Source organism: Trachurus japonicus, chromosome 19, assembly GCF_045865225.1.
Source record: "Trachurus japonicus isolate A0001 chromosome 19, Traja_1.0".
Lineage (NCBI taxonomy): Eukaryota > Metazoa > Chordata > Actinopteri > Carangiformes > Carangidae > Trachurus > Trachurus japonicus.
This window is the reverse complement of record NC_140925.1, coordinates 10,701,879-10,919,435: the sequence shown is the minus strand read 5'-3', so window position 1 is coordinate 10,919,435 and position 217,557 is coordinate 10,701,879. Positions and strand designations below refer to the sequence as shown.

At 41.8% G+C, this 217,557-nt stretch overlaps 5 protein-coding genes across 9 annotated transcripts; all 5 read left to right on the top strand.

Annotated features, from left to right (window-relative positions):
• The first annotated feature begins 96,895 nt into the window (after nucleotides 1–96,895).
• On the top strand, nucleotides 96,896–100,800 carry rpl38 (ribosomal protein L38). Its single transcript, XM_085761772.1, has 4 exons — nucleotides 96,896–96,921; nucleotides 97,759–97,819; nucleotides 98,368–98,490; nucleotides 100,732–100,800. The coding sequence occupies exons 1-4, from the start codon at nucleotides 96,919–96,921 to the stop codon at nucleotides 100,755–100,757; spliced, it is 213 nt and encodes a 70-aa protein (XP_085617898.1). The 5' UTR covers nucleotides 96,896–96,918; the 3' UTR covers nucleotides 100,758–100,800.
• Nucleotides 100,801–101,633: 833 nt separating this feature from the next.
• ttyh2 (tweety family member 2) lies at nucleotides 101,634–165,042 on the top strand. 2 transcript variants are annotated; one of them, XM_085761769.1, is made up of 15 exons: nucleotides 101,634–102,082; nucleotides 117,863–118,035; nucleotides 127,351–127,462; nucleotides 138,616–138,836; nucleotides 143,238–143,333; nucleotides 150,034–150,106; nucleotides 154,915–154,984; nucleotides 155,123–155,178; nucleotides 158,118–158,210; nucleotides 158,321–158,413; nucleotides 158,838–158,980; nucleotides 160,585–160,770; nucleotides 160,883–160,961; nucleotides 162,045–162,071; nucleotides 163,746–165,042. In XM_085761769.1, the coding sequence occupies exons 1-15, from the start codon at nucleotides 101,954–101,956 to the stop codon at nucleotides 163,824–163,826; spliced, it is 1,632 nt and encodes a 543-aa protein (XP_085617895.1). In that variant the 5' UTR covers nucleotides 101,634–101,953; the 3' UTR covers nucleotides 163,827–165,042. The 2 variants fall into 2 exon arrangements, with proteins under 2 accessions (XP_085617895.1, XP_085617896.1); XM_085761770.1 differs by lacking the exon at nucleotides 162,045–162,071.
• A 1,567-nt stretch (nucleotides 165,043–166,609) lies between these two features.
• On the top strand, nucleotides 166,610–204,504 carry kif19 (kinesin family member 19). 3 transcript variants are annotated; one of them, XM_085761279.1, is made up of 20 exons: nucleotides 166,610–166,793; nucleotides 168,920–169,000; nucleotides 187,079–187,189; nucleotides 187,306–187,393; nucleotides 189,614–189,750; nucleotides 193,544–193,669; nucleotides 193,788–193,982; nucleotides 196,308–196,454; nucleotides 196,564–196,686; nucleotides 197,008–197,164; nucleotides 197,291–197,465; nucleotides 197,661–197,859; nucleotides 197,957–198,227; nucleotides 198,951–199,075; nucleotides 199,191–199,354; nucleotides 199,455–199,560; nucleotides 200,079–200,202; nucleotides 201,936–202,324; nucleotides 203,420–203,588; nucleotides 203,686–204,504. In XM_085761279.1, the coding sequence occupies exons 1-20, from the start codon at nucleotides 166,755–166,757 to the stop codon at nucleotides 203,811–203,813; spliced, it is 3,054 nt and encodes a 1,017-aa protein (XP_085617405.1). In that variant the 5' UTR covers nucleotides 166,610–166,754; the 3' UTR covers nucleotides 203,814–204,504. The 3 variants fall into 3 exon arrangements, with proteins under 3 accessions (XP_085617405.1, XP_085617404.1, XP_085617403.1); XM_085761278.1 differs by lacking the exons at nucleotides 166,610–166,793; nucleotides 168,920–169,000 and adding an exon at nucleotides 174,575–174,594; XM_085761277.1 differs by lacking the exons at nucleotides 166,610–166,793; nucleotides 168,920–169,000 and adding an exon at nucleotides 174,590–174,609.
• Nucleotides 204,505–205,648: 1,144 nt separating this feature from the next.
• On the top strand, nucleotides 205,649–210,387 carry LOC146967455 (uncharacterized). 2 transcript variants are annotated; one of them, XM_085761268.1, is made up of 5 exons: nucleotides 205,649–205,863; nucleotides 207,252–207,842; nucleotides 208,171–208,371; nucleotides 208,894–209,023; nucleotides 209,117–210,387. In XM_085761268.1, the coding sequence occupies exons 2-5, from the start codon at nucleotides 207,449–207,451 to the stop codon at nucleotides 209,586–209,588; spliced, it is 1,197 nt and encodes a 398-aa protein (XP_085617394.1). In that variant the 5' UTR covers nucleotides 205,649–205,863; nucleotides 207,252–207,448; the 3' UTR covers nucleotides 209,589–210,387. The 2 variants fall into 2 exon arrangements, with proteins under 2 accessions (XP_085617394.1, XP_085617395.1); XM_085761269.1 differs by having other exon boundaries at nucleotides 205,783–205,900.
• An 800-nt stretch (nucleotides 210,388–211,187) lies between these two features.
• Nucleotides 211,188–216,190, top strand: LOC146967454 (rap1 GTPase-GDP dissociation stimulator 1). Its single transcript, XM_085761270.1, has 5 exons — nucleotides 211,188–211,557; nucleotides 213,799–213,906; nucleotides 214,649–214,771; nucleotides 214,903–215,028; nucleotides 215,361–216,190. The coding sequence occupies exons 1-5, from the start codon at nucleotides 211,464–211,466 to the stop codon at nucleotides 215,831–215,833; spliced, it is 924 nt and encodes a 307-aa protein (XP_085617396.1). The 5' UTR covers nucleotides 211,188–211,463; the 3' UTR covers nucleotides 215,834–216,190.
• Nucleotides 216,191–217,557: the final 1,367 nt, after the last annotated feature.

The window sequence follows — 217,557 nt, the reverse complement described above, 5'->3', positions numbered from 1 at the left end:
AGTTGTACATACTGCTCAGATTACACTTCTGTTCTACAAGTACAAACATTGAGTATAACGAAATGAATTAAAGACATGAAGAGCAGAATCAACTGCGCCAATCACAGCAACTACCGTGGGTTTAGCTCATGATACACATGAAATAATAACCCATAGATAAAAGAATCTGTAACATCAGTGGCTAAAAATCTCTCAGTCCCTCTCACTGGACAGCCAGAGCTGGTGTAATGAAGTTGTTTGAAGTTGTTTGATCTTTTCAGAACTGTCGACAATACTGAGGATGAAATTATCAGAATGGGTGGAAACACAAAAGCAAATACATAAATAAAAATGTTTGCAGGTAATGATGACACGGTATGGAGTTTTCCTTGGAGGGACTATCTCTCAGACTTTTCCTCTGGGGAAGATGTGGCTTGGGTGCTACAGTCCTCGGGTGCCTCAATAGAGTCATTTCAGGCTGCAAATGTTCCAGATGATCAAATCTGAGGTCCACATGTCATGTATCTTTGAACGTTTAATAATACCTTGATCCATGCACCTGCGCTGAAAACTCATTGTTATATTAGAAATTTGCCTAATCAGCGGAAGCAACGACACGCAGTCAGTTCTTTGAGAGGGTCGACCTGTTCACCCCTGAGCTGCCTCGCAGGTTTGATTGGCCCATCGCACTAAATGTGGTCAGCAATGCACACGGGCGATGTTGACACGGAACAGCTGTCCATCCAGCTGTCAGTGTTCCCAGCGGTTTTGCAGGTGTTCACAACAATTCGGTGGAAAAAGACCCATCAGTCAGGTGTCATGGTGATGAAGGACGCCATGGTTGTGGACGTGCTGGCAGCGCAGTGTCGAAGCATACTAGCCTTCTTTAGTGAAGTCGAACTTCATGGATGCAGGGCTGGCTCTCCCATCTCGCTTCTTTTACTCAACAAAGACCTGGATCACGTTCTCCTGACACCTAGATGTTCAAAAAGCTTCTGCTTTGAAGAACCTTTGAAGGAGAAGAAGGTTTACTTCAACAGAATAAAGGGGGGAAAATGAATTGACTTAACCAATGTTAACTAGATGAAATAAAGACAAGCTTTTGGGAAGATAACCTATGAAACAATATTTTACTAAGAATTTGTTCTTTAACATCTTCTCTGAGAAACACATTGATGTGCTCCAGCAACTTTTTTTTTTTTTTACTCCACTGATCACATGAAATGGTAGTCGCCACTCATCTACTGCCACACACCCTCACACACGTGCTTTGTGGGCCCCCTACTTCAATCCGCCACCCTTGATTTAGATTGCAGCAACATGGTAGTTACACCGTGATCTTCCTCCAAGATCACTTGTCCTTTTGATATAGAGGCCCCGCTGCTCTGGTTGAAATTGCCAAGTAAAATCAGTGATTCCCATCAAAAGCATGTGTATGTGAGTGTGTGAGTTGAGTGTGTGTCCAACAGTCTTTGAATTAAAGAGGAATTACACTTGAGCTAAAAATCTGATTAAATTCAGCTTCAGAGACTCACGGCAATAACAACATACTACGATGCTTGTTTTTTTTTGCTTTTTAAATTTGTTTGTTTGTGATTTTTGATACTTTTATGCAACTGGTTATTTAAAAAAAGAATAGCATTTAGTCACTCCTGACTGTTTTGGCTGTTTATTGATCTTCACACAAAAATGTAGTGGCAGGTTGTTTTGTATAATTTTTGGTGTCAGACAGTTTCACTTTGATATTTGGGATCTAAGTAAATGATCTGGAAAAAGATTAAGTGGTTTGTGAAAGTCTCACCCATTCCCCTTGCATTCCAAGCCCATTGAAGGAGAGTTATCATTCAAAAAACGAGGTTATTGCTTCTGCAGAAGCATCATTCGTTACTAAGTATTGTGAGCCTCATGGTGTGGCAATAAAAGTGGCACACAAGGCTAGAAATAAGTATCCCCTAAACAAGTACTCCCATTATGGACCACTAAAGTCAAGGTCTTCACACACTAAAAGCATTCCAGCAAGAAGAGTTACACAAAACACCTTTTGATTATTGTCTATAATTTTAGAAACCATTTTGATTGCACTTGGTGCACTATTGGAAAAACTAAACATAAAAGTATCAGCCATCTGATTAGCTTTGCTATTTTGATGTCATGAATACACAGTAAAATAAGTCAGAATCAAGCTACATCAAAGTGATACACAGCTGTATGGAGCGAGATGTGAAAATGTGTTTACAGTACCTGCCTACGACCACTCAGTCGTTGAACTATTAAGTGCATGTAACATTCAGACTATATGACCTCAAATGCATTGAAAGGCTGTACAGCTCACACCACATAACTTACTAACGTGAAACATTGTACAGCCTTGAAGTCATAAGGATAATAGAACATGCCTGAGCCACACTCATACTTTAATCCATCATCATCCGTGTCCTGTGCTCTCTTTGGTAGCTATCGGCAACTTAGCCAGGTATTTAGCATGCTAGATATCTGGATGGCCTCAAGTATTTGAAGAGTTCACAGATCGCGAGCGGAGGTTTCCTCTGATCCACAGCTTGTGTCAGGTGACTGCCAGAATTCATCAGCGACGTCAAACTCTGTCTTGACATGAAGCGAAAACTGTATAATGCCACAGATCGGCTTCTTAGGTTCAGGGAGCTGTGGCGCTTGTTCGTAAGAATGCATCAGCTCAGCTCCTGCGCCGGTGCTTCCAGCTGCTTCTCTAAATTGACAGAGCACTGATCACAATCTGCTGCTGACTATGGATGAGTAGTATCACACACATACACACACACAAACACACACACACACACACGCGCACACACACGTCACATGATCACTTTGTGGTCCATTTTGTAGCTGTTCTGGAGTTTTCTCTGGAAATGGAGTTTGTCACTTTCCATTTTCCTGAACACTTTAAAGCGCAAATGAACCTTTCAGCCACTACGTAGTTGAGTTGAGTACATTACATACGTGCCCTCATTCATACAACCTGTAGTGTCGTTCCACCTCTGCTGTATCTTTCTGAGCCCTCACTTAGGTAAACTCAAGATGAGACTCAAGACGTATACAAAACAAAAGTAACAGATACAATTGTCTCTACCATGTAGCAATTTGTCTGACAAGATGAATCTCAAACATATTACTATTTCCTGTTAAATGTTCTGAACTCAATAAACTCAACTCTATATTGTTTTGAGAGAAAGTTCATCTCCACAATTGTAAGAAAACCTTTAAATGAGTTTGAAATGAGTAACAATACAGCTCTGACATGCATTTCCTTTAGTGTGACCCTGAGCAGAGTAAGAAGTGTAGAAGATGGATGGTTAGACTAGATGGACATATTCTGTTGTTAAGAGAAACACAATGGAACATATTCAATATGCAGAAATCTTCCTTTTCCTTGTCTCCTTTTCTGTAACAATGTTGTTTTCCAATAGTAAAATTTCTGCCAAGGACTTTATGATTTCATAAGGTACAGTAACTAGGGGTTTATATACAGTATGATATATGTAAAATCCACCTACACACAGCCCATAAGTAGGACGGTAGCTGAGACAAATGTTTTGCATTCAGCACGTTCAACATTAATAATGGAAGATTAGAGATCCCATTAGCAGTAACATTTCAAGCTTCTCACAAATTTGTTCACAACTGAGGTCAGAAGCGTGGAGGTAATAACAAGCAAATTAATCCAATAGGGATGTTGTATTGAATATGAGCGATCAGGAGGCATTCGTATTCTGCCAAAAGACAAAGTCAAAAGCGATAAAATCACTGATGGAGACAGACAAAAAGCCAGCCCCTGGAAATTTCACAGGATATGAGGAAAATTATCTTCAAGCAATTAATTCTCTGGTTCTGAGCCTGATTTCTGTGATCATATAATCCCTTTACTTTAAAAAATACTAATAAAACCACATGGGGCTATACTCCACTAACCTATTGTAACCTCACTAATATAGAACTCCACAACTTTCTGCATTAGTCTCATACAGTAGCCTGTGTAGACAAACATGGAGGGTTCTTTTAAAGCTGTTTTCAAGGTTTGGTGTGTAATAATTGGCAAAATCTGAATATACTACCCATGAATATATTAGTATACAGTAAGTGTATAATCCCTATAAAATAAAATTAGTTTGGTTTTCATTGCCTAATAATTCTTCTTTTATATGTTCATATAGTAAGGGTTTTGCTTTAGAGAGTGTCACCACCAAACTGCACATTCATACATATTCTGTAAACACAACTAAGTCTCTTTCTATAAGTTCCACTACAGTTGTAGACCTATATCATTTTATTAGTTATGGAGGACGAAAAATGCTTGGGCAACAACATTAAGGTATTATATTTCTGAATGGCAGCAGTTCAGAAAAAAACAGGTTTTGTTCATTCGGCCTTTTGTTTTGTTTCACGATGTGTTTTGAAGGGTCTATTCAGGAGGTGTTATGTGTCAGGAACAGTCAGATGTGCCATATTATTAGCTGGTAGCCCAGCTAATGCCCAGAGCCACCACGCACTGTGATTACGCTTGCCCCTGCAGTTCAAAACAGAGTGTATAATCCCTATAAAATAAAATTTGTTTGGTTTTCGTTGCCTAATTCTTCTTTTATATGTTCATATAGTAAGGGTTTTGCTTTAGAGAGTGTCACCATCTTGAGCCGCCATGTTTGTATGGCAGGCCGAACAGAAAATCCAGCCAGTCAGAGAAAAATTTTACCCCCATATTACACACTGCACCTTTCATTCAATGATTTTTATCTTCAAAGTTATAATCCAGAATAACAAAAAATAGGCTATTGGCATGAAAATGAAAGTTGAAATCCAATGTTTCTGGAGGCTCTGTTCTTCTCTGCCACCACACTGTTGTCACAAGCCTTGGCAGTGCCAGCCAGCACGGAGGAAATATGATAGGAGTAAAAAAAAAAAAAAAAAAGTTATACTTTAGCAGGATCTCATAATATTTTTGCAAGGGTATTTCATAGTTGTGCCCCTCAGGCAAACATTTTATCATTTGGAGCAGAAAGTAGACAACTGAGAGATCATTAAAATAACTTTGAAGATGCAACCTGCTGCTTGATAAGACATAAAAAAAAACCTGTCTTGATCCCCACCCCCACCCCCACCCCCACCCCCCCACACCCGATGATAACTGAGGAAATGCTATCTGACCAAATCACAGTGTAACATGCAGAGTGCTGAATGGGCATCTGTGTCACAAACCTTTTCAGCACCAGTGAATCCAGATACTTCAGCTTATTTCTGTGAATCAGATTTCCTGCAGAATTTGTAGTCTGTCATTGGCAGAACTGCTTCTCTCCTGACCTGGCAGACATTAGCTAGAGCAAGCAAGCTACTGTAACGAGACATGTTCTGACTTTGTTTGTGTGGTGCCTGTGTTTATGTGATATAGCAAACTCTGATCTCAGCATGCTCCAGTTCTGTTTTCCTCTAGCTTCTCCTCTTTTTCCTCTGGATTCATAAACTCTTAGGGGAGTGCTACTTTTTTTTTTGTTGAAACTTGATATTACCCGTTTTAAAACATATATTTGTTGGTGATATCGAAAGCCATCTCAGTGTGAAAGCAAACCCTGCACAGTTGGATGGTGGGTCCAGGTGGGTGGAGCTTGATGACCACTTTGTTGTGACATCACAAAGTAGCCTGTATCACTCGTCCTGATTGCTCATTTTAAAAGACAGTCTCTGAATACAGGCTGTGTGCATTTCTCCCGACTGAGTGCTTTCAAAAAACTAATACAGAACTTAGACCTGCTTCATAATCAAAAAAAGACATGGACGTCATGTTATACAATATGGGATCTTTAATGATTCCATTAGGGCCAACCAATTTGTCAGCATGCAACACTTGTACCTTTGAAACGACACATCTAAATGGAATAAATCCTTCACTTAATGTTATAAATTACTGCTGTGCTCCTCCTACTAAAATATAGCCTGTTGACCTTTTCAGATTTGTGTGCAGTCAAACCCCCTAAAACACTCCTCACCTCACTCTGACTAGTTTTAAATCCACTCAGGACTGCACGCTGTATGTCACCTGCCAGTGTGTTTTTATGTCTTCATAAACATCTTTTATGTCACATGTGGCATCGAAGTCTCTCCCTGCCTGGTGCGGATTATTCCCCCCTGAGACTTCCTACTTTATTTGTGTTTGTAGGCTCATCGCTGGAAGCCAGCTCTCGCCGCAGTCTGGACCGTGGCCTGGTTCAGTGGAGTCGCGGAAAGTGACCTTCTCCACAGTATATTTTACACCAGGCCCCAGTGGCATCGAGTCCTCTGTTCCAGCTGGAACACACTGTTGTACGACAGATGCCACATTAAGCAGCACTCCCCCCACCAACAACCTGCTTCCAAAAATCCCTACACTGTCTCTTGAACAGCCTCTCAGCTAGACGGCTAGAGGACTGCATCCGTGTATGTGTGTGTGTGTTTGTGTGTGCATTAACCAATGGGGTGAGGGTCTCAAAGGCCCAGGCCATCAAAGTCGATGTGTGTGCACATGTTTACACTTAAACACTTAATAAAGGATCTCCAAACAACCCCCCCCCCCTCTCTATCTCTCGATCCCTCTCTCTCCAAAGTGCTGATGTTTTCCCTCGTCCCATCCCGACTGAAATGATCCGTGTGCGCTTCAGACATAATGGTGGTGTAATCTTGTTTTGGCGCTGTTCCGTTTCATCTGAGAGCTACCCCACATTATACAATTAGGTTTTATTACAAAACACTAAAAATGTACTTTTGTAACTTAATACTACCTTCAAGAGACAGATTTTAAACCTTTTTCCCCCCTCTAAGCTGACCCAAACACATTTTCCCTCCACAAATTATCATTTTTTCCAGTAAAATGTCATGTAATGCTTGTATCAGGTTGTCTAAGTGCAGAAGGGAAGAGCCTATGGCTTGACAGCAGCCGTGACACTTGACCAAGCACCCTAAGCCTGTAGCAGGCTTTTAGGCTATGAAGATATCAGTAAGAATACCCTTGCACAACTGAATAGTTCTGTTTTAGAGGTGAAGGAAACACGAGCGCTGTTGAAAAGCGAATGAATGAGACATATTTCTCTGTGGACGCTAATTGTTGTATTTGAATCGTGCTTCACACTCAAGATCAACACCGCACACAAACTCAGGAATGATATTGATTTCCTCCAGTTCACACATCAACCCAAACAGTTGCTGCAGATGGTTTTTATTTACTCCCTGCTCTATGTCTCAGATGCTCCTCTCAACCTTTGTAGAGTTTCTTTTTGCTTGATGGAAGAAACTTTAGAAAGGTTGAGGCACAACAAAACTGCACATTCATACATATTCTGTAAACACGACTAAGTCTCTTTCTATAAATCCCACTACAGTTGTAGACCTATATCATTTCATTAGTTATGGAGGACGAAAAATTCTTGGGCAACAACATTAAGGTATTATATTTCTGAATGGCAGCAGTTCAGAAAAAAACAGGTTTTGCTCATTCTGCCTTTTGTTTTGTTTCACGATGTGTTTTGAAGGGTCTATTCAGGAGGTGTTATGTGTCAGGAACAGTCAGATGTGCCATATTATTAGCTGGGAGCCCAGCTAATGCCCAGAGCCACCACGCACTGTGATTACGCTTGCCCCTGCAGTTCAAAACAGATGCTCTTCACCGGCACTGGCAGCATGGAAGAGCCTGAGGCAGGCAGCTATTTTGGGTAAATTAGTAAAGACAACAGTTGCTCCCCAGGTTGATGCTGCCATGCTGAGGTGCGGTGCAAGGCGACAGAGTGGAAAACACAGACTCAACTCAGGCAGCATAGCCCCGCGGGCGTTTGTCATTTGGAGGCGCTCCAGCCGACAGGTGGCTTCCGTGGTCGACTACTCCCTGTGCACCTTATCCAGGTAATTAGCCATTCAGCTCGGGCACGCTAGAAGAGAGGGCAGTCATTGACAGAGACTGGTATAATGAAGACCGGCTGACTGTGGAGACATTATTTTCGTATGCATCAAATTCTTGACTATGTCCCTACCTGCTCTATGAGACAGCCTCTGCTTTTGCTTCCAACATCCATGGTGGCAGTGGTGTGTTAAAGGACCACTAGATGCTAACTTTACAACATCAAAATCAATGAGATAATGAGACATCAGTAATATATATGTATATACTGTATATATATATATATTTTTTTTTTCTTCAAATTTGGCATCTTTTACCCAGTGTGCACAAGGGCAACAGTCAGCTCCAGTCCATTATAGGCTTAATTACCTATATTATCCTATTGTGCTCATATCCAGGAAGAATATATGAGTTGTATCTAATTGGCCATTCAAACCTGACTAACCACTCCAGTGCTGCATGAAAGCAGTGACCTCGACCAGTCAGTGTGTAGACCTGGTAGTGGTAATGAGCAACTATTTTCCAGAGCATTATTCTGATGTTGACTTTCTGCCCTTTCAGCTGTCTGAAGTTTCGTGAATGGGTCTCTTTCAAGAAGCGCAGCATGGCTGATGAAAACGGCTAGTTCTCTGCTCAAATGTTCGTCACAAAGTAAAGAGTTGAAAGTTACGAGAGCGGCCCAGTGGGTAGTTGTGGTCGAGTCAGTCAGCGTTGATGTGCAGTAAATGGGGAAAGAGAACTATGTAAATGGAAACCTGGCTGCTGCTGTTCTGTTGGGAAATCAGGTGGCCATTTGAATATTCAACCCCAGGGCCAGCACTCTAATTCCTTTCCCCTCAACATGCCACACAAGGAGAAAGGAAGTGACAAAATGGCAAGGAGTGCACAGGCAAGAATTTGCATTTTAATGTGCCTGTCGGAATCACTTTGGATAAGCGCTAGGAGTATGAGAGACCACACAACCCCACGGGTCGGCAGCAAACAACCTATAATAGCCGCCACCCAGAAAACAACATCCTGCGTTAGTGGAAGTTGTTGCAAAATAGGAAAGAGAGGGAATCAATGTTGTTGAGAAACAGAATAAGTTTGCATCCTTGAGGTGGATAAAGGCCCAGGTGGTACAGTAGACAGGCTGAAAATATTTTTCAGATAGATCTTAATTTAAAAAACTTTCCTATCACCAACGACAGAAACTTAACGCGCATAACCTTGGAAGAACATTCTCTATAGGCTGTGATGGTAAACATTGTAATTAATTGCAATGACAGTCTAATTACAAAGATTGTTTCCCTGAAGGACAACTGTATATGTCAAAAACAACCAACTCCCAAAGCAGTAACTGTGAGGCTGAGATGCTTTAAGCAACCAAACCATACAAGCACAGATCATTATTCTTTTCCCTTTGTACTTGCACTGTGGAAATATTTTCATTCTCAAGATCAACAACAAAGCTAAAGCATTGTTGTTGTTTTTTTCATCTCTACAACTCCTGAGAGATGAAGATGGCAATTTGAAAACAGCAGCCTGGGAGTTCATCTTCACACTGTGGCACTCTGTTATTGCTATTTAATGTCCTCAATCACATTGTCATTTGGCAGGTGAGGTGACTATCGAACGCCTTGATTAAATCAGTATCCCCCGCCGTTACAGAGTGTATCTTTCCATGTATCGATGAGCGTGTGTCGCGCCCCGGCAGATGCAAGGACACTGAGTGAGTGGCACTTGGATACCTGCACTGTCAGGGACGGTCAGGGGAGCAGACAGTGAGGCAGCAAGGCCAGACATCAGGATGCTACTGAGAAGCCGGAGTCATCCTAGAGGGATGTGTCGTTGAGGCGGATTCACCTCGTTGTTGGAGCCATTTTGTGCTTTCAAGGTCCTCCGTACAGAACAGCTTAATGAGACTGCAGTCTCCTTGGATTACTAAGCAGCTGCCTCTACCCGCCTCTGCCTGTCAATAGCTTGAATATTTAATAAATACATTTTACTGAAGTATGTTAACCTCCAGACGACATTTTCTTCAGATTCTTTTGTTGTAATGTATCACTTTGACTCACTCTGACAAAAATGGTAGCTATCCTTGGCCAAAAAAACTTAAAGTTTCATTCAGTTTTAATTGCGGCTGAGAGACCCCATTAAATAGGCACTTAGCCTGGTGTTAAGTTACTCTAATAGGCACTAAGTTAACAACCTTTTCAATTCAAGGTTTACTATTGCTACATACCCATCGTTAGCATTAAAGAGGAACTATGCAAGATATTTTTTACCTTAATTAAATAAGCTTCAGAGTAATTGTGATAGTTAAATGACGTGTTACAGGGAGAATGGAGGCTATCTGACTTCCACCTACCATCTATTGCCCGAAAACCAACCTTGCAAGATCAGCGCTTCCAACCCGATGGCACAGACACAAACAAGCCTTCATCTCTCTTGATCATGACAGATATGACTAGACAAATATATAGTGGGCACATCGTAAAACGTATGTGATACATAACATTATCCACCGCTCCATTGATCTCCTTCTCGCCGGCTTCGTTGAGACAAATGCACATGGCCGTGGAGAGAGGGAGGTTAGCAAAACAGCAAAAAGGCAACTGGACTTGCATAATTCCTCTTTGACAGCTACAGTAAGTCTAGAAGAAACATTTAGAGTTCAGGATCAAAATTCATATCTGTCATCAGTGGGGAAAACCAATGTTGCTGTGTCACTTATTTTCTTCTACCAAAGTTAGCTTGCTGACCAGCTAGCTCCTGTATGGTCAGACTGTACAGACTCACTGTCGCATCCAGGGTGCAAGAAGCAGTGCTGCTGCAAAGTAATGCAAACGCTGGCTATGTGGCAATAGCAAAACCATGTTGCACCTGTAACTAGTGCTACACCTGTCTCTAATGCAAGCTGTTGCTACTGAAAGATCTACTGAGATGCTAATGAAGTCTTTAAAAGCTGTGATGCCTCTTACACAACAATCCTCACACCGTTAGTAGCAAGAAGACCATGTGTTTGTCTCAAGTGTTTTCTGATAACGACTTCAATATTATAAGTATGGCTGAGTTTGGCTAACTAAAACTGTTTAGGAGAAAGTTTGGCCTTCATCAGTGATTCATAGCAGGATATGAACTGATTTGATATTTTTCAGATTAGAGCTTGACGGGAAACATATGGGCTAACAGAGAGGAACCGGACACATTGCAGTAATAGAAGTATGAACATTAAACAATTAAGCCACTAAGCTGGGAAGTTCTGCACATCCTGTGACTGTGTTGCTAAGATGCACACAACCTCTCTAACCCCCTTTGCTTCTTCCCCTATTTCCCATTCACTCCATTTTCCGTACTTCCAATATCTTTCATAATTTTTTGTTTAGCCTCTCAGTCTGTCTGTCTTGCTCTCTGTGGACCTCCCTCGTCCGCTAAACCCTTTACCATTCTGTTGTAATCTGACCCGGCCTCCCTTGCCATTATTGCACCAGCTCTCGGAGATCCGGTCCTAATGCAATTGGAAGAGCTTTTCCACTCTCACTGTTTCCCCATTTTCACTTAATAGACCCCATCTCATTGTTTTAGGCCACAAACAGAATTTCACCTCAATTGAATTTATGCCACAGCTCTGAGCTTTGCAGAAATGACACCCTTCTTGCTCTGCTGGTTTTCAATGTAGTTTGTTCCCTGTTTGAAGCTGTAACATGATGCAGAGAAGTAAGGGACATGGAAGGAAAAGGACACGAGCTCTGCAAGAAGAGATGTGGAACTGCATCTGTTTTGCATTTCATCTTTATTTCATGCAATTTCCGTGGATTCCAATGACTCCATTTGAATTTAGGAGTGACACGACTGGCTCAGCCTTTTAGTAGAATAATATCATATTGCTTCCTCTCAATCAGTGGCTGTTGTGTGTGAAGGCAGCAAACAGTGCTGTGAAAAGGAGCCCAGCTCTAGAAAGTCCCTGCATGTGATGTTTGTGCCTTTACAGTAAGTAAATGGTCTTAAGAGAAACAAACAAGATGATTTGTGCAGTTGAATCGATACACCACAACTTCCGAGCCTCTTCTTCGCCCCCTCAGGTCTTGTCTGCAGGGCCGGTGGGGACGCTTAATGCAGACTTCAGTCAGAGTAGATGAGCCCTCACTCTGTTCCTGAACATTCATTTCCTCAGGGAAAAGTTTTCCTGTGGGTTTAACATGCAGCTGATGGCTCACTTGATTACCTGCAGCTCTCTCCACTTCCGTCTTGCTGCTTCCCTCCACTATTTCCCACTCTCCTTGGTTTCCATACTCATTTGACCCTATTGATTTAACCCAACCGAAGCTCCCGCTCACTCGCCTTTTCTTATTTATTTGCACAGTTAATCTGCATCACAGCTTTGACCCATCATCCTGACAATGAAGTGGAAACAAGCCGCATTGGCTGAATGAAAAGCATGGCAATTGGGTTTCAATTGGTCTGCAGCACGGAAAGTGGCTATGTCACAAGGTTATAAGCTGAGCAAAATACCCCCAGACTCCATGGCCTTGCCAACACAGACGCAAGAGACAGATAATGTGCAAATAATTAATAGTCCATTCATAATGTAAGGTAAAAGATAATAGAAGATGAAAGAATTTGTGGAATATGTAAAATTACCTCCAGTGACCCTGAGCCATCATATCTAAATACAGGAGCCATTTCCCTTTCGCGCCTCCTTTGTTCCAGTTGGGTGCACTACCATACTCACTGGAGGACACTGGAAATGATTTCTGGGATGTTGCACCTTCAGAATGAATGAAGCTCAAATCTCTGCGCAGCAACTTTTATTAGGGCTTTGATTTGGTAATAATAATCTTTTTTCACTCCCCTCCTCCCATGTACTTTCATCGTTTTCTTTTGTTACCGTGAGAGAACAGCAGATTCTGTGCTGAACTGCATAAAATAGCCCATCATTCAAATGACCAAACTCTTGCCTTGTCTGAAACAAGACTCAGAGTGAAAATGAAGAAATGGTAACTCTGATGCACACAGTGTTCCCTGCATGACGGAACAGTATCTCCTCTCCCTCATCTTTCAGTCACATCCTGCAATTATGAGGATGTTGCACATGTAACCAGGGTTAGTTAAACCCCAGGTTATTTCTACTCTGCTCTGAAATTTTAGCTGTATATCATGTATTTGTCTTCTAAATGTTTCTGTCAAATTTAAATTTATGACTATTTTTCCATGAGAATGGAGCAATAAAAACATTTTCTCCTGAACTTAAGTTAAATCGCAACCTGTATAACACATAATTGAGGTGGCAGTTGTTAGGCGCTGTTTTCAGGATGGGCATCTAGCCTGCTAAAATGTTAGGGTTACATGTCACCTCTTCAACTCAAACAACAAGAGCATGTCCAAATTCCAAAACACACAATGCTAAAGAATAAAAAATTACAATATTAACTATGGGTCTACAAGAAATTCAGTGCAAAGTCATCGTTATTCATTAGCTCCTCTGTGCCACAATTATTATGACACTTATAGCTGCATATTATATGTTATGAATTATAAACAGTGGTACCTGCTTGATGGCTTCTGTTTAGCAATATGACCTTTCCAGAGACTGTTATAAATAGCATATTTTATTGTAACTGTTTTAGCTTCATCAAAACAGAGTCTGTTCCTCCCTGTGTTAGGGGGTTAAGAGCACATATTTCTCCCATGTTTCCCTCTCTCCTCTCTCTCTATCACTCTGCAGCTGGTGTCTAATTGGCACAGGTGATGCAGCACCTATTCTGTCAGTGCTTCTCCCACCGCTCACACTGTGAACGGTAGACAAGCACCCAGAGAGGGGTTATTGGAGAATATGAGGCAAAGCTCTTGGAAACAGCGGGTAGACATGAGTTCTCATGAGTCACAAAGGCCTCCAGAGACTAAACTCCCAAGTGGGTGTTGAACTTCAGAGGTAAAGCAAAGTATCGCTGCATCATCCCATATTGCTCCTGTCTCTTCCAGCGTGTTACAGAAAGGGCAGATTAAACTGACATGCCATGGTCAGACCCACCATTTGACTGTAGCGGGTTTATTTCCATTCTCATTATCATAAATCATTTCAACATGTTGGCCAAAGTTACCCAATAATTAGTTGTGCTTGGCAAGCAAATGTCCACTTGGCTGCAGAGGATGCTCATTTGTGACTTTGGCACATGGCTCGCAGTTAAATTGTTTGCCTAATACTCTCAAAGAATTACTCCCCATGTAAGTCCAACCTGTACGTCTGGACTGATCCCAGCTTTGAACACCAGAGAGTCACAGGGCTTTGTTCTATCTTAACTCCGATGCAGTGACAATATTTGGGAATAGAATATTGGCTCTGAAGCCCTCTGTGAGCAGCAGTGTTTGCGGAGAAAGTCCAGTGACTGTAATTACTACCGCAGCCCGACCATGAATTTCATATCCCATTAAAATGAATAAAACTTAACAAGTTATCCTCGGCTATAAAAAACAATCCAGCCTCATTTACATAACCTCTGATACAAAGCAGTCTCGAGATCCACTTGAACTCCAACACTTTGAGCCGCACCTGAATGTATCATTACAAACTTCTTTGTTAGGTTTTTCAAACACATAAATCAGGCAAACAACAAATGTCCTACAATGAATTTTTAATGCAGACAATAAAGTAAATGGCAATGTGTGAAGTCTAAACAGGGGTCCTTCTTTATTTGACTGTGTCTTCACTCTACAGAGATTTTAGCCTCTTTTACTGTACCTCATTGTTTTGATCATGTGCAGTTTTTAAACTGCACAGCCACTGAGGGTGAGCAGTGTGGAAGATTTCAGTTCTAACTGATTTGGCAACATATTTATTGATGAAAGCACTAATGCATTTTATTACAACAGATCAGCAGAAGCAAACCATTATATTTTTTACGTTTTGATAAGAAAGTCAGGCAGTAATCTGCCTCTTTCCCTTATAATAAATGTGAAGGTGCAGGAAATGTTTAATTCATGACACTGCAAATATATAAATATCGCAATATATCCACCAGCTGGGTCAATCACTGTTGTGTTACCTCATTCAGAGGTAGATAGTGACTTTTAATGTGCACACACTTGTTGCGCAGAGTCGTCACATGTTATTGTCTCTCTGTGTGGAGGAGACAGGTGAGTCAGAGCTGTGTTTTATCCTGAGGTTGAGAGGCCACCTGCAGGCATGGAGAAGCTCTGCCCAGCGTTGACATCCACAACACTACACAACCATATGTTGGGTGTCAGGGTTGTTGCAGCTTAGCATCATGCTGTGTGCTAATGATTATGATTATGTCAAGGAAACAAACAGATCCCTGTAGAGTTCCCTGAAGAACACCTGCGTCTCTTCTCAGAGATTATGTAAAAGAAAAAAGAAAGAAAGAAAGAAATGAGATGATTGCTTCAAATTGTCACATTTTAGTGCTCCACTATAAAGTCATGATTTTTTTTTTTCCAAAGTTCTCCCACATACTGTATTTATACTATTTATTTCACTATACATTACTGTAAAAGCACTTTTGAAACAAAGTTTTAGTAAAACGTTTGCTCATTGGTCAAAAAACAATATTAATCAGTGTGTGGACGTGTAGCATATCAAGACAAAAGTAAAATTTATGAAGTTAGTCTAAGGAAGCTGAAGTTCAGTAAATGGCTATTAAGGAAGCTGAAGAAGTAAAATGTCCCAAGTCCTGACATGAAGAAATAATGAATTCAGTGGAGAGGATGATGAAGTGGAATGGCCCCGCCTCAGCAGTATCCATTACTCTGGAGAGACCTCATCATTTCTCAGTTCTCACCTATCATTCATCATCATTGATGCATGTTTGATACTACCAACAATTAAAAATGTTATTCTAATAAAAACCTGTTATTACAAAGGATTTTTTTCTTCTTTTTTTCTACTTTTAATTTTGTGGCATGAGGTGTCATGCTCAGAGAAAGAATATACGGAGAGCTAATGAAACCATTTCTTACAACATTATATATTTTATTAACATCCACTTTTCCTTGAGACTGTCACACTTGATTCAGCTCATGGTAATTTAAATTTGAAGTGTTTCGCATTATTAATGAAATTGCACAGTATGGCAACCATAACGTTTCTCCTTCCATGATCTATAAGAGGGATAAGACCATCAAGACAATCGATACAACTGCATCCAAAGGGTTCCTTCATTATATATTAAACCAGTGTGTGGTTATACTGTATGCATTTGGCAATATCCACAATTTAATTATTATTATTAACCCTTGTGCTCTCTTTGTTTGTAGTAACACCGCCAACCTGATAAAACACGTCACATAAGATTATCACAAAATGATGTGTTTCAGTGAGACAACTTTATTTTAACTTATTAAAATATGTTTCACACTTATTTTTTGAATATAATGATGTCATAGACCAAATCATGTTCTAAGACATTTATTGTAATATTTGTTTGATATTACTAAACTCACATGGGGCCAGGGAGTATCCACCCAGTGCACTGATCAATTGTGTTTTTCTGTGTTACATTGGTTTATCATGTCTTTATTTCTGGTACCATGAATTTTACCAAGTAGCAGGGTTATTTCAGAAATTAAAGTAAACCTTTCCCTCGTGTTCTGAGACAAAAGCCTGAAATGTCAGGCTAATTAGCAACAATGTTTTGCAAAAAAAAGAAAAAGAAAACAAGGTTGCCAGTTGGGGTAAAACCTCGGTTCACTTCTCTTTGTTTATAATATTCTGTTTATCAATTTTCTGTTCTTTAATCAGCTGTATTTCTGACATGGTCTCTCTTGGAGCCTCAGCCCTCTAATTCCTCTGTTATTTCTCCAGCTCTGTAATAAATTCATTTTGAGTTCAAAAAAGTTTTTTTTTGCCCAGTTTTACACCAGTTCTAAATAAATGAGTGTGTTTGTCTAACAGGGTTGATGTTGTCTTGTTTGCTCAGAGTTCACTGGTTTGAGTTCCCTGAGCCACTCGTATGTTTATCTCCAGGTGGGAAAATAATCTGAGGTGGTTTTTCTTTCAGATTGTTTAAAACACTGTAAATAGAGACTGAAAAAACGAAAAGAAAAAAAAGAAAAGAAAAAGCATTGCTGTGTCAAAAAATGCAACCACTTCAAGGAATGAGTCTAAACCAATTACTTTGGAAAGCCAACCAGGCTGGTGGTTCTGTTTGTTTCCTCCTCTCACGCAAAACAAAAACAAAAACAAAAACAAAAACCAGATGATGCAGTGGCATTTGAAGTGAAACAAAAGACAACATACTGCAGGAGAGACGAGTGAAAACAAATACTGGTTAGAGGATTTGTTCACTCTCAAGAAAGATATGGGGAGGAGGATATTTTTCTTACTCTGACTTGTCTACTGGCAAAAATAAACATGAAAGACAACAAAGTGAAACCTGCCAATTACTGCTACTATTTGTCATTTGATTCTTTTTTTTTCTCTCTTTTTTTTTTTTTTACATTTTCATATTTTGCATAAGCTCCCGTTCACTGAGCCCAACAAAATATAATAACCTGAGCACTTGAGAAAAATGCTTTGAAGACTATAGTCTCCACTTCTTATCTCACCCAATCTCACCCTGTCTTTCTTATTCCCCACAAGTCCTCACTCTGCTTTCCCCCCTTTTATTTATTTTCTCTGCTCCTGCAATCTTCTTTTGATTTTTCTATTTTCTGTAATCTCAGAGAAAGTGTCAGTGTCGGACATCACGCTGTGTCACCAGCTGACATCTGACACGGGCCAGGCAGCATAGTCAATAAAGCCCTCTAATTGAGTGCCACTGGCTGCTGTTTATTGACAAAATAAGACCTGGGAATTAGGTGTGCCTCCGTCGGGGTGCTCGTGGCCCCCGCCGTCCTCCTTGCCTGTCGACAGCTGTCCACTTCCCATCCATCACCGGCTCAGCTTGGTCCGCTGTCTGTGTCAAAGGACGGCGCCTCACTTGAAAAGCAACTACTTTACCTCCGCCTCCACGCATCCAGGTAGGAGAGAGAGAGAGAGAGAGCAAATATGAAAAAAGGAGATGCAGTGTAAAAATGGAAATGAGAGTTTTGCTTATTTTCATGGTGAGTGTGTGTATGTGTGTGTGTAGCATCTGTCTCTGTATCTCTGTAATGCCCATCACAACATGCACCGGCAGAAGCCTCTTGCGCTAAAGTACACTCTTTGTAATTAATTAGTGTTTATGTTTCTGAACACTATCTCTGTCGCCCGGCAAAAGCAAAGATAAGATTCCCGTTGCTAAAGCGCTCTCTACCTGCTTAATTAGAGACCCGGCAGAGCCTTGGGCTGAGATACAAAATAAACTCCACTATCTGCCATTCAATTGTTCAACACGAGGACTCTTATCGCCCCTTCCCCCTCCTCTCCTCTCCTCTCGCCTGTCTCCAAATTAACTTCAGTCATATGATAATGGTTTGGTGGATGATCGCTTGCGCCTGCTTGTAGACACGACCCAATCGGGTTATCTGAGAGCGCGTATACCCGACATCTTAAGGATAAGTGCACCGTCTATGCCGTTGCCACCAAAACCTAAACCTCTCCGCTCGCGCTCCCTCGAGGTCTTCTCCGCTCCTCCTCCAGCATCTACTTCTTCTCCCTCCCTGGAAATCTCCGGGACCAGGTGGGAGCGATAAGGGTGAGATGGTAGCTCGACCGGCTGCTGGGCTAGAGACGCCACATGAGCGGGCCTCGCCTGACAGTGATGAACGAGCCATCCAGCCTTCTGATAATTCGTCATTCACCGGCAGAGAGAGGTCCATTAATCAAAACAAGTGTGGCGGTGGCGCATTTTCTAATACCAACCTCCCTTTTCTCCCACCTCCTTCAGTCCTTAGCTCCTCCGTCTTAACCCGACGTGACTGGCGGCACGCTGGAGAGCGACAATCTGTTGCGCAATTGGATTTAGACCCTGAATGTGAGCACAGAAGGGACAGGAGAATGTGGCCTCATTCAGCCTGTTATTTCCCTAACTGGTGGTGGAGGTGGACAGGCATGAATGGGGCAGTGCAGACTCAGAGAGTGCAGCCCCCCAAGCGAGGTCCACTGAGGAATCACCGTCCTGGCAGGCAGCAGGTGGAGAGATAGGAGAGCTGGGAGTGGGTAGATTGATTGATCCGTTGCAGTTGTAATGCATCAGGAGTTTCCCGGTGGAGTGAGGCTGTGCGCAGAATGTGAGGCGTTTCTGCTCAAATCTGGGTAGCGGGGCACAAATCAGCCGCAGCAGAACCTCCAGAGAGGTTCCCATTACTGCTGCTATATATAACAGTAATCTTGTTAAGCCTCCATTCTGTCTGGGCCCTGTCAGGGGGTTTGATTCAGTCAATAAGTGACCCCTTGGACTGTAAATGAGATTCAGCCCATTCTCTCAGGCAGGTGCAGACAAACACAAGCACATAAACACAAGGAAACACACATCTTTGTGTAGGTAAATGCTCACACATATGCACACAGCTCGCTTTGAACAGACTCTTTTTAATGAGAGTAGGGGCCTTACCTGTGGGCTCTGACATAAGCCCCTAATGCCATGTCCAATGACAACCATTTGGAGCCTTCTCTGTTTTCTGTTTCATTTGGAAACCATGCTTAATTAGAAATGGCTGTTTTTCAAGCAGAACAACTTGCACTGTCGCTCTGAAAAAGAGCCCCCGAAGAACTTCAAATATTTTGGTGGGGAACATCTGCTGCATGTGCTCCCGAAAAGGAACAAAAGAGAAAGAAACACACTCACAATTTTTTAAAAAAAATAAATAAATAAGGATGTGATGTGTGTTGTTAAGGGAGCTGGGAAAACATTGGAGAAAATACGGTTTAATTCTGTTTTGCCTTCTGTTCAGTAATAGCTGCAAATGCATTTAAATCTTTGAATCAAAGACAATACCTGAGTTTAAACAGACAGGGGGTATGTTTGTTTTTTTAACCCCCTTCTCAACGGAACTCAGTTAAATTAAGAAAAGAAAAAAAAGTTTAACTTCGCTATGATCCAAAGTCGAGCCAGAGGTAAAGTGAGGGCAACGCATAACAAAATCACATGCCAGCGTGGGCGTCTTGGCACATGTTAATATCGTGCTCAGCAGACGTCCCGGGCTCAGATGGCTGCCTCGCGCCTCGGCCCGCCGAGCCTCGATGCCTTCGCCCCTTTACCATACAGCATGATTTACCCCCCCGAAGAAAAGCAATGAAAATTTCCCCTCAGAATCCCTCAGAGTGTCTCCATCAGTCTGTGCCTGCCTATCTGCAAATGCCAGCTCATTTCTCAAGCTAGGCCCCCCAGTTGGACTCCAAACACTGCTAACTGCTCATTCTTATGCATCCCTGCTGCCAAACAGCACATCAACCAGGATGAGGGAAGAGACTGAAGTCTTCCTGGACTTTATATATTCTTTTCTTTTTTCTTTTTTTGTGTGCTTGGAGATATCAGAAGCTATAAGGTAGCTTATGGGAGGGGGTTATGGGATTGGTTTGGGGCACTGAAGACATGAATGAATTGGAAAGAAAGAAGACACAAGAGATTGAACCTCAGTGATATGTCAGAATGGGATGGGAGTAAATAGACAGCTTTCCCTCCACATCAGGGATGCTCGTCGACGGCAGCTCGTCGCCACGCAGCGGAGCTTCGTTGTTTTCCATCTTACTTCTTTCCCCCTAAACCTCCATCTTGAGGTGGTGTCATTGCCACAGTGCCGTGGCTGTAGCTACCTCTCTGGCTCCTCTGTATATCCATTAGTCACAGCTGCTTCCTCCTGCCATCTGTCCAAGTGATGCTGGTGAGTCCCAGAGAGCAGGGCCCTGCCAAGCTGCACACACACCCCAGCCCATCAGCTATACAATTTAGACATTAATGAGAGGAGGGAACTCAAAGTAGCTGTCGGACTCCTTTGTGTTTTCGGTCATGCTCCCCGCAATCTCACAAATAAATAAATAAAAGTGCTGATGGAGGCTGGCAAACCGAGTCGAAGCCACTATACGCTCAAATGCTGAGGCTAACGTTGTTTATTAGCATCTATTGATCCTTGCAGGGAAGTCTTTTCACTACTTCTCTCACGTGTTGGTTCGCAAACAAACACACCTGCGGTTCGGTTCCCCTGCAGCCACGGTGACGTCAGGATGGTTCGAGCCCTGAAAACAAGGATGCAGAACCAAAACAGCCAATAATTAGTTCCTCAGGTGTGAGTGTGTCTACAGTATGTTAGTGTGAGTAGTGTGTAGTGTGTGTGTCTTCCAGCCACTGTCTGCCCTGACACAAGACAATTACAACACCATCTTATCTCATCGTCACCACAAATCAGATTTCACAGGGATTAAAAAGCTGCTGTGGATGAAGGGAAAACTAGATTTGTGATTTTTTTCTTTGTGCCAGATGCCGTCTGCCTTGTTATGGAATGCTGAGGGGAGTGAGGGAGATAGCTGCACACCGGAATGTAAGAAGAGTAAACAAGGTAAACAACAGTCCATAGCACTTTTTTTCAGCACAGTAATCATATAGTGCGCTGGCCAAGCACTCACTGCAAATAGCTGTAAAAGTTGTTGACAGCCAGTGACGGCGTTTCATGAAAAAAAGTAGTTCCAGGGTGTCACATTTTGGCTTCCACACACACGAGCACCGAAAGAATGTGAATCAGCTGCTCTCCGCTAATCAAGTGCTTCACTCCTCTGCATGTGTTAATAAAGCTGTCATCCCTTTTAATTACAGTTCTCATTTTAAATAGCCGGTTAATACACTCCTTAGAAAACTATTGCGCTCACCTCACATTAGTTCATGGATGAAGCAACAAATCCACACTTTTAAAAAAATTGGTGTGGTTTATAACTTGCACAAAACGTTTCGGCTTATCACGCGCCGCAGCTAACAGCTCAAAAGAGGCTGTCCTCCTGTCGGTGTGTTAAATAAGCTCAGCTGATGAGGTGTTGCATATTGCTGAAAGTTTTTTTTTTTTTTCTATTTGCAACAGAGGTTCCTGTGAAACCCCCATTTTTACACACACACACACACAGGACTTTCATTAACAGCACTTCAGCCTTTTCATCCGTCATTTCAGCTTAAAGCTATAGTTTGTAACTTCTATCGCCCCCTAGAGGATTTCAGCGTTATTACAACGATACGGCCGGCACCTCAATATGGCGTATGGCCTGGTGTAACCCGCCCCTCCCTTCCCCACCGTTACCGTTTGTCACTCTCTTTCTTCACCAACAGACCTTCTGCTGAACGGGAAGGCTTTTTCTTTTTAGTAGCCTAGGATCCACTTCTGAACCTCTTGGTCGCTTCTTCGGGTTCTCCGCTATGTTGCTTCTAGCAGCGCTCTCCTCCCCCCATCCTTCTCGTTGTCAGGTAAAACCGAGTAGAGCGCGTTATTTCCTGTGCTCCAACGCGGGAATGTCGCCAAAGGCACCAAATACAAAAAGAACAAATACTGAAAAATACTGCAAGGCGTTGTATCATCTCCTCTTGTAGTGGCTTGGGTGAAACGGATAGTTACAGACACATAGAAGTTACGCACTATAGCTTTAATTTGATCTGCCAGAGGAAAAGAAGAGCAGGAGGAGTGAGGGTGCACGCCAAGAAAAAATGTACAAACAAGACAAGTTACTCCTACTAGTAACTGAGCACCAGTGTGGACTCACAAAGCCACCGTGTCCGTATCAGCTGTAGCTGCATCTGGGTCTCGGTTGATCGGCAGAGCTGGCGATGCTTAGAATAGGTAATCAAGACCGGGCTGCCTCAGTTCGCCTTAACACTCCCGCGACAGGAAGCGGCGTGGTGTCTGTCCTGTGCGCGCCAAAACCTTCACTCGTGTCTCAGCGTGTCAGTTAATAATGTAGGAGGACGGCGGCGCGCTACCTGGTGAGCCTGGCTGCCAGACTAATGATGTGGCACAGCCTTAAAGTCACTTTTCAGCGTGTCCCCATCCACCTTGCCCCTCCTTACCACTTACAGACACAGACTGACACACAAACACTGCTACACACACACACACATACACATATATATGCAGCTTTTATCTGAGTTCCTATGAAACGGGATGATGAAACAGCAGGAGCGAGTGAACGTTCATATCTCCTCCGCAGACAGATTCCATAGAAAAGCTGCAGGCTGAGAGACCCGTGGATGTTCTTATCGTCATTAGGCAAACACTTTAATTAAAATAATGCGCCTCTGTATGTTTTTTTGTTTTTTTTCGAGGCACTAATTTGTTTTTATGCTCCAAACCTTGTGAGGAATTATTAATTCATGCCCACTTAACAACAAATACATTTTGCCATGGCTGCATCACCTCCCAACGTGAATCTGCAGCGTTTCACATGTCTGATAAAGCGCAGGAGGCGAGTGTCGGTTTTGTGCTTATGCGAGGAGAACTGTTGAGCAGACCCCCCCCCCCACATCCACCCCTCAGGTAAATAGCAAGGTAGGTGAACAGTGTTTCTGTGTCTAATCTGCTTAGTAATACTCCTCAGCTGTCACCTGAAAGAAGAGGGGAACAGAATTTGTCATTGTGTGGACTCAGCTGGTAGAAACAGCCAGGCTGCTTTCCATCTCTTCCAGGCCCATGTCCAACTGACTCTCTGGAGTTTTTTTTTTTTTTTTCCCCACACATTATGCTCTACAAACAAGGCCCCTTTTCCCTGTCATTCCCTATGTGTGTGTATGTGTGTGTGTGGAGGGGGGGCCGGTGGAAACTGCCATAATTGCACAAATCAGAACTCACTGTGTTTGGCAAGCGCTCGCTGAAAACACTTGGCTTATCATATCATTCTGTCAGTCTTCATCTGCTTGTCCCGTCTCACTTCTGCACACCTCTCCTCTGTGCTGTATCATTACCGCCGGCTCTGCTGTGACACTGCAGGGCCTATGACATCCTTTAATATCCAAGAGGAGGGTTTGCTGGTGGAGGAGGAAGAGGAGGAGGAGGTTGAGGGGGTGTGGGTGGAGGCACCAAAGCAGACAGGTAGGAGAGAAGAGAATTCATTATTCAGACTCTTCTTCGGCCTCGTCTTGCACATTCATTCTATCTCTCAGCCTGTAGAATAGAGCGGCTGCATGTCCTGCACACTGTGACCCCATTACACTGCCACATATACAAGCCTCTGATGAGAGCTGCTGAGCCTCTGCCACTCTGAGAAGAGAGAAAAACTCATGTCACAGTTTGCCGCCTTATACGTATGTACACACACACACACACACACCACCTGAACATCTCATTGGTGCTCACAGAGTGATTCACATACATACGGAGCCACCTGCATATTTTCTATTGCTCATGTTAGTGTGTGTGTGTGTGTGTGTGTGTGTGTGTCTATACTCCATCTAAAAGCTAAAGAGAGCACACTGAGAGAAAAACAGGAGGGCAAGTGAAATGTGGTTTGGTTTGGTTTGCGGAAACACATTTTCTGTGTGTATGTGTATGTGTGTGTGTATGAAACATAACCCCTTACAACGAACCTTGTGTATAATACATTAGCTGTGATATGAATCCTGGGCTCCACTTGTAGCCATTAATGTGCCAACACATATACTACATCTACTGGCTCCTATAAAAATCACCTTCCCTCTGCACATGGCTGTGGAAATAGAAAGTATGGACACCTTAAAGGTCATGGAGCCTTTAACACTGGATCTAGGTGATGCATGACAGCAGCAGCAGCAGCTATGTTAGCATTAAATGACATTTCTGCTGCAGAAAGTCAAGAGCAGACATAAGGTTCTAGATATATTATCATTTGAAAATCCTGCATTGGTCACATAATCTAGGATCCCTGCAGTTTATATGGCCAACTCATGGGGAGCTCTATTATCACAGTACAGTACAGTATTCAATTACTAAACTGCAGGGATTGTGACAGACCCAATGGTTGATGTTTCTTTTTTACCCTCATACGTAAGTTATAACTAAAAGTGAATATATTTTACATGCAACTGAGAGGAATCAAAACTAAAGAGAGATCTCTCTCCACCCATCAGGCTCCTAGAGAGACGCCTGCCTGCAGAGTTACAGTTCATATAGTTTGTAGCACAAAACAAACTTTGCACTATACTATCTTTCCTTGGTTTTCAGTTTCAAGTTGTTTTTTTTCTTCTCCCTATTCACAGCTCACAATCACATTTGCTTTGAAACCTGTCCTTTGGGTTGGAGAGATGAATTTTGTTTTGTGGGCTGAAGTCAGTATTGATTCTGGCTGAGATCTTGAAAAGTTTAAAGGTCCCATATGGACAAAGTGAGATGTCCATGTCTTTTTCTGATGATGAAGGTGGAACTAGAGCTGCAGAGATGAAAACTGATAGAAAACTAGTTTGAAATGTTTTTTGGTGTGTTTGAAACTAAATATATAACACATGGGAAAAGTTTAAAATACAAAACTTGATTTGAATAAAAATGCCTAATTTCAAATATTTGTGCATGAAACAATGTCCCACTGAACACCAAAGATGATGGGAAAAAGGGAAGTTCCTGATTTGTGTCTAATCCCCAGAATCACAGCCTTTGCACGCATCAGAAAAATTTAAAAACAAGACTGAATGTTTGTCCTTTTTTCTGGCATTAATCAGAATCATCACTATTTCAGCAAAAGAAACTCCAACAAGGCAGCTTCAAGTTTTCTGTCCTCCTCTGTGATCCTGTCTTCTCTACATTGTTTATTTTGCAAATCAGAGAGACATCCTTGCTTAGATTTCCTCTCCTCCCAAAATAGAGGCCTGAAATATTTGTAATGAAATACCACATTGTCATTCCTCCAAACTTTTCAGCTCATTTAGATACAGTATATTATTCATATGTTGAGCAGTAAGTGGCAAGTTGCATGTTTTGATCAGAGAATATGATGAGAAGAATTTAAAAGAGAGAGAAAAGTAACAAAAAAAAATACATGTAGTTCTTGTTCATAGTTTGAGTGATATTTTGTTTTGCTGCCATTTATGTTTCATAGCGAGGAGAACGTAAGAGGAGTGGGAAGAAGTATTTTTGAAGGGTGAATATGTAATGTTAAAGTATCAAGTATGCCTCTAATTCAATAGAAAAAGAAAAAGAACTGGCTCTTCAAAAATTTTATTTTCCAAGTACTGTAGCTCTAATGGTTGAAAGGTTGCAGACACTGGAGCGTAATGTCAAGTTGATCAAGAAAAAAAAATAACAGCCTGGCATTCACTTTATCATTTTGATAAACCAAAAATGTCACAGTCCACACAAAGTATAGAAAGGACACAACTCAGGAGGCATATGTCTTCCCTCCGAAAAAAAAAGAAGAAAAAGGACAAGGACAAGCAGCACAATTTTAGAAAAAGGCAGATCCGAGCATAAATTCAGCACCAAAGCAGTGGATATACTTGGGAGAGAATGAAGAAATGGGGAACAGGTAAACAGGTGAGAGGGGAGGAGTAGGAGTAAGTCAGGTGGTTCTACTGACGGGAAAGGCCGGATTAACATGCCTTCACCAAATGGACTGGAGGAATGCGAGAACGACTGAACAGACTGAAAGTCAAAACGACAACAGGAACAAAACACCCAGTGACATTTTATATATTAATGGAACAGTAAAGCATCTTTACTGCTTATAGTGACTTTTACAGCGAGACAAGCAGAGCAGAACAACCAAACCAACCGAGCCACCAATGTGTGATTTAGCTGTTCACTAAACCACCAATGAGAAATATGGACATGACTAAAACAAACCCTCTCATGACACTGGTTGTAAATCTCTCTTAAATTCAGGCCCAGTCGTGTCTCATGTGTTTCCTGCTCTGAAAATCTCTTTCCTGTAGGATTGTGAATTTGAATTGACACTAAACGAATGATGAATGAATATATCAAACTTGTTATAGAGGGGGGGGAATCCCAAATTAAATAAAGCTCTGTGGTATAAATACCATTGACGATGCACAATCCTGCACAGGAGTTCTTTGATCTCAAATGTCCGTGACTGACTGAGTGACTAAAATTCCACCTTTCGTTAAAAGAAATACCATGTGACTGAACTGGAGTTTCCACATTGACTGGTTCAAAATACCAGTGGAGAATATCAATGTAAGTCTCCTCCATTTTGGGCTCCCTTATTATTGTCAAGACAGCTTGATATTGATCATTTGCCAGATTTAAAAAACTACTGTAACAGCCTCAGAATTGATTATTAAAACATATATTGTATGTGGAATATGGAGGTCCTGGTTGAGTATGTCACACTTTCTTTTTCATGCAACTTTGACAACTTTGAGATTACCTCTTCCACATGAGAGGCAAGATACATTTTTTATAATAATTTAGTCGCCTAAGGAAGTTGCAGCACACTGTTTGAACATATTTTCCTCCATTCTGGCAACAGCACCTGAGCAACTGTGTCCATTTAGTGTGGCCCAGGCAGCGCAGATAGGTCGTGTGGAATACTAAAAAGTACTTTTTGCCTCTTGAGGCTTAATCTTCAGAGCTGTCAGGGAGGGGGGGAGGTAGCAGCAACTGGTCCAAAGAGGGAACGAATTTATGTAATTCTCTCACACACACACACACACACACACACACACTGCAGCTGTATGTTACCACCCTATCAGACACACATTACTTTGCCACCTGCATGCTGGCAAGATACACAGGTGGTAGGGAGGCAGGGAGGGAAGGAGGGAGATGATAATCGCTCTTCCCGCTCCCGTGGTCACAGTTTAAGATACATTGCAGCCATATTGAGATGGATGCTGCCCAGGCACATGTGAATGTTGTGCATGAAATGGAGCTACAAACAACTCAGATAGAAGAAGAGAATAGTGTGTGTGTGTGTGTGTGTACCCATGATTGTTTCTCTTTCAATTGTGATCTATATGCATCTCCGCTGTGTCTGAATGTGACTCCACATCCAAACGTGGTTTTTGTTCGCCCGCTGTCAGCTGTTGTCCCCTGAGGGTTTGTTCTCTGATCACAGCCAGGAGTGGGTTTTGGTGCACCTTCATTATAAATGCATATTATGCACAAGGTAAGCACTGTGTGAATAAACAGTCTACGTTCAGTATCATTAGTTTAGAGGAATCAGCCAGCAGGTCTGAACATTTCCTGTCTCTACCAAGTGAAATTGACGGCCAGCGAGTCAGTCTAACAAGAAAAATGGTTGTTTACTGAGACAACTGTGTTGAAATATTCACTTCTGTTCCTGCTGAGGAATAATGAAGAATTTTACAACCTAAATTTAAAAGTTGCAATCAGATTTCCCATTTGTTTCTGTACTGAGATAGGGATCCAGAGGCAATTTTTTTTGGAATACGTTTTTTTGTGGAGTTGAAGGGTGAGGTGACAAAAGATCACTGGGCAATTTAAATGGCTGTAATTGAAAGTGGCATTTGGCAGGGGGGTGGCAATAATCCCAAACTGAGTGAGGCTCAGAGGGCACATTGTGATTCATGGAAGTAGCGTGCTCATCAGCGGGAACATTTTTAAATACAAATTAATTTAAGAATGAAACCTCAACACTATAAAATGCCATTTTAGATGTTATTGCACCAGTAGTTTGATGAGGTATTGAGGAAACAAGGTCTCGCTCCTGCCAGGGGTGTATCCAGGGAGGAGCCTTAAGTGGAAATGGCCCCCGATAACAGACTGACAACCATCTAATAGATTAGCTGTAATGCATGTGTCCTTTCTCCTCCCTAGCTTTTTGAAACTTTTGAGCACTTACAAATAACTATAGCTACCTATATTTAACACCCATAGGCCTACTACTTCCAATTGTGGAGTCCATAGCAGGTTATGGATGAATTCTCATTGTGTTAACAATTTACAACAATAAAAAATGAATGGGTAACACTTTACAATAAGGTACACAAAATTAGAGTAGTTAATGGGTAACTAATGAGTAACTAATGAGGAACTAATGAGTAGTTAGTGAGGAATTGAGCTACACAAAATTACAGTAGTTACTGAGGAACTAAGCTACACAAAATTACAGTAGTTACTGAGGAACTACTGATTAATTAACTATTAGTTAATGGTCAGTTCTTCAGGAATCCCTGATCAAATTTCAGAGGAGTAGTTAATGAGGAACTAATGAGTAGTTAGTTAGGGAAATGAGATACACAAAATTAGAGTAGTTACTGAGGAACTAATGAGTAGTTAGTTAGGGAAATGAGATACACAAAATTAGAGTAGTTACTGAGGAACTAATGATTAACTAACTATTAGTTAATGGTCAGTTCTTCAGGAACCCCTGATCAAATTTCAGAGTAGTAGTTAATGAGGAACTAATGAGGAAATATTAATGATCAGTTCTTCATTAACTCATGATCACATTTCATAGAAAGTTAATCACAACTTGATGATTAGTGAACTAGTTACTTCATCAGTACAGAATCATTACTCAATAACATGTCCAGTAGTTAACCTTTATGACCTAAAGTGACACATAATGAGTGGTTTTTCATTTCTTCATCGTCATCTTTACATTAGTAGCCTAGTTCCTTAAAAAAATCACAGACAGCAGGATTCTTGAGAAGATTTTATTCATTAATTTCAGACCACATACACATCAATATGACCATCCATGTTGCCTTCAAAATAAATATGATAGTTTGTCACATGTTTGGTAGGCTAAATGAATGTATCATGGGGCTGTGTAGTACTGTATACTGATCACACCATGGTTCACAGTAAAGTTGTTTGAGGTGCACAAAATTTAGAGTCGTTATTTACTATGAAACAAATTTGGAATGAATGAGGAACTCACTATTAGTTAATGGTGAGTTCTTCAGTAACTCCTAATCAAATTACTGAGGAACTAACTATTACTTAATCATTAGTTACCCTTTTTGTGTACCTTAAGGTAAAGTGAGACATCAAAATGAGTAGGTAATGAGTACTGAATCATTACTTAATCAATAGTTACCCTTTTTGTGTACCTTATAGTAAAGTGAGACATCAAAATGACTAGGTAATGAGTACTGAATCATTAGTTACCCTTTTTGTGTACCTTATAGTAAAGTGAGACATCAATATGAGTAGGTAATAAGTACTGAATCATTACCTAGTACCTACTATTTTTGTGTAAGGTACACAAACATTACAATAGTTACTGATGAACTAATGAAGAACCAAAATAATCATTTGCCTCTATGTGCACCAAAATAACTTTTGTCTTCACGGGCACCAAAATAAGATTTTACCTGCACAGGTACACCAAAATAACATTTTTTTTTTTATGTCCACACACAAGAAAATATGATAGAATGTAAAAAATAAAATTAAAAAAAAGAGAGAAAGAAAAGAAAAGAAAAACCTTTGTAGCTTTCTTGTTTTAATAATAGCCTAATAAAAAATAACAAGTGTGTAGCGTCCCCAGCTAAATTATGGTCACAAATGATGAAACTGATGGTTCACATTCCTTCATTCCATGGACCGTATTCAGTTGCAGACACACCGTAAGAGCTATGAGAAGAAGAAAATAAAATACAGTTACCTTTCCTTTTACATAAATGAAATTATTTTTAACTGCTTTTATCACATAAACAATCATGTAAGTTGACTCCCTTTTTATATTTTAATCAAAAGACAATATCCAAATGGAGTGCTGTATTAGCATGAAATAAATATTTTTAACCGTTTGTTTTTAATCCAATAAACTGTTTTTAACCTTACCAGACCTCACATCAAACAGACAAAATACGTCCTGTTGCATTAATAAAACAATCGATGCGTTAGCTTAGCTCCATCTCACTTCAATGTATTGAAGTGAGATGGAGCTAAACTAAGCTAACTAAGCCGAGCTGCCAATGCTAATAGCTACCGCTAACCACAACATGTTCCATACATGAGACTATCAATGGCGACCAAACTCGAGCCGGACATAAATATAGCATGAAAAGGTAACAAAAACAAACCTTGTGTCCCTTATTAGCCAGGTGCTAGGGCGTTTCATGTAAGTTAGGCACACTTTTAGCATAGGAGACACTCTGGCCTTGCAGACACACTGCCGGTAAAATCCGTAGCACCGGAAGTTTATGAGGTCTCGGCGAGACGCTTTCAAAATAAAAGCACTGAATATAACGTCTGCTTAAAGGTGTACAGAAATGGCCGTTTGTCCCGTTTGTCGCGCCGAGTTGTCACGAGCTGCAAACACGAGTTTACCCGAGTAAGGAAAATGAATTTGATTGGTCGTTATCGAGCGGGCGGGATATTCAAAGTTTGGGGCGAGCCCGAGCTCCGTGTGTGTGTGCGTGTCTCAGACGTTTGAATGACGGATTACGGATCCAATATCAGTGGCTAGTGAATCGTGTACAGGCTGACGTATAATCCGTGCGCCTGCATTATCCAATACGAAAAAAAAAACTACACTAAAATACACACTTTCATCACGGATTTACTCAAAAATAGAATTTTGCACAAAGTTTGGCCTACATCGTCTGATAGATGAGTTATTACACTAATTTTATGACCCAGAGTGGGCTCAAATTCAATTTTATTTTCTGTACACCTTTAATATATAAGAAATAAAGCCCTGACCTTGACTAATGTTCAGAAACTAAATAAATATACATAAAAACAACAAATGAAGTAATGTTCTTATCATATTAAAGGTCATTTACAAAGTGTCATTTGTCTTTTATTTTGGAAACGAGATCATCATTTCCTGTGCACCTTTACTGTGAGGAGCAGTGAATTCACTTGGCACAAGAGAAGCAATGGACCATGCAGGGAAAAGCAAAAGAAGGAAAATCCCATTTCGACGATATCTCGAGGACGAGGGTGTGACCGTACAGTGATATTTTAATGGTATCTGTCTTTTTTTTTTTTTTTTGGAAGATGTGTAAGATGACTCCTCAAATTTTACTATGCTAACTTTCTCCAAAGTGAATGTAGCCTTCTAAAACCTAGCATTGCATCGATGCTATGGTCGGTTAACAGAATGTAGCATCGATGCTACACTTGCACACGTTGTACAAAACATTAAATAACCTGTTAACTGCATCTGAATCGCGGGATTCTTTGCTTTCCGAGGGTCCTTGAATGGTGCCTCTATGAAAGTATGCTCAAGTGTTGCATTGATGCTAGCTCGGTTTAGCTCTGTTCCCTTACCATGTGGTTACATGACGCATATCGTCCCTTGTTGTCATAGAGGCACCATTCGAAAAATCCAGTGATTCAGATGCTGTTCACAACTCATCTCTGTCATATACGGTTCATAAGTTATTTAATATTTTGTCAAAAATGTGCAACCTCAGCATCAATGCTATGCTCGGTTTAGCTTCTCTTACAGTGTCACGTGTTGTCGTAGAGGCACCATTCAAGGACCCTCGGAAAGCGGATAACCCCCCCGATTCAGATGCTGTTCACAGCTCGTTTCTATCATAAACGGTTGATAATTTATTTAATGTTTTGTAAAACATGTGCAAGCGTAGCATCGATGTAACGTTCAGTTAACCAAACTACGGTCGGTTTTAGAGGGCTAAATTCACTTTGGACAAATGTTATCTTACAGTAAATTTGAGGAGCAATCTTACCGAATTTATATTAAAAAAAAGAGAGAGATACCATTAAAATGTACTTATACTGTACGGTCACATCCTCATCCTCGAGATATAGAACGTCTCTGATATAGTCGAGATGGGAGCTTCTGCTCTTCCTTGCTCTGTCCATTACTTCTCTCATCGTCGTCAAATGAATTCACTGCTCCTCACAGTAAAGCTGCACAGGTGAGCCACCGGAATTGAATATCTTGTTTCCAAAATAAAAGACAAATGACTTTTTTTTTTAAGCAAGTAAGCTACAAAGGTTTTTGTTGTTGTTGTTGTTGTTTTACATTCTATGTCATTTTGGTGCACATGGAGGCAAATGATTATTTTGGTTCCTCATTAGTTCATCAGTAACTACTGTAATGTTTGTGTACCGTACACAAAAATAGTAACTAATGATTCAGTAATGATTCAGTACTTATTACCTAGTCATTTTGATGTCTCACTTTACTATAAGGTACACAAAAAGGGTAACTAATGATTCAGTAATGATTCAGTACTCATTACCTACTCATTTTGATGTCTCACTTTACTATTCACCTTATTCTCCGGGGCAACCATGGAGTCAATGGAACGCTGTGAGATTGTGTTGGAACTTCCGGCGACGACCGGAAGTCGTATAGTACATTAGCGGTAGCTTGATTATTTGAGTCCGTTCTCAGATGTTTCTTGTTGGCAAATCCGGGTTTTTTTTCCCGTTGTCGATTGCAAAAAATGACGAGCATTATAAAGAGGAAGCTACAATCACTGGAAGAAAACGTGTGAGTTTTTATAGCAGTTGAGCATCGACCTCATCTTCTGTCCCAGTGTGTGTGGAGCTCTGTACGACCTGCACCCACCTCCATCTACTCTAGAGTCTGGTTAAAAATAATTAAATAAATCCCCGTGTCCCCGCTGATTTCAGCCAAGATGAGCAGCTTGTTTGGAGAGTAGGAGCGAATTTAAAAAAAAACAAAAAAAAACGCTATCACAGCCCGAAGCAACATTGTTAATGCACACAAGAGGCTGCTTTTAATTTCTGACAGCTGGACATTGCGCTACTTTTAATTATGAAGCTTTATCCATTTAAACAAAATAAACTAGAGGAACAACTTTCATGTTTAAATTGTGTTTTATAGCCTACTTTTATATATTTTACTGATCGCAATTCAGGCTGGGTGTACGTATGAAAATATGCTACAGTAGCCATGTTTCCATCCAAAGTGATTCGAATTACTGGGAAATGCGCATTAAAAGAAATTTGAATCATGTGTGTTTCCATCTACGGACTTTGCAACCCCCCCCCCCCCCCGGCCGGACGGACGGACGGACGGACTGATTTGAACACATTAGCGCGATTTAGCTCATATGTTTATTACCGTCATAACGCGACCCGTGTGTGTGTGTGTGTGTGTGTGTGTGTGTGTGTGTGTGTGGGAGAGAGAGAGAGTTGCGCCGCCCCAGACTTTATTAATGATAAACTCTGGATTCGCTGGTTGATAAGTTTGGTTTTTACTGAGGAGGAACTATGAAGAACTGAGCAGTAATCACATATGAAGGTGTGTGGGGGCTTTTATTTTGCCGTGGCGATGCGCCACAATTAATTAATTGTTGTGTGACAGCGGAAACCCTGATGTTGTCTTGTGAGTGAACTGTAACACGGGAGCAGATGGGGTGAAAGTGGCTACGTCACTTGATTCGCATACAGCTGTTTCCATCCCATTGAATCAACCAAAACCCGGCCATAGCAGCGTATTTCATTTTGTGCGAATCAGAGGATTTTAATGCGAATCACGGCGTTTCCATCATCATTTTCCGATGCGAAACATCTCGATGCATCTAAACAGCTGATGGAAACGCACCTAGTGTTTCTCTTTTCTTTTCTCTTTTTTGGAGGGGGCGGGGGGTAGTTTAGGTGACAAAGACATTTTTAACTGTGAAAATAGAGATGTATTCAATATTTGCATTTGGGCAATACTGCTGTAGGCGAAACAAGTTTATTCATGGCCACATTTAAGTTACAGTAGTTGAGGGAGGGTTTTATTTCTAAATCCCTCCGTTTATTTCTTTTACACATTAGCGAGCAGGTTCACAGCGTGAACAGCGTGTCCCGACCCGACCAGGCTCTGGACACGGAGCAGAGACCCAGGTCCGATAGTGCAAGGCTCTCTCTGAAGCAGAGGATGAGGCCAGCTTCCCGTCAGTCTTCACAGACAGTCCAGAGTTGAACGAGTTTCTGATCATATAGTTGTCAGTTTGCTCCAGGTGACAGTCGACCCTCACAACAACCCCCCCCCCTCCCTCTCTCAGTAAATAGTTCCGACGTCCATGCTGCAGCTTATATCCAAGTAATATAATAGCCTATAGAGGGATTACCAGCCTACGTCACAGAGGTTCTACTGCGCATGTCGCCTGCAGAAAGAGAGCAGCAAGAGCCGTGATCATGTCTTTTTGTGCTGGAAGTTGCACTAATTGTTTTGATAAAAATAACAAAACGCGCAAAATTTACATAATAGCGTCAACTCGCACCCCTTTCAAGGCAAACGAGAGAGAAAATAGTACATTGGCGATTAATTTTGAGCAATATAACGTGTTAGACACGTTGGTTTGAATGGTGATAAAGCTAATGCCCACAGGCACAGCTGGAGAACTGCAGCGAATGAGTTGTGAAATGTTTACTATGACAGTGACTGAAGACGAGGTCACATACTAATGGAAAGCAAGCTGAGATTAATTAACGTTAAGCTATATTGTTTTACATTACCGGTACATACTCAGCCATGCACGTAACGTTAACTTACAGTTACGTTATGCAGTTGTTCCAGACTTTAGACAGGTCCGTCCTCTTCCCTCGTCTCTGACCAGGCAGCACCTCAGTCCTCACAGACACTGAGTTTTGTAATCGTGAGTATTTTCCTGAACATTATTGTCTGTTAAATAACTGTAGGTAACGTTAGGGATGCACAGTGACAGTGTTGTTTTTACCGCTGACCGACCGACGCCGTGCTGTGAGTGTCCGTGGCTTGTCCCGTGGCTGAGTTGCCGTGGCCGCGGTACAAACTCGATCCTCCGTCCTGACGTTTTTTTTTTTTTTTCCTGCCGTTATAAAACTATAAAACCGTCTATGTATAAAACACACACTACATCAGTAGGTGATAAACTGTTGTGGTAGGCTGACAACATCGCTAGCAAACACCGCTTTGACTACACTAGATCCATAGAGGTAACCATGACAACCGGTTCTTTCTGCAGTCAGGTTGCGCACGCATCCTGATTTGTTGGTAAACAGATAATCCCTCTATTGATACTTATCAGTAGGTGACGTCACGACGCGTTCCACCTGGCCGCCGCCATGCTGGGTACCGAACACTGAGTTAACCTCTATTCAGCTCAGTGCAGCCACATCCTCTCTGACCAGAAATGACTGCTGCCTGTAGTTTGGATATGGATATTTCTCATTTTGATGGCCTTGCCTTGAAAGCACACACCATTTCTGCTGAGAGGAGCTTTGACAGCGCGGTGCGCCGCTCTCTCTCCCGTTAAAAGTGAATCTAGCTCACCCAGCGGACCTCCTCGTCTCTCTCTCTCTCTCTCTCGCTCGCTCTGTCTCTCCTCCAAATACACGAAAAGCCAAATCAAATCAGAAATGCGTAGCCCACTTCTTTTTAACTCACAGACATTTATTTTCATAAAGTAATAAAATATCTGGACATTTTGCATCGTTAACATTAGACAAAAGGCTGCAGGAATGGAAGAAGAATTCGGCAAATCATCTTATCACGCAAAAAGTCACAACAAACAGGTTTTGCACAATGGTTTGCACAGATAAGTCTTAAAATATGTGCAACACCTTCTCATCACAATCCACACCATCTACACAGTTACGTTATCAGCTGTTAAATAACCCAACTCATCAGGACGCGATGACCACCACTCACATTAAACAAACCGTTAACAATTAATAATCCACACTCAAACCGAGGCAACAATAGTGTTAACTGTACTCAACAAGCTGTTATTACAAGGTTTACAACAGATATGACAGACAACCTGGGCTGTGTGTGTGCGATAAGAAAGGGGGGAGGGAGGGAGGGAGAGAGGAAAAGTAGGTAAAAACCTGTTAGCTGCTAACTGTTAGCTACCGTAGCTCAGGCGTCGGTCTCCCGTCAGGTAAAAGCTGCCGTTTATTCCTCAAATGAAGCTCATGTTGAGCCTCTCCGGTACAGTTATCCATCACTGCTGTTGAATTAGCTGCTAAACTGCTGGACGCTAAAACCGAGGGGGCGTCTGTGTTTACAATTCACGAAAGCAACGTGAACGTACGTGCTGCTCACACTCAGTAGAGTGAGGCAGCCTCCCTTGGCGTACATGTCTCCCAAGCTGTTTAATGACGGTAAAAAATGAAACAGAAAGTAAATATCCTGCATAGTTTCTCTTTTCTGTGCTGCGCTGATCAGAGCGGCGTCCCTACCTAGTGTATTTTACTTAGCAACGATCTGTTAAACAGGAATAACAGACTGTTAAATGCAAAATCAAGATGTAAATAAATATCAGAAATATCAATAAATTATCGGAATACGACATTCAATAGAGCCATGTAATAAAAAAAGGTTTATCCACTATTTTTGTGAGATTTGATGTCACAGCCATGGATGTATTAGGTCACAGCCATGGATGTATTATATTAACTGGATACCGGACCGGAAAATGGCCGCCGTTCATTTCAATGGAAGTTGCTCGCCTGGCGCATACGCCGAAAAAGTTTCTGACTTCCGGGTTTACTTCCGCGTTATGCGGCCCATAGAGCATGCGCAGTTGAGTCACCCCCCATAATGCTCTGCGGCCTCCCATCATGCCCTGGGGCAATGAGAACGAGCAACCGCCGTTCTAGTTTTGGCGCTGCGCGTTCATGTATGAGTTATTGTGGATTTAAGGAATGAAGACTTTTACAGGACTCACACGGACTTTAAAACAAAGATAATGACTTAAAAAGTAAGACGGCCGATCGTAGGTTTACTACGGTCGTTTATATGATCGTTAAATCGTTTTGACAGTTAATTAATATACGATGTTACACTGAAAACGAGTTATAGTCCGAACCTGTAAGCTTAAATCACAATGGAAAATCATAATTAACTGTATTTTTGTTAAACATGACAGAGATGACCACAGAACACCTCAAATAATGTAATGAGGCTTTACTCTTACCTTTTTTATATTGAATAGTATATTTAACTTGCTGCACAGTTCACCAGTTGTATCTACAGGACGTTGGTGGAGGTATTATAAACGTAGTCACACGTGTTTTGTTTTTAATCAACCACAGCTGTGATTAAAGAAAATTAGAACTCTTTGGCAAAAACATCTTCCTTTTAATAATTGTCTGTACTGGCTGTAGTTTCATCATCATCATTAAGCCTTCAGGTGGATGAGACTCTTTGTAATTCAACAGTTTAATTTACAATTTAGCTATACAATATTTCCACAACACGCAGAATATCAGTGTCCACTAAATACAGCTGTTACAGAACCAGACATTTGAATTAAACACGATGCCTCAGACACAGTTGCAGATGTTGGATTTGGTAGAAGCAGAAAAAAGTCACAAGCATGTTTGTTTTTTTCCGAACAATTTAATAATATGATTATGAGTTTAAGTGATCATTTAGCATACTGACACTGAACAAACACACACTGACGACGGTGAGGAGGAGGAGGAGGAGGAGGAGGACGTCCATGGTTCTTCCTCCGGCCCCGGTGAAGACGGAGAGCAGCTGCACCGTCAGGACACACACACGACACACACCGACCATGGAGGAGATGTCTCGGTTTACATTTTACCACCGTGGCATTAATTAAGCCGTAAAATAAATTAACGTGAACGGAGCAACAGGTGTAGAACATCAGCCGCGATGAGACACTGTTGACACACACAAACACATACAGCATAAATGACTTATCAAGCTAAAATTACTGAAAAATATGGGTTTTACAGGGAAAGTAATGTAAGACAGTCCGGTTTCACGTCAGTAAAAGCAGTCATTACGAGGCGATCTCATCAATTAAAACGTTACGTTTAAGAATACGAGTTGACAAGAGACTAATAACAGACATTAAATATCATAAAGTTGATGTGACCAAACAAAAACTCACCTTTGAGCCGTGTTTTCCACTTTTCTGAGTGATTTTAGCACCGGACAGAGTCTCATTAGTTTCAGGCATCCTCGGTCCCGAGACACACGACCGCGCACTGCTGGTGCACGGACACAGCCGTGACGTCACGGCCAGAAAAGAGACTTTTCTGTGGCTTTTCTGGCCGTTAGAAAACATTTTGACGGATAAAAAGTCCATGACTTAAAAATATAGAATACAAAGATTAGTAATTAACGGAGGTTACAGCTGGAGGTGTCCTCTGAACAGTTTTACAGGCTTCTCTTTTACTATTGCGGTCTATGGGAAAAATCCTTTCTGGGCCGCATGGGATTTTTTGTTGCAGTACCACGGGTGGCCACTGGGAAAAATCGGCGTGCCTGCTGAGAGGATTACAGGGGGGCTGGTCACAGCCCATAGACTGCCTTTGGAAGTCGGTACCCAAGATGGCGCTGTGACCGGCTGCGAACGCTGTGTGACGTCACGTGATATCTATCAATATATAAATGAGCTCCTGACGCTCGGCTCAACAGTTGGTAAACAGCAGCGGATCAGCGCGATCTCTCCCTCCGTACTGGTTCTGCCAGCTCCACTTGGATTTCAAAGTAAAAGTCACGCTGTAAATGAGTTAAATTGTGAAACAGCGGCGCTTTTATAGCCGATTTTAGGATTAAACTCTGAATATATGAGCTAAACATCTGTTACCATAAGTTTCCATGGCGATCTAGCTGGGTTGAAAGAGAGAGTACAGGAAAGCCTGGCTTTAGACTCAATAAAAAATATATAATTATAAAATATAACCCACTAAACTCACTTCGAAGTACACCCCTCAAGTGTTGTCCATGTTGATTTGATTGTCTGTATTGTAATTGTCCCGCAATATACTGCAAATTCAGTCGATTGTTTACATCAGTTTTTACTTCCGCATTTGACCGGAAGTCGTAACACAATCGCGGCCAAACCGGAAGTGGCAAAGTGGGCGGGGCTACATAAGGTGAATAAGGTACACAAAAAGGGTAACTAATGATTCAGTACTCATTACCTACTCATTTTGATTTCTCACTTTACTATAAGGTACACAAAAAGGGTAACTAATGATTAAGTAATGATTCAGTACTCATTACCTACTCATTTTGATGTCTCACTTTACCTTAAGGTACACAAAAAGGGTAACTAATGATTAAGTAATAGTTAGTTCCTCAGTAATTTGATTAGGAGTTACTGAAGAACTCACCATTAACTAATAGTGAGTTCCTCATTCATTCCAAATTTGTTTCATAGTAAATAACGACTCTAAATTTTGTGCACCTCAAACAACTTTACTGTGAACCATGGTGTGATCAGTATACAGTACTACACAGCCCCATGATACATTCATTTAGCCTACCAAACATGTGACAAACTATCATATTTATTTTGAAGGCAACATGGATGGTCATATTGATGTGTATGTGGTCTGAAATTAATGAATAAAATCTTCTCAAGAATCCTGCTGTCTGTGATTTTTTTAAGGAACTAGGCTACTAATGTAAAGATGAAGATGAAGAAATGAAAAACCACTCATTATATGTCACTTTAGGTCATAAAGGTTTTACTGGACATGTTATTGAGTAATGATTCTGTACTGATGAAGTAACTAGTTCACTAATCATCAAGTTGTGATTAACTTTCTTTGAAATGTGATCATGAGTTAATGAAGAACTGATCATTAATATTTCCTCATTAGTTCCTCATTAACTACTACTCTGAAATTTGATCAGGGGTTCCTGAAGAACTGACCATTAACTAATAGTTAGTTAATCATTAGTTCCTCAGTAACTACTCTAATTTTGTGTATCTCATTTCCCTAACTAACTACTCATTAGTTCCTCAGTAACTACTCTAATTTTGTGTATCTCATTTCCCTAACTAACTACTCATTAGTTCCTCAGTAACTACTCCTCTGAAATTTGATCAGGGATTCCTGAAGAACTGACCATTAACTAATAGTTAATTAATCAGTAGTTCCTCAGTAACTACTGTAATTTTGTGTAACTTAGTTCCTCAGTAACTACTGTAATATTGTGTAGCTCAATTCCTCACTAACTACTCATTAGTTCCTCATTAGTTCTTCATTAGTTACTCATTAACTACTCTAATTTTGTGTACCTTATTGTAAAGTGTTACCAATGAATGACTTAACTAATTAACAATATGTGCAAATAAAGCCAAAATCCAAAGTATAGCTAGTTTTTCACCTGTTAGCTCATATTGAATTGTTGTAGCCTTAATTGCTATGGTTGTATAAGCTTGGTGCCTGTTGGTTAAGCTATCGTTAGCTGCTGCTACCGTTAGCCATCATTAACAAGCTAGTAAGCTATTATCTGAAATGAATTAACATTAGGTAATTTATTGTCGCCATGAGTGACCCGACATTGTGATGCTGATGTGCACATGCTCCTGTCTGGCTGCAGCCACAGTACGTGACGGCACACATTGATATTGTTCCCACATTGTCGGCAGATGGCTGCATGTAACCCGTTGTATCAGTTTATCAAGGAGAAGAAGGAATTAAATACAACAATCTTTATTCAAACTGAGCCACATGGATATCCAAACACACACACAGCTGAAATAACCGTGCAGCAGCTGCTACTGCAAAATTGATGTAGTCTGCATATGCTGTGTTGTTTTGGGTGCTAAAATGAAATGTTGCGTCTTTGTTGGGGCTTATTTGTATGAATTGTGCAAAGGCTGTGGTGAATAATAATTGCTGTAGGTTGTGTATGGTGGTCTCAGCGTGGAGAATTAAACGGGGTCCACAACCTGTTTAATGCGAGGAAGCAGAGGGGGGAAAAGCGTTTCTTGCCTGTGTGAACCCCACCGCTGTTTGATATGGGCACGGCATCAAGGCGTATCAGTTCTCGGATGAGTGACAGCATACAACGATCTCATGTTTGCAGAACATGGCTTGAAAAATCCAGTGAGACTCCCCATGTGAGTTGCATCTCTTCCTTTATAGTCAATATGCAGGAGAGACTGAGTCAATCAAATCTTTAACTGTCGGAGTCCCTCAGCTGATTGAAGCTTGCCTTGTTGATTGGATCAATAGAGTAAACATATATACAGCGGGAAACCAAAGCTGGAAGGCGCATTAACATCATATGGGAAGCCAATATATATGGCACATCAATGACTCCTCAGTTATACCTCATGAGACATGGTTTAATACTCCTCATAAAATCAAGTGGCTGTTTAATGAGAGCTGTATGGCAAACTGGCTGCAGTAAAACCATGGTTTTACAACACTTTTTTCCACAGCAACGCATCTCAAAGCGATACACATCCCATCCTCGATCTGTTACATTTTTTCCACCTCAAAAAGAAAAAAAAAAACCCGGCAGGTTTATCAGCTCAACAATCTTTTCACTTTGCATGACAGTAACGTCTGCCAGCGCAGCGTCACACTGTCAGCTCTCCACTGCAAGTCTAGACACTTCAGAAACAGCTACATCTTTAATGCTAATCATTAGTGTTTGTTTGTTGTCTCCCCCGTCCCCGAGCTTCAGCGCAAGTGACAGCCCATTTGAACAGCATGACTCGTCACCAGACCGTGATGACAGCGTCGTCTATGCATGACACGCTGTAGCTGTGCAGCGTCGTCCTCTGATGCAGACGCCGTGACATGTGCAGAAAGTCTCCCAGAGCTGCGACACCTGTGACCCCCGCTGAGCTGCGCTGCTCTTCATCTCCCTCCAAACAGGCCTAGCATGGCCCATTTCGTTCCCCACCTCCGACAGGTCGTCCCTGGGGAACCTCCCGCGCGAATCCTCCAGAGAACTAGTGAAGAACCAAAGTCCAGAGTGTTAATTAAAAGGATCTTGATCTTGGCTTATTTCATGAGTTGGCTAACAATATCATCCTCTGCAGCCAGGGCTACAGAAACCTTTGCTCGTGTGCAGCATCTCTCCCTCCCTACCTCCCTCCCTGCCTTCTGTCATCATGTCAAATCTGCATGCTCTCTTTACTGTCAACATCTAATTCTTTACAGGTCGCCTTTGGAGTTATCCAGGCTCCACAGGTGGCAGCACTAGACTCCATCTTAATGAGCAGCACTGTCGACTCTCTGAAAGGGTGAGGTCTGATTTAATGAGCCCTTACAAACTCTATTTTTCTCCATGGAAGTCCCTGGCTGTTGCATTTTACATGTGCTTGTGCCGTGTTCCTATGTAACCACTGTTATTTATGTAGGCTATACCTCATAAATGAATAATAGCATCACATGGTGGTGTTAACGCACTCCATGTTTATTCAAAAGTAATAAATGCATTGTTTTTAACACCATTTAATACAATAGGGAAGATGATATTAACATATGCCTCACACTTGACTCCTGTACCTAAATTAGCACTGTATATTAATGGCCTTTATTTCATCAACATGCAAGAAATCATTAATTTCTTAGCTATAACTTCTGTCAGCTGACTGGGTTTTGCCAGCATAAAGCCACTCGCCCCTCTAGCCAATTTCATGAAAGCATTTGAAATCAATTAATCAGAGTAATGGAATTGTTTTGTTCTTCTGTTTAACTCCTCTCTCCTAAAGGTCAGCGCTGCCCTGGAGACGGTAGACAGTGTGTTATATAGTCAAAACTTTGCAGTCAACTTCTTCTAGTCTGGCTAGATATTAAAAAAAGTAAAAACTCCAGTAGCTACTGTAGTAGTCATACAGTCTTTTATATGCTTTTTTTGTGTTCACCACAGGAGTGCATTCACAGACAGGTCCACAGAGTTCCCTCCAGATGAAGATTTGATAGCGCTCTAGCCTTCAGCAGGACTTGCAGAACAATAGCGTGGTGAGTGAATAGAGGTCCACAAGCACAGAGCCGGTGAGCCGCAAAGAAAAGATGTAAAGAGCAAGAGATAGGAAGGACACTGAAAGCACTCAAAGCCTGAGCAAAGAGGGATTAGCCTAACATAACACACAGCAGCCTCCGTTTTATTCCTCATCAGGCTTATAGTTTAAGGTACAGGAGGTAGTGATGCCAGAGTCTTTAAACAGGAGATTTACATTACGCAGCCACTGCAAAGATGATTCTCCCAGCCTCTTCAATCAAGTGATCTGCTTAGGCAAACTCATTTGGCGCCTATGTATGTTCTTTTTATTGCAGTGGAGCTGTGCAAACGTGAGGCTGAAAACATCCAGTGGCACTTGTGTGAAAAAACTGTGCATAAAATGGGTTAAAGTTCAATGCTGCTGCCTTACTCTGTGTGCGTGTTTTGAGATGATTTCTCTGAAAACATACAGCCTGCCAATCAAAAAAATCACACCTGAAATGAGCAGCAATGTGAAGTTTTTAGCACTGGAAATAAAACTACCACAGCAGCAAACAGAGGTGTTTTGAGCTGCGTGCAGGACCTGCAGTTGTCCCAGTGGAAGAAAAAGAGGCAGAATTAGATTGAATGTCACCATAGCATGACAAACTGTGCAACTTTGGCCTTGAATTAGGCACAGCAGATTGCCTGTTTGATCAAAGGCCTGCAGCGGCTTTGCAGTCGCTTACATTTAACACTCCTGCACTTTCACCTGACAAACAACATAGTCTGGTGCGTTTTAGATTCCTACCCAATAAAACCTCTACAGCTGTCCTCTGGGGCTCGACTGCACTGCTTTGACGCTATACAATCAGCATGCTAAAATGCGCTCAGTGACAATGCTAACATGCTGATCAGCTCTGTCCCAATTCAGGAGCTGCATCCATCCTATCCCACAATTATTTGCATTCTGATAATGAAAATAATATGGCTGCAAACAACTCACACACAGAGAGCCCGTGGATTTCACATTTATATCTAAGTCTTGAGTTTAAGCACAGTCAAACAGCTAATGGCTACAACTGTGAAATTGTCAGGAAAAAAAAGAAAAGAAAAATTGTATGTTGTCAAAGTTGCTAAGCAACAGGAGCAGCAGAAACAGGTGGGGGTGCAAAGTAGTAATCAATAGGCCACAGTCGACACAGGTGACATGTGAGGCCCCTGAGTGGAGACAAAGCCACAGTTAGGTGTGATTGTAACATGAAATAGCATGTAGCCTGTAGTCATATTCTGTATTTTAAAAGATATTTCAATGCAGTGGTAGGCTTAGCTATATCTGCACAGATTAAGAACAACAACAAAAAGCTGATCAGTGTGCAGGAAGCATTGAGTCTGGTTCTCTGTCTCACTTTCTCTGTTTCACTCTCCCCTCTCAGACCCAATCACAATGAACTCTCGTGCTGAATTGATTACCGCAGCTAACTGTCGGCCGTCCATCTGCTCCACCCTTTAAATTTGTAACCCCTCCAAGAAACAGTAGTCACTTACTCTCATATCACCGTCCCCCTTCTGCACCACTCCCATCGACAGCCTTATTCAATTCCCCTGAAGCACATGAAATCAAATTGGGACACAGTTCTGAGTTTCGCTCACGCTGATTTTTAGTGGAGGACGAATCGTGTCTGCTTTTTGAAGAATAATCTGAACCAATTACTTTTCATACTTGGCATGGCGAGACATGGTTAACGCTGAATGTTGATTCAAAATAGTTGCTTGTTTTGTTACACTCGACAGTTTGAGCTCATTTGATGTATTCTGTTTATACTGACGCTGACTGCACTGTGCTATTCTTTCCAGCTGTTATACAGTATGTGTCTGGGTAAAGGCTCACTGAGTATGAAAAAGATAACAAGGTGGGTGATTTAAGCAATAAACTCAAAGCTGGAATTTTGTATATTAAACAGCATTCTGTGTTTTTCTGTATATATTTACAGGTAGCCTAACACCCATTATTCTTTGCTCTAAAAATGTTTCATCTTTTCACATAGGCTGGCTGCTAGCAATTATCATGTTCTTTTTCTCATGCACTCAGAAATCTTCCAACAACAGAGAAAAAAGTGACTTTCGGTGCACTTCTTGCAAGGTAATAGCTTCAGTTTGTGTTTTCTCCTGTGTAATCCTTTTATTTTTCAGTAATGGGTTTGGCCTTTGGCGTACCGAAGCTATGACGAGGTAAAAAAAAAAAACATTGTACATGGTTCATAGTTAAATTGGTAAGAATCAGCAGGAAACGGCAGATGAAGCCACGTGTTGTAGTGAAAATAGTCTCATATGTCAAAACTCACGTCATATATTTTCCACTTTATTGATTTATATTTTTGTTTTATTTCCCTGAATCAACTAATGCATGTTTTTGTTCATCTTATACCAGGTGGCTCTGTGTTGGGTAACATTATAGGACAGTGTTTTCCAACCTTTTCCAACTCATTGGCCATATGGAAATAAAATAATAATAATTTAAAAAAAGTTTCCAACCCACATCCAACCATAATAACAATGATTCTTTATAGCGTTTTTCACACAATACCCATAGCGCTTTACAGAAACCATTATTGATTCATACACATTCAGTGGTGGTAAGCTAGGTCTGTAGCCACAGTTTTCCTGGGGAAGACTGACGGAAGCATGGCTGCCAATGCGTGCCAAACGGCCCCTCCAACCACCACCATGGTCATTGATAAGCATTCACGCGAGGCAAGCTGGGACACTAAGGACACTATGACAGCGACTGGGAAAGAGTAGGATTAGAACCGCCAACCCTCTAAATATTGGACGACCCGCTTCTGTCTGAGCCACTGTCTCACTGCTTAACAATACAGAGGCCTAAATGCATTCTCAGAGCACTTTTTGTTTTGATGATAACCATTAAACATTCATGACTGAACTGAAAAACCATTGGACTGGTGTAGAAAACAAGTTTATGATGTGGTCTGGGAGCGACAGCATTAGTTCCCATCATTGATTTAACACAGCAGAGAAAAAAAGACCTCTCCTGCTAGTTATGTATTCATTTTAGTGTTGATTTTTATCATTTCCTGTTTTATTTTGAAGAATTTAGTCTGGCCCTCCTGTGTGGTTCCCTTCTGTGGCCTTTTGTGAACTTTTGCCTGCATGATGCATTTCAGTTCACAATTTGTGCCTAATTTGATCAAATGAAAATAGTATTTACTGCTTGTTTGTTTTTAAGATTCTAAATTTCACTGTTTTGTGGTTGGCCCTGTTTGGAGGGCCACTGGTCATTTCCTGTGATGTCACAGAACATGTCTGTGCTCTGAGAGAATAAAAAAGAAAGAGTTTCCCTTAATCATACTCTCAAATGCTGGCAGATGATGCCACTTCACCTCCTCTCTCAATATTTATGTATCAAAATAACATTTCCTTGGTTTTGGTCTAACAAAACACTGGCTGGTTCATTCTATTCATTTCATTCAGCTTTAAAGAAAGAAACATCCATCACAGTTCATAGACCTACTCGCTGACGTGTGCTTCTCAAATTCATTGGTCGTGAAAAAAGATGAACAACCTGAAATTTATTGCATCGCCAGAGCTTTATTTCGTCGTATACGTCACACTGGTGAATTACATTTACTCCTCATCAAGACAAACGCTCATCAAAACATCAGAAATAAGAGCCAAGTTGTAATAAATCGGAGTTATCCTTGAAAACTCTACTTTTTCATTCCCAAAGAGAGAAACTATCATGCTAACAGTGCTTTAAATTAAATAGGAGAAACTGGGGTACTTATCATTCACACTAAGATGTAAATTAAAGAGCCAAAGGAAGGATATCCGGTAAGGATATCTGAGCCTAAGTCAGTGGCTAATCGTGTTAGCACAGTGTGCTACAATACAGTATGTGAGGACAGGATGTGGGCAGGGGAGTCTCAATGAGACTAGAGCCTGTGTCATCTGTAACTCCACGCAACAGTAACAGTCAGCCATAGAGTAGTCCACTCACTTGCACACTCCCTGGGGCGAGAGCTCCTTAGAGAGAGAAAATTGGGAGGATAGCTATGACTGAGCTGCATAGCGCCAGCTCCACCTCAAACAGCCCATTCCAAACTCAATTACCACACATCTGCACCCCCGCCGCCAGCCCTGGCAATCCCAGGAAACTCTGGAATGGCTGGCCAAAAAAAAAAAGGGAGCTTTATCTTTGGCTGCTCGAGTAGCAGAACACCTAAGGCTTTGAGTCTGTTGAGCACTGGGACTGAGACTGCAAATGAGGTCTGTCACATCAGCATTTGCAGCTTTTCATAGCTCTAAAATGTCATAAATCCTTGGAGGAAAAAAAAACCCCCAAAAAACAAAAAAAAAACCTTCGATTTGAAAGGGAGATGCAGCGTGTAAGGATGAGGAAACATGAGCCCAAGCATGGACGAAGCACATTTTCTCATCATGCTTGGATCAGGCATGAACAAAGGAGAATCACAAAAAAGAAGTGAAAAAAAAGAAGCTATTTACTTGTTACTATGGGCTGCAGAGGAGGGAAACAAATGTACAGGCTGTAGATGCCATATTGCTTGATTAATTTAGTTATGCCAGGGAAGAGGTGCCCTCACCGGCTACTGAATGTCTCTGTGATGGAGTGGACTATTATTTACCCACACTTCTTTGTATTCCGCCGGTTAAAAAGCTGCTCATTAGCTTCTCTTTTCAGGAAGTGTCTTTGTGTCAACATCTCCATCATTAATACAGCCAACAAGTGTTTGGGCACTGCAGGAGGTGTCATGTCTCCCATGAAAGTTGGAACATTATGATGCCAGCCAGAGCTGTGTTTAATTACCTTCTCCCTTTCTGCCCCATTGATTTACATTGTGAGCCCTTTAATTATACAATTCATCACCTTTTAAACATGAAAAACGGTGTAAAACGCATGCTAATTAAACCTTGTCAAAAGGTTTTCTGCAAGGACCTAGTAAATCAAGCAAATGGACTGTGCGGTCTCCATGTATGCATGTATGTTGTGTAGCTGACTTTTTTTTTCTCTTTCCCTCATGCATTGCCATCAATTCTGCTTAATCCACAGCATCAAGCCGATGCACTGTCAACGTCTTTAGAAGCAGGTGCAGTGAATTAATTTTAATGCCTTTGCTTTTGCTACGGCTTTTGTGTGTTTTGCTTTTGTTCTGCGTCATAATGAGGAGACGCTAATAGGGACACAACACAACACAACTCATTCTCATCCTGCGTCAACGGAGAAGGAGAATTGATGACTGGGAAAGTTCTCAGATAATAAAAGTTAATGGATTCACACCCCCTTTGTTTTACTGCCGCGGCTGCTTGTGCAGAAGGTGTGTGTTTGTGTACTCAATCACACAAATTTAGCATTGTTAATGTTTTTTCTCTCTTTGCCTTTGTCATATTATATTGTCACGCTTTTACACAAAAGTAATCTACATTGCATAGATGCCTATATCGAGAGTGATGTTGCAATATGTCACCTGCAATGTACACACACAAATGCAACATGTTATAAAAGTCAAGGATATTTATATCATTATTATATGTACATTGGTATTTCATATATAAGAGACTTATACAGTATCTTATATCTGCAGGATCAGGATGTATAATAATATCAATATACTGTATATCGGATACATAGGCTATATATATTAAGTTGACACTGACACTGTCAGCATACATACAACATACATCATGCTGTGCTTCAATATTTTTCCAATTTCATATAGATCTTTAAATATACAGTATAAGACAGGATATCAAGAATAAATCATGTCATGAAGAGTTTAATATATTATTCCAACTTTATGGGCAACTGCATGTATATTTCACATTTCATATCATGGACATATATATTATGTGGTGTACGGTAATCACTGAAAACAATAAAATTGGCAGTGAAATGATGCCACCAGAAAACACTGGCCGTGTAGCCAGAGCCTGATACAGCTTGTTCCTCTGCACTGGAGAGTTCCAGACAATTAAGAACACATGGTCCCTCATCATGATGAACATGGGCCCTATGGTTTATTTTGAGTCACTGCCACATATGTGGTGACTGCTGCCATAAAGACTCATTAGAGTAGACCAAATATGTATTCATCCACATGCAGCTGAGAATATAAGGCACAGGAAAAGTGCCAAAATTCACACTACTGAGAGTCTGGGTCTGGCAGCCGACATAGTTACTGGGAAGGCGGCAGTGGTGGTGAATAAGATCACCACTGCCAGCTGCCGATGACTCTCTATGCATCATAACAACAGCCCCAAACAAATGTAATATTTACTTGAATTTGGGTGATTGTCGCTCAAAGTTTCAGTGCCCAGGTGTTCCGATCAATTTTTGAAATATTTGAATCATATTTTACTGTATAATTGTGACTTGTTTTTTAAAAGGTTTGTTCATTTTGAGATAGAGATCAAGAGTATTGAGCCACTTTGATGCCATGACATTTGACATTATGTTATGCAGTTGGAAATGTGCAGAGGTCCGAGTAAAATGCCGACATCTGTCCTTCAGACAGCGGGAAACATTTTGTTTCTCAAATTCATTTACCAGGATGAAGATGATGACGGGTTGGGGGAAAGTGGAAAAGGATGTCTTTCTATCTCCTTCCCAATGCTTCACACTGTCAACAGCTGTCAGCAGCTTTGCACGGAGAAATAAAATGGTCACAGAAACAGCAAACATCACAAAGCTCATAACAGCAGGCTCACTCGCGCCATTTTGGTGGAAACGCTTCAGCACTGAGGCTGCAGCACAAATAAGGGTCGATGTCGTCTTTATTCAGCCGGTGAGAGCAGCTCTGAGTTTTGACATTGAGAAGCAGAGGTCAGTAGTTCAGCCGGGAGCATGTCCCAAATTGAAATCGTCATCTTTATAGTCTTTCTTTCCAGTATGAAGACACAAGATACACTTACAATGTATGAGGTCCTGCTGAATATATCGTTTAATGTCGTCGAGAGGTCTAAGCTCGGTGATGTGCCACTGTACGGAGAATGTCAATGAAGTAACATAACCATTTCACAAGGACATGTACACGCACTAACCAGGCGAGTGCAGTGTCATTTTGAAGTCTTTAGTTTCAGCTCAGGAAAAACAGAGGCCGACGGTGCTGTCGCGTAACCTTGCCTGGCGTATAATCATTTCAGAAAATAGTCCTGTATTGTTATGTTGTGCAGCTCATATCCAAAGGCAAGTCATCAGTGAATTAATTTGACTAACTGACGAAATATTTGTTGTCGGCGGAGAACTGGGGGCTTTTTAAATGTCACCTTCTCTATATTCTGGTGATGCCGAGGCTTTTTAAATGGCACTGCATTAATGATCTGCGATTAAATGCTCAATATCAAATGGAGGCTGTTGCAATTACAGTTCGGTTCAGTTTTTGCTGCTGTTGTGTGGCCTTCACTTTCCCTTCATGAAAAGTAAAAAGTGTAAAGACTCACAACGCTGCGGCTCACGTCCGTCGCTGTGAAATTTCTCCCAAGATGATATGTGCCATTTCCAATGAACTCCTCGCTGGAACAAAGACTTCCTTTGTGTCTTTCCCTTCCTGATCCAACATCAATGACCAAATTGAAATCCTCTCCTCTGTAGTGACCTGCAAATATCTGGGGACATGAGATAGGAGCTCTCAGTGCCTTCAACAATGCCACAGAGTTAGGCTCTGATTCATGCTGAAAACGGATTAATTTCTCCACAAATTAACTGCTAATTCTTCTCTTATCTTTGCCCCAGACTCTCATTGAGCGAGTCGCCTTTCTCCCACCACCACCCCCACCCCTGCTCCCGTTCTCTGTTTCTCTCTTGCTCGTGGCACTGACTTTGTGCGACTGCGGTTTTGGGCGTGAGCTGCGACTGGTACGATCCTTTGGTCCCGTTTCCCATGAGTCTGTTCTGCATAGCTCAGAGACACGTCCCATATGTCCTCATTTCCTTTTCTGCAGAGAGGTCTGTGAGCTAATTTGCCCCCTGAGCTGCTTAAGCATTTAATGACAGTGACCAATTCAATTAGATGTGTGAAGTGCATGCTCATACACCCACAAATGGGTACTGTAAAACGTAAATATACAAGTCTGTACACTATAACATGAGATAATTTACAACTTGGTGAGAAATGCGAGGGAGTGACCTTTGTTTTGCAAAGATGACCACGCTGTTCTTTCAGTGACGCAGGCCGGCCTTTCTTCGACATGTTTTATATCTCAGCCGAAGAGGAAGACGACCACAAATCAAGGCCCCAACGTGCAGAAAAGCAGCAGTGACCACCCAGCTCTACAGTTTATACTTACTCCCCAGTTCGATACTGGACCTTTAGGCTATCACCAGCCTCTGGCAGAGCAGCCTTTGTAACAGGAGGGGGAGGGTGCGGGGGCGGATACAGTGAATAGCTCGGCCTAGATAACGCAACACCATCAGATTAGCAGCACCTAGCTCGTAGACGGGGACACGGCGCCGTGTCTGCCATTTAGCGAACTTTAGAAAGGACACCAAGAAAGGACATGGATTCATTCAAACACACCTCATCACTTATTCATGAAAAGTGAGCAGGGAATTCAAAGCTTTCTTTTCTTTTCTTTAAGGCGGCCTTATAGAGAATAATATATTTCTCACCGGGCGATCAAGGTTTATCTACTTCTCACTTCAACATTCCTAACAGGCAGCGTTAGCAGGTGCTCGCAGCAACCGTATACATGCATGGGCTCCCATATACACGGACATGCAGGTGGTGATAGATAATAGCATGCAAGGCTGTGCATCAGTATCACTCACACACTTATGAACACCCATGCAATCAGTGGGCTCATTATGTCCAGGTTGTGTTAAAGTTCCAATCCACTATCTACCAAGTGTCTGAGGAAATCTCCGCCTGTCTCACGAGGGTTACGACTCCCACTGGGACACCGCTGTTTCCATAAATACCGTGACGCGATTCAACTGAAATAGCCTTTGAAGTCAAAAAGTAACTCACGCCGAGATTGACAGTGGCATTTAACTTCACTTGGCAGCTCCTTACCCTTTCATACCTTGATTAATAAGCCAAACTTATTATTCGCTCAAACCTCCCCCCCTTAATATTGAGATAATGTGTCACATCGGGTTTTTTTAGGAGTCATTTTTCATAATCGTTCAGATAACCCTTCTTGAAAGGGGTGGCTTGGTGCACGGAGAGCGGGGGTCAGCGAGGTAGCAGCCAGGGACAGCTGTAGCACTCTATAAATGAGTATGCTAATGCTGACTGACATTTCTTTAAACAGGGGAGAGAGAGAAAATGCCTGCTCCCAATTATCTTAAACGTCAGTGTGAAATAAGAGTCGATATCCATTGGGGAATAATTTAACAAATACAGCACAAAGGACTGCAGTATAACACTAATAAAAACAATGTTTTAATTTAATGGTAATGTGATTAAATTGAAATCTGTGTTAAAAAAAATGATAATAAAAAAAGTAAGCATAACATTATTAGTCCACAATGGAAACTTGCATGAGCCGAAGAAGCGAATAAGCCTCTTTATACGTAATAAGTGCCCTTGTATTGTGTGTGTGAAGGCCAATGCTGCTGTTTACATCCACGTACACACTTCAGTCAGAGCTGCCAACTGGTGAGATCAGAACTTGGGTTGTGTACTGATGGAGCTCTGCATAGTTCGGGTGGGTGAAGGAAGAGAACGATTCATTATTGAATGATGTGAACTTAAATCACATAGGCATAGATTAATTACAATACTTTTGGAGACAGGTTTTGAATTGGGATAAAAGAATATAATTATTTTTCCATTCATCACTTTTAGAAATGTTGCCTGTGCAGTTTCTCTATTCAATTGATGCAGTTGTTTTTAACTTTTGAGACAAGTTGATTTCTTCCTTGACATTCAGACAACCTTCTCTCAAAATGACATACTGCTGTTCTGCTTCAGAACTAGCACCTGTTGTTCTTACAGTGCATTTGGAAAGTTCAGACCCATCATTTCTTTTCTCTCTTTTTTCTTTTATGTTGCAGCCTTGTGCTAAAATATAAAAAGAAAAAAACTTCCCTCATCAATCTCCACATAAATTTTACAAAGTTTTGCAAATGGAAGTATCATATTCATATGAGTAATGAAACACTAGCCCAGGTACTCAGGTACCCTTTCATCTTTGAGCTGTTCCCACATCTTGATTGGAGTGAGTCCACCTGTGGTAAATACAGCTGATTGGACATGAAGTGTCTGTCTCACAGAGGCCTGAATATCAGAGCATGTCAGAGCCAAACAAAGCCACAAAGAGGAAGGAGCTGCCTGCAGAGCTCAGACAGGGTTGTGTCAGGGCACAGATCTGGACAAAAGCTCCGGTGCCTCCATAATTAATAAGTACAGAGTGACCTGGACTCTTCCTAGAGCTGACTACTAGGAAATTGGTGGCGAAAGGCCTCGATAAGAACCCAGTGTTCAGTCTCACTGTGGAAATGGGAGAAACCTCCAAAAGAACAACCACCGTTGGTTGTTATATGTGGATTCACACTTGTTGTATGCCACCTCTGGAGGTGGTTTGGTCACATCGGACCACAGTCCATCCTCAGTGTGTCGTGTTAAAGGAACTCGCAACTCGACTTTCGTGTGGTTGAGCACCATTAGATTGCAGTTCCCTCACCCAAAAAGCATTTTACTTCCAATTTTATTGCAAATGAGAAAAGACTGAACTTTTTGGCCTCAATTCTAAGCTTCATGTCTGGTTCCTTCCAGACGTGATTCTCAGTATTATTTGTCCTTCTGGATATTTAGAAGTAAAATGAATGACCTACAAATTAATGAAAATCGGAGAGCATTCAGTAAAACATCAAAGTAACAACACTATAACTTCTTTTTCTAAGTGTTTTATGGCATTTAGTCGAACTGCATTGTGTCTCTCGGACCTCTGGGCATTGTAATTGCTTTAATACAGCAAAGCTCTTTCATTGTGAATGGACCTTTACCCTTTGGATAAGTTAACTTCACCAACAACACCTGAAGGGCAGCTTTGTGTGAGGAGCGAGTGGGCGTTTGAAAAGGAACAGCACCACAAACTCCGTCAGAACTGAGCATCTGTATGAACACCAGAGGCTCGGGCCTGGTAGGAGCTGTTCACTAGTAGTGGTGCTGAAACACGGGCAGCAGCAAAACGTTCTCCTGATATGTTTAGCAGTTTCAAAGATGTCAGCTTCAACTATGCGTTTAAATTTAGCTGCTTTTATTGTACACTCAACCAGTTGAAGCTCACCTTTATATATATTAGCTATTGATCAAATGACAGTGTAATACAAAAGTGGGTCACTCACTGGAACCCTCAAAGAATTAGCACTCAACCTTGCAGTCCTCCTCAGCTCTGGAGAGCCTTGTAGTAGTTTTTTTTATGTTGTTGTGTTTGTTGTATTCAGGCCAACATTTCTGCTGCTGATGTGGAAAATCACAATTTCCCAGAATTCAAGGTCAGACCAAAAGTTAAAATCAACCAGTCAACTGACAGAGGGCTAGGAACCACAGAAAATATTCACATTTGAAAACATTAAATCTGTGGTGACTTTTGCTTTTAGAAAACGGCACACCAAATAAGTACCAATTAATGATTTTATTGATCAACTAATTGATTGTTTTGGCTAGTCATTCCACCTCTGTTGCAATCTGCCCTGCATTTAACAACAGCTAGACAAGGTTAATGACTCGCTGATGATTTATAGTGTCACATGAAACAACTAAACAGTGGAGCATTTATCTCAGTGGTTGGTGGAGACCATAAAAGAGCGAGTCAGTGAATATAAGACTCAACTTTGCTTAATGTTTGAATGGGAAACGCTTTGCTGTGTTCATGATACCAACTCACAAAAGTGATAAATATCAGTCCCTGCAGCTTTCAAATTAGAATAATTAAAGTATAATTAATAAATACAGTTATTATCTATGAAACACACATTGATATATCTCCATAATGATAAGAGGAGTGTTTACGAGGTTATTGCAAATATTGCATCAGTTCTTTAAACCTAACTACAGATTGATCTCATCTCATCTGGTGTCACATTCTTCACCCCGACCATAAATAGTAGTAGTAGTAATTCAAAGAAAACATGTCACCACTGAACATAGTAACACAGAACAGACCTACAGGACATCGTTGGTGTTCAGCTGTATAGGCGTGTTATTCCCAGGACAGGGCTAGCCTGCAAACATAAACATGAGCCAGCCCACTCTGGAGGAACTGAGGTTTTTTTTTTTTGTTTTGTCCTTGACCCGATGATTAAAAAGGCTCCTCATATGTTATTTCAATTGGGCTGCAGCTGATTCGTGTGGCTGGCAGAAAGTTGTGCATATTCCATATCAGACAAGTTATTAATCCTCATGTCATGCTTTTAGATTAGGGTCAGCAGAATTGATTTCTTTTGTGCAGGTTAGCAGAAGAAACATGAAACAGAGAAAGCAGGAGAACAGATGAAAGCAGCACACCAACAGCTGTAATTCCTCTTAGTCACATATCGAGGAAATTCATACATATACATACAGAACATTCATACACATGCATTTATTCATACAGTGTATGAATATATGTAATAAGGTCATCACTCACTACATGAAAAACAATTATTGGCTCTTTTAGTGTTCTGCTCCACATGGGAATCAATCCACAGATTTCGGTGAAAGACACAATTTTTGAAACGGAGGAGGAAATCAGCAGGGGGGTTGGTGGTTGGGGTGGCTATAATTTTTTCCTGCTGTTTCCAACATGTATTCTTCGTCCTGAAACTGAATTTGATTGCATTTTCTCTTTGCCGTTCATTCCTAATTCACGGAAAGTGCTTCACGCACAGAATTTCCTTTGAGATTGCAGTGCAGAGTGATGCCGTCTGCGTTTTTGGACGTCACATCGTTATAGTCACTCTGCAACTTCTGTGGTGATGAAAAGGGTAGAGATCTCATTTTACAGTGAAGGCAAGCTTTAGGGAAAAGATTGATCACTTACTGAAGCACTTCACAGACTACAGTTACAAGCTACTCCAACAATACTTTCAATTGGAAATTTCAGACTTTCTGTCTGATGTACTGTTAATAACTCAGCGTAATTGCCCACTTTTAGCAGACATCTATTAAAACTTTAAAGGTCCCATACTTTACACTTTTCGTGTGTTTTATTTTAAAGACCCCATGAAATGAAAAATGTATTTTCCCAGCTTTTATACTACATTCACATGTTAATTGCTAATTTAGCTGGGGTTTTTTTTGTTTTTTTTGCCAATTCATGTCAGGAAGTTATTATCTTACATTGTAATCTATTTATTTTTCTTCCTATAAAACAATTTCAGACGTTTGATTACTCATCATACTCTAATTTTGCATTTACAATTAAAATTGTTTCTTGAGTTTTCACGTCCATCACCTGAAATATAAATCCTGCCAATCGCCATCACAACCTCAGAGCTGTAACAGCCGATACTGTGCGGACATTCAACATGTTTGGCTATACTCAATACCCGTGACACGTCCCTCCCTAGCTTCTTGCTTTTACTGGAAACACAAAAGCATGCCGAGCTATCACGTTGAGAGCTGTACATTTGTTGTTTCAAGATCCAAACACCATTTTAAATCTCTTCCTGAAGCTACTCTGGAGTTAGTAACAACAGGTCAGTGCCAGCCTATCAAAGGAGAGAATGTTTTGAGCCTCTCTTCTCATTGGCTGACTGTTTTCTGAGTGATCCAATAAGAATAAAGCAGATTTCCGTTTTAAATACTCAGAAACAAAATCCCACATGGTTGGACGGTGGTTCCAGTTGGGCGGGTCTTGGGGAATGACTGAGATCAGAGACTGTTTTTTGTGACATCACTATGTTACAGAAATCCTGATGGCTTGTTTTCAGGTTCTGCCCCTGAATACAAGTTGTGTTCATTTCTCTGTGGACTGAGCCCTTTGATACTTTCACAGAAGCTGCTTTATAATCACACAACACAAGACATGGAAATCTACCTTAAAGGTCCCATATTATGCTATTTTTCAACCATTTCACATGGTTCTAAGTTGTCCTACAATATTGTATTCCTAGTGTATTGTCCCCAAATCAATCTGCAGCTCTACATCTCAGCAATCTAAAAGTGTCTCTCCAGAGCTCTCCTGAGAACGAGCCATTTCTGTGTCTGCACCTTGAAATGCAAATAAGATGTGTAAATCACGTCCACTCCACACCTGTCATGGGGAGAGGGTGTGGTTTTCACTACAGGTACATGTGCTAATGTTGACATTGGGACAGGGGTCGGGCATTGATTTCCGAAAAAAAAAAAAAAAAGTTTCTGAGACTCTCATCTTGTCTGAAAAAATGTAAACGTCCCTTTTTACTGTGGCAGAAGGAGATACATGGACTCCTACAGCCATCAGAAAGTTCTGTATGAAACTGTCAAATAAAAAAACAAGTGAAACTGAGGAGCGCAGCACAAACTGTGCACTGTTGTATGGACTGATGAGAATATTGACGTGGTTTTGCGCCGGGAGAGGAGACTTCCTCGTTCAGATGTCTCTCATTCCGTCATGAGGACCGCTGCGCTGATGAGAAGCGGTATCATTCCTATATTCTCTGATCCGCGATTTCATTTTTAATGACCGGCAGCTGTTTTTCAATCAGTGATTCAAAAGGATCATCTGGCGGCCGCGGTACCGACTGCTCCTCCCGTAGGCCTACCGCTTCATGTCAAATGACGGACGGGGAGAGAGAGAGAGGAGGATGAAGGGGCGGGGGGTCGCGACTGTCGCTGTTACGGAAATGCCTCACCGGGCGGAGCTCACGTTTTTCCAGACTGGCCCAGGGGGAGTATAAGGAAGGTACCGGGAGGTGGAGTCACCTGAGTTCAGCGCATCCTGACGTCAAGTCTGCCAGCACTTCCAATTCGCCCGTTTGGAGACACGATCTCAAAAAAGTGTAGAAATCAATTAAGGGAGTGAACAGACTTTTTCCACCTCCAGGCGTCATAGAAAGGCCACGGGAACACATAGGACCACTACAAAACCTGTAGAAAGTGGATTTTGCATAATATGGGCCCTTTAAACAACACTGGACCTTTAAAAAAAATAAACTAAGCAGTTTGTTGACAGCAGTTTCCAGCAGTTTGCAGCAGTTTGATGGGGATGTAACATGTGGTCCTCTACCTGAAGGAATGGTTATTGATCAGTGCAGACAATGCACCTGATTAAACAAGACAAGAGGAGTTGGCTCTGGTATAGGTGACAGGAAGCTGCAGCACTCCTACTTTTTTTTTTTCAGTCGTCTCCCTGTCTTTCCTCTCGTAATGGATTTACCAATTAGTTGTGGAGAAGGTCATTACAGGAGTTAGCTTCTTTTTTTCTTCTCTCTTTTTCTCAGGCAAAAACCTTTGGTTAAAAAGAGCCTACATGAATTACACCTGTGAGACTCATGAGTCACTCGGTGTGACAGGCAGTTGAGTGGCAGCGCAGACAGTTCGGGAAATTGATTGTAATTGTTTAAAAATTTTAACACTGAGAGCCGCTGTAATTGCAGGAATTTTATTTTATATTTTTATTTATTCTTTATTTTATTTTTTTGGAGAGGTTGCAAGTTCTTTCTGCCTCTCTTTTGTCATAATGACATTGCAAACCAAATGAAAAAGGACATGAAAATGAAAACTGCAAGCCATTAGGCTGCACCTCTCAGTGGGCCAGTTATATTATTTGGACTCGCGCAGTATCAGCATATGAAAAATATATTACATTTGCCTTTATTGAATTCAAGGCAGCTGAGCTCTGTTTTGTCAAAATTCTCCCTTGGTGAATGATTCAGTTAGAGTGGATACTGGCTTGCTGGCTGGCTGCCTGGCTATCAGTATTATTCAGGTATGTAAAAAAGCTCTACGAAGCTCTCAAACTGAAATTCGTTTTTGAAGAGATTTTTTTTTTTTCCTGCATGTCCTCGACGCTGTATCTTTGATGGAGCAGGAGAAGAAGGGATATATCCACAACAGAGTGGGGTGGGGGGTTGGAAGGGGGGTGGGGGTGGGGGGGGGGTAGCAGAGGGGCTTTAGGAAAAGACAAATGGGAATGAGGAATGGACCGTCGAGCCCTCTGCTCAGCTAATGGATCATGTGCCTTACCCTGGAGTGGTCGACCTCGCCTTTTACTGACCATGGTGCCGCTGCACTGTAATTACCTGCGGTGATGGGACAGCAATTGCGAGAAGGGCCAGCAAAAGAGCAGATAGAGAGGAAGTGAATAAAAGACTGACAGGATGGAGGGCCACTTGTCAAGCTGTTTTCACCTGCAGGAGGATTTTCCACTGAGTTCCTAAAAGGTCCAGATTCATTTAGTATGGCTTCACAACCTTTTAGGTTATTTATATGAAAATGGAGACAGCATTTTGTAATCTTGCAGTGGTGATATGACCTGACCTGCGTCACTGCTCCACACAGTGAGGCTCTCTACCGAGGCCCAGTCACACTAGTGGTTAGCAAAGTCTCTTTGCAGAAGCACTTGCTTACTCTGTTGAAAAAAAATCACCACCAGTGAGCTTTTGCAAAATAGCTCTGCAGTAAACACAAGTGTTTATTTGTTCCATTGCTAAACCTGCTAATTTTCACTTCATTTCTGTAACATTTTTTCAGAGAGCATTAACAATGCAGAAAGCAACACTGCACCACTGAGAGATGAAAGAGTGATCTGCAGCCCCGAAATGAGTTGTAAAAACACACGATCATGGATTTAAGGAACTTGGGGCAGGATCAAGAAACAAAACTCAATAGTGACACAACAGCCATTGCGGCCATTAGGCTATCAGCCAAGCTGGCGCGGGAGAACACATGAAGTCTTCACACTGTTTACTGCAAGACCTCCGTGCATGCCTCCGTGGAATGACGGTGATAGCCTACGACTGCAAACAGCATCATGTCAAGCAACGAAGTAAGTAAACTGACAATGTTTAGTGTAACTTTGCTGAAAATGCTAAAAGGACAGTTAAACACTAGCTTGGGTACACTGTGCTTGTCTTCTTCCCGTATCCAAGTCGAAAGCCGTCGAGGACGCGGATTCGGCGCCATCTGGCGTCACGTCAGCAGCACTGCGCGGGAAGTCTTGGCCACAGATTGCAGTTCATGCAGCACACATGTTCAGGGCAATGGAGAGATACGTGGGTGGGCTCATTTTTGGTTTTGAACGCTTCATCACCCATCAGCATTATTTTCACAAATCCTGCCCCTTTAAAGTGTTTTCCAAAGAAGCTCCAATGCTTACTGAGCGACAGGTCGGTTTTACCAGTCTACCCACCACTATAAAATATTGGGGAATCTTTCACAGGTTGCTAGTGTTTGCCCCTGATTGTGAACCATATTGTTCCAATAAGTTTCTCAACCATCAGTTAGCAAATTCATTAGCTAATTTCCTAGCTCCAGCTGTATTTTTATTATAAGATCCATGTTTAATGACTGTGGTTGCTTCCTCCATTTTGGACTCCTCAAAGGTTAGTGCTGCCAAGAAGCCGGTGAGAACTGTTTTGTTACAATTCAAATCGACTTCATACCCACAAGTTTTTTTTCCATCACAGTGAAATGAAATCTTCATGGAATTTTTTGACATTTGAATGGGGTGAATAGACTTTTAGTCTCTGTAGAAAATAGAGCAATTTAATTAGTGACCTGACTGTGTACTGTATGAAGAGAAGGAAGGAATCCTGTCTTTTGCCTATAATTTTCCGATTTTCTTTTGTGTATGTGCAGCAGTGAATCAGGCACTTCATTTTCCTCTAAGAAAGGTTATAGGGATGATATTTCGACCCAGCAAGCCTTCATGCTTTCCAGTGACCTCTGCAGATCCAATGTGGTCTATCTTCGGGGCCACACAGCAACTCATTCTCAGCCTTTTGTTCCAAAGTTCCTCCCTGCAGCAATCTGTAACTTGCGCCGAAAGTGAACAATACTCCAGAGTTTCTTTTCCAAATAAAACTGGATCACATGGTCATCGATAACCTTGCCTGACATATGGTTTTTAGGTTTTTCTGAGGAGGTTTTGAGATAGCAATGCTAACCAAAAAAGAAAAAAAAGTAACGAAAATGAGCAAAGGAAAGAAAGAGCAGGGAAGAATAAAAAAAAAATCCAACTGCTCACACTCACACTCTCTGCAACACTTTCTCTCAGCTACTCTAATGAAGGCGAAGTGAGACGGCTCTTTGGTATTCACTGAGAAAGGAGAACGCTGGGACAGGCAGGCTCGCCGCCGGCTCCGGGCTAGTGCAATTAAACGGCTGTCTCGTTGGATTATTGTGAAGGTTGCCTGGGTAAAATTAATAGCAGCCAGTCCTTTTGTGCTCTCTGGTCTCTCCCACCTCTTCCCACATGGGGGTCATGGGTGTCAGAGTGTCCAGAGGAGTGATATGGGCAGGGCAGGTGAGAAAGAGAGAGAGATAGAGAGGGAGGGAAGTAATGGGCCAATGAACCACAGGAAGGAGAATGGCGAGACAGAGGCACACGTGACCAGTGAACAGAAACCTAAGCCTATTTGCTCTCTATTATTCTCTGGTTTCCACTCTGTGACATATTAATATCAAATGAATATACAGCAGCTATACAAACTGCCGGAAAGATTCAGTTTGTTGTGAGGAGCTGAATAACTGAATCCCCTGCTTGTCTATGGAGGTTACTTTATTAGAGAGAGAAAGAAAGTAAAGAAAGCTCCCTATAGCGCTATTCCTTTTACATGCTTTCAGCTTATAGCTTCATAAGTGACATAACAGCCCTGGAATGTCACAGAGATCTGAGTTGAAGAGATTCAAAATGGAAATGGCCAGACTCAGATACCAGAGCCTCAGCAGTGGACCTTTTTCAGCCGAAGATCCCTGAGCTGAGTCTGAGTAAAAGACAAGATCTGCCTATTGTAACATCAAGAGAAAAAGACAGCCCTGACCATCCAGATTGAGGACTCCTAACTGTATTTCTGTTACATGAAGTCTTAAAGTCCAACTTTCAAATGAATGCAACCAAGAATACACTGTAACTAACATTTGAAAGCAACAGCTGTGCATTTGGAAGCACAAGATAGACACAAATTTATCTTTCACCAAGGTTAAAAGAAATTCCTCCTCACTGAAAATTGTACGATTTTTCTATTTTTTTCATGGGTAAAAATGGCCAAACCATATTTATTTATTTGAAGAGATGGTGCACATATCCTTTTTTGTACTCTTCTTAAGATATATATACTGGGAAAGTTTTACAGATCCATCAGCACGTTGCACTCAGGGGGTCTGCTATCCCTGGTTCAAGGCCATGCATGAAGACACTGGTGTTTTCTGTTTTCTGCTGATCAAGGAATTTATATGTAAATGCATATAATGTGTACGTATGCATATGCAAGCACATACAACGCAGTGTGTTTCCAGCATAAAGAATGGAAACAATAGTTACAGGCGCACAACTCACCTCTGAAGCTACATGATAATATTGTTTAACAATATGTCAGAATTATAGTAATTTTAGTGATTTTAGTCTCTGTGACAGTGTGATGAGAGCAAACAAAGAATCATCAGTGTTAAAACAAAAGTTGTTGTGGTTTTTTGTTGTTGTTTCTTTCACCAATTAAAAATTACAGCTTCCTGGAAAACTATATACAATATATGCATAAATAAATCAGCCCTGGAGTTACTAGTTAGCATGTTGTTTCCGTTCGGACTGTACAGGCGAGTGGTTTCCTGCTGCCTCCCGCCATTATCGCAAAGCTCTGCTAAACACATTAAGATTCAATTTTCTTATTTGATGCACAGTCATGGACCTATCATTGATCTCCTCGCGTCATTATCGGAGAGAAAACAAATTGGTGTGTTTTTCAAGATGTGGAACTGTTCCTTTAAAAACATATCTCAAATGATATGGTGTAGTAGTAGAGACTAATTAAGAGGAAGAAAACCCAAAGTGGCAGAGAAAAGAATGAAAGCCCAACAAAAGGTTTAACACGTGTTGTTTTGAGGAACTCGTTTGACCTTTTACACTTAATGAGCTTCATTTGCAGAATAATAACAAAGAACGTGAAGCAGCAAACATCCTCTTATCTACAGTGTCACTTCTTTTGTGTTTACTGTACAGCAGTACAAAGACACCTATCTTGATGACATCACAGGTTGTTTTTTTTTACCAACATTGTTGCTTTCCAGACGTGTATTTGACTGTATGCACCGTTATTTCACACGTCTCCTTTGCCATGAATTTTAAAGGTCATGAAAATGAATGTCAGTGCTGCACACGTTGCTGCTGCTGCTGCTGCTGCTGCTGCTGCCGCTGCTGCTTCTGCTTCTGCATCTGCTGCTGCTGTTGTTGTTGTTGTTATTGTATGTAAATTAATATTTTACAGCTGTTGACTCCAGTATAAACTAAACATTGGTTCTGCAGTGATTCTAATGCAGCGCATCCGGAGGAGGCCAGCGGATATCAGGTGGTGAGCAAAGCTAAAAGGAAAAACAATGTTGGCATTTTCAATTCTGTGGTTTTCACTTAACATACATGTTAGTGGTTTATTTTATGCACCGAAGTTAAAACAAACAGACCGCTAGAGGTGCTTAGAATCACACATCTACATGTTTTTCCACAGTCTGCAATAAAAATCATGGAGAAAACGTTTCCATGGTGCTTTATTACCTTTTTTGTGGCGGTGAGCCTTTGGAGATGATTAGTAACGGCCCACTACCCATACCAGGATTATCTCAAATACTCCACCTCCTCCAGCGTGGGTTAAGGTCATGATTGATTGATCCTTAGGTCATAAAAGTAACCTTTTAAACATTTGTGGACTGGAACAGTACGACATTAGCCAGAGCCAGGGACAGACACAGACCTCGATAATGGCATTTTATAGGCAGCTATAGCTACACGAGATGTATTGTCATTTAAAAAGGCCCAATCGATGACTGTGATAGTGTCTCAGTTTGTTTGTTTGTTCTTATTCCCTCTATATATTTTATGTCTTAATATTAAGTTTTATTACAAATTGATTCACACTGTGATGTTTAACAGAACAGAGAGTGTACTTTGAATTGTAATGTAATAATAAAGCTGAGACTGAGGCCATATAAACTTTAAACTAAAGAAAGAAGATGTATATACACCGACTTGTCGTTAATGTACATGCAGCCAACTGTAATTTCATCACAGTGTTTGTGATGATGAGTTATTCTGTCTCTTTTCATGCTGTGTCAATATTAATGTAAATGGCATTTTGTCAGTAAAACAAAAACAGGATGACGTCTGTCTGGACCTGATGACTTTGTCTCATCCTTTCTTGTCTTCGTTTTCTTGAGTGTGCTCGGCTCGTTGCATTATCTGTCATTATCTGTCTGTTGGAGGAGCCGTGTGTGTGTTTTGTTTTTTTGTTTTTTTTCTAAATCAATTTTAATCTGCTTTCCTTGTTTTCTATTTAAAAAGAGAATAGGAATCAATGCAATAATCCATATCTGTACGATTTTCCCATCAGACTTCGGAGATATTGCTTCACATTCAGAGTTTATTTGCCGGGCCTCTTTGATTGTGATGGTCTTGTCTTTCCTTTTTTCCTTTTCTTTTTTTTTGTGCGCAGACAGACATTGTCTTGAACTCTTGTCAGCGTGAATGGAATGAATGAAAGTGGGCCTTTCCTTAGAGAATAAGTAAGAGGTTCAATAAAGGCCAACCCTGTGAATTATTAAATCTCTTTATCTCAGCATGGGTAATACAGTCCATCATTTCAGAGATGAGGGTTGTGCAACCTACTCGATGATTAATTTTCCAATTTCGATGGAAAGCCTATGGGATGAAAACCTGAATCAATTGTTTTCTGTGTTTTCTCTGTGTCTTCTCTCACTTCTGATGTCTTCAGAGACTCATTATGGCCTCTGAAATTTCTCTTTGCTCGTATTCTACTTTCACAGTCCCACTGAATTTTTTACAAGGCCAGAAGATCTTCAGGTGGTACCACTATCTTTTAAATCCACCGAGTATGCATCGGTCTGTATCTCTGTTATATCTATACATAATAAATGGAGCGAGACTGCGAATGGCATGTGCTGTATTCTGCAGCACTGTGAGTAAACTCATTATAGTGCGGGAGAATGTGCAGTGTAGCTACTTTTATGATGAAAATACTGAATTGTTCTCTTGAATCAAAATGTCTTTCTCAAAGAGCTTTTCAAAATATAAAGTCTGAGTCAAAAAACACCTTTTGGGTTTTTCGTTTTCTTGTCCTCTCACTTTTTTAATGCTGGTTGTCTGTGTGGGTGCAGAAACATTTTCTCCGCTCCCTGGCGACCCATCACAGTCCCGCTCTCTCACACACACACACAAACAGAAAAATGACTTGCACACACTTGGTCTCTCCAAGTGTAATTATTTGTAAGAGTGCTTATTAGGAGAAGTTCAATCCACTCTGTCAGTGTTTACACTCTCCAAACTGATGCAAAAAGCCATCGAGCCAGAGAAGATTCGCTATGAAGGACTTGGAAGGCCCAAAGCCCGAGTGCTGCTCTGGTCCGAGCGTGCCCCCATCAGACGGGAGCACTTCCACCTCTCTGTTTACTCCCAGAGTTCAGTGTCTAACAGGCCATGAAATTACATTTCCACTCTGCGAGGAGAGGTCATCTCTTCACTGCTTCACCTGAAGACAGCAAGCCAATACAGAGTCAAACTGTCATTTTAATTAGTGTCCACTGTTACTTCTATTCTGGGTTTATTCACTTACTTGTCGATCTGTCCCGTCAGGTTTTTAGAAGGAACGGTGATGCACACACAGACAAATGCTTTTCATTGTCACATTTTTTAATATATATATATACACCGGTATTATTATTATTTCTTTGGGGTTTTAGGCTTTTATTTTGATAGGAAATAGGAAGACAGAGAGAGGAGGCCGCTGGTGGAATCGAACCGGGGTGCCTGCGCTACACAATGCTCCCATAGTCACTTTTTAAAAAAGGAATAGTTCAACATTTTGGCAAATTGGCCCATTGCCATAATCCCTATAGTTTTAGGAGTAGGTTCGTTACCTTTAATTGTCGGTGCAAGCTATTTTTAGAACGGCGGAGCAGAGCCGTGAGCTGCTCAGAGCTATGCTATGGAGGCTAATGGGATTTCTTGGTTTCCCTCATCAAACTCATCAAATACACAATCCAACAACTCCAAAACGCTCTGGTGGACAAGTTGTGACCTGCACATTCACCACGCTATGAGATAATAACGATCGTTACCAGACAGAGCTGAGACTGCTTGCTGAAAAACTGTCCCTGAAGGCAACGTGCATCAGCGGTTTTGCATGAATAGGAATTATGGCAATGGGCCAATTTGCCAAAATGTTGAACTATCCCTTTAACAGTTCTGTCTGGAAGTTTGACTCAGGGAGAGATCACTGCTGAAGCCCACAGCCAAAACATCTCCACCAATGAAGAGCTCCAGTATAACTCTGAATCCTGGCACCTGCAGAAGTTCTCTGATGGCTCTGGTGGTGGTGGGTTACACACCGCCAACACTGCGTGTGTGTGGCAGCTGTTGTCACTGACCTGCTGCTTAGTGACACTGGTGTGTGTTTACACCAGCTGTGTGTTTGCTGCATGGCTGCTACTGCCAGCTCCGTCTCTCTACACAGCACATGCAGTATGCTGGAGTGCTGGACCTTACGTACATTATACATTTATTTATTTGTTTTTGTTTTGTTTTGTTTTCACAGAAAATGTCACATAGATGACTAAGTCTCCACATGCAGCTGAAACAATTATTAGAAAAAAGCTGTCATTTAACCTAGTTGGTGATGTCAGTATGTCCAACTCCAACTCCAACATGTTTTTGTGTCTTAGGCGTGAGATATTCATGTGTAACGCATGCAGTTTGTCTTCTATAACCAGTTTGTTTTTGACTTTGGAGGAGAACAGGAGAAGAGAACAGCAAACTTTGTGGAGTTAGAAAATATTGAAAGTAGAAGACTGTGACCACTGCCAGAGCACACCGTATCTTTCCTATCTGAACGGTTGTTCTATCTGCACTCCGACTTGTTTATGGTAATGCTGCTTTTGATGTATGTTGTATATTTTCATTCAGTATCTGCCTCTGCAGATCTACAATTCTGTATCTACCCAACAGTTTCTTCAGGGCACAAGCCCTCCACACACTCTCAACAGTTTTGTCCATGAGTTGTGAGCAAGTAAACTGAAGAGTGGTTGTTTCAGTTGAATGCATTTCAGAGATTTGAAGAGGTAAACAAAACAAAAAAAAAATTCCAGGCTGAACAAAGCTGAGACAATAATAAGAGAACCCTCTGAAAACTAAGTATATGTATGTAATTGCTCCTTTTATTATCTCCTGGCATCCACCATTTATCATGTGACCACTTAGGGAGAGGGTGCAGAGGGTTAAGTGTCTGTTTTTCTATTTGTTTACCTTTCTCTAACCCTGTAAGATGGTCATACATACATACACAGCAGAAATATAGCTCCACCAAGCATTTTCTATTCAACCACCATGCGCACCCACACAAAATCCTTACCCCGCCCGCACTGATAAAGTGCACCTGAAAACCCCCTTAGCGATCGAAAATCAGAGAGTAATTGTTCAGCTAGAAAATTGTCTCACAGAATTTTGTGAAAGTGTCATGGGGGGCACCGCCAGAGTGTGATCTCTGTCAACATGGGAATCAAACCCATGACCTTAACATCAGGAGTCTTACATTGTACAGAGAGAGCTAATCAGACATGATCATCTCTCTCTCTGAACGCTGACATGAAAGAGATGTCAACCTGTCTGTGTGATTGTGTGTGTGTGTGTGTGTGTGTGTGTGTGGAGAGTCAGTGGAGTCCCTGAGCAACATATACAGCTGGATAACTCAGTGGGTAAAGCCATTGACTTTGGAGACTGGAGGTTTGAATCCAACTCATGGTTAGTATTTTTGCATGGATCAGCAAGATTTGCAGAGGTAGAGCTTGCTTTCTTATAATGAATAGATGTGAAAAGTGTTTTCTGTAATCGGTAGCAGAACGTTTCAGTGATATGACTGATAGTATTAGTGTATTATCAGGTAATGTAAGATAATAGAATGGTGGAGCTGATTGGGAGGCTGGGGTTTTAATCCTATTCATGGCGAATATGTTGCAAAGCAAGAGGAAGAAGCCTGAGACAGTGTGGCCTTGGGCTCGGCCATGCGTGAAAAAGTTATAACACATTACACAGAAAGTAATAACACATGCCTGATTATAATTATGGCTTCATTTTACCACTTACATCATTAAGGTAACTGCAAAAATGATGTGCAGGCAGCAAAGATGAAAACAGGAACAAGCTGTACAGAATCATCACTTTTTGGAAGACATCCATGTTGGTGAAGATGCGAGTTGGATATTGATCTTCATTTAAGCTTCTGTCTTCATATACACAGCCTTGTTTGAGCTACATTTCCGCATTTCTACAAACAGATCTCGTCTGATGCAAGTCTCTATCTCATTTGCATGGAGAAACCGTGTGTTGCGTGTACTCCCATGGCAGCCTTTGTTTGCATGTATGAGATTCATTACAGACACAGTATATACATGATATTCTCTCATGCATTCCACTCACTGAGCATGTGTTTGTGCCAGATACAAATGCTGCTTCTTCACTTCTGCATGAGCTTGAAGGAGGGAAAAAAAAGCTTATTTCAGCTGAAAATCCTTGGTACGGGACGCTATTCCGTCTCTGATCAAATATTCATTGATCAGTTTCGCAATCTTCCGGACGTGTTGTTGTGTCCATTTTCCCATGTTGCATTCTTTTCACAGCCAAGGTGGCCTTTACTATTCAGATCAATGCACAGAGACCTATGCTGATTTTAATATTTCCACCCACATCATTCAAACTGCCAAACACTAATGAAATACACATACTGTAATATTCAACACCTGTGCTTTCGACTCCCTTGGTGGGACTCGCAATCTCCTTTCATATTCCAGTTTCGGGGAAATGGTGATATTCACCTCTGAAGATTACCGGAGGTCATTTTAAGCAGAGGCAAAATAAGGTGCCTCTTAAAAATTCATACTGTGTTTATCCCTTACGTGATTTTTCCCTATCACAATGGAAGACAAGACAATGCATTGGCGATAAGATCTATTGGGTTTATTTTCATTGTCTCTGAACTCCCAGTCTCCTCTGAGGCATTGCCCTCTCTCAGCCATGACCTTCTCCTCACTACCATCACAAGTTTGCACCGCATTTGATTTCTTTCCATTTCTTTTAGTTTAATTACACAGGCACATAAATCATAAATGCCCTCGTTGCCGTCTTGTATGAGGAGAGCACAGGTTGGACCCAAGGTAAGAATCAAAACAGCTTGTTCCTCAGTGTAAGTGAAATAAGCATTGCTGTGCAGCAGCTGCTTAAATACCAAACTTGTAAATGCAGGTCATGGAAATTGGGGCTTTATTATGCTGTGTGCTCTTGTTGTCCTGTTGCAGTAAAACAGTAAAAGCAAGGAAATTATGCAAGCTCCCAATGTGTGCTCCTTTGGAATACACATTATGGTTAAGAAATGAGCTGTTTTGAAACTTGTCAGGGGACTCAGAAATCCCTTTAGTTTCAGAAAATTACCATCCATAACATTCTTATTAATTTCTCTATGCAAACGCCTTTGCTTAGGAGCAAACTGACATGATAAACCAAGCATTTCACCACTGATATTTTAGCAAATAATTGCTGTCAAGCCAAGTAAAACCTCACTCCACTAGTAGAACCAGGGAATAATTAACTCTCAAAAGTGTCACAGCAGCTCCCTTTGCCGTGTGTCTGTTGAATTTGCAAGCAAACAGCTTTGATTTGGTGTTTAACCCGACATACACACAGGAACTAGACAATGCCCTCACCGTCTCCCCAGTGATGAATTCTGCTCGACCTCTCTCCCTGCCTGACAGATAAATGACCTCCTGACTGTTTGGTTATATGACTAATAGGCAAAATAACAGAGTTAAGACAAGAGATGAAACTTGACTCAGACAGAGCTCCCTAATGTGCTTGACTCGAATAAACTAGGCCTGTCAATCGATTCAAATATCTGATTGCAATCAACTGCATGAGTGAGCTTAATCACAAATTAATCACACATTTTAGGCTTCCTTTATGCAAATGTAACTTTAGTAACCTATACAACTTGTTATCAGAGACAGTTTAGCTTGTGATAGTGAGCTGATGGTGACTGGTTAAAACTATAGGTCAAGTGAGCGTGGTTGGCGTTACAAGGAATTTGCATTAATGCTTTGCTACTGCGATAACTTGGCAACCAAAATTCAAACTATGAGAGCTTAAGTATAAGCTTTTGACAAATCAAAACAGAAATTAATAATATTTGTCAAATAAATAAATTTAAAAAAAAAACAATAGGATTGTTCAAATCTAGAATCATGAATGATCTCTCGCTGGGAGCAGGTGGTGGTCTAAAGCTTTGGACGTCAGTGCAGTAACAGCAGTGCTACATCTTCAGGGCAGATTGGAGGCGGCAGTTGCTATATGAAAGTGATAACAGGCTGGGAGGCTAGCTTGTTAACGTGTAAAAAAAAACAAAAAAAAAAACATGATAAAAACAAGAGTTAACACTGTTGCTTTCCACTGCTGGAGATGGAGGTTTGAAGCTACACTCACAGCTTTCTTCAAGCCTGGTGAGTAAACAGCTGTTAATGCTAACTAACGCTGTGTAGCAATAAAAAAAAACAGATTTATGTGACCTTATCTCTCTACTATGTTTATTACATGTTGTATTTGAATAATTAACATGAAACGCTGGGTCATTTTCAGCAAAATATACAGTTAGCTTCCAATTGTCTTACTCTATGGAGACTTCCTCAATAGATTTCAAAAGATTGAAAAACAGCTGATTTATCTGCAGTAATGATTTCAGCCCCACACATCTACAGAATATAAAAAAGTCTTTAAAAAAAACAGAGAGTTTCATGACCTGTGTCCTGCTGGCTGCTGCCATTGTCCCCAATCTATGACCTTAACACTCTTCTCCTTAAAACAAAAATAATAGTCATCAGTTATCACATTCTGAGTTGGAGTTTCTTGTATTGTGTTGTGTACTTACTGCACACTGTGGAAAACAGAGACAGTCTTTTAATTAGCAGCTCTAAGTCCCATGTCTCAGTTTCCACATTCCTCTGAGGGCAGACGCTCTGACCATTCACTGGAGGGAGGATATTTTTCAGGACAGCGAGAAAGTGGTTCATGGTCAGGGAAAGAGATCCACATCCATTTTAAGCACATATACTTGAGACCACTCTGTGCTCCCAGTGAAGATATTAAGTGGATCCCCCCCCCCCCCGTTATCACCAAAAAATGGTCATCTTCTTTGAGGCAGTTTTTCCCCTAATGATTCTTCTGCTGTTCTTATCTGCACATAATTAATCTTCATTAGCAGAGTGAATAGACCATGTTTAACCAAGGGAGACTTGAACCAGAAGAGCTGGATTTCACTCTCTCTTCTAATCTCTCAGTCATATTGTTGTGATGTTGAATAAAAGTTGCAGATATATTAATAATAGTTGACTTAAGGGGGATGCATAAAGGGTTATAATCCAAACAATCTGACCAAAAATAGCTAAAAATAGTTAAAGGGATAGTTCACCCTAGAATGATATTTCGCTCATTATCTACTCACCCTCATGTTGACTAAGGGCTGGAAGAAGTTTCAGATTCCTCCGTGGCTTCTATGAGTTACAGGGGGTCTCGGCATAGCAGTGCATGTCCATATAACGGTTGCAAAGGGACACCGGAGCTCTTCGTAAAAAAACACACACAAAAAAACATCCAAATACCTCCATGATGCTCGTATGTAATGTCCGTCTTGTGCTGAAGCCCCAAATTGCGTAATTGTCCCGAAAAAAATTTAATAAGTCTATATTTTAAGCTTGTTTGTAGCGGAAGCTTCTCGAAGCTCCTCTTCCTGGTCCGTCCAAATCTCGCGTGATTTGCGCCGGCGTCAGTATGCGTCAGTGCGGTTACTGCGAATCACGCGAGATTTGGACGGACCAGGAAGAGGAGCTTTGAGAAGCTTCCGCTACAAACAAGCTTAAAATATAGACTTATTTAATTTTTTTCGGGACAATTACGCAATTTGGGGCTTCAGCACAAGACGGACATTACATACGAGCATCATGGAGGTATTTGGATGTTTTTTTGTGTGTGTTTTTTTACGAAGAGCTCCGGTGTCCCTTTGCAACCGTTATATGGACATGCACTGCTATGCCGAGACCCCCTGTAACTCAGAAAAGCCACGGAGGAATCTGAAACTTCTTCCAGCCCTTAGTCAACATGAGGGTGAGTAGATAATGAGCGAAATATCATTCTAGGGTGAACTATCTCTTTAACAAAGTGATTGACCAATGGTTAAGGTATTTGTAAGTAATAGATATAGGGGATTGTGGGGGGATGGAGTGTTTTTATTATTGCATTATTTAATTGTATGAAAAGTTCTATAAATAAAGTCTGATTGGCTGATATAAAAACATTTAGACTGTTAGCTTAAAATGAACATGTGGTCTGTGACCCCCTGGTGGACCATGCAAGTACCTGCAAGTGGATGAACAAATTAATCAGAATAATTAAATATATATGGTAAAACAGCAAAAATAAATAGATAATTAATAAATACAATAGAAATCTAAATGGTGCAATTTCCACCAACGTTTTACTTCAGTCATTGTTTTCCACACCTCCAGTCTGACATTTGAGTTGACGTGCATGTGCAATGATTCACCTCAAGCGTGATGCCAGGTGTTTACTCCAGCCTGCAATCATCTGTCTAGTTTGACACTGAGTCTTCATGATTGTGTCAACAGGCGCACATATTGTACGCTACATCGAACACGCAGACACACACACATATGATGCGCACAAACTCACACACGCCACACAGAGATAGGGCCTACTGTACATGGGTTGTTAAGCTTGCAGCTTGCATCAGTGGGATAGATCTGTTTCGGCATTGAGCCTTGTCATTGCTGTCATCTTAATTTTGGGCTTGGCACATCCTCAAATCGACCCCCCACTCCACTCCACTCCCCTCCTGTGCCACCACACACCACCACCAGCACCACCAGCAATAGCTTCCCCTGCACCATCTTCATCAGAGTGGAAAATGGATGGGACACCAACCACAGTCTGTTCCACTTCGAGTCGGTTGAGCCTCTCTCTCCCAATCAACACGGGGCCAAACTTCTTACGAATCCCTAGCAAAATGTCTTGGAGGAAAAAAAAAAAAGACAGTTTTATCTCACTTTTGCAAATGTGCGCCCCCTCATTTCATCAAGCTCTCTCCCCTGTGAAATATATCCCTCCTACTCTAGCCAAAGCCGACGGGGGCCAAAAGCCGGTGAAGTCTCTTATTGAAATTGCCATCTTATCAGACAAAATATCGCCAAGACATCGCTTCACAAATGGAGTGGTAATAAGTCTCGGTCAAGTGAGGCGCCTTATATCAGCCCCCTTAGCGTAAAATGAAGCAGTTTTGCTATGACTCAGATGTTTGGAAGATAAAATGGCATCACAGTGGTGGCCGGCTCTCCAGGCTGATGCAGGGAACAGCTGTCAGAAACAGCGCTCGATTACGAGAGAGAAAGAGAAAGAACACACACAGTTACTACTCTATCATAAATTATGCTATTATAAGATATTAGGTTGTTTTTTATTTGTTCCAATCAAATAAGGTGGAGTGCAAACAATAACGGCAGGAAATTAGTCTGCATGGAAAATTAGCGTCCACACGGGTAGAAAACATGACACAGGGGTGTGTGTCATGTTCAAGAAATTCATCCAATTTCACAGAGCAGAGAGAGTGAGGCGTGAGGGTGAACTTTTTTACCATCATCTTTATTGAGTTCCAGTCGGTTCTTGAAAACATCTTTGCTTCAACCCCTCGACAACGATGCGGATCAATACCTTAACAGGTCCATACACATTTTCTGCTGTGTGCTTTGAAACAGCTGCATTAAGTTGTTTGTTTTTTTGCCTCTCCCGTATCTGTCGTTCAGTCTCTTACCAACCATTCTCACAGTTCAACCCCTCTCAATGCACCCTGATTCGGGATATGCTCTAATCTGAGACCACTATCTTCAAAAGGCCATATGCCATGCCTCTCTTTTGGGGCCTGCCTAAGATTGCCTCCCGGTAAGCACTTTCTGGGGAGCTCTATGGGGATTGCTGTGTTTGATCTATGCTACCTGGACTACAATGGAGCTGCAGAGGAGGATCCCCTCTCTCTGATCTCTTTTACACACCGGCAGCACACTCCGTCTCCCAGTGGGCCGGGCTAATGCCTTCTGAGAAATACAACCTATTTCATAGCCGCTCTATTCCAGCTATTTCAATTCCAATATTCAATGCCTCTAATCCAATTGGAGCTTTGAGATATCTGTGGCCACAGTTAAAGTCAAGCAGTGGTTCTCCAGGGTCAGTTCACTGTTGATAAGAAAACCACCCTCATGATGAAATACTGGCCTCACACTTACTTTTCTTTGGCAAATCTAGGAAGCTTTATTTTAATGAGATCAGTGGTGGAAAGCACATATAGGATTTATTGTACTTGTGGTCATTTCGTGGTTTGGTTTGGTTACTGTAACTAATCACCGCTGGAAATTAGATGATACTAGAGGCTTGAGCCTGCAAGAGGCGGAAGAAGAGAGCCACGTGCACAGTTTGGTTTGGCACCAGCTGTGACAAATCGATTTATCAGTGGCGGTCTGACAACTTTGTGGCAGAGCAGAGCGACAGTCTGGAGTGGTGTCTGTTATTAAGGTTCATCCCAATAGGAAATGTAAGTAAATGTAGAGCAAGTTGAATTTGCTTGGAAGGAGATGACACATTCGATTTCTCCACCGTTCTGCTGCCGTCTGCAATTTAAGAAGTTGTTCAGTCACATCAGAGTGAAACAGAATCTTGGACCTGAAGACTTCCGTTTGAATTTAGTTTTGCACCTCAACCGTGTTTGCCAAACCAAAGCGTTGTGGATACACACTATTAAAATGCTGATAACCAGGATGAACGCTGTTTCGTAAGTGGGGCAGACAACAATAGGAGAAGCGTGACTAATGCTGATTTTATTTCATGTGTATGCTTTTTGAAAAAACAGGCCCAACATGCAGTAGGAAGTCGACACTTCAAAGTAATAGAAGTGACAGGCACCAGAGCAGGTCCCACCCCCTCTGTAGTGTGCATGCCGCAGGACGGGTACACCCATAGCTGCACCATATCTCTTTCTAAATATATATTTCCACTTGAAACGAACTGTTAAAGAGGAACTAAGCAGGATTTCTCCCTTGGGTATGCTACATTTTTACCTTAATTAAAAAGCTCCGGACTAATTGTGATCGTTAACTACATGACTTGTGACTTGTTACGAGTGAGAATGGAGGCTCTCTGCCTTCTACCTGGCGTCTCACGGCTGAAAACCAATCAGTGTAGTGCTCCGTTACCGGCAATCTTTTGTTTATGACGGTTAAGACTACACAAATAAACACGTCGTAACATCGTATATGTTATATAAGGTTATCCACCGCTCCATGTATTGATTTTTCGCCCGGCTTCAAATGCACATGGACGAGAGTAGCGTTAGCAAAACAGCAGAAAAGTGACCAGACTTGCATAGTTCCCCTTTAAAATCAGAAAACAGGTGGAGAATCAGGTGCAGAAGGTGCTACGAGATGCAGCACAATCATTTCTGCAGAAAAAAATATGAGCGTGTGTGCCAGTCTTCTGCATGACAGGTGGAAATACTGTCTGCTTTTCTAATGAGGATTGGCCTGCTCACATAAGTTGTGTCCACGTCATATAGGACATAAAACTGTGGAAGGAGTGTCACAGCTCAAGTTATGTGCATGCATGTCAAGGTGAGACACATTGCTGAATGCCTTCATTGACTGTATTGTCTTCATCCAGCCTTCCAACTTTGCTTGTATTGCTGCCAGGTTTTGAACCAGGGATGATTTGAATGTGAGGCTAAGGTGGTGACCGCTATACTATGGAAGCTGCTCCCTCTTCTCCCTTATGCTTACTACACAGGCAAGTCCAATACATTTTAGGTGAGTTGCATTAAGCAAAAACCAAAACCTGAACCCCAGTCTTCCATGTGACAGGCAGAGATACTGTCAACTATACTAACAAGGATTGGTGTGCTCCAGGAAGTTCTGACTATCTCACATGGGACGTAAAACTGTGGAAGGCGTGACTTGTTTCCGCCAATTTTAAAACAGGTGTGACAGGCAGAGATATTGGCTGAAATGCTAACAAGAACTGTCATAACACAGCTCAAGTTATGTGCATGTCAAGGTGAGACACATTGCTTCAATCACTGTATTGTCTTCATCCAGCTTTCCAACTTTGCTCTTTGTAACCTAACACATCCAGTGGACATGTAGAGGTCCCAATTTATGGTGATGATCTGATTTCACCTTCATTTATAAAACCATGGAAGGGAACAGTTGTTTCCTTCATATTGCAACCAGGGACCTTTGGCGTGTTAGGCGAACATGATAACCACTACTCTGCTTCTAACCCAGGCAAATCCATAGCATAAACCAAGTTCAATAAGTTTTAGGTGAGTTGACAGTTGGTGGGGATGGGGCTTTTAGCCCTACCGAGCCACACCCTGACACTGCCCATGAACAAGAGTAATGCCTATTGGTGAATTCACATTGTTGAGAAGGAAAGAACCATAGGGCGTATACACAACAGGACATTGAACTATGTTAACAAGTATTGATCAGATTCAAGATTCAGGACTTTTTCACCACATGAACTTCAGAATACTGCAGAGGCTGACGTAGTGTGCGAATGACAAACATGCAGACATTGAGTTTAAGAGGGCATGAAGCAGAGCAAACTACTTGAAAACACTAAAATAATCAGATTGGATAAGCAGTGCCAGATGGACTGAAGAGAATGCAGAGCTCAGATAAACAGATAAATTAACTTGATAAAGTAATTGACTATAAAAAAATAAAAATACAAAGCCTTATGCTCCAGCAGCTAAGCCCCTTATCAACCTCAAGCCAATTTATACCCAGAAGCTGGCCAGTAAGTATGTGCCACCAACTAAATGAAGCAGTTAGGATCAATGAGTGAACAACAAAGTTCCCTCACACTATATTTCATTCCTCCTTCATTAGACTTATTCCTATATTTGAACCCAATCACCCCCTGAACTGCAAAACCCAAAACCTTTCAATTCTAATCACAACAAACTAATGGCATGTGTGTACCAGATATAATTCCTATCTCCAGGCCAATACATATCTTCAGCAGGTCTCCTTCTGTCACCACAGAATAATCTTGGTGTTTGATCTAGTTTGTGGATTTTTCCCTTACAGGACAAAATAGTAAATGAGCTCAGAGTCATTTCAAGGGCAAGGATGCTGAGTCAGGCCCGTGTTATTATAGAGATTGTATTAGTGTGCATGCAAGGGCATATGTGTGTTGGATTTTATGAGACTACTCTGTGTGGTCTGATAAATATAGTTTCAGACAGGTTATGAGATCATACAGTTGGTTAACTGCTTCGTCAGTGTAACAATACGACTGCCTGCCCACACCTGTTGTCTTTTTTTTTTTTCCACATACCCACTCAATTGCAAATGCCCTCTCTGCATAACAATTAAAATTCAATTACCTCAAGATATGGAGAAATGACTTTTCGTCTGAACATACGTTTTGCACATCTATTTCCCCTTTGTCGTTCCTAATGTAATTACAGAAAAGCATTAATGGGAGTGAAGATTGGAAATGGAGGTGTAGCGCGAGGAGTGGCTGGATGGGAAGACATGGGTCAGAAAACTGATAATTGATATTGATGTCTGCAGTGAAATGATAAAGCCGTGTGCGCCTCTTGTGTGCCTGAGGAAGAGACGAGTCGTGATGTGACACTGTTGTGGAATTTAAACTAAAATCTCTTTTCCCCCAGTTTGTTTTGGCGAAAACATGTATATTAAGTACTTAGAGTTTTATAAGAGAGTCCTTCAATAAATCACTGACAACACGGAGGAGAAATCACTGAGATTAAAATAATGGAAATGAGAAAAGGGGTTTTCTCTTCAATATATATATCATTCTGCAATGATCTCTAGAAAACAAAGGGATGACAATTTACACTGTTTCATTCCTCTATTTTGAGTTCAAACCTACCATTATTAGGGTTAGTTACAAGGAGATTGTAGTGCTTTTCCTCTCAGTGATATAAAAAGCAATAAAAGTGCAAGACAAAATGATAAAAAAAAAAAGACAGAAACAATCGACCCAACAACTCACAAATAAAACAAAATGTAGCCTACCCCTTACCTAAGAATTCATTGTGGCTTAACAAAAAAACAACATCTTTACTTCCGATACAGTATATACCTGACATCACAGCTGTGAACTACCCATGTGTTGCTGCTCTCTCTGCTTTAGAACCAAAACATTGAGCTGAAAGATGCCAAAACGTCAGCTTTAATTCAGTGCCTCTTTCTGTTTTTGTTTTTTCTGGGGGAGTTTTGCATCATATTGACAGATGCTAAGTAGATTGACTGTTCCTATCTATTTGTCCGATTGTTCTAATTAATTAACCACAGTCCCTCCTCAGCAGCACCTCTGATGAATCTTGAGAAAACACGAATCATTGAAGCTCAACTCGAGGAGTATAAATGGGGAGGGGAGTGCATGAATATCCTCAGAAAGAGATCCACTTTTAGAGCAACATCTGATATACAGCACAAGAGCAAATACACGTCTTGTACATGATGTTTAAATGTGTATATATTGACTTATTGGAGTGGTCCCGGATCCCAGGGCAGTGAAGCATGAAGCTTTATGTTCGGAGATTACACCAAGAACCGGGGCCTCCATATCTCTGCTGGAGCCTAGAGGGGCTCAGTGGTTATCTGGCCTTTTCTCATTAACTGGGAGATGAAAGTGGGAGCTTGTCTTCGGTCATGCGTCCCTTAGAGAAAACCTGGACGGGGACATTAATAAAGGCCTAAAGTCTGAAGGGAATCGCTCTGGTCCTATCTCTCATGGCTGAAGACGAGTCATTTTTCTCTGTGATATTTACATAAGCCACGGTTTCCACTTCTCTCTCTTTTTTTTTTTATTTCCACAAAACCAGGTCACACGCGAACCCTGACTCAGACAAGAGTACCATCGCTTCCAACCAGAGAGGGGTTAAACCTCCCAAAGCCTTTGAGATAAGTATTATATGATACAATCTAACAATGAGGCCATTACGGTTTGCTCACTAGTGTTTAACATTATATTATCATGTGTGTATCTGGGTCTGAATGAACTTAAGAGATTTCTAATGGGGAGAAAACTCTGACTAGGCTGAATGAAAACAATATGTGACTTAATATGTGGATAACCCAGATCCAAGGTCATGCACTTCACTCAACAGCCTCACACACATATACTACATATGGACAAAACAATGAAAATAATCAACTTCTCGAAAATTCAGGTATGCATGTATGCTGATTATGATAATGTTTTGTTATTTTTTATGTTGCTTTAATCGCAGGGACCACAAGATATTTTCGTTTTGTTCCTCACAATTTCAGAATTCATCAATTGGAAGGTTCGGTGGGCCAGATTCAGTCTCCCGGGGCCGGCCAGTTGATGATCACTGACCTACAGGAAGATTTAGGGCTCCTTCAGATGAAAACTCAAAACATTTCCCACCTCTGTGCCCAGCTTCATACATCATTCATGCCCAAATTGCGTACCTGGCTATGGTACAAGGATTAGACAAACTTAAAAAAGATGGGAGCCGAGTTAGGACTTGGCACAGGGAACCTCCAGGTCCCTGAAAATCTACGAGGACAGATGACTGGATATGCTTTAAAAAACTAAGGATATTAACAGCTCTCCCACCGTAGTTCATCTGAGTGTAGGACAAAATAGAGAAACACAATGTTCTGCCTCGGAGCTTTGACAGAGATATCAAAATAGACTTTGCCAATTTGCTCTTTAAATTCAGCCAATTAGGCCAAGACAGCCAGATGAAACATCCCGTCAGCAGTACTGATTTGAAATGCTGCTTTAAATTAGGCCTTTAGTTTAGACTTCTTGGCTGTCAGTGCGTACACTTTCATTTGTCTCAACAATTAGCCAGATCCTGGATGATAATCATAGTTATATCACCATCCCTCTCAGGTGCAGTCATGAATCTATATTTGAAGAAAAGCTTTTCTGAAACATCAAGTAAAGTGTTGATCCGTGAGGAGAGAAAACACTGTTACGATATTACAACCTCACCATCGATATTTGCTGTGCTCTACCTGCTCCTCGTGTGCCAACTTGCCGTCCCCTCTGTTGAATCTGGTGCACAGATCTGCTGGTGAACTCGTATCATCAAATGCCGAGAAGCAATCTTCAAAAATAATGGAGCTTGGAATGAAAGATGGAAGCCAATAAGCCATGAATAGAAATAGATTTACATCATGATTATAATTTGAAATAGAAGCCGAGTTTGTGGTCAATGTAGAGTACAAATATGCATTAGAAAAGCATACTCTGTGTACAACTCAATAAGCACCTCTGAATGACACCAAAATAATGGCTTCCCAGAGTTCAGTAATAGTTTTTTGTTTTTTGTTTTAACTTCTGCTTCTTCAAAAAAAGATAATGTGTAAAGTTTGAGAGCAGCAACTCTGCTGGAAATGTTCCAACATCCTTATTTGCTGTGTTTTATCTCTTCAACATTAACATCCTGGAGACGGCACATGACTTAATTAAACGTGGTAATTGTAATTCCGCCTCAATTCATATTACCTGGCAAATAACTATGGGCTTTTCTGAGGATTCTCCAATTTGATGAGAAGATGCAGCAGAAATGAAAGCCCATCTTTCCAAATGACAGCGATTTAGCTCATAGACAGGAGATTGTGGGGGAGCTTTCTCACTTGGGCAATTTGATATAATATCTTCATCTAATAACAGTCATTTCTTCAGTCGGAGGCCTTCCTGGTTCCTAACTGGGTTTTGAATGACTACCTTGTGAATTACCTGCGAGAGTCGTTCCGCTAATGGCTTTTGAATCACCTTGAAAATCACTATATCCTCTGCGAAAGAAAAAAAAAAAAAAAAAAAACGCTCTTTTTTACTTGTACAGAAACTTCTCCCTGTACTTTAATGATCCTCCCGAGCACACAGTGTTATTGTTTTTCTGTTGCCGCGTTGTTTTCTGTTTGGGGTGAGGATGGCGCCGTCTTAATGGCGTCTTCCTTCGCCAATCTTCAATTTATTCAGCGCCTCTCTTACATCATCTCTGACAAAGCAATGAGGAGCTACTGGAATAAGAAAAAGAAAAAAGACAGAGACCGAGACAGAGGGAGACACTGTGTGATCCATTTGCTGAATGTAAGGGGAGGTAATCTAAATTGAGTCAAATCCATAAAAAGATGGTATTAGACTTTCATGGGGTGTAGCATCACTGCAGAGAGTAACTAATAAGGGAATTAATCCTACTGCTACGGCTCAGAGGCTTCTCCTGCCTCGTCCTGGTTTCCTAATCTATCATTTCCTCCTCTTACAAACAAATACTATGCTCATTCACTCATGTCATTGTGGATATAATGGAGTAAGCATGAAAATGCCACCAGTTTAGGTGTCAACTCTCATTAGTGTAAAACTTGTGCATATGAAAACGCAGCTTACAGAGACTTTGCGTCGTGTCTGAGGGGGCAGCTGAAAGCCAGTCACATTTTTTGCTATGAGTCTTTGCCAATTCCTCACAACCATTAAAGTGATAGCGTAATGATTCGACAAAAGGCTAGAAGTGCTGTATGAGCACGCTGAAAACATTTAACCGGTTCAATGGTGTCCTTTATTACATTCTCACAAAATAAAAGAGACTGCTTGGGTGCCAGTTAAAGGCAGTCGCAAGGCATTGTGAAGTCCTCCACATGAACTGGAATTGATGACTGTCAATCCAATTTAAAGAAGCTCCGAGGGACTAACGCCGTCATAATGACAATACAGCAAATAGTGGAGACAGTGAGACAAAATTAAGTCAGATGAGGCTATTAAAGCCATACACTGTCTAATTTCAACCTTCAGACGACCATGTATTGATGTGTCTTACTTCTCGAACATGCACCGGGACACTAACTTTGGAACAGGAAGGACAAATCTTCATTGGTTTTCACTGTAAGTGTATTTGTAGGAAGTGAGGGATGTCACACATAGAAGGCCGCAGGGCTTAACAGCTTTTTGGCCCAGTGTGTCCCCCCCCTGGGATGATCCATAATTCATGCGGGAGTCATGCACTTGTCACCGTCGTGGTGTATAGCGGGCTCCACAAAGAGGGAGTTTTGTGTGTAATTGGCAAACACAATTATAATGCGTCTTCCAGCAGGAGAAGTGCACAGGTCAGTTCCTTCACCGCACAGCAATGTCGAAGTGATGGTGCGATGGTGACCTTCTTGTGTGCATGCATGTTTAAAATGGTAAATGGACTACACAAGTGTACAAAGGGAAGCCACATGCACACAGTCATTCATGGAGCACATAGAGAGTTTCCATCATTCACACAAACACTTCATACACAGGTGGAAAAGCCGTCAATGAGAATTCAGGGTAAGTATCTTGACCAAGGACGCACAGAGAAGAGGAGCTGGGGATCGAACCATCGCCTTTCTGATTAGTGGACAACCTGCTCTGCCACATATTTCACGCTCTATACGATTGATCAGTGAAATATCTGAAGAGTTTTGCATTATTTGTCTTAAAGCAGAAGTAAGCGGAATGTGTGTGTTAAAATAAGTCTTAAATAGTTATATCTTCCGACAGCAATCACTTATATAGAGTGTTTGGTCCGAAACACGGGTCTGTCAGTCACTCTGCTCTGCTGTAAGCCGAGGAGAAAACTTTCCTTGTATCCTACAACCTTTAACCAATGAGGAGAGAGAACGGCATAAAGGGGCGGTCCTCTCTGTGTGTGCAGCCAAGGGATGCACGTTAATGTGGTGACGTAGGGACGAGGGCGGGGACTGCTAACTCCATCGGCTGACAGGAAGTTAGCCAAAACGACCGGATCGCTTACTTCTGCTTTAATTGTGAAAGAACAAACACTCTGCTTCTCTACATGCACATCCATCCCAACATTTTATTCCACAGAGAAGAAGGAGAGGACGCAGTTGCTCAAATATTTGTGCAGTATGATGCAACTAATAGAAGCTCATAAAAAACCACAAGTTTCACACATCATCTCTCTGGTATGTGCTCAACAGAAAATGAGCATTTTGAAGCTTAAAAACGGAGCATGTATAGTTCAGACCTTCATTATCTGCACAGGTGCCAACGCCGTGGTCTCACGTATTCTCTCCCTCTTAAAAAAAAGCGGTGCCAGCTCTCAAGACGTGCGCATCACAACGACTGGATGTGAGCACGCGGCATTGAGGAGATTTTTGTTCATCTCCGTGGAGCATTGTGTGTTGAGCCAACCTGTGCTGCCAGCTCACCAGGCAGGCACCACTGAAAAAAACAGAGAAGAAATGTGTTGTGCGACACTCAGTCAGAGTATGTCGATGATTGAATAGATCTGGGAGGCGGGAGGGGGTGAGGCCCAGCCATTGTCGTTTTCTCAAAACAATCTGACATTCACATCCACTCGACGCCACGATCGGCCAGCAACACGGATGTAAGGAAGCAGCCAAGGTTCTCTCGCTCAACCTCGATTTTTTTTCCATTCTTTTCATGACTTTCCAATGCGCTTCTGTTACTTTCACATCATTTACAAGTGATAGTTTTACGATGGCCGTTTTTTTTCGGGGTTGTTGTTTAGAAAACATTTCATGTGCAACAAGGTCAGATCAGATCACACGCCATTCAAGTTAGTTCGGATTCCTTCTCCCTGAAAATGAGCTGAATTTCAAGGTCGACTTGCCTTTCTTGCAGGCAAAAGAAAACGGCTGCATGAAAAAGACATTTGGCAGAAACATAACACGTTTAATCATCCTGACATGATTAATCATCCTGATTAACCCTGTCACTATGTGCTATTATGTCTGAATTTGCTAAAAGGAGAAAAGAGTTGAAGGCAACACATTAGCGGTGTATTAGTGCAGGACACAAACATGTAAGCCCACACACTCGTGTTTTGACACACATCACCTTGTTGCACGCCACCGTCATATTATCCAGTCTCAACTCTCCAGCGAAACAGCACCTTTTTATTGCACACATAATTCACCTACTGCGCTTGTTCTGTCACAAACAGCAGCCACTGTGTGTTGCACCTCAGGCAGTTGTGTTAGCTGAGCGGCATCATCTGCTCCTTTCATGCTCATTCACCAACGGTTTGGCCACCAGCCACCAGACAACGACCGTCCAATGAGCCCATACAGAAATGTAATATATCACATATACTGTTGACAGGGAACACATACTAAACCCCTATATCAGCATATATGATTGCCATATATGTCACCTATAAGGAGGATATATTACTATCACACATATACATCCTCTGAATGCATGAAGGTAAAAGTGTAGCGCAAGAAATGCCCATATATATGTGTATAAGATCAACAGATACTGACTAGCTTTGGGATGGATATATATTTATATGACCTCAAATACAATCATATATAGGTTGAATATGTGTCAGTTTATGAAATAGTTCTAATAGGTTTATAATATTTTTACAATTATGTTTATTTGCATGCATTTCATGTACGTATATGTGATTTCAATGTGCATATACTACATTTGCATATGGGATATTTATGCAAGTGTATCTAGAGACACTTTTCATTGTCATACCAGTGCCATTTTTTATACATTACCATTAACCTGCTCCTTAATACTGTATGTGCTAAGCTTTTGGTGGCAGTGGTCAGCTTTTTGACCAAAATCTGCAGCAACAGGAACTGCTGATTGTTTTTTTATGATGATATTTACGTTTACAGCTTATTTTCAAATATTAGTGGGCATTTTTAACTGCCTCTTTCCCAGCTGAATCCCATTAAATACGTTGGTGGAATGACCTAATTTTCCCACGGAGACCCATAATATTTCTTTTTAATATTATTCTCTTTGATCTCTCCTGTTAGAGTTGCTATTCTCGTAACAATGCCACTCCTCCCAATGATAAATTTTAGCTATTGCCATCACGTGTCGCCGTGAATTTAAAAAAAATATGTTTCAACATTTTGCACAAGGTTCCAGATTTAACCATGACAGATTCATGAGTTCTCCTACTAAACTAAAAACCACAGCTGCCTAGCCACTGAACAATATATATGTATATATATTATGTATGTAGGATAAACCGTGGGATTATTACAGATTATGACTGTGGGTATGGGAATAGGCTCAGGAATATGTAACCACAGAATATACAACCTGACTATATTTCCCAGGATATTTCTTAGTTAGACTCACAACTATAATTCAATAACTTTGGTGAAACTTTTTCAGCCATTCAGTATTCAAGAAACATTAGATGAACTCCATGCACACATAAATGTGTGTTTTGTCCTCTTCTTGTTTCTTTTTTCAATTAAGTTAAATGCCCTCCATCATATCCACTTGGCACTGTTAACACATGTGGGTGTACAGGAGTGTCTGCAGGTCGATCTTCATCTGTGTTGCCATGGAGAAAATGGTTCAGTGCTTGGAGGTCAAGACCGGGTCGGTAATGGAAAAAAAAAAGGTCTACCACGTTTTAAAGACATTGCCTTGGCTTGTCAAGGTGTCTCTAAATGCTTTCCTAATATCTGGCACTAAGGCATCTGTGATGAGAAAAGCTGAAAAAGTCCTCAAACAGGCAGTAGTGGACAGTGAAGTGTCGCTCATTTGCACTTAAATACAACACTTCCACATAGATTTTTCTAAAAAATCAATGTTGAAAATATGTCAGTAATAGTAATATTATTCGAGTAATATATTGCAGGAATTGATAGATTGTCCTGGGGAGGCTTCACAACCATGTTAAAAGCAATGCAAAAATACAACCCATCACACAGAGGAACAGCACCTTGCTGACAGGAGATGGATGTTTGTCCATCTGGGCAGAACCTGCACCTTGTCAGTTATCACGGATCCTGGATGGATGTGGGAAGCAAATTCTCCTCCCTTCCCTTCTCTTCCTATTTTTTCACTGCAGATAAGTGCATCTGCAACCTCAGATGTCTCCAGAAGCGGCACACAGACCACTGTTGGGATTTTGCAAGTGTGCAGTACAACTGTTCCCATGTGGACTGTGACACAGAAAGGCCCACATGCTTTAAGAGGGCTCAAAGAGACAAAGCAGTTTTGGTCGCAATCTTTTCCACAACAGCCATTTTTGTTTCATGATCCAACCTGTAGTCAAGCTTCAGGTTTGATGGCATGCGCCATATAAAATACAACATTTCCATCATCATGTTTTATGTTTATGACAGAGCAGAGCTATCATACTCCACCAGTAGGGGGCAGCATATTGGTTTAGGAAAGAGGGAAAGGCAGCATCTTGAAGCAGCAATTGAAGTTAGTGGGTTGGCTTGCAACCTTCACAATCATACAGTAAGTTTGTGTTTTTCATATTAAATCAATATTTTCTATTGATATTCTGAGTTAATGTTTGAATTTTACACTGACATCATTGGAGATGGCACTTTTTTAGAGGTTTTTAGAAGATTGCACAGCTATTCCCTCTGCCCTGGCACTGTCACCTAAAGTCCCTTTGCTTTTTGGACTTTTCATCCATCTCCTCTGCCCCCTCCTCCTCCTCCTCCTCCCCGTCTCCCTCCCCCTCCTCCTGCTCCCCTCCTTTTCTTCCTCGGTGGAACTATACTCACTCACTGACTCTATCTCTCTTCGCCGCCCGAAAATGATTTCCTCATCTTTTCACCGGAGTCCGAGTCTGAAGAGCTCGCTCCTCTATCACTCTCATCCTCTCTCATTCCTGCCTCCATTCCTTCTGCCATAAAGTGACCAAACTCTGATGCCCTGCAAGAGAATATAAAGTTTCATTGCAATAATGTCCAATGTTTTTGTGCATGATAATAACTGTTATTGCATTTCCAGTTTGAAGCCACATTTATCAACAATTAACAATGCAATATATAACTTGATGATTTCTGATCAGGCTGACTGCATGATAAATGTTAATCTGAACCAAGTCATTTGATCTTGATACCAAAGCCAGACAAAAACTTTTGATAAATGATTGTAAGTTGAAACTACGATTACGTTCAGTACTGAATGTTGGACAGTTTGTATCTCATGTTGCTTGTTGCCTGTTTGTATTGAATTTAAAATATCAAATTGTGTCAGAATGACTGAAGATTTTCATTTTGAAGCTGTAAGAGTTGTTTCTCTGTCATTTTCTCAAAGTGTTTACATGTCTTCAATGGTCGTCACTGAATGCACGAGGTACAGAATGGAAATATAGATCCATTTTGTTTTGGAGATCGTAAATATCTCATCTAACTATAACGCTATGGTGGCGGAGAGATTGGATAAATATTCAATGACGCGAGGGGGAGTAGGTGGAAAGTGAGAGATTTCAATATACCTCCATAAAGCAGTAGACTGCAGCAGACACTATTCTCTATGCACAAAATGGCAAGTGCTGGTGAACTGTTTTTGGCATTTGAAAATAGATCCTCAGCCCTATCTTCCCAGAGTGCCTTGTGGCCATTTCACAGCTTAATCAGAGAATTCGAAGAAGGACTTATCTCACTCTGTGATACCACCCATTGCCCTTAGAATTCATCTTAATATCTTTTGGTACAGATCATCACCTAATTACCACTGACAAAGAGCAGCTGGAAGGTACATGGTATTAGAGGAAGTAATGATCCAATGGTAATGAGGGCAGTTAGTGAGATATAGACATTATGTAGATATGGAATGTACTTATTAACCTAATGGAAACAATGTTATGGTCATACTATTTTCAAGCACTGAAAAAAGGGGGCATGAAGGGGATGTAAAGGGAGGGGCGAAGTGTTTTGTTTGACTCATCACATCAACAAGCAGAACTGATCATCAGGGAGATGTGGAGGCCCCCAACTTTAGGGGAGTGTCATACAAAACCACTGGGATAGCCATTTGAGAGATGCAAGTACTAAGCAGGGTGTGAAAGAATATGTACTGTAATTTAACCTAATGGAGGTGCATGTTTCAGCAGGAAATGGTAACTGGAATGAGAGCATTGCTTCTTCATCAAGGCTGGATTTGTGCTTGAGGCAAAGAGTCTACAGGTGCCCCCCTATATGCATTGATTTTGATTTATTGATTTAACATTGGATTTAGCCTGCTGAAAGCACCGCTGCTACACAGTAGCCTATGTGATAGGATCATAAATGCTTTAATTATATTCTCTACAGTAATTGTGTTCAGATTCTATCATTTGCTTGTGCACGTGTGGTTACACTAAAAATTTGATTTGTCATGGAAATGTTTTTGTGAGTGTTGCTGAAAAAACAGTGGCTTCATCAGTTGGAGGAAACCCAAGCAGCCAGTGCAGTTTTTTTATCACCCATTTCACCAACACATAAAGGAGTTGTAGTTTCCCGTGCATGTAACTGCAAAAGCTACACCATAAAACCTGTAAGCTTGACACTACACATGTGTAACCAAGCTGAATGTTTGACAAAACCTCCAGTTCACAAACCAGTGGAATTAGTCATCTTAACGACTGCATTTGTAAGCTGGCTGCCCCGATGTTAAGAGGTGAGAATCAGCACAGCGTGTAGCCGACAGCTCTGTCCATGCTGAGCAAACAGAGGCCAGGAAATATTAGCTGGCTAACGCGAGTCTGCTGTCAGCCAAGACTGACACTGTGGGCGCAGAATGCTGCATGCAAGGGCAACCGTACCGAGGGCATGCGGGACAATAGACATCCTGGCACTGCAGGCTGGCAGGTGGGGGTGTGTGTGTGTGTGTGTGTGTGTGTGTGTGTGTGTGTGTGTGTGTGTGTGTGTGTGTGTGTGTGTGTGTGTGTGTGTGTGTCAGCTGGAAGGAAGCAACTGGAAATTGATGGTTGTACGGATACTGAATGGCAGCTGGGCAGGTCTCAGACATGGTCCAGAGGACAGTCACAGAGAACTACTGGGTCATGATATACTAGACTCTGCTGTACAGTCAGACCTGAGTCAGAACAAAACAGCCCGTACAGTGTTACCACAAGCAAGAGACACAATGAAATGTTGCATGGGAACTACAGTTCATACCTGCTGCAGCCCTCACTCTGATCTGCAAAATTAGTCTCTATGAGAAATACCACAAGATCTCAGTCAAAGGGAGGAAGATTGCCAATGCAATCTTTGCAATCTTTGCCAGTTCTGTTGCGCTTGCTCACTGCTGGCCAGACTCTAAGACAGAACAAGCTTCTCTATTTTGTGATTCTCTAAAGGCAACAGTTTTGATAGATTCTGGATGGCTGTTTAAAGTGTGAGTATGGCATAACTGTTCAGGTATTCCACAGTGTTCTTGTATCTCATGCATGTATGCTTTTAAAATGTTTTTAACAATTGAAGGTATTAAAAATTGAAATTATCAAAAAGAAAAAAAAAATTCAACAGCTTTGAGTTTGAAAAGATTGAAAAATGCTTGAAAATGTATTATGTGTGGATGTGGAAGAAGGTGGAGAGATAAAAGTCGGCCTCACTTCTCGTCATTAATTTTCTGCGTAAAACTATTATTTCATTCCATTTCTCTCCTCACTCTCCCTCTCTGTGAAATAGAAAGGACTTTCTTCTCCACTGCTGTGCCCGCAGTGAAGCGGCCACCAGCTGTGATTCATCTTGTTTACTCCTAACTCTGAAATAGCCTACTGTATGCTGTTTTTTGTCCAAACCATCTAGACCAGAGCGAGAGTCAGTTTGGGGTTTGTTTTTTAGCCATTTAGCCTCTGACTCTCGGGTCATGGAGTTCTGATGGTGACCAAATTTGCATGTCCACCTGTTCCTATATGTTATGTCCATTAAACCATTGCACTTGTGATCATATTTGAAGCCATATTATATTTTCACTTAAGAAGCAATTTGTAAATTTTGCTGTTGCTACTACTGCTAACATTAGCATTAACAGCTGTTTACTTATGAGTATTGCCAAGACCTGCAGCCATCATTGAGTTTCAAATTTAAAAAAAGTTATAATAGAGAGCCTAAGCAGAAGCAGGAAGTAACGCTCACCAAGGGACCGCAATTCGGAAAAAATCTCCATGTAAGTGAATGGGACTCAAAATTTTATTTCGTGATCCGAATTGTGCTATGACAAAATTATATGACCTCTAAACAAAGCGTTTCATGCCAAGAAATCAGAAGTTTGTTGTAAAACTATTCTAAAATAAAAGTCCGAAAATCCATTACCAGAAAGACAGGTCGCAAATAGCTATAGGTGCCATCTGAGAGATGTGTTGTTTCTTGATTGAGCTTTATTGCCTGTAACTTATCTTATGACTGTAAGGAGATTGCCAGAGGCTTAGAAGTCAGTAGGCTATAAGCATCCCTCTCTATAGAGAATTCAATCATTGTGCATGATATTTCGTTGCTCTTGTTTTTTGCCAAACAGGCAGACCAAAGAATTTCCACAACAATGCTACGAGCTAAAATTAAGGATTTTCTGCTTCGCTGCCCTTTTGACTTTGGAACCACTAAAAAAAATAAAAAATCTGTAATTATGCACTCATATCCACAGTTAATGTAACAGTTATCCACCACCACAAAGTCTCTGGGGCATGGTGGTCCAGTTTTGTAAGCCCTGAGGCCTTGCATGGTGGAGAAAGGTGGAAAAAGCCTGAGGGCTAACAAGTGGGATTGATGACTGCACAGACTGGATGGAATAGGTGACATATATATGAATTCTTACGTAACAGGGTTTCTGTCAGTTGTAACCAAGATTAATTTCCCACCTGCACAACACCCAGTGCAACCCATAAGCTCAGGGTCATCCTTATGACTGGCTATTCATACGCTCTCAATGCAGCATTTAAATCGGCAAAATATACGACTGTTGTAGAGTACACTCCTCCTCCTCCCCCCTTTCTATTATCATCTTGGGTCCTTTTTCTCACTGAGCAGGCCTGAACCACAGCATGTTGTGACACAAAAGCCACACTGATTTGTCACACAGCGATTTACTGTGTTGTGTCGCTCTTTGGACACGATAAGTAAGAACTTCACAGAACTTTATCAACAGTTTTGGCCGTTGACAAGTCTAAGCACATTCGCATTGAGATTCTGTCGGGGTAAACCCTCAGACTCTCTAATAATCTTTCCTCATCTGCAGATGTACTTAAAGTTTGCCTCTGATAAGGCTGTCGCAAAAGGGATCAATACTTGACAAATCAATTTGATCAATAATCATGGAGATTAGCTAAGCAGTGTAGTTGAGGGGATTTTGAAGCACTCCCCTCTTGCATTTCTAATGACAAGCACACTTGAACATATCTTCAATGACACAGGCCTTCATTTGAATTTCACATAAACTTTTAAGCTTTTGTATTTCATCCCACATTATCACTGGAGGTGGTTTCTCATGGTGAATGACAAACTTTTTCGGATACAGTTAATCCTTGAAATAAAAAAATAAATACACCCTACCACCTCTGATCTATTTTGCAGTGCGTTCATGCTCAACATGCCTTTTTAAAAGCTTCTACCGACTTCATGACCAAAGTAAATCCAATAACGACGGTTCAGTAAACTATCTCAGGTAATCTTTTGTTGCCTCTCACCCATAGATCAAATTGTGATTAATAACAGAACCTGCCGCCGAATTACTCATTAGCTCCCCGGTAGAAGTGCTTCTGCTGTCAACCATACAGGCCTGCAGGCAGAAATGATGTGTATCATTACCTACAATGTCTGTGGTAGAGCTCCTGAAATTCCATCATCCACGCTTTGTGTGTCTGTTACAGTTTTTAAAAAGCGTCTCTGAGTTATAATCTTCCTTTTTTTTTTTCAACTTTTTTTTTTTGTTCCTGTAACCCCACTTTCCCTTTTTAATAAGCCGGCACATCGCTACAAAGTATGATCATCCCTCAGCCTGAGGGTGCACATTTTTATTCCAATTACTACCTTTACACAAAAAAGGGGGATTATAGTTTTGGAGAACTATTTTAATACCATGTGTGTCCAGAAAACAAAAAAGGACTTTAAATGAATTCTCAGTGCAGAATGAATTCACAAACGAACACTGCTGTGTAAATAAATTAGCAGAAGCCCTAGGTGAACCCATTGAATTCATCTCCTTTTCTTTCCTTTTTTTTTTTTTTGAAGGGGGAGATCATCATGATTTTTAAAAAAAAGGCTGCGAGTAAATGCATATCCCATATAGATATACATTATGGGTGCATTATCTTAAATAGTGGAAGTATATCTTGATAGAGAAACAAGGTGTAGATGCATTGATAAATTGAGTCCTTGGATGTTTACAGCAATAAAAACAATTTCTGTTACAGAGGGTCTTGGGGCATAGGCCTAAAGATACAGGGTCAACTTATCAACTCGACTCGAGAAAATGTATGGGATCAAATGTGTTTGTTTTAGTATTTCAAGAATGAGTAAATTGAAAATAACATTCAGTCCTGTAACCTCCTCCTTTCCACACAACAGAGAACTAGTGGAGTCCATTTCTTGATGCACAGCGTCTCCCATTGTCATGAACGAGGATCAGACCCTGTTCACCTCTGTAACAACAATTACTCACTGCCCTCTACTGGTCAAAAAACGGAACTTCAATGCTAAAATATACTATATATTTATGTACTGTACTGTATATATAGAATCAGATTGGGTTATTACAAGGAGCTTGGCGCAGAGGATCATGTTTGTTGCTGTGCAAGCAAATGGAATAAAGATCATCCATGGTACAAAAAGAGCTTTAGCTAAACCAAGCATGGTCATTTGTTATAATCTATGAGGCTGAGCTGATCCTCCCTTTGCACCCTCACTGTAATGCATCCACCCCTCACAGATGTGGACATTCACAAATAGAAATAGATGATGTGGAAAACTAGGAGAGAAAACACTACCATTCTCACACTCTCATGCACACAAATTAATGAAATGAATTTAATCAAACTGATACAAGAAAATATGGTCTGCTCAAAAACACTTTGCACAATCTTATCCTTATTTTAGTTGCATACAAATTTTGAACTGATGTCATGTGTCATATATGGGGCCGCTAGTGCCCACAAACTGATGCATTGAGCTATCGGAGACCCCAACTGTGTAACATATACACATAATAATCATTGTAGTAATACTTTTTACAGCAACTCCCACTCTATCAGGACTAAATACAGGTATTCAAGGATGCTCAGATCTCAGAAAATGTAATGTCAATTTACCATCTTTTTGGCAAGAAAAGTAATATACAATCAGAACTTAATCATACATTTGAACATGGCCTCCCTTTGAGTTCAGTCCAGCATCAGGTCTGGACTGGCAAAACATTGATTCCCCAAGAACAGTTCCTTTGAGATTCAGGTCACGTCAGTTCTACAGATTTGTCAGCTGCACATTCAAGCTGCCAATCTCCTGTTCTACCTCATCCCAAAGGTGTTCTGTTGAATCTGGATCTGGTGACTGGGGAGCCCACTGAAGTAGGCCGAGCTCATTGTCCTCAACTTCATGAAACTAGTTTGAAACAACTTTTTCTTTGTGACGTGGTGCGTTGCCATGGTGGAAGATGTTAAAAGGACCTACCGGTATGTAAAGTATATAGAAGAAGCTCTTCACTGTCCCCCTCGGTACCACACGCCATAGTGTCCATTCAGACCAACAACAATGAGACTCAGCAGTTGCATGCTATTACACTCTGTGAACAGTGATCAAGCACATCTTTTACGATCTTTAAAAATGGAGTGAGGACCCATGCTGCAATTTACGGAAGCTATGAATCACCTTTACATTTCCTAACACACAGGGAAGGAAGTATTGTGCATCAGCAGCTCCAAGCTGTGCACAGGAGCAGATGACTGAATGTCAGCTGGAAAAAAATAGAGCATAATCTTCTTGGCAGCAAGGAGTACAAAGGCATGCTGAGATAAACTGTTCATTAGCCCTTGTGAGGCAAATGATTTGAGACTGTAAACAAGCACGGCAAAGTGATGATGGTATAAAAACATACCTGCATTTTGCGGTGTGGATTTCTGGCCTGTGCTTGTGCTGCAAATGGCAGCAGAGTGGACAAGGTGCACCTGATCAGTTACTGAAACAAACCACACCGTCTGTCTCTTACCTTGATTGACAGCAGCCTGCTGAAATATTTAAATCCGGGGAGAAGCGTGTCCGGTAGCACAAGCACAGATTTAATATTGGGGGAGATGGCCTGTGGACATGGGTGTATATATACCAGCAGACAGGCAGATTGCAGGTTAATTTAAAAAAGACTGGTCATGTGTTTTCCTGTCTTTATGAATTAATGCCATGTCATAGTTGATCTCTATGGAAACAGATTACCTTAAGCTAAAGAAAAAGAAAAAGGAAATTGACACAGAGCAGAAATGCGTTTCACAGCTTTGACTATCTAACTCCATTGGCTCATTAATTTGCACTCTGCTGCTGTGGAAAGATATGGAATTATTTTTGTCAGGTTGCGAGGATAACAGATGAATATTTCTTCAGTGTGAACCACTTATATACTTAAAGGCTTATTATTCTGGCAGCCGTTGGATTTATCTGTTTTGACTGTAAAAGATAATTGAACTCATAAGTCAGCAGGTATGGGTGTAATGTTTGTATTCTCTGAGGTGTTTCAAGCAAATCCCCTTTTTTAAATGAGCAACCATAAATTACAGTTAGTCTGTAACTGAAGAAATACCTGCCAGAATTTATACAACAAAAGCACAACACAGCAGTTTTGCAGAAAACAAACTGTAGCATGTGTGCAATTTGTTAAATTTTCTTCACTCTATAAAGAAAAATGTAAAGCAATTTGACTTCTCTCTCCCTCAGCTCAGTGCTCAGCGCTGAATCAGATGAGATGCCTGCTGTCTACTTGCTCTAAACTTTCACTGTATCCACCATCACTTCAGGTAAGGAAGAGAAAAGGAAAAAATAAAAGTTGAATTAAAATGAAGAGCACATTAATGTGAACCATCAAAAGCTATTTCAACAATCAGAGAACCTGTATAATTGGATTATTACAGCCTGATTTGGCCTCTGTACATACATGAGCGTTACCTCATAGAGGCAGTCATGACCTTGGGTTGGTAGATAAACCTGGAGCTCCTGATTTGTGAACTCCATTTCTAAAAAAAAAATAAAAGCATTTAATCAGAACATTAGGTTTATTTTCAACCTCGCCATTCATATCTACAATATCCCGTATTTCTCTGGCTAGATGAAGTTCTTGAAGGGGTCACTGGTGGTGAAGAGGTTTTATTGTCTGTACAAGACAAACTTTAATTGACCTTTAAAACAAATAGGCAGTGCATATTTTTATTACATGTCTATCTATCATCTTCTTAGAGGTCCTGAGGATGGATATGGGGACTTGATTCTACACTTGAACAGTGCCACAGAGCAGAGCATGTATCATCAATCAGAGAAATGTTCTAGGTCACCACCACAGGTGAAGCCCAGCAGGAAGGTGTGTCCTGCCAGCACCATGTCACCACTGGTGCTCATGCATCATAGAGTGCAACCTATTGCCACGCACACTGTTTGTCCATCATCATACAGTATCTACTGTTATATGATCAGTATTCGCTGAGGGGGAGAGGCAGAAACTGTATATGGCCGACTGATGTGAGTTTGATGAAGAGCTGTGTAATGAGAGGAGGATGGCAAAAGCACCACACAGAGGGTGAGGAATGGCCTTCATACATTATAAGCATGCTTTGCAAGCGTGATTGTAGGTCAGAACATAATGTCCCGCATAATGCATGCTGAGTTCAGGAGTAGGGCTTCAACTCCAGAGACAACAGATCACCGACAGGCTGCAGAGCAACATGAACCACACAGAGTAGCTATACCTGGGCCCATGGCTGGAGGCTGGTCCATGTACTTCCACATGTGAGGAGGATCCAGCTGTTATCTGAAAGCTGGGGTTTTTTCTCTGTGTGTGCCAGAATGAACACAGCATTTTAAAAATGATGCTCTAGCCATACACCTGGGTCAAATTCTAACATAAACTAACAGAAAACAAGCTTGTGACCCAAGAATGGAACTATTTTGCTATTTGTACACTATAACGAAAACTAAAGGTAACAGAAAACAGGAATTCCTAGGTCTACACACATTACACATTTAGGCCTGTTATCAGTCCCTTAATATAATTAATTCATATTTTTTTTACAAAACAGGTTAACTCGTTTGCCACCTCTGGGTTCTGTGAATTAGTTTACTAAAGTTAAATCAATTTCACTTTCTACCAGCTATCAGCGGAAGATTCGCTTTTCCTACTCACTTTGGCCCTCCGCGGTCGCCGTACTCTAGTATAAAAGCTTTTCGAACCGGAAGTTCCACCCCTTTTCATCCCCTCTCTGGCAGACTGAGTGAGTTACACATTTTCACCCAAATAAACCAACGATTTCAATCATCATCCATCCTCCTAAACGTTGATATTTGTATCCAATCGATTACTAACTTACAATTACGCATCTCAGCGACTACATAACACGATAAAAATGTACTTTCCAACACTTTTTCAACCCGATGTTTTAACCCGTCCAAATAACACCGTCTCTTTCTCGCTTCCCGCAGACTCAGTCCGCTGAAACGGCAACATGGTAAGGTTTTTCTCTATCTAAACACTCAACCTTGTACCCGTTTATGTTGTGTATATGTTAAATGTGGTATGTTATTGCATATAATGTGATCTAAAGGTGAAAGAGTAGCCGGCTTTCCGCTTGTAAAGTGGTTAGCTTTGGCGGGTTAGCATTAGCATGGTGTCTCTCACAGCCAGCGTGAGCCACCCGGCCTCCGTCTGTCAATGAGGACATGTCCACCGACTGATAGTTGTATCATTACCTCAAACGATGAAGCATTACAGTTAAAATCGTTCAAGTCGATAGCCAGGAGTATAACAGCCTGTATTGGTTCAGGTACCTGACGTTAGCTACTGCTGCTAGCTAACGTAATAAGCCTTTTTGTCCAGTGGCTAAACACACAGTAGAAATTGTTCCTTTAGCACCTTGACAGTCAGCATACAACATCAACTGGACATAATCTGCACAAAAACAAATAAACACATGACATACAACAATACAATATCATATAGAAGCAACAGCAGCAGTTTCATTGGCTCAGAGATTTAAGACAGATCACTTAAAGATGCTCTTGTTCAAGCAGACGGTACAAATAACTTGTTGTACCCTGCTTTCTATGGCTTCCAGTTAAGATGTTTGTGCGGTCAGTCTGCAAGAAGTCCAAACATCTCAGGCTGATGTGCCCGTGATGCATCACACTCTTGCTAGAATAAGGATGGGCCAAGTGCTGCGTTTCGATTTCTTGCAGAAACGTTAGTTCCACCGGTCCACTGACAAAACCTCCTTGTACAAGTCTCGTCAGTCTTTAGTTGCACAACTGTTATATTTATGAGTTTCTTTGTTGTTCTTTACTTACAGCCTCGCAAGATAGAAGAAATCAAAGATTTCCTTCTGACGGCCAGGAGGAAGGATGCCAAGTGTAAGTTCACCTGTTACACTCACCTTGTTGTGCAGCTGAATTGAATGAATGATGCAAGTCATGGTATACGCCTATGTGAGCATGTTGGGAGCTTATTTTCATGAATGGTGTTGAAAAACCGTGTGATTTGTTGAGACCAAAGTAACAATTTTTTTTTTTTTGGTAGAGACTGATATTTTCTTTATTCATTTAGCTTATGAAATAGTTTGTGAAAAGCACGCGCACGGTCTTATGTATGTTTTTTGTATGTCTTGTATGAGAGATGGAAAAGGTCTTTTGGTTTGCATTCAGCTGGTCAGCTGACTAAACTGAAATGTGAAATTTGGCTTTCAGGAAAGTTTTTGGGTGTAACTATAAAGTTTGTAACTTGCATGAGCTGGATGTGTCAGTCCTTGTTAGTTTTAGTTAGTTGCCATTGTGATTATTGTGTTGAATTGTCTCTGAACACAGACTTCTTCATCCATTTTGAATGTCTATTTCATGGGTCTATGGTCAGATACCGTGAGTGATTCCCAACTAAAACTTTTGTCGTCTTTGTCTTCCTGCAGCCGTAAAGATCAAGAAGAACAAGGACAATGTTAAATTCAAGGTCCGCTGCAGCAGGTACCTGTACACCCTGGTCATCACAGACAAGGAGAAGGCTGAGAAGCTCAAACAGTCCCTGCCCCCAGGTCAGTACTAAGATAATAACATCAGTGACTTGTTTTGGTCCCTTGGTGGTGTAGCGCATGTTTCTACGAGATAGTCTGGTTGTTTATCTTGTACCAGAATGTCATAATTGGTGCACATGCATGCCACAAACACAGGGCTGATGCCTCTGGTAACTGCAGAGGATGCTTAGACATATAGAAACGCACTGTGTATGTGTGTTGTAATTAAAGAGGTCAAACTAAAGCCGCAACGAGGCAGCACTTGGAGCCTTCATGAACGTCATTGCAATTAATTGGAAATAGATTCAACTTGTGCATCGAGTCTGAGTGAAGTCAGAGCAAGATCACTAGAAACAAATGCAGAAATTAGTTTTCAGTATACTTGACCAGTTGATTTTTAAAAAAATTGTAGTGCAGCGTTGTGCTGTTGTGTTCATATGAATCAGAACAGCTTCAAATTAAACAACCCTGGAGTCATTATAGGTAGGATAATTCATGGTTTTCATTCGCATCTTGCTTTACAGCTTCTGACATCTGTACAAATTAATACCAAAAAATAAAATGCTACAACATAAAATCACTCACCCATTAGTTAACAGCGGCTGGCGTATTTGGAAACAAGTCAACTCAAGCTAAAATAGCAAAAAGCTGCAGCATTTATCAACTGATTGTGCAGCCCGTACTATACTTCTACTGCTGACCTTTTCCAGTGCCGCACCGTCACCGTTCTGCCGCTCACTTGTGACGCACTGCCCCATTTCCTAAAGCAGCTATGCTACATTACCAATGTGACCTTTTATGCAAATGTCTATTGAAGAACGAGGAGACAGTCCAGAAGGATTTGATGCACACACCAGTCACTTAACAGTTCCAAGATAATGTTGGATGTCGTAGTTCTCACACATTGTGCCAGTGAAAATCATTAGTAGCCTGTTGATATTAATGATGGTGTGAAATTTTAATAGTGGCACTAATTTTCGCAGCGAGTAAAGACAGGGGAAACACTGGAGTAGATCTTCCTCATGTGGATGAAAATGAAAAATGACTCTACCTGGTCAATCTAAGGCACTGTTGCACATTTGTATTAAAGTAGTCTATAATGGTATAAACCACATCAACACAGTCCAGAGCAACAGTCAGAATAGTGAAAACATGACTTAAAATAGCCTATCACTCCAATATAAAACCTGACGTTAGCTACTACTGCTAACTGCTAACGTAAGAAGCCTTTTGGTCCAGTGGTTAAACAACACACAGTTGAAATTGTTCCTTTAGCACCTTGACAGTCAGCATACAACATCAACTGGACATAATCTGCACAAAAACAAATAAACACATGAAATACAACAATACAATATCATATAGAAGCAACAGCAGCAGTTTCATTGTCTCAGAGATTGAAGACAATCTTGTTCATGCACGGTACAACGGTACAAATAACTTGTTGTACCCTGCTTTTTTGGCTTTCTATGGCTTCCAGTTAAGATGTTTGTGTGGTCAGTCTGCAAGAAGTCCAAACATCTCAGGCTGATGTGCCAGTGATGCATCACACTCTTGCTAGAATAAGGATGGGCCAAGTGCTGCGTTTCGATTTCTTACAGAAACGTTAGTTCCACCGGTCCACTGACAAAACTATATACACTGATAACGGACGTGTTCAGATTCAAGCAAGATGCGCCTGGTTTTATTATCACAGTCTAAAAGATGAGTGAAATAGTGGAAGCCCAAATGCAAAATAAAACCTTCTTTTTCCAGTTTGAAAAAATTAATTGTGCGCCTGATTTACAAAGTTCATATCCAGGAAGAAAAATTCATCCATGTATTAAAAAATCCATTCAGTCTCCTTGGAAACCCTCCGAGCTGATGCAAATGTAATTAGTCTTCATCAACCGCAGTGATTTGGTTGTATTATGTAACAGATTATTCACGTTCAGTTCAGTAATTTATTTGTAATTCATTTGGAGAGAAAAATACTACAGTGTACCCTGTCATTTTACAACAAGCCTTAAGCTTCAAATAAAAAAGAAACCTCCACATTGATAAATATGAGTATTACTAGCACCCATTTTTTAAAAAAAATGAAATAAAATAATGATCCAGTCTGTGGTCTTTGTCAAATGCCCAATGATGGCAAATGTATTCTAGTACTTGAAGTAATTATTTCCTTTTAGTAATTGCATATAAAGCATGCATGTCATTTTTTAAATAACTCCTGCAGTACCAGTGAATAAATCTCTCTAACCAGTGTTTCTCTGTTTACAGGTCTGGCTGTGAAGGAGCTGAAGTAAATCCGTGATGTACAGATAATTGTAATAAAAATTGGAAAACTAAGTCACTTGTCTGGTTGTGTGTTTTGCCACATGGTGGATTAGGAAAACAGAAATGCATTGTTTCCTATCCTGTGTCACTTTACAATGAAACCTCAATATAGCTCATTTCTTTCCTCAAAAGCTGTGAAGACATTGACACTTATTATCCTGTAGGTGGTGCCACTCACTGCTCATTTTACAGTCTATGATTCTAATCTAGATTTACATAAATATCACAACATATATTTGTTGGATAATTGACATCTCAAACAATAAAAGTTCACTACGAAGAAACAAAACTGAAAATGACAAATCATGTAAAGGTCTTGAATGTAAAAAAACATAATTTATTTAAATGAATGTCATATCTCGTCAATACAGTATATTTTGGATATTCCACACAAATGTGTAAAAGATAATGTCAGTGTAAATAATATACACACTAAACCTAAATGAAATATTAATGGAGAACCAACACTGTAGCTTCTTGTCATTCATATGGTTAGTACTAGGTCAGGAACTATACGTAAATGATAAAACGTTTTTATTAGGACTGTGCTGGAAGTTAAAGATGCTTGTAATTGCCTCGGTTGAACACTAGGTGGCAGCACAGCAGCTGATTAAACAGATGGACAGATAACACGACACTTTAACAATGAAACAACGCGTCCAGATAAAATAGTGCTACTATTAAATAGTGTTTATTGAACAGTTTTACTGAACACGTGTGGGGAAATTACACTTCCCAACTCCTCAGCGGGGCGTCTGAGCGCGCTCCCGTGTCTCCTCATGTCCTGAACCCTTTCAATCAGTGCGCGCTCCCTCTTGTGACTGTGCCGTGCGCTCGGAGCAGCTGTCTATCGGATAGTAGCAGTGGGTCCACACGGACACGGGAGACATGGGTGCGCTGTGATTGATTCCTCTTTCCCAAGAAACCTTCTTTTTTGGGGGTCGGATTTCACTTTGCAGCCTCGCGACTGTCCCTGCACGACTTGGGCCACGTTTTTGTCTCATGTGCGGCTCAGAGCGTGTTTCCATAGACGAGCATGCTTTTATCACTGCCTTTGTTTGATATGAGTCTGGAGGAGTAGGGATCTCCGGCAGCGGACCAAACTGCCCGCTTCAGTACAGAGAGGCTAATTTAGGCTGGAGCCTAACTTTTTCTCGGGGCAGGGATGTCTTCGGCTCGGGTGGATTACATTGCGCCCTGGTGGACTTACTGGCTTCACAATTTTCCCCACATCAACCTGAGGTTTCAGCCTATTGAGAACAGCTTCCAGCCTGAGGAGGAGAACTACCAGCAGGTCAGTAGAGGAAGATGGGACATGAGGCTTTGTGAGGAGCCCAGTCAAGCACACAGACTGAATAGAGTGCACAACATAGAGGCTTGTTTAATGTTTGATGCTCTATAGTGAAAAATAATAACAATATAGGCTAACTGATGTTTTTTTCCCCTTTCTACCAATAATTACTCATATCTTTACGCACACTCCTTGAGATTCACTAAAATAAGATGTCTATTGCCATTATGCTTTGTGTTGTGTCAGATTCGGGTTACATTTTTGCATTATGAATGACAAAAGTGGATCATAATGCCTCTCTGAATGTCAAGCAGTCCACTCAAGTGGAAGCCACCTTGAGGAGTCGGCCACATTTATCAGAAGGCTGCATCCAGCCCCATAGATCAGCAAACTAAGTCAAAAAATAGGTTGTTGGTGCCATCTGGTTTTGGTGTTGCAATTTTTACTGGCCTTGTTAAAAGCAGTTATTATGCCACTTTGGAAAATGGTACATAAACCAGTGAGACATGTTTTTTTCCCCCTCTCCATGGGATGTTAGAGAAATCTTGTTGTTTTGCTGAGGTTGAACAAGCTCATCTTGTAAACTAACTCTGGCTCCAACTGGGCTGGGTAACATTTTTCATTTATTTTTAAGTGGGACAAATAAGTTGTATTTGGAGAGTCAGGTTGTTGCTCAGGAAGCACATTTGTGGCTTATTCTGTGTTTCACTCCTGAGAGTCAGAAGTGGTTCCTATCTGACTCCAGAAGGCGGTGACAGGAGTGTTTCACACGCCTTCAAAGTAGGCTGGGTTCAACTGTTGGATGACTAATGACCTGCTTGTGAAGACATGTCAAATACTATGAATTATTTATTATTTCACTGTTTAATTTTTCAAGGTTACAGCTTAGGCTCTGTCAGTATAGTTGCATCATGGTGAGAATAGATGACATTTAAGTTCATGGCTGAGGCATCTTAGCACAGTGGTCTCTAGTCTGAGGTCAGGGGACCCCCAGGGGTCCGAATGAGTCAGAGAAGGTCTTCATAATGATGAGGCAATGTTTGAATTGTGAAATGACAGACAGATATGACAACTGCAGTTGCATAAAGGTCCTTTAAGGTAAAAGTGATATGAACAAGCAAATGTCATACACACATAGGATATCAGACCAATAATGCCTGGAAAGGAAAGAAGGGATACTGCCATGAACTGTAGTATCATAAAAGATGATACCATTGTATATTATCTGATACCTTGTGATCCTACTTTCAGTTTTTCCTTCAAAGACTGTCTAAAAATATGGGCAAAAGGGTGGAGCTGAGGTTGGGCAAGCAAACAGCAACTGCTTTGATAAACTGAAATACTTCAATCAGTGAAAGATTAAAGCAAATACTGGCCACTATAACCACGAGGGACAATTACAGGACAATCGTAAATGGAAAAACATAGTGGTATAGCAATACAGTAAATTAAGTGATGTCAGTTACACAGGAAAATGTAGTCATAGTTTGCTGATATGAGCTAACATTAGCAAGATTGGAATTGATTTGGCATTATGTTCCTCATATAGCCTAAGCCCAAAAGTCAACTCTCCTTTTAGGTCATTGTTGGGTCTCAATGAGACATAAAGCTCTTGAGCTACTAAATGCTCTATTATTAGTTGCTAGTGTGAAACAATTAGGCTATTGTATTAGCTAAACATGTCTACTTTGACTTTATATTTCTACTTTTAGCTTTTAGCCACTATATGGCTCCACCAGCAGCAGTCTGGATAGCTACATATTTGCATTATCATCCGAACGCAGCTACAGTCATATCATAAAGGCTTCGATGTTAGTTGTGATGCTTAACTTTGTAGCTGCTGTATCCCTGATTAAAGAAACATCAAACAGCAGCCATTGTTTATGACACAGTTGTAGGCTACTGTAACGGATGTGAACTCATTCCACCCATAAAGAATGTGCTAACCAACCTGCCAAGTGGTTGTCAACCTCTTGGCGAAGAGGTTAGCATCGTCTCCTCCGGTGCGGGAGGTCGTGGGATCGAACCCCACCTAGGGCAGGCCGTGAGAAACACAACGCAGAGGGCCAGATATGACATCGGCTACACTACCATAAAGGCCTTAATGTTAGCCGTGACCTTAACCTTAGTGTTTAGCCAGCTGCAGCTCAGCTTTACTTTGTCCATTGCACAACGGCATCATAAAGGCTTCTATCATGAGTCGCTAACCTCAGCTTTTAGCAACTATCTCCCCAGCAGAAGCAGTTTTGATACATCTCGGCTCTACGAAACATCTGACGGCTGCACAGTTGAACTGAATTTGTGTTGCACTGGGATCAGGAAGAGTCTGTTTTCATCTCATGCTGCCAGTTTCCATTCTCAGTAGCAACGTAGAAGCCGACTCAGAGCCACGGGTCGTGTGGTGGGCGGGAAGGAGGGTGGTGAGTCTCAGCAGGAGGGCAGCACTTCCTCCTGAGGAGACTTGTCATGCTCAGACATTTGAGTCTGAGGTGGGAAACCCCCCCAGTCACTGCACCCATCAACCTCTCCTTGTTCTCTCTGACTTTTGTTTCACTTCCTCTCCTGCTCTCTTTTGTCCATCTTTTTTTCCCAGATATATACGTCTAGCCCCCTTCATGCTCTCACTGCGCAGAACAAATTTCCTCTAAGCACCAGTGCTAATGACACTATTTCAAGCTGATGCAAGGCTATTGAGGCCATTACACTTCCTGTCCTTTGTGGGCTGTCAAGCTTAATTCTGATCACCACCTCTTGTTTTGACTGCAATAGTCTCAGCGATAATGTGCTGTATATGCAATCAAGGGATGGAAAACTGAAAAAGAGGTGATGCATTTCCCCTGGATCTAGTTGTTAAGCGGTGAATTGTACTGAAATTATTAAGGGCCGGCATTAACGGCAAAGTGACTCACATCAACATAATCAGTTTAATATGGGCAGCAGCCCATTGCAGGTGTCAGTTATAGCACTGTAAGGTTTTTATAGCATTGAAACAGTCTGTGTGTAAGGGAATTTGCTGGTAATTAATCACACTGTTGTATTATTGAAAAGTTTATTTCTGCTCGGGGATGATTAACTGCTTTGAAATTGATATTCTTCCAGTGTTAAACAGGAAAAAAATCTGTTAAACTTTAAATTCAGCATTATAATTAAAGTGGATAAAGTCGATTCTTTTGTAAAAGAGATTACTCAATCGATGTTCAGTTGGCCAATGCTGTGTGGAGAGTATTGAGCAGCTGAGCCACGGCTGTAACCCAGGCCACATGCCTTGTCAGTGGATCTGTAATTGGCTAGTTGTGGTGTGGGCAATCCTGATGAATTCCTCTGCTGGCTCCGGGCCATTGAATGTGATGGAATGTAAGGGGTCAGGATCTCACACTGTGCTTTGTCTGCACATGTGTGTATGTGTGTGTGTGGTAGCAGCTTTCTCACCCTCAGTTGTTGTACACTGCTGTTGTGTATGAGGGAATGTCCGTCAGCTGAATCACCTGACTCGTGTACTTCTCTAATTTCTGTCCTCTGACAATAAACAAGCTTTTCTATTCTTCATCTTACTGTTGCATATTTTGGAAATTGTTGCAAAGATTGTTGGACAGACACAGACAGTTTGAGGAACTGACACTAGAGCGTTGTGCGTCTCCCCACCCTGCTTCTGATTGCCGAGGCGATGCGCATGCTGCTGTGATAATCTGCTGATGTCCTCAGCCGTCACATCGTCCTCCAGTCGTGTGTGATTGCGAACTGTGTTCTGTTGCTTTATATTTCCCTGTCCCGAGGCCTTAAGGACAGAAGGAGGTTAAAACTTATTTCGAAAACTCTCCTAAAAGTAGGGCAGGGACCTATTTTCTCAAATATTTGTGTGTCTTGCTTTTTATTTGTGTGTGTGTGTGTGTGTGTTGAGTCAAACACCATGTGTAGGTCAGCAGGTCCTGGTCCATATGACTTCCTTTCCTGTTTCCTGCTTTGTGACCAAAGCCAGATACTGTCTCAGTCCATCACCACATGGGCTTCTGGTCTCACACACATCCAGCTATGAGACTCTGAGACTGTCCAAGCAGCCGGGTTCAGCACTTCATTGGTTGATTTTTGGTAGCGGTGCTATGATTGTGTCTCATTAACAAAAGCTGGTATGAGATTATTTATTTAAAATTATGTATTTGTTATTTCTGTTCTGCTTGCTTTAGCTGTGATGTGTTTGTTTGTGTTTCAGGCTTTCAGTGTCAGGCCAAGGTGAGCAGCACAGGGTCTACTACTGCTAATGTTTTGGTCTACACTACAGTAATGAACTGAGGTGATAGGCTAGGCTACTTATCATGTTGCAGTGTTGGTCTCGTACTGTATTTTGTTTTCCTGATGAGAGTTAGATAAGAAGGTTGACGTCTTTCTCATGCCCTCGTGCTAAATATAACAGGCAGTTAGCTTAGCTTTGCATAAAGACTAGAAAGCCTTTCTGCACAAACTGCAGGAAGCCGACCAACCCTATAAAAAAGCAAATTGACATGTTTCCACTTTGAGTTTTGTGTTATGATCAACTAAACAATGACACAAGACACAGAAACAACACTCTAATGTGTTAATTAAGATGGTTTGGTTGAGCCAGGCTGTTTTCTATTGTTTAAAGGGATAGTTCAATATTTTGGCAAATGGGCCCATTGCCATAATCCCTATAGTTTTAGGAGTAGGTTCGTTACGTTTAATTGTTGGTGCAAGCTATTTTTAGAACGGCGGAGCAGAGCCGCGAGCTGCTCAGAGCTACGCTACGGAGGCTAATGGGATTTCTTGGTTTCCCTCATCAAACTCATCAAATACACAATCCAACAACTCCAAAACGCTCTTGTGGACAAGTTGTGACCTGCACATTCACCACGCTATGAGATAATAACGTAACTCTATGAGACTGAGTTGTTTTCAGGGAAGTTCATGCAAAACCGCTGATGCGCATTCCCGTCGGGGGCAGTTTTTCGGCAAGCAGTCTCTGCATTTGCCTCGAAAACAAATCTGTCTCGTAATGTTCTGTTATTATCTCATAGCATGGTGAATGTGCAGGTCACAACTTGTCCACAAGAGCATTTTTGAGTTGTTGGATTGTGTTTTTGATGAGCTCTGAGCAGCTTGTGGCTCGGCTCAGCCGTTCTAAAAATAGCTTGCACCGACAATTAAAGGTAACGAACCTACTCCTAAATCTATAGGGATTATGGCAATAGGCCAGTTTTCCAAAATGTTGAACTATCCCTTTGAGGCGTTAGGCTAAGCTAAGCTAACTAGCTACAGCTTCAGATCTAGGCTACTTTTTCCCATGGTTTTTAATGAACATTAAACATTTCTGCACATCTTCTTATCTCTGTTGTGATCAGTGCATCATCCACCATGTTGTGTACTGTTGAGGGTAAAAGCTTTTGAAACTTCAGCTCCCTCCACTTTACAGAACCGCTACTTTGTAATAAGCGGATGCTAATATGAAATGAATAAATTTTATTACTTTAATTAATGCAAATATCTCAATAGCTTACACACTTCCTGTGCATAATTACAGATGATAAAAGAACATTTGTCTATCCTGCAGCACAGGAGACAAACATCCTCTTCTCCCATCTCTCCGCTGATCACTTTAATGTCCAGCTCAGAAAAGTTTCTATTGAAAGCTTTTATCCTGCTATTACCGTGGCCTAGAATTGATAGGAGACAAATGAACAAGCCACAGACATACTATTCAATTACAGGGGCAAACACACACACTCTTAACACACCCAATCTTTCTGCTTCGCTGGCTTTTCTTACCGAGATTCTCTGGGAACAATGTTCCACCCGAATGCTCCCCAACAGTCTCCTCCTCCAGCTCTTTCCTTTTTTTCCCCGTTGTCTTTGTTTTCCCTGTGCTGCTGTTTCTTTTCTCTCTCTCTCTCTCTCATTCATCAGCACTTCCTTCACCTTACCGTCCTTGCTCATTGATGTTCGACCCCCCCTACAACAATTCAAACTGTGTCAGATCCATTCATGTGTGGAAGAAATGCAAGAATTTATAAGAAGTCTGAAGAACATGTATTTTCCTATAATACCCTCGAAGTGACGCTTTTACATTGATTGATTGCAGTTATTGTTTTCGAAAGTGCAGTTATTATTTCCTAATTTCACTCTTTCATTTGTTAATATTTCTAATTTTATGGTTTCATGTATTTGATTGCATTCTCCACATAATGCTGTTTACAGCGAGTCTTCCTGATTGCAGCTGATTTCACAGCTAAATGCATATACAGTGCCGCTGTGTTTGCTGTGTTTGCTTTGTGTGATGGAAAAAGCCCATAGGCTGAAAATCCATTATCTGTTGAGCTATCACAGCCACTCTGATTGCATTGGTGATTTTAACCAACTCCTATTGCCTCCTCCTCAAGGAAAATCAATCTTAAATGTGTCGCTCCTGATTTCCATGCTGTTTGCCCTACCTCAGCCTCTTCTTGTTTCTACTGAAGGGTTGTGTAATCCTTTTTGTAAAACAGTGATTCACCTCTGCTTAGCCTCTGTAACAGTCATGACATCCTTGTTTTTTTTTTTGTTTTTTTTTATTATTATTCCTCGTTTGCGTCACATAAACACAAAGATGCACTCACTGTGTCCCCTCTGGTTCTCCAGAAGGTCATTAACCTCAATCTGTCTCCACAGTGCTTGGAGCTTGGTGATTAGCATCACCTGATTGGCTGACCGTGGTCTGTGCTAATAAGACAGAATGTCCATACTTCATGTTGATCTGACAATAATGAAATAGAAAATGACAGTGGTGACTGATCATCTTTGGTGCTGGAGAGGGTGTTGATGGTGTTCTTCTGTTCTTCTTGGTTTCATCATTGTATTTGGCAATCAGCAGCACAATGAGACTCTTCAGCGGATCCCATCAAATATGTGTGCGAACTATAGCCAGAGCTGTATGAAGTGGGACAAGTGGATTCACGCAGCCACATTCCCCTCCAGCGGAAACAACAATGAAAGTCTGCTCCTCAGTGGAGGCTGGGGATGGGCTGGGGGAGGGGGAGGGTGGGTTGGCTTTGTTGACGGGGGTGTAGCATAAAAATCATGACCCCTGACTCCCCCGAGGGAAGGGTTTAGGCCTCGGGTTCAGAGAGGGTGTCAAGGAAACGAGGAGATAACACACCTCGCTGCACTCCAAAGATGTCCTGTAAGCAGTGGCCTGCGCAGAGAAGCAGATGCTTCAAAGAGATTCATGAGGGCTTTGCAGAACTATTGGAATAAACATTTCTCTTTGCCAAAAAGCCAAAGAGATAATCAAATGAGCACTACACTGCACAGAGCCCAGAGACCCTCAGTTTGTCATGGCAAAACGCTGAGGGCAACAAGGCAGCGCAGCATGACAGATTTAAAGGACCTTTTAGCGATGAAGTCGCTTCTTCCCGTCTTCGCTTTCCCTCTTCCTCTCATCCTTATCCCATGAGTCACTTTGCTTGGACTTAATGGCGTCCCAGCTGTGAACACGGCCAGGCCCAGCCGAGTGCACTCTGCTCAACAGATCCCTGGTCCCCGGGGCCTTCACCTGAGTGTCAGTGAAACGGGCAGCAGCAGCATGGAGGAAGGCAGTGAGTCGGACTGCTCCACTGATCCCTGGTGAGGGGGGTGGGGGTGTAGCCTGCATGGGCTCCTCTGGGCGCTGAGCAGCCCTCGTTCAACCCCCTTAAAGGTGCATGTCTGCTTTTGATCATCTGCAGGACTATGCTCATTAGGTCATCAGAGCATATCCTATATTACCCCCATACTCACATCCCTTCACCCTGTTATATATAGGATCCAGTTAAAGATTTTCAAAGAGCACTGCATGGTCACGCTCTTGCATATATGAACCTCATCTACCTCACTGTTGCTCATCAGCTCACACTCTTTGATCTAAAAGCTACATTTACTGTCTGTCCCTTAAAGATTGACGATTGAGCTTTTAAAGGGATACTTCACCCAAAATTGATAATTCACCAATTTTCTACTCACCGTCATGCCAAGGAAGGGTTTGGAAAACTTTCAGAGTAATCAAAATGCTTTTGGAGTTCCAGGGGGGGGTCCGGCTGCTGGCAACGGATAGTGCTCACTTTTGAATCATCCATCCATTTGATCTCTGTTTTTAGCCTTGTTGTAGCAGTAGCTCCCAGTGGCTCTGTTGATGTTTGTGCGCATGCGAGAGATTTGCTGCGAGATGTTCATTCATCATTGTAAACCATTGGGTGTATGAAGTAAACACAAAAGAACATCTCTCAGCAAATCTCGTGCATTCAAAAGTGAGCACTCTCTGCCACCATTATATGAAAATCCATTGTCAACCGGACCCCCCCTGGAACTCCAAATGCGTTTTGATGACTCCGAAAGTTCTCCAAACCCTTCCTTGGCATGACGGTGAGTAGAAAATTGGTGAATTGTCGATTTAGACACGTGTTTATGTACCCTATTTATTGTGTAGAACGTCTTTGGAGCTTGGATAAAAGATAAAACCTTCTGCTGAAGGAGTAGAAAGTCCCTGCTGCTCACCAGGCCTTGACATTTACGTTGGAATGTCCTTTTTTGTTTCTTTCACAAGCTGACCTGACAGCCGTTTAACCTCTATCATGTTAAAGGAACGTCACTGTCCACACTCTGATACATATACACATACACACACATACATTCTGTACATTGACGCACACTGCACACTGTGCCTGGAGACCCTCTCCACCTACACACAGCTGTCCGCCACCTGCTGTGGAGCAGCGGAAGACACTTCACATCGCTTAGCGTGCATTTAGCTGCGCTCCCAGCCTCTGGAATTCCACTGTTACACGACTTAGTCCTGCTTAGCAGATGTAGCGTAACAGATGGAGGCGCTTTCCATCCCTATATATTAATTATGGTCACTACTTGCATATTAAAAATTTATTTTTAATGGGCGCTCAGCATAAGGCACGAAACACTTTGCACTGCTGTGAATTTGCATCCGTCTTGACGTACAGCACATCCTCCATCCCCTCTGTGTCTTTTCATTGCGCTTCAGTAAAGCTATATATTTATATACATACACACACACCCACAGGTCAGAAAAACATGTCATTCCTTTTTCATGGATTCTCAACATTTGGATTTAATGCAAGAAATCGCTGCTTGGAGTCGTTCTCATGGTGTGCAGTTGAAGTTGTCAGACTGTGGAGCCTTAAATATGGATTTTTACATCTCACAATACCTGTCTTGCAGTAAGAAAGAAGAAGAAGAAGGACCCACAAAGTTGTTCTCGGACTTGCACGGATTCTTCTCAGTATTGATTTTTGCATCCTTGCAGTCTTGAGTGCATTCAGAGGTTTATTTTTTCTCAGCTTTTTCATATCGTCTCATTTCATGAATCGATAGATCTTTTCTGTTGTGGCCACTTATCTAAAAAATATAATCTTGAAACATGTCTGTGTGTTTGTTATATTTTCCAGAAGGATTTGTAACAAGCCATTAGAGCATCATTGTCCGATTATCCGACTGCCCCATCTGTGCCGACATCCCCCCCTTTGGCTTTCATCATACCTCTGATGGGACTTGGGGGAGTGTAAATGACTCACCCAATCCCCACTGGGTCATTCCCGCTCCAGGCTATTACTGCCTCATTATGCTTCTCCCTTTGTCCCTATAGGTGTTTGGGGTGTGAGTGTGTCTCTGTGTGCAGGCCTCTTCTTCTCTTTATGTCTTCCCCAATTTAAAAACATACAAGTGTCCTCTAGACGGCGAGGTATACAAAGGCGCACACCCAGCTCAATCTAATGCAGCAGCCCCTTCTCTGAGTAATCTTTGTATGCATTCAGTTGAGACCAGAGACTGCGGTTGAGACACGATGTCACAGAGGTGTAAATTCAGCTCTTTGGACACTTATGTGAAGGCTAGAATTGTTACTGCCAACGTTGTTGAATTGCAATGCACTCTTTTTAAAACGCTGCATTCAATATTCTGTCCAAACACACAAGGAACGACAATTGGTATCGACGTCGGTCGGGACACATCAACACTGCAGCTCTGCAAACCAAACTGCAGTCAACTGAATGAGCAATGAACACATAAGATCTGAATTTACATATACATTGAAATAAAAAGAGACTAAAAGAAAGTTACATTGGAATTAAATTACTTTATTTTTCAATATTTTTCCATCTGACTTCAATGTTAATTTATTCAGTAGGCCCACCAGTGCTGTAGCTCCCCTTCTCCCTTTGATTTCATATTAAACACTGTAGCTCCATCTTGACCAGATACAGCAGTAAGATGCAGCTAATCCAGTGATGCAACATCAAAACAGGGGTTGGAACATGTCCCTATTGTTTATATGCAAACACACACAGTGGCAACCACAGACGGATGAACATAAACTGGATGAAAACACAACATAAGCAACACAAAATTGGCATTTATTGCATGAAGTGCTTAAATAATAGGTTAATTGATCAACTGAAGTTCCAAATGTTCCACAGCACTACAGCCTCTCAGATAAAGTCTCAATGGGGGCATTCATTTGTTTTTATAAATGGTTAGCCAGTTAATAGGCAAAATGTATTAGTTAATAATTATAATAATCATTATTACAGTCGTGAGTGGATTGAACTGGATTAAACTTCATAAACTGGCAGCTTTCCATTTAAAGGGATAGTTCAACATTTTTGGCAAACTGACCCATTGGCATAATCGCTATAGTCATAGCAGTAGGTTAGTTACCTTTAATTGTTGGTGGGAGCAACTTTTAGAGCGGCAGAGCAGAGCCACGAGCTGCTCAGAGCTATGCTATGGAGGCTAATGGGATTTCTTGGTTTCCCTCACCAAACTCACGCTATGAGATAATAACAGAACGTTACGAGACAGAGTAGTTTTTGAGGTAAACACAGAGACTTATGAATGTGCAAAGTATTCGCATCGACAAATAAAGGCAACGAACCTACTCCTAAAACTATAGGTATTATGGCAATGGGCCAATTTGCCAAAATGTTGAACATTCCCTTTAAGCTCAGGCAGTACAGGGGCTTCCTGATTGTATCTGTGACAAATGGCTCAAAAGTTCCATTGAAAAATATTCCTCTCGTTTTAACTTTGCCGAGTTCACTTGTGTGTCATCCCTCAAATTAGTCTGTTTGCCGCTGTGTGTGGCGGAGCTCACGGCTGATTTCTCCTGTCACACACACTCGTGTTCATTTTTTTTTTTTTTTTTAGTACATTACAGAATGAGGTTCTTAGGTTCGCTCACTATTTTTGGGAAGAAGTCGTCGCATTATGCAACGTCCCCGCCGCGGGGCAAAGTCGTCTACAGTGGAGAAACTGGGCCGCACACTGAGTAATGAAGAGTGTGTGTTTGCGTGTGTGTGTGTGTGTGCGTAAGAGAGGTAGCTGTGTGGATGAGGTGGCTGTGCCTTTGTCTGCCCATTAAAGCCAAGTATGAGTGCACAAGCTTTTGTCTTCACCGGCACCACCTCCCCTCTTTTTTTCATCTATCTCCTTTAGTGCATCTCACCCACACCCTGCTCTCTCCATGTTTTCATTACCTACAATATTCCCTCCATCATCCTGTCAGTCTCTCTTTCTCTTCCTCTTGTTTTCTCCACCCACTCGGATCATGGGGATCGCCCCTCCGCTCAGCTACATCTTCCTTCCTTTCTTTCCTGTGCCACCGCCGGCAGCCTGGTGCTCACCCCACCTTCGCCTTTGAGAGGAAACAAAACAGAGAGAGTGAGGGAGAGAGAGACAGCGCAATTGGCCTGTTGAGTTAGGAATGAGTAAGTAAGGAGAAGGGTGTTAACATATTGAGTCTGCTTTTATGGGAAACTACTCAGAGCTCATTTAGGTAGCAGTGAAGTGGTCAGAGCTGCCAATTTGATTTCACCAAAGAGCGAATGTGTGCACACTGTGGTTGGTAAAAGATAAATGGTGTTTTTTAAACTTAATGGAAGGTTGGAGCACTTGGGAAGTGATGGTTGCACGATGGGTTTGTGGGTTGTGTGTCTTTTGTGCAATGTACAGTTCCTGAGTGTGTATGTGCTCTTCCTGTGAATGGATGCTACATAATTCAGAAGCCTTTTTTTTTCTTTTTTCCTTTGGACTCACTACAGAGAAGAAAAGGACAGTGGAGAGTTGGGAGTGAAAGACAGGAAGAAAGTGGAGAGTGTTGTTTTGGCCTTAACCGCTTTAAAAGCAGCTGTGGAGTAAATTTCAGCAGAGAAAAGTGTGTTTTTGAGTTTTTGAGCTCCAACTTAAGCTCCATACATTTTTTAAATTATATAATGGGCTTCAAGGGGTTTAGAGACCCAAGTAGTGTGAAACTCAATACTAAAAGATAACATAAAGCAAAGTTTAATCCTCTCATGGTCCATGTGAAGCTCCCTGCCAGGTTCCTCAGATGTCTAACCATTTTCCTCACTGCCCCCCCGCTGCCCCATCCCTCCACTCCTCCACTCCTCCGCCACATTCCCTCCTTTCTCTGCATCGCCTGGCTGCAGGAGAATCACAAGACGGAGGCATGGCAATTTAAGCAGCCCTGTCACATGCTGCTTAATTCAAATAGGCTGTGATAATTCGCCCTTTCACTCGTCCTCCCCTTCCCCGTCGTCGCAAGGGCACCGGCTAACCTGCGCGTTACCATGACGATAGGAACGGCTGGGTGGCCAAGTTTTTTTTTTTTTTTTGGGGAGGGGGGTTTAGTGTTTGTTCGTTCAGTGGGAGCCCCCCTGCCTTTCTCCTCCCCTCCCACCCTTCCCCCCTTCTTTGCTCATATCATCCACCTGCGCCCCACATCTCTATCTCATTTACTGCATTCACCTCAATTACACTCAGTTTATGCCAACTCTCATCACTGGAAAAAAAAAAAAAAAGAAACACCATCACACCCCCTCCTCCACCCCCCCACCCCGCCCTCAGATCTTCTCTCCTCCTCCGTCTCCCGGTGTCACCTCAGTGCACGCTCCCATTCATCTCTCTGTGAAAACTCCCATTAACACATTTACAGTCCAGTCTTTTAAAGCGCGGCGCCAGATTCCCATTAACTTCCGCACCTGTTTTATGGGACACCGGAGAATAAGAGAGAGAGAGCGGAGAGGTCAACGACTGGAGCTTCTGACTCTCAACCCCGCTCTTTGTTTCTTTTCTCTTTTTTTTTGCATTTGTTGGCAGATGTGTGGCCGGCTCCATGAGAGGCATGTACCCGTGAAATGGGACAAGACGGGGCAACTGCACCCCAACAGATGGAGCGAGCACAGTGGGAAAGATTGTTTTTTATGTTTTTTTGGGTGGGAATGGAGCAAATAGTAAAAACAAAGATGTAATGCAAAATAAATGAAGCCTCATAATGATGGCATCATGGTTTTATTATTAGCAAAGTTGACAGGACGAGGGTCGTTTCAGATCATGAAACCAGCTGTTTCGTGCAGGATTTTTCAATTTGCAGTCTACCTGGCTCTGTCCTAGCCATCGCTGACATAATCCTGCTGCTTCTTCCATTTCTGGATTTTAATCCCACCGCTTGACTTGCGGGACACATGACATCACAGCATGAGAACAGATGGCTCAGCACCAAAAAGATTTCAGACAAACTAAAAAGGAACAGCAAAGGGGGGAGAGAGAGAAAAAAAAAACAACACAGAAAGCTTGAATAAACCCATCTGCTCACAAATGGCTGCAGAATTCATTTCAGGCTGTTAGGACGCTCGTGTTGCTATTTTGGTTGCGACACTCCATCTCTCGCAGAAGGTGGGATGGGGAGGTGGTGGTGGTGGTGGCAGGGTGAGGGTGGGGGAGGCTAAAGGAGGAATGAGAGGGAGAGGAGCAGATGCAGAGATGTACTAGGAGGTGTCTGCTCTCCCGCTGGAGACTGGGGACGCTGGAAAGGAGGATAACAGGCTCCCAGAATGCATCTGGCCTTGTTTCTGGGGCTGGTGGTGCAGACACATTCATCAGTTTTCATGCGTCTCATTAAAACAGTCATCACACAGACTGGCATCGGTTTGGAAACAGTTTGTTTAGATTCACAGATCGTCGTCCTCTTGTTAATGATCCTACAAACAGGAAGACATGTTGTAGAGAAGAAAGGGATGTTCATAAAGACAGATATTTTGATATGGTCCAGTTACAATATCATCAAACATTGATCTGTTTACACATCCAGCAGACAGAGCAGCAATAATATGAGCATTATAGCCTTTATTTTGACTTCTGTCCATCTGGTTGATGTGAGCAGCATGATATTCATTCTTACTTCTGCTCTTTTTTGTTTGCCAACCGATTGATATCCGGCTCTTAAGCCATTAAATGTTTGACTTTATTCATTTGCTATCACTAACTAAGCTAGCTGCAGGTACAGTCAGTCAATTAAAACAGCTCTAAAACACACAAATACTTAAAAAGACTTTTATTATTGAATAATTAAAAAATTAAATTACACGTGAAGTGTCACTTTCTCCTCTTAATCTTTAACTCCTTTCACTGTATCACTTATTTCTTGTATTTTAATCCTCTCCACACATAGTAGTTCAATGTAACTGTACTTCAAACAAGTGCTGTTTAAACTAACTAGTTAAAATTCATTCTGCTTTTTGATTCTATTTCACTACATTTGAGAATTAGCTCCTCGTTCACCAACGCCCAGCAGTATCCATGATGTAGGTCTGTAGTCATTATTGCATGAGTTGCTCAGTAGTCTGTGGTTGGAGCGTGGCCATAATCTGACTGTATTACATCTCTATAATGATGTCACGTGTCCTCAGACAGACATATAAACAACACTTGCCAAATTACTTAGAACTGCCTCAGTAGGTGTCTTGAGGAGAAACATTTTGCCACGATGACACACACGTACACAGAAGATGGAAATAGTGCAGCTGCTGACAACATAACGCACTCAATCGAGCCATTTTACATAATGAGAACTTTTGTTTTGATGCACTGAAAAGGCCTTTTGCATGGAAGACATCACTGTAGGAAGAGCCCAGGTGTAAGCAGAGCACCCTGCATCACTGTCACCTCCATCATGAATACCTGTCATTAAAGGGATAGTTCACCCAAAATTCAAATTTCACTCATTATCTACTCACCCTCATGTTGACTAAGGGCTGGGAGAAGTTTCAGAGTCCTCCGTCCCTTCTCGGAGTTACGGGGGGCTCTGCGCAGCAGTATTTGTCCATATAATGGTTGTGAATGGATACCACTTTTCTTCGTCCAAAAAGACACACCAAAAAACATCCAAATACCTCCATACTGCTCATCTGTAATGTCCCTCTTGTATTGAAGCCCCGACATGAGAAATTGTTCCGCCGGTCAAGAACAGTGAACTGAGACACTGGGAGCTTCCGCTACAAACAAGCTTAAAATATAGACTTATTTAATTTTTTTCGGAACAATTTCTCATGTCGGGGCTTCAATACAAGAGGGACATTACAGACGAGCAGTATGGAGGTATTTGGATGTTTTTTGGTGTGTCTTTTTGAAAGAAGAAAAGTGAGCACCATTCACAACCATTATATGGACAAATACTGCTGCGCGGACCCCCACCCCCCCCCCGTAACTCCGAGAAGGCACGGACGACTCTGAAAATTCTCCCAGCCCTTAGTCGGCATGAGGGTGAGTAGATAATGAGTGAAATTTGAATTTTGGGTGAACTATCCCTTTAATGGTATTAGCAACACCTTTTCAAAGTCAAAATGAGCAAAAAATGGTATTGTTTGTTATAATCTCAGTTGATTTTACACTCCAGGTAAAATAGCTGGGTCATCCGACACCACATTGTGTTTCTGACTCAGCGGTATCATGTGTCTCCAGTCTCTCATCTTCCTGGGCTGCGTGGCGGCGGCGGGGCTCGGCCTCAACCTGCTCTGTCTGGCCATTTACCTGAGCTGTCTGTGCTGCTGCCGCAAGGACGAAGAGGAGGAGAGCAAGAAGCCCAACTCCTGCTGCGTCACCTGGTCTGCTGTCGCTGCCGGCCTCATCACATGGTGAGTGAATCAAGCTGTTATGACAAACTGCTGATTACAGTGTGCACACACATACACACATAGACACACTCTCTGTTGATGTCTGCCATTCTACAGTATGTGGTTTGCAATTTCTCTTTCATTTGGTATTCCTGATGGAGAGTGGTAAGTGGCAGGATGTTTTCAGTGCCCAGACTCTGTCTGTCTCTTCACATTTTGTTTTCCCACATGAGATCCATAACTTATTACTTCATCGTGTGTGTGTACTGTAGGCTTTTTGTGTATTTGTCCACTGTATGCCTGTAAATCTGCCTGTCTCCGTTTTCCCATTTGTATTCTCCAGGAGTTCAGGGTCCCTCTCTTTGGTCTACATGCCTGTCAGTCTGCCCCTCTTTTGAAATACCCCAAAGCTGCTTCTATATTCTGCAAATACCTCAGGTTCACACAGGCACAGTCACTGTTTTGTATGTCCTTCATTTTATGAGATCAGGTGTTGATCTGTCTCTTTCACCTGATGGTGACATCTCTCTGATAAACCTCATCCGCTCTATATTTTGAATAAAAACCAGACGTAAAATATTATATTTTATTATATTATATTTGTGCAGACAACACTCTCATTTTTAAACATTTGTCTGGACATGTTGTTTTTTCCAGCTCCCAAGGAAGCTGTAGCCTGTGTTTTCAGGCTGTATTGACACAATCAACTCATAATTATATGGCTCTGAGTTTACACTGGGAGTTAACAAAATATCCTCCTGGCGTTCTTTGCACCCAAATTCTGTGCCACGATTGTGGGAGATGCTTTTGCTGATGTGGGTGTGATGTGAACTGTCTCCTGAAAGTATGCAGTGTAATTGTGCGTTACCACAGACTGGTAAAGAAGTCTCTTCACCTTGATGCTTTGAATGTCTCCTAGACTATAGAGGATGCACCTGAATCATGTAAGCCTGTATTAGTGGAAAAAAACAACATTTATAAGAATTTATGAAATATTATAGGCATTGTAATCATTTGGAGAAAGCACAAAAGCTGTGAAAATGTCCATATACCGACCGTGTCGCTTACCTTCTCAGTCCTGATAAGAATATGACAGGAATATTATACAGGTCCTGACACAAAGTGCAGCTTAGAAATAATAATGGGTTTTTCATGCTTGTAAATAACATTTCCCCCCAGCTTAATGCTCGCCTGAGCCAGCATTCTATAAAGTTTATCAAGCGTAGCCTATTTATTTTTGGTTAAAAAAAAACTGTTTACATCGCTGAATGCATAATGCCACCTAATGCAATGATGGAAAGCAGGTTACAGGTTATTAATGGTGAGTAGAATTAATTTTTACATTAGTCCCATTAGCACAGATTTTGTGTTATGAGACGAAAAAATACTAATGTATAATGAATTTCAGGCTCAATTATCATGTCTTATGCAGGAAGAAATGGAATTTGTTTTATAAACCACTTAAATAATTTAAATGAGACTATTTTAGAGGAGAAGCCATTCCCTTGAAATTTTTTTTAGATGATATCTGACCCTGTGTTTTCTCTCGGATTTAAAAGTGGAGGAACAGTATTTTGGCTGCAGGCTGCTGGATCGCATCATCTCACTCTGTCTGTACTAAACTGAAATCTCCCCTCATGTGAAGTGAAATTATGTTTAGCTGCAATAAAGATTAATGATATCAGTATTATAGCCTGTAGCTTGTACATATACAGCCTTGATTTTCCCTTTTCTTTTCTTTTTTTCATATATCCAACTTGTCATTTTCTGTCTCAGACTTGCAAATCAGCCCTCTAAGCTGCTGCTGACAAACGGCAACATTAACTATTATAAACCTCAAATTATAGGGGGCAAAAATTCACTTACAGTCAGTAATAAAGTTCCTAAAGCACATCGACAGCTGCAACACAGTCAGCACTTACATCACTAGATAGAAGCTATTAAATCAGTCAGTGAGATATGCGCCATCCATAGAGGAGCTAATTCAATTTGCTACCAGAAGAGTGGTTACTTCTCTTTGCCATGTGACAGTCATGTTTATCAACCACTGAGTAATATTAGATTAAGCTTCAACCATTATTGTACATCATTCCAGACAAGGTTCATTTTTCAATGGAAACACATTGTAGTAACGTGGCAAAGTAAGAAAAAACATAATAAGTAAAAGCTGAGCACAGCTGAGTAAATCATGCATCTTGTCGTTATTTTTTTTCTCCTTCTTTGTCAGATTTTGCCGTCACTGTCTGTATCTGCTGAATGCAGATGGTAGAAAAAAGACCCACAGAGAAGCCTCAAGCCTCTGATTTAAAAAAGGGAACATTCAAGATGATGACGAACGTTGTGTATGTTGAATTACCTTGGAATCACTCCTTGGAAAAACAGCACTGAAGCACTAATCATAAAACACTTAGCTTGGTTCGCGCACATCCATTCAGCGGTTGCTAAATGGCAGCACTGTGTTAAAGTTATGTGTTGCTAAATCACAATTGGAATGGGGGAAAAAATCAAAAAAGGTGAAATTGTGGTGCAGTATATTCACCAGGTTTTAATGCATTTTGTGGCGACAGATTGGCTCAAGTTACTGCTGCAGCTTGAAGCTCCTGGAATTGATTGTCCGTGGCCAATGAGACCTTAAACCTATTTGAAAAATGATTCATAAACCACAGATCTGTATAAACGACTCCATCGCTAACGCGCAGCTCGCTTTTGCTTTCCCTCTGCAGATTTATACATACAGCAAACATGTTTCCTGTTCTCGTTGGTCTGAGGTTTCATTGGCACTCTTTTAATTACATCATTTCATTGTGTCCTGTTCCTCTGCAGTGGTTTCATGGCGCCCAGCTGTTACTTTTCAATGCACACGATCCCTATGGTAACAGTAGTGGATGGAAACACATTCATTTGCATTTTATTTCACCATGCAGATTTCTGGAAATTAGGTTAAAAAAAACTTTCATAAACATGCATGAAAACATATTTTGTAAATGCAGCAGGGTTCCCCCACCTCTCTCTCTTATTAAAAACATACGTAGCTCTGTGATTCTATAAGTGCAAAAAATGGGGCATTGTTCCTATGACAAGTATCAACACCGCTGTGCTGAGTCTCGCCTCAGCTTGTCGGTCTCCAGGCAACCTCCAAACAGAATCAGAGCCATCTGTCTGGTCTTGGCTGTCATGTCAGATACTGTAAAAAGAAAATACAGTGCGTCATGTTCGTTCATCTCAAAACTTTTCTTACCTCTCGTTCACAATCCCATTGAGGCGACATGTAACCTGGAGATACTGAAGCGTTTACGTGGCCGTACTTGATCGATTGTTAAGACTTGTGACATGAATGAGACGGAGTTTCCTGCGGGAAATCAACTCTCCTTCATCTGATTCCCAGCTGTGATTATGTCACTCTACTGGACATACCAGAGAATGGATGTGATTACCCAGCAGACTTTGCATTGGACATGGACTAAACATCTCATCAGTCCAGATCTTTTTAACCCTTTCTTTTCTCCTCGCTTCTATTCCTTTCCCTTCTTTTTATTTTTGCAACAACCCCTTCCCCTTCCCCACCCCCCTTCACTTCCTTAATGTTTCTGCCTATAGTCTTGCCATCCTGCCGTCTAATTATGTTTGACAGTGGCCGGAGCTGATCCGCCCTGATGTCCATCCTAATTAACAGCGGTGAAGCCAGAGCAGATGTCACTCTGCTGTGGTTGTGCAGCCCTGCCCACGGTGTTGCACATTAACTGTGTAATTATACTACCGTAACAGATCAGGCTGCTCATGTGGAAGACATCTGCACAGTCACAACGCAACTCGTTTGACTGTGTTATAACTGGTTTACAGTTTATCATATGACTGTGACAGTTGGATCCATTTCAATCATTGTGACAGTTTAGAAAATTACATCCACTCCTCTAGGTTTCTTGGAAGTCTTAATATCCTGGAAAAAAGTTAATGTTACTGTCCATCATCTAAACATTAACAGAGCTATGGTCAGTTACTCAGTTCATTTTAGTTCATTTTCTATTTGAAAAACTTTATTGATCCCCAGGGCCATTTGAAGCAAGCATTTCTGCAAACAGAAAACATCCCACTGTTAAGCATCTCAGTCATCCAGGACATTGTTGTCCAAGATGAGTTCAACTGAGGACAACTGGACCTAAAGTGTCAACAACAAAGTTCAGCTTTTTCAGCTCCTCTGGAAAGCAAACAAATGCATTTACATTCTTGAAATCAATCTAAAACTAGAATTACACAAACCACAAAGGTTGCATGCATGTTTCCTTCCTGACCATTTTTGTATATACATTTATTTTATTATAAGTGTATGAATTATCCTTGAGGTCACAGGGACCTTCACCTCTGATTGTTGTCTTGAGATATGTTGAGATATCACATTCAAAAGGCCAAAAACTGGATTTTGTGAGGTCACAGTGACTTTGACATTTTTCCTCCAAATTCAAATCATGTCATTGTTGAGTCCAAATAAATGTTTGTGCCTTCAAGATGGTGTTGAGATATAACATATACAAGAGGTCAAAACTGGGCTTTATGAGGTTAGCGTGACCTTGACAGTTGACCTTTGACAACTTAAATCTAATCAAGTGGGTCCTAATGAATGTTTGTGCCAAATTTCAAGGTATTCTTGTGTAAACAAGAATAGAAAGGATGGATAGCTCAAAAAGATAGCGCCTGGCTGTCAAAGGCACAGAGACTAAATGATGAACTGGTAGCTAGTGGCCAAACTGAGACTGTCCAATGATATCAGAACCACTAAGGCACATCGTATCTAAAAGTGCAGAAAGGGTACGGTTAGTCTATTCCATGACATTTATTATTTATTTATTGGTATCTGTTGCCAATCAGAAAGGAGAAATGGCTCACACAAGTAAAGGGGCAAAGATAAGCAGCTCTTTTTACATTATATCAGTGTTTCCACTACTTCAGAGGCAATAAAAATGTACCAGCAGTGGTGTTTTGAAGCCCTCGTTCACTTTTTTTTTTTTTTTTTTTTTTTGAGGTCATCTATTTTTAGTCACTGCAAATTTATAACTTTGTGTTTAAGTGCTTCTAAGGCCTTGAAATGGTTATTTTGGTCATTTTGTAGCTCTGAAAACAAGAGATACGCACATGAAAAATTCAGAGAGGAGCTATTTTCTGGTTCATATTATAGGCCCTCTCCATATTAAGAGGATTTTTGAGGTGGCCCTCGCTGAGACTTAAAGAGGGCAGGGTAAAGATATAAATTCATCTGTCTATATTTGTCATCTCACGCAAGTCATTGCTGCCATTTTTGAGGCAAAACCTCGAATATTCAAACATGTCCGAGTCTATTTAAAGTAGCCTGAGGCCTTTTTCTGCTGCAGGCTCAAGGTTCCTTTTTTAAAAATTCCCTTCACTGTCTTTTATCTACTTCGTCATTTATCAACATGACAGTTTGGACTTTTGCTCAGTGCATGCCAGCTCGAATCTATGATATTCTCTCTCTTTGAATTAGACCAAAGATATTTCAAGGAGCAGCACAAAGGGGAATGGGTGGACTGATGGAGTGAAGGAGGGATAGAAAAAGACAGATATTCTCTCTCTTTACACATGCCTCTCTGTCCTCCCAGTTCCCCTTTTTTTTCTTTTTCAAATTAGATTCTACTCTTAAAATATTTGCAAGAGTTCAAAGAAGTCGTTGTTTCTGCAGGCTACTTTTTTTTTTTTTAACCGATACTTTTCTGTGTTACTGTGGCGTTACAAGAGATCTGATCAGAGATAAAAGAGGAGATAAGTCCTGTGCTATATCTTCTTTTGTAGGTGAAGCTTTTTGGTGGAGAACTAAAAAAAGTATTTGCGTCATCATCAATGAGTTAGTATTTAATCTGGGCACATGGGGTAAAGGCAAGGTTATCTTTTTGTCTTACTATGCTTGTCCCATTGTGCTGCTTTCTGCTTTTGTGTCATCTTATTTGTTGGGAACCGTCCATCTCCATGTCTGTCTATATAAAGTATAGTTATAGTATACAGCTTGCTGCACTGTCAGACCGTCTCTTTTGGTCTGTCTTTATCTGTCACTTCCTGTCTCTCTACAAACTGATGATTTTATTCATGCTCTCTCTGCCTTTGCTGCATCTCCTCTTCCCTTTACTTCAAGACTCTCCCTCAGGGTTATGTAAAAAACCGGCGGAGTGGGAGGTTTACTTGCAGGGGCTCTGTTAATGAGGCTCTATTCATGTTGTGCTAATCAGGAAAATAGCCCCTGCTGCTTGGCCCCACCTGCACTCAACATTGACTGCCACACTAGCTCTGCCAGACTTTAGCAATTCTAGGCGAGTGTTGCCCGGAGCAACGCTGACCGTGGATTTATTGTCTTTCTTTTCTTTTCTCTTATCCGGAGAATCAGGGAGGATTCAAGGGGGGAAGCCATGAGGTTAAGGAGAGTGCTCCAAGTCTCAATTATCCTGACTTGCTTACATTCCCTTTAGTACTGGCCTGACCTGCTCCTGGCCTTTATCTGGGGCACATTTTTATGATGGCACAGTGGTGGTTTATTCCAGATCTTTACAGAAGGAGGTACTTATGTAGTTGCTTGAGGAAGTATTGAATTATTATGGAGTAGCTTAATTAATTTAAATACAATTCACAATTTGAATAAGAAAAATATTTTTTTCCTGTTGAGTCAGCTATAACATGTAATACCATATGAGGCTGCTAGCAGGCAAGCACAGAAGTCCATGTTGCCAGCTTTGGGTACCGTCTGCGAGATTTTATCCATTAGGCCTAAAGAGGGTTGGGGGTGAGGTGAACGTCACTAAAACCCTCAAAGACCTGTTTAATGTAGGTTCAGAGAGCAATTTGAGAACCTACATGCGAACCTAAAGCATTTGCTTTTGGCGCAAGAAGTTGGTAACCTTGGAGAAGTCGCCATTAGCCTAACCTGATGGTGAAATTTGATAGCATTAATATGCTGGTAAAAATGTATAATTTAAATAAAGTATTGGGAAAAAACTATAGTTATAGCAAATGAATAGGGTTTAAGTAGATGAAAGTAAGGGATAAACAAAAAGTAGATAGACGCACAAATTAACTAAAAATTAATGATAAAGAGTGAATATTTAAGAACAGTGAATGGTTCAAATAGATATCTAAACGTAAGAGAAAATACTTTGTAAAGTTGGGAGCTATAGCCAGAGATAAAGTTGATATGGCTAAAGTAGCCTATAGGCTATGGCTAAAAGTCATACAAAAATGTTTAAATGTATAAGCGTTTAAGCTAAAAAAAAATTAAGTTGAGAGCTAGCTTAATTATACAGAGAAATAAAGAATACATGGCTAAAAGTAAGGTGTGTGTTTACAGTAGATATAATAGGTAGCTAAGTGCACCAGCAGTAGACATACCAGTTGTTTCAGATTGGTTAGGTTATAAACAATCATGTTTGAGTTAAAATAAGTACCTCCATAATGTTAGAGGGTGTTTATCATGTGGTTAAGGTTCTGTCACCTAACTTCCTCCTTTGCTCCCCTCATAATTACCACGGCGACCACTATAGCCTCACAATTAACTCAACCATCAGTCGTGATGGGCTGCTTCCGCTGATCATCTACAGACTCTTTCTTCCCAGGAGGACAGGCTCCAGTAATCTGCACTGATGTTTTATGGTTTATTAGATAAGTGAAGAGGCACCCATACTCATGAAACACTGTAGACTTAATGAGGTCATAAAATATCGATCTATAATAAATAATGGCGCCAAATAGCCATATATTATATCTGCTAAACTCTGGGGAGTAAAATGGGTACCAGTTAAGCACTATTCCTCTCTGTTTTAAATAAACAGGCATCGATTATCAGATAATGAGATGGCCGATAATGCATAAGGTATACAGCCAAAGTAATCCTATGCAACAGCTCTGCATTAATAAAGCACATTTGAGTCCAGCCAGCGTATTGATCCATTACTGGGGTCATTTTGCAGGCGAGGGGCTGTGCTGTGTTGTATATCGCATTGAAACACACTTGGTAATATTAGAAACACCTTTTTATATAATCTCACAACTCCAGAAAGTGCAGCCTCGCATCAGAACATTACATACTTTATAAAAGCAGGATTTACTACAGGGCTGTAGTATTTGATGGCAGTAGTTGAACCAGGTACACTAATAAAGTGGTGACTCTGGGAATAAAGAGTCTCCTCCTGCAGACATGTCAGCGTTACTAATGTACCACAGGCATCATCGTGTTTGCAGAAGATCACGTTGTGCCTTCAGGGTAATGTTGCTACATCAGGCCAATTTGTGGGGTTTATGTAGAGAAAGACTGTGTAGCTGTTTTCAAATCCGTTCATATGGCAGCACAATATGACAGCACTTTGGGGAGAACCGAAGCTCACAGAGACGACTTAAGAGTTTGCATTTCTGTCGCTGGTTATTTTGTTTGTGCTGAAGCTCCAGCTGAACAAATGAAATCTTTGCATGACTGAATCTGTGAAGAACTATTCCAAATTACACACATATCCCCCATACCCTGTCTTATATAATATCTGGTTCAAAGAGTGTTGTTTACCAAATTCAACAAAGAAAACCATGCTGTCCGTGCACTATGGATACAGTATATTTGTTTTCCCTGCTGTAGTAAACCGTTGTGTTTTGAGGTTTGCATAAACATGCCCATCAAAAAAAGTGAGTTTACAGCACACAGAATACAGTGCCAGACACTTATTTGTATGCACTTCTTTGAGGAATATTTTATCAATATTTAAAGTAAAAGAAGAAAGTAACTTGGAGTTGCTGCATGGTGGCATGAATGCTTTTTATGGAGGTATTGCAAGACGCTCCTTCATGAAAGAAACAAAGCTCTGCCTTTCCAATGCACTGTCAATCATGCTGTTTAACATATGTATTCACAGCTCTGCCTTCTGCCAGGGATTGTCTCCAATTGCCCCCGACTGTTTACCTCCCTGTTTTCATAAATGTCGGCTTGATGGGAAAATCGATGATACTGCTTTGAGATAAAGCCTAAATTTCAGGGAGGAAAAAAAAAGAAGGCATGAAATATTCATTAAATGTCGTGTAGGTGTTGTTTCCTGTTGTGCCACTCTTCTTGTAGGTGGTATATTTCCACCGCAGGATAGTGCAGGGTTTCAGAACAGAGACGCAAAATCACTTTGAGGTTGTTTCATGTTTTTAATTCAGCAAGGGTTTTAATAATGGCTTTAAGTCTGACGCACTTTGAATTCAGTGACAGAAAAGGACATCACCTTGGACGGAGAGGATTTACAAGCTGCTGTTGTACTCTGTTCTTCTCATTAATTTATCAAAGCCTCACCTGTCCCTCCATGCCTCTTGTCTCCGCAGCGTCGCAGTGGGTGTGGGTTTCTATGGCAACAGCGAGACCAACGACGGCGTGTACCAGTTGACCTACTCCCTGTACAATGTCAATCACACACTGGGCGGCGTGGACAGTCTGGTAGGTAACACATAAGGTGTCACGTCAAACACACACCTCATAAGGTTCCTGTATGTATGAATAAAGTCATGTGTTTTTTATTTTTTAGCGGTGAAAACAAACTGAAAGCGCTCAGCAGTTCACTTCGGGCGATTTCATAACACAAGTTCAGAGATGCGAGATGCATCCAGCTAGAAACAAACAGCTCGGAGTGAAGGCTCCAGAAATGTTGTATACACACCCATAGAAGCACACAAACCAACACACACGCACGCGCACAAGAAAGCCCGGAGGACTCCGTTTAGTATGCCTTTAAATGTATTTATGGTCTCTTTATGGCTTTTTACCACTACACACAAATTGACAGCCTCTCCACACAAAAACCCTTTCCTCCCAGACAGACAACTCTCACACACACACGCACACACACACTTTCCCTGTGACTGTGGCCTAGGCAGAAACAAAGGCTCGTCCTGTGTGTTTCTTGGGCTCACTTTAGCACAGTACATGTGCATGATCCTCTTCTATTTTTATCCATCTCACTTCCCATCTCAGAGACGCTCATCACACAGACGCCCAAATGGAGCTCTCTGTTGCACATTTCACACTAATGACAAGCCATGTTTCTTAATTTAGACAAGAGTCGAACTCAGATACGTTAAAACTGTTGGATTTTTTTTTTCTTTCTCCCACTGGCATTTTTGTAAAAGTTTTTGAGGTGATATGAAAGTTAATTACCTGTCAACATTATTAGAGAACGTACTTGGCAGCTTGGCTTGGCTGTCTGCAGTACTGCACAATCATCGGGGCTGTACACTTGAGACGTGAGACAAACTTGCATCACAATAGTGATAATTTGTGACTCAACTTTTTGGACTCAGGCCTCGAGGCCTTGAGCTTTCCTTTGAGACTTCACTCAACATTCACGATCAATGACGTAACAGTTATTGTGACTAGCTTGAGTCTTGTGTTCCAAGTTGCATAGAATGACTCAATACTTTACTTGGGACTTGTACAGACTGAGTTGAGATCAGCAATTTTTGACCTGACACTTGACTTGAGACATGAGTCTTGTGTCCACCGACTGACTTGAGACTTGTTTAGATTGACCAGAGCCTCATGATTGATTCGAGACTTGGACTCACCCAGAATGGCTGAAGACTTGAATTGTTTACTTGTATAGACTGATTTGAGACTTGATTTAAAGAGATAGTTCAACATTTTGGGAAATTGGCCCATTGCCATAATCCCTATAGTTTTAGGAGTAGGTTTGTTACCTTCAATTGTCGGTGCAAGCTATTTTTAGAATGGCGGAGCAGAGCCGCAAGCTGCTCAGAGCTACGCTACGGAGGCTAATGGGATTTCTTGGTTTCCCTCATCAAACTCATCAAATACACAATCCAACAACTCCAAAACGCTCTCGTGGACAAGTTGTGACCTGCACATTCACCACGCTATGAGATAATAATGGAACGTTACGAGACAGAGTTGTTCTTGAGGTAAATTCATGCAAAACTGCTGATTAGATTAGATTAGATTGCCTTTATTGTCATTGAAAAAAAGAATTCAACGAAATTCATGCACTTTCCCATTGAAGGCATTTTTTCGGCAAGCATTGCTTTGAAAACAACTCTGTTTCATTCTGTTATTATCTCATAGCGTGGTGAATGTGCAGGTCACAGCTCTTCCATGAGAGCGTTTTGAAGTTGTTGGATTGTGTATTTGATGACTATAGGGATTATGGCAATGAGCTAATTTGCCAAAATGTTAAACTATCCCTTTAAGACTTGTGTTGACAGACTTGGTACCAGTCCTACATTTTAGGAATCAAAACCATATTCATCTTTTTGTTTTAAATTGCAGAGGGGTGTTATTTATGATCACTAAGATGAAACACTGTATATGATGCATCATATCATAGTTTGATGAATGTAATGTGCGTTAAAATGAACTGTGTGTTGTTGCATCGTTGGTGTGTGACCAACAGCGATCCAGCCATGTGTGACCACGGTGGCATCAGGGCAGGCGGAGACCCTGGGTGACTTGCTGTCGAAGAGTCGGGATTAAGTCTCCATTTGCGTTAATGGAGATTAATGCGATGGTATGTGAGCCACTCAGTGCAGTGACTCAGTATGGCCTCGGAAATAAACACTGTGCTGAAAGGGTACGAAGCCCGCAGCGCATTCAGCACGGCTCGCTTCTGTGGCATTTTTCGGACTTCTTCCACTGATGAAGGATTTAATGGAAACTAGATCTGAGCTGTCTGGCAGCTGATTGTTGCACCTCATAAATGATTTACGCCAGAATCATGTCAGAACCGTATGACTACTGATGTTGGAAGATCAGTAGCGCTGCTGTAGACTGTCACTTGGGATTAGTTCTCACGTAATGCGCAAACACATCTCTTTTCTTTCTTTCTTTTTTTTATTTAGTTACTCCACTTCATCAGTACTCAGTCTCTCACATTAAACTTGTATCAACTTAACACCGAGGAGATATATCTTTGTCGTACTACAATGTACGAATTGATGTTCACTGATTACCCCCTATTAATCTTGTAAAGCTCTTGGCCATGTTCATTTACCAAAGTCCCACTGGCTGGAGGAGAGAAATCATTAGCATGTAGCTGATGTGAGAGCTTGTCGGTGTGTTCCTCTGCGATGTGTGAACACATAATTGGACATGGTGGCTTTTATTCTAGCATCTTATGCGTGTGAGCGTATTTGCTTGTGTGTGAGTGTATGAGTGCATGCATGTGTGTGTGTGTGCATGAGTGAGTTCACTGCAAGCAGCTAAAGACTGTTAAGGAGTCTACTTCTTCAGTCGGACAAAGGGCCCAGTGTACCACACACGGTTCCCAGTCTCCCCCCACCTAATCAACCATGAGCCCAGGAGACAAAGCCCTTTGATGGGGGAAGAACAGGCAGCAATGCTGGCTGTCTGATTGGCAGAGTGAGGATTGAAATTGGTATTGAAATCATTGACAATGACGGCTTCACTGCCCTCTGGCCCACACAAATGCCTTTTAGCCCGGCTCCAATTGGAGTTTAGAAGTGTTAGTCTCTAAAGATTCAATGTGTAAGAGAGGAGAGGAAGGAATTTAGACTCATTATTGGCAGAAGCTTTTTTCTCATCTTCTGTTCAAGACCTTGATTAGTTACGGTCTAGAATATATGCTTATGATGTGTATATGAACGCGCACACACACACATTCATTAGCTAGAGTGTAAATTAACAAAGCTCTTTGTGCATTTTCACTTTCAAACAGTGAAACATCAACAGGGCTGTTAAAATCTGGACTCCAGCCAGGCCTGCATACTTTATCGATGCAGTAATGGGACCGATGTGACACTGGAGGTGTTTAGCTGCACTAATAATAACTCTATTGTTTGGAGATGGGTGTTTTTTTGGCAGCCTGCAGTCATCAGGTGGACTGGGTCGACGTCGGAGCATTTGGCCGGAGCTCAAGCGCATTTTGGATGTTGGCTGGCTACATAATTACAAACATGAACATCTCTCCATTCATTCACATTGTAAGCTTTAATAAGCTATTCATAATGTGAGGGAACTAGGGATTAAAAAAAAAGAAAAGAGAAGAAGAATTCAAAAGATAATTGGAGTGGAGAATGATGCACCCTCCCATTACTCTTTGTGTACACGCCAGATATTTATCCTGCTAGTGTCTGGATAGACTCCACATGAACAGTCCCAGTTACTCAGGTGAGGTTCAAATGCCTGTGATGTGAGTCAGAATTTATAGACACTGCTCCGACGTGTGCGTACTCTCAAATTGACCTGTTTTTTTTTTTTTTGTCCTTTTGAAAAAATATCTCTAAGACGTCGGTCGCCCTCCTCAAAGAGCTCAAGTGGTTCGGGTCCTTCGGGTCTTGTTGTTGTATGAAAGAGGGCAGAACCGAGCGTGGAGCTGTGTTTACATTTTTGTTCGCAGTGGAATCAGCTTTGTAAGGTGTGTGTGTGTGTGTGTGTGTTATCCGTGTAGTTAAAACTCAAGCAGCCTCCGATGACCAGCTGTGTTCATACAGTCCCAGTATGTGGTGCCTCTGCTGCTGCTGCTGCTGCTGCTGCTGCTGCTCATGCATCATTACATGTTTAAGGAGTCGGTGCACGTTTGCACTAAGTGTAAACCTACATGTATGAATGCAGCTTGATGCGGCAGGGCCAGGCTGAAGACGAAGCCCCGACAGCTCCGGTCCTCACCTGTTCTTGATGAGCTTTCGGGAAGTGAACAAAAGAACTAGATTGCATATAGGAATATGTAGAAATGGCTCTGAAATGAGTTCCCTTCACAGAGTGGTGCAGCTCATTTGGGACGACACAAACCTCCAGAAAAGACCAGTACCATATTTTGTGCCGCCTCCCACCAAAGCCTCCCTGTTGCCTCGAACCAGACCAGGATAAGAGACAGAAAACTGATGGATGTTTTGGATGTGAGTCCTCTCATCATCAACTCAGAGCAGGCACAGCATCAGCATCATCACCACCATCATCATCATCTCTGCCTGCACAATTTGTGGTGTTTTAGGGGCAGTGAGGCGAGAAATGTGTAACATTCAAGGAGGAGGAGGCACAATCTTTCCCTCAGGTGGAAGGGACTATAAAACAGGAAGTCCCTGAGGTTGTTGTCCTCAGATATAAGACAAACAACCTTTTAAAATATCTCATCTCGGAGCCAATATCCTACATCATTAAACCATTGCACCAGTTGATGTTCCTTTGCTCCACGTTGAACTCCTGTATTCCGTGTTTCCTTATAGGACGTCGCCAAATCGCTGCACAGAATTCAGTCTTCCTCCTTCCTCCTTAGCATTCCTCCCTCGTCCTTGTTTTTATTATCCACTCAGACGGGCTCCTGGTATGAATAGCTGCTCCATTTTATTTCTTGCTTGTACTGGCTCGTTTCCTCGTCTGTGTTCAGAACTTCTGAGCTTGTTATTTGTCTCTGTCCTGATTTCTTTGTTGTTGCTGTCAATTGAACTTGTCAGCGCCGCGCTGTTTGTTGTCATTGTTATTTCTAATGTCATATTTCTCATTAACGTTAAAAGACCTCTGCGACTCCGCATCAAACGTCACTCACTATCTGACCTTTTACGGGACTCGTCCGACAGCTGCTATCCCTGGGCGCGAGTGTAAAATTCTCATTGAGGTCCAGATGCGTTTTTAATAGGTGTCCGGGCTAGGGGTGGGCAAAAATATCGATATGGCAATATATCGCGATACTTTATACCGCGATACGATATCGATATTCAATATTTAAATATCGATTTTATTTTATTTTTCAAAAAAAAAAAAAAAATTTCAATTTTTTTTTTTCAAATAATAAATCATGTTTCAGACGTAAATGCAGTACGACTTCCGCACCTCTGCTCCACGAGGTGTCACTGTACTGCTACCTCAGACAGTGTGTTGTACATGCAAATATGTTGTTGTAACTTGCACTTGTATAAAATGGCATGGATAATTTGAATTACATTGTTTTGACTCAGTTTGTCCCATGAATTATCACTATCGTCTGATGTACATACAACTCGGATTTTAAGATGCATAATGCCTTTTACATTTTTCAGTGAACTATGTAGAATATCGCAATATATCGCAATATCGTATCGTATCGTGACTCAAGTATCGTGATGCGTATCGTATCATGAGGTCCTTGGCAATACCCACCCCTAGTCCGGGCTCATGTGGTCCAATAGAGATATGACTAATGGATGACTTCCTGTGTCTCTAACCAGGCTGGATGGGCAGCCTTGTAAAAGCTGAAGGAAAAGCACTGAAGTCATCTCTGTAGCCGAAACCACTCTCTGTTAAAATCCCCCTCCTCCTCTCGTGAACTCTTATACTCTCCGAGGAGCCGAACTGCAGAGTTGTTAAGTTGTTTTGTTTTTTCTCTGCCATCACAATCCCACTTTTGGACAACACTCTGCGGGGCCACCAGGTTTTCTAAAAATCAGTTCGATGTTTCACGAACACCATAAACGTCTCATAGTCCCTCTGCAGGAAAACTCTCTGAGAGCTCTGTGGTCATCAAGTATCTGAAAGGGAGGGAGGGAAGAATATATTTTTAAAGAGATGTTCTGCCGAGCTTCGTTACCCAGCGGTGAAGATGGTCTCTATCTTTGTGGTGACTGAGCTGCAGAGGCACTTCAGACCCATGTTCCATTTCACGCTCCAGCTCCCACATTCAATTTTAATTGAAGGAAGTCCTTCCACTATCATGCAGAGACGGAGAGTTAGAGTAGGAAGAAAAGCATCTTAGCTTTTGTTTAACTCCGACAAATTCGCTCATTGGCTTTCATTTATTAAGTGATTATTAGAAAGGTAGTTGAACATAGTGGTGAAATGATTCTTGGATGCTCAGCAGCAAAAATGAGTTCACAGGGCAGCTGGGGGTGGGGGTGGGGGTGGGGGTGGGAGGCGTCCAGGGATCCAGATCCAGAGTGAGGCCCTCTCAGTGACCCGCAGCTATCAAAAGAAAAACTTTGAAAGCAGCTCACACTCCAAGAAGCCAAACATTCATGAAATCTGTCTTCATCACTTTTTTAGTCTGGCACCGGTCTGTATAGAGTGGTGATTCGCAGCTTTTAAGAGAAACAAGAAAACAACAATTTTCCCTTTCATTTAGAGACGGACACTCTCCGGGTGGTTTACTTTGCGCCTTAAATGAAAACCGTTGTTTTGCAGCCTCGCTCGCTGCTGCTTAATTCTCTCAGACTCATCTCGAAAGCATCACGTCCTCGGAGGGGCGTGCACCAGCCCCGAAAGAGCTTTGAGATAAAGATCCGAGTCTGGAGGAAGTGGGATTTATATTGTGTAGAGTCTGAGAGGCAGCATGGTGAAGCTCGGGGGCAACACACACAAACTTAAACAAAGAGTCTTTATCCGCGCTTGATCCTGCGATAGGAACTCTCAGATGGGAAAAATGCTTTGATACAGTCATTATTAAGTAATAATAGTAATGCAGTTGTTCTCCACACGAATCTAACGGTTTATCTCAAAGATGGAAATCATGAATACCAAGGTTTTCAGTGTAACTAGGGAGGATTTCATAGTAGAGTCCTTTAAGCAGGGAAAAGGAAATAAGACTGTGTGACCATACCAGCCCTCCTAGTTGTGCTTAGGGCCTTCAAAAATAAACACACGCTCATGTAAACGAGAACCTTTACCAAATGTGCATTGATCTACATTTTCCTTCCGTTCCTCTAGCTACAATCTACATTTGATATTTGACGGCATTGTCAGTTTTTTCAGCCTGAGGCCACTTGTCATTTATAAGGTTTTTCCTTATATGATATTTTTGTTTGTCGTTCACCCTCCGGCGCGCCGCAGTGAATATCCCACGGTAAAGTAGCTCCGTGCCAGGAAGACGCCGCTGCACATCTTTCTGTTTGTTTAGAAAAAGATGCGAGGCGGGCGAGCGCTTCTCCGTGCCCTCAAAACATCAGACCGAGATAAAGAAATGAGAAGACTGAGGCAGGGAATCGTATCTGCTTGATCGGTGCAGATCACTTTAACAGTGGGGATCAGACCCAAGACGAAGGAGAGATTAGCAGGATTGGCTCTCTCCCAGAGCGTTTTGCACATGGAGGCGAGGATCAGATACATTCCTTCATTTCTCGTCTGCGATTCCATCTCCTCAGTGTAAGGAGGACACGGTATTGATGAGTGATCAGATAACAAATCCTGCATGTGCATGTTATTCTAAATCTCTGACTCAATGTCATGCTTCATTGGTGATTTAAGGGTCTCAAATTTTACACGGTGTCCTGTGTTTATTAATATTCAGGCTCCACTAACAGCAGGTAAGTGTCAGCCAATCAGAAGAGAGGATGCTCTGAGTCTCTCTGCTTATTAGCTGCTTGTCTTCTGAGTGATACAATACAATTAACACAGGTTTCAGGTCAAAACTCTCAGACAAACCAAATCCTGCAAGGTCAGATGATGTGTTCAGGTGGGAGGGGCTTGGTGACTGCTTTCTTGTGACATCACAAAGTTGCAGAAATCCTGACGGCTGGTTTTATGGCTCAATTTCTGAATACAAGCTGTGTGCTTTTCTCTGTGGACTGAAGCTTTGGCATTTTCACTTTATTAATATAGAACCTAGACCTCATCTGTAATCAAAACAGACATGGAAATCTTACTTTTCGCAATAAACGACCTTTAAAATATTGAAGCCAACATTTGTGTGATTATACATGTTTCAAATCTTGTAAGTTTTGGAACAGTCAATAATAACTTCACAGCATTTTTATACAGACACGTAGTGGGGACTGGGAATTTTCAAATTATACAGTGAAATACGAAATATGATTTTATCATAAAAGTAAATGAATTGTTTATTTCTGAACACGGTTTAGTGGTATTGTGTAGTTATTGCTTTTTGCGCAATTTTCACATTCAAACAGTATTAATTGCAGAGACAATGAAAAAAGGATCACACCCCATTTAAAAAAATAATTTAATCCAAGTTTATCTTACATTTAAATTTAAAAGATAAAGAGTCACAGCTCACAGTGAGGAAGATAATTGAGCAGCAAAAGTAACACTAACTTCAAGAAACTAGGAATGGGAGTGTTGTAGGTGAAAATATCTCTGATGTCTTTCACTTTGTTGAAAGAAAAATTGTCTGCGTGACCGAGTGAGGCAATTAATGATCTGAGAAAACATATTTTTGTAGGTGTAGCAGACAGTACCCCATCAGCCATGTAGGGTCTGTCTTTTTCTTTCGTCTTCTCTTTGTCTTTTATATATATTTTTTTAGCTTCTCCGTCTGTCAGTTGTTCCATAGGCCGCATAGTGTGGGCCGCACGTTGAATGCAAAACCAGCTAATTACTTCCACCCAACCCCTTCATGTCTGAGCTCCCAGCAAACCCCCGTCCCTGACAAACATAGCAACAATATGAGTTGTCTCTCTCCTGAATGCCAAGTACCCAGAGCTGAATGAAAGCATTTATTACCCTTTTTAATTATCAAATAGCAGGATGTCTCTTCCTGTAAACAATTTTCTCCCTTTAAGCAAAGTACAGAGACATTAGTCCAAAGGAAATGTGAAGCACCTGTTCCTCATAAATGATATCATATCATATATCATATCTTATCATATCGTGTGGTCGAGTTTGTGAGGTATCAAAATGAATGAGTGAGATTGTCTTTTGTTTGTGTATTTGTTCCTTTTAGAAAAGTGCATTTCCCCTTGAGGAACTGGTTGTCTACATGCTTTCACTGCTTTAATGGGTTGACAAATTATCAGTCTTGTTAGCGAGGCATCACTTTGGAAAATAGTCTGACAAACTACAGCAGCAGGCTTGGAATACAAAAAAAAAACCTCCAAAACTCTGCAGCAGAAAAACCTACTACTTCACCTCTGGGCGCTCTCGTTCTGGCTGTTTTCCAAGCTGAACTGTTTACTTAAAATGGACCTCTTCAACAAACACCCACTCTCACTATGCCTGCTCACCCACACACACACACATACTCTGTCCTCTCCCTCTCTGGCCTGCCACTGATTGGCAGCTCAGATCACCCTTATATTATGTTTAAGGCTAATCTCACCTTTGGTCACTGGGGAAACTTTTTTCAGAGTAAATGTTGACCAAAGGCACCTAAACATGAGCAGATTCCAGAGCTGTGCTTTGCACCGAGAACACTGTCAGTATGTTGTTATTGCAGAAAGGTGGAGAATATAAAAACACTGTCATCTCCTCACACTGGTGTGTTACACTGCTGGCAGCTTGACAAAAAACCTGCGCCTCACAGCTACTAGAATTTAACTCAATTATGAACCAGATGAATTGTGTTACCTGTTATTTGTCAGTGTGTACGTTACTATTTTTGAATAATTAAGTGATGCTAGCAGCTGTGTGAGTCAGAGAAGTGGATTTGGCCTGTTCACCATCATGGTGTAGCATGTTAGTAGGGCTGGGATGATATGCTTTTCTCCCGATTCAATTCGATGCTGATTCGATTTAAATTGCGATTCTACGATATTGCCGATTTTCTCGATTTTTAGTCTGCATTTTTAACACCAGTGAAACAGTTGAATGATTATGATTGTCTACAGACTACTCCAGGAACCATATTTCCCAGCAGCAATATTTACTCTCTTTTCAAAAGCCTGGACCGCATAAAAGAGGCAAAAATAAAAGAGTATAAAAAAAACAGGCTACTGAAACCTTTCTGACAAAATGAGATACAGACTGAGGTAAACTGCTTAACATTTATCTGCACACAAATACTGTAGGAGCCTATAAATTAACACACTCCATTATAAAGAGAACTTAAACCCTTTTCAAAACCTGGACTCTCTGTGTGTAAAAAAGGTGAACAAATGCACATTGCACAATATAAAAAAATAAATAAATAAATAAAACATTTATTTTTGAAAAAAAAATCGATTTAAAAATCGTTCAAAAAAATATTGCGATACTTATGTGAATTGATTTTTTTCTCCCAGAGTGCTTCTATAATTAGCAATAAAAAATCAAAAAAGATCACCATTTTAGCTAATCAGGAAATAGGATTATAGTGTGTTTATTTTCTGCCAGCCTGAATGTATAAGGGTGACGAGAAGAAGAAGAGGAAGAAAACTTCTTACAATGTACAACAATACACACATGAAGATGAAGTTTGACTTTGATGCTGATTTTACCAGCAATAACTCCCCTTAAGAGCACACTGTAGCACATAACAGCAGCCTGGAGAAGCAGCTTGGACACACACACATGCACACACACACAATAATGCGGCTGTTTCCCCAGGACTCCCCCAGTGTAACCACTGAACCGCTCTGCAAGAGCAGCAGTTGACTGGTTGAGTGATTCGCTTAGAGCAACAAAAAAGAAAAAAAAAAGAAAATCTATATTTAGACATCTTCCCTCTGTGTGATAAAACAATTCACAACTGCACAGAGCTGGAAAGTAGTATATAAATGAATGTATAGGTTGGAGTTGATGGCAAGAGCACAAACGTAGCATCCAGAGAGAGGCTCACGATTTAGAGTTTCTTGCTCGAGAGTGTTTTTGTTTTGGAGGAGGAAGAACTTTTTCCCTGCAGTCTGTAACCTTCCACCCTCAAGGATGAAAAAACCACAACTTCTAAAATCTCTTGCTCTGTCTTTCATCTCACCTCCTTCTCCGTCTCCTCTGGTCTCTGGCAGGTTACCGGCACTATGGGCAGCATGAAGAGCGGTCTGCACCAGCACCTCGCCAGGCTGGACGAGATCTTTGCCACGCGGGGCGACTACGTGCAGACCCTGCAGTTCATGCAGCAGATGGCCGACAACGTGATCAAACAGCTGCTGGGCCTGCCCGACTGGGAGGAGGCCAAAGTCAACCTGGCAACCATCGCTGATCAAACGGCAAACATCGAGTACTACAGGTGAGGAAACCGGGAAATACATGTGTCGGTGCTTGTACAGTGCGGGGCGGTGGGCTTGAGGTGGTGATGAGGCTTCTACTTCAACAGGAAGTGAAAGCCGCCCCAAAATGGCAGCCATCCAAGTGGATTCCCTCCAAAGTTTAAACTGCTATTTACTGTAATCATGAATATTTTCAAGGGTATAGTGCACCCAGTATGCTGTGGCAGGCAGAACAGCACACAAACATCTCTGAAATGTTAATTAGTAGTTTCTGAAATATAGCAATTAACATCTTTGGAATAAGTTATTTATATGTAGCCACGATGGTGCTGTTTTTTTTCTGGAGAAGCCGGGAGCGGCACATATTTATAAGCATTACAGTTATAATTACAAAATACAGATGATTCCTGGAGATGCAAGATATACTTAAGCTCTTTTTATACCTACCATTACCGAGCAATTTGTCAGCCGAACGCGCGGATGAATGGATAATTCATGTGTAGGTTGTTTCATTCTGCATGTTATGACCTGAATATATCACATGATATTTAGTCGATGGGATGAAATAATGCGCTTGCATGTGTGCATCATCCACTTGTGTGAATAAAAACACCCTTTGCGGACATGGCTGTGTGGGACGCAGCATCCAATTAAATCATTAGCAGTCATTGCATCAACTCGCATAGAGCCTCATAATACGGTGCGGTGGTTTTAACAACTATGGGATGTTATGAACTATTAACCAAGGCCTTGTCACAAAACCATTAAAGTCATAGTCTTATCATCTCAGAGCAGAGACAGACCCCCCCGGCCTTGTGTTGTCTCAGCGGTTATTGTTGTGGAGTCTGCAGGAACAGACACGCCGGTGTGTTTGTATTGATCTGCAATGTGACTCCACTGCTTCTCCGATAATTCAATACCCCACAATGCGTCACACTAATAGAGCAGACAGACCGAGAGAGCAGACAGCCAGACGTTGTAAACTGTTAATGGACTAATTAGCACCGCCTCAACCAAGCAAATTGTTTGCGTGTGTGTGAGTTTCGGCAGAGTGTGTGTGTGTGTTTGCGTGTGTTTGATTAAACTTATCAAAGTCTAAGTGTTGTTGTCTCAGCGCTGGCTGTCTGTCTTCAGTGTACTCATCCAGAAATATTTTGTTTACTTTCCAAGCTCACACACTGGGTTTGTCATGTTACTTTACTGAGTCATAAAATACAAATTGCAGAGCAGTGATATACCCATCATCTATGCCAGGAATGGCTCCACATCCATTTTAATAACATCCCAAAGCGAAACAGACTCTAAACTAAATTATTTTCTCTCCGTTTTTGATGTTGTTGGATTATTTGGATGCAAACAGTTTGTAGGTTTTGATTTTCCAGAGGCTATACAGCAATTAAATGTGATCAAAAAGATCCTTGGTCTCAATTAAAGGTTCCACATAGTATAAAGTGAGATATCCTTCTTTTTATAAAGCAGGTCTAGGTTCTGTTTTGATACTGTGAGAATATCAATGTGCTCAGTCCATAGATAAATACACACAGTATTTATTCAGAAATTTAGACTTAAAACTAAATGATGCAAAGCCTGCGGTGCCAGTTCAAGCTGCGCCAATCCTGATCAGCTGATCAGTCACATGCTCCCCTCATCTGAGGAAGGTGGGCTATTTAAACCCTCTGTCTACCTGGATCATTCCTGCTCTGCTGCTGCAGCTGCTGTCACCACTGCTATCACTGCTGCTGCTATTGCTCGTGTTGTCGTTGCTGCAGCTAACTGCTGCTCTGGCTGCCTATGAGGTTTCTCAATCCCACCACATCCTCAGCATCCACCTGTGGGCTCTGTTTCTGTGATCCCGTTCAAGCAGATCATTTATCAGGGAATGAATAAAATGAACAGAGAGTGACGTGCTAAAATTATTTATGTTCTGCTTTAGTCAGCGAATAGTTATGCTCTTGACCTTTCTCTTGTGTAACGGTCAGCAGTGACCCGTTTTTAGGTTTTTAATGCATAAACGTACCACATAAATGTGTTTATTGCTTCAAGGCTTTTTGACTTTGTCAGGAAATTATATTTAAACAAAGTAAAACAAACCAAAAATCACAAAATTCTAAAATGCTCTGGTTAAAATTAGGACATTTGTGGTGTTCTGGTCGGTTTTGACCCGGGTTATAACTATAAAAACAATAATTAGAGTTAAAACTGAAATCATAAGTGCAAAACCAACCTTTTCATGGACAAGGAAGCCTAACAACATAACCAAGAGATTAAAAACAAATTGGATGAAAAAAAAAAATGTTTTTAGTGGTTTAGTGGTTTCTACAGCTGATTGAAGACACGGGTCAAAACCGACCCTAACACAAGAGTTTGTAGCAGAAAGCTTGGACAAGACGAAGGTTAAATGTGATTTCAATCCAGACTTTGTGATGTCACAACAAAGCAGGATTTGGTTCCTCTTAGGGCTCGTATGAACTTCACTGTCGGAGCCTCTATCTGATGACCTAGATCTCAAGAGAATATGCCTGAGAGAGGAGATGTGAAACTGTATTAAAACCTCAAACATATCCTTTTATAGATACAAAAACTCTAAATAAAACACAGGGAAAGGCTATAACATGGGGCCTTTAAGGGGCTGCCAAGACAGGGAGAGTATAACATAAAAAAGTCATATCTTGCTGCTAAAGCTCTACTCTGAGTGGACTGAAATACGTGATACTGAAACACAAGGTTCAATATAACGACCTGATGTGTACAGGAATATTCAATAAGCCTTTACAGATTAATATGGAACTAATGTGTAGATGACAATGACCTCTGATCCGTCTGTGAAAGAGGTTTTTGTCAGGTTCTCATTATCAACCTCTTAAATTGAAGGCAGCAGACTCAGAAGGGCTCTCAGCTATCCAACACAGTTTCTTGAAGAAAAGTGCTTTTCTATTACACATTCATGTAACCTCCAGTCCCCACGTGTCTCTGTGCTCCACTCACTCTAATTAGATTAAGATAACACAGACAAACACGGTGGCAGTGTTACCCCAGAGCCTCCGTGTGCACGGCACGCTGACGTTCCCAGCTCCACGGTGCTCCAAGAAGGGAAAAGATGAAATGAGAGAGAAACAGAGAGGAGGAGGTGGTGATGATGGTGATGTTGCGGGAAAGAAGGGCAAAGGAGGAGGAGAAGGCTGAAAGGGAAAGAGAGAGAGAGAGAGCAGACAGAAAGATTAAAGAGAGTGGATGAGAGAGGGAAGAGTAAAGAGAAAGAGAGAGGAGAGCATGAGAGATGGGGGTCATGTGGGAAGGATCCTGCAGAGTGATGGAGACAGATTGATGGGAAGTAAGAAAAAGTAATAATTAAAACGATAACAAGACCATGCACGTGATGTAGGAGGGACGAGTCCAAGACGAAGGATGGGAAAAGAGAGGAAGATGAATACTGATGGAGTAGGAGATGATAATTAGAGGAGAGAAGAGGGATAAAAAAAATGAGGTGCAGCTTTAATTGGATAGATAGATCACTAGTTCAGGGTGAAAGGTGATATTACTGCCCCCTCCACTTTTTTCACAGCATAAAACATTCAGCCATATGGATTTGTGTTCATTCATTATTAACCATATGGACAGGCCCTCTGTGTCCAGTCACAAACTGACCACTGCTCACATAACAGATGGATACACTGCAGCACAGGAGTGTATACCCTCAAGCATGAGCACACACTCAGGATGACAGCTATTACATGTGCCCGCTGAGGTGAAAATAAGTGGGACACTCGCGTCCTTTTGGTTTTTTCTGACTTGTTTTCACAAAAAGTCACAATTCTCTGTGTTTACAACCATGTATCTTGTGTCTTTTTAAACCTCTCGGTCCTCTCTGTTCAAAATACGGCCTGACTCGTGTTGTGGCTGATTGGTGCGCTGCAGTTTACAACTGTCAAAACTCATTAAATATATTTATTGAAACAGTCATTTTACATCAAAATCATGATTAGCATTTGTCATTTGGCACTGAACTCTGTCGCCAGCTGACGATTTTATGTTTCCAGCTGACTCATTTTAAAATGAGAACCATGTGAAAGGGTCTTAATTAATCATTTGATAGCTCTAGCATTAATGCTGAAGTTACACTAGACAACCAAATAAAGAGCCGATCAGAACCACTAGCGTTAGCCTAAACTATAGCATCAAACAGGGCTTTTCATACCATAATCTATCTATCATAAACTCTATTGATACAGTTTCTATCACTGGCTGAGTTAGAAAAACATGTTAATACACACAGGTGACACTGTTTAAGTGCAGCAATGATACAAAATAAAAACCTGAGTTGCATCAACCAGAGTTTCTCTTGGATGAAACTCTCCATGCTTGTGTCAGGACAGACACTGATCAGCAGCAGGTTAATTTTCTGTCCCCGTCTGTCCCTGCAGGTGGCTCACCTACCTGCTGCTCCTCATCCTGGACCTGATCATCTGCCTGCTGGCCTGTCTGGGCCTGGCCAAGCAGTCTCGCTGGCTGCTAACAACGTGAGTGCAATACGCCCTGGAAATCTGGGTTATTTCTTTTTCTTTTTTTAAACAATAAAAAAAACAATCTCTTGCATTTTTTATGTTTTTTTTTTCTTCCTTTCTACACAACTGGAGCTTCATATAGAAACTGGAACATTTCCTTTGTTTCTGCAACATTAGAGCTGCAGCAGCTGGAATCCACTGCTTTTCCAGGTGTTACAACACCAAACTGAATGTGCACAAATTCTTAATGGTAGACTAAATAGTTTGAAAAACTGGACTTTCTGGACTGAATTAGTGTTGATAGAGACTGAGTTGCTTCTCCTCCCATTGGAGAGATTAGGGCAGCAGAGAATCAGATCGTGTCCGGCTACAAACGCTGCCTACTAGCCCTGTTACATTTCACCCATTTGCCTTTCAGCATCGCCCGCGGTAGGTTGAAGTTGCTCGGGGTGGTGCCGTCTCATTAGCTTTGCTCAACAAACTGGAGGGGAGAGCTGCAGAGAGATGGGAGCTGAGCCATTTGATCTTATCAATACAACTTCTTGAAAACTGTTTTCCCATCTTTAACACTTGACCTGCATCAAATTGCTCCAGACATGAATTATCTTCTATATCACACCGAATTCACTGAATCTCCAGAGCCCTTGTGTGGTTTGTGATTAATTATTTAGTGTTGTATTTTTAGGGCTTTTTTTTTTTTTTTTCAAATTAATATTTTACTGATTTGACCTTTTATAAGTGACGAAGAGGCAGGATAAATAAGTAATAAATACACACATGCACTGTAAGTTAAAGCAACCAAACATGATATAAGAAAAATTGTTATGAGAGCATATATTATATATTCATTCCAGGTTTTTGACCTTTTTTAAAAGGAAGAAATAAAATTGTGTGAAAAAGAGGATCTGCACACTTGGATCAATGCAAGTAACTTTAATTCACCAAGCTCTGGTCAGAGGACCCTCATCAGGGTAACCTAAGGAAATGGTAAGAAATTACATACGGAACTGAACTATGACATAGATATAGCACATCGAAATAAATGTTGTGCTGAAAGATGATACTATAAGTGATGATACATTACACACAAGTACTGAACTGTATGTGCAGTATAGCAGCACCTCTGCTTTCATTTAATCTTCTTACAGTATCTACAGCTAAAGTGCATCCATCTCTAATGGGATGTGATTTTTTTCTCCCTCCCTGCTGTAAAGGAGCTTCCATGGGGCATGAAATCCACCCGAGCCTCCATTCATCCAGCCGAGCGTCACTCTGTCTCTCTCAATCAGTCGGTGCGGGTCGTGAGCTGCACTAAACTTGCCCCTTACGAGCCACAAACCCACCCCCGCCACCACCACCACCACCACCACCACTTCACCCTCCAACCCTGTGGCTCACACACAACAATGTCTGTCAAGAGTGTCTGCCCTCCCAAGGGATGCTCTCTTCCAGTAGAGTGGATGCGTTTGGAGCAGATTACGCTCTGAGGTCCTATACCGACGCTTTCCGGTGCCTGTAGCTGGCTGCCCCTCCTCCCCCACCCCCCAGTTAGCTAGATCTATGAGCAAGAAAGCAATATCACACACCTTACTAATGGTCGTTTTCATTTCTTTGAAACCATTTATGCTTCTAGGGGGAGATAGATGTCGCTATATTTTTCTTGCTTTGAGTGCATCCACGTTCACTGACGTCTCAAAGCCTGAGCACATAACAGAGCAGCGATTGGATGAACTGAACCTTAAAGTAAACACGGCATACACTCATTCATTTACGGATTGCAATGCTTGTGTGTCCCTCATGCAGAAGAAAGCAAAAGGAGAGAGGAAAATAATTTCCCCGGATGACGCAAATCATTAGACCTACAGACAGATTACTTTCTACAAACAATGTAAACAAGTGAGCTCTGCTTCAATTGCGACGTAATTAAATCGCGCAGCATTCACTTGGAAAGAAAGGAAAATATATGTTTTACTGCCTGGAGGAAGCGAATGGTAATAGAAGCTGTGTGTGGAAAGTAATAAAAAGTTTAACAGGGGAAAGTCAGAGCTCTTCAAGTAACCTTGAATGTCCAAACTCACTGAAAAAAATAAGCCTGAGGAAATGGCAGTTGAGTAGCAACTAGTTTTCTACTCATGTAATTGAGCTCACTGATCAAATATCTGCAGTCTGACTAAAAGTAGTGCAACGTATGCAAGAGCGTATTTTCAGTTCGAAACCAGATGAATGTCAAGTACTAGTCTAGACAGAATCCCCTCAAGGCGGCGATGACTCTGATATATGACTGACTCGCAGCAGAAAATATGTTTTATGGAAATGTGGTGACACCAGAATTATGTTTTTTTAAATATATATTTAATCACAACATATTGTGATTAACATAAATAACACAAATGTTGTCTCTTCCAAAATGACAGTGCATAGTTAACATCTTTATGGTTATCTTTTAATGGCTGTGGTTACACAGTTTTAGTTTTATTATAATAATTTATTAAAATAATATATATCCTTAATGTTAAATCAAAGCTTGGTGGATGCAAACTCTGGTCCTTGATACTGTACTTGGAAATGTATAGTTTGTTACGAATTCAATATCTTCCAGCTCATTGGACTAAGTACATATTCTATATGTATGTAGATGATGCAGTGATCTAATATTAATTTACTTAGCAGCAGTGGTTCAGCCACAGTTGAGCTGCTTCACATCCAGGTCACATCGGGTTGTTGATTTGAAGAAAAAAAAAAACTTGAGATGAGAGACAGGTGGTTTGATGATTTATTAAGAACTGCAGCTTTCTAACCAAGAAATACAGACTTTGATGCAATGATATAAAACTCCATAGATTTAACAATACATTTAACGTCCAGGACACATACAGATGATGTACGGTCACTTCACTTATCGCTACCTGTCGAGAAGAGGCAGCTCGTGAAAGGGAAGCTCATTAATTCAGTAAAGGCCACGTGTTTGCGGTGTACAGTTGTCTTGGAACTTCTGATTTACTTAAGACTCATAAACACAATATAATTAGGTGCGCGCTATGTGAGTCACAAATAATCTCTGACACAACGATCACAAGGCCGAAGCCAAATTTAGAAGCCGAGACAAAGATGTGATTCTAACAGCAATTTGCGGCTCAAGTTGCAAGTTGTTTTCCTCAGTTGCACAGAAAAAATCACCTTCCCACACTGATTTAATTCACAGTGACTTGACCCCTTCCTCGGCGAGTGCATTCGCTGGCGTTGATCTGCCCTGCTCGTTGGCCTCTGAGACTTCTTCACTTGACGTGCTTCGCGTCAGGTTTTACGCCCGATTTGCTGCTGCTCTGTGGAGCTGAGCTCAGTGACTCCCCTTCGCCCACCAGAGCACAAAACCGAATGCAGCCCCCGCCCGGTTTGAACGTGAGCTGCTGGCACCGAGGGGTCGATCAGAGGGCATCACCCGGCCAGCCCGGCACTACACATGCTACATCCACAAGCTGTGAAATAAACATTGCGTGGCAGACACACAGGACAGTAGTTCAATCTTTTCCTGTTGAGGCCAACTCCACCAAATCTTTTCAATAGTTTTATTTGAAGTATTTTTTGAAACATGAGGAGATGAAAGTTTTCAATATTTCAAAAGAAGAAGCATAAATTAGAGAGATCAAATATTATTTTTGTTAAACAGACTTTTATTCCTGTCCCTTTGATCATCTTGTGATCCCTCACATTTACATTGGACTCTCCAAATCATAGATTAGGTTGGGAGCCAGTGCCACAGATTTATGTATATATGTATTTATGTGCAGAAAGAATAAATAAGCTAAATAAGAAACGCGTGGCACATGAAATGGGTTAAAACAAGGAGCAGAAATAGCACTGGTGTAGCAATGTCCTCTCCAAGAAACATGTAGAGGCTACGCTTAAAACAGAATAAATAGATAGGAAACTAATTAATGAGAAAACAGCAGAGCCCAGTTAAAACAGTTAGACTGCAGTGTGCCATAGTTGTGATCATGGTTTAACTTTGACTGACAGCTACAACTGTTAGTTTAACATTTCAGAGTTCATATCAATTTCTTGGGTAGAGTAATGACTATGGTTCGATAAGGAAATGTTGTATGATGGCATGTTGCCATTTAGGTTTTTATGAATTAATAGAGACCAGTCACATCTTATTACAACAGATGCTCACCCAACCTTTTCATACGAAATGCAATTATGAAATGAATCTGAGGGCCAAGTCGTAAACTGAATTTTTAATCCAACCAGATCCAAGATATTTATGCGCCTAGACTTCTCGGTACCAAATCCATTTGTTCAAATTAATGTCCAGGCAATACCTCTGACTCTGGCAAAAAGCATTTACTTTGTCTTTGGTTTGTATTCAGGACTAAATTTGAATGAAAAAAAATGGTTGCAAAAAATGCAACCTGTAATTTGTTTTAAGATTTCAATGGCTGATGGGTTAGCAAAGCAAAACAGAAGTGTGTCATCTGCATAGAGATTGGCTTTGCAGTTCGTTGTATTCTTAATATAAAGTGTGAACAACACAGGACAGAGAGTTGGACCTTGTGGAACCTTATATGACAATAGTGTTAATACAAAACAATCATTTACCATGATCAAACCATTAACAAACAGTGTTTGCAGGAGCATGAAGTCAACAGTATCAAACGCTTTTGTTGAATCAAAACAGAGGGCAGCACAATATTACCCTCTGTCAACAGCAGATGCAACCCAGAAAAATATTTTAAGGAAATGATATAAGCTGGATTCTAGGAATTAAGCAACACAGGACAGTTTGTAGTTGTTCACACTGAAAGACATTCCTGTGGTAAGTAGCACTGAAACAGTGAGACAGTAGAGCAGTTCTTCCATCTCCTCTGTTTTTTTCTTTTTCTTTTTCTTTTTCTGATTTTAAAGCATGATGCCCGCTCTGTGCAGCCTTTCTCTCCTTCCTATCTCGTTACCCGTTAAGTGTCAGGGCTCGGTGAGGGCTCCGTATCAGAGGGAAGGGAGGGAGACAGACCAGGGAGAGGGTGAAAAACTGATAAAGCGCAAGGCAGAGGAAAGATATGGGTGGGAGAGAGAGAGAGGGGGCAAGGGAAACAGAGAAAATGAGAAATGGCAAAATAAAAGATAGAGGAAGAAGGATGGCGGTGTTGGTGGGGCGTGTTGGGAGCTCACCCGGTATCTCTCCGGCACATTGTGAACTGTGTTAACCAGAGAGCTGGTGGGGCATGTTGTAACGGTACGAAGCCCGGTCATGCATACACAAGATATACTACTGAAACACTAGTGGCATGCTGTACGAGGAAAATCGAAAGTGCCTCCGTGGTCAAATCAACAGGGGCTTATTGGATTTTCTGGAGATGATTCTCCCTAATGAGAGCTGATCTATGATAGGACCAACGTTCATCTTTTAATGGGCATTGATTGATCTTCTATCTTACTGAATGCACCCATACATACATACATACACATCACTGCTGCCCTGCATGCAGAAACGTACACCCATCTCTCCTCCCACTTATCGTCACATCTGATGTCATTTTCTGATACTATGAGATCATCAGGGAAGGAGCCGTTGGGAAAATAAAACCACATTTTTTATAACCTCAGGGGTGTGGGAGCAGCCGTCACTTGGGGGGGTGGGGGGGGCTGTAATTGAATGTGGGAGTCAGCGAAGCGGACTGCTCGTCCCTGGGTTCATGAAGCCGCGGAGCTACAGCTGCACTGTATGTTGATGCTGCAGAATAACTCCCATAGAAATAAACACGACCTCTGACTTTTCAAGTCAGTGAGATCACCACTCCCGCCCCTCGGGGGGCTCGCGCCGTTTCCTTTCAACAACAGAGGCCACTATGAAAATAATTCCATGTGCGTCATTGTATTCCCTCTGTAGGGCGCTGATAACTATATTTACTGCAAAAGTCCACTCTTTCTGCTTTCATTTTGGGATTGTCCATGTCTCTCTCATCTCCATATATTATGGATTTTCTCCCCTATCTGATAGCGTGTTATTTCTTCCTTCTGTCCTATAAAAATATCAAATTAAAGTACCTGTAGCTGACATTTCTACAGAACTATATTGTGTCCTTTAAGAAATTATTAAGATTCCCCTGGTCCAACCACTTTTGGCTTTGGTTCCCTCTCATCACAATATTTTTTAGATAGCAACAGGCAGCTTATTATAGCAAAAAGAAAGCTCTTTAATAAAAACACTACCTGTCCAGCGCCAAGCAGTAGGCAGACAAAGTTTACACCTAGCTGGTAAAAATAGTGAAGCATTTAGCAGCGAGGAGATATTTTATCTGTTGGAACAGAGCTAAAAGAGCGAGAGCACTTACATTCATTACATGGACACAAACACGGCTTCAATTAAATGCTAATGTTGCTCTGCATTTGTAAAGAGGCAGCTGTTTTACTCGCAAGTTCGACACTGGGAATTTAAAAGGTGATGATATGTCAGCGTTGTGTTTACAGCTTGTTTCGGCCGGTGCAGTTTCGCTAATGGTTGTGGTTTGGAGAAATGGATTGTCTCCCCTCATAATCAATACAAATTATTGGAAATAATTTACTGCCAAGTGGAATGTGGGATGTAAATCATGAATAGTTTGTTTGTGCCAAGCTTGACTTCGTGTGGACAAACTCGCAGCTTTTACCCGGCTTGTAAATACTGTCTGAGCTGCATTGTGACCTTGCCATTGCTTTTGTGCCCTCCCCCCCGCAGGATGATGGTGTTTGGAGTCCTGACGCTGGTCCTCAGCTGGACGTCACTGGGAGCCGACCTGGCCACTGCTGTGGTGAGCTGCTGCCCCCCCCCCCCTCCTCTCCTCTGACTAACAGTCTGACCTGATACATACTAGCATTACCCAGTCTGCAATCAATTCTTATCATAGCTGACAGTGATGATGAATTGCTTTACCTCCACGCACACTGCACTTGAAAAATGTCTTTCCCTGTGTGTGGGGTTGGGGGGAGAGGGGGGGGGGGGGGGATGATTATACGCTGCGTGCATGCAGTGCCTTATGTGCTGATGTGCATATACATCCTTGCATGTAAAACACATCTGCCGGGTGTAAGTGCATGACTGTATCTGAGCATCATTTTCCCCACATAATGTGCAATCTCACGTACAAATGTGCACCTTTTATTAATAACTACAGTAAAAATTAGATGCATTTGAATCTGACAAACACATTTTGAATATTATCGCATAGCTGCTAATTAAGTGTCTGCTGAGTGTTTCCAAATGTGAGAGAGCTACCAAGAGCCCGCGCAGCCAGTGCAGTGTCATCTAAAAAAAAAAAGGTGTTAGCACCACTCCGCTGCCCAGTTTCAAGTCTTTCTGATCTTAGTTTGTCTTTCTGACACCTCTTGAGCTTTTGATCTCTGCTGTCAAACCGCGCACCTCTAAAAATAGGCCGACAAAAGAGTAAAACTCCCGAGCCCACACCTTGTCAGCATCATGATTCAAGCCTGAATAACTCAACTCAAAGTCGAGGATTGTGACCACAGAAGCCCTAACTGTGGCTTTAAAAGCCCGTCACACTGAATAGGTGAATAATTTGCTCTATTATGGCCCGCAAACATTCGAATAACCTGAAGGGGAAGAGGCATTTCAAAGAATGAACATGAGATGGAGGAGCACTTGGTGTTTGACTCACCTGCCTCAGGCCTGCGTGATATTATTTCTCAGGTTTGTTGTCGGATGTTGTGTTTAGACTCGGGGGCTGCAGAGGATTGTTAACATGTGTGAATGTAAGTTGGAGATAATGAGCGCCGGGGTAGAAAGCAGCAGGAGGAATGATCAGTTACAACATATTAGTCTCTAGTGTCATCCTCCTTTTACATCTGTCTCCTTTACAAGGTTTCTGGCCTCTGTGATCTACGAGCGCTTTGATGCTGAAGCTGTGACACGCAGGGGAAACCAGGACATTCAGTCCAAACTCCTGCAAGCAAATGACATACAGATGATTCACAGTTCAATGAACCTCCTACCCTCTGACATGTGGTGTGTGCAGGTGGACAAGTCCCTAAAATCAAAAGGGCTTCCTTCTCTGGGGAACATAAATATCCAAAATAAATATCACAGCAATGCAGCCATTCATTTCTGCAAGAATTTCTTTACGTTTCATGGTGATCTATGGATTTGACCTTCATTTTTGTGCATGTGTGTGTGCAAGTGGGATTTGTTGCTTGTATGAAACTGTGTGGGAAAGGTCAGAAAAAATACAACAATCCATCCTTTTGGGTACCATGAGTCTCTGCAGCCATTGATGCTATGTCAAAGCGAAAATGTGGAAATTTTGACCTATAGGACGCAAAAAAAAAAAAAGAAAAAAAGTGAAATGATCATCTGGAGATAATAACCATCCAAAACCAAGTTTAACTCAACTTTTGCTTCTCTGGTCTACCTGGCGTATGACACTGCTCTATAGAAACTGCTTCACAAAAGTCATTCAGATTTTTCTCTCAGTGTATGAACTGTGAAATCAGAAAGTCCTTCAACCTGAACCTGTAGATCTATCAACCCTCTGATACGTCCCCTGAAATAGGCCCCCCACCCCCACCCCTTACAGCAGCACTGGACCTCAGTCACCATGGTTATATAATAGTTGGGTTAGGTGATGAAACAAAAGGTTGTGATTTGGGTTAAAATAATTACGTCCAATACATTAGATGATCTAGCGATGGTTTACATGGTCCAACTCTTGTGGATAATACAAATAACATAAACTGCTGGTTTCACAGGGGAATCGAACACCACTCTCCTCTCCTGTGTCATTTTGCTCCATCCAACCGAACTTTCTCCAGTTTGTCACCTTTATCACCCGTGACGTCACCCATTGGTTTGGGGGAGTCTGTTTTGTGATCCTACTATGGGCATTTGAACTGCGGCATCTTGGATTTTAGTGGGTGTATACTTTCCATATTTGGAGGAGAGGCAGTAAATTCTACGGGTCAGCCGGCGGAGAACCCGCCCACTGAACTCGAAGCAACCGAGCTGAACCGAGCTAGCCCAAGGCTAATCCGGTCCTCCGTCTGTATCAGCAGGGACCATGAGTCGGCAATAAGGTCATTATAAGCCAGCGGCAAAATATGCTGATACAGTACATGCCAATTAGTGCAAACATCCAGGAAAAACCTATTTTATACAGTCTATGGGTAAAATAGTGCTAGATATTTACTCACCGAAAAAACTGCAACACATAGACTCCTTTGACGCTCGGTTAGTAGGCTACAGTAAACAGCACAACAAGCCATTGCCAGAAAAAACTTGAATCTGAAAATAGGCAAACAAACACGGACACCGCAGCGCCTGTTAACCGCTGGATGTAGCCGTGGGCCTCTGGGTGTAGCCTAGCCTAGCCTAGCCTAGCCTAGCCCAGCCGATGCTGTCTAAGGACGTGTCACTCAGTGTAACCACACCCCAATTTATTTAAGAATTTTAAGCCTAAATAACACCAAAAGTAGCCTGACAAGCCAGATTATATCATTAAAATGTATAGTCTGGCAACGACCGGTAGACCTCGGCTCAATCCAGGGGGCGGGATGAAGGCTGTCTTTCAAACTGCCTCTGCACGCAATAGGGTAGCGCTACGACTAATCAGAGCAAAGAGCATTTTTTTCGCTACCGGAGCAAGCTGGTAGTTTAAACTTTTCCGATATCCCGTCGGCAAAACTTCTTTGAAATGAATGACTTCAGTGCAGTTTCTTTCTCAACTTTTAAAGAAAATGACAAGTTTAATTCTTTCAAAGTTGATGCCAACGCCGATTCAAACGATTCCTTTGCCAAAGCCATCTTGTTATGTTTTTCACCGTCGCAAGTATGTCGTCATCGCGTTAAGCCCGCCCAAGACTCTCTAAACAGATAGAGCGCTGATTGATGAACACAAACGGTGTTCGAGACTCAAAAAGTTCCTCTGGCTCGTTTCTAGACCTGCTGAGCAAATATACTGTATTTGCTGCCGCTAGGGTGCATCTAGATTTCTAGGCTACACTAAAAGGGTTGTGGTACAAAAAAATCCTGAACGTGTTAGTGGTATTCACTGGTAAAACCCACAACTCCCCCCTTGCCTTTTATACGTTTCACCACTTTTTTACCTTTGCTGAATAATGACTATGGCCACAAACATAATTATGGGTCACGAAAACCTGCTGCACAAACAACCAGGGCTCGGTTCCCACACCATCACAGCATTCAGCCTGTTATACAACCTGTGTTGTTGACTTTGACTTGCCACCGTCCACTGGGCCTTTTCTCTGCAGCCAGTTTTCATGGAGTCATTTTGGTGGGGGCTTTCAGAGTCTACAGACCGTAGCAAACAGCCGACAGGTCATCCGGTCATCGCGGGGCTAAAGTAAATTGTCATTCACACCTGTGGGGAACTCTCCACACCAGCTGGCTTTAATGGTTTTGGACTGCTGAAGGGGAACCGGAGCAGCTGTAGGGGGCTTTACCGCTCGGCCGTGGCCCAGCCCAGACACACCGCTGCCACCTGAAAATGTCTGAAACACTTTCTCCCACTCTTGTCGACCTCACGAGCTCATGAAAATGTATTTGCCACTGCAGCCGGGGCCGCTGCGTCCCACTTTAAATGAGAACGAGTACGGTTTGCTGTGCTCTAATGATGTCAGACAGCCACCACATCCGGGGGAACAACAACAACCACGACACCACACTGTGGCATGTGTGTGTTTACAGACGGTGGATTTGTTTGTCTTGCCGAGGATCTCCGTGTGTGGCTTCAGGTGTGCATGTCAGACGTTTTTTTGTGCTCGACTGGCTGCGTTTATTTGTGTGTGGCTCCAGCATGGGAAATCTTCAAATTGCATGTGCGGGTGTGTATGTAGGCTACAGTTAAATTAGTGCCTTAGTACACAGTAAATGAATGCATAATGAATGCAGCTCTTCACAGTAACTATGAACCCCTTAATTACTGACAGTGGGAAGTCAGGGCTCCGCATTCTCAAAGAATCACTGTTTTCCCTTTAAGAATTTTAACAAAGTTGCTACTGAATTGCATGCAGAGCTCCTTGGCATCCGCTTCCCCCGTCTCTGACAAACTGGCTCGGGTTCGCCGAGGAACTCTGCTCACTTTATCTCATCTGTGTGTGGGGCTCATTAGCGTACCCCCCAGAGAAGGTTAAGCTACACGCACTGTGTTTGTCCTGAGCCCGGGGGACATTTAGCATTCAGCCGGCACAGTTCGAGGGAGGCCGCGGTCCCCCCCCCCCCCTTTCTTTTTTTTTTTTTTTTTTTACTTTTTTTCTGCTAAGACAGGTTTCTTGTTAGCGCTGTGCAGTGGAGTGAAAGTGGTTGTGACTGACAGAACTGAAAAGTATTCCAGTCTAGACATGTTTAAATGGATTATAAGTGCCAACCTCTTTATTTTCCTCCCTGCGTCAAGAAGTGATAAAGATGATAGTCATCCATGTTATTATTCAGCTTTGTCAAAAGCACTTTGGAGGTGTTAATGAAATATTAATGTCAGGTAGAGTACTTAGTAGTTGACACTCAAATTTATTTCCCCTCTGAAGTTGTGTGTTCATCCTTCTTACTGCATTCTGCTCAGCTCTGTCTTTGTTGTCTACTGTTTCATTTCAGGGTACAAGTGATTTCTGTGTGTCTCCTGACAAGTACCTCATGAGCCAGACGAAGAGCATCATCGGAGCTGGTGAGCTTCAGCGCGAGTCATGACTAATGTTACATTAATGATGCTGTAAAGCGGCAGCCTTGACAGTAATTGTGTTTCAGTTAAGAGAAAAATGAATGAATGGAAATGAATCAGTGTCTTCTCCTCTTTTCTCCACAGATATTGTTCATTACTACCTTTACTGCAACCAGACTCTCTCAAACCCCTTCCAGCAGGTAAGAAGCTTTAGAATAAACTGCCAACTGCTGTATGTCAAGGCGACTAAAACGAAGCCAAGTGTGGCTGAAAATTAGCATTTTATTGACACCAGGCCGGAGCGCAGCTGTAGCTGAGGACACTCAATCATGACATATGTCTGCAGCCTTCCCCAATGGTTCAACTAAATATATCTGAATTTGACTCGGTTTGGAAAACACATTTTGATCTGAATGCTGAAAATCTTTTGCCTAAGAAGGAATTAAAGAAAAAAGTGATCATATTCAAATCAGGAAATATCTGATTCAATAATATAGCCTATAAACAGGTTTTGAACTTGTTTCAGCGCTGTGTATGGGTTACAGAAAATAGCAGTTTTGATATGATTTAAGCTTGTTAGTGTGCTGCTGTGAATAAAGAGACTCCCCATCTGACATCTGTGTCTCGACCAACTGATTCCTCTCTTAATCCACCTCCTTCTGCCACAACAATGACTATATTTGAATTTAAATCAGGTCCTTAAAACATACTGGAACAGTCATTTAAAGGCACTTGGCGCTCAGTGGTTCACCTGGTAGAGCACGTATTATAAAAGCTTAGTTCCCGTCTGATCCGTGGCCCTTTGCTGCAGTTCATCCGCTCTCTCTCACTCTCTCTATAACACAATGGCAGAATAAAGGTGAAGTTGCCTTTATAAGCAGGTTAGACAACAGTTAACGTCTTTCAAATAAACTTTGTTGGAAGAGAAACGTCTAGACATCTATTGAACGATGGGGAGTTCATTTCGCTTCCTCTCAACCCTCATCTCTATCAAGCTCCTTCTCTCCGACTCGCCTCACACCACGCCAGCAGGATTTACAGTTTTGTCATTTCTGTGTTTCCTCCTCTGCGTCTGTATTACTTCACTCTTTGGCAGATATCGGGCAAACAAGCTAAAACACGCCAAAGTTGCACAAGGCCGCCAAGACACAGGCAATAAAATTGCAGATTAGATGAACCAATTCACTCTTCCTCCACCCTCTCTTCTGAGGTTCCTCTTCAGAGATACAAAAGCAAAGGGTTTTGGGTCACATCACCGACTTCACCGCTGACTGATGTCAGTGGTAAAGTCAATTTTCGGTGAGCTCCGGCCCAGCAGAGCTCAGATCTTATTATCTGGATCTTGTGGACATGCCCCGAGGATAACAAGAGCACAGCAGCAGAGGGCAGACAACACTCTCCCTGCCTGGTAAACAAAGTCAGCACTCCCCTTTTTTTTTTTCTCCTGCCACAGAGATACCCAACAGGTGCAAAGTTCACAAGCACGCTGGCAGCTACAGGAGTTCACGCTGACCTGCAAACACACAACCTCTTTGAGTTTCTCTCTCGTGACGCCCTCTCGCTCTCATGTATTCTTAGCCCGAGCAGCAGCAGCGCCCTGTAGCTCTGCCCTCTGTGCCCTTGTATTTCACATCACTCCTGCTTCAGCTCTTCTTCCTTCAGCAGCTATTTTTCTATTCTTACTAACGCCGACGTCTACCTTTTCTTGCTGTCCTCCTCCTTCCACTTTCGCTGTCCTACTTTTACTTGATTTGGCGCAGAACAAGCTATAACCAAAGCTAAAAGTAAAAATGAAAAAAAGAAGAAAAAAAATCACTAAATCTGCTCACGCCAGTAGACAGTGCAGCAGAGAAAAGCTTTACCATGGACAGTCATCCAGATCCAGAAAAAAAAAAGTCAGATCAGAGGAAAGCAATTACATTTATGGATAGTTGAAGTAATTGACCATATCCTGTTTCAATTTAACACCGTGCCACAGGGCAAGGCTCCCTGTTAGGTTGTGTGACTGTGAAGACACAATTTTACTCGAAGTTGTAAACGATTATTTCATATAAGGACATGCTTGAATGATAATCAAACTAAAAAAGACATGGTGCACAAGGTGCTGTCTCTCAGGCAGGATGTGATTATCCAGTTCTATTGAGCTGAATGTGGAGGAGTTATTGTGCCCCCTGTTGGTGGGGACATGAACCTACAAGGCTACAATGACCAACCCCAGCTACACGAGTCGCTCTCTGTTATGTTTTCCTGCTCGAAAAAGGCCACAATGCAGTTAATACAAGAATTTATTCTAATTTTACAAAAATATAATATATATTAGACAATTTTAGAAAAAAAATGGTAAAATTCTGCGACTGCTTACTCCGGCTAGCATTAGCTAAAATAACTTTATCATTTTACCTAATGTTTTCCCACCAGTTTCATGGGAACAAAAATGATGCTTTAACAAACTTGTAATTGAGTTTGATTTGCCACAGACTGAGTATGTCAACAGCTGATGAAGTCATCTGTTGAAAGCTAATTAGCCTAGTTTAGCCTTAGCAGCATTTATTTACATCACAGATTAACATTTGCTTTTTTTGTCTTCCATATATCATATGTTCTTTTATTCATAAACCTTTGTGACAAATGCCCTTTGATTTTACTCTAGTTATTAGCATTTAAGAGTGCACTATTTTTGATTTACATAGCTTATGTTAGCCTACAGTTCATATACACTACATATTTATGTCGACACAATTATTATTATTTACATGCTCAAAAGGTTAAATATTTACATTTGCAGCTTTAAAAAAACAGCAACAAAGTGTTGAGTGAAGCAAAAGCTGCTTAGATGTTAATCCGTCTCCATACAGCTGTTTCTTTTATCGAAAGTGATCCATACCACCGCACGATACACCACCAAATGGATTTACAGGGTAGGATACTATGCTTTTATCTATGTGTTATAAATTCATAAAAGTACAAGAAGTCTGCTCCTACTCTTTGAGAAACATCACATCATCTAGCAGTGGGACAGTCTTAACCTTTATTTTCCCTGCGTGTGCTCTCTTTTCCATTATGACTTTCCCATAAGGATTATTTTATGTAAGATCAATGCTGCTCTTCATTTGCACGCTCTTCACTGTCTTGTTTGCAGCCTCTGACCATCTTCCAGAGGTCCCTGACCACCATGCAGATCCAGATCCAGAGCCTCCTGCAGTTTGCAGTACCCCTGTTCCCCACAGCGGAGGTACCTCCAACACAAACACGACAACTCCTGCTTCATAATAAAGCTGAAGTCTAATTATTATAAGAATAGGCATGGGGCTGTTTTTCAGTGATGTTGTGACTTCTCCACAGAGAGACCTTCTGGGCATCCAGCATCTGCTCAACTCGTCGGAGGCCGGTCTGCACCAGCTGACCGCCCTGCTGGACTGCAGGGGGCTCAATAAGGTTTGTACGCTGCATCCTAATTGGCATCACGGCAGCACAACTAGGTCAACAGGAGAGTAAGTGGCCACGCAGGATTTCAGCGTAAGACTAAAAGCGGAGCCGGGAACAGAGCAGAGAAAAGCACAACAGACAGAATATTTGAAATTTAACAAGATCAACTTCTCTCTCTGTGTTTTCCTGCATCCGTCTGACTCGAACATACTCGTATTGCTTGTTACTGCAGTGCGGTTTACATGAATAATGTGCACGGAATGAATGAAGTGTGTGTGTGCCGTCCTGGAGACCACACAAGTGCTTTCTCATTCATCTCCACCTCACTTTTTGGATTCAGACGCGGCGGTTAGGAGTCGAACGAAACGAAAAGCAAAACCGTGCATTCGCCATTTTCATTTGTGCTCATTCATGTTGTGTTTGACCTCTTTAGGACTACCTGGACGCGATGGTGGGGGTGTGCTATGACGGGGTGGAGGGTGTGCTCTACCTCTGCCTCTTCTCCATCCTTGCAGCCTGTGCCTTCACTGTCATGCTGTGTGCCATTCCCAGGGCATGGAGACAAATTGCCTCCAGGTCAGTTCGTTCTCTGCTCGTCTGCCTGCCTGCCTGAGCGCCCTCATTCCCTCATCGTGCACACATCTCTATGCGGCATCACACTCTGTACTGTATCAGCCAGCCCATGCATGTGTGTGAATATTTTTTCACATTATTGTACAAGAGCCCAGTTGTTTTGATACAAATGCAAATTCTGTTGTCGGCCTGCCAGGTGTTGGACGGCAAAACACCTTCTCAAAGTAGCTGATAAATCTCTGGCATTAATCAGTGTTTACTGTGTTCTTCCTCCTTGTAAACATATCCTCACTTTGAAACATGACTGTTCATCCATTTAAAGCACCACGCAGCTTATTTTGCATGCTACAGGCTACGACTTTGAAAGCACAGCCTAGCATTAGATTAATTTCCCGTCTTTTCCGTGGCATTAGCATTGCATCCTTGTCATTTATATTATCATCATGTAGTAATGCAGGTGTGAGCAGTGGCTGTAGGGATGTGAACTACCTGGAGCAATGTTTTTTTTTTAATGCAGGAAACAACAAAACCCACCTGATCTTTCTCTGAGATTTGGTTTCCTGACTGCAGAGTGTGTGGATGCAAATCTCAGAGGATCTTGGAGAGCTGGTGTTTCCTAGAAAACACCACTCAATGAAAGATTGTCTGCTTCCTGCTGTGTTACACTTCACTGATTACACAGATATGTCAAAACATGTCACCAGTGGTTCGATTTTGACTGCGATTGGAAATAATATACACTTTTGAACACACTTAAACATTTACACAAGTTTAATCTGACTATAACTGTGTGGCTGCTACTCAGACAAAAGTAACACAACTTAGTATTTCAACAAATTATTGATAGTCTGCCCAAAAAGTAATAATGGATTCTGTTTTTTCTCACTTTTTCGGATCATCGTGCTCCAGTAAGGCTTTGTCGGATGAAAACAGGCATTAGTTGTCAGCTTAACCACTGTTTTTCTTTTTGTAAAGCCTTTTAAAAAATATTTTGGGGCTTTTTTTCCTCTATTCGGTTAGAACAGTAACAGACTGAAAGGAAAGTTAGATTATAAACAGCATAGGACCTCATGTCAGACCCGAACCGATGCCTGCCTGGTACGCTCTCTATGCGTCCCTCTTTTTTTATCCCTTAATTAGCTATAATAAATCAAACTGGCTCCATTAAAGGTTGGCTGAATTAACTAGTAGCAGTTTGCGATCAACCTGTAAATTGGGTTCCTTTGATCGTAAAGGAAACCTAAAAACAACAAATTTGAACATAAACAGTAAGAAGCATCTTTGTATGTCATGTCTAAGCAGATATTATGGATGTTTATTCATTTTAAGCATCAGTAATAAGGATGTGAAGCCAAACCGAATCTATGTGTAGGTTGAGATTTTCTAAGAGGTGAAGAAAAGAGGAGTTACGACTTAATGAGGAAGTTAATAATTGACTCAATTGACTCCATGTGTGGTGTTGATGAGGAGGCAAATCAGCCAAGCAAAAAACAATAAGTAACTTCTCATTGGTTTTACAACAAGGACAGGCATCCATCCATCCTTGTCCACTTCACGCAGTATCTGTAACTAAACCGATCACTGAGCTTCTCCGTTGTTTCTCGTAGGGAGCAAGACTACGACGACATCGACGAGGAGGACCCGTTCAACCCCCGGGCGAGGAGGATAGGATCTCAGAACCCCAACCACACCAACATGCACAGCTTCTGCAGCTACAGCAGCAGCATGGGCAGCCAGAACAGCCTGCACCCGCCCGCCCCCGCCGTTTCTAACGCCCCTATGTCTGAATACATGTAAGTGAAGGGAAAAAGAAAAAAAAAAAAAAACGCTTAAAGCTTAAAACTGTGAAATCCGATTTCTAGAATAGCTGCAACCTCTGAATCACCTCTCCGGTTTCTTTCTCAGGAACCAGACTGCCCTGTTCGGGGGAAACCCACGGTACGAGAACGTGCCTCTGATAGGACGAGGATCTCCGCCCCCTTCGGTGCGTTGGGTCCCGGAGGCCAAGTCCTCTCTATGACATCACTTCACACTGAGCTATAACAGACACATTTAACCCGCAAAGCACAGGAAGTTGTCTATATAAATAAGTGCTGGTCATAGATTTAATTTATACTTTCCCCACAGTGACTCAGCGCACTTCCTTCCTTTAAAGTTCACCTTTACATCACTGTGAAGTGTGAAGCCATATTTAACAGCCCTCCCTTTCCTTTTTTTTAAAAATTTAAAACGATTTCTCAAAGGTTTTTAACGAGATACTCTTTCACTGTGCACCGTGCCTTTCTCTGCCCTCTGTAACTTAGATCGGACAGACTCACAGCACCAAAGCAAGGAGAGGAGAAGTAATGTAGTTAATATTTAATCATGAAGTGAACATCATTTAGCCTCTCTCAGGCCAAATCCCGAGAGAAAGCGACACTGGTCTTTACCCAGTGTTGACACTGGAGCTCTTCTTTCTTATCGAGTACATTGGCCCCCCACTGGGCCACTTGTCTCCTGTCATACATGAAGGAGAAGGAGATAAAAATAGAAACATTTAGGATTAAATTTTCATTGGGCACAGCCTCACATACAGTATATAGCCTGCTGTGTATGTACTATATGACTAAGAACAGCAGGAATCTAATAATAATATATTTTCAAAGGATATATAAGGTTCTGTCTATTTAGTTTTTCTAAAAATAAAGAAATATATTGATAATATTTAATTTGCATGGATTAGATCTATCCCCCCACAGTGGATTATTTTTGTAGATGAAAGAGAACAGTTCAGATCAGTTTTTGCTTTGGTGTCAGTCGTCATTCTCATTAACCTTCAGCCTTTGTTTCTAACTGGACCAGGAAATGTGATGCACTGTACTCTGCCTTATGACTTCTTCCTTAATTAATACCAGCAATGTGTAATTAACGTCTCCCTCATGACTACAACTGTACAGCACCATGCAGTCGTCTCCCGCTAACAGCTTCTTTTATATATTTTTTGTTTGTCCGTTTGTCATGTGTATGTTTGTTTGTTTTTTTATCTTTCATTTCTATATTTCCTCTTTCTTTTAATCAACTTTTGGAGATATACTCTCAGCAGTATAGAAACAGAGTAAGTCTTTTCAACTCTTCCTCAGGTTTAACTCTCCTCCTCCTCCACTTCCTCCCCCACCTCACACACACACTTTTCCTCTGTTGCATCTCCGTCTTTTACCTCTACATCACCTCACATCACTCTGTTTGGTTCCTGTGCAGTTTTCCTGTTTGGCATGGCTTTACAATCACAACCTGTTGTCTTCATTCTACACAGTGGTAGACTACTGGATAAGTGAGGGATGTCTGCCCCTGGTGGTCACAGGGTGGCACTGTAGTTACACTCACAGTTAGCCCCTGTGCATGCATTCCTGCTCCAGTCATTCAGTCCTAGTGCCACAAGGTGTTTAGCACCAGTTTGTTTGAATTTATTTCATCCGGATTTAGACAGAACTGTTAATGTCAAAGCAAATTGTACATTTGGTGAGTGAAAGAAAAACACAAAAAATCTGATTTTTTTTAGCTTCAAATGCTCTGCTGCTGTGGACTGCAGGTATAAAGGGGCCTCTGTTAGCTTGTATTAACAGCAGTTATAATGAAATAATAGATATTATATGACATTATAAGATGCTAATGTTACTTCTAATTACCAATGGCAACAATTACGAAAGAAATATAAAAGTTTTTCCACTTTATTTTATTTTATTTTACAAAGAAGTAAAAAAAAATCTCAAATGTTAAATGGGTAACACTGAACTTAATGACCGCACACTATTGAGCATCATTATTAAATATTTAATCTGCCATTTATAAGGTATTCTTCCTTCATTGATGCTAGTTAGTTTTAAGTCTATAAACAAAGTTATGAATGTTTAACTCTGTATTAATGAGGGCATCTATTTGCAACTTCCTGTATTTTCATACTTAATAAATTATGGATTCAGGATTTATAAAGTGTCAGTAAATGATGAACAAACTGTTTAATTGTACATTTATGCTGCACTTATACATACAATGATTTAGACCTGTGCTATTTCATTAATCCAGAATCAAACATTTATAACACATAATAATGTAAGGAGGATGCTTTTAACGAATTAATCATTTAAAACTAATGCTTAATAGTGAATAATTATGAAATGTTACTGAAATATTCATGTTTTCTCACTTTTTTATGCAACCAAAGAAGTAAAACTTCTCAAATAAGATGCTGTGCATGAATTTGGTCTTAAGAAAAATAATCCAAAAGTGGCAAAATCTTCATTTTTGTAAATAAGATTAAAAATCTAATGTCATTCGTTGCTGCTGCAGAAGAAATTTGGCTGAATATTGAGTTCAAAACTCATAAATAAGTAAAAACATTAAAAATGTAGAACCATCTTTTATGCAAAATATGCCAGAATATGTCACAATGTTTCTTACTGCTCCTGCAGCACAGTTCACTCGATATTTATGTTAAAGTTGTCTCTATAGCAGGAGTGGTACTTAATCTAAAAATCCTGGATCTCCATTATAATCTAATGTAACTGCTGTAAACCCAAGCTGATGATATAAACTTCACAGAGTGAGAATTTGAAGCTCAAAAGATGGATTTCCAGTGCATTATTCTTTGAAACCCCTCATGACATTTTCTCTCCTTGTAGCTGGAGGTTAGGCTCAGTGTGTAAAAGTGTGAAATCTGACCATCGGCTCACCTGAGTCCACCTGTAATCTCCTCCCTGTGTGTGTCTTTGTGTTTGTCTCTGATCCACAGTACTCCCCCAGTATGAGGGCCACCTATCTGTCCATGACCGAGGAACAGATTAGACACTTTGGGAACGACTTCCAAGCGTAGACTTCCTTATCTGCCCGAGGAGGGAAACCGCATCTCATACAGACACACACAAACCTGCCACACACCGAACGAGAGAGAGGCCGAGTGTGTGGCTCCTCCAAGCATCACAAAGAACAGTGTGACATCTAGTTTGTCCAGGACTTTGGGACAAATGAACCATATCTGTACTGTTGTCCGTGTGTGGTTCGCTCGTAAATGATTAATCTCACTTTTCTGCCCCGAATGAATCGTTTTGTTGAAGAACTTAATCTTAATCCGTCGTGTTCCTCGCTGCCTGACTCAAGCATTTTTTTTTTAACAAGAACTGTTTAAATCGGCCTCACGCATCCAGGGGGAACACATATTTGCCGGTACCTGAGTTGTGCAGGTTAAACACTGGTTATAGGGGCAATTTTGAGGGTTAATTCCTCACTGCAGTCAAAACAAAGCAACATGTTTCCAATGAAAAAGAAAAGAAGAAAAGACAATTTGAAAAGAATTGATCTTCAACCCTTCAAAGCTTTGAAAAAGGAGACGTGCGTCACTTCTGACGACTTACACCCAGGTCTCCGAAGAGAAAAATGTGAACATGCCGTAATGTTTTCTACGTCTGATGCTTCACGCTTGATATTTGTGAAGCACGAGCCCAGCACTGGCAGCACGCAGCAGGAGGTTCTGCTGAGATATATAATTTATTTACATTCATACACAGACACACCTGCGAGTGAAGCCTTGTGTTTCTGAATCTCTGGAGACGAGAGCACGACTTCTGTAAATAAATTGTACAATAACAGACTGTTGTCTTATTCTGATTTGGTTTTTTTGTTTCAACAATGTGCCATTTTTTTATATATTTTTTCTAGTTTTTTGTGGCAATGTCACATAGGATCACTCTTCTTTTGTATTTTTCTTAAAGGGCCATTGATTCATATCATCTGCATATCTAATTCAACTAATAAAGTTGTAATTTCTGCTGTAACTTGGGAAGCTGAGTTGCTCTAACTAGAATTAATGACAATTTTCAGGTAACTATTTTCATCCAAACACATCTGGATTGACTAACAGTGGTTTTCTGTAGGAGTTTAATACATGCAGTGTCATTCATTAAATGATTTTTATTAAGTGTTGTTTCTTTCGGCATGTTAAACCACACGCACTCGAGAGTGGTGCTTAATTTTATGTGTGTGACCTCAGACTGTGGGGTCTAATTGTGAGTTGAATAAACCAGTTTTGGGTATATCCTGCCGTGTCTTGGTTTTGTTGTCAAATATTATCGGGGGCGGTCTTAAAGCTGGGTATTTATGAGAGCTCACAAGTGTAAAAAATTCACCTCCCACTCTTCACAGTCGGAGATTTTCTTACCTGACATTTGTGCAAACAAACATCCAACATTAATAAAAAAAAAAAATTTTTAAACATCTCCACAGTCGTCTGAAACTGGATGAATAAACAGTGAACCCACATTATTGCTGCAGCTTCTTGTTTTTATTAATAAGACCACACTGAGAGTGGGTTGTTTGTGCAAAGACAACCAATATGTTGATGAGAGAAAAGGTGTGGGTGTAATTTTACAGTTTTCTAACTATGTGTTGAATTTCTTTGTAGAAAAAAACAGACACATGCCAAACAAAGAAGTATATTTTGTGTGAATGTAAAATGAACCCTCATTTAAATCAGTTTTTGTTCAAAATGAGTCTGCATACTGAATTTCATTTGTCATTTGTTGCTTTTTGAGCATCAAAACTAGAAGACAAACAGTATAAAGTTCATAAAGTTTCATCAACATTAACTTTTTTTTGTTATTAATGGATTTTTTTTTATGGCTAGGAAGAAACTGAGTCATTTTGGGGGTCTGGTTTTCTGTTTATGTTTTTTTTTTTTAGAGCGACTATAGGTGGTCGGGCCATTTGTTTGTTTGAAACTACCTTGCTTTTTTATTTTATTCTATTCCTTGTTTTTTTTTATCATTTTGTTTTGTTTGTAGAAAATGTCCACATTAATAACTACTGTACTCTATCTGATCATTTTGACAGTCAGGTAATATTTCCTTTTTCCAGCAGATGTCAGTGTAGTGTTACAGTAGAAGCTGAATTACCTACTGATATTATCAGTGCTTGAAGTTTTGCATGAGAAGCTGTTGAGGTTAAATTATATGTTATAACAATTTGTCTGGAAAACTTAAAAGAGTTAGCTAAATATAAATCATTAATTATTATAAAATCCGTTAATGTTTACATTTGTTGTTTAAATTTGGTGACAGACATAAAAAGTAGTAAATCTAGGTCATAGCCTACGTGTATTTTTTTTTTAATGTAGCCTACTCAACGCAAAGAGAAAGACCAGACCACGATTTTATTAGTGAAGCGGAAGTGCTGTTGTTTACAGTAGGCAGCTTAACACCGGTGCTCTGCAGATCTCCAGGGACAACACACTCATACACACACACGCACGCGCACACGATCACGCGCGCACACACGCTGAGCAGCAGGGCAGCGGAGAGGGGAGCGACAGACAGACGGGGACAGGGAAGTAAACGTCGCAGGTGGTGGGCTCCTCCTGCCTACTCCTCCTCCTCCTCCTCCTCCTCCTTCTTGCCGGTGTTACCTGCCCCTCTCCGGGCTCTTCTCTCATCGACCCCCTCCCTCCCTCCTCTTCCTCCTCCTCCTCTTCTCTCGCGCTCGTCTTCCCGAGAAGAAACGCACGGGGAAGAAAGAAACAGCGGAGCGTCGACGCACTTTGAAGCACGGAGGCACAACTGAGGTGGGACTCACTCGGCTCTCGGTGAGTCGGTCCAGACTCCGGCGGTTCCTCCGCAGAGACGAACCAGTAGCTGCTCCAACAGTGTGGGCTGCAGGTGGTTTTGTCCCCGAGGAGGCGGCGGCAGGTAGAGAGCAACAGGATGGTCCAGTGTCCCGTCTGCTTTTGACGCCCATTAACCTGAAAGTGACCATGAAGGACACGGGGGAGTCCAAGGACCACCAGCTCACCGTGAGTTCACTCTAACATCCTCTTTTATTCCTAATTAGATCATTTATTTAGATTCTTGAATTTCTTATTCATTGCTTTGACTTTATTAGGCACACTAGTCTGCCATGAAGTTTTCTTCTGTTGTGCCATATGCTCTGGTTCTGTGCATTTTATAAATAGTTGGGATTTATATTCAAAAATTCAGAACAGTGCAGCATCACCACCCACTGTGACCTCACAAACATATAATTTATTCAACACCTATGACTATAGGCTGCATAAAAGTGGACTTACTGTACAGGTGTGCCTAATAAAGTGTCTGTTGAGTGTACTTTTGATGGGTTTAGTTTATCAGAAGTGAGAATGTGCTAATTTTCTTTGTCTTATTTCATAAAAGATACTATATTTGTTTGGTTTTGGACATTTTAAAAATGTCACCTGTTGCTTTAGGGCATTATAAAGGGAGTTTATCACTGGTTTCTGACGTCTTATCAACCAAGCATTTGCACACAAATGATAAATTACCTTTAAGTGCCTTTCAGAGTTATACAGATAACTGCCTGCAGCCCTATTGATGTTATAGGTTAGTTTCTCCAGCCCCTCACTGCCTGCGCTGTGTTCTGCAGCCTATATCTGAATTATTGAAGTGGCTGTTTCAGTTGCCTGGCCTCTCTCTTGTCCAGCATGTAATACACTTTCTACAGGGTGCTGACAGAGGAGCGACCTTATTATCCCACCATTGTTGCTCTTGTGGGACCAAGGTAGATTAATAAAACTACCCATAAAAGCCCAGGTATGATGCAGTGTGTTCAACAGTACTGCACAACTCAGTGTTTCTTACTGCTTAGAAACAGCAACAGCCTCCACTGCTGTGATTGTTATTGTATGTTTTCACCCCATTTTATTCCCATTAGAAGCTTTTTTTTACTACTTAATGGAAATAAATCCAGCGGGGAGGGGAAATTAGAGCTGCAGGGGGACTCTGATGAGTGTATGGATGTAATAATTCAATCATTTAGTGTTTGTGCCAAAACAATGCAGTGCAGGAAACTGAAGGTTAATTTACCTGCAAACGCTACAGGTGTCTGTGGCACAGTTTCAGATGTGTGCTGTATGAAACTCCCCATGAGTATCAACATGAGTGATTAAAAGTGGACAGTGGAACGACACGAGTTAATCGACCCATTCATCCATTTGTTTTCTTTTCTATAGAGCTGCTGGTGTGTGAGTTATCCCAGCATGCACTGGGCAGAGGGCAGGGCACAGGTCTGCCACAGAGCAGAGCTAATGCACACTGGCAGTCAAACACTTTTCATATTTATATATATATATATATATATATAATGAAAAACCGAGTTTCCACTTGACCCAACCTGCATGTGTTTGCTTTGTGGGGCTGGAAACCAACGAGAAGTTAAAAAAAAAAAACATGTCAAAACAAGGATAATAAGGAAAAAAGCAGTTTGGTTTAAACATGAATATGACTGCTCTTTATTTCTTGGTGCATGGAAAAATCTTGACATTTTAAAGAATTACTCATGTAGTATTTGTATTTCATATTCCTGCATACATTTGGACAGATTTCCTTTTTATTTTTATTTTTTTAAATATGAAAACTAAGGTACAACCCATGTGGAATTTTTTTAGGAGCTGATATTAAGGTGTAAAAAATGTCTGAAAAAGAATTTGTATTGGTTTTTATTGGCCAGCACATATGCTGATACAACGGCTCAGATCAGATGATTAATCAGGTGGGTCCTTAAATCAAAATCTATGATGCTGAGATGAAGATAACTAGGTGTTTAGACCCTGTCAACATATAATGCAGCTCAGTCGTGACTCAGACTTGTTGAAGCTTCTTCATTTATTTGCAGCACGTGAACTGATGCTGTTGTGAGTTGAGTTTCATTGAACCAGACTTCATCTCTTAACCACACTTCCATGCATCCGTTATTAGAGCTGCATCAACACAGACTCCTTTGTAAACAAGAGCTCACTTAGTGTATAAGTAGAGTACTCTTGTGTACTCTTAGTGTCATTTCTCCCCATCAGTTTCCAGCCTGTAATTTCAATGAATTAAATACCTGCATTTGTGTGTTTGTGTGGATTAAACTCAAGGACGACTGAACTCTCTCTGTGTGCTGCAGGTTGCCTTGAGGATCCGACCGCTCAGCGATGCCGAGCAGGAGGAGGCGGCGACGATCGTGGCCCACAGAGTGGATGACCAGGTGAGATGGTCATCCTTTATTCTACCGCTCTGTGTGTGTGTGTGTCAATATCCTGTTCCCCTCTGTGTATGGCAGTGAGTGATGGGGGTCAGCGTGTGTTGTTTGTCTCTGTTTCAGTTCCCTGCACAGATAAAGTATCTGCAGGGACCTCGGTAAAGCCTCCGGTCCGGTCTCATATTTTAAAAAACCGTCTCGTTTGAGTGTGAAGCCTTAAATGTCACATTTCGTTTGTAAACGAACGCTGGATGACTCAGACCTGACGCAGGAGGCTTTGACCTTTCTGACGAATACAAATTCTTTCACAAGCGGACGGCCGGCGGCTTCGCTATAGTGATTGCCCGCGGTTTAATTGGATATCAACAACTGTGGAGTGGTGTAACAGCTCCATGAAACATTTGTGCTGAAGGCAATTCATCCTCCCAGCGTCTCTGTCTGACGTGAACGATAACAGACTGAAAATTAGAGGAGCTGCTGATAATTACCGCTGTTATGGATTCATCTAAGAGTTGTGTCATTTTCAGTCGGCTAATTAGTCAGAAACCACTCCACCAGTGTAGCCCTGCACTTGAAATGATGGAGAGTCCACATATTCTTCTCCCTGGTCAAGATCTTGCACCCATTACCCACAATGCAACTTGACAGGTGACAGTTTGGCTAATGGTAGCCTGGAGCCACTAGCCTCAAGGCCGTGATTAGAGGTCTAGTTAGCTCACTTCATCTTTCTATCTCAATGCTGCTGTGTTTTTATTCATCTTCAGATTTATAGTCTTCAGGTTACATCAGGATGTAGGCAGTTAATCAGTTTCTTTTTTGCTTCCCGCGGAACCACAAAAGGCTTTAAACAACTTCTTTCACATGTGCAATTTGGAGGAAAATGCTTGTAAAACAGCTCAGCGCTTCTGAAATAAGTAACACAAAAGACTAATGGGTTGAAGAATACAGGAGACAAAAGTTCACAGGAGAGAGAAGTCAGAAAGATTTGAAAAGAAACATATTTCAGTATTGGTGATGTAGAGAGGCTGATGTCAGTGGTATCCTTTTATATTAACCTCAAGTAACCCCACAGACAAGAAAAAACACCAGGTCTTGACTCCTTTAGCAACACACAATACAGTTACATAGATGCATCATTACTGTACCTGAAAAGAAAGATGGATTTGTCTAAAATTACACGCCTGCTCTCTAAGTGCTGCACATAGAAACTCATATGTTTTTAGTAAAAGGCTCATTTAAGGGATATAAAGTGAACACAAATTAGATAATAGTGACAGCTGCTAACATCTGTCACGTAGTTGATTTCACTGGCCTTTGCTAAAACTCACAACCAGCCTTTACTCACTCACTTCTTACTTCTGTCACTTTCTCATTAGTTTACTTTATTAGTTACCTTGTGTCTAATCAACAGATAGTATCTGTAAATAAACTATTGGTTTGGAAAATGAACTCTTACAAAAGTTCATTTTATGTTCCTACAACAGAATTACTGTTTAATCGTGTTTTAAAAAATTGCAACTTTTCAATATTTTCCTTTTAGGCCTTTGCCTTCTAACGAACTAGCTAACCTAACTAATTAATTATGAAAAAAACAAGTGTTTTAATCTACAATGAAGATGATAATATTGTGTATTTCAATTATTTATTATGTTGACAGCTTTATTCCTGGCTCTGCTCACTCTGGTCCCACTTGTGTCTGCTTTTTTGTTGTTTTTTTTACCAGTTTTAAATGGCTTTGTAATTTATTTGGCAAGTAAACTGCTTTGAATGGAGCCATTATGCTAAGTGTTTTTTTCCATCAGAGCAAACCGTGACAGGAATGTTTTTTGAATGAACAGTGGACAGCAAATGATAAATCAGACCTGCGTCAGAGCTGCACAGAAATATTCAAACTAACTAAGATTGTTGTGGCTCTGCAGGGAGAGGAGTTTATTCCTGAGAGGATCTTGTCCTTAGAGCTCGACCCCCTGCCCCCTATATAATCACACTGCTACCATGTGACCTCCCATAAGAGAAGGACATACAGTACAGTATGTACATGGAGCCCCATGGAGACCATACTTACCGGCAGTGCTCGCTTTTGAACTGGTCCCTCTTGGAGACCATTTAGCGGTACCGCCGGTGAGTGTGTGATGATGATGATAGAGGCATCGCAAATGATAATGAGCATTGTGACTTGGAAACCTGCTGAGGTGTCGTCCTCGCTGTGCGTAGGCAGATTGTGTAGCATAGCGGGGTAGACTTGTCGGTGGGCAGCTTCTCCTAATGAACCAAGACGAAGCCAGAAAATGCAACAGCACAGCAGCTGCTGACACCGGTGACTCAGAGCAACAGTGACGAATGTTACAGTGAAAAATCATTTTCACACAACGGACCTGCATCGGTGGATTTTGCTGATGCTGCCGAGGGATTTTACTACCCGACGTTTCTAGAAATGGATAATCCACGGGGACGCTGAGGTCTGACTTGTTTGTCTGTCCTCTCAGAAGTAATTCAATTACACCAAGTCTTAAGGACAACATCAGCACTTCTGTCTGCCATGACATCATTAAAACAGGCTTGGGCTCACGGGATTAGAGCATAGCAGCAGGACACCACACGGCCTCCACAATAAGGCTTTGTTATTGTCTCCACTCACCTGCAGTTTGTTGATTTTTCTCATACTGTATTACGTCTGTGCAGAGAATTATAAATGGACAGATATGCTGTATTGTCTCTGTGGGGTTACTGTACATCAGGTTCAGTGATGCACATTTGTAGTGAAGGATTAGCGGAGCTTACAATACACACTAATTATGCACACTGCTGTTTAACCTGGTTTACCCTCACATGAATGGAGGGGATGTAGTGAGGTCCGCCACAACAACGCTGCGACGGGATTACAGAGCAGGGGAGAGCTGAATCTGTTAACCTGTGGCTGTCACTCTCACCCAAATCACATTAGGGCCCATCAGTCAATTAAATTCCTCAAAATGTAGCTGAAAGGGATTTTTAACGAAGGAGAGATGTGCAGCTATTATACATTAACCAAAAACAATGACAAACATTGTCCAGAAAACCCACAAAGGCATAAAACAAGTTGCTCAAATAATAACACGACAGGTTCTCTCCATCGTTAGCCCCAGACGACTGACGGTTTTCATGCTCCACCAACATGTCGTAGACCTGACTTGGAAAGGTTTACACCATTAAAGGGACTACGAGGAGTTTCGGAAAGCGAAGTGTTTTCACACTACATTCCCCATGATCCTCCGCGCACACGATGAAATTCTTGGACCGGCGCAAGACGGACGAAAGCGAAAGCATTGCCAAGAATGTTTTTTCATTAATCAAGAATGAAAGTCGGAGGTTGGAAGACGATCAGATACCGTCGTAGTTCCGACCATAAACGGCGATTCGGTGGCGTTATTCCCGCGAAACCAAAAGTAGGAAATGCTGGGTGACCCGACCACTAAATATAATAACAAAATAACTATAAAGACAAAACGATATATTTATCGAAAATGGACCCATTAACAAGTGTGGGTAACGTAGATTCATCCACATTAATATGAGACTCTTTTATAACCAAAAGCAAACTCCTCGGGGTCTCTTTAATGTCCTCGTCTCTTATTCCTGTTTCTTCACTGTAACACCAGCAAATGATTCAAACTCTAATCAAAATATAGGCCAAAATAACAGAACATGCGTTGGTGGTGTTTGCGTTAATTTCGACAGCCCACCTTTAAACAATGACTATACAATAATGTAAAAAAAAAAAAAAACCTCACATTGCAGTTATTAAAGCTGATATTGGGATTGCGATATGAGCTGAGATTTCAGATATAGTTAAATTTGTCCTTTTGCAGGCACTTCAACTTACTGTGACCATATGGCCTTAGCCTACTGTATAGGCAGTGCAGTGCTCAGACAGATTAACAGGATGCTGATGGCTCACTTGGCCGACTGGGTGGGACTGGAGTACCCAGATCTAGCCTTCCTGGCAGAAAGCAGACAACTAGAAGCTGCCTAAGCCTGCGGAGATGAGCTCATTGGATGGATTTTAGCTCAGGTTAAGCCTTTTGCCACCTGCTCTCTTTCTTTCTTTCTCTCTCTCTCTCTCTCTCTCTCTCTCTCTCTCTCTCTCTCTCTCTCTCTCTCTTGCCTCAGGGGACTCAGCCTCTGGCTTTCATGGACCACCTGTTGCCCGTAGTGCTCATTGGGCTTTCCTTGTCCTTGAGCGAGTGAGTAGGTCACAGGTGCACTGAGATGGATTTGTGAATGAGATAGTAATGGATCAGTTTGAGATTCAGGCCCACTCCAAAATCAAGACAGAGGAAGGTTTTTATACACTGTTTCAGCAACAGCAACAGCTTTTATTTTGAAATCGGTAGTTTCATGTAATTATTTCATCTTTATGGAGAACTCACACTTTTTTTAGTTTTGGGGGAATTAAGCCCAACCAGCCCAACTAGTGTTGTGTGGGACAGCATGAATAGTAAAGACAGCCAGGAAGACTGTGTGTTTTTCACCAGAGAGGTCACAGTTTGATTGTGTCTCATTTTAAGGTGTAAAGAAGAAGTCTAAAGATCAGAAACAGGCATTACAACATTGTTGTTGTAGTTGGTTGTCCAATTGCAACAGTTTAATTTACCAACTGACTGGTAGTGGAAAAAATGATTTTAAAGTCTTCATGCATAACCAAGTTAAAACCGAGTGCCACTTACTCCTCTCTCTGTGTGACAAGACCAATTGAAACAGACCGAACTCAACTCACAACATAATTTATTACAAAATCAAAACATCTGAAAGCTCAGGGAGTGAGTAGAGTATCTCTCAGATAAAAATGAGAATACACAGTAGATGTTTGTATTTGTGTCTTCTTTGAACGTAGCCTTGTGTGGACAGTATTCCTGTAAAAGACCCAGAGAGGAGATAACATCCTTACTTAAGAGGCTAACGGGAAAGCTATGTTTAGCCCCCGAGGGATAAAGATGGTCGCACAGCCTCTGAATGGAGCACCTGAGAGGACTTCTTTATCTCACTACTGCTTTCACTCTGCTCACAAAAGCCTGTTGTGGCGTTAAAGGCTAAGAATACGAGTGGAGCTTTAGAGCAGACGACACCAGACAGGATCACTGACTGTAGCTATACACTCTTCAACATGTTTTAGCTTAAATACAAAACACAAATCAGTCAGTACAGTAATCAAGCATGTTTATAAATGCATTCATGTAAATATCCTGATGGTAGAAGTGAGCGTTTAACAATCTGCAGGTTGTGTCTCTCAGCTCTCGAACTTGTTGAGCATGTCTTCAGCAGGGCCGGCCTGTCAGCAGCACACAGTGGGGAATGCTTTATAGTGAGGCCTCGTCTCCATGGAGACACCTAGACAAGGTCAGGGCCATTGTTTGTTTTTGTGTTTTGTTTTTTTTGTGGTACAGACCTCCATATAGGAGAATTAAAAAAAACACACAACAGCAAGGGAAGTGGTAACACTACAACTCTGGGATTTGTTGTCCTTGTTGTTGTTTGTGAGCAGATGAAGTAGCTGTAATTAATCCATTCCTCGATGGATCATTGGCTCAGCTCGGTTGTTGGCAGCTTTGTGAATGCAATCTGTAAATGCAGTAGCAGTAAGTATCACTCAAAGTATTGATTCAGTTAGGTTGTATTTTGTTAAAGGACGCCTCTTCATAAAAACAAGAGGTGGGTGGAGACTTTCCCACCGTTATTCATTCATATGTTTTACCTGAATTAAAAAAAAAGTGACAGGTGGTTCATTGTGATTCCTGAGAGAGTGAGTGTCAACCAGAAACGCACCATTTTGCCTCCCGGTTCCTTTGCGAAGATCAAGTCCTTTAAAAACAATGAGCAGCATTCAGCCTGTTCCAAGTACAAGTCTACTTGATCGCTGTACAGTCATGAATCGGCAAATTTTCTGCCTTTTGTAGAGCACAAAGAGCCTCGCCTCAAGTGCTCAGTGTAGAGTTTCCGCCAACGTCGTCTACACAGGGCCTCCCGTCAGTGAAAGGAGATTGAAATTGCTCCTGCCGTCGAGGCCGCGCCGTCGTTAGCCCGATTCAGCGAAAAGCAGCTCCCCCTGGAAAACAAACCCACTGCCACTGAGAGAGGCATTGTGCGTCAGACAACATCCAATCTGGGGATGTTTTGCAAAGGTTAAAAATACAGAATTGCAAAGCCAGCGTGAGGAGGTCGCACAGGAAATGCAGCGGGAGTGTATTTCTGATCCTTCTCGGTGGGAATAATGTTTTTCTTTTCATCAAAATGCACCGAGTTCCTTGCGCAAACACGGCTAATTTAATTTTCATTCAGAAGAAAGCTTCCCGCTGGACTGAGAGAGAGAAGGAGAGCGAGTAACATGCATGAGAAATGCTCCAAATTAGCATAAAAATGACCCAGCGCCCTTACTGTCTTAATGCTCCCCTACCCTCCGCTGATAGAAATGTTCTCTCTCAGTCAATCACCATAATGGTCTAGTTAAAAATCAGGGGAATATGTGGGGGAAAAAAGGCAACTCTGTCCATCCACAGTCTTTTTTTTTTACGAGACAGTGTTTGAATAGCTTCTTGTTTGTGTAGGAGAGGGAAAGGAACTACAAATAGCTGTGTCCTTTTTAGCTGCGAAGATTTAACCTCAACACACACACACACACACACAGACGGAGCCAAGAATGAGACCTGAACCTAAAACAGCAGCGGCGCAGCCAGAGAAGCACAGGAGGGGTTTATTTTGGGTGGCACCTAGAAGGTTAGACCTACTTCATCGCAAAAGCTAGGTTAATATGTCACCACTAATAGACCGTCTGACCCTGGGGGAAGTGGATAATCTTTGCTTTCCTCATTTCTCCGACTCCACTTCTCCTGCATCGGCCTTAGCTCTCACTCGCCCTGATCCCTGCTTCTTCCGCGAGTCGCCGTTACAACAAGGGCCATCGTGGGAGGGTCAGTGCATGTTTATGTGTGAGTGTGTGTGTGTGTGTGTGTGTGTGTGTGTGTGTGTGTGTGTGTGTGTGTGTGTGTGTGTGCTCTCCCACTCCTGATCTCCATGAGAGGGCAGGGCGTGACGGCTCAGCACAAGCAGCAGCTGAAGGAGACTAGACTCTCCTGAACAGCTCTCAGCTCTCAAGTAAACATACTTATTCCCCCCGACCAGCTCCCTAGGAGTCAAAATGAGCTTGTGTCATACACTACAGCTGTTGTATAACACAAAGCTTCCTGTGACAGGTGTGAGTAGTTTGCACCTGGCTTCATCCTCAGGTGTATTCTGAGTCATTCCTCGGTCCGTGAAGGAAACAACCCAAAGGGCTTTTACTGTAACCGCATAAACTAATTATGTAATACATTACACAAGCATAACATCTTCTCTGTATTAAAGGGGAATTCAGTTTTTTACAATCTGGACCTTATTTCTAGCATAAAATATGATCATTTACTCGCCCAGATAACTTTGGTGTCATTACGAGTCCTTCCGACGAAATTAGATCCAGCCGAGAGCCGGCTTGTTTACCTGGAAGTTGCGACCGCTAATGCTATGGTTCGTTTCTGCGTGTTTCCGAATTGTCGGAACAAAATGAGCAGCTGGATGAAGTTCAGTTTCCACAGGCTTCCTCTCCGCAACCTGGACTCACTAAAGCTCCGGCTAGTTGCGCTAAAAATGGACCCGAATGGCGAATGCCAAAGCAGAATGATTATTATCAGAAAGAGCCGGGCAACGGTCAGAGATGACATCATCCAGGTCAGAGGTTAGAAGGTCAACCTACAGACCCCGGATGTTGATAACAGCCATAGCACTAGCCTATCATAACAAAATATTGGTGAAATGAACGAGTGTCGCGGCAGATAATGTGTTATTTAGAGGTTGCATTGCGCTGCCCTGCAGACTCGCATTATACGGATATACGCGGCTCTCGGCTGGAGCTAATTGTAATGACACCAAAGTTATCTGGGTAAGTAAATGATCGTATTTTATGCTAGAAATAAGGTCCAGATTGTAAAAAACTGTAATTCCCCTTTAAGGGGGGAAAACCCATGATGTGTGTGCTCATCTGTTCGTAACACCATCAGGAGCACTAATACCTCTTACACAAGCAGGAAGTGCAGGTCAGCCACAGGGGCTCAGAGATGTTGTTGTCTTTATTTATTGGGCTACTTGGCCAGAAAGACGGGCTAGAGATCGCACCGTTGTAACGTAGCTAATGGGTCACAAGTTGATTCTCACAACAAAGTCAACATCAACAGCCAATAATCCTTTTATCGTAAACCCCTTGAAGATGCTGGAAAACCAAAGTGAATGAGACGGGAGGCTGAGGGGAGTTCAGGACAGAGAGAGAAGAGACGGCACCGACTGAGGAGGGACAGATTTGCTGCGAGCGATTGTTTACACCTCACGTATGTCGTGGGAATTAAGGAACCAGAGGGAGTAAGTCGCCGAGGGGGGGGGGGTTTCAGTGTTAATACCCCAGTCAAAACACCATGTTGTTTGTCTGGTAAGACTCAGCCAATGACAGCGCCGGTTGAAGAACATTTACATACAGTATGTTACCTAAGCAGAGGAAGTAGTGCGACCCAACATCACCTCAGCCACCAGGTTGGCAGATCAGAAAAAGCTGAGTCATTAGTGGAGAGGAGAAATGACTCATGTCTGATTATGTAGTTGATTTATGAAGAGCGCAACCAGAAATGTAAAAGGGTTCAGCAGTTAAAATCATAATACCTAATGAAATAATCCAGGAAATGTGTTTCCTTGAAAACTCAACACGCACAAGAGTGAGTAGTTTGAAGCACAAAAAAACATACTCACTGTCCCTCCATGATAAAAACAATAATGACGCACAATAAATCTCCCCATAATGTTGTGCACTTAGCTACAATAAACCAGCGTCCTTCATCATTTCCTGAAACATGCATGACACCAACAGATGTCAATCAAACCGTGTCCTTGGAATTAAACTGGTAATTAGACTCTAATGTAATAAAGTTTGTTTTAATTGTGACAGTAAATACTCAAAACCTTTCCAGTGCATCTATTTTCATCCATTAATCAACTTTGCTTTCTGCGTAATGAGCTGCACTGCCTCTTCACGCTGCTCGCACCCTTGGCTATTCTTCAGTCTATTTTGCTTACTTTTATTATTGCCTAAGAGATCTGTCTTTTATCCTCAAAAAATAAATAAATAAACAAAAAACAGGCCGCTCCAGTATGTTTTTTTAAAACCCTGCGGGAAGTTCATTGTGTGCTAGAGCTGCAGAAGAACTGAGGCCACTTGGAAACAGTAATGGCTGCTTTTGTCCATCACACAAATGACATCTCCCACTCTATCCTTTCTACAGAAGCCAAATGGACTAAAAATGCCCTGAAAATAGCGTGCTGCTGAGGGCCGTTGTGCTATTACTGATGTCATTACACGTGAACATGGGCGTGAAGTTACCCTGACACTTTGCTAATTGGATCCTTGCGCAGCGAGCTACTTCTGAAAAGATCCTTCAAAAAGGGCCGTTACTTAGCAAAGGTTCAACACGTGTTTTTTTTCTGCCTTTTATTCTGTTCAGCCTGATAGAGGAGAGCCATATAGTGATGTTAAAATGATAATAATGTAAAATCGTTGCAGTGAAAAAAAACATCAACACAAGAGATTTATACATAGGCTACTAAAAAGTAATGGTAGTCGCCTAGCAACCGCCCGGACATTGAGAAAAATGAGTTACAGTGATCATAGTACAATATACTTCCATGTTTCCTGCAGTTGTCTTGGTTTTAAGATGTTTCTTCCTCCACATCTGTCGGCAAACTCAAACACCTGTTCTGCAGGTTTTTTATCGACTGTTGTTGCCGCAACCTTTTGAAAAGTAGTTGTTAGTGTGCTGCAGATGACAAAACGGCATTTTTATTTTCTCTTTTCCTCCTTGTTCCTTTGGTTCTGAAATAGTGCGTGTCCATCTGTGTGTTGTTGTCTTGGCCGACCTCCGGCCTCCGGCCTCGAAGCTACCTCTGACCTTCCACAGACGGCGGCCTGGACCAGTCTCTGGCACAAAGCTGCAGACAGAGCTGTCCCGGCTGCCAGTTGGTCGGCTCTTGGATGTGTTGTCTGTTTGTTGTGGCACCAAGTGGAGAAGTAATGGCTTTGCTGGTAATCGGCCTAATTACCTTCACCAAGGAGGATGTGTTCTCTGTTTTTGTTTTTTGGGGGTTGTTTTTCAGGCTTTTGAAAAGAACTAAGAGTAGATAATAAAATGGGGAGATTAAGTTGTGGTTTGATTCCAGGACCTTTTGCTATATCTTCGGTCTTCCTTGAAAAGAAGGACATCTGGTACTTGGTTTAATATCTTTTATTATTTTATGTGGAGCGTGACCCCAGGCCGGCCTGCACCCTCCACATTTTCACACATAATTGAGATTCAGGGGTTCAATGAATCGTTTTCCCCGCTGACAAATTGCTGTATTGTTCCTCTTATCCTTTGTAACCATCTGTGCCTGCACCATCCAGTAATACATCTGCGCTACACGGCCTTGAAGCAGAAATGACAGGGTTAATAATGAGCAGGGAAGGAAAAACGGACAGGTGCGCAAAAAGAGAGAAAAGCGATTTCTCGTGATCTTTCAGGACGTCTTGTTGTGTAAGGCCATGGGAATCCTGTTGCACCAGTGTGTGTGTGTGTGAGTGGACATTTGTCTTGAGTTTAAATTACAGCGACCCTCGTTTGACTGTACTGATCCAGGATTCGAGCCCCAACCAGACGTCTTATGTAACTCAAATGAAGAGCAGCCCTTGCTATCAAGCTCCCTGTATCAGATACACCGTGAGCCAACGCACACCTCCGATCGGCGAGAGCCCCTGAAATGGGATATACGCTAGCATTGTTGGGGTGCAGAGAGGGCAGCTCCGAGATTTTCTATCAGATAACCGGCCGCAATTGTGCCCGGCGGACTTTCCAAAGCTTTGGTTGCATTTCTGAAAGAGCAGCTTGAAAGGTGGCCCCGTAAAGGTCACTGCTTAGACCTGATTGCTTTCTTTTTGTGATCTTGACCCTTTGTTCTTTGCCAGCGCTCTTGACGCAGGGCACAGATGTCACTATTGAAGGACTCAGCCGTTATGTCACCGTGCAACCTAAAGATAAGGGAATGGGATATGGTGAAATGCATGCAGAGAGAGCCTAGCTGTTGAACATCCATGGATTGAATAATGAACTTTTTTCTGGACTTTATAGTATCTTCAGCATGAGGTGCCGTCTCTGGGGAGAAATCTGGACACATGTTGGACAAAAGCACGTCTTTTAATCTCTCCAACACATGCATGGTCAACAGAAAAGAGGATGTAATCTCATGACCTTTGACCCCAGAGCAATAAAGGCAGGACATGAATGTAAACAATGAAGCATTTGGGTGCTATCGCTCTGAATCAGACCCCGACTGCATGTTTTTTAGAGTGAACACTTCCCTCTTAACCTGCTTCCTTCTGGTGTTCTTATTTGTTCATTTACATTTTGGTTTCTCCTCTCTCATAACTTATCCTTTTATTACATAACTGCTCTCTCTGAAGCCTCAATATTGAGGATACAAAGCCAGAATCAGGACATTTGATATTTTCCCCAATTAAACTCTGTGTAATCAAGTTTTCAAAGCAATGAAAGCAACCAATTACTGTATAAGTTTGCGTTTTTCCAATTGCTCTCTTCATTGTCATTTTATTAGCGACCCGAGCCGTCGTTTAGGTGTAATGAAACCAGTGCCTATAAAAAGCGGGGTGGATGTCTCTACACGAACGCTGACTTCTGTTGCCCGTCTTGGCAGCGTCGGCCACTTGGCGCGCGCACAGGCCCAGAGGCTGGCTCGTGAAAACCGCACCACATCCACGCTTTGAATTATGGATCCGCGGTGGGAGTTAGCGGTGCTATAATCAGCAAGATGGCCAACCGAGTCAACCCTGCTGCTTTAACGAGCAGAACAGCAGGGCCTCGTGATTAGAAAAGCCATCATCAGCCAGGAAAGGCGCCGGGCGAGGGTGCTCCATCACACCCCACTGCTTTTTATGGCATTTAGATAACTCCATCACGCTAATTGGTTTCATGTCGCTGCATAAGCAAGCTGTTGTTTTGACTGTTGGCCGATCGTTGTAAGCAAATTAATATTTTAGGAGCCTCCTTTTTTTCATAGCCACCGTGTGTAAATTCACGCTCTGGCCATTTGTTTTGTCAGCGACCGGGGTCAAGTTATATTGAGTCACGCCCCGAATTGAAATGAAAAGTGGATCCAGCGTGTCATGCCCATTGTGACGGGCGACAGCATGATTAAAACCGCTAAAAATGACACCGCATTTACAGAAGCTGTGGACCAGGAAATTGCTTTCCTTTTCACTTCACATGGTTCTTTGGCCCTTCTGGCTTCTGGCACGCTCATGTCAAAATTGACGTCTTGTTCAGGAGACACCATGAATTAATCAGGAGCCGACAGAAAAAGTAGGGGATTAGTCCTAGTAGGCTAGTAGTAAGAACAACCAGGAGTTTAGTGAACAATCTGACCTTGACATCACACTGCGATGTCAAACTGGTCCAATTAGGAGGTTTCTGATATTGGGAAGGTCTTGGTTAACAATGTGATTCAGTTTCTTTCTCCCTGATAAAAGTGCCGAAGAGGATAGACGCAAAATGACAGTGAACTTCTCCATCGGTCTCTCGTTTTTGTCTGAACCCAGCTCTCTTCCTCTCTCTCGCTTCAGTCTTGATCTGTGTGCCTCCCTGATGTCTGCAGGGCAGGGATAGTGTTTTCTTCAGCTTTTAGCCTGTTGATGTGCAGCATTAGTAACAGACCAGAAGTCACTCTGGCAACAACATGTGCAAATCAAACACTTAAATCATCGAAACAAGTTGTACTGAAGAATTAGGAGTCACTGCATGTGCATTTGCTGTATTGTGTCAGTTAACAGCTCTGCGGTTTTAAACCTGTTGGCTTCATGATGAACATGAACCCACAGAGGAAGAGTGTGATCTCTGGCTGCCGTGTCACTGTGGAAATGAATCACCAGTTTTACCGTAATCCCTGGAGAAATTACTCATAACGTTTGATTGCTGTCACCTTTTGTTACCTGTAACCTGTGAAGGAGGACTTTGGAAGAGAGTTGTTTCCATTATTGATTACCATGCAGATTATTTTCTCTTTCTATCTAATCAATCGTTTGGCATAAATTCCCAGTGATATTTTCTTGAAGTCTTGTTTCATCTGATCAACGTAACATTTCATAAAAGGGTAAGAAAACCAGGAGATATTCACATTCAAGAAGCTGGTGAACATTTGCTATGTCTGTTTGAAACATGATTAAGTGATTATCAGCGGATGCTGATTCTTGTTTTGTAAATCCATTAATCAACTTATTGCTGCTAATTTTTAAGATTTAAATACAGTCCCATTCAGCATTTTTTATAATCCCCTCAGCTTCTCTTTAAGCTCCTGTTATCTTCAGCGCTCCCACACAGATGAAGAGAGAAGCTGCTGCTCGATACCTTTTAGTGTAACAACGCCTCCTCTCATCTTAAACACACACACATACAGTGCAGTGCAGTGCGTGGGCGCGCGCTGGCGTCCGCCGTCGTGGTCAGCGCTGCCGCCCGTGCTTGCACAGACTTGCTAGTTGCAGTGGACATGAAGTGCTTCTGTCTTAGTTGCTATGTGTGAAGTATGAGTACATGTTTCCATGCAACTGTGAGAAAGAGAGGGAGAGGGAGCATGTGCGGGAGATTTACTGGTTTCCATGAGACTGTCATGTTTCCAAATGCTCCTCAACCTGTTCTGTGCAGTGGACGTCAGAGCCAGGACTAACCTGTACTTCACCCGGCACCCTTTGTTTCTCAGAAGCCGCTTAATTGAACACAGAGGACATTTATTGGCACCGAGCCCCCGAGGTGCATGCCCAGACATCTGGTCTTATGTTGCTACACAGTGTCCTGTCACCAGAGCCAGCACCTTATAGTCTTATCAGAAGACTTAAGAAAATTAGTGGTATGGAGTCGGCCTGAGCAGCAGCTGTTGTTTGTGGATGTTGGGTGGGTGGAGCCGCGGCAGGTACTGTAACTCAAGAAACACAGATGACAGATGGGACCAGAGGTGTTATCAACACCCTCGGCCCTTAATGATTTTCCCAAGTGGGGATAACACTGTGCATGGGTGCACACACTATTTGATACCTGCCATGCGTGCAATTATGTAAGAGCATTGTTGCATGCTCATCAGCTTCCTCATGGAACACACACACACACATTAGAGTTCTCAATAGGCCTGAAAATTACAACCCGACCCGTCCCAAGGCAGCCCAACTCACCAGCAATAATGCGGCCAAAAAAACAAACAAACTCTGCTCTAGTACCAACCATAATGACGTGATGAAACTTGAATGAAATACCTCTCTGACCGGACATACAGGCAGGTATGAGAACCATCTAGAAGCCATTCTTTTTGAAACAGTACTCTTCTGTAATCATCACCAAAATTAACAGCATCGATTCAGTGCCAAAACCAGCAAGAATTTGTTTTTTATGAAAAAAAAATATATACAGTATAGGCCTATATATATATGGCCCGTTGAGAACTCTAACACACACACTATGCATGTAGTAACAGGTCAACACTAAGGTGGCTGACTATGAATAAGATGTTCCTGACTTTCCTTCACACAAAACTACTTTCTACTACTAGAAACTACTTAAAGGGATACTTCACCCAAAATCGATAATTCACCAATCATCTACTCACCGTCATGCCAAGGAAGGGTTTGGAGGACTTTCAGAGTCATGAAAACTCTTTTGGAGTTCCTGTTCCATATAATGGTGGCAGCTAGTGCTCACTTTTGAATCGTCCAAAACACGTGCGTCATCCAAAACATGACGCGAGATTTGCTGCCAGATGTTCATTCATCGTTGTAAACCATTGGATGTATGATGTAAACACGGAAGAACATCTCGCAGTAAATCTTCAACATCAACTGAGCCACTGGGAGCTACTACTACAACAAGGCTTAAAACAGAGATCAAGGACACTTGGGTCAGTATGGAGGTATCTGGATGTTTCATAGTGTGTCTTTTGGACGATTCAAAAGTGAACTCTATCCGCTGCCATTATATGAAAATCCGTTGCCAGCCGGACCCCCCCTGGAACTCCAAAAGCATTTTGATAACTCTGAAAGTTCTCCAAACCCTTCCTTGGCATGACAGTGAGTAGACAATTGGTGAATTATTGATTTTGGGTGAAGTATCCCTTAATCCTCTGAGATGTAATCTGGATGTAAAACAGCAAGAAGAGAGTTTCCTGTTGCCTCTGTCTCATCAATAGTGCCACCAGGCAGCGTACCTACCCATCAAACTATTTTGTAATTATAAAAGCAGATACGGTGTTGTTTGTTCTGTCTTCTACCAAACCAATATGTCCCTTTACATCTTGTCCAGGGTGTCTCTCTAGCAACACAACACATGACTGAGGCTCACAATACAAAACAATGTTGTGACACATTTGACCTTTTTATTAAGATAATTGCACTTGGTTATGAGTAATTGTGTAGCTCCTTCACTTTCATGGTTCCTTTAGATTCACATGTTCAGAAGCCGGAGCACCCACACAGATTTTTGTTCATTGCAAACCAAACTCCTACAGTATGTATGCTATCAGTATTATCAGATGTGTCCTGTTTGAGATCTGGACAGACAGCAGCAGACAGCCCTCCTCCTAATGTGGCTCCTCTGACCTTGGACACTAAGAGAAGCAGTCGCTCGTTCACTATATCTTTCCAGTGAAATGCGATCAGAACTCGTACGTCACTGTAGCTGGACAGAGTGCAGAGAAAAGTTAGAGGAGAAGCAGGAAGTTAAGGGGGTGAAGAGGAAGAGGAGGGGGTGGAGAGAGTGGTGTTGACATGCTGATCTCTCCCAACATGAAAGGACATGCTGCATCTTGACCCCAGTGAAGGAGTAAACTCGAGGGATGAACAAGTAGCGGTGTGGCTTCATCTTTCCCCCCCTCGCCTCAGTTCCTCGCTCTCCCTCCTCAGTACTTCATCCCCCCCCCCCACCTCTCCCCCTTCACTGATTGCAGCTTGTGCAAGCCCGCCGTTTTGCCCGCCTTAGCCCGTTGTTGTTGTCATTTTATTAAAAGTGAAATCTCTTGTGTTGAATTTCAATTGAGAGGCTTCAAAGTGAGCGGCTCGCTGGTTGAGGTGGTCATCAAACAGGCCGGGTGCTTCAGCGTCAGCGGCAGTCTGAGGACTCTCCAGGCCCAACGCCGAACCGAGCGCATCAGCTGAAAAACCTGGCAAAGTCCCAGTTGATCCCTTGTTTTGTGTTTTGATTGATTATCCACTTTAGGCCTTCGGCGTTTAAATGGCATGGTGAGACAGTAGGGTGGCATCCTGCTTTACTTAATCCATTGTGGAATAAACTGCTCAGGTGAACTTCTCGGTAAACAAAGGAAACTTATACCCAAACACATTCGGGATTTCCTTTTGCTCTTGGGTCCTTCAGCTCCGTCAAAATGATCCATATTGTATCAACTGACTTGACAAGTTTATCACATTTTTTCCTGTAAAGTGTGAACTTGCAAAGCCTTGAGACTGAGGTGTTGAAGTAGATCAACATTGAAATACCATGCTCCATTCAGTCGTTTGTCACCAGCGTTGCATTTTTTTTCTCATCGTGCTGTGCAGTCTCTGTTCGCCAGCATTTGTCCCTGAAGTCTTTCTTTTTTCTTCTGGAGAGCCGGTGATTTACTGATTATAGCCGCTTAGGCTTTGTCAAACAACACAATTGGCACAATGACGCATCTCGATCTCCGTGTGTTCACGTGCAGCTGGATTCTGCTGCTCAGATTGTCGCATGCACAAACACATAATTTGACCCAGCCCTGGCTCTGTGTTCACTGTGAACCCCTTTGAGCCGGTCCCTGTCCTCCAGATGCCACGTACAGTACGTCCTCCACACGTGTGCTCATCGTCGGATCGTTATGTTCCATAAGCCGGATTCAGAATAAGGCAGATGGCTTGAGTGGATTCCCATTTTCACACACGCAACCTATGAAGTACCCAAGAAGACAGCTTGCCTTGACATTACTTTATTTTTTTATTAAATTTATTACAATTTTTTTTTTTTTTTTTTTTTTTATCATTGAGAAAATGTGCAACAAAAAACCCACTTCTTTCTCCCTGCCCTTGCTTTTATATGTGATTTTACTTTTCTCTGCTCTTGCTGCCTTTAATATTTTTCCACTTCTTATCCAAAGTTATATGTGCACTAGACTCATTTGCAGTTACACCAAATGCAACTTGTTGCTTCTACAGTTGCCTTAAAAACATGGAAAATAGCAGGGTGCCTAAACCTGTCTGTAGACAATGGAAATGATAATTTATGTACTGTAATACTGTATAACAATGATTTGATGCATTTAATTGAATCTAGGAGAGAAATAAACTCGAAAATTGGATTACAAATGGGTGTGACACTGATATTGAGTGCATTTATTGTCACAGGTGGTAGTTTGGATGCAAACTTACTTGTGAACATCTGGAAAAAGAAAGCAGAGACCCATGGTCACTGTGTCATGGATGAAAATAACAAATAATAGTGTTCAAAATAAACATGTGGAGCATTTTGGGGGGATTCTGAGGCCTCTCAGTAATCCTTACGTTACCTACACCCTCAGACGTGCGGAAACAGACGTCTGTGCCCATCTGCAACAGACAGAGAGCCATCTGCATTTTGTGCTGTCCAACCCCAACAGCTGACACTACAGCTGTGCAATGCAGTTTAAAATTCCCTTTCTATCTATACATCTAACATACATTACAATCTAAATGAAACAAGGCAGTAGATTATAACGGGCAAGTTATAGTTTTAGTCTAAATCTGGACTTAATTTGTGACAATTTCATCTGAAGTAGCCTACCAGCTGTCCTGCTTTTTCATTTTCAAATTGACAATCCACAGCACGTTTGTTAATTAGCTAAACTTTCCAAAGTGATTAACAAGAGACATATCGTCAGGTTAATGGTCTGCTCACACATCTGTGTTGGCTTAGCGTCTCACCGCCGTTGTCCTGTCTCTGTCACCGGTAGATGGTGGTTCTGATGGACCCCATGGAGGACCCGGACGACATCCTGCGTGCCAACCGCTCCAGGGAGAAGACTTACATGTTCGACGTGGCGTTCGACTACTCAGCCAGTCAGGTCGGTGGAAGAAAAGCAAGAGCTCATATAAATCAAAAATGAAATGAAATGTATACGGATGTGTTTACGGAATAAATACATGCACTGAAATCTTTTATTTTCTGCTCCATGTGCAGGAGGAGGTGTACAGAGCCACAACCAAAGGGCTGATCGAGGGCCTCATATCAGGCTATAATGCCACTGTGTTTGCCTACGGACCCACAGGTTTGTGTGTGTGTTTTTGTGTGAGTGCGTGTGTGTGTTACACATGATCCAGGTTGATTACATGTGTTACCTCTCTGGCCCTTAATCTCTGGTCAGCCTCGGTCTGACTCTGACTCACAGCGCTCACGGGAAGAGGATGACACGTCTCAATCATATCTGTTTTGGTTTCTTTTTTTTCTTTTTTTATTCCAGCACAGGTGTGATTAGAGGATGAGTCACACTTTGCCTCCCACCTTTCCAGTGGGCAGGTTCAGACTATCAGAGAAGAGTTCAGCACTATTTAAGTCACCCATCTGTCCCCTGTCCTTGTGACTTCTTCCTTCTGTCTGTCCATCTGTCTCAGAGATGCAAAGCTCTTTGTCTCCTCTTGTGGAGAAGGAAAAACACCCAGGGATTTTAGTTTGTTTTAGAACAGGGTTAGGTTGAGTTCAGACGACACATCTTGAACTAACAGTCACAGTCTTAGTTTTTAAATTTAGCTATGGACATGAGATTGACAAATGATCACGTCATAAAACTGTTGCAGCAAGTTGTGACTAATTGGCCTCCTTCTTCTTCTTCTTCTAACTCCAGTCTGGTCTCCAAAAACGCTGGAGGACTATCTGGTTCATTAGCTGCTAAATGCTCAGTCACTCTGGTTTAGTGCTGGTCAGGTAGCATGAAGTGAGTTTTTTTTATAGAGTTATGTTGCTGAAATTAAGTCTGCTGCACTGATGAGAGTAAAGCAATGGGCTGGAAGAAGCTGTCTGCGTGAATGATGATTTCTATCAAATCAATAAGTCTATATTCTTAATGTGTACAAACAGAAACAATACAACTACAATAATTATCCAGGTTTTATACAAAAGTCACAGGGCAACACTTTAAAGGAGCTATTTCTATGTTTTGATATTGCTACATAGTCTTGACAGAAACAATGAAGGTTTACCATCAAATGTTTTATTCCTTTCCTCACGAACAGCTGTTTACAGAGGTGGAAAGCAACACATGGATTGTTTTTTCTTTCTTCTGAAGTTAGCATGCTAACCCTGCATGCTAACCCTGCATGCTAGTTTTCCGGAACATGCGCTTCAACTGGGAGCAGCAAAGTCTGGTAGCTCTGAGTTTTTGAGTTTTTACTCAACATTTGCTTTATTTTTGTTGTGTTTTTTGTTATCTACTGATGGATGCTTCTCTGGGGAGAAGAGATTCTTCAGAGATGAGCTTCTTTCATTGAAAATGGACAGATCTGGAGGACACCACCATCCTGTCCTCAGATGATCTGAAGAGGTGCTTTTGTGGTGGTTGTTGTGCTGCTGCTGGTGCAAAGTTAAAGGCTTGGAGGTGGAGATGTCCTATCAGTCCTTTCTGAGGTCAGTCATCATTGGAAATATCAACAAGAGTGATGAAGAGCTGGAGATATTGGTGAAGACTCAGAAAGTAGACATTTATTTTATTTTTTCGAATCATAACAACACTTGTGTACATCCCACCTAATGGCAACTGCTTAAGTTCCATCTGAAGTTCTCCATGAAGTTGTTGCTAGGATACAGACTAAACATCCTGAGGCACTAGAGCACTGAAGAAGGAGGAGGCAATTCTGGACGGCCTGGATCATCCACTTCATGGCACCTTGACTGACCAGGAAAGCAGCGGGGGTGGACGGCTCCTCTCTCCTTGCTGCAAGATGGAGGAATATAGTAGTGGGGCAGATAAGCAAAATGATTTGGCCCCTCCACCAATGATCCTGATCCACCCAGCTGCCTCTTCACCATCGGTCCTGCTCCACCCGGCGGCCCTGCTCCACCCGGCGGTTCCTGCTCCACCCGGCGGCCCTGCTCCACCCGGCGGTTCCTGCTCCATCCGGCGGTTCCTGCTCCATCCGGCGGCCCTGCTCCATCCGGCGGCCCTGCTCCATCCGACGGCCCTGCTCCATCCGGCGACCCTGCTCCATCTTTCTTTCTTTTTTGTGTCATTGTCGTGTGAGCTACTACACTAATATGAATTTCCCTCCTCGGGATGAATAAAGTATTCTCTACTCTCTACTCTCTAGTTGGTCTGCTTTTTGTGTTAGCAAATTAGCGTAGCCTCTAATCCACCCTGAAGCTGAAACACTGCCATATCTTAACTTTGTATCTTGTAAACACAACAATCAATCCCAGTTATTTAGTAATCCTGTGAGCTACATCCTCTGCATGTATCTCCCCTTGAGCCACGCTAACTTAACGTGTCTGTTTCCAGGTTGTGGAAAGACGTACACCATGTTGGGGACGGACAAGGAGCCCGGCATCTACGTTCGAACTCTAAACGACCTGTTCCGTGCCATCGAGGAGACCAGTGACGACATGCTGTACAGCGTCTCCATGTCCTATCTGGAGGTCAGAACCGCATCTGTGTCCAAACCCACAGTGTCAGCGATGACACGTGTTGTAATTGGTCTTTTTTGCTGCAGACAATGTCGACTTCTATGGTTGTGAGCTTGCACCACTTGCAGGTGGTTACTGTGGATCACTTCACACACAACTGCACAGATTTAGGAGAGTTATATTCCAGTTATGTGTTTGTTTGTTTTTTACCTGCCTCGTGTTTCTTTTATAGCTCGTCTTGATGCCGTCTGTAAAGCTCTGAATCGCCTTTTGAACTGTTGCTGCACAAATGCACTAACCTTCCCTCCCCTTCCTTATTGAATCTGTGAGATCTATGAAAACCTTTTTCAAAACAGTGCAGTGAAATACACGGTGATGCGCTCCACTGGTCCATTTCTGAACTTGTTGTTCTGTTGGCCTGTTTTGTTGCTCGTCTCTAACTGAGCCTTCTGATCGCCTTTGGTGCCTTATAGGATGCAGTTGCTAACAGGAGCGGTGTCTGAAATGTGCTGTGCATCAAAGCGAAGCAGTAATTACTTCCATTTTTCACTAAATCCTTTTTTTTCTGTTTTGATCCTCATAGCCAAGCAAAGCCAAAGCTTTTTGTTTTTTTACTCAGAAATCTGCTTCCAAAAATGTTATTGCCTCCTTTTTTTATTGAGTTTGTGTCTTTGTGACATTCAGGGGAGTACAAATACAAGATATTGACTAATTGTTTTCCCACCTGCCCACACAGAATGTACGTGCAGCATGCAATTGATTAGCCGGCTGTCGGCTGTGGTGTTTACAAAGAGCAAATTTTAACAGAAAACGTGAGGCGGAGAGAGGAGGAGGAGAGAGGAGGTGAGGGGAGACAGTGTGATGTGCTGATAAACACTGTGTGAGGCCCTGAGGATCTATATCATATTTATCACCTGCAACACATGTGACTCCCAGCAAAAATACAGACAGCAAAAATGAAAATATACAAAAATATAGATTATATATACATATTGGCGGCTGCATGTGGACATAGTGGCATTTTAGTGATTCTTAGAGACAATGCAGTGTATTTTTTAGGTGTTGCAGTGTGTCTTGAATTTAGTAGAGTAAATAGGGGACATAACAAGTAGACCATCTTTACCAACGCTCCATTCAGAGGATGGTTTTCATTATTTTGCCTCATTATCTGTTACCTCAACGCTGCTAGACTGGACAAAACGTACACTATTGTAAGTAACTGAACATAATTGATAAACATCTTAACTTGCTGCACCTTTGCCACGGTGTATTTATGTGTGGAGTAATGTGTGGTCTTGCTATCTGAGTCTCCCTCTCTGCCCTTTGTCAGAGGACGATGGACCACAGATAAGACAGCAGACTGATGGTGGTAGTTTCTCTGTGTGTGCCTGCCAGCTGTGGTTCCACACCTCATTATACCGAGAAGCTCATACTGTGTGTTTAATGACGAGGCCATTAATAACACCGGCTACAATGGAGACACGTCTTAGCTTCACATGAGCGACCTCAGTTTTATGTCTTTTTTTTGGGACTGAACCTGAAGTTAGAGTTGTGGTACAGTGAGTTCACAGTGTGTTTTTATCATGTCTTTTCAAATAATCCATAAATTGTACTTTCCACTTTGCACATAGCAGTTACTTGGTAATTTTTAAGATACACAAAATGAACCGGCCCATTCAGGATTGTTTTTTTTTTCTAATTTCAAGCCAGCAATTTGTCAATCGTTGTTTCTGTTTTGGAAAAGATGCCAGCACGGACATAAAGGAGAGTGAGTCATGTTTATTTCAATAGATTCAGGCAGTTCAGAAGGAAGAAATGACAGTGCAGGGAAAAACAGAAAGAGAAAAAGGCTGGAAAGAAACTAAAGAAAAGGCTGAAGACAGTGAGAACAAGATAAGAGATGATTTGTACCTTGTATAAAAGAACAAACATGAAAAGAGCAATCAGCCTTCAGTCAACGGAAGATGAAAAATGGTGCAATATAAATACTGGTTGTTGAGGGGAGGCTTGCACCAGACATGGTGAAATTGCCGTTTTGTGTTTTCAATACCAAACACTGTGATTATGTTCAGTGATTGACAATGTTATTGAAGCTTTGCTCTTTTAGCAGCACACGGATGCTGGAAGTGAACATTTTCACATTAAAACACCAGTTATGGAGTGTAGCTGCTCTTTGACCTGCTGGGATGGATCCTGACACGAGGCTCTATGTGTGTGTGTGTGTGTGTGTGTGTGTGTGTGTGTGTGTGTTCATGTGTGCGTGACGTATGTGTTTGCTGTTTCCACGGAGCAATCTGTTGCCAGTGTCACCACAAAGAGGTTAAATGCCATTTTACAGCTGCAGGGCGCACACACACACACACACACACACACACACACACCTCTTCCTTTCCTTGTTCAAACCACGCTCTCTTTTACACGTGCAATCTCTGAAACACATGCACAGACACACACAAGACAAAACCGATAAATATTCACTGTCAAGATAAAAAAAAAAAGCACCTTCAGTTTGTCTTTACTACGCGTTGCCTCTGTTTTTCTTGTATGTTTATTCTGGTTTTATTGCCTTTTCTCACATGTTGCTTCACTGGCAGCTCTGCAGTCAGTCTGTCTGCCACTTGATTTATTCAACAAATACTCTGCTGGATTGTAGATTGGCATGAAACCCGGGTGACGTTTATTCCAGCACCAACATGACGTTCATATTTGTGATTTAAATGTAATGTCCTGGCAACTGTTGGATGGTACTGTAGTAGAAAGTGATAATTGATGCGTGGTTGTGTGAGATATTTATCCACAGTAAAGGGAGTGTATTTCCAGAGAGGCTGCCACGAGTTTAACCATGTGCTGCTGCTGTGGATGGGAGTGATCTTCAGAAACAAAACACACTTTTTAAAAGTTATTTTTTAGCATTTTTTGACAGTGAGTGTTAGTGAGAAAGGGGAGTCAGGGAGACAAAGCAATACAGTTATGTGAAAGTGAATATATCCAAAGTAAAGCGCACACTTTGGATTAAAGCTTCTGGATTAAAGCTTTTATTGGTGAATTTTTTTTAACTTTAGTTTTTTCTGTGCTGCTTCTGTAAATTGAAACAAATCTGCTGCAGGTTCAGTACCCAGCATAACTCCTACTTATAATAATAGTAATAACTTGGTTGATCCCCTTACTATCCAACTCTAAAATCTGATTAAAAATTGTAAATTATTTTCAGTATTTTGGTTTGTAGCCAATTTGCAGCAACACTTAAGCCTCAGAGAGAAGCTGGCACGACTGTAGACTCTTTAGTCATGTTCAGACTTCACAAGCAATGAGAGAGTGGACATGGAAAAAAAACAGAACAAACACCCAACTGTCTGTGTCGCTAAAAGCATCCTTCATTTTCACAGTTTGTGGCCGGAGTCTGCTCGACAAATAAAAATAAAAAAAACTGCTCAGTGGTTTTGTCGTCAACGGCAGCGGTCTCTTTCCAAGGTGTCACTTCCTACCCCCAGGGCTTTAATGTGGGTCGAGGGGCTTTAGCTGCAGCTTCAACAACAGCTCAAGACAGCGGCTGGATGACAGCGTGCCACCCAGAGAGCTGTGGTTTCTAAATGACGGGCTGCTGAAAATATAGCGCTGATGTTTTTGTACCTGGTTTGTGAGTGTGTAGGAGTCTGAATGGAGCCTTTTCTGTGGACCCGAAGATCTTTCCAGATGATTCACGCCTGTAGTTTAACAAGCACAACATATGGAGCTTAAATGAATAGATGAACTTTAAGAAATCTTTATTCATCTGACGACTTTACATTTCTGTCTGTCTTTGTAGATCTACAACGAGATGATCCGTGACCTGCTGAACCCGTCCTCGGGCTTCTTGGACTTGAGAGAAGACTCAAAGGGAGTGATTCAGGTTGCCGGCATCACCGAGGTGTCCACCATCAACGCCCAAGAGGTGAGATGACGAGCCACATAACGCTGCACCACATGACTCCATTATTGTGCTGAAAACATTTGGATTTCATCCATGGCAACGGCACGCACCACCAAGAACTCTGCCTGTGTGTCGTCAGATCATGGAGTTGCTGATGAGGGGGAACAAACAGCGCACACAGGAGCCCACGGCGGCCAATCAGACGTCGTCTCGCTCCCACGCTGTGCTGCAGGTGGCGGTCAAGCAGCAGAGCCGCAGCCGCGACGTCCTGCAGGAGGTCCGCTTCGCACGACTCTTCATGATCGACCTCGCCGGCTCTGAGCGTGCATCACAGGTGTGTATCTGCATGTGCATGTGTGTGTGTAAATGGCCGCAGATGTGTTTAATCAGGAGTCACAAAGGTGGAAAGGTGTCAATGACTTTTCCATCAATTTAAAGTTGAAGTTTAAAGACTAATGTGTCTGATACTGACACCTCCATAGAACTGGAGATGTTGGCAGTGACTCTGTACAACATCAGAGGAGTAAGGCTCCTATAAACCTCTTTAAAAGACTTTAACAAAAGCCTCTTTATATCCGTCATTGTGGTCCAGTGTGAGGTTTATTAAAGTAACACACCAACCTTTTTGGCAAGTGGGATCACGTTACAGTGCAACGCGACACATTACACCTTCATAAAAGCAAAGATAAAGTCTTCAGTGGCAGTTAGGAAAGTAGTTGTACTTTATTTGACCATTTCTATATCAGGCATTTGACAGAAAATCAGCATAGTAAATATAACACATTGTTACTACCCAACTGCTTACGAAAAAGGTCAAATTATTTCATGTCACTTGCCTCAATACTAATGATGTAATAATGTTGTACTTGCTGATTATGCTTTTAGTTTAACTTTAGTAACATTTCTATGCAGAACCTTTAGTCGTAATGGAATATTTTTTGCAAGGTAGGATTGCAAAATTAACTAAAGTAAAAGATGCGTCTTCTTTGCCACATGACAAGTCATCAATTTTTTGATTAAATTTCAGTTACTGAAAAGAATGTTGTGATCCCAGATGGATCTTTCTTTTTTTATTATTATTATTTATTAACTTGTTTATTTAAAAGGGACGATGCAATTAACATAGTTCAACAGAAAAAGCCCAGTGAAAACAATACAAAAACAAACAGACAACCCAGTTGATAATATCAGACAATTAGCTCGAGACAACCTTTATTCACCAAGCAGACAAATAGTCAAACAAAACAATTAACAATAGAACAATAGATTAGTTAATTTTCCAAACTGCTGATATAATCCTTTAGCAGAGGTGACTGTGATCATCATGTTGTCCCTTTTCTTTTCTATCTCACTCTTTCTCCACAGTCGTATCTGGAATCATTTGATAGTGTTTTTACCATTTTACAAGAGACAGGCAAGGACATTCAAATAAAAACAGAGGAAAAATGAGACATAGTGAAAGATGATGAGCTGTTTCAGGGCTGCCAAATGCCTCATGCTGATAAACTTGTTGTCTGTGGTGTCACAGCAGTGGATACTTGGTGTGTCTGTGTAATCACACAGAGAGGAGATTATCTGTGAGCCGATTCTGGTTCTGGGGTTTATCGTCACTTTGACCTCTTTTCGGGAAGTGAAGAATAAAGTGAGAGTGTTGAAAAGTGTTTGTTCAGTTTGTCGTAGCAGTTTTTCCAGTCTCGTCTTCTTTTCCCGCTCTGTCACTGTCGCCCATGTTAAGACGCATCAGTTCAGCAACATGCAGAAAGTCAGCGGCTGAGAGCACTTGTTTGCCATGGAGACTATTGATGAGGAGCACATATGGCCTCCATTAGGAGTGAAGCAGAGCAGAGGGTTGTTTGTCACTTGAGGGCACAGGGGAACATTGTCTCTGGCTCTTCAGAGGAGCAGATCGTGCTGGTGGTGAGGTGGTGGTGAGGTGAAGACGATTTAGTTGAGCTCAGTATCAACGGCTGAAAGGGAGGAGGTAATGCCATCTCCTGGAGGAGAGCAGGAACATGACAGGGACACAGTGACACACAATCAATAGAAATATACTGGAGGCCACAGTCCACACTGCAGGCAAGATATAAAAGAAAAGCTCTTATCCCTAATCCATTAAGATAATTAGTAGAATCACAAGTATATGTCGGCCTGGAGGCCTAATATCAAACTCATTGGATCTTTTTTCTAAACCTTTACCAAATATGTCAAACTAATATTTCTATAATTTATTTTAGTTTTGAGCATTGATTCACATAGGAGAAATGATAGATCAAAAGAAAGCCTGCAATTAGGACAGATAACCTTTCTATTAGTTTAAACTGGATTGTTTTCCTGTAGTAACTGATAAGTCCTTCTCCCACCTCCCTGCTCTGGATGTTGAAAAAGCATTTTAGAAAAAGCATTTAGCAAAAGTCTCGGGGTGTTCAATAAGTTTGAACTGTAATTAATATGATGTCTCATTTGTAAGAATTTGGGGGAAAAATATACCAAATTATTAATGACACCAATCTGTTATCTATAGAAAAGGTCTCCCACTGGTCATTTTTCCTTTAAATATGCCATTGGAGTAAATGTGGAGGTGACTACTCTTTAAAGGCGCAAAATGTGAACAAGAAACTTCACATCTTTCTGTCTGTTTTTCTGTCTCTCTTTCTTTTAGACTCAGAACAGGGGCCAGCGGTTGAAAGAGGGAGCTCACATCAACCGCTCCCTCCTGGCTTTGGGAAACTGCATCAACGCCCTGAGCGACAAAAATGGCACCAAATATGTCAACTACCGAGACAGCAAGTTAACTCGGCTCCTGAAGGTACGGCCGTTAAAGGATTCGTAAGGATCCTGAATCATGGTGTTAATTGATTCAGCTTTCATTCATTTTTTGATCTTTTGTATTCATGTTTTCCATCTTTGATTGACAGGACTCACTGGGCGGGAACAGCCGAACTGTCATGATCGCCCACATCAGCCCCGCCTCCGTGGCTTTTGAGGAGTCTCGTAACACCTTGACGTACGCTGACCGTGCCAAAAGTATTCGAACACGGGTGAGTTAAGAGCTCACAGTATATTAATGTTTTCAAATCTTATCTGCGTTTACTGATTTGATAGAGATCAATAATCTTAATGCTCCAATTAAATATCTCATTACATGTCTTGGAAATATGCTTACCAGGCATATGCAGCTTTATAAGGAGTCAAGAGCAGATTTTATAGCTGATTACTGCTGATTGTGGGACATTTAACTGCCACTAAAGCAGATTCAGACCCAGTCATTATGTTTTAAAAGTAATAATAACCTGCCTGATGTTAGAAAAAGGAAATTAACAGTGTGAAATTAAAGTATTTCTCATCACTGTGTGACTCAGGTGAAGAAGAACCTGATAAATGTGTCATACCACATTGCTCAATACACCAACATCATCTCAGACCTGCGCAGCGAGATCCAGCGGCTCAAGAAAAAGATCGCAGACCAGGCGAGTCGGCAGGCCGGCTCGGACCGGGCCGACATCCGCCACGTCCAGGGTAAACTCCTGTCACATGGAAACATGAAGAATATCTGTCAAATGCAGCTATTTTTTTACTCTCTAATGCCTCTTTGTGACCATTTCCTCTTTATTCCCCCTCTGCTCTCCTCTCGCCCACTCCTAGCTGAGGTCCAGGCCCACTCCAGCCACCAGAGTCGGGCAGAGATGGACCAGTTGAGGGAGCAGCTCCTGGATGCTTTCCGCCAGCAGATGGAGATCAGGAAGAGCCTGATGGAGCTGGAAAACAACAACATGGAGATCCAGATCGACACCTCCAAACACCTGCTAACCATCGCAGAGTCAGTGTTTAGTAACTAATTAATCACTATTAAACCCCAGCAATCTGATGGAACCATATGTAGCATCCAGTTAGTGGAAAATTTGCACATGATGACTTGGGCAGCTGCAGAGAACTGATCATTATGGCTTCTCTGTAAATTATAAATCAGACGACTTATAATTAAAATGTTTGTCTGTTTTTTTCTCTCTCCTAGCTGGGAGCAGGAGCGGAGCAGGCGCAGGAGAAAGTGGCGTGCAGAGAGGAGAAAGGAAAGTGTCAATAAGGATGAAAGTGAGAAGGACTCTGACTCCCCAGAGTCTCCGCCTGACAGCACCGAGACACAGGAGGTGGCGATCGCACGAGAAAATCTGGTCACGCTCATGGCCGAACAGAAAAGGATTCACAAACAGAAGGTAAAGTGTCCTTCTGCTTCTCAGATAAATAGGGAACATGTATAGTTATATACGTACGTATAATCCAACCTGAGCTCTTGCTGTTTTTCCCCTGAAGGCGTCGCTGGAGCGCAGGTTTCTGGAGCTCCGGGATCGCGCCCGCCGCTTGGAGGAGCTGCTGCCTCGGCGCGTGAGCTCTGAGGAGCAGCGCGAGGTCCTGGGCCTCCTCTGCAAAGTCCACGAGCTGGAGATCGAGAACGCGGAGATGCAGTCCCACGCGCTGCTCAAGGACAACGTCATCCGACAGAAGAACTTTGTGGTGCAGCGCTTCGAGCAGCACAGACACCTGTGTGACGAGATCATCCAGCAGCAGAGACAGTTTATCGACGGTGAGTCTGTCGGTGTTTACTCGTGCACCTGTACCCCCAGTTTTAAAGGAATGGGTACCACATACACAGCAGAGAGGAGAAGATCTCTTTAATGAAGCTTGGAGCCCATTTCTTTCTCCTTTAGAGAAGCAGTGATACAAATATTTGATTGACAATTCATGCCCTACATATACAGTGGAAAAAATAAGTATTTGACCCCCTGTTGATTTTTGCCCTTATCTCACTTGATTAAATGTAAATTAATTCATAACGTCTATATGATGATATTATTTCTGGATGTTTTATTGATATTTTGTCTCTTTCTGTTAAAATAAACTTAGCATAAAAACTAGAGACTGACCACTTCTTTGACATACAAAATTAGCAGGGGATCAAATACGTATTCTCCCCACTGTAATCATCACTGTTATCATAATATTTACTATGTGTTCAAAGCTGGTGGACTCAACATCTATGATACTGTATCTGGACAACCTGTATTTGAACACAGTGATGATTGGTGATTTATAATTACTGATCAATAAGTGAAGGGTCTTCTGATCGTGTCGAGGACGGTTCAGGGTTATTTTCAGTTTTTTTGTCGTTTTAATGTACAAATTGCAAATGTAGCTTTAATGCAGTATATTTCTTTCTTTCTTTTTAAATCATGCAACAATAATCAACAAAAATGTAACTTTAGGTGCATTTTCAGTTTACTGAAGTATAAATATTCCTGTGTTGCAGACCACAGCCTGCTGGTGCCCCCCCACCTCCAGGAGCTGTACGACATCTACATGAGGGAACTGGATGAGAGGAAGCTGGACAGAGCCATGGCGCTGGATAAGGTGACCACCAGACACACCATCAAGGTAACACCGGTGAAACCACTCAAAAGAAGAACCTTTAATTTTTTTTTTTTATATATTAGAATACTGTAATATAAATAAAATGATGTTCTCATAAATACTTTGCACTCGTTTCCAGGAGGGCTCTCTACCCAAGATCAGCCTGCCCAATCAGGGTCGCGACAACATGCAGGACATGGACTCAGACCAGGAGAGCGTCCGCAACGGGTGTCCCGATAACAGACGGGGCCAAGCCAAAATCCGCAGACACACCTTACCGCCCATCCTGCCTGAGCCTGAGCTGTAAGAGGACGTCTTTTATTCAGAGTTCATTCAACCAATTTACAGCATTAACAGAGATCTCAGCAGGTTCATGTGAGCTTCTCTTCTTTCTCTGTGCCAGGGATAATAACAGAGTCTTTAAGAGCAGCCCTCACGCCAGGCAGATGAAGAACTCGGCTGTAATGACGCCGCCTCCCATCCACATTAATGGGAAAGGCAACAGAGAGGTGAGGACACTGCTAATAGTCTGAACGTACCCTTGTCTATTCCACTTCACCGACTCGTCCCTGAGATGTGTTTCATGCTGTGCATTAAGACGCAGTCAATTCTTATTTCTTATTTTTCACCTCACGATTTCCTGTTTGAATTAAATTCACACAGACATTTCACTCAGCCAGAAGCTTTTCATTTCCACCCACACGCCTCCATAAAAGAATCTGCATTATAGTCCTGTCATGAGTATTCACTCTCAGCTCGTACACTCAAGGTTTTTTACTTAGGTTGAAATTTCCAAACCAGCAGAGTTGCACCTCTAAATAATAGTACTTCAGGCTGATTTTCTCTCTATGCAAATTTTGAAGAAGTGTGACTCACAGACGGATGAGGTAATGAGAGTCAGAGTCCAAATGCCCCATTCAGAGTAAAAAAAAAAAACTGATTTAGATGGCACTCCACCTGACCTGGACTGAAAGCAAAGCAAGCATCCCAGTGAATGTGTGATAATCACGTGTCGTCATGTGTGCAGCTGCAGCCGTTGGCTCCTGAGAGCTCCCTGAGCTACAGTCACCTGAGCCACAGTGTCAGCAGCCACCTGGACTCCTCGCCCGAGAGCAGCGAGGCCGGCGCCGATGTCCCGCTGTCACGAAGCGGTAAGATGCTCAAACTGGTGTTTTAGTGAGAGGACGGACAGAGCGTAACATTGAGAATATTTAAATTACTTTCCTGAAATGATTTACAGGGGATACTGTACATAAAGCACACACAGCTGGAGGCTTTTTATAGGCCGCTATAAAAGATGCTGCATCCAGACCTGTTTTCAATTCACTTCATAACCTTGACCTTCATGATGATTTAACAGAAACATTATTGTTACTCATTTGTTGAGTAATGTCTTGGGATTTTATTATGAGATTGTCTTTATTATCATTGTATGTTAAATACAGCGAAATTTGTGGCAACTCCTTGAGGCATTAAAGGGATAGTTCACCCTAGAATGATATTTCGCTCATTATCTACTCACCCTCATGTTGACTAAGGGCTGGAAGAAGTTTCAGATTCCTCCGTGGCTTCTCTGAGTTACAGGGGGTCTCGGCATAGCAGTGCATGTCCATATAACGGTTGCAAAGGGACACCGGAGCTCTTCGTAAAAAAACACACACAAAAAAACATCCAAATACCTCCATGATGCTCGTATGTAATGTCCGTCTTGTGCTGAAGCCCCAAATTGCGTAATTGTCCCGAAAAAAATTAAATAAGTCTATATTTTAAGCTTGTTTGTAGCGGAAGCCAAATCTCGCGTGATTCGCAGTAACCGCACTGACGCATGCTGACGCCGGCGCAAATCACGCGAGATTTGGACGGACCAGGAAGAGGAGCTTCGAGAAGCTTCCGCTACAAACAAGCTTAAAATATAGACTTATTTAATTTTTTTCGGGACAATTACGCAATTTGGGGCTTCAGCACAAGACGGACATTACATACGAGCATCATGGAGGTATTTGGATGTTTTTTTGTGTGTGTTTTTTTACGAAGAGCTCCGGTGTCCCTTTGCAACCGTTATATGGACATGCACTGCTATGCCGAGACCCCCTGTAACTCAGAGAAGCCACGGAGGAATCTGAAACTTCTTCCAGCCCTTAGTCAACATGAGGGTGAGTAGATAATGAGCGAAATATCATTCTAGGGTGAACTATCCCTTTAACGTATACACAATTGCTTCTGCAAGAGAAAAAAAAGGTGAAATAGACATGAAACAATTTATCCTCACTCAAAATTAATACACAGGAGTGACATAAATGAAGTATAAAAACAGAAAAAATACAAATGTACTGAAGAGATATTGGCTACAAATGTGAAGATTTATCACAGTAGTAACTGCACATGTTAGACAAGACTTATTGCACAAGGAACAGAATTATAGCATGTTTAATATTATTATCTTATTATCATCTCTTTGGATGACGACATATATGAACTTCACAAAAAAAATCACAAAAACAACAATAAGGAACTCTACTTTAAAACTTTTAAAAGCCTTCAGTGTAACAGCATGGTCATGTGAGACCATAAAAACCAACAAACTGACACATTTTAGAATCCAGGCTTCATCAACCAGCTAAATAAAAGATGGCAAAAATAAATTTTAAAGGCTTGAATCAGAAAATCTTTGATATTTTTCTCTTAGAAATAAGACTGAAGCATTGCACCTTCATTAATAATTAACGCTTAACAACACAATAGCTGATTCACTGTCTGAAGTCGCCCTTTGATGAAGTGAGTGAACCTGCATTTTAGCTCTCGTCCAGATCCACAGCCCTCAAAAACAAGTCAGAAAAGGTGATGAATTAAATTATATAACAAACCTCTCCTTGTGTCCCCACAGAGCGCCAGCAGATCCTAAAGGGAGTCCAGAGCATCGTGGTGAAAGCCGCCCGTCGACGCTCCAAAGCCCTGGAGCTTGACGCCCTGCGGTTGCCCCCTCCCGCCTCCCCCCTGGACCCCAAGAAGCAGAAAAGCAGCCTCTCTCTGAGCGAGGCGCCCCCTAGAGGTTTGCCGATGCACCGCGGCAGGCAGCCCAGCCCGGAGCTCAGACACGCCACCTCGGACGACAACCTGTCCAGCAGCACCGGGGACGGACCCGGCCTGCAGGTGACCTGGACCCGCCCACGTAACCGACAGGTCGCCACCCAGAACCAGACGCCCAGGGAAGTGGACTTTGAGGCTCGGCGCAAGAAGAGACGCTCACGCTCCTTCGAGGTCACTGGTCAAGCTGTGAGTATCAGCCATAGACTACAGTTTGTGATTGTGTATTTATATCAGTATTAGTACTACAAAGTAATACTTAAAGGGATAGTAGCATTTTTTTAAAGTGGGGTTGTATGATCTACAAATAGCCATTAAGTACTTTAATTGCAGTAGCAGACTCTCTACACTCCTCCCGTTAGCAACGCCAGCCCATAGCCCTGCCCAGAGATTTACAACATACATAGTTGTGAATGGACCCAAAGAAATGGCCTATTTTCGTGGCCTAAAAGAGGTTTTACCTGAAAAAAAATACACAGTTCCATTGTTCACTATAATACAATTTTTTCCAGCCCCTCAAAGTGAAGGAAAAACGCAGTTTTTATTTGTAATAAGAAATGCCAAAGTGGCCTCTCTCTTTGCACAAGCATTTCTTATTACAAGTGTAACAAGGACCTGTAAGTACACCAAAATACACTATTTATTTACAATTCAAGTACATGTTATTACATACGGTTACATAGGTAATTACACTGTAATTAATTAGGTAGATACACAGGAACAAGGACCCCTTAAAATAAAGTGTTACCAAAAAGGCTACTATCCCTTTAATAATATAAAGTGCAAGTATCTTACCAGAGAATGACTCTGGTAGAAGTTAAAGTCGTTTTTTAGAATATTACTTAGCTAAAAGTTTGATATTTACTATACTCCAGTATTAAAAGTAATAAAAGTAGCGATCAGGTAAAATATTGATTATCAGCTTTATTGTATTCCTCACAGTATAGCACAGCATTCAGGGTTCAAACACAGCATATTTACAGTATCTTATCTTTATTCTTACTTATTTACATCTTATCCTGATCACCACCACAAACTTTATTTTGTATCTACAGTAAGAGTAACAAAAATACTTTGGGGAAACATATCACAGCAAAATAACACATTTTTATTTAGAAAATGTAGTGGAGTACAAGTGAAAGTTTCCAGAAATATAAATGATAAAGTACAATACAGATATGTACAACAATTAAGTATTTGTACTTTATTACATTACAACACCGTCTGAGACATGAAAGCAATCAATCGATCACTGATTATTTGTTTATCATCTCTCTCTCTAAGCTCCCTCAGACCAAGACAACCACAACTCAGAGGTTTCGCCCTCTGGACAGCACATCAGACCCCCACCTGCACATTAACGGCCAGCCCCAGGCCCCCATGCTGCGTCCCCAGTACAGAGGTGTCCCCCCTCTCGCCAAAGTCCGGGCGCCCCACAACGGCCAGCAAACAGGTAAACCACCACGCCACACCAGAGACGACAAAGTGACAAAGTTGACCTCTCGTAACGATCTTTTTTACTGAGCTCAGTCTTCATCCTTCATCCACAGGCTTGAACGCAGAGTCGTCCACAGCCCATATGAGTAACCTGAAGCGGGGGCCCCAGCTGCGGCACCCTCAGCCCCTCCTCTACATCACCACTACTGGCACCGGGGGCCAACGCACACGCAGACACTGAGCCGCTGAGAGCCTCCAGAGTCCAGCCTCCACACCAGCACTAACACCAGAACCAGCTGAGCCTGAAATGGAGAGCACCCACACCCACACCCACACCCACCCCCCCGCCCAGATAACAGTGAACACTAGCCCCCTCTGTGACTGACAGTAGGCAGGATGACGAGGCAGTTTGATGGAGAGAGAACCAGACAGGAGCTGGTCTCCTCACCTCCACACAGGTCTCCTCTGTGCTTCGCTGGAGCGACGGCGCTGACAGGCTCTGAAACACGCAAAGCCTGTTACAGATGCCAAAGATCGTCAGACGTACAGTACAGTTGCGCGTTCTGTTTCGTCACGTGTTTCCACTTTTGAAGCTTGTTGTCGTGCTGAGTTAATGTGTTATCGTTGAGTCAGGATGGTGTCAAGCTCATAACGAATGCAACACTGTGTACTAATGTTTGTGCATTATGAGTATATACCTACAGTCTGGTAATGTTCGGTGCTTGTTATGAAGGCCGGAAACAGACGCATTAAGCTAATGAGGGATAATTATGGGGATAAACTTCACAGTCGTGATGTAAATGAGTGCTGAGGGAAAAAGGATATTAAACTATGACAGTGTAAAAACTGTATAATGAGCAGAGGCCTATTGTCAAAATGTTTTGGTATCAATGTTTCTTGTAGTGAGGTTTTTTGAGTAAAAGAAAAAGAAATACTTGATCATCTTGATTGTTGTGCACTTCTGGATTTAAACTCAACCTTGTATTCACACACCCCAGGTCTATGCCTTTTCTTACCCAAACCTGACTGTTAAATGTCTAAATGCTCCGTTTGTGTAGATATACCAGTACCACAGGTTAGTTGGCTGTATTTTTAATGAATTATTTAACTGTTGCCTTTTCTTTTATGTTGTTGTTGTCGTTGTTTTCATATTTACTACTTTCTATGCTTTATTTTGTACATTTTTTTATTTGTACCCAAATAAATTCAAATGAAATATGAGACAATGTTGCTTATTTTCCAGTAAAATGTGTGTTTTCAGGCCTGAGAGAAAAGGAAAATGTTAGTTTAGACAGTCATTTTAGACGCAATTGGGTACAAGATAGAATTGATATATAATGCCTGTATTGTCATTGTATGTAAAATACAAGAAAAAATGTTGTATAGATGTAACATCCACGTTACACAGTCACAGGCATACACACTTCACCTAAAACAGTAGAATAACAGTTTGTCCTCACAAGAGAAAAAAGATATTAAGAATAGGTGTTGAAAAGGAGTGCATGCTGGCTTAAAAACTAAAAGATTAAATGTGATATAACAGGATATAAATCAACATATGAAGATGTGTCTATTCTGATATCGTTTTCAGAATATATTTTAATCCAAAATGATAATTTAGTGCAAAATGCCCCATGGGACCATAGCTCAGGACTCATTGATCTTGTGTAATATCCTAAAATGTCCACTAGATGTTGCACAGTGGCCACAGTTGGGATGAGGAGTATTAAGCCATATGATGGACCATCACTTTACTGACTTCAGAAGTTTTTACACCTACTACAGATATTTTATTGGTGGCAAATTTAGCTTTATTTAGAACTAGTTAAATCCCTTTTATTCGCTTAAAAAGTGGATTTTTTATTTACTGGACGTTATATAAGTACTTTAACAATAGCAGTTTGAGTCCCTTTAGTCAGTATGTAAATGTGAAAACGTTTACTCTGTTAAATTTGTGTATAACGTTTAAAGACCGTGATAAAAAGTCACATAAACAAATTTCAAACGACTTTATTCCATTGTATTCATCAGAGAAGCCCGAGCCGGAAGTCCCGCCTCCTCTTCGCTACCGGACAACGCCTCTGTCCAATGAGGAGCCAGCTGCTGCCCGATTGACAAGCCGCTGGACCAATGAGCGTCGGGATTACGGCTCTCTGGCGGTAGTGCACATACGGCTGATTTGCAACCCGCCGAAGCAACAGCAGAGAGGGAGAAAAAATGTCGCTGCCTTCGTCGAGGACCGTTCTAGGATCAGTGTCCTTTTAGGAGAAATCACACGGCAGTTCAGCTCGGTGAGTGCAGCGGCAGCCGTCACCAGTTGCATCCAAGGTTAGCGCCTTGATTTCGGTCTGTCCCGTCCAGAACCGCCGTTGTTTCGGAGCAGTTTTGCCCGGTTTTTGTGTAACGTTTACGGCCGGCTGTGGAAAAAAACAGCCACGGTCGCTCATGACATGGCAGCCATGATGAATGTTTAGTTATCATGAGATGTTTTGTTGGAAATATTTGTGTCGTTATTTAGTTTGTTAGTTACTTACTTACTTTTTTTTTCTAATTTTTTTTATACATTCAACTTTAGTTTTTTCATTGTAGATTTTAAACGCTGATAAAACAACACGAATAGACGATAAATTTTTTTTTTGTATTTGCTGTTATTTTTCTAAAGTTGTTAGTTTGCACCGCTCATTCATTAATTTTGGTCAAAAGTTAATATGGAAGTTAAAATATATTGTGGACACTTGGATCAGAAACTGTGTCCTCTTCCTTATCATGTCCCATCACATGCACAAACTGACCCATAAACTCCTCATCACTTACTGCATTTGCATTATCTTGTATATTGTTATTATTATATCATGTATATCACTTGGTCACCATGTTACCTAAGTGTCTTTTCATGCATCACAGGAATAAATGTAAAAGTAAGACACCCATGCAAAGTTGAGGAAGTGAATGTTTTGAGGATTTGGATGTGGGCCAAGACACTATAAAAGCATCTGCACCTGTAGTGTTTGACCTATAGCCTACATATCAATCTAGGCTGCTTTAATGTTTAATTGAAAAACTGTAAAGTCAGAGAAAATAATAAAGAGAAAAGCGTTGAATCCACTATTTATTTATGTGAATCATTCATGGTTTTTGCATTTGTCTTAATTTGTTTTTGCTCTAATCTCAGATGAACTGTAGTTAGCAGTAATTAGCCATAGGAAATAAATAGCATATGTTATATAATCTAGATAAATGTATGAAGTGAATTTTTGACTAACATTCAGTCTTTTGCTTTGCTGGATATATTTGTGTAACAAAGGTCATGACTCTGGAGAGATTAGCAGAAGTGAAGGTGTCGGCCAGTTCACTGAGGTGGCTGAGTCCTTTACACAAAGTGAAGACACACCATATAAACAGTAATTTCACTTCACACTCCAATGATACAGTTTCAGTTCTATAAAGTTTCATTTCCTTAATTATCCAAAACTAAAACCAGTCAGCCAAACACACAGTCAGTGTATGTCATAGGCCTACATGTCATCAAAACATTCGTTCATATTCTCATTGTACGTTGTAAAATGTAAGACTTTTTTTTTTTTTAATGCATTTTCAAATTATTTCAAATGTTTTAATGGTTAATTACAACTTAATTCTGTGACTGACTGATATTCTGTTCTTTTTCTGTCTTTTACAGGATAAAACTTGTGCTGTGGTGCTGCCATGAGTGATCATAACCTTTATGAAACTGAACAGCGAAAGTAACACTGACTACACAGACGTTAGCTTCAACAATAACCTCTTCCTGTACTCTATCGCTACATGGGCCTCTAAAGTGTCCTGTGCTGAGCCTGATAACATTTCTGATTACAACCTCAAAATTTGAACAAAGACATGGACCCATCTACTCGGATGGTGGGTCTGGACGCCCAGGGGAACATGGTCTTCACTGTGGTAAAGCCGGTCATGGGCATCTTTCAGGTTTCGTCGGAGCAAGCCGCAGGCGTAGCACAAGGAGGGATGAGTCTGCAGGGTTTATCTGAAAACACACTGGTCCTCCCTCAAGTGCAAAACCAGGCCCCTTTAGATCAGAACCAGGTGGAGATGCACAACATCCAGTCTCATGTCCAGCCCCAGATGCAGGTTTCTGGTCCGGTCCATACCGAAGGCCTGTCCCAGAGTCAGGAGCCGCCTCCAGACTCGAGCACAAACTCAGAGCCCAGTACTCACATGCCGTTTGCAGAAGTGTCGTCACTGCTGGATCCCAACATGAAAGGATCTAAAGCTCGTAAGTGGCCAGTTGTTTGAAGATTACACCTGTTGAATCTTTTATAGTTTCTCTCACAAATGTACAAAACATTCAGGCAAACTCATTATTATCTGAATGTTTAAGCAGAGCTCTTGGGTTTTACTTATGTAGTTTAGTTATTAAAAGTCTTTGTCATTTCAAACTTTTCAAATCTAAGCCTTAATAAATAAATATGACAAGGGATTCAGATTTGATGAGCAAATCCAATTTTGCATTCAGATTTGATTAAATGTTACTCCAAATCCCAACTCCTACTCCTGCTGCCGATGCATTCACCTCTTCCCGTGGCATGTTGCTCTAATTTCAGGGAAGTATCTGATCTCGTACGATGAAATCAAACGGCGCCTTCAGGCCCCGGAGAAGATGTCGCTGCGCTCTTTGGCGGCGTACACTCGGGTCAGCCGGGGCCCAGCCAGCAAGAAGACGCTGCTGGAGTCGCTGAATGTACTCGGCCTCACGCCAAGCACGACTACCTCCGTATCCTCCTCGTTCTCCAAACTCACAGAAGGTGACAGATCTGAGTGTGTCTATATGTGTGTATGGGATGGCATGTTTAATTTGAGTGAGCTGTTTTAAAGGAGACATATTATGCCCCTTTTCCACAAATTAAAATAGTTCCCAGGTGTCTTAAAGACATATCTGTGACATGCTTTGGTCAAAATACCCCAAGGATCAAACATCACAGCTCTTTTCATACATTCAAAACAGCCCTGTTCAGAACGGCTGGTTTCAGTGCCTGTCCCTTTAAATGCAAATGAACCACTGCTTGCCCCGCCCCTTCTACAGGTACCTAGGAGGGGTGGTATTATGCAAATTCGAAAACTAGTTACCTCACTGGAAGACAACTGAGGGAACAGCTTGTAAAACCACATGGATTTCAACCTAGGGATTCTGCACATTACAGATTTTTTTGTCAATTCTTGCATTTTGGGGGCCAGAAGGCAAGACAAACACCCAAATATATGTTAAAGAGCCTTCAAAAAGTGATATTTCCATAATATGCCCCCTTTTAATTTGTATATGTTTCCAGGTGACACCAGGGCTTTGTGCGACGATATGAAAGATTTCGCCCACGACTACATCGACTACGGCAACATGGCCAAACAGCTCATCCCAGAGACAAACACAGTTCAGCACTGGTCCAAAATTATTGAAACTAAGTATGTACTGTGTGTCTTTGCTGTAACATCGCTGTTTTTTTCAAGGAATTGTGGGTAAAGTGAGTGATAACACTTGTGTGTTTTTCCCCTCAGGAACCACCTCGAGGATATGAGAAAATGCTTCAACGACCCCGTCAACAGTGGCGCGTTTGACAACGTCACCCACGGCCTCGGTCTGGGGATGCTGGACGTTGCTCTGGACATGATCGTCATGGTGATCGAGCAGCAGATTCGCATCTTGTCCGGGGCGGCGGCGTCCGACCCGTCCGACTCCGGCCTGCAGTCACGGCGCATCCGCAGGCGCCACCGCAAAACTCGCCCGGCCGACATGGAGAGGCCTCACAAGGCGTCGGAGGGGATCAAAGAGCAAGGGAAGGTCATCTCCAAAGGCAAGGGGCGGGGCAAAGCCAGGAAGAAAGCCAGACAGGAAACAGGAGCTGTGAGTCCTGTAGAAACCCAAGCTGAGCAGTGCAAAGCAGACGATGTGGAGGGTAACGTCCTGACTCTGGTGTCTGTGGGATATGAGACTGTTTCCAGTGGTTTGAATGCAGATGGATCAGTTTGACACCTGCTGCTCACAGGACGACAGGTCTAAAGAACCAGTCACGGTCCCATTCGAAGGGACGTTCAGCAACGGTACAGAGGCTCTGCACGAGTGGAGCCGGGTGGCGCTCCTCGAGGTCGATCACAGGCTGTGACGGAGCATCGGCATCAAAGTGAAACGTGTTCAGTTTGGCGCCTGCAGGTGGTTAGCTTCATTTAGCACGAGGGCTGGAACTGGATCAGCAAACCTGGCTCTGTTTACATGTGACAAACTGAAAAATCCAAAGCACAGAAATGATAAGTAGTGTTTTTTTGTAATGAATTATTTCTTGTTTTTATGTTTTTTTTGTTTGTGTGTGTTAACTTTGTGCTGTTCATTAGCTGTAGACAGAGCCAGGCTTGTTGTTTCTAGCCTTTATGCTAAGCTAAGCTACGGTAGCGTGTACAGATACTGTAGGAAGAGCTGTTAGAGAAACTGGTGAAGCACATTTCGCTGAATGTCGAATTATTTCTTTGAAGTGAATCCTCCACGTTTTGATATGTAATTCAATATATAAACTGAATCTTATCATATATTATTTTTTCATCCTAGGTTTTTAGTGAACGGACAAACAGCTGTGAGTGAAATGGAAACACTGAGTAAACACGTCCATGCACAGGACAAAGGAACAGAAGGTGGTACAATGTCTTCTGTTCCTGTTTGTATGTATTGTCTAGACTTCCTGGCCTGTTATTCTGGAGTAGAGTGAGGAAACATAAAGATGTCTGTTTTTACTTGACCCTCAAGAGCTGAGTGAAATATAAAGATTTAATTTTCATAAGCGTTTTGAATCTTCTTCTTTTTTTTGTCTGGTGGTAGATGTCGCAGAAATTCCTCACCTATTTTTGTCGTGTCTTCAAAGGGCTGTGAATAATGTGATGTCACCTGTAGGAGCACATGTCATTAAGACTAAATCCTACACCTCGGAGGCCCAGGTTCATGTCCTCCGACCCCCCATGGTGTTTGGACACATGTCTTCCCCTTTCTCTGACCTTCCTAATACTGATTGTAAATCAGCATGAGGCTGCATTAATTCTAACCCTTGATATTTTTGTAAGTTTGAGTTTAACCGAATGAAAAGGTTTGTTTTTCTGTTTTGAATTCTCTTCTCTTAGTCCCATATTTCTTCAGATTAAAGGTGGCAACCCTGGTTGTGAATGGAGCACATGCAGCTGTAAAAAGAAAAAGCAAAGTGGCCTCGTATGTTTCATTTATGGAAAGGAAGAGATGTTTTACACATTGGATTTGTGGTTAAAATAAGGTTAATAAGGTTAATAAGATGCCAAAATTGCAGTTCAACCCTGTTTCCATTCTGGGAAAGATGCCATCTAATAATATCCTTGTGTACAGAAACAGACGCCAGATGTCTACCTGTCTGTGTTGTTGTTGTTGGCTTGAAATTTCTAGAAGCCGAAAGGCATTGTGGGAGATTTCCAGGGCTGTAGGAATACACACAGTAGAGTCAGCCAAGTGCTAATACCTGAACTGTACACACACACAGGGAGGGGGAGAGAGGACGGCTTTAGTGAGGATTTTCTCTGTATTAACCCTGAGAGGGGACAGAGGGCCAACTGGAGAACATGGATGACAGACGCCTCAGGTAAACAAACTGTTTGATTTCACACAAAACCAGAGGTTAGGATGTGTAGGTGGGGCGTATCGGTGTGAGGGAAGTGAAAAGTAAAGAGCTGGCTGAGGTAGGCTTTTCCTGAGGTCTTCTCTGCAGCCTGGCACCAAAAGAAAGAAATCAGGAAAAGGAGAAGAATGGCTGTGGAGAGGAGCAGTGTGTTCTGCATGAAGATGTCGACCTGAGAGAGTCCGACCGGCTGCTGTCCAAAGGCCACAGAGCGGAGCGGGATGGGACACCCTAATGTGCCACTCACCTACAGCTACACACGTTCCCACAGGGATAAACGCAGATCCAGTCGACTGCAGCCGTACACACCAAACGGTGAGTTCAACGGTGGGAAAAGTTCCTCATCAGAAGCTGTAGGATCGGGGGGAACAGGCTTTGACATGAAGGTTGATCTAACGTCTCCATTTAAACAACTGACACACTTTTGTTCCATGCTCCACATTGACACACTTAGACAGACATTTATACACTGTCAGCCAGCGAGCAGATTAATTAGTTAAGTTAGAGGTTAACCTGTGTTGAAAAGCACCTCAGTAGTAGTTTGGATGAAGGTTAAGTCTTATTCATTCACACACATTTTTATAGTTTTCTATTAATCTGTATGAATCTGAGCCACAACCGTGTTTATGTCTTTAATGCCTGCTATATTGAAGTTTTAGATGTATTTTCACATCTTTCCTGGAAGCTTACTGTATGTTTCGTATTAATTTCTTTGTGATATGAAAATCAATTAACAGACTCTCGAAACTTGCATAATCTTTGACTGGACTGGAAATCATGAGAGTTTCAAGAGTCCAGTGGCTGATTTGTGACATTATGGAAACCAGTGAAACCATTAGTGCAGTTTTCAAAATGTGACATAAAGTCTATATGATTTGTGGTAAATGGGCTTAAACCTCTGAGACTCCTAATATTCCCTTCACATGTTCATGTCTTCGGTTACTGGTCCGGTGTTTGCTGAGGTGAAAGCTGGGACTTCAGTGTCCACATCACTAATTACTAATGTGTCACTGGTCTCTGTAGCCTATATGTCAACTGAAGAACCACTCACCAGAGAAATGTGGCTCGGTCACCGGACGGTTTCATGTTTGCACAAGCCAGTCGTGGAAAAGCTGAGCAGGAAAGTGGTTTTTACTGTTGAAGAGTCCTTGAATAGAGAATTTGAAGCAGGTCACATCTGCAGGAGGAAATGGACTGAGGCTCAGAGAAGCTCTCTGTTGGTTTGATTGATTTCCACTGGGGTTTAGAGGCAATGGAGTACAATATAGAAGAGTTATACTGGGCTTGTGCATTTGAGAGTTAGTGGACCAGATATCGATCTCTGGTTCAATCATAGGTGAATATTAAGATGCTTAGATTTATTAGAGTGCTGGTGAGCTCCAAGACTTTGGTCCAAACTAGTATTTCCTAACAACCAATGGAGGATTTGCAGTGAAACTTGTTGCAGACAAAGCACCATCAAAGCTCAGGTGACTGACACTGATGATCCTCTGACTTTTCCTCTAGCACCAAGGTTGAGATTCATGGTTTTGAGTGTGTACCTCAAAAACTATTGGATCAACATCAACTTTTCTTCCAATGATGCCTGGAGCATGGGTATTAATTGCTTGTTAGTTAGTCTCTTCTGCTGCTCTTCAGTGTGAGGATCCAAATCATTGGTGATTGCAGGAACTGAGGCACTCAACTCAGAGTTGAAAAATTATGAAAAGCCTTTATGGCTTAATGGCCATGATTTTTCAATCATGAGTGCCTCAGTTCCTGCAATCACCGATGATTTGTTCAGGTTGTTCGAGTACAGTGCTGGTTAGGAAGTGTTAGCATGCTAACTTTAAAACAAGATAGAGACACCTCCTAAACATCAACATGGTAGCATTAAAATTAATCATGCTGATGTTAGCATTTAGCTCAAACCCACTGAGCGGTTCTGAAGCTCATCAAACTCCTGGCTAACTCAAAATGGGTAAATCCATTTGTGGCAACCATACCCTCTATTATCCAGAACTTAAAGTCTTAATAAAATCTAAATGACTGAGTTATATACAAATGTACGTCCCATACAGGCATCACAATGAGGATATTAGTCATTGACATAGATAGATACTTCTATATAAAATTGGACTTTTTAACCTGGGGGTCAACGTGGATTGACTCACTTTTGATTCCACCCCAAGTGGCCATTTGAAGAAGTGCAGCCTTTGGTGCTTCTGTGTTGGCTTCATTTTCCATCCTTGGAGGTTATGCTGCTTGTTCCAAACCAGACAGGATAACATCTGGATGTTCTGCAAGGAGGGATGAAGTGCATGTTTGCAGTCCAATTATTCTCAGTGATGTTTACTCCTGTTTAAGATGCAGTCCTAATGGAGAATCCCAGTTGTACTGTACTGTTTATATTTGCAGTATTTTCTCATTGATGTGTTTTCATGTGTTTTTTTTATGAGCCACTGTGTTTCTCTCTCACTCCACTGTAATGACTTTCATATTTCTCATGCACCCATACAGCATCCATTCCCTTTTACTTGCATCTGATTTTATGAGCACTCGTATGTCTCCCCACAGACAACCTGAACAACGCATTAGGCGCCATCAGAGTCCTCGGTTTGGAGCTGATTGAGGATGAACTTAAACCACATCTGAACACAGTGCTGACCAACATTAAGGAGAGGAGTGAGTTCATTTGCACTCTCTTTTTCACTGCGTGTGTCTCATTTCTAATTGGAATTTATTAGAGGCAGTAAAATCCCCCAAGCCTCCGCTATAACACCACCTGCTAGGCGACATCGAATGCATCACAACCTGTCACAGGCTTCCCGGTATAATGAGGGGATTCAGGGTTATTTTTTTGTGTCAAATAGTCTGTCTTTCATTGGATGAGATTTGAATTGCAAAATGAAGACAGCTCTGCAACCACATGCAATTTACATATTTATGTGTTTCTATACTAGTATACCTTAAGACAGCATGCCTCCCACCTCTAGAGGCAATAATAAGAGCTCCCCCACTCTGAATGATAAAACCTGCAGCAAAACTTCACCTGTGAGGAATGCGGATCTGGGGGTTGAGAGGCTGTGAAGGGATCAATTGTATGACAGTTGTAAGTCCCTGTTAGACGTTAAGCTGTATTTGTGTCTCCTAGCGGGAGAGCAACAGGGGGATAGAGAGGCAGAGGAGGCAAAGACAGGTCACAGAGATCAAGCAGAGAGTAAAGATGGAAAATCCGTAAAAGATAAAACTCAGCACAAAGTTTAAAGGGACAAATTGTTCAAAAACTACAGGTCATTAATACCATAAACATCTGGATTCATCCCTCAAGCCAAATTCTTCTTTGCCTGTTGCTTGTTGTAATATTATCTTTCTTGTTTGCTTGCGTCTGTGTTGTGTTTTCATGTGTGATTTCCCCTGTGTCCAGAGAAAGGCGCTGCCGAGCAGGTCGTGATCAGTGGGATCCTGCCGATCCTGGCCCTGTCCCTGAGGAGCAGGGGGCCCCTCACCCTGCTGACTGCAAGACTGGTGGCCGAACTCGCCAAGGAATGTGAGTTATATATCCTTCTTTTTCTTTTTTTACTTGAGTTAATGAAATATAGGAGATCGGTCGTGTGCTGGACCTTCAAGCTTTTGGTTCCCTGTGGTAATTTCCTGTTTTTGTTGTCGTTTTCCTTTCAGCTATGGTTCGTAAAGGTTTTGGTGACGCAGGCTTGGTCACGGCTCTTCTGTCCGTGCTGACCAGTCCAGACCAGGAACTGCTCCGTCACGCTGCACTGGCCATCTCCCGGATGTGTTATGACAGCTGTAAGTGATGGAAACCACTTACAAATATTTCCCTACAAGTTTTGGCTTCCAATGTTGAAGCTCTTGCCGTTAATTATGACGTAAATGTCAAATTCCTGTTTGCATTTTTACATTGTGGGCTCACAAGGTCAATTTTTTCTCTCTGTACTGTAAGGCAAATACAAATATTGCTTTACTGCACAGAGTAAGCAAGAAACATGGTTTCTCAGTGACAAACTCTAAAACTCACAAGCTACACAGGAGTTTATAGGCATTTTCATCATTTGAGAAATGCTCTTTCTAATAAACTGGACTGTACTAAGTGTTCCTCCTTATCTCTGTGTCTCTTTCAGCCAATCATCAGGAACTGTTGCTCCGTCGAGGCGCCGTGCCCCGTCTTGTTGGCATCCTCATTCGTTTCCCTGAGAAGGAGGCGCTGGAGGAGGTGTGCCTGCACGCCCTCTGCAACCTCAGTGGGATGGGAGTGGCGGAGCAGGCCGGGATGGTCTGGGAGAGGGGCGCGTCCGTGAGGCCGGGGGAGTCGGTGTTTCATGGCATTTCTCCTCACACCTGCGGTTTTGCCTCCTCTGTGACTCTCGTGCGTGTGTCCCAGTGGGCGCCGGGTCAGTACGCCGTCAACATCGAGGTGTTCCAGCGCTGCTCCTCGTCCTTCTGGAACCTTCACGGGAACAAGCGGACTGCTCGTTGGTTCCCGCTCTCCGGCCTGTGGAGTGGGTCGAACCTGTACAAGCTGATCAAGTTCTCTACCAGGAACGTGCCTCGGACAAAAAGTCTGAGGACTCGCGTGTTCCACACTTTTCTCTGACAGCTGAAATCATCAAGCAAACACAGTGGCCTAACCTGACTGGCATACAAAACTCTCTAATAATAATAATAATATCACTGACTGTTGATGTGCTGCAGAGCATGACGGAAAGTTTACACGCAATAAACCTGGACATGCACTCTCTTCATATCTGCTCCTGTTGACATTTATCTTATAGATAATCTGCTTCTTGTTGGTATTCAATGGCTTTATAAATTAGAAGAGGATAGTTTTGTTCTGAAAACTGACTTGTCAACCACTTTCAAGTTAGTGGCTGTTCACTTTACTGGCACACATTACTGTTTGCTTTTTTTGTGCAATAATTGATTCAGAGATAAAAGTAAATGCTTAAATGTATTTAAAAAGTTATTTATCCAAACATGAAAACCTCATAAATGACATCCTTGCTGGTAATTTGCTCACAAGTGCTAGAAATCATCATGAATTTCTGTCCAAGGCAGCAATATTGATATACTGAAGATCTTTTCTGTGCCATTTTTTATAATGGCTCTTCAAATTTTAGCCAACATTTTTTGAATGTCTTTGACATCCAGTAGGCTGAAATTAAAACCCAATTAAAAATAAATAAAACACACAAACAAGGTTTTTTGCATTTTTTGGGCAGTTTATTCAACAACAACAAAAGATGAGCACACAAAAATGACTGTTTATATTGAGCTAATTCAGACTTTTTATTTATTTTTTGAAAACATACCATCTGATTCAACTCTGAAGGTACACAGCTTTCACTATCATGCACTCAGGAACTCCATGGTTCACTTACTCTTAACCCAAACAACTGCTTTTAAATCCCACAGACACCGTGTTGACACAAGCCCCGAATGACAACAAGCCGAGAGCCCACACAAACAAAACAAACAAACAATGGCTCCTGGAAACTCCCCGGTCCACTGAAAGTTTGGCTTCATGGTCCCTGAACTTTACTTTCATTTCATTTAATTCTAATGGGTTTTAAAGCTGCAAGAAAACATGACTATGGAAGCTGCAGGGACAGAGACAGCAGAGACACAGGATAACAGCCGAGTCTCATATTTAGCTGACAAAATTTGACCATTCTCACTTTTACAGGACGTCATAGTCATTTGAGAGACCGTCCTATAACTCAAGGGTGAGTAACAGCCATGATCTTCAGTTCAGCTCACAAACATGCACTTCATGTGATCAGCGATACCGGACGTGACCACTAGATGGCATGCTCGTGCTTTCTAGAAACCTCTATTATTTGCACTGTAAACTTAAAAGCAATGGGAAAACAATTTTTGACTGTGAACACGTGCCCACACACACGCAGACTGAATCTAATAACAACACGCTGCCTGACTGCACGTCTCAGTGGATATTCTCCGATATTTACATAGATTTAATTGGTTTACTTTCCCTCGCTGATACTGAAGCATTTTGTGGTGGTGTCTAAGTTAAATTGAACGCTTGCCTTTTGACTGTGAAACTGTTAAATATGAAAGCCAACACAAAGATAGACACACAAGTGTATCCCTCTTTCAATCTTCCTCCCATTTCTCTTCCTCTAATTACCTCTTTTATTGGTTCCATCCCGCTCCAGGCGTCCAAACGCAGGGGCACGTCCTCTAATCAATCCCAACTTTATTACTCTGGGAGTCACTTAAATATTTGATGTGATAGAGATGAAGCTTTGGAATTATTTACAGGTATACAAGAGGTGCACAACTCTTCACTGTCTTGAT

Bases quoted from the DNA above. Each gene is read 5' to 3' on its own strand.
- kif19 (XM_085761279.1), top strand. From the start codon at position 166,755: ATGAAGGACACGGGGGAGTCCAAGGACCACCAGCTCACC. The intron at 166,794-168,919 runs GTGAGTTCACTC...TGTGTGCTGCAG, and splicing joins CCAAGGACCACCAGCTCACC to GTTGCCTTGAGGATCCGACC. The intron at 197,165-197,290 runs GTAAACTCCTGT...GCCCACTCCTAG, and splicing joins CGACATCCGCCACGTCCAGG to CTGAGGTCCAGGCCCACTCC.
- ttyh2 (XM_085761769.1), top strand. From the start codon at position 101,954: ATGTCTTCGGCTCGGGTGGATTACATTGCGCCCTGGTGGACTTACTGG. The intron at 143,334-150,033 runs GTGAGTGCAATA...TCCCCCCCGCAG, and splicing joins TCTCGCTGGCTGCTAACAAC to GATGATGGTGTTTGGAGTCC. The intron at 154,985-155,122 runs GTGAGCTTCAGC...TTTTCTCCACAG, and splicing joins GAAGAGCATCATCGGAGCTG to ATATTGTTCATTACTACCTT.
- LOC146967455 (XM_085761268.1), top strand. From the start codon at position 207,449: ATGGACCCATCTACTCGGATGGTGGGTCTGGACGCCCAGGGGAACATG. The intron at 207,843-208,170 runs GTAAGTGGCCAG...CTCTAATTTCAG, and splicing joins CATGAAAGGATCTAAAGCTC to GGAAGTATCTGATCTCGTAC. The intron at 208,372-208,893 runs GTGACAGATCTG...ATATGTTTCCAG, and splicing joins GTTCTCCAAACTCACAGAAG to GTGACACCAGGGCTTTGTGC.
- LOC146967454 (XM_085761270.1), top strand. From the start codon at position 211,464: ATGGGACACCCTAATGTGCCACTCACCTACAGCTACACACGTTCCCAC. The intron at 211,558-213,798 runs GTGAGTTCAACG...GTCTCCCCACAG, and splicing joins GCAGCCGTACACACCAAACG to ACAACCTGAACAACGCATTA. The intron at 215,029-215,360 runs GTAAGTGATGGA...TGTCTCTTTCAG, and splicing joins CCGGATGTGTTATGACAGCT to CCAATCATCAGGAACTGTTG.
- rpl38 (XM_085761772.1), top strand. The intron at 97,820-98,367 runs GTAAGTTCACCT...GTCTTCCTGCAG, and splicing joins CAGGAGGAAGGATGCCAAGT to CCGTAAAGATCAAGAAGAAC. The intron at 98,491-100,731 runs GTCAGTACTAAG...CTCTGTTTACAG, and splicing joins CAAACAGTCCCTGCCCCCAG to GTCTGGCTGTGAAGGAGCTG.